The sequence below is a fragment of the Oncorhynchus masou genome, chromosome 21, assembly GCF_036934945.1.
Source record: "Oncorhynchus masou masou isolate Uvic2021 chromosome 21, UVic_Omas_1.1, whole genome shotgun sequence".
Classification (NCBI taxonomy): Eukaryota; Metazoa; Chordata; class Actinopteri; order Salmoniformes; family Salmonidae; genus Oncorhynchus; species Oncorhynchus masou.
The window spans coordinates 44,613,024-44,901,381 of NC_088232.1; the positions used below are offsets into that span (position 1 = coordinate 44,613,024).

General features: G+C 43.3%; 4 protein-coding genes, 1 long non-coding RNA gene and 1 pseudogene across 8 annotated transcripts in view; 4 read left to right on the forward strand and 2 right to left on the reverse strand.

The window, feature by feature from the left end:
• Positions 1-39,736: 39,736 nt before the first annotated feature.
• LOC135508398 (14-3-3 protein zeta-like) lies at positions 39,737-53,763 on the forward strand. The gene is made up of 6 exons (XM_064928553.1): positions 39,737-39,843; positions 40,542-40,975; positions 50,595-50,718; positions 51,305-51,468; positions 51,765-51,860; positions 52,063-53,763. Exons 2-6 carry the CDS (start codon positions 40,682-40,684, stop codon positions 52,135-52,137), a joined length of 753 nt encoding a protein of 250 aa, XP_064784625.1. The 5' UTR covers positions 39,737-39,843; positions 40,542-40,681; the 3' UTR covers positions 52,138-53,763.
• A 5,911-nt stretch (positions 53,764-59,674) lies between these two features.
• LOC135508399 (disintegrin and metalloproteinase domain-containing protein 17-like) lies at positions 59,675-96,172 on the forward strand. Its single transcript, XM_064928554.1, has 19 exons — positions 59,675-59,830; positions 63,662-63,794; positions 64,561-64,694; positions 64,819-64,907; positions 66,030-66,198; positions 69,745-69,875; positions 76,870-76,956; positions 77,372-77,497; positions 77,769-77,913; positions 78,050-78,141; positions 78,583-78,735; positions 78,850-79,049; positions 79,889-79,992; positions 80,340-80,474; positions 83,874-84,004; positions 84,249-84,327; positions 84,441-84,529; positions 84,810-84,851; positions 89,972-96,172. The coding sequence occupies exons 1-19, from the start codon at positions 59,722-59,724 to the stop codon at positions 90,374-90,376; spliced, it is 2,553 nt and encodes an 850-aa protein (XP_064784626.1). The 5' UTR covers positions 59,675-59,721; the 3' UTR covers positions 90,377-96,172.
• Positions 96,173-100,915: 4,743 nt separating this feature from the next.
• Positions 100,916-108,242, forward strand: LOC135508400 (uncharacterized). The gene is made up of 3 exons (XR_010450790.1): positions 100,916-101,022; positions 101,685-101,793; positions 105,999-108,242. It is a non-coding gene; the product is annotated as an uncharacterized LOC135508400 (long non-coding RNA).
• Positions 108,243-111,770: 3,528 nt separating this feature from the next.
• LOC135508401 (arf-GAP with SH3 domain, ANK repeat and PH domain-containing protein 2-like) lies at positions 111,771-218,180 on the reverse strand. Of its 4 annotated transcripts, none has more exons than XM_064928558.1 (28): positions 217,622-218,180; positions 191,188-191,260; positions 170,351-170,496; positions 166,777-166,851; positions 150,950-150,999; positions 144,698-144,827; positions 144,514-144,599; positions 144,349-144,424; positions 144,113-144,199; positions 141,633-141,736; positions 140,881-140,950; positions 136,575-136,662; positions 133,194-133,242; positions 132,887-133,053; positions 132,239-132,372; positions 131,156-131,250; positions 128,498-128,687; positions 127,926-128,011; positions 127,085-127,200; positions 124,148-124,215; positions 123,859-123,966; positions 123,474-123,699; positions 121,696-121,848; positions 120,913-121,030; positions 120,158-120,213; positions 116,166-116,245; positions 115,447-115,560; positions 111,771-112,624 (listed from the first exon to the last, which is right to left on the reverse strand). In XM_064928558.1, exons 1-28 carry the CDS (start codon positions 217,745-217,747, stop codon positions 112,550-112,552), a joined length of 2,946 nt encoding a protein of 981 aa, XP_064784630.1. In that variant the 5' UTR covers positions 217,748-218,180; the 3' UTR covers positions 111,771-112,549. The 4 variants fall into 4 exon arrangements, with proteins under 4 accessions (XP_064784630.1, XP_064784628.1, XP_064784629.1 ...); XM_064928556.1 differs by having other exon boundaries at positions 115,447-115,566; XM_064928557.1 differs by having other exon boundaries at positions 123,853-123,966.
• Positions 218,181-236,045: 17,865 nt separating this feature from the next.
• On the reverse strand, positions 236,046-239,522 carry LOC135508405 (tripartite motif-containing protein 16-like; annotated as a pseudogene).
• A 7,498-nt stretch (positions 239,523-247,020) lies between these two features.
• Positions 247,021-288,358, forward strand: part of LOC135508406 (lysophospholipid acyltransferase 2-like) — a 78,634-nt gene continuing 37,296 nt past the window's right edge. Inside the window, exon 1 of the mRNA XM_064928567.1 lies at positions 247,021-247,274. Within this exon, the coding sequence (XP_064784639.1) occupies positions 247,191-247,274 (84 nt within the window). The 5' untranslated portion in view covers positions 247,021-247,190. The remainder of the gene's footprint in view (positions 247,275-288,358) is intronic.

Here is a 288,358-nt window from a genome sequence, read left to right on the forward strand (position 1 = left end):
ACCCGAGCCATGCCCTGTTCCCTGCTTCCATCACTCAGACACCGTCAGTACAGGAGCACAACCCCTCAACAATCTGGACTCTGCCTCTACCCCAATGGACATGATTAGTCAGCCACCCCCCTCATCCCTGCTACTCCCCCTATGGCCACTCCCCCTAGTCCCCCACAACACCTCAACAATCTGGTCTCTGCCGCTACCCCAATGGACATGTATTTATTCATCACTGCAACAGTTGTTATGATGTATATAGTGCTATTTCTACTGTTCTTTTTATTTCCATTTTCCTCATTTTATTTCACTCTTCCTGGCGTTTTTGTCTAAGGGATGGTTTGGAGGATTAATCTAAGAATTCCAAGCTTGAGATCAATTTCATACAACCAAACACTCATACAAACACATTCACATGCGCACCTTCAGATATATGAGCCAGTTTCCTTCAGTTGGAAAATCATCCTGCAGCAACAGGAAATTTAAATTATCATGTGGATTATAATTAATGCATTTTTTTGTAGGGGGTTGATACATTTTTCACTAGCGCGAATCAAGTTTGAGTTTTCTAAGTGGAAATTAAACTCAAGAAGCTTTAAAAAAAATCTAATATACTGCACGTTAGAATTTCATGCTGCGTAGGAAAATCCTCATCACCAAAAGAGTGATCAAATTAAGATCCTACATCTGTAGGTACACATACAAAACACACATACACCCACACATGGATATTTCACATGCACATAGGCACGCAGTACATACACTGACAAAACGCACATGAAGACACACACACCCTCATGCGCACGCACATACACACACAGATGTTGCTCTTTAATTCCCCTCCATTTCTCTGAGGACTCCTCTGTTAGTCTCTGCCCACTTGTAACAGCAGCATACTGCTGGTCGTCAAGGAAACCACTGCACTCTGTTTTTGTTTGCTTTAAACTTGTTGTGGCCACTGCCAGTGACATAGGACGGAATTGTAATATGTTCATCCTATGAAAATGTGAAGGGATTGTTCATTTATCTATTCTCAGAAGAGCAAAAGCGCGTTGCCATGACAACAATAGTGTAAAATAGATATACAGTATGTGCCTCTGTTGTAACTGTAATACCATTGGTTGTATCAACACAGAATATGGCTCATAATATCACTTGGTGGAGTAGTCAGTTATGATTTTTCTGCTCTGGACATCTCTTGCTCTATATTTCTCCCTCTGTCATCAGAAAGTCTGGCTAGACTGTAAACTCTCTTTCTAGACTCATATCAAATATCTCCTAAGCTGGAAATATCCTATTTCTTTGCTGTCAACCACATTTATCCTTGAGCCATGTTTCAGCTGACTTTGGGGAGTGGAACAAGGCTGAGACTATAAAAGCAAGGCTGATGGTATGGAACACATTCTCTGACTAGGATGCAGAAAATACCAAAGGCCAAAACACTCCCTCTTCCTCCTATCCATCCCCAACCTCCTCTCTCTGTGTGTGTGTGTGTGTGTGTGTGTGTGTGTGTGTGTGTGTGTGTGTGTGTGTGTGTGTGTGTGTGTGTGTGTGTGTGTGTGTGTGTGTGTGTGTGTGTGTGTGTGTGTGTGTGTGTGTGTGTGTGTGTGTGTGTGTGTGTGTATCACAGATATCACAGCTGGCCGACAACGGGTGGGCGAATCCCCGGTGTTGGCCGGAGCACTGACCTGTCAGCATGAACTCTCTCATTCTCTCTCCCTCTCTCATTCTCTCTCCCTCTCCCTTCCTCCCCCTCTCTACGGAACACATGACCTCACATTTTGAGGTTGACTCAGGGATGCCAGTCAGCATGTCAGTGTGTTTTCCTCCTGCCTTCGTCTCCATGACAACAGTGAGTGACTGAGTGACCAACTGCACAGAGCCAGAGATGCAATGTTGTCCGGTCCTCTGGCAGTCTCTATGGGGGTGCCACAGGGTTAAATTCTCGGGCCGACTCTTTTCTCTGTATATATCAATGATGTTGCTCTTGCTGCGGGTGATTCCCTGATCTACCTCTACGCAGACGACAATATTCTGTATACTTCTGGCCCTTCCTTGGACACTGTGCTATCTAACCTCCAAACGAGCTTCAATGCCATACAACACTCCTTCCGTGGCCTCCAACTGCTCTTAAACGCTAGTAAAACCAAATGCATGCTTTTCAACCGTTCGCTGCCTGCACCCGCACGCCCGACTAGCATGACCACCCGGGATGGTTCCGACCTAGAATCTGTGGACACCTATAAGTACCTGGGTGTCTGGCTAGACTGTAAACTCTCCTTCTAGACTCATATCAAAATCTCCAATCTAAAATCAAATCTAGAGTCGGCTTTCTATTTCACAACAAAGCTTCCTTCACTCACGCCGCCAAACTTACCCTAGTAAAGCTGACTCCACCACTGCGATAGTCGGCTGGCTCTTGCTACATATTCGTCGCCAGACCCACTGGCTCCAGGTCATCTACAAGTCCATGCTAGGTAAAGCTCCGCCTTATCTCAGTTCACTGGTCACGATGGCAACATCCACCTGTAGCACGCGCTCCAGCAGGTGTATCTCACTGATCATCCCTAAAGCCAACACCTCATTTGGCCGCCTTTCCTTCCAGTTCTCTGCTGCCTGTGACTTTAACGAATTGCAAAAATCGCTGAAGTTGGAGTCCATCGGTAAATAGCCCACCAAATGTACCTACATCATCCCCATGTTGTTTTTATTTATTTACTTTTCTGCTCTTTTGCACACCAGTATCTCTACCTGCACATGACCATCTGATCATTTATCACTCCAGTGTTAATCTGCTAAATTGTAATTATTCGCCTACCTCCTCATGCCTTTTGCACACAATGTATATAGACTCTTTTTATTCTCCTTTTTTTTACTGTGTTATTGACTTGTTTATTGTTTACTCCATGTGTAACTCTGTGTTGTTGTCTGTTCACACTGCTATGCCTTATCTTGGCCAGGTCGCAGTTGTAAATCTCAACTAGCCTACCTGGTTAAATAAAGGTGAAATAAATGCAGTACTTACAGAAAATACACAGGTGGGATTGATACATAGAACTGAATAATTACAACATGTCATCTTGTTTTGGCTGCACTGTGACATCTAAGGGAAGACTGCAAAAATGCCATGACAAATGAAAGGTCATTGAATCATTTGTAATGGGAAAGCTACAATATAAAGTCTGCTGCTCATTGATGGGGAACTATGTGTTTTGTCATAAAATGATGACTAGATTCCTGTTCCATTTTGAATGGAAGCTGGTGTACAGTGTTTGCTAGGAACCCTTCTTCTCCATGTTCACATTGAAGGTTCCACTTTTGGCACAGTGTCAGGTGACAGAGAGAGGGGAGGGGAGGCTATGGTCATCATAGCAGAACACGCCCTAAGGATGGCATCCTGTTTTAAAATACTGACTGTATTTTACTGTGGAGGAAAATCATTCATCATAATCGAGTCAAAATAGTAAATAGCCCTTACTGTTTTCCATCTGCACCACTTAGCTACATTTACAGGTAACTGGCAAAATAACGGAAACATCAACAACGTGTCTTAATAGGGAATTGGGCCACCACGAGCCACCAGAACAGCTTCAATGCACCTTGGCTTAGATTCTACAAGTGTCTGTAACTCGAGAACTACGAGAAATTCCATCATTTGGTGTTTTGGTGATGGTGCCTCTCCAGAATTTCCACACAATAAGTGTTAAATTGGGTTGACATCTGATGACTGACACACACACACACACACACACACACACACACACACACACACACACACACACACACACACACACACACACACACACACACACACACACACACACACACACACACACACACACACACACACACACACACACACGTGCGCACACACAACCTAGGCTCCCTCTTTCAAAGTTACTGAGATCTCTTCTTCTAGCCATGATAGCCGAAATAATGGGCAACTGGGCATTTTATACCTGACCCTAAGCTTTATTAACTCAGGAATCACACCTGTGTGGAAGCATTTGCTTTCAATATATGTTATATCCCTCATTTACTTAAGTATTTCCTTTATTTTGGCAGTTAACTGTATTTTCCACAGTCATATTCCATGGTCCAATGTCAGATGAAGTCTAGTGCTGGACTAAAAGGTGGTATCAGCCTTTAGTCTAGGACTAGGCTTCTTCTATGTCAAGGAAATTCCTGCTTCCTGACGTCACAGTTTCACGTCATATTTTCCATGTTATTTCTGGTCACTGCAGTGTTCCTCCTCTTCTTCCTCATGTCGTATTGTCTCCAGGAAGATCCTATTTCCTTTGTGGGATGTCCTTTCCATGATGATGCAATGGTTTGATGTTAGCTTTATATTGGGTAGGTCAGATATTCAACAACTGAAATATACATTCACTGTATTAGGTTCATAAGGTCTGGATGCCAGGAAAATCTCTGCACTCTATCATCGTGAAATCTGCTTCACTGTATATATGCAGTTTCTAAACGAAAAGGATACATACAAAAATGTGCTTATAAAAGTATGTTATGGATAAAGCATGAGAAGCTTTTACGGTTTAGCCTCATCAAGTCTGTATGATTTAGGAACCGAGCAGTCTTCAGTTACATGACAAAAGCAGGCGTAGGCTGGTCAGCGTTGCATTGCTATGGTAACAAGAACACTGTTTCTTGCCGTCACAGGCAGAGAGGGTGACAGAGAGAGTGGGATATTGAGAGAACAGAGAAAGAGATATAGGGGAGAGGAGATAGACAGAAAGAGAGGGAGGTGAGGAAAAGACAGAAAGATGAGAGATGCAGAGACAGAAAGGAGAGAGAGAGAGAGAGAGAGAGAGAGAGAGAGAGAGAGAGAGTTGTGGGCCACCCCCACATACTGTATAGCTCTACAGAGGAAGTGTGTCAGAACCACAATGGGGTAGATGGCAACACTTAATTTGAAGTGGGCCTTGTTACTTTCAAATAGCTCCCCCTTACATAACAATCCCAGCTCTTCCTATGGGCTATCGCAGACAAATGTCAGTGGGTGGGTAGACTGAACAAAGAGATGTGTGGGTTAATAGAGAAGTGTTGGGTGGGTAGACTGAACACAGAGATGTGTGGGTTAATAGAGAAGTGTTGGATGGGTAGACTGAACACAGAGATGTGTGGGTTAATAGAGAAGTGGTGCGTGGGTAGACTGAACACAGAGATGTGTGGGTTAATAGAGACGTTTGAGTGGGTAGACTGAACACAGAGATGTGTGGGTTAATAAGAAGTGTTGTGTGGGTAGACTGAACACAGAGATGTGTGGGTTAATAGAGAAGTGTTGTGTGGGTAGACTGAACACAGAGATGTGTGGGTTAATAGAGAAGTGTTGTGTGGGTAGACTGAACACAGTGATGTGTGGGTTAATAAGAAGTGTTGAGTGGGTAGACTGAACACAGAGATGTGTGGGTTAATAAGAAGTGTTGAGTGGGTAGACTGAACACAGAGATGTGTGGGTTAATAAGACGTGTTGTGTGGGTAGACTGAACACAGAGATGTGTGGGTTAATAGAGAAGTGTTGTGTGGGTAGACTGAACACAGAGATGTGTGGGTTAATAGAGAAGTGTTGTGTGGGTAGACTGAACACAGTGATGTGTGGGTTAATAAGAAGTGTTGAGTGGGTAGACTGAACACAGAGATGTGTGGGTTAATAAGAAGTGTTGTGTGGGTAGACTGAACACAGAGATGTGTGGGTTAATAGAGAAGTGTTGTGTGGGTAGACTGAACACAGAGATGTGTGGGTTAATAGAGAAGTGTTGTGTGGGTAGACTGAACACATTGATGTGTGGGTTAATAAGAAGTGTTGAGTGGGTAGACTGAACACAGAGATGTGTGGGTTAATAAGAAGTGTTGAGTGGGTAGACTGAACACAGAGATGTGTGGGTTAATAAGAAGTGTTGTGTGTGTAGACTGAACACAGAGATGTGTGGGTTAATAGAGAAGTGTTGTGTGGGTAGACTGAACACAGAGATGTGTGGGTTAATAGAGAAGTGTTGTGTGGGTAGACTGAACACAGAGATGTGTGGGTTAATAGAGAAGTGTTGTGTGGGTAGACTGAACACAGAGATGTGTGGGTTAATAGAGAAGTGTTGGGTGGGTAGACTGAACACAGATATGTGTGGGTTAATAGAGAACTGTTGTGTGGGTAGACTGAACACAGAGATGTGTGGGTTAATAGAGAAGTGTTGTGTGGGTAGACTGAACACAGAGATGTGTGGGTTAATAGAGAAGTGTTGTGTGGGTAGACTGAACACAGAGATGTGTGGGTTAATAGAGACCTTTGAGTGGGTAGACTGAACACAGAGATGTGTGGGTTAATAGAGAAGTGTTGTGTGGGTAAACTGAACACAGTGATGTGTGGGTTAATAAGAAGTGTTGAGTGGGTAGACTGAACACAGAGATGTGTGGGTTAATAAGAAGTGTTGAGTGGGTAGACTGAACACAGAGATGTGTGGGTTAATAAGAAGTGTTGAGTGGGTAGACTGAATACAGAGATGTGTGGGTTAATAAGAAGTGTTGAGTGGGTAGACTGAACACAGAGATGTGTGGGTTAATAACAAGTGTTGAGTGGGTAGACTGAACACAGAGATGTGTGGGTTAATAAGAAGTGTTGTGTGGGTAGACTGAACACAGAGATGTGTGGGTTAATATAGAAGTGTTGTGTGGGTAGACTGAACACAGAGATGTGTGGGTTAATAGAGAAGTGTTGTGTGGGTAGACTGAACACAGTGATGTGTGGGTTAATAAGAAGTGTTGAGTGGGTAGACTGAACACAGAGATGTGTGGGTTAATAAGAAGTGTTGACTGGGTAGACTGAACACAGAGATGTGTGGGTTAATAGAGAAGTGTTGTGTGGGTAGACTGAACACAGAGATGTGTGGGTTAATAGAGAAGTGTTGGGTGGGTAGACTGAACACAGAGATGTGTGGGTTAATAAGAAGTGTTGAGTGGGTAGACTGAACACAGAGATGTGTGGGTTAATAGAGAAGTGTTGTGTGGGTAGACTGAACACAGAGATGTGTGGGTTAATAGAGAAGTGTTGGGTGGGTAGACTGAACACAGAGATGTGTGGGTTAATAGAGAAGTGGTGCGTGGGTAGACTGAACACAGAGATGTGTGGGTTAATAGCGACGTTTGAGTGGGTAGACTGAACACAGAGATGTGTGGGTTAATAAGAAGTGTTGTGTGGGTAGACTGAACACAGAGATGTGTGGGTTAATAGAGAAGTGCTGTGTGGGTAAACTGAACACAGTGATGTGTGGGTTAATAAGAAGTGTTGAGTGGGTAGACTGAACACAGAGATGTGTGGGTTAATAAGAAGTGTTGAGTGGGTAGACTGAACACAGAGATGTGTGGGTTAATAAGAAGTGTTGAGTGGGTAGACTGAATACAGAGATGTGTGGGTTAATAAGAAGTGTGGGTAGACTGAACACAGAGATGTGTGGGTAAGACTGACTGAACACAGAGATGTGTGGGTTAATAAGAAGTGTTGTGTGGGTAGACTGAACACAGAGATGTGGGTTAATAGAGAAGTGTTGTGTGGGTAGACTGAACACAGAGATGTGTGGGTTAATGAAGTGTTGGGTGGGTAGACTGAACACAGAGATGTGTGGGTTAATAGAGAAGTGGTGCGTGGGTAGACTGAACACAGAGATGTGTGGGTTAATACAGAGATGTGTGGGTTAATAAGAAGTGTTGTGGGTAGACTGAACACAGAGATGTGTGGGTTAATAGAGAAGTGTTGTGTGGGTAGACTGAACACAGAGATGTGTGGGTTAATAGAGAAGTGTTGGGTGGGTAGACTGAACACAGAGATGTGTGGGTTAATAGAGAAGTGGTGCGTGGGTAGACTGAACACAGAGATGTGTGGGTTAATAGCGACGTTTGAGTGGGTAGACTGAACACAGAGATGTGTGGGTTAATAAGAAGTGTTGTGTGGGTAGACTGAACACAGAGATGTGTGGGTTAATAGAGAAGTGCTGTGTGGGTAGACTGAACACAGTGATGTGTGGGTTAATAAGAATTGTTGAGTGGGTAGACTGAACACAGAGATGTGTGGGTTAATAAGAAGTGTTGAGTGGGTAGACTGAACACAGTGATGTGTGGGTTAATAAGAAGTGTTGAGTGGGTAGACTGAACACAGAGATGTGTGGGTTAATAAGAAGTGTTGAGTGGGTGTCAGTGTAGCAGATGGGGATCTGTGAAACTCCCTCCTCAGCTTGAAGTGTCACCGCTTGCGCCAGTGAAGAAGGCCTTTTTCAATAGAGCAACGGGTACTTGTCAACACGATAGTACCTACAAGCTCATCACTAAGCTCCGGGCCCTGGGTCTGAACCCCTCCCTGTGCAACTGGGTCATGGACTTCTTGACAGGACAACCCCAAGTGGTGAAGGTAGGCACAACACATCCGCCACGCTGACCCTCAACATGAGGGCCCCACAAGGGTGCATTAGGGAAAGGGAAAGGGTACAACTAACAACAGTCAGTTGTACAACTGAACGCCTTCAACTGAAACTGTACAACTGAGGGGGCTCAGTATTCCTGCTGAGCCCCCTCCTGTACTTCCTGTTCACCCATAACTGCATGGGCATGCATGTCCCCAACTCAATCATCAAATTTGACGACACAACAGTGGTAGTAGGCCTGATTACCAACAATGACGAGATGGCCTACAGGGAGGAGGTGAGAGTCCTAGCGGAGTGATTCCAGGAAAATAACCTCAAAGTCAACAAAACAAAGGAGCTGATCGTGGACTACAGGAGACAGCAGAGGGAGCATGCCCTCATCCACAAAGACAGGGCCGCACTGGAAAGGATCAAAAGCTTCAAGTTCCTCACTGAAGACCTGAAATGGTCCCTTCACACAGCTAGTGTGGTGAAAAATGTGTAACAGTGCCTCTTCAACCTCAGGAGGTGGAAGAAATTTGGCTTGGCCCCTAAGACCCTCATGAACTTCTACAGATGCATTGAGAGCATCCTGTCGGGCTGGTACGGCAATTACACCGTCCACAATCGCATGGCTCTCTAGAGGGTGGTGCGGTCAGCCCAACACTGCCTGCCCTCCATCCCCTGGTGTCACAGGAAGGTCAGGAAGATCATCAAGGACCTCAGCCACTCGAGCCACGGCCTGTTCAACCCACTACCATCTAGAAGGAGGAGACATTACAGGTGCATCAAAGCTGGGACCGAGAGACTGAAAAACATCTTTCTCCAGGCCATTAGACTGTTAAACATTCACCACCAGCCAACCTCCATCCAGTACTCTGCCCTGAACCTTAGCCACTGTTACTAGTCAGATTCCATCTGGCACTCTACCCTGGACCTTAGAGACTGTTGCCCTATATACATAGGCATGGAAGACTGGTCACTTTAATAATGTTTACATCCTGTTTACATATGTATATACTGTATTCTAGTCATCAAATCAAATCAAATGTATTTATATAGCCCTTCATACATCAGCTGATATCTCAAAGTGCTGTACAGAAACCCAGCCTAAATCCCCAAACAGCAAGCAATGCAGGTGTAGAAGCACGGTGGCTAGGAAAAATTCCCTAGAAAGGCCAAAACCTAGGAAGAAACCTAGAGAGGAACAAGGCTATGAGGGGTGGCCAGTCCTCTTCTGGCTGTGCCGGGTGGAGATTATAACAGAACATGGCCAAGATGTTCAAATGTTCATAAATGACCAGCATGGTCAAATAATAATAGTAGTTGTCGAGGGTGCAGCAAGTCAGCACCTCTGGAGTAAATGTTAGTTGGCTTTTCATAGCCGATCATTAAGATTATCTCTACCACTCCTACTGTCTCTAGAGAGTTAAAAACAGCAGGTCTGGGACAGGTAGCACGTCCGGTGAACATGTCAGGGTTCCATAGCCGCAGGCAGAACAGTTGAAACTGGAGCAGCAGCACGGCCAGGTGGACTGGGGACAGCAAGGAGTCATCATGCCAGGTAGTCCTGAGGCATGGTCCTAGGGCTCAGGTCCTCCTCCGAGAGAAAGAAAGAAAGAGAGAATTAGAGAGAGCATAATTAAATTCACACAGGACACCGGATAAGACAGGAGAAGTACTCCAGATATAACAAACTGACCCTAGCCCCCCGACACATAAAGTACTGCAGCATAAATACTGGAGGCTGAGACAGGAGGGGTCAGGAGACACTGTGGCCCCATCCAATGATCCCCCGTGACAGGGCCAAACAGGAAGGATATAATCCCACACACTTTGCCAAAGCACAGCCACCACACCACTAGAGGGATATCTTCAACCACCAACTTACCATCCTGAGACAAGGCCGAGTATAGCCCACAAAGATCTCTGCCACGGCACAACCCAAGGGGGGGCGCCAACCCAGACAGGAAGATCACAACAGTGACTCAACCCACTCAAGTGACGCACCCGTCCTAGGGACAGCATGAAAGAGCACCAGTAAGCCAGTGACTCAGCCCCTGTAATAGGGTTAGAGGCAGAGAATCCCAGTGGAGAGAGGGGAACCGGCCAGGCAGAGAGAGCAAGGGTGGTTCGTTGCTCCAGAGCCTTTCTGTTCACCTTCACACTCCTAGGCCAGACTACACTCAATCATATGACCCACTGAAAGACTAAAGGTTGAGACCGAGTCTGCGTCTGCGTCTCTCACATGGGTAGGCAGACCATTCCATAAAAATGGAGCTCCATAGGAGAAAGCCCTGCCTCCAGCTGTTTGTTTAGAAATTCTAGGGACAATGAGGAGGCCTGCATCTTGTGACCGTAGCGTACATGTAGGTATGTACGGCAGGACCAGTCATGGCTCATCCTATATAACTACTGCTGTACACATCTTTCTTTTCATATACTGTCCATACTGTCTATACCCACCATCATTATATACATGGATTATGTGCTCATTGTTTTGTATTGCTAGGTATTACTGCACTGTTGGAACTAGAAACACAAGCATTTCACTGCACCTGTGATATCATCTTCAGATTTGATTTGGATAGAAAGCTAAGCAGTTAGGCCTAGGTGTGTCTGCGAGACAGAGGTCCTGAGTTCGAACCTTGGTATGAGCTAAATCAGGTGTAAACGGAACTCGCTAAGCAAGCAGTGGGACACCCTTTACATCAAGTGGTGGTGCAGTTTGAGATAACTCCATGTACCTATAATCAGAGAGTCCCACAGTGTACAGTGTATAAAGAAGAGACCACAGTAGAATCTTTTGAACAGACATCCTCATTCTATTTCTATGTAAGAGTCTGCTATGGGGCTGCTATGTCCTAATAGGGGTCAAAGACTTTGACCACATGGCAGTCTCTTACATTGAAATAGAATAGGGGATGTCCGTTCAAAGCTTTCTCGCCTCATTTCCTTTCCTTCACAATCACTAACCTAAAAGGAATTGGTCAAGTTGAGACATAACATATACAGGCCTTTCAGCTATCAATGCTAATACAATTAGTCTCAGAACAACAGACCAGAAAGTGCTGCAGTAGCTACCATTTCTCAGACTAACTCAGGCTAGCAGGCAGGGCACTGCTGGATGCTAAGTCTATCTGTGTGCTGATCTGTACCCCCCAGGCATACAGCATAACCCAGAAAAGACAGTGATGACAGTCAGTTGGTGAGGCGGGCTGGGGGATGGGCCACGGGGCCCGGGGATGGAACCTCATGATTGCCTTGTTCCTCCCACAAGTGGCTTTTTTGTTGTCCTTAGCCATCCCATGCTTCTATATAGTATCCTTCTAAAAAAAAAACTCTTTCATTTTTCTCTCTCTCTCTCTCTCTCTCTCTCTCTCTCTCTCTCTCTCTCTCTCTCTCTCTCTCTCTTTCTCACCCTCCCTCTCTCCAATTCCCTTTCAGTAAATAAAACATCTTCAACGACATCACATTGCTACCCCGCTAACTAGCATCATTAGAAATCAACACACTGCCCTATTACAGTACGCGTTACCGTGCCTCTGCTTTGCTGTCTCCCAATCACCCCCCGACCCTCGCCTGCTAACCACAGTTAATGACTCATCCGTCCAATAATTAACCCCAGGACCCATTTCATTTGTTCCAGGCAAATTATAATGCAGTGCCATGGCATACGTGCACTAGCTTTGTAGGTAAGCTATCATGCAATGTGGTTAGCTCCACGGGCCGTGTATTCTAGTGAGATAAATGGCTAGCATGATTTATAAACCATGGACTAAATGTCACAGGGTGGAAATTAGTTGAGATTGTAATGTACGGGTTAGAACTATGGTATGCCTCTGTTGAGGAATCCATGACTAACAATGGTGACCCTGGCTGTCTCAGAGGGAGTTGGGATATGCAATAAACACATTTCCAATACTCACTGTGTGTAACAGGACAAATATAAGCATCCCCAAATTATTATTATTATTATTATACAATTGATTCCAGTTTGTATTTTCTGCCTGATAATCCCAGAGCCAAAGACACTGTCACAATCCACCTCGTGACTCACACACTCACATATGCGTACACATGTGCCTGCATGTGCGCAGACACACACACACACACACACACACACACACACACACACACACACACACACACACACACACACACACACACACACACACACACACACACACACACACACACACACACACACACACAGACGAGCTCTGGTTCCAATTAATACAGGTCATGACCTACAGTATATGGTGACATCATCCCCTTCAGACAGCATCGGGACTCAGAGGCTTCATGTCCATAGAGGGGACAGGGGCACGTGCCCCCTCAGATTTGACCTGTAAAAAAAATATTATAATAATAATAATAGTGAAAAAAGAATACTATTTTTGTTTAATTTTTGGTTGTTTCTCTGTAATACTCCTAGCCACCTAGCAAGTGTATGAAGTTGGCTCTAGCTAGCCCAGATTGGTTCCCAGTCTCCCTACCTCATTGCATGATACCGAGAAGCCATTTTATGGTTTCTCCTAGATACCCCAGCTACAAAGACAAAATTGCCTATATTGTAAAAATTCATGAAAACAAAAAATAGTTTTTTGGTTTTAAGGTTAGGGTTAGTCATACGGTTAACAGTGTGGTTAAGGTTAGAGTTCATGTTAGGGTTAAGTTTATAAAGACACATTTTAGAAATAGGCGGGGTTTATGACTTTGTGTCTCTGGTAACTAGTGATGACCCCCATTTCAAGCTATCAATCAAGTTAGAGTAGCTAGCTTGTCTAATAAATAAAGAAAATAAAGCAATAATGAAATGTACTACTGAATAAGACTCACATTCCTTTCAATCTTTTACCCAGATTTTAGCGGAGATGCAGAGAAGTATATTTAGTTTCTGAAAAATAAACAAACTCCAGTCAGGAGGATGCAGACAGCTCAAGATGTATGCTTAGAAAAGCAGGGACTAGCCTAATTCCAGCTCTGAATGTGCTGTCTTGCAACGTGACAATTACCATAGGAGTTTGCAAGACAGCACAAACAGATCTGGGACCAGGTTACAAGGGGACAGCCTGACCTGGCAAAAACCCTTTGCTGGTGGCATATTTTAGGCAAGATTACTGCAGTTGTAGAGACCCCTGGGTGCGGTCTTAGACAGGCCTACATGGGGCTCCCGAGTGGCACAGCAGTCTAAGGCACTGCATCTCAGTGCAAGAGGTGTCACTGCAGTCCCTGGTTTGAATCCAGGCTGCATCACATCTGGCTGTGATTGGGAGTTCCATAGGACGGTGCACAATTGACCCAGTGTCGTCTGAGTTTGGCCGGGGTAGGCTGTCATTGCAATTAAGAATTTGTTCTTAACTGACTTTCCTAGTTAAATAAACATTTAAAATACCACAGTGTATGTGCAGTTGCCATGAGGGCATCTAGACTTTTTCAGACTAGCACACTTTTCATCATAGAGGACATTACCCTACTGCCATTGACTGGAACGAACTACATCTCTGACACTGGAAATACTTATCTCCCTCACTAGCTTTAAGCACCAGCTGTCAGAGCAGCTCACAAATCACTGCACCTGTACATAGCCCATCTATAAATAGCCAATCTATAAATGTATTTATTTTGCTCCTTTGCACCCCAGTATTTCTACTTTGCACGCTCATCTACTGTCAAATCTACCATTCCAGTGTTTTAATTGCTATATTGTATTTACTTCGCCACCATGACCTATTTATTGCCTTTACCTCCCTTATCTCACCTCATTTGCTCACATTGTATATAGACTTATTTTTCTACAGTATTATTGACTGTATGTTTGTTTTACTCCATGTGTAACTCTGTGTTGTTGTATGTGTCAAACTGCTTTGCTTTATCTTGGCCAGGTTGCAATTGTAAATGAGAACTTGTTCTCAACTTGCCAACCTGGCTAAATAAAGGTGAAGTAAAAATGTAAAAAAAATAAAAACATGCCAGTGTGGGTCTGCAGGTGTTTGTATGACTTATGTATGTATGACCCCCCCCTCCAGTATAATCAGACTGATAATCATAAGGTCCACCCATACCTATTTAAATTCACTGCAGTGCTGCCACCATGGTGTCCACTGTGTGTCAGAAATCTCATAGCAGTAGACTGGTACATGAGTAAGTCCAGATGGAAAGTTACTAAAGCTATAGAGTAAACCACATGACACACAACGGGCCCCACCCTGTGGTTTGGTTTACCTGTGGTGAGTTCATAGGCATCCTCATCAGTCATAGTTGTGGTCGGTAATGCTCTCTCAATGGCTAGGCGTGGCCCCTTCATGATTAGAGCCAGACTGAAGGAAGCTACGTGGGCGGAATTTCCTCACAAGGTTCTAGAAATGATTGACGTAGAAAATACCAATGGAGTTCGTTCAAATCAAATCATATAGTACTGAGAAAAAAAAGCATGAATACTGTAGTTACAACAGTAATGATTAAATACACAGAAGTATAAAAGGGTATTAAAACATGTAACAACCAATTGCTGTGGTGACTCAGCTGAAGGGCGTGGCTCAGCAGCCAGCCAGTGGTGCGCCAGGCACCACCCTGCATAAGCCAAGACACGTCCAGGGTGACTCCATGTTAGGGTAGATAGAAAAGCTAACTAAATCAGTGTCTGTTGAGAACTTACTCCTACTTCATAGGAAGGGCTTTCTTTGTTCCCTCATAACTGTAAATCTAATGGATAGATGATATCCTACACTACACATTGGTTGGCTTGCCTCATGTCAACCACAGGAAAGACACTATACTTGGTAGGAATCTGTGCTTCTTTCAGACCAATCCTGAGTGCTCCTGTATGCCAGTGAATCTGACAGATTATACAGCTGTGACATATTTATGCATTGACTTCATTTCCTCTATGGGAAATGTCCTTATGTTGTTCCCTTTGGGAGAAATCTGTTTCCCTCACAAGCCAAATGGTTTGTCACCTGAAGCTTGCATTACCGAGTTGGTGCTTCTATTACTTGCCTGTTAAGTTACATTCCTGTCTTAAATGTTACGGCTTTACAGGTTGAAGCAGGAGTTGATCTGAAGCTCAGTGTGATTTCTTTGACAGCTGGCTGCCTCCACAGTATTTGGGTGTGTCGCTGCTGAATGACATTGGGATCCCAGAGAGAGAGAGAAAGAGAGAGAGAGAGAGAGGGAGGGAGAGAGATAGATCTTGCATAACTCTAACCTCTCCCAATACAAGTCGCCTGTTTGAAAGTGTGTACCGTTCGAGGGAAAAGAGGCAGTGAGAGGAAAGAAAGCATAGATAGACAGAGGGTGAGCAAGAGAGCCACTCCAACCTACACACAGCAGTAATGCATGCAGGAAAACCTAGCAGCCTGTCCCTGGGTGGGAGGAATGGATGCCTACTTGTTGTGTAACAGCGCTCTCCTCCTCCACACTCTGCAGAACACTGAGTTATTACATGGTTTATTCCATCCTTAGTTTTCCCAGCGTTACTCTCAGACCTTCTCTTCTAAGCAGCATCTTTCCAACAGGAAGATATTCCATTTTTATCGCTCTGCATTATCTAGCCCATTTGATAACTCTGCACAAACATTGCACTGATGTGATTTAGATGGCTTAGTTGGTTGGAGTTCCAGGGTTTGATTCTCACGTGTATTTTTTAAAACTTTATTTACATTTTTTTCCAACTGCTTACACACAAAATCTTTTCATGTCACACGATTTTTGAAACCTCTCACTTAAAGTGCATAACTGCACACCAAATATCCAAAACCATAAGCTATTTCTCAGCCTTTGACTCAGTTGTCAATTGTATAAAACACTTTTTTCAAAACACTACACACAATTCTCTACCTAAAACACAAAAATCTAACAGGAAGGGACTTGCTTTCCTTTTCCAAACACAACCAATCAAAATGCTACACTTATTCACCACACACACTCCTCACATGTGCAAACATGTGCAAACACTAATAGCTTAACTGATCACTAACCAATCACTGTTTTACTGTAGTATAGGTCTATAAATAGGTCATAGGTCAGATTACCTGTTTTGAACAATGGATGCCAACAATGGACAGAGAGCAAGAGGAGTAGGAGGGAGAGGAAGATGAAGAAGAGGACGAGGGCAAAGAAGAGAAGGAAGGAGAGCCATCTCTGATGAGATTAGGGCAACACTTGTTGATCATGTGATCAACCACGGTTTGACCATGAGAGAGGCTGGACTGAGAGTCCAGCCCAACTTGAGTCGATTTACAGTGGCGTCCATAATTCGAACCTTCAGAAATGAGAACAGGTATGCAACTATATAATGACTATTTTAGCATTACAGTAATGTACTGTAAAATACGTATGACTGCATAGTATTGCATAAACATTTGTAACTCTAAGCCATCCATTTACTGCACTGCATTGAATGAATGAGGTTGGTTATCATGCTGCACTGCATTGAATGAATGAGGTTGGTTATCATGCTGCACTGCATTGAATGAATGAGGTTGGTTATCATGCTGTACTACATTGAATGAATGAGGTTGGTCATCTTGCTGTACTACATTGAATGAATGAGGTTGGTTATCATGCTGTACTACATTGAATGAATGAGGTTGGTTATCTTGCTGTACTACATTGAATGAATGAGGTTGGTTATCATGCTGTACTACATTGAATGAATGAGGTTGGTTTTCATGCTGTACTACATTTTTTGTACATTGTTTACAGTTCCTATGCTGAACACATACTGTGTTTGAATTCTGTACAGAGTGGAAAGGCAAAGATATCATGGAGGACGAGGACGCTTGTTTACAGATGTACAAGAGACTGCAATTATAAATATGGTTTTGGCCAACAATGTAATTAGGATTCGAGAGATAAGAGAGCATATCTTGAAGAATGACACCGTATTTAACAACATCAACGCTGTAAGCCTGTCGACCATACAACGCATCCTCCAACGGCACCGAGTGACGATGAAACAACTTTACAAGGTGCCATTTGTCTGACAGAGTCAAGAATATGTGACATGACTTTGTAGAGGTATGTATGCAACACTACTTCCAGTACTTCAGACATACCATATTTACTCATCTGTATATAATTTTGTCTGTTACAGAGAGTATTGGAGCTGGATGCCCATGTAATTCACCATGAATTTATTTATGTGGATGAAGTTGGCTTCAACCTCACCACAACCAGGCGCCGCGGAATAAATGTAATAGGACAGAGGGCATTTACCAATGTCCCCGGACAGCGTGGGGGTAATATAACTATGTGCTGCCATCACTCAAAACGGGGTCCTCCATCACAATGCCACACTGGGTCCGTACAACACCGGCCATATGCTCACTTTTCTGGATGCAATTTACACAATGCTTGTCCCTGATCCAGATCAGGAGCCTGCTAGATTTGTGGTTTTATGGGACAATGTTAGTTTTCACCAGGCTGTTCTGGTCCAAAACTGGTTTGCCACCCATCCACAATTTGTAGTTTTGTACCTACCCCCATATTCACCTTTTCTAAATCCCATAGAGGAATTCTTCTCAGCCTGGTGCTGGAAACTGTATGATCGTCAACCCTATGCCTACATGGTGCTTCTCCAGGCAATGGAGGACACATTTGGGGACATAGAGGTTGCCTCTGTCCAATGTTGGATGCGCCACGCTAGGAGATACTTCCCTCGATGTTTGGCAAGAGAAAGCGTAACTTGTGATGTGGACGAAGTATTGTGGCCAGACCCAGTCCGGAGAAGAGATGAAGGGTAGCTAGGCACTGGTGACTGCCACCCCCCTACCAATTCCTGGACTGTCCCCCCGGGACCCCATACACACAATTGTGTTCTTTACTGTATTCTAAAGAATATACTTTTGGTTTACATATGTTTACATATGTTTATGTTTTTGTTGTATGCTAGTGTATACAACAGTAATGTTTGGCCGAATAAATATGTTCTGTTTCTACATTGCATTGGTGTTTACAGTGTACTTGTTACCCCTCTCAGTAGATTACTTTCACTGTAGAACATTGTATTGAAATGTAGATATAAGCCTATGAAAGACCAAAGAGCTTTAAATTTAGAACAACAGTGTTTACATGGTATATCCAAAAATGTACTATTATGAAAGCAGTGTTTGCCATTTGATGCAAATGCTTCATTCTGACATGTGTTTATGTCATTTTGAATGCAGTGTTACATTTTGAAGATGTGAGGCATTTTGCATTTTGTGTGTGCAGTTTTGGGAATTGTGTGTAGAGTTTTGAAAAAAAGGAGACCGTTTTGAAAACGTGTGTAAGCAGTTAGAAAAAACTGTAACTAGGCAAGTCAGTTAAGAACAAATTCTTATTTACAATGACGGTCTACCCCGGCCAAACCCGGATGATGCTGTGCCAATTGTGCGTCGCACTGTGGTACTCCCAATCACTGCCGGATGTGATACAGCCTGGATACGAACCAGAGACTTCAGTGACACATCTTGCCCTGAGATGCAGTGCCTTAGACCGCTGCACCACTTATCGGTCACATTTATCTGCTTTCGTTCTTGCAATGTCTGTATGCCAACAACAAATCCTATTATTCTCACAAAAACTGTCCCTGCAGCGTTGGTGGTCATATTCTCTAAACTCAGTCCCAACCTCTGACGCACTGCATGCCACTCTCAATCAACACAGGACAACAAACACGCAAGCCTCATTGATTTGCGGCATTGGTTTGGCCGGTTTGGCACCTGCACCTCCCCAGCTCCCCTATTGACCACTGTGTAGTCCAATCACTTGGCATTGAGTCAGCCTGACCACACAATGACCTTCGACTACAATAGCAGGCCTGTGACAGATTGGAGATGTGGTTCCATGTAGCCTGGAGGTTTATGTTGGTGCGTAGCCTGTACTGGTCATATGCTCTGGCTGGTCAAACACACCACCATTAGACTTGCGCTCATCAGCAATGGAGTGGAATGTATGAATACAGATATTCTGTTGATGCCCAGAAACATATTACTGCACAAGCACACAAGCATGCAGTACACAGTCACCATCATGGAAGCTGATACCTGACTCTGTGGTGTTATGGGTATTGTGTTGAGTGGAAGTTGTATAGTATGTAGTATATTTACATAGATGTATATGACATATGTATTACATGCATACTATACAACATCCATGTATGTGCTGTGTATGTTTGCGAGTTCCAGATGTATGGATACAAAACAACACAATAAAGGGATCAGGCACTACTCAGCTCCACAACACTGTCCCTCATCACACAAGCAGAAAATGTGACTGGTGTCTATGGAGACTGGAGAAAATAGCCCTGTATTTGCTACCATACAGGGAGACAGAACATAACTCTCACCTTCAATCACACATATCCATGAAGGTTTGATTGTGCACAAAACCTCCATGGACTGGGAAATCTGATAAGGGTTGTGTTCTTAAATTCAGTGTGCTCTGGGTGTTCGTAAATGTAGAGTGTTGTCAGAGTGTTGTCTGTTTGTAAATGCAGAGCACACCGGACGCTATGGCCGAGGAGTAGGGTTGATCCAAGCATTCTGATCTCACCCCAGCAGTCAAGCACCCAAGCTAACTAACTAAAGTTGGCTAGCTTGCTAGCTACTTCCAGACACAAATGAGAGAACATCTCACTCTGATAATTCTACTCGCCCAAGCAGAGCTGGTTAGGCTGTTAGGCTGTTTTCATGTGATCTAGAGCGTTAGTGACTAACTCTGCTGCTGGCAACAATTGAATGAAAGTTTTTTGCCGACGTTTACTGACACCGGTTATATTCAGCGGGGGTTGCGGTTATATTCAGCGGGGGTTGCGGTTATATTCAGCGGGGGTTGATGGTTATATTTAGCGGGGTTGATGGTTATATTCAGCGGGGTTGATGGTTATATTCAGCGGGGTTGCGGTTATATTCAGCGGGGTTGATGGTTATATTCAGCGGGGTTGATGGTTATATTCAGCGGGGTTGATGGTTATATTCAGCGGGGGTTGCGGTTATATTCAGCGGGTGTTGATGGTTATATTCAGCGGGTGTTGATGGATATATTCAGCGGGGGTTGATGGTTATATTCAGCGGGGGTTGATGGTTATATTCAGCGGGGGTTGCGGTTATATTCAGCGGGGGTTGATGGTTATATTCAGCGGGGGTTGATGGTTATATTCAGCGGGGGTTGATGGTTATATTCAGCGGGGGTTGATGGTTATATTCAGCGGGGGTTGCGGTTATATTCAGCGGGGGTTGATGGTTATATTCAGCGAGGGTTGATGGTTATATTCAGCGGGGGTTGATGGTTATATTCAGCGGGGTTGCGGTTATATTCAGCGGGGGTTATATTGCGGGGTTATATTCAGCGGGGTTGATGGTTATATTCAGCGGGGGTTGATGGTTATATTCAGCGGGGGTTGATGGTTATATTCAGCGGGGGTTGCGGTTATATTCAGCGGGGGTTGCAGATATATTCAGCGGGGGTTGATGGTTATATTCAGCGGGGTTGCGGTTATATTCAGCGGGGTTGCGGTTATATTCAGCGGGGTTGATGGTTATATTCAGCGGGGGTTGCGGTTATATTCAGCGGGGGTTGCAGATATATTCAGCGGGGGTTGATGGTTATATTCAGCGGGGGTTGCGGTTATATTCAGCGGGGGTTGCGGTTATATTCAGCGGGGGTTGATGGTTATATTCAGCGGGGGTTGCGGTTATATTCAGCGGGGGTTGCGGTTATATTCAGCGGGGGTTGATGGTTATATTCAGCGGGGGTTGCGGTTATATTCAGCGGGGGTTGATGGTTATATTCAGCAGGGGTTGCGGTTATATTCAGCGGGGGTTGCGGTTATATTCAGCGGGGGTTGCGGTTTGTAAATTCATCAGTTATTCTGCGCTCTGGCACACTCGAGAGTGCTCTGAAATCGGATTAGGTATACAGCAACAAGAATGTCAACAGTTTGAATGTTACCCTGTTGGAATGTTGAAAGATTTGGTTAGATGGGGAATTAAATGTGGTTGGTATATAAATGTTGGCTGGTCTCTGTGGTAATGTTATGTTAATTGCACCATGTTAATTGTACCAAATGTTATGTTAATTGTGCCATATATGCATAAGAAGCCATTACCGATCCACCACCTTGTGAGTAGAGTCAAACTTCAAGCAGAGGCACTCTGTACTTTTACGTTGTGAGGGAAATGTTCATTCTTCTCCCTCTCTCTCTCTCTCTCTCTCTCTCTCTCTGCTTACTCAAGGTCATTCATCAACCCTATCTCTATCCTCCCTCCCGCCTCTCTGTTACTCCGTCTTCTCTCTCTCTGCCATGTTTATGTGCAGCTCAGCAGGAGCAGATTGACAGTGAAGGGGGATGCAGTCGAATATTTACTTCTGCTGGAGTGTGTTACCCCAAACAGCTCAGGGGCCTTCAGAGCTGCTATTCCATTTTGCAATGATGTGGAATGAAACTTGGCAGCCAGAGCTGCAAGCCCTGGAGTGTGTGTGTGTGTGTGTGTGTGTGTGTGTGTGTGTGTGTGTGTGTGTGTGTGTGTGTGTGTGTGTGTGTGTGTGTGTGTGTGTGTGTGTGTGTGTGTGTGTGTGTGTGTGTGTGTGTGTGTGTGTGTGTGTGTGTGTGTGTGTGTGTGTGTGTGTGTGTGTTGGGTGCATGTGTGATATATCGATGGGGTCTGTGTTAGCAGGGATGCGTTAATTAAGCAATAAGGCCCAAGGGTGTGTGGTATATGGCCAATATACCAAGGCTAAGGGCTGTTCTTATGCACGGCACAACACAGAGTGCCTGGATAAGTCCTTAGCCATGATATATTGGCCATTTACTGAACCACAAGCCCAGAGGTGACTTATTGCTATTATAAACTGGTGGGACAACATAATTAGAACATTAAAAATAAATGTTTTGTCATACCCGTGGTATAAGATCTGATATACCACAGCTTTCAGCCAACCAGCTTTCAGGGCTTGAACGACCCGGTTTATAATGAAAACGATAACACATTATTCTATAGGGATAGTGATGGAAATAATGAGAATGGTTTGCAGCGCATAGCATGATTTGCCTCTGTGAGAGTATGTTATTGTGCACATATGTGAGTCAGTTTGAACATGTCTGAATGTGATAGGGTGCTTGGGCAAGAGAGGGGGATGGATGGGGGAAGGGAAGCTGAGTCAGCCAACCAGAGGGAGGGAGTGAGAGAGAGGTGCAGTAGCAGCCACCACTATGCCCTGTAACCCTGTAAGACTAGCGCACTAAAGGAGCACCAATGCAATGCAAAGCAGAGCAGGAGGTTACCAGCGAGGAACAGAGGACTGTTAGGGTATTATAAGAGCATTCGCTTTCATTTAACCTCTGTCGCTCTGGGGACTCCTCCATCTCCTCCCTTCTTATGCCTCGGAGGCCATTTATCCTCTGTTAAACGGACCCGTCACAATTAAACAAACCCAATCCACAGGCGCTATCAGCCATGAGGCGTAATTCATGAAGACTGGCAGGGTAAATAGACTCTGGGACAGGAAGGGAGGAATACTTAACTGAGGAGAGGTTCTTTCCTTAAAACCAACCCAGACCAATGAATCTTTCAACACTATCTTTTAGTGGGCTGAATATATGTATCATGCATTCAGTCAATGAAGACACTTGCTACACTTGCCACTTCCAACCAAAGGAAAATCTTCTCTGTCTTAACTGTTTGGCATATCAATATTCTCCCATTCAAATACATGGCTTAAATTAACGTCATCTAACACGTGACACCTGATAAAGACCTAAAGGCCAAAACGTCATAATGAATGCACCTGAGATTGCATATTGTTATGTATAGACACAGCCCACTGAATCTGTATGTGTTTCTCTCTTCCGCGTGACAGCAACAGAACCGATGAGTAAGGCAACCTGAACATATGGACCGTACACTCGTACAGCCTTTAAGAGTCAGCTCCCAAGGTTGACTGTGCTATAGTTGGCCCACGGCCCTGGATTCTGATCGGCTCCGTCTTGGCCTGTCAGCTGGGAGGAAATAGCTATTAAGGACACGTCAATCAATCGCCGAGGAATCTGGTAGAAAGAGCAGCTGGAAAGAACAGCTCACTTCCTGTTAATGTTCCTGTTAGGGGCATTTGGTTGACAAGCCGAATAAAACAATTGCAGGGAATAATTGCCACTAATTGCCGATAAGTGCTTGACAGCTGCCTACTTACCATAAACCCAAAATGCCCTTCTGAATGTATGTTTTGATATCTGGCTAAGCTAGCCAATTGCCATCACCGATGCTAACAAAGTTAGCTAGCACAGAAACCAAAATGTCCCCTTTGTTGCACCTCAAATGAAAGCATGATAGCAATAAACTCAGTCAGCTGGCCTGCTGGCTGGTCTCAGTGATTCATTGCATGACGTATATCTTAAAGCTATCTGAAGGTTGTCTTGTGCCTCTGGGTAGCGTTACACTGAGAACGACTATACATTTCCATTACACCAAGCTACGGTAGGATCAAACATATACATTTGTATTCATACAAGGTCTCAAAGCACTGTGCTGTGACTGAATGATCTCCCTCTCCATCTCTAACACACTCAGTACAATAACCTGCCTCTTTAATGCAAAGCAAGTGTTTGGTTTTTGAATCCCCTCCATGTTATTATTCATTCGTTCAAAGGAGTGTTCTCCACTGTGCTGGTATAAAAGCAAGCTGGGGAGAAAACACAAGCAACTGACCTTAGTGAAGGTCACATGATTCAATACATAACACACACACAAGCACGCACATGCTTACACACATACACACACACACACACAGTGGTATAAAGTACCTAAGTAAAAAATACTTTACAGTACTACTTAAGTAGTTTTTTTGGGATATCTGTACTTTACTTTTCCCTTTATATTTTTGACAACTTTTACTTTTACTTCACTACATTCCTAAAGAAAATTATGTACTTTTTACACCGTACATTTTCCCTGACACCCAAAAGCACTCATTACATTTGCTTAGCAGGACATAAAAAATTGCAAAATTCACGCACATATCAAGTGAACATCCCTGTTCATCCCAACTGCCTCTAATCTGGCAGACTCATTAAATGTCTGAGTGTTGGAGTGTGCCACGGTCTATCCGTAAAAAAATATATAGATATATTTTCATAATATAAGGAATTTTAAATTATTTCTTTTGTATACTTAAGTATATTTTTGCATTTACATGTATTTTACTAAGTAATTTTCTATTAAGGTATCTTTACTTTTACTCAAGTAGGAATGCTGGGTACTTTTTCCACTGCACACACAACAACATCACAGGCACTTGCACATTTGTATTTGTATTTATTAAGGATCCCCATTAGCTGCAGCTACTCTCCCTGGGGTCTTCCTGGGGTCCATACTGTAGCTACAGTGACAGTCATGCATCGAAACCCAGTTGTACACTCTCACAAACACACACCTCCATTGAAAGGCTTTACAGAGTAGTGGTGTGGTGTAAGAACACTCTCTATAGAATGGTACACTTGGTGAGCACTGTGTCTGCATTATTCCACAAGCTAGTCAGGGGGATATCAAAGAGTGCAGGGCAGAGTGCTGCTGCACCGTATCTTCTCAGCATACCAAACTGAACACAGCATCCCACTGTGCCCACTGTGCCTGACATACTCCACAGTCCAAACAATACAGCTCATATGCACGTACCTACTTCACATACTGCGTGCATAATGCACATCATAGAGCGAGTAATTAGCTAAACTCATTAGCCTATGTTTGTGTGAATCAAAGGACTAATGGAGGGTGGAGTGGTGGAAGCAGGTCAATAATACCAAGAGAGAAAAAAATCCCACTTAACTATTCAGTATCTCTCTCTCTCTCTCTCTATTCAGTCTCTCTCTCTCTCTCTCTCTCTCTATTCAGTCTCTCTCTCTCTCTCTCTCTCTCTATTCAGTCTCTCTCTCCCCCCCCACCCTCTCTCTACTCAGTATTTCTCTCGCTCTCTTTCTCTCTCTATCCAGTATGCCTCTCTCTCTCTCTTTCTCTCTCTATCCAGTATGCCTCTCTCTCTCTTTCTCTATCTATTCAGTATCTCTCTTTCTCTCTCTATTCAGTATATCTCTGTGTGTCTCCCCCCCCTCTCTCTCTCCCTCGCTCTATTCAGTTTTGCTATGTTCATAATGAGATCCCAGACCCAAGCAGCTGTGGAGGGTAATGTAATATGAGTAATAATGATGTCCTCTCCACCAGTCAGTCTCAGTAGGAAGAGACACACACCAAAACACACTCACACACACACAACCTGGTGCCAGTCATACAGAAGGCCCGGACTGAGGGCGTTTTAATTGGCTTTAATTGCAGTAGTGGGTTGGGTGGTGAACTGGAACACACAGGCCGAATTGCTATGCTTTCCCTCCTAAACATGCCTCCTCAATGTGTAGACCACCTCCTGCTTGCTCACTCCATCAACACTCCTCTGGCACAGGTGGACAGCCAGATGGACCTGTCGAGTGCACGAGTACATACCACAGGAGGATGTTTCATTTATTTGATGCCATTCCATCTATACCACTCCAGCCATTACCACAAGCCCGCCCTCCCCAATTAAGAAGCCACCAACCTCCTGTGGGAAATACACTGTGTCGGACAAAGACATCCATGAAAAGGGTTGAATAACTCTTACCCTGAACATTCACATGCCTTTAGTCAATATCATTTTCACAACAAATATAGTGGTCAAATCCATTACTCTATTCTTCTGCAATAAAGCCCAACATTGAATTTTTATGAATTCCAGCACACAGTTGCCATAATGTTGGATGAGATCCAAGATGAGAACTCAAAAGTAGAACTCCCACCATGGGATTACTCAGCCTATTTAAGGCCACTATTTATAAACTGGAAGCACTGGGGTGGACAAGAGGCACTCCACTGTCAAAAAGGAACAATTCTCAATTAACCCATGATCAATGTGACTTAACCAACATTAACCCATGATCAATGTAACTTAACCCACATTAACCCATGATCAATGTGACTTAATCCACATTAACCCGTGATCAATGTGACTTAAGCCACATTAACCCATGATCAATGTGACTTAAGCCACATTAACCCATGATCAATGTGACTTAACCCACATTAACCCATGATCAATGTGACTTAATCCACATTAACCCATGATCAATGTGACTTAATCCACATTAACCCATGATCAATGTGACTTAAGCCACATTAACCCATGCTCAATGTGACTTAATCCACATTAACCCAGGATCACCCATGTGACTTAACATTAACCCCAATGTGACTTAACCCACATTAACCCATGATCAATGTGACTTAAGCCACATTAACCCATGCTCAATGTGACTTAAGCCACATTAACCCATGCTCAATGTGACTTAAGCCACATTAACCCAGGATCAATGTGACTTAACCCACATTAACCCATGATCAATGTGACTTAACCCACATTAACCCAGGATCAATGTGACTTTCATAAGTGCATAATAAGAGGAAGATAAACAAATCTTATCTGCATCAATCAATGACTCAATCAACTTATCAACCTTCTTAGTCGCAGTTGGAAATACAATACAGCCATGCTTAATTATAAAACACTGTGTGCTGAAAATCTGATTGGAAGGCTGCGGTCAAGGCTGATTATCACCATGTCCTAGTGTTTTGTTTGTTTGATCAAACGTTTAAAGGCCCAATGCAGCAATTTTTCTATCAATATCAAATAATTTATTGGTAACAATGAAGTACCTTACTGTAATACATTTCTGTAACACTTTATTTGGGTAGTCCATCTGTAGATGCTTTACCCTTGTGTTTTCATGTGATCCGATGTGATCTTATGTGAACACGTGACGTCATGTGTTTTCCACATGTGAAATCAGATGTTTTTTTCTGTAAGGGGTCAGTAACATTTCAACTAACTATCTGCTAACCATAACCCCAGCCATAACGGTAACCTTAGCAAGCAGTTCCTTATCGACATATAGCTTGTTGATAGTATGACCATCTGTAGAGCATCTACAGATGGAGTATCTGGAATATGCAAATAAAGTGTGACCTAGATTTCCATTAAAATGGGCAAAAATAGCTTTTAAGCAAAAAACTATTTCTCAAACAAGAATTTTGCTAGGGCTGTCTGGGAGTGGTCTGAGTGGGAAGTGGAAACTGAAAACGAGTTGTTATTGGCAGAGTGGTTTGGGACTAGCCTCTTTCTATACTAAGTTGCTGCAAGATTTTGACCTTTCGCTCTTTGAGCCCTACAAGAAAATGAGTAATCCTCAACCTATATTCCTGGTGCCACGTCTTCCTCCTTCCACTCCACCTACACCTTCTTGTTGACAATACCATTCTTTCAAGAGTGAGGTCCTAGGCCTCTTTCCTACACCATCCCAGGCATTTTCTTCACAAGAGTTTTGTACTTTGATTTTTGTCTGGTTTCTGGTCATTCATCTGTACATGAATCAACTTGCTTACTCTGCTGTATTTGCATGTTACAGCAAACCTATTGCCCTTTCTCATATCCTTACTTATCCTGCCACACCTTTACCCAGTCGTTAACCTGAAGGGGAATAACAGCCACACTGTACATTAAGCATTGAATACTTTTGATATGAAACAGCAGTCCACAAAATAAGGCTTTGTTTATACAAAGTACAACTATGATTTCATGATTTATAGTCTGAGGTGGAATTGGGAATGGAATGTTTGGGAACAGAATTCACAACTTGAAAATCTCAGGCATGTACTTTATTTTTCAAAATTGTGACAGTGTAGAGTTCTCAGTGTAAATTTTCAGGATTGCAGGACACTAGCTTACACATAGCCAATGTGCACACTAGGCATACTGCCAACAGTATGTAGCTATCCATTTATTCAGGCAAGATACAACATTTACAACCAATAGTCAAGATTTTAGGCCTCCCACTACTCTATACTTCTCTATAGACCGATCTCGTATCAATCATCATTCACTGAAACAGTAGGCCTGCCCAGCACCTAACCCCACCCCCAGTGTTCGAAAACGACCCTTGTCTTTCTCACTGACACTGAAAACCTTAGGTATACTGAACAAAAATACAAACGCAACATGCAACAATTTCAAAGATTTTTCTCAGTTACAGTTCATATAAGGAAATCAACCAATTGAAATAAATAAATTAGGCCCTAAACTATGGATTTCACATGACTGGGCAGGGGTGCAGCCATGAGAGGGCATAGACCCACTCACTTGGCAACCGGGCCCACTCCTGCAGTCAGTATGCCAATTGCACGTTCCCTCAAAGCTTGAGACATCTGTGGCATTGTGTTGTGGGACAATACTGTACATTTTAAAGTGGCCTTTTATTGTCCCCAGCACAGGGAGCACCAGTGTAATGATCATGCTCTTTAATCAGCTTCTTGATGTAGCAAACCAGTCAGGTGGATGGATTATTTTGGCAAAGGAGAAATGCTCACGAACAGGGATGTAAACACATTTACAAAAAAAAATTGATCTGACTTGATTTGAAATTTGTGCCAGAAAATGTAGATAAATAAGCTTTTTGTGCGTATGGAGAAAAAAAAAAGTGGAACTTTTTATTTCAGCTCATGAAACATGGGACCAACACTTTACATGTAGCATTTATATTTTAGTTCAGTGTACATTGGGTTGAGCTGATGTTTATCTTATTATCTATCTTCAGTAAACCTGCACATGGATTTTCAGATTATTAATCAAAGCATGAACAGTGTGATACTTTGGCTTATGCGCTATGTAAACAACATACTAAAGGTCCGCGCCTCGTAAAATCTTGTCACTGTCTTTTGACAATGGTCCTAGCATACTATGCCTACTCCCACACATACAGTATGAATGCATACTGCAGCTACTGAATATAACCTATACTCAGTACTCAGAGTTTACTTTAGCCTGGGTTTCTCCTCGACTCTCACATCATCATGCTGCAGTAATTTCTGTTTCTGCTCAGTAATTTCTTCAAAATTGACAAAAGTTTTCAAGATAAATAAATAAACAAATACAATATAGAGGTGTTTGGGTGAATGTTATTGTTATTATAAAAAAAATATGTTTTTTTTGCCTTTTCACTTGACAGACAATCCCAAACCACATCAGGCTTTACACAGAGCCAAAAGGCTTCAGGAGAGAATCCAGCCAGCCTCCAGACAGTCTGAGTCAGTCTGCCCAGTCAATAGAAGCAGTAGGTAGAAGCAGTAGGCTGCAGTCAACCGTGAAGAGGAAAATAGTCAAAATAAAACACAATGGACGTAGTCTGAGAGCAACAGAATCTCAATTATTTCCCTTATTCATTATTCTCACAAACCTTTCTGCCTTTGTTGCATCTGAGGTAAAGGATTAGGAGTTTTGGGGGATTTTAAAGCCAATTCCAACAGGAGCCAAGTTTCAAGATTTAATGTCACGTGCACAAGCACAGTGAAATGCCTTTCTTGCAAGTGTAATGTTCTGTATTTATTTTCTTAGTCAACTTGTGTTCTGTTTCGTTGTATTCTTGAATGTAGCCCTGTTTCTTTGTGTTCTTGAACATAGCCCTGTCTTTCATTTTTGTTAATTGATTTCTCCTGCCGCGCTCTGCGTGTGAATCTACAGTTGAAGTCGGAAGTTTACAAACACCTTAGCCATGTACATTTAAACTCAGTTTTTCACAATTCCTGACATTTAATCGAAGTAAACATTCCCTGTCTTAGGTCAGTTAGGATCACCACTTTATTTTAAGAATGTGAAATGTCAGAATAATAGTAGAGAATGATTTATTTCAGCTTTTAATTCTTTCATCACATTCCCAGTGGGTCAGAAGTTTACATACACTCAATTAGTATTTGGTAGCATTGCTTTTAAATTGATTAACTTGGGTCAAACGTTTCACAAGCTTCCCACATTAAGCTGGGTGAATTTTGGCACATTCCTGCTGACAGAGCTGGTGTAACTGAATCAGGTTTGTAGGCCTCCTTGCTCGCACACACTTTTTCAGTTCTGCCAAAAACATTTTCTATAGGATTGAGGTCAGGGCTTTGTGATGGCCACTCCAATACCTTGACTTTGTTGTCCTTAAGCCATTTTGCCACAACTTTTGAAGTATGCTTGGGGTCAATGTCCATTTGGAAGACTCATTTGCGACCAAGCTTTAACTTCCTGACTGATGTCTTCAGATGCTGCTTCAACATATCCACATAATTTTCCTCCCTCATGATGCCATCTATTTTGTGAGCCGCACCAGTCCCTCATGCAGCAAAGCACCCCCACAACATGATGTTGCCACCCCCGTGCTTCACGGTTGGGATGGTGTTCTTCGGCTTGCAAGTCTCCCCCTTTTCCTTCAAACATAATGATGGTCATAATGGCCGAACAGTTCAATTTTTGTTTCATCAGACCAGAGGACATTTCTACAAAAAGTACGATCTTTGTCCCCATGTGCAGTTGCAAACCGTAGTCTGGCTTTTTTTTATGGTGGTTTTGGAGCAGTGGCTTCTTCCTTGCTGAGCGGCCTTTCAGGTTATATCGATATAGGACTTGTTTTACTGTGGATAGAGATACTTTTGTACCTGTTTCCTCCAGCATCTTCACAAGGTCCTTTGCTGTTGTTCTGGGATTGATTTGCGCTTTTAGCACCAAAGTATGTTCATCTCTAGGAGACAGAATGCATCTCCTCCCTGAGAGGTATGACTGCTGCATGGTCCCATGGTGTTTATACTTGCGTACTGTTGTTTGTACAGATGAACGTGGTACCTTCAGGCATTTGGAAATTTCTCCCAAGGATGAAACAGACTTGTGGAAGTCTACAATTTTTTTTCTGAGGTCTTGGCTCATGTGTTAAGGTTTTCCCATGATGTCAAGCAAAGAGGCACTGAGTTTGAAGGTAGGCCTTGAAATACATCCACAGGTACACATCCAATTGACTCAAATTATGTCAATTAGCCTATCAGAAGCTTCTAAAGCCATGACATCCTTTTCTGGAATTTTCCAACTGTTTAAAGGCACAGTCAACTTAGTGCATGTAAACTAACTATAGTTTGTTAACAAGACATTTGTGGAATGGTTGAAAAACAAGTTTTAATGACTCCAACCTAAGTGTATGTAAACTTACGACTTCAACTGTACACCTTTTTCTCCCTGTGTATTCATTACAGAATACCTCACTCAAAAAACTGAATGGATTCAGCGGAGCTACAGCAGCGCCTAACCCAGCAAGAGGAGCATATGGAGGAAATGTGCCATCTTCTCCGCCAGCCTATCCCTACTCCTCCGATGCCAGGTATCGTAACCCATAGTCCTTCATTCATATCCATGCCTGGAAAATATGGCGGTTCACCTGGGAAACGTCAGGGATTTCTAATGCAATGCAGCAAATACATTGAGCCACTGACAAGACCAGGGTGGATTTTGTTGTGTCTCTACTCACAGGCAAAGCCTTGGATTGGGCCCCTGCCATATGGACTGCCAACAGCACAGAACTCGGATCCAAGACCCATTTCCACACCCTCTTCAAAGAGGTATTTGATCACTCTCCTTCCGGTCGTCCTATAGGAGACCTCCTCATAGAACTTCAACAAGGACTCAATTCAGCTGCTGAGTATGCCCTCGAGTTTCTCAACATGGCTGGAGGGAGTGGATGGAGTGAGGCTGCTTTACTTACCGTTTACCGAAGAGGGATCAGCAGGGAACTTCAGGCGGAGCTGGCCTGTAGAGGGGACCTTCGGGATTTAAATAAATGCACTCGTATGTCCATCTCCATCGACCACCACATCGCCGACCGCCGAAGAACTCTGCCACCCAGGAACCTGAAACCTTCTCTTTCCATGATTCTGTCATCCTGTCCGAGTCTTCCAGAGCCCATGCTCCTCTCCAGTGTATCGAACGTCAAAGGCGGATCCAGAAAGGGCTCTGCTTATACTGTGGAGAGAAAGATCATTTACTCAGCCATTGCCCTGTTCGCCCCCACAGAGAGATGAGAAGGGCCCCTCTGCTGCCATGCAGGTAGGCGTGTCCTTATTTCTAAATATCTCCCAGAAGCAAATCTCCATCCCAATATTGATAACCGTGAAGGGGCTTACTAAGTATGTAGAGGGCTTGTTGGATTGTGGGACTTTTACCTGCTTCACCAGTTGTCTCAGCCTACTCTGCAGAGCCACCACCATTGAGGACTCTGCCTCTGCAGTGCCACCCATCATACCATCTGAATACGCCCAGTACAGCAATGTCTTCAGCAAAGTCAAGGCCTCCACTCTGCCACCACATCGCCCAGGGGACTGTGCTATTGACTTACTCCCAGGAGTGTCCCCACCGAAGGGCCGTGTTTACTCCTATCTATCCCGGAAAATGAGGCAATGTAGAACTACAGTAAGGGAAAAAAGTATTTGTACTGTAAGGTTCTGTATTCAGTTTCTTAGTCACCTTGTGTTCTGTTTCGTTGTGTTCTTGAACATAGACCTGTTTCTTTGTTCTCTTGAATGCGTGAATCTACACCCTTTTCTCCCTGAGTATTTGTTACAGCAAGCTTTAAACCCATCAATACAGTGATTAATATCAATGTAGTACAAAACAATTATGTAAGGTAGAACAAAAACGCATGAGAAATAAAAAGAAGAAATAAGAATAACACAAGAAAGCAAGAAGCTATATACAGGGTTAGTTCCAATACCATAAAGTGCCCAGGGCAGTTGAGTAAAAGTCCATGTTGAAGCCGAATTTGGGGTAAGTAATTGCTAATCTGATGTTCAAAAGTTATTGTCGGTTATAAGATATTCTGGCGGATACATTCCGTGAAAATATAGTAAAAATAAATGCCAAAAGAATCATCAAATAGTAAAATTGGGTCAGAGCTGGCAAAACGATGGCCATCCAGTTCGGCGCTCCTTAAACCAAAGATCGTGATTTTCCTAGCATCGTAGAGCTCTCTCTCTCACTCTGCCTTCCTCCATCTCTCTCTGTCACTTTGGACAGGCCATTGGAGACTGGTTGCCATGACTAAGAGCCTATTAGGCTGACTGCTTCTAGCGGCCTAAATAATGGAAGTTACCTTGGACATTTATGACTCAGCACTTTCAGGGTCCAATCAAGCCTAGCCATCTATTGGATTCATATCCGTCCCGTCTATCTGTGCAGGCCTGGTAGTGAATGAGAGTCAGTAGAACTGTTGCATGGCAGGTAGGTTTCAGTAGAGACAAACAAAACCCAGGGACTCTGAGTTACGTAAGCCTACGCCTGCCTGTTCAGTTACTGAGCAGCCTGGGATCTACTTTACATACTGGAGGTGAGACAGGGTGGCAGTCACACTAAGTGCTGAGGGTGGATAGGGGAAATTTATGCAAGAAGGGGAAATTGAAGATGGATATTGTCCGTTGACCATCACACCTTGTGCCTCACAAAAAGCTGTTTTTTGTGCTTAAGGCAATAAGCTTTTAGAAACCATTGCTGCTGTTTCTCTGATTCCTATTTATTCCCTCAATGGCCTTTGGGTAGCTTCCTCACGGAGTGGAATGTAAAGGTGTTTGATTACCATTTGTTCAAATGGGCCAGAAAGGCAGAAATGCCCAAATTCAAGTGTTATCCTTACACTGTCTATGAACTCATCCTCAAATCTGTTATATCTCTGCAACATCACATAGGTTGTGAATAAGTCTGCATTCAGTGGACAGATGAACCCCCTTGAAGCGAAGACAAAATCTACAGGGAAATTAGTCAAGATTCAAGGCATAAAAGAGATTAAAGTATACCATAACTATCCTTCCTTGTTTGTTTAGTCATAGCCATTGAGGTTCTAGAGTTACAGGGCCTGTGATGGGACGTTACAGACCTTTATATATATTTATTAGACTTATCCGTATGTGAGGTCACTGTAAAAATGTGAGGCCACTGTAAAACAAAAAACACCCTGATGCATAGCCTATAGACCATTCTCCCTCTAACAATCAAGCACATCCAAACCTGCATAATTCATAGGGACTGCTGCAGGATCCATCGCAACGAAAGTGTCAGGACTGAGTAGAGCATGATGAAAGAACTGACACACAGAACACTTTCAACATCTATCTAAGACTTGTCTCAGTCTAACACAATCACAGTAGTGTACTTTAAAGCCCCCATGCACTATTTTTAATTGTATTTTTAAATCACTGCTGCATGTCAAATAAATCACTGTGTGTGTTTATTTCATGAAAATAATTTCATTTATTTCCCTGAGCCTCATTTTGCCAATAAAATACTCAGTCTGATTGTGTGGGCGTGTTGACACAAATTTAAATATACTGCCATACACAGCAATGATTGACGGATAGGATCGTCTAGACTCTAAAGTCCACCCTGCTTAGTTGGAGAATACATGTGCAAATAAAAAATGACTGGTCATTGGTCAGAATAATCAAATCAGATGTCATGGTGGGTTAAAAACGCCACCCCACATGAACAGTCTAAAATTCCAGGCATTTTTTCCCACCAACTCTCACACTAAAAGGGCATTATCATAATTTTCACAATTTTAGAGTGTTATTCTGACCTCATAGTGTGGAAATAGCTTCATTAAATCAAATCAAATTGTATTAGTCACATGCGCCAAATACAACAGTGAAATGCTTACTTACAAGACCATAACCTACAATGCAACCAAAAATACAAATAAGAATAAGAAATGAAAGTAACAAGTAGTTAAAGAGCAGCAGTAAAATAACAATAGCGAGACTATATACAGGGGGTACCGGTACAGAGTCAATGTGGAGGCTATATACAGGGGGTACCGGTACAGAGTCAATGTGCGGGGGCACCGGTTAGTCAAGGTAATTGAGGTAATATCTACATGTAGGTAGAGTTATTAAAGTGACTATGCATAGATAATAACAGAGAGTAGCCGCTGTGTAAAAGAGGTAGCTATTTGATTAGATGTTCAGGAGTCTTATGGCTTGGGGGTAGAAGCTGTTTAAAAGCCTCTTGGACCGAGACTTGGTGCTCCGGTACCGCTTGCCGTGCTGTAGCAGAGCGAACAGTCTATGACTAGGGTGGCAGGAGTTTTTGGAGCTTTCCTCTGACAACGCCTGGTAAAGAGGTCCTGGGTGGCAGGAATCTTGGCCCCAGTAATGTACTGGGCCGTACTCACTACCCTCTGTAGTGCCTTGCGGTCGAGGGCCGAGCAGTTGCCATACCAGGCAGTGATGCAACCAGTCAGGTTGTTCTCGATTGTCCAGCTGTAGAACCTTTTGAGGATCTGAGGATCCATGCCAAATATTTTCAGTCTCCTGAAGGGGATTAGGTTTTGTCATGCCCTCTTCACGACTGTCTTGGTGTGCATGGTCCATGTTCGTTTGTTGGTGATGTGGACACCAAGGAACTTGAAGCTCTCAACCTGCTCCACTACAGCCCCGTTGATGAGAATGGGGGCATGCTCGGTCCTCCTTTTCCTGTAGTCCACAATCATCTCCTTTGTCTTGATCATGTTGAGGGAGAGGTTCTTATCCTGGCACCACACGGCCAGGTCTCTGGCCGCCTCCCTATAGGCTGTCTCGTCGTTGTTGGCGATCAGGCCTACCACTGCTGTGTCATCGGCAAACTTAATGATGGTATTGGAGTTATGCCTGGCCGTGCAGTCATGAGTGAACAGGGAGTACAGGAGGGGACTCAGCATGCACCCCTGAGGGGCCCCTGTGTTGAGGATCAGCGTGGTGGAAGTGTTGTTATCTACCCTTACCACCTGGGGGGTGACGCGTCAGGAAGTCCAGGATCTAGTTGCAGAGGGAGGTGTTTAGTCCCAGGGTCCTTAGCTTATTGATGAGCTTTGAGGGCACTATGGTGTTGAACACTGAGTTGTAGTCAATGAGTAGCATTCTCACATACAGTAAGTGTTCCTTTTGTCCAGGTATGAAAGGGCAGTTTGGAGTGCAAATGGATCTGTTAGGGTGATATGCAAATTTGAGTGGGTCTCGGGTTTCTGGGATAATGGTGCTGATGTGAGCCATGACCAGCCTTTCAAAGCACTTCATGGCTACAGACGTGAGTGCTATGGATTGGTTGTCATTAAGGCAGGTTACCTTAGTTTTCTTGGGCACAGGGACTATGGTGGTCTGCTTAAAACATGTTGGTATTACAAACTCGGACAGGGAGAGGTTGAAAATGTCAGTGAAGACAGTTGGTCAGCGCATCCTCGAAGTACACGTCCTGGTAATCCGTCTGGCCTTGCGGCCTTGTGAATGTTGACCATTTTAAAGGTCTTACTCACATTGGCTGCAGAGAGCGTGATCACACAGCTGGTGCTCTCATGCACGTTTCAGTGTTATTTGCCTCGAAGCGAGCATAGAAGTAGTTTAGCTGGTCTGGTAGGCTTGTGTCACTGGGCAGCTCTCGGCTGTGATTCCCTTTGTAGTTTGTAATGGTATGCCAAGCCCTGCCACATCCGACAAGCGTCGGAGCCGGTGTAGTGCGATTCGATCCGCTCCTTGAAAGCGGCAGCTCTAGCCTCTAGCTCAGTGCAGATGTTGCCTGTAATCGATGGCTTCTGTATGGGTAGTGTGGGGACGACGCCATCGATTCACTTATGGATGAAGCCAATGACTGATGTGGTGTACTCCTCAATGTCATAGGAAGAATGTGCTAGCAAAACAGTCCTGTAGCTTAGCATCTGCTTCATCTGACCACCTTTTTATTGACTGAGTCACTGGTGCATCATGGTTTAATTTTTGCTTGTAAGATAGAGAGAATATTAGCTCTGCCTTTGCTGACTGCACTGCCACTTTAAAGTCAACAAATTCACAGGTTTTATGATGAACGGACGTGGCTTTGATGCTCTGTTTTCCACTGTAGAGCTGTTCCCATGACGCTGTGTGAGAGCATTCAGGACCCTCCTGAGAGACTGTGAGCCTTTCAGTCCAGCTAATGCATCCTGCCAATTATCTGACAATAAAACCACAGGGCAGACAGACTCAACGGAGACATACACAATGGCTGCTGAAAGTGGTCGCAATGGAAAACTAATTCTGATTATATTTCTGAGTACACAGCGATGGAATTAGTTGTGAAGATAAGCTTTAGATAGAGAGAATATCAGTTGATCTCCGACCTCACGGAAAGAACATATGATCAATATAAATCACAGGATGAGGTCTGAATTTGAAAACGGATTCTCCCGATTACACCCCCTGTTCAGCTGGTCTCGGGTGAAATATTTATCAATAGCATATCCAGCTGTGAACATCTGCTATCAGAACGCATCTAGATGTAGGACTTGAGTAGACAGGTGGATCTCCCGTGTGACCTAGAGATGTGACCCCATGATATAAGAGGGAGTTAGGGCACTGAGTCCTGCTTGCCCATCGGCAGACCTCTTTTGCAATTGTGATGCTATTTTTACAAACCAAGCCACACAGTATTACGCAATCACAGCAAATTATGACGCGGAGGTCTTCTTTTCACCTAGGGGCTACAATGTGTCATGGCTAGGATACAACATGAACACAAGGGTTGCCGAGGACCCAGCCAGTTGATCATCCAAGGAATAACAATTATCACCATCAAGATTCAGGGACATTTCCCCATGGGTGAAATGAAATATTGAGTTAATTTGATTATTTTTTTATTTAACCTTTATTTAACTAGACAAGTCAGTTAAGAACAAAATCTTATTTACAATGACGGCCTGCTAAAAGGCAAATACTAATATAATTATAATAATAATACTTTAGATGTACTATTGTAAAGTGGCTGTTCCACTGATGTCAGAAGGTGAATTCACCAATTTGTAAGTCGCTCTGGATAAGAGCGTCTGCTAAATGACTTAAATGTAAATGTAAATGTAATACCCTACTCAACACATTGGATGCAGTCTATCACAGTGCAATCCGTTTTGTCACCAAAGCCCCATATACTACCCACCATTGCGACCTGTACGCTCTCGTTGGCTGGCCCTCGCTTCATACTCGTCGCCAAACCCACTGGCTCCATGTCATCTACAAGACCCTGCTAGGTAAAGTCCCCCCTTATCTCAGCTCGCTGGTCACCATAGCATCTCCCACCTGTAGCACACGCTCCAGCAGGTATATCTCTCTAGTCACCCCCAAAACCAATTCTTTCTATGGACGCCTCTCCTTCCAGTTCTCTGCTGCCAATGACTGGAACGAACTACAAAAATCTCTGAAACTGGAAACACTTATCTCCCTCACTAGCTTTAAGCACCAACTGTCAGAGCAGCTCACAGATTACTGCACCTGTACATAGCCCACCTATATTTTAGCCCAAACAACTACGTCTTTCCCTACTGTATTTAATTAATTAATTAATTTTGCTCTTTTGCACCCCATTATTTTTATTTCTACTTTGCACATTCTTCCATTGCAAATCTACCATTCCAGTGTTTTACTTGCTATATTATATTACTTTGCCACCATGGCCTTTTTTTTGCCTTTACCGCCCTTATCTCACCTCATTTGCTCACATCTTATATAGACTTGTTTATACTGTATTATTGACTGTATGTTTGTTTTACTCCATGTGTAACTCTGTGTCGTTGTATGTGTTGAACTGCTTTGCTTTATCCTGGCCAGGTCGCAATTGTAAATGAGAACTTGTTCTCAACTTGCCTACCTGGTTAAATTAAGGTGAAATAAATAAATAAATAAATAAAATGGCCTCCTGTGAGGACGGGGGATTACAAATAAAATAAAATATATATAAATATAGGACAAAACACACATCACAACAAGAAAGACAACACAACAATACATAAAGATAGAAGACAACAACATAGCAAGGCAGACAACAACATAGCAAGGCAGCAACACAACATGACAACAACATGGTGGCAACACAACATAGTAGCAGCACAAAACATGGTACAAACATTATTGTTAAAGGCAAATTAATATTTGATATACTCTGGCCTATGTAACAAAGATTTTAATAAAACTGCATGCTGTCTGTGTGCCCTATCACCAGCATAATGTGTTCTGTGTAGTGAAAATATTATTAAAGTGAGCACTAAGTGAGCACTAAGCAGGGGTCATCTGGTCAAGGTTGGATGGCTGATCACCCACAAAAGGAAAGCTTAGGAAAAGGAAAGGGGTATCAAGAAGAGAAAATAGGAATATCTCGGTCACTATAATGAGTGGGTGCCACGCCCGCCTCGGGCCTCCCTGATGCTGCTACAACTTGTGAAAGGGGGTAGGAATGGAGGATAACCATGGCAATGGTGACGTCTTCTCCCTTGCTCTAATTGGAGGAAACCCCGTGGCCCCAGCCGCAGCCTACACGCCAGTCGAACCCATTTCTAAACTCCCTCCCCCTTTCCCCGCGCTAAATAGCTACTGGCTAATATTACTAGAAATGATTGTTGACAGGAAGAAAAGTCTATTTGTGATTGGAGAATCATTCTCACATAGAGCTGCTCCATCTAGCAGGTCTGGTTGAATTTCACGGCTGCTGTTTTTTTTGCTCTGCTTCATACCAATCTCACAGCAGATCAATTCGGAGGAACACATCGGGACCTTAGAAGGTTAGAATATTCAGAAATCAGTTCAAAATATTTTTTGTTTTCTATTTGTAAATTATTGTTCTGTTGTAGTCAAGCTTATGGCATGGTAATGTTATTTTGTAGCAATCCATTCTCAATGAAAGGAGTGGCCCAACGCTAGTAGCTAACTATAGTAGCTTTTAGCTACACTAACGTTAAATATGTGTGCTAACGTTACCGTAGGTGGTTAGTTAACTAACGTTAATTATATGGCTAGTTGTTGGCTAATTTGCTCCGCTGGCTTGTTTGGCCGTAGCAAGACCGATGCATCGTTTTTGTGGTAAATACATGTCCACCTAACAGGGGTGTAAGTTAGCTTGTTAACTGATTATCTCTAGTGTAAGACTAACGTTAGTCAGCAACCGTGACCACTGGTTAGTTTATAGATAACTAGAACGCTAAGTACATCGAGTCTTTCTGCGTAAGCTAGTTACGTTTCCACTAGCTAGCGACCCATCGAATTTGACAGATACCACGTCAACGCACGCAGGACGCGCGCACACCATCCGTATGTTGCCAGCGCGTGTAACCTCTGCGAGCTGGATTACTACTGTATCTGGTTATTTTCTAAAGGCTGCAGTGTATAATATGTTGGTTCTAGGTACAGTACATTCTGGTCACATTCTGTATTCTATAATAAAATTACTTAGTGACATAAACCTTCTGTTTTACATTTGCAGGTTTTTGGTGGAATACTGCGCAGCATCCGCTACTCTATTGTTTAGCGCCATCTTCAAGTCCCTCTTGCATTCCTGGACTCCTATTGTTTTTAACCCGTCCGTGACAAATCTAGCTAAGGTTACACACTAAAGAATAAACAATGGATAAAGCGGAGCTTATTCAGAAGGCCAAGTTGGCGGAGCAAGCCGAGCGCTACGATGACATGGCCGCCTCGATGAAGGAGGTAACGGAACAGGGGGGCGAGCTGTCAAACGAGGAGAGGAACCTGCTATCTGTCGCATACAAGAACGTGGTCGGAGCACGGCGGTCGGCATGGAGGGTCATCTCCAGCATCGGACAGAAGACGGAGGGAAGCGACAAGAAGCTCGCAATGGTCAACGAATACCGGGAGAAGGTGGAGGGCGAGCTGAGAGATATCTGCAACGATGTACTGGTATGTAGTACTAGTAGAGCTTCATTTGAATGGAAATGTTGACTGTATCATTTACATTACATTTACATTTAAGTCATTTAGCAGACGCTCTTATCCAGAGCGACTTACAAATTGGTGAATTCACCTTCTGACATCAGTGGAACAGCCACTTTACATTAGTGCATCTAAATCATTTAAGGGGGGGGGGGGGGTGAGAAGGATTACTTTATCCAATCCTAGGTATTCCTTGAAGAGGTGGGGTTTCAGGTGTCTCCAGAAGGTGGTGATTGACTCCGTGGATTTTAATATATGGTAGTGTAAGACATGGTTTCCCAAACTTGGTGCTGCCCCCCAGGGTGCATGTTTGTTTTTTTCCCAAGCACTATACTCTGTGTTCTGGCTAAATTCCCAATTTGGCCCTCATACCATCATGGCCATCTAAACATCCCCAGCTTCCAATTGGCTCTTTCATCCCCCTTCCTCGCCCCTGTAACTGTTCCCCAGGTTGTTGCTGTAAGTGGAAATGTGTCTCAGTCAACTTATCTGGTAAAAAAAAAACAGTTTGGGGAAACCCTGACCTGGGATATTGAATACACCTGTTTCTCGCTCTCACTGCCTCACAACTTGCAGCTTGTCGTCACTGGTCAGACAATTGGTCAGATTTGTATTGTATCATTATATGGGGCAATTTATTTGGATGTAAAGTAATTACATGGACAACAAACGTATAGCTAATTTGAAATAGAATTTCAGTAATTCTAGTCCATATATTAGTCATGTCTCACTAGGTCTGGGAAGTGTTTTGTTGTTGGGTCTTTGGACTGCACACCTCATGCTCCTCCAGGGGCATATTTGAGTGCATCAGTGCAAAGCACGAGGCATCAGTAATTCACCCAGCCCTAGTGCTACAGGATTCTTGTCTCTCTGATGTCTGGATAAATGTGCCTTTAGAAAAGGGAGTCTTTTTAAATTAAGAGCAATGCCTTCTCTGAACAGTGAACAATACATTCTGTATGATGAGATGTCCATTTCTTCACAAAAGCATAGCTATTCAACTTTTCTTCTCACGTGTTTGACCAGTTTACCATGATTGGGTTTAATTCTCTCAATTCAGGTAGAATTGCACATGTAGGCATTTTTTCTGTGGATTTTTTTAAATTCATGAATGGAAGTGACCCCAACTCTGGTCTCATTATCAGCAGTGAGTGCTTCCAAGTTCCAACCATTAATTTATTTTGAAACATTTAGTACACCACACATTCCATTTCTATTACTGTAAAATAGAGACTAACATTAGATTGTTTCAATGCACTATGGGTCAAATGTCATGGCCCAGGTTTCCTCAATGAGTTCCTCCAGTCTAAAAAGGGTATCTCCCCTGGCCTCCTGATGAGAAGGAAGTATTGAATTTTCACCCCCTTACCCGGTTCCTTCCTGTTGGGATTCTGTCACAATGAACAATGGGATTTAACCACGTGACGGCGCATACTGACAAAGGTCACAATCCAGTGTGTCTGCAAAGCAAGGTGTGTCAGAATCTGAGGTAGGCTCTGGCAGAGCACCAGTGGTGGCTGTTCGAGAGCCATATCTACCCATTTGCTGCTCCAAATTGCTATGGCGCTCTGATTTATTAAACATGAAACATGCAGGAAAATATTTTTTTAAATTATTTTTTAGTAAAATTATTTGACTTTTATTGACTTGAACTTTCTAACAACTTTCTACGTCTGTTATTGTTTCCTTTGGGACAATTGTTTTCAGCTAAATCCAAGGCTTTACAAGTGAATAGCTCTGTCTGTTTTTTTTTTCTATTGGTCTTGATGGTGGATTAAGTGAGGATCTCTGCCAGATTAGCTGGGAGGTTGAGCATTTCCCTGAGCCTCTGACCTTAGACACAAGGTCTGGGATGGGGGGGAGGTGGGCAGCATTTGTAAGTACACTGGAGCACAATCCAGCAGTTATCTATACATATTAGCAGTTATGGCTACGACAATGAAAGGTCATACGTCTATACTTATTTTTGTTATTTTATTTTTTATATGAAGGCAGCAGAGTGATGAAGGATCCATTCTCTGTTAGAATGTCTAGCCGGGGAGATATTCAAAACTATGAAACCGCATTCCATTGCCGCTGCCATTCTAATTGGGTTGAAGTCGTTTACTTTGACTAATCTGAATGGACACCAACAGAGATTGGGTGGCATATATGCATAGTGGTTCTCTAATACATGGGAGCAAGCAAACAATGGATAATCCTACATATGTAGCTAGACATAACTGATAAGCAGATAACTGTAGGATATGGTTGGTGTACTTCAGGTTGAATTACTGCCCTCTCCTTTCCTGTATGAGTCATGTTGTAAACTGTACAGATGGTCACGCTTTCAGACCACACCTTACAGCGACCCTACTTCTTTGCACACACCACTGTCGTGTGTGTGTGTGTGTGTGTGAGAAACACACCCTTCTCGGCTAACTCAGCCACTTGCCAGTGTTGACTGAGGGTGTGGTGGAGTCAGCCTCGAAAGGGGTTTCACGCCTCTTGCCCCAACTCGTTTCCTCTGTTCAGCGGCTGGCTACTGATGCAAGTAACCACTATAGGATGGGATTCCTATGTCTACTTTCAGCTGACAGGCTTGGTCTGCACTGGGCTGAAGTGAGCCTGGTGGCAGAGACGACTGGATAATGTGATACTCACTTTCCACTAAGGTGACATCATGCCAGACTGGACAGGGACATGGTGGAACCACTCTGCTCTGCTGCCCACAGCCATGCAGACACTGTGCTGCCCTCTGCTGTGGCCTTACCCACTCTGTCTGCTTGCACTGTGTTGGTCAAGACCAGGGTTCGGGCTGGGTGATATATCAAATAAATTCAAATGACATTTCGTGCAATATTCCAAATGCCTAGATTGCAGAAATGTTATTCTATAAAAAAATTTTTGTCTACTTGTTCTTATGTTGTCATTTTGGTCTCATCTCCTTCGCTCCTTCTGTGCTGTGTTCACCTTCCATGATGACGAGATGCACATGTCTCCGCCCCTTGGGCTTTACCTCTTCCTCTCTGTTTACATACACAACAAGCCCCTGCCACTCACACAACAAAGGTGAGAGATCACTTCCTCTCTGACAAGCAGTTTCAAACTCGCTATTTGCATTTGAGGTTTGGGCCAACAGAATCAGACATTATTTTACTATCTATTATTATCTCTAATAGAGAAGTTACTTTTTTCTAACAATACCCTTTTTATGTCTCAACTGCTCACATTGAGAGCAGAGCAGACACTACTAAAACGAGAGTATCAATGAACATTGATTCTGGAAAATAAATGCTCAGTTTGTCATGTGGCGTTATACTAGCTGTCTAGTGAGATTTTATAAATGTACAATAAGCATAAAATAAAACTTATAGAATGAATTTGCAACTCACTCTGAGAAATAAGGTAGGCCACTTGATTTCAACATGTGGACAGGCTAGCATGCTGTTCAAACCGTTGGAGATGGACAGAAGGGTGTGTTCGTAATGTTTACACTTTTCCTTGTTAGCTGGCTAATAGATCCATGTTTGCTCAACTTGAACTATATAAAAATTCCTGTCCAGATTCGCTGGATACTCACGAGCATGTGGGCTTTTGCTTGAGAAATTGTTTGAGACCTGTGTTCATTTTGTATAATGCCTGCTTAAAGAAGTTTGTCATTAGTGAATGTGCATTATGCATGGTTCTGGTTACATTTGTAACAAGGGCATTTTCATAGATGAACTTGAAAGCCAAGACGGTGATTATTGCAGAAAAAGAACAAGTTATTTTGCAAAAATAATTACCTTAATAGTGGGTCTTATGGTTGTGGGAGACTTTTATATTTAGCTTTGGTATAATTTCACGAGCCCTGAATTCATTTGATTATTGCTGACTGTTTGAAATGCAGTGTATTTGACCTTTTAATTGTACAACAAAGCTTATTTAAAGAAAATTTAAAAAGATTTGAGGCCTGTAATTTTCATCATAGGAACACTTCAACTATGACAGACAAAATGAGAAAAAAAATCCAGGAAATCACAGTAGGATTTTTTTCAAATTAATTTATTTGCAAATTATGGTGGAAAATAAGTATTTGGTCAATAACAAAAGTTTCTCAATACTTTGTCATTGCCAACAAAGGGTATATAACAGAGGTCAAATGTTTTCTGTAAGTCTTCACAAGGTTTTCACACACTGTTGCTGGTATTTTGGCCCATTCCTCCATGCAGATCTCCTCTAGAGCAGTGATGTTTTGGGGCTGTTGCTGGGCAACACGGTCTTTCAACTCCCTCCAAAGATTTTCTATGGGGTTGAGATCTGGAGACTGGCTAGGCCACTCCAGGACCTTGAAATGCTTCTTATGAAGCCACTCCTTTGTTGCCCGGGCGGTGTGTTTGGGATCATTGTCATGCTGAAAGACCCAGCCATGTTTCATCTTCAATGCCCTTGCTGATGGAAGGAGGTTTTCACTCAAACTCTCACGATACATGGCCCCATTCTTTCCTTTACATGGATCAGTCATCCTGGTCCCTTTGCAGAAAAACAGCCCCAAAGCATGATGTTTCCACCCCCATGCTTCACAGTAGGTATGGTGTTCTTTGGATGCAACTCAGTATTCTTTGTCCTCCAAACACGACAAGTTTTTACCAAAAAGTTATATTTTGGTTTCATCTGACCATATGACATTCTCCCAATCTTCTTCTGGATCATCCAAATGCTCTCTAGCAAACGTCAGACGGGCCTGGACATGTACTGGCTTAAGCAGGGGACACGTCTGGCACTGCAGGATTTGAGTCCCTGGCGGCGTAGTGTGTTACTGATGGTAGGCTTTGTTACTTTGATCCCAGCTCTCTGCAGGTCATTCACTAGGTCCCCCTTTCTGAGATTTTTTCTCACAGTTCTTGTGATCACTTTAACCCCACGGGGTGAGATCTTGCGTGGATCCCCAGATCGAGGGAGATGATCAGTGGTCTTGTATGTCTTCTATTTCCTAATAATTGCTCCCACAGTTGATTTCTTCAAACCAAGTTGCTTGCAGATTGTCTTCCCAGCCTGGTGCAGGTCTACAATTTTGTTTCTGGTGTCCTTTGACAGCTCTTTGGTCTTGGCCATAGTGGAGTTTGGAGTGGGACTGTTTGAGGTTGTGGACAGGTGTCTTTTATACTGATAAGTTCAAACAGGTGCCATTTAATACAGGTAACGAGTGGAGGACAGAGGAGCCTCTTAAAGAAATTGTTACAGGTCTGTGAGAGCCAGAAATCTTGCTGCTTTGTAGGTGACCAAATACTTATTTGGTGATTTTCTGGATTTTTAATCATTTTGTCTGTCATAGTTGAAGTGTACCTATGATGAAAATTACAGGCCTCATCTTTTTAAGTGGGAGAACTTGCACAATTGGTGGCTGACTAAATACTTTTTTGCCCCACTGTATATATGTGAATTGCCCATAAGTTTGAAATAATAGTGATATGATTTTTAAACCATATCGTCCAACCCTAACCAGGCTTTCTGTGAGCCGCTGGCTTTTGGACAAAAATGAATAAATGAAAAGCCAATAAATAAAATGGTTATTGGGCGGTAGAATAAATAAATCCCATTGCAAAATAATACTTTTCAGCCTATACATCAATGGAAACACATTAGACCGGTCATGCTTATCGGTCTATAGGTTACTTTGCATAATTAGTGAAAATAAAATGATTGTGCATATTTTAGTCATGATGATTCTTATTTACCACACGCTCACAGTAGACAGATACAGACCGGTGGTGTGTTTGGACCATGATAGATCCTTAGGGATGTGGACACAGGAACTTGGTTTCGACCCGGTCCTCTACAGCCACATCGACGTAAATGGAGGCATGCTCGGCCCTCCGTTTCCAGCTCTTTTGTCTTGCTGATGTTGAGGAAGAGGTTGTTGTCCTGGCACCACAGTGCCAGGTCTCTGACGACCCCCCTATAGGCTGTCTCATCATTGGTGATCATACCTGCCACCGCTCATTGAGTGCAGTCTTAGTGCCAGCATTGGTTTGTTGTGGGAAATGGACCGCTACGAAAAATATAGGAACTCTCTTGGTAAATAGTATTGTTTTTAAAGTTATTTTGATGTACTGGTTGTATGAAGTTGGGATCTATTGTCCTAGAGTCTGTTTGGAATAGGCGGTTTCTTTCTTGCACAGAATGACAAGCTGACCAATAGAATAGGTACTTTTCTACAATGGGGAATAGATTGACATGGGCTAGTGATGTTGCTGTTCTTTACTCATGTTGGCTGAGGAAAAGAAAATGTGGACACTTATTGTAACATCTTCAAAGTGCAAATCGAAATTCGGTAAGGAGGACGCGTGCTGTTGTAACCTCGAGTTGCATGTTCTGTTAATCACATTTAGATGAAGGTACACATTCTCATTCTGAGCACTGTGGGTAGACACCCTAATTAGGTTACTCACCCAATCCGTAAGGGTCAGGTCAATTTAAAATGCTGCCGGTCAAATGTCCAGAGCCACATTTTCCTGATGAAAACCCTGGCCTAGTCATACTTTATAGTACTAGTTCATGCATGCTGAGTAGTTGCCCCTAATAACTACCTCAATCTGTTGGCAACTGTAGTTAGATTACTTGTTGGTTATTACTGCATTGTCGGAACTGGAAGCACAAGCATTTCGCTACACTCGCATTAACATCTGCTAACCATGTGTATGTGACAAATAAAATTTGATTTGATTTTTGATTTGACTACAGGCAATCGTGGTCAGAATCTGTTAACTTATTGCTGATTAAGCAATGTTGACTGAGAATGGTGCAGGCTGTTTTCAGCACTCCAGTTTCAGCCATAGGTAAGACTGAACTGGGCCCAATTACAAAACCATCCAGGCTGGTCGTCTCTTCGCCTATGGATATAACCTTGGCAAGACACATTTTTCAAAGTCAAACCATTTAGGTTGTCATGGCGACGGCCCACATTTCTCGTGAAGATAATTGAAAACCCAGCCAGATTCACACAGTAGTCTTGACAGAATCACACACAAATATGCCTATCCGGATGTTCAGGATACACTCATCTCCAACACGAGCACAGCTGCAAATTGCAATCCATTGGTTTGAGGAGTGCAATACTGCAATTAGTCAAACCCTGGAGAATTTCGCCACCAGCTCTTGGTAGGCCTATGCCTATATCATGGCCACATAGGGGAGATGGGTCACTGGGTTTTATGGAGCACAGTGCTCTTGCCTGTGTCCTATCCATTAAGGCACACCGCAGCAAAACGTTTTACAACGAAAACCGAGAACAAGCATTTCTTATTGGACATGTTCAGGTAATTCATCCCCGTTTCCTTCTGTTTGGTACCTGTAATAGACTACTCTGTGGTCTGAGTGAAACTGAAGCGCCATGTGAACTGAACGCATTGTGAAAATCCAAGCCGCTTCCCCTCCACTTGTTTGCAGCCAGGGAGACGTATGGGAAGGAATGCTTGACATTTTGAGTGTGCCATGTATCGTCTCGACTAATCTGTCTGTAAGTAGGTCGGTTGGGAGTGGTTGGAGTAAGTGGGGGCTGGGCCGTTTGGGAGTGGTTGGAGTAAGTGGGGGCTGGGCCGGTTGGGAGTGGTTGGGGCCGGGTGGAGGTAAGTGGGGGCTAGGTCGGTTGGGAGTGGTTGGAGTAAGTGGGGGCTGGGCCGTTTGGGAGTGGTTGGAGTAAGTGGGGGCTAGGTCGGTTGGGAGTGGTTGGAGTAAGTGGGGGCTGGGCCGTTTGGGAGTGGTTGGAGTAAGTCTGGGCTGGGTGGGAGTGGTTGGAGTTGGGAGTGGTTGGAGTAAGTGGGGGCTGGGCCGGTTGGGAGTGGTTGGAGTAAGTGGGGGCTGGGCCGGTTGGGAGTGGTTGGAGTAAGTGGGGGCTGGGCCGGTTGGGAGTGGTTGGGGCCGGGTGGAGGTAAGTGGGGGCTAGGTCGGTTGGGAGTGGTTGGAGTAGGTGGGGGCTAGGTCGGTTGGAGTAGGTGGGGGCTAGGTCGGTTGGAGTAGGTGGGGCTAGGTCGGTTGGAGTAGGTGGGGCTAGGTCGGTTGGGAGTGGTTGGAGTAGGGGGGGGGGCGAGCGAGCCGGGTGGGAGTGGTTGGGGATGGACCAGGTGGGAGTGGTTGGGCCAGGTGGGAGTGGTTGGAGTAAGTGGGGGGCTGGGCCGGGTGGACAACCTCATCTGCGGTGAACTTGTTTAATCTGGTATTTGAAACCAGTTACGGTGACCTTAAACCCTTGGTCTCACTGACACAGATTAGCAGTAAAGCTGTAATCAGGCAGCAATCCGGCCCTTCGAGATCCTGATGAGTTGGCCACTGGATGGTTAGGCTCCTTCACGCTAGCTAACTGGGGATTTAGCGTTCCAGAACTCAATGTCAGGAGCTGATAATTTTCCCTTACAGAAGGAAACATGCATTGGATTGAATCCCACATGGTGTGTGTGTGAGGCACCTACTATCTTACCTGTACCCTCTACAGTCTATTTAGTGCATTGCATAGGAACTGGTCTGCAGTAATAGTGGAGTTTCTGCTGCTGTGGGGTTTAAATATTGGTGCTTTGGAGACCCTGTGAGTGATATCGGAGATGTAGCTTACAAGTCATACTACTTGCATTCAGCTATTGGTTTTGCTTCCGAGAGTCGCTGTGCCACAAAGACAGAGCAGTGAGGGACGTTGGTACGAAACAAGCCTGGATGAATCTAGGGCAAAAGATGGTCTGGAACCCGCAGTAGGGATGGCCTATTTGTGGACAAGTTGGAATGACTTGTCGCAGTGCAACATGCTGGCTCCCTCCCTGCTTGTACTTGACCTATTGCTGCGTGTCCATATGCACAGCTAGGCTCTTGGTGGGGACAGAACAGGCTTGATTAATGATGCAGAGGTGTCCAGGCTGTCCACTCCACTCGGTGTGACCACGGCAGTCTTATAACGTGCCCTTGTGTGGGCACATTGCTGCATGGACATCACACAATGTCATTTTATATATATATCTATATATATATCTATATCTATATCTATATCTATATCTATATCTATATATCTCTATATATATATATATCTCTATATATCTATATATATATATATCTATATATCTCTGCTTGTTCATCAAGTGACAAATCCTGACCAGGCGAGTTGTTTCAACCAGATTTTTATACAACTGTTTATATTCAACTTTGAATCCTGTGGTCCTCAATTTGTAAGTCGCTCTGGATAAGAGCGTCTGCTAAATGACTTAAATGTAATGTAAATGTAATACACCTCGTTGGTCCAGTACAGTCACTAATGCTGCTGCTAATCCAGTTTTTGTTGGTTTCATCTCAGTTGTAATGGAAAGATTGAGGCTAGTTGCTGTCTGTGACTTCACTTATCTGCCCACCACTGGTGTGGGAGGGTTTTGGTTAGGAACTCTGGATATGATGGGAACTCAACTCGCATGGTCATGTTTGGGTGGATGTTGTCTCAGCCAATCATAAGCAAACTTCTTTAGCCAGTCAGTAGGTTTGAAGATCTTGAAATGGAGTTACACAAACACAACTTAAAGGAAACATTGACTGGCAAATGGAAGGTTTATGCAGTGTGAACAAATTATAAATCTGTGTTTCCTTCCCACAGGAACTGCTGAATAAATATTTAATTGAGAACTCCACAAATGCTGAAAGCAAAGTCTTCTATCTTAAGATGAAGGGCGACTACTATAGATACCTTGCCGAAGTCGCCTCTGGGGATGACAAAACAGGTGAGCTTGCAATGAAATTGAACTGAATGCGGCAAAGGTATTTGCCATGTTGCGATTTTCAAGCAATAGTCCTACATTTTAGGTGTAACCAAGTGATATTCAAGATTGATATCAGTACAAAAATATATATTTTTAAATATACAGAATAAAATAAAATAAATTGGGGGGGGTGACATCGAAGCAGGTTTTACTGACTTTATTGGCCTCAGACTCCCACTTGTACCCATTGTGTGACGCACACGAAAGAGAGCTCTATGCCCTATTTTTAGACTGTTATTAGCATGTGCAATTCAAATGGGTCCAGGAAAAAGGAAATAAATGTGCCGCTCAACTGCGAGTTGCTTATTGCTGAGAATGTACCACAGTCAGAATTGTCCAATACTGCATTTGCAGTCTTCAACCTAGCAGCCACTAGCTGTCAAAGTCCACTCTCCCCTATCTTAATCACAATAGAGTGAATTTAGCTAACACGGTTATCAGGCTTCTGTCATTGTTACACTTGATTGTAATCCAAATAAGTCAGATAGGGTGCCATACTGTTTCATTGCCTCCAATAAAGTCCATTCTGATCTGTGTGCTCCCCCAGCAACCATAGAGCACTCACAGGAGGCGTACCAGCAGGCGTTTGACATCAGCAAGAAGGAGATGGACCCCACGCATCCCATCCGCCTGGGCCTGGCCCTCAACTTCTCAGTCTTCTTCTACGAGATCCTCAACTCTCCAGAGAAAGCCTGCTCACTGGCCAAACAGGTCAGTCCTGCGCCTTCCCCCTGTTTGCTTTAGGTATTGGGACTTTGTTACAGATGTTATCTGCTTGTTCCATGTCAGAACAAATGAAAGGGAATGTTAAGTCGTGTGTTTGATTGAATTGTTAATCAGTATGTGAATGGGTGGATAATGTTTCTTCTGGGAAACGTTATTACAATGGGAGATCTCAAGTACATGGCTTTATATCTGTGCTGGACAAGCAGAGGGTTTACTTGATGGTAGCTTGGATTTTGTACAGCGATTCTTTTAAACTTGCCGTGTGCTTTTTGTGTCTCCAGGCATTTGATGACGCCATTGCAGAGCTGGACAAACTGAACGAGGAGTCATACAAAGACAGCACTCTCATCATGCAGCTGCTCAGAGACAACCTGACAGTTAGTACCTTCCCTCTCTGCTCTCCCTATGTTGCTCATTTTAGTCAAACAATGCTTAGACTGTTACAAGTTTAATTTTGTTAAATGAAGACTGTACAATAATGATAATGTATAGTTGGAGGAAGACTGTCAGCGTGGGTAATGAGTTGTTAGTAGAGGAAGTAAACTAAGGTGTGTTTAACGTCAATGTGTCTCTTTCCAGTTATGGACATCCGACAACGCGCCTGAGGAAGGCGAGGCTGGAGAAGCCGGCGAAGCCGGAGAGAATGAGAACTGAAACTCACACAGGGTCATCTCTCTCAAAAAAAAAACCTTTTTACACATCTCCATTCCTGTATTGCTCCACTTAAAGTCTTTTAGCAATGAAACCATTACTGAACAAAAGCTGCATGTGGAAATTCCAAAATAATTTGGCTTTTCACGTTGCAGCTTTTGTGCAAATAAAAGAAAGAAAAATATTGATTGAGGGGGGGGTGAAACCTCCATTCCTTGGTTTGTTTGTCCTGACCTTCCATACGTGCAGTTTCTCCTGTTAGAAAAGTATTAATAGCTTCTTTTTATCAATGTTTTAGTCCAAATTAGGGGAAAAAATAAGACATTCTAGGGCTTTTTGCTGAGCTACTGAATCTTAGTCCCATCAAAACACAAGGGGAGTTAAGGTGTTAGAACGGGTGTCTGTTAAGCAAATTCAATGAATTGTTCCCTCACCCTCCATAGGCTTGTTCTCTATTTCTCCACATGGATATCCTGTATGGTTACTGCTGCTGACGTCCTCCACACGGTTATCTTGTATGGTTACAGCTGCTGACATCCTCCATGCGGTTATCTTGTATGGTTACAGCTGCTGTGACGTCCTCCACGCAGTTATCTTGTATGGTTACAGCTTCTGACGTCCTCCACGCGGTTATCTTGTATGGTTACTGCTGCTGACATCCTCCACGCGGTTATCTTGTATGGTTACAGCTGCTGTGACGTCGTCCACGCGGTTATCTTGTATGGTTACTGCTGCTGACGTCCTCCACGCAGTTATCTTGTATGGTTACTGCTGCTGTGACGTCCTCCACGCGGTTATCTTGTATGGTTACTGCTGCTGTGACGTCCTCCACGCAGTTATCTTGTATGGTTACTGCTGCTGACGTCCTCCACGCGGTTATCTTGTATGGTTACAGCTGCTGTGACGTCCTCCACGCGTTTATCTTGTATGGTTACAGCTGCTGTGACGTCCTCCACGCGGTTATCTTGTATGGTTACTGCTGCTGTGACGTCCTCCACGCGGTTATCTTGTATGGTTACAGCTGCTGTGACGTCCTCCACGCGGTTATCCTGTATGGTTACTGCTGCTGACGTCCTCCACGCGGTTATCTTGTATGGTTACTGCTGCTGTGACGTCCTCTACGCGGTTATCCTGTATGGTTACAGCTGCTGACATCCAATGTGAACAAGTGTAATTGTTCCTTGCTGCAGGGAGGGCCAGTCAATGAGCTTGGCACCAAGTATCGCAGCCAGGTGATTTCCATTGGTTCCGAAAATGTTTTTCCTCGCTCCCCCCTGGTTACGACATTCACAATAAAGCATGTCTGGTTGAAGAGAAGAGGTGGGGGCTTTCTGAAGACCAAAACAAAAATAAATACTCCTACATGCATGTAATTGAATAGTACACTGGAATGGGAACCAATGCGCTATACACACCAAGTCCAAATGTCCAATTTAGTACTTTTCAATGCAGGTTTGTGCACGTGTTAATTAACAAGGGTGTTTGGTTAGTCCAGTGATTTGTCATTAGAGATTTGGACCATTATGTTTTTGCTAATCATCGATTGTAGTTCCCAAAAGCCTCGTGGAAATGTTAATGCCCTATGTTTCAGCTATGTAACATGAATAAAAATGAAATTTTATAAACCCATCTCGAGATAGGATCTTTCTTAAAGGGAATTTAGGCTTGTGCTGTTTCTTTTTTAATGTGTGCTGCTTTCAACCCTTTATCAATTTGTATAAACGATTTACTGACACGGCTAGATATATAACCCAGGACCAGCGTTCATGTAGGAAAACACTACAATATTGTGGGGTGGGGGGGGGGGGGGGGCAAATATCACGTGATTGATTAATTTTGAGAAGAGTTTCTACTTGTGGAAAGGAGAACATCTGCAGGCTATAGACCTACCGCATTTAAATTAATGAGTATGGTATGCAGTTATTTCCTGTCCTAAACGTCTACTAGTATTATTTTGTTCAATATGAAATATTTGTACAAAAATATTGTTTATTTTTCTCAGATGCAGTGTATGTTGCTTTTTTTTTTTTTTACGTTTTTTTTAAACTTCCGGGTGTAGAAAGCAGCCATTGCTAATTAAATGACTGAGTGTAACTTCAAATGTGTTAATCTACAATGTATTAGGCATTTCAACGTTTGAGCAATATATCTAAAGCCTGCGAATATAATTTAAGTCGCAATCGGAATAATTTTGGTTAAGAAGTCAAGCGCGAACATGGACCGCTAAGCAAACTTGCTTGACCTAGGTAAAATGAGTTTTATACTGGATGTTCGGCTTCTCTCGTCATTAGCTATTGAACCAAACAAGTAAGCCATGCCTATGAATATGATATATTCTGAATCAGGATGGTGGAGAAAATTCCACGGCTTTCAATCTTCAATAGCTCTTACACAAAGCATGCAATGACTATGAAAAGCATAGATTCTGAATCACGGGAGGATGGAGAAAAATCTTAGTTTATGTTCTAAAATGGTCTTTTTCAGATTTAAGACATCCTTCAGCACTTTTTGAACTTTACTGTTGGAAAGTGATATCCTATGTATAAATACAGTAAACTACACACACCAAAGGGTAAAGTTGTGTTTTTTAGACACAACTGCAAAGTTCAAGGAGTTTGTCTGATGGGAAGTCATGTCATCGGCCCACCCCTCCACTTGTGATGTCATGACTTACCGAGACCACCTATTGAGATATACCTTTTAAGTAAATCAGGTGTAAAAAGAGGTGAAAAGGAGACTGGAGTGCCACTTTAAAGTGTTAAAGAGCAGATTGGTGGGGTGGGAGGAAGAGAGATTAATGGACTGACCCATTCACTCTAGCTGTTACACCACATGCAGTGATTAGGTCCATCTGCAAATCAGCATTTAGAACCAGAGAGTGAGGAAAAGTGTGTGTGAGAGAGAAATAAAGTGAGCGAGTGGGAGGATGGCTCATGAACACAATAAGTAAAACTGCCTTTTATTACAATGCCTTGTGCTCCTGGTTGTAATCAAAGGGAATTACTGACCCCACCAAATGGAATGTATTTGTCCACAATATGTTTCAGGGGATTTTAACTTTAGATTAAACGTGAATGTTTTCAGTTCTCTTTAGAATAATGATATACTTAGTGAACCAGCCTCATAGAACAATCACATGGATGATTTTACAACGATCGCTGTCTCATAGGAACAGGTCTTATTTAGAGTCAAAAACAATGACTGCACAGTAAAATCAAGAGCCAGCTAATTCACTCCTTCACACACCTGGCTTTCTGCCCATGCATTGAAGAGCATGCTGCCCTGTGTTGTGGCTCTATAATATGCACAATGGTCTGGTACTGAAGAATTCTAGAGCTCACATACAGAGAGTGTATAAAACTTTAGGATCACCTTTCTAATATTGAGTTGCACCCCCTTTTGCCCTCAGAACAGCCTCAATTCGTTGGGTCATGGACTCTACAAGGTGTCAAGCATTCCACAGAGATGCTGGCCCATGTTGACTCCAATGCTTCCCACAGTTGTGTCAAGATGGTTGGATGTCCTTTGGCGACCATTCTTGACACACAGGAAACTGTTGAGTGTAAAAAACCCAGCAGTGTTTCATTTCTTGACAGACAAACCAGTGCGCCTGGCACCTACTACCATATCCCGTTCAAAGGCACTTAAATCTTTTGTTATTCACCCTCTGAATGGCAGACATACACAATCCATGTCTCAATTGTCTCAAGTCTTAAAAACACTAATTTACTTGTCTCCTCCCCTTCAACTACACTGATTGAAGTGAATTTAACAAGTGACATCAATAAGGGATCATATCTTTCACCTGAATTCACCTGGTCAGTCTATGTCAAGGAAACAGGTGTTCCTAATGTTTTATACAATCAATGTACATGATAAAGTGGGAGAATCCTTGTGCTGTGTGTGTGCTTGAATGCGTGTGTTCCCCAGTTGCACTACACTCCATTGGCTATGTGTAGAGGAAGGGTACAGATTCCAAACTTCAGAGATGGTTGCAATTCGTTCCAGTCATTGGCAGCAGAGAACTGGAAGGAAAGGAGGCCAAAGAAAGTGTTAGTTTTGGGGATGACCAGTGCAATATACCTGCTGGAGCGCGTGCTACGGGTGGGTGTTGCTGTGGTGACCAGTGAGCTGAGATAAGGTGAGGCTTTACCTAGCATAGACTTGGAGCCAGTGGATTTGGCAACGGATATGTAGTGAGGGCCAGCCAATGAGAGCATACAGGTCGCAGTGGTGGGTAGTATATGGGGCTTTGGTGACAAAACGGATGGCACTGTGATAGACCACATCCAGTTTGCTGAGTAGAGTGTTGGGGGCTAATTTGTAAATGACATCTCCGAAGTCAAGGATCGGTAGGATAGTCAGTTTTACGAGGGTATGTTTGGCAGCATGAGTGAAGGAGGCGTTGTTGCAAAATAGGAAGCCGATTCTAGATTTAATTTTGGATTGGAGATGCTTAATGTGAGTCTGGAAGGAGAGTTTACAGTCTAACCAGACACCTAGGTATTTGGAGTTGTCCAAATATTCTAGGTCAGCACCGTCCAGAGTAGTGATGCTAGTCGGGCAGAAGGGTGCGGGCAGCAATCAGTTGAAGACCATGCACTTTGTTTTATTAGCGTTTAAAAGCAATTGGAGGCCACAGAAGGAGTGTTGTGTGGCGTTGAAGCTCGTTTGGAGGTTTGTTAGCACAGTGTCCAAAGAAGGGCCAGATGTATACAGAATGGTGTCGTCTGCGTAGAGGAGGATCAGAGAATCATCAGTAGCAAGAGCAACATCATTTATTTATATTTATTTATATATATATATATATATATATATATATAATATACACACACACACACAGAGAAAAGAGGTGGCCCGAGAATTGAACCCAGTGGCACCCCCATAGAGACTGCCAGAGGTCCGGACAACAGGCCCTCCAATTTGACACACTGAACTCTATCAGAGAAGTAGTTGGTGAACCACGCGAGGCAGTCATGAGAAGCAAAGGCTATTGAGTCTGCCGATAAGAATGTGGTGATTGACAGAGTCGAAAGCCTTGGCCAGGTCGATGAAGACGGCTGCACAGTACTGGCTTTTATCGATGGCGGTTATGATATTTACATTTACATTTAAGTCATTTAGCAGACGCTCTTATCCAGAGCGACTTACAAATTGGTGAATTCACCTTCTGACATATTGTTTAGGGACTTGAGCGTGGCAGAGGTACACCCATGACTAGCTCTGAAACCAGATTGCATGGTGGAGAAGGTACGGTGGGATTCGAAATGGTCTTGATCTGTTTGCTTTATAACCTGGCCTTAGGTATTATCTTCACAAGGGACATACCTTTTAACTAATTATTCACCATTGATTTAAGTGACAACTCTTCATTTACACAATATGGCCTCTGACTTGAGCATGTGTAACGGATGTGAAACGGCTAGCTTTGTTAGCGGTGCGTGCTAAATAGCGTTTCAATCGGTGACATCACTTGCTCTGAGACCTTGAAGTAGTAGTTCCCCTTGCCCTGCAAGGGCCGTGGGTTTTGTGGAGCAATGGGTAACGACGCTTCGAGGGTGACTGTTGTTGATGTGTGCAGAAGGTCCCTGGTTCGCGCCCGGGTATGGGCGAGGGGACGGTTTAAAAATATACTGTTACATTGATGCTGTTGACCCGGATCACTGGTTGCTGCGGAAAAGGAGGAAGGTCAAAAGGGGGGTGAGTGTAACGGATGTGAAATGGCTAGCTTAGTTAGAGGTGCGCGCTAAATAGCGTTTCAATCAGTGACGTCACTTGCTCTGAGACCTTGAAGTAGTAGTTCCCCTTGCTCTGCAAGGGCCGCGGCTTTTGTGGAGCGTTGGGTAACGATGCTTCGTGGGTGACTGTTGTTGATGTGTGCAGAGGGTCCTCGGTTTGCGCCTGGGTATTGGCGAGGGGACGGTTTAAAGTTATACTGTTACACATGATTTGGGCGGCAGTGTAGCCTAGTGGTTAGAGCATTGGACTAGTAACCAAAAGGTTGCAAGTTCAAATCCCTGAGCTGACAAGGTACATAATCTGTCGTTCTGCCCCTGAACAGGCAGTTAACCCACTGTTCCTAGGCTGTCATTGAAAATAAGAATTTGTTCTTAACTGACTTGCCTAGTAAAATAAAGGTAAAAAAAAATGATTGTCACCTGATGCAATTAGCATAATATCCATGCTGACCACGACTCCATTTTGTTGCTCCCTGCCTATAGACAGAGACTAAAACAGGATACTCCCACGCTCAGGTCTGTTCAACGCTGGTCCAATTTGATTCCACACTTCAAGATTGTTTCGATCATGTGATAATTGGGATATGTTCCGCATTGCGTCAAACAACAACATTGATGAATAAGCTGATTCGGTGAGAGAGTTTATTAGCAAGTGCATCGGCGATGTCGTACCCACAGCAACTATTAAAACATTCCCAAACCAAAAACCGTGGATTGATGGCAGCAAACTGAAAGTTTCAGTTTCGCGCGAACCACTGCTTTTAACCAGGGCAAGGTGACCGGAAACATGACCGAATGCAAACAGTGTAGCTATTCCCTCCGCAAGACAATCAAACAAGCTTAGCGTCAGTATAGAGACAAAGTAGAGTCGCAATTCAACGGCTCAGACACAAGAGGAGACCACAGGAGACCACTTTTTTGTAGTTAATTGAAGTGTGTAGGCATCTAGCACTGTTGTTTGGTTAGCAGTGTTTATGTAGCACGAGATGGAGTTTGCAAAATAAATGGCTAGGCTACCGGATTGATGCAAATAATCATGTCACTGACAGATTGGCGTAGGCTACTTTGTAGCTACGGTAGTTAACATTTAATAGGAAAGCCTTTCCATCTACCAGAAAATGTTTGGGTCTATCATTGGCATTGCTATATTTTTATAATCTTATAACCCTCTTAATTGTTTGAAACCAGAACATTTTACTTCATGAGGCATGTCTTACCTTACTTGAAAGTAGCCTATAGACAAAATCCCACCATAGAAACATGGAGGAAATTATTTGTAGAAAGACTCATATGCTTTCTCCTATTATATTGATTTTTCTTTCAACTTTCTTTCATTGTCTAACAGCCAAAGGAATTATCATAGTCATTTTAGCAACCCATGATAGTAGTTGCATATTTAAATCCACCCTCTTTCAAAATTTCTAACGGATATTTCCATCTCTGTCCATGACACTCGGTGCACATTTTAGAACAGCATTTTCCCGCAAATTGCATTTTGGAACATTCACGCAAAAGCAAATGCAAAGAAATAATAATATCAACATTTAAGCTAAACGTTCTGATCTGTTCAATCAGCATTATTAATTGAGACGGAGAATACCTCAACTACACTTTGGTACTATCAGTGAGGATTAAGATGTGAGTACACGCAAATGCCCACGGGAATAGTTAGTGGGTATATGGCCTATATCTGCCAATATCCTCAACTACACCAGTGATGGCATGATTGGTACAACCAGTTATTGACGAGAGAACCAGAATATCCAGTATAAAACTAATTTTACCTCGGTGCTACACCTGCTCTGCCTAGCCTGGTTAACGGTTCCTGTGTTGACGCGCTTTTAACGTCATGATGAAGTATCTGGTACTTGTGACCTTTTTGGCTCCTTGTTGGGTCAATTGTGCGATTAAATCAAGGGCCACTGAGGAAGAAACACGGGAAAATGACACAGAGTTCGGTGAGTAACGTTAACCTAGCTAGTGGCTAGCAGACATGTTTTAGAGGAGCAAGCTGTCAGTCAAATGTATGCAAATTAGGCTGTTAGTTAGCTACATCTTCAATTGCTAAAGTTTGACGATAACTCGTTTGTTAGTTAACTAGACAGCTAATGTTGTTAGCAAGTCCCGAAGAAAATCTTACTCGCTATCTAGCAAGATGGAATGTCTGGTATTCAGCATCAACTGTGTGCTTTCAAATTAATCAAGACAGAGTGGCTATTCCTTTTCCAGTGGTGCCAGAGCAGTGATCTTCAATCCTTGTCTCATCACATCTTGTGATTCAACTGACATATTTTGTTAGTTAACTAGCTACAGATGCATGGCACTGGCAGGAACAAATGCCTGCGCAACCTGTGGGTCCTCATGGTGGATTGAATAATACATTTGTTCCCAATCTTATCTAGCAAGATCGCAATTCAATGTTTTACATAACCTGTAGTGATGTGCTGAAACAACAAACGTGCATGCATAGCTTTCCGGTGTTGGCCACCCCTGAAATAATTTGTTAAATTAAGATTGGTATTTATGTCTATTTAACTAGGAAAATCAGTTAAGAACAAATTCTTATTTACAATGACGGCCTATGAACAGTGGGTAGAATTACATATTTTTTACCTTGTCAGCTCTGGATTCGATCAAGCAACCTTTCAGTTACTGGCCCAAAGCTCTAACCACTAGGCTACCTGCCGCCCATATAGGCCCATAGCTTGTCACAGGCTGAGGATGTCAATTAAGTACCGAGTTAAAATTTAAACCATGCTCAATTTGTTTTAATTAGGAAGGTGTAATGCTCTGACTAACCCCACAAAGACAGTGTTGACAATCTATTTGTAGGCTGTGTGTCATTAAAGGCTCTCCACAGGGATTTCACAGTCTACACAAAATTCAGCCTCGCAAAAGTATGTAGAACTACGTTAGATCTGTTTCATAGACTGTGTAGAGCCCTTTAGACAGGAAGGAACAAGCTACATGACCGCTTTCAAGAGGAAGTGAGAAACTTCCATTTTGGCTGTTCCATTTTGTCTGAATCCTCTGAAAGATTTGTGGTAAAAATGTATTTTAGACTACTAACTGTTACTCAGTGCTGCATCAATCCAATATTATTTGCCACAGAGCGAGTAGAGTATAGGCTACTGCAGAGGTCACTAAAAATAAACCAGGGTTTTGTTCCAGCACTAACACATCTGATTCAGCTAACTGATTCAGTGTGTATGTGTCTGTGTGTGTGTGTTCAGTACCAGTCAAAAGTTTGGAAACAAACCCTGGAATGAGTAGGTTTCTTTATTTAGACTATTTTCTACATTGTAGAATAATAGTGAAGACATCAAAACTATGAAATGACACATGGAATCATGTAGTAACCAAATTAGTGTTAAACAAATAAAAATATATTTTATTTTTGAGATTGTTCAAAGTAGCCATCCATTGCCTCGATGACAGGATTGGAAACTTTTGGCATTCTCTTAACCAGCTTCATGAGGTAGCCACCTGGAATGCATTTCAATGAACAGGTGTGCCTTGTTAATTTGTGGAAGTTCTTTCCTTAATGCATTTGAGCCAATCAGTTGTGTTGTGACATGGTAGGGGTGGTATACAGAAGATAGCCCTATTTGGTAAAAGATCAAGTCCATATTATGGCAAGAACAGCTCAAATAAGCAAAGAGAAATGACAGTCCATCATTACTTTAAGACATGAAGGTCAGTCAATCTGGAAATGTTCAAGAACTTTGAAAGTTTCTTCAAGTGCAGTCGTAAAAACCATCAAGCACTACAATTAAATTGGCTCTCATGAGGACCACCACAGGAAAGGAAGACCCAGAGTTACCTCTGCTGCAGAGGACAAGTTCATTAGAGTTAACTGCCCAAATAGAATTGCAGAACAAATCAATTCTTCACTGAGTTCAAGTAACAGGCACATCTCAACATCAATTGTTCAGAGGAGACTGCGTGAATCAGGCCTTCATGGTCGTATTGCTGCAATATGTTAGTCGAGGTAATTGTGGTAATATGTACATGTAGTTAGTTATTAAAGTGATATGCATAGAAAATAACAGAGAGTAGTAGTAGCAGGGTAAAAGAGGAGGGGAGGGGACAATGTAAAGTGTCTGGGTATTAATTTGATTAGGTGTTCAGGAGTCTTATGGCTTGGGGGTAGAATCTGTTCAGAAGCCTCTTGAACCTAGACTTGGCACTCCGGTACCGCTTGCCGTGCTGTAGCAGAGAGAACATGACTAGGGTGGCTGGAGTCTTTGACAATTTTTAGGGCCTTCCTCTAACACCGCCTGGTAAAGAGGTCCTGGGTGGCAGGAAGCTTGGCCACAGTGATGTACTGGGCCGTACTCACTACCCTCTGTAGTGCCTTGCGGACGTAGGCCGAGCAGTTGCCATACCAGTCTGTGATGCAACCTGTTAGGTTGGAAAAGCAGCCAATAAGTGCTCAGCATATGTGGGAACACCTTCAAGACTATTGGAAAAGCATTCCAGGTGAAACTGTTTGAGAGAATGCCAAGTGTGTGCAAAGCTGTCATCAAAGTAAAGGGTGGCTACTTTGAAGAATGTCAAATATAAAATATATATTTTAACACTTTTTTTTTTGGTTACTACATGATTCCATATATGTTATTTCATAGTTTGTCATCATTATTATTGTACAATGTAGAAATAGTAAAAATTAACAAAAACCCTTGAAAGAGTAGGTGTGTCCAAACATCAAAACTATGAAATAACACACATGGAATCAATGAGTAACCAAAAAAGTGTTAAATAAATCAAAATATATTTGAGATTTTTCAAAGTAGCCACCATTTGCCTTGATGACAGCTTTGCACACTTGGCATTCTCTCAACCAGCTTCACCTGGAATACTTTTCCAACAGTCTTGACGGAGTTTCCAAATATTTCTGAGCAATTGTTGGCTGCTTTTCCTTCACTCTGCAGTCCAACTAATCCCAAACCATCTAAATTGGGTTGAGGTCGGGTGATTGTGGAGGTCAGGCCATCTGATGCAACACTCCATCACTCTCCTTCTTGGTCAAATAGTTCTTACACAGCCTGGAGGTGTGTTGGGTCATTGTCCTGTTGAAAAAGAAATGATAGTCACACAAAGGAACACCTTTTAATTGAAACACATTTCAGGTGACTACCTTATGAAGCTGGTTGAGAGACTGCAAAGACTGTGCAAATGTAACTGTATAGCAGCTTCCGTCCCTCTCCTCACCCCTACCTGGGCTCGAACCAGGGACCCTCTGCACACATCGACGACAACCACCCTCGAAGCATCGTTACCTATTGCACAGAGCAAAGGGAACAACTACTTCAAGGTCTCAGAGCGAGTGATGTCACAGATTGAAATGCTATTAGCCGTCACCCCGCTAACAAGCTAGCCATTTCACATCGATTACACAAAGGGTGGCAACTTTTGAATAATCTCAAATATAATATATTTTGATTTGTTTAACAAGTTTTTTTGATTAATATATGATTCCATATATGTTATTTCATAGTATTGATGTCTTCACGATCATTTTACAATGTAGAAAATAGTAAAAATAAGAAACCCTTGAATGAGTAGGTGTGTCCAAACTTTTTTCTGGTACTGATATAGAGAAAACATGCCATTTAGCAGATGCTTTTATGCAAAGCGACATACAGTCATACATGCATAAGTTTTATGTACAAGTGGTCCCGGAAATTGAACCTACTATCCTACCGTTGCAAGCACCATGCTCTACCAACTGAGCTACATAGGACTGGCCCTCTCACTCTCCTCATATGACTCTTCCCTTATTCCAGAGGCTCTGAGCTCATTGCTGTCTGACTTTGAGGTGATGCCCGTGTCCGGCCTCCAGCAGCATTCACTCAGGAAGAGGGACGTCCACACAGAGTCCCAGCTGGAGCGCATTGTCAGCTTCAGTGCCCTCAAGAGGTAGGTGGCACAAAGTCTCTAGGCTACACACGATTTTAAGGTATTCTTCTCAGTACTCACACACACACATGCACACAGAAATGGAAGCACACACACAAACAGCGTAGCCTAGTGGTTAGAGAGTTGGACTAGTAAACTAAATGGTTGCAAGTTCAAATCCCTGAGCTGACAAGGTACCAATCTGTCGTTCTGCCCCTGAACAGGCAGTTAACTCACTGTTCCTAGGCCGTCATTGAAAATAAGAATTTGTTCTTAACTGACTTGCCTAGTTAAATAGGTAAAAAAAATGTGATTTCTACCTCATAAGCTAAGAGTGTCTGCTAAATGACTGAAATGTAAGGGAAAAACAGCTAACACTCCATTATACTCAATGAGGCGCTTCCACCCACTCATGTAATATTCAAAAGCAAGCAAAACAAGTTGATGTTCAATAGTTTTGTATCATTCTGATGCCGCCCAGTGCTTAGGAAAGATCATATGACGTTAGGGGTTGGAGAAATAGACTATCACTGTCTCAATTATCTGTAACTTTTCTCAGAGGTTCTCGTCCTCCCTGCTAAGTCCTACTCCTATGTGTTTTTACATTGTTACTGGAATGGCTTTTTATCATTGCCATGGCCTAATGACTGGAGTGCATGGATTTTCAGTGCAATTGAAACAGACCATTGGCAAAGTTAAAATGTTATCTGTACCCTCAATAAACCAGAATATGTACATTCCTCATGTTTCTATCCATCAAACAATTTTTTTTATTTTTTTTCCACAGACATTTTAAGCTTTACTTGACAACTAACACAGACTTGTTCACTGGGGACTTCAACGCTGTGTTTGTAGATAAGCAAGGGAAGGAAGACCGCTATGATGTTCAGCTGCAGAACTACTTTATTGGACATCTTGTAGGTGAGTCTGGAGGGTATTTGTTTTGTTGCTTTTATATGGAATATTTTGTGTGTGTGCTTCCATTTCTGTGTGTGTGAGAGAGTGAGTCCTGAGAAGAATACCTTAAAATTGTGTGTGTGTGTAGGCGAGGAGCACTCCCGTGTTCAGGCACACATAGACGGGGACGAGTTCTCGGCCCACATCCTGACAGAGGAGACGGAGTACAACGTAGAGGTAAATCCCAAAACAGGAGCACTGCTTTAAACAGTATGGATCACTCTCGTGGAACTGAGAGGAACTGAAACGGAACCTGGAACGAGAGTGATCCATACTGTTCCGGAATGGAACCATTATTTTAAAAGCATGGGAACCGGTTAATAATGTTATTTTACATTCCAGGCATTTTTTGTTTTGTCCCACATAAAAAAAGCAACAACGTTCCTATGCAAAGCTCTTTCACTCAAACGTATTCCAGTGTCCACCTGCAAGCTGAAATTCTTTGCCAATGTCTGTGTGTTTAGGCTACCTGCCCTTCCCCCCTCCAAAACAGTCTACGGTACTGACATTGCAACCGTCATTCAGAAGATAGGGAGAGATATTTTTTAAATAGCTAGAGAAGAATGGATTAACGCGTTTTAACGCAAAAAGGTAAGACGTGTTTTTTAAATTCTGGTGCCGCTCTGCACATACAAGCTTTTTAGCTAGCTCGCTCACGCTTGTTAGCGAGCGAGCTCAAAGGACATTCAACGTTCCTCCAAAGAAGCCGCTCCTCCTAGGTATAATTCTGTGGACCTAATTCAGATAATGCATGTCATAAGATGCCCAGCCCTTCAATCCTACTCCTCAACCCTCTCTCCCCACCCGGAAAATGTCATACATTGACTACACGCATGTCCATCAGGCATGTAAACAACTAGCTTGCCTGCTCTAACCGCACTGATTGGTGAAGTGATATAATGAGCTAAATGTACAAAAAACGGCAGATTTCACAGGTTTAAAAAGGAACTATATAAACCTGTACTTTTTGAGATCCAACCGGTTCAGAACTTTATTTTGCTGGTAGGAACAGTGGAACGGGGAAAAAAGTGGTTTTGTTCAGAATGAAACAATTGGAAAATAATTCCGGTTCCAACCCCTTGGTTTAAATTAGGCCAGAAAAAGGGTCTTAAAACAGTTTTTTCTCTTTTTCCCAGCAACTATCAGCTAAATAAACAAGCGCTAGCCTTTGTTTAGGTAGAATACTTTATCTAACCAATCCTACTTCTCCTACTCCTTCATCCTCTCTCACTCTCTTTCTTTTTCTCTCTCTTATTCCTCTTTCCCTCCATCCCCTTCCCCTCTTCCCTCTCTCCTCAGCCTCTTTGGAGGTTCACCGAGGTGCCCCCCGATGGCCGTCTGTTGGTATATCGCTCTGAGGACATCCGGAACCTCAGTCGCCTGACCTCGCCCAAGGTGTGTGGATACATCCACGCTGGGGCCCAGGACCTGCTACCAGAGGCCGCCAGAGGTGGAGAGGCACGGGAGGGTATGGAGTCTGTGTGTTCGACAGTATAGGCCTATATACAGAGTAGGAGACACCCCATTAGGTTACCCTGGGGCGGCAGGGTAGCCTAGTGGTTAAAGCGTTGGACTAGTAACCGGAAGGTTGCAAGTTCAAACCCCCGAGCTGACAAGGTGCAAATCTGTCGTTCTGCCACTGAACAGGCAGTTAACTAACCCACAGTTCCTAGGCCGTCATTGAAAATAAGAATTTATTCTTAACTGACATGCCTAGTTAAATAAAGGTCAAATAAAAAATTATGCATGTTTCATACGCCGAGTGCTTGTGTGTGTGGTGTGCAAAAGTGTGTAGGAGTCAAACATTAGAAGCTACCTTATACAACCTTAGTGTGAGGAGGTAGGGAAAGGGAGGAAGATGATTCCTTGAGGAGAAGAGGTAGTAGGTAGGTGGGCGCCCAATCTATCTTGTCCCCACACAGCTTCACAATGAATAAAAACCCTTTAATGTCTAAAACCTATATTCCATAGGCTGGCAAAAGGGTGTTATATAAAGCTCTGATTCCTTTGTGCTGCCTGTAAAATGTAAAGTTCATTAGAATGACAATGACCTGGGGGAAATCTGAAGGCACTCAAGACAATGCCCTGTTCAAAAAAACTGTGTGGAAAATGAGGTGAATGATCTCCACAGAAGCATTAGAATTCATGAGAGCTGTTGTATGTAATACACGGAGGGGAAGCCATAGTGAGTACACCCACATGCTGTGGTTAGCTACGGAAGAATCTGAGGTCTTGTGGAGGGAAGGAGAGCACATGATTGACTTGTCTTTGTGGGGGGGCTGCTGACTGTGATGTGTAGCCTAAGACACACACTACGTATGATACACCAGGCCCACTCCAAATGGATGTAGTCGGAAGGGAATTAACATAGTTAGTTTGAATTGACACATGCTGTACAGTGTGGCTTCTGAGCTGAGCAGAAGCTATTATTCTACAGATGGAATAACCTGTGAATTTCAAATAAGGGTTAATAAAAACGTTTATTCTGAAAGTAGTGCTTTGCTATTTTGATTACAGATTCTTGTAATGATGAATCCTACAAGCCACACAGCCAGTCTTCCTCCTCATAGAATAATAAGTTGGAAATCTGACAGTTCTGAAAATTACTCGATAGTAAAGAATTCATCAGCTGGGCCTATATCTTACATTTTTAATTTTACTCTTCTGAACAAATAGTGTCAAGAAAAAGTATGTGAACCCTTTGGAATTACCTGGATTTCTGCATAAATTGGTCATACAATTTGATATGATCTTCATCTAAGTCACAACAAAAGACTAACAGTCTGTTTAAACTAGTAACACAAACTATTTGACGTTTTTCTTCTTTTTCTTGAACACACCGTATAAACATTCACAGTGTAGGTTGGAAAAAGTATGTAAATCCTTGGGTTTAATAACTGGCTGACCCTCCTTTGGCAGCAATAAACTCAACCAAATGTTTTCTGTAGTTGCGGATCAGACCTGTACAATGGTCAGGAGGAATTTTGGTCCATTCATCTTTACAAAACTGTTTCAGTTCAGCAATATTCTTAGGATGTCTGGTGTGAACCACTCTCGAGGTCATGCCACCGCATTTTAAATTGAGGTCAGGACTCAATTCTGTTGTTGATTTACTTCTGTTTTGGGTCATTGTGCATCACCCAACTTCTGTTGAGCATCAATTGGCAGACAGATAGCCAAACATTCTCCTGCAAAATGTCTTGATAAACTTGGGAATACATTTTTCCGTCGACAATAGCAAGCTGTCTAGGCCCTGAGGCAGCAAAGCAGCCCCAAACCATGATGCTCCCTCCACCATACATTACAGTTGGGATGAGGTTTTTATGTTGGTGTGCTGTGCCTTTTTTTTCTCCACGTGTTGTGTTCCTTCCTTCCTTCCAAACAACTCAACTTTAGTTTAATCTGTCTACAGAATATTTTGCCAGAAGCACTGTGGAACATCCAGGTGCTCTTTTGCGAACTTCAGATGTGCAGCAATGTTTTTCTTGACAGCAGTGGCTTCTTCCGTGGTGTCCTCCCATGAACACCATTCTTGTTTAGTGTTTTACGTATCGTAGACTGGTCAACAGCGATGTTAGCATGTTTCAGAGATTTCTGTAAGTCTTTAGCTGACTCTCGAGGATTCTTCTTAACCTTATTTAGCATACTGTGCTCTTGCAGTCATCTTTACAGGACGGCCACTCCTAAGGAGAGTAGCAACAGTGCTGAACTTTCTCCATTTATAGACAATTTGTCTTACCATGGACTGATGAACATTAAGGCTTTTAGAGATACTTTTGTAACTATTGGTCAATTTCTTCAACAGATGGTCAGGTCTATATAATTATCAAACGTATATATTGGTAGTAGAAAGGAAACACAGACTCTGTTTAAGTATTAAAATGATCTTTTAGTAATACAATTGTAGGCAGAAGTTGGTACTGTGGACAGTATATGATAGCTCTCCCCAGGTACTGCAAAGTGTCTAAGACATCCTGTAACTCATATAGCCTCTTCCAGTCCTCCTTGTGTTAGTTTCCCTGGCAACAACATTTTAATAAATCTAAGCAACTGACAGCATCAACCATCTGGTAAGCAATTAAAAGCTCAGAATTGGGTTTGACCGAAACTTGACCTTTCATCACAAGAATAGAGGCATAACAAGGTGAACGAGTCCAAGCATCTTCTGACAGGTGACTGTTTTCATCAGGCCTGCGGCAGCCTTGTGTTCTCGGGAAAACCAGTCATATTCTCAGAATCTCAGCCAGGTGGGGCCCAGACAGGAGGAGTATGAATGTAGGCGGTTTCCGCCTTCTGATAGTGTCTGAAGGGCACAACACTCAAAACAGGTGTTAATACACACACACACACACACACACAGGTCTCCTTGAAGAGGAGACCTTACAGTTTATCATAACACAATGTATCAACCCTTTAAAAGGTATTAGGCCTTGGTTTAACCCCTTCATAACCCTTTCCAGATTTATGCAAGTCAACAAAAATTATTCTGAGATCTCTTTTGTTCGAGGCATGGTTCATATCAGGCAATGGTTCTTGTGACGAGCAAACTCAATTTTTAATTTTTTTTTAATAGGGCAGGGTAGCTCAAACCAACATCTCCAATCTCGTCTCATTGATTGGACTCCAGGTTAGCTGTCTCCTGTCTCCAATTAGCTTTTGGAAAAGTCGTTAGCCTAGGGGTTCATATACTTTTTCCAACCTACACTGTGAATGTTTAAATGATGTATTCAATATAGTTTCTGTGTTATTAGTTTAAGAACACAGTGTTCTTAATCTATTGTTGTGACTTAGATGAAGGACAATTTATTCAGAAATCCAGGTAATTCCAAAGGGTTCACATAAATGTTTTGCCACTGTATAGTATACTGCATGAAATCAGTTCATAGGCAAACAGAATGTGAATACAAGGGCACCGAACAGTTGGAACTTAAGTGCTGGCCTCATTCACTCATTCTCCCAGCTGTGACTTCTCACACTGTTTCTCTCCTCCTCTCCTTCCTTCCTCCCATCATAGATTCCCTCCACAGAGAGAAGAGAGTGACCCACAACCACAAGAAGAACACCTGTCCTCTAGCCCTGGTGGCCGACTACCGCTTCTTCAAACACATGGGCCGCGGAGAGGAGAGCATTACACTCAACTACCTGGTGAGAGTCCCAAACTAATCTTAGATACCCAGATCTAAAATCTTGCATTATTGTGTCGGATGTTCAATTTTAAGTTCTCCGGGGCGACGTGTGAGAAAGGATACTAACAAGACTAGCAAAGTATTTACCCCTCTAAAGGGAAACTTGCAGCTAGTTTCTGGGCAAGTCCATGGGCCAAATGTCCTTTCCTCTTCCGAAATTCGAAAGATGCGAGTACTTGTTACATCGTGATTTGTCTCAATGATCAGTGCCAAAACAAATCTGCATTCCATAAAATTAGTCCCTTTTGGGTGTTGTAATTTGATGGGAAAAAAAGTTTTATTTCACCTAATTTTAACATTCTGTCATGATGAGAACAAAGTAATAAAAAACAGGTATTCCCATCTCAAGAGGTTAATTTAAAAAAATGACTATAGTAAGTGCCTATTATGTACCAAATAAAGATTTAATATTGCAGATTGTGGGTTCTATCAATTTAATTGTTTTGTATAATTTCTAATCCACGTTTTATTTATTTATACTTTCCCCCTACCACACCTACCCTGATTATAGTAAACTAAGGGACAACAATACTTCATGTACACATTATACAGTGGGGCAAAAAAGTATTTAGTCAGCCACCAATTGTGCAAGTTCTCCCACTTAAAAAGATGAGAGAGGCCTGTAATTTTCATTTTAGGTTAAAAAAATCCAGAAAATCACATTGTAGGATTTTTTATGAATTTATTTGCAAATTATGGTGGAAAATAAGTATTTGGTCACCTACAAACAAGCAAGATTTCTGGCTCTCACAGACCTGTAACTTCTTCTTTAAGAGGCTCCTCTGTCCTCCACTCGTTACCTGTATTAATGGCACCTGTTTGAACTTGTTATCAGTATAAAAGACACCTGTCCACAACCTCAAACAGTCCCACTCCAAACTCCACTATGGCCAAGACCAAAGAGCTGTCAAAGGACACCAGAAACAAAATTGTAGACCTGCACCAGACTAGGAAGACTGAATCTGCAATAGGTAAGCAGCTTGGTTTGAAGAAATCAACTGTGGGAGCAATTATCAGGAAATGGAAGACATACAAGACCACTGATATTCTCCCCCAATCTGGGGCTCCACGCAAGATCTCACTCCGTGTGGTCAAAGTGATCACAAGAAATGTGAGCAAAAATCCCAGAACCACACGGGGGGACCTAGTGAATGACCTGCAGAGAGCTGGGATCAAAGTAACAAAGCCTACCATCAGTAACACACTACGCCGCCAGGGACTCAAATCCTGCAGTGCCAGACGTGTCCTCCTGCTTAAGCCAGTACATGTCCAGGCCCGTCTGACGTTTGCTAGAGAGCATTTGGATGATCCAGAAGAAGATTGGGAGAACGTCATATGGTCAGATGAAACCAAAATATAACTTTTTGGTAAAAACTAAACTCGTCGTGTTTGGAGGACAAAGAATGCTGAGTTGCATCCAAAGAACACCATACCTACTGTGAAGCATGGGGGTGGAAACATCATGCTTTGGGGCTGTTTTTCTGCAAAGGGACCAGGACGACTGATCCGTGTAAAGGAAAGAATGAATGGGGCCATGTATCGTGAGATTTTGAGTGAAAACCTCCCATCAGCAAGGGCATTGAAGATGAAACGTGGCTGGGTCTTTCAGCATGACAATAACCCCAAACACATCGCCCGGGCAACGAAGGAGTGGCTTCGTAAGAAGCATTTCAAGGTCCTGGAGTGGCCTAGCCAGTCTCCAGATCTCAACCCCATAGAAAATCTTTGGAGGGAGTTGAAAGACCGTGTTGCCCAGCAACAGCCCCAAAAAAATCACTGCTCTAGAGGAGATCTGCATGGATGAATGGGCCAAAATACCAGCAACAGTGTGTGAAAACCTTGTGAAGACTTACAGAAAATGTTTGACCTCTGTCATTGCCAACAAAGGGTATATAACAAAGTATTGAGAAACTTTTGTTATTGACCAAATACTTATTTTCCACCATAATTTGCAAATAAATTCATAAAAAATCCTACAATGTGATCTTCTGGATTTTTTTTCCCTCATTTTGTCTGTCATAGTTGAAGTGTACCTATGATGAAAATTACAGGCCTCTCATCTTTTTAAATAGTATAACTTGCACAATTGGTGGCTGACTAAATACTTTTTGCCCCACTGTATGTAGTTAAATAATTATACATATATTCCAATTTTCCTCTTTTTTCAAGTGCTGGATTTTCACCCACAGCGGCCAATCCACCATTCGTTGTGATCTTAACGCCAACCCTCCGGTGTCCACAGATTAACCCATCTTTCACAGTATAACTCCAATCCTCCCATGTCCACAGATTAACCCATCTTTCACAGTATAACGCCAACCCTCCCATGTCCACAGATTAACCCATCTTTCACAGTATAACGCCATTTAGCAATGTCCTTGTGCGATACATCCCTCCATTTTACTGTGATGTCTTACGAGGCTCCTGAACCTCGCTATTAGTAACATTTCTACCGATTTTATTGCTTTCAAAATAAATACTTTACGCAAGACTAATGATATATTTGACTGATCATGGTTTTTCAGATCCCCTAACAATATAGTTTGCAGGTCCATCTGAACCATAATATATGACTTAACAACAATGTTGGGAACTCTTTCTTATTGGTCTATTAACTAAGTTATTGCCTGGTGACCAAAACAGGTTGAAATTTCAGGCGTTCTCTTCAAACTGCTCTTAAACTAACAGGGCATTATCATAATTTTCAAAAAAGTCACAGTATTATTCCAACCTCATAGTGTGGAAAGACAGCTGCACCATATAGGTTGCAAAATAGTTGGGAGGAGATTTTTGATGTACCGATTCAATGGCACATGATTTATGAGCTGATACACAAAACAACGGCTGATTCAAAATTTTGTTTTTAATTTAAATTATTATACATAATTCTTGCAACCAATATAATGTACTTATACATACATATATACATACATACATACATACATATATACACAGTTGAAGTCGGAAGTTTACATACACCTTAGCCAAATACATTTAAACTGAGTTTTTCCACTATTCCTGACATTTAATCTCAGTAAAAATTCCCTGTCTTAGGTCAGTTAGGATCACCACTTTATTTTAGTAATGTAAAATGTCAGAATAATAATAATAGAGAGAATGATTTATTTCAGCTTTTATTTCTTTCATCACATTCCCAGTGGTTCAGAAGTTTACATACACTCAATTAGTATTTGGTAGCACTATTGTATAATATACTATGTCCGTAAAATGTATGTATAAGCAGGAAATAGACGCCTAAGTATTGTTTCCCGCTAGTTTACTCCAATTAGGGAAGGGGTGGTAGTGTTAAGGGAAAATTCTAAAGAATAAAAAATTATATTGGGAAAAATATATACTTAACAAAAATACAAACAAAGATAATCCACATAATAGGTTTGGCATATCAAGAAGCTGATTTAAACAGCATGATCATTACAGGTGCAGCTTGTGCTGGGGACAATAAAATGCTACTCTCTAAAAATTGCAATTTTATCACACAATAAAATGCCACAGATGTCTCAAGTTTTGAGGGAGCGTGTTATTGGCATGCTGACTGGAGGAATGTCCACCAGAGCTGTTGCCAGATAAAATAGTTAATTTCTCTACCGTAAGCCGCCGTAAGTTGTTTTTGAGAATTTGCCAGCACATCCAACAGGCCCTTACAACCGCAGACCATGTGAATGGCGTTGTGTGGGTGAGTGGTTTTCTGGTGTCAGCATATTGAACAGAGCGGTGGGGCTATGATATGGGCAGGCATAAGCTACGGAAAACGAACACAATTGCATTTTTTTGATGGCAATTTGAATGCACAGAGATACCGTGACGAGATCCTGAGCCCTATTTATTTATTTTTAAGGTATCTGTGACCAAAAGATGCATATTTGTATTCCCAGTCGTGGAATCCATAGATTTGGGCTTACTTAATTTATTTCAATTCAATTTTTAAGCCTTGAGACAATTGAGACATGGATTGTGTATGTGTGCTATTCAGAGGGTGAATGGGCAAGACAAAAGATTTAAGTGTCTTTTGAATGAGGTGTGGTAGTAGGTGCCAGGCGCACCGGTTTGAGTGTGTCAAGAACTGCAACGCTGCTGGGGTTTTCACGCTCAACAGTTTCCCGTGTGTCAAAAATGGTCCAACTACTCAAAGGACATCCAGCCAACTTGACACAACTGTGGGAAGCATTAGAGTCAACATGGGCCAGCATCCCTGTTGAATGCTTTCGACACCTTGTACTGTCCATGTCCCTACGAATTGAGGATGTTTTGAGGGCAAAAGGGGGTGCTACTCAAGATTAGGATGGTGTTACTAATGTTTTGTACACTCGGGTGTATGGTAGGTAAATCTGAGGAGATCGGATAGGTTGAAGTCATGTGGTCAAATTTTCATCGAGCCTAAGGTGGAGCTATTAGCAATCTATCATTATGCCTCACAGGATGGCTCATTATAATGGCCGGAACCACGCAAATGGAACAGCATCAAATACCTGGAAACCATGTTTGATGTACTTCATACCATTCCACTAATTCCGCTCCTTACACGATACGAGCCTGTTCTCCCCAATTAAGGTGCCACCAACCTCCTGTGCCATACCTACTCAATGCTTTTAGACCAGGGGTTTCAAACTCATTCGATGGAAGGCCTAAACTGTGTTTGAATACCCATACTAACATACTGTATACTACGTACATAATGAGTATATACTATTTGTTCATTTTAGTATACTGTAAATGAACAATATCCTTTCAGTTGAGTGTACTAGCACTTTGTCTGCCTACTGGAAGTTGATGCTGTTGCTATGGAACATCATGCTAGCTTGTTAGCATAACAAATTACTAGCTAGACATCTTACGACTTCATCAACCATATCCATTCAGAATGCGCAACAACTATACGGCTAAGAATGTGAATAATCAAGTCAATAAACGTTGAGTAGTTAGATAGCATATAGTTAATACTGTATACTGGCAAGTTTGATTCATTAGTAGCCAACTAACTTTAAGTAGCTAGCTAACATACCGGTACATACAAGCAACTGCTGTAATGATATGCTATGCGGTTCGTAAGCCTAGCGTAGCTAACATAATGTGTAACGTAAGTTATTTTGAAAAGTCAAATAACAATATTTTCTTAATATTTGTCATTCTTGAAAGCAATGAATTTGTACCCGCTCTTGTCGGTCTTCGGCTGCATATTTTCTTAAAATCTGAAAATGTTGTGACGCTACACTCATTTTCTGAGCAATTGCATTATTGGCCTTAAAAGCACAGAAATAGTGTCCACTGCTTGTGTATCCTTCATATTTTAGTACGACATGCGGGAACATTTTTGGCATACTAACTATATCCATACTAAACTCTGCAGAAAAAGAAACGTCCTTTTTTCAGGACCCTGACTTCCAAAGATAATTCATTAAAATCCAAATAACTTCACAGATCTTCATTTAACACTGTTTCCCATGTTTGTTCAATGAACCATAAACAATTACTGAACATGCACCTGTGGAACGGTCGTTAAGACATGAACAGCTTACAGCCGGTAGGCAATTAAGGTCACAGTTATGTAAAGTTAGGACACTAAAGAGGCCTTTCTACTAAACACCAAAAGAAAGATGCCCAGGTTCCCTGCTCATCTGCGTGAACATACCTCAGGCATGCTACGAGGAGGCATGAGGACTGCAGATGTGGCCAGGGCAATAAATTGCAATGTCCATACTGTGAGATGCCAAAGACAGCGCTACACGGAGACGGGACGGACAGCTGATCATTCTCACAGTGGCAGACCACGTGTAACAACACATCGGTACATCTGAACATCACACCTGTGGGGCAGGTACAGCGTTGCTGGACCAGACAGGACTGGCAAAAAGTCCTCTTCACTGACAAATTGCGGTTTTGTCTCACCAGGGGTGATGGTCGGATTTGTGTTTATCGTCGAAGGAATGAGCGTTTCACCGAGGCCTGTACTCTGGAGCAGGCGGTGTTTCACAGCATCATCGGACTAAGCTTATTGTCATTGCAGGCAATCTCAACGCTCTGCGTTACAGGGAAGACCTCCTCCTCCCTCATGTGGTACCCTTCCTGCAGGCTCATCCTGACATGACCCTCCAGCATGACAATGCCACCAGCCATATTGCTCGATCAGTGCGTGATTTCCTGCAAGACAGAATGTCAGTGTTCTGCCATGGCCAGCAAAGAGCCTGGATCTCAATCCCATTGAGCACGTCTGGGACCTGTTGGATTGGAGGGTGAGGGCTTCCCACAGAAATGTTTGGGAACTTGCAGGTGCCTTGGTGGAAGAGTGGGGTAACATCTCACAGCAAGAACTGACAAATCTGGTCCAGTCCATGAGGAGGAGATGCACTGCAATACTTAATGCAGCTGGTGGCCACACCAGATACTGACTTTTGATCCCGCCTTTGTTCAGGGACACATTATTCCATTTCTGTTAGCCACATGTCTGTGGAATGTGTTCAGTTTATGTCTCAGTTGTTGAATCTTGTGTTCATACAAATATTTACACGTTAAGTTTGCTCAAAATAAACGCAGTTGACATTGAGAGGACGTTTCTGTTTTGCTGAGTTCATGACAAATAAGCATATTTGACTTAATTTACATCACAAATAGTATGCTTAGTGGGGTTAGTATGAGTATTCGAACACAGCTCTCGTGTCTGCTAGTTTTTGTTTTTTCCTTTCAATTAAGACTTAAACAAGCAGGTGAGAGGAGTTCTATACTAATTAGTGACCTTTAATTCATCAATCAAGTACAAGGGAGGAGTGAAAACCCGCGGACACCGCCGTGGAATGAGTTTGAGATGTGTTTTTAGACCTTCATGAAGTGCCTGAAAGTAGAGCCATGAGGTCCATTTGGAATTGTGTAGTGCTGCAACGAACCAGTGTTCAGGAACAGGCATCATCTGGGTTTGTGCTAATACTGTCTGTTTCCCCCAGATTGAGTTGATTGACAGAGTGGACGACATGTACAGGAACACAACCTGGGATGATGAGTTTTCAGGATACGGTGTTCAGATCCAACAGGTGGGACTATTTGCTAGCTGTGTGTGTGAGTTGGTAGTAGTTGTATTGTTGTAGTAGTTGAAAGCGAATATTTGGCATGTTGTCATTTGGCGTTGTCATTTCCATGCCAATCATTCCATATCACTAGTGACACCATAGCTCAGTGTGTTGTGTCAGTGCTGGGTTAAGAAATTAAGCTGAGCATAACTGTAGTACCCTATTTGGAAAAGCATTTTTGGAGCAGACCGTGCTCTTTGTGTGGGAGTGAATGGCAAACACTGCGTCTACTACGAAACCACCGCCTCACTGAATAAATGTGGTGGTCTATGATCCATATCTTCTCCAGACCATAATATCTTGTGCAGAGCATTATGGGGACTGTAGTACGTGCTGTAACCTTAATTGGGTTTAAGAAGTTGTAATGTCCTGGTTGTAGATCATCATCAACAAGGAGCCGACCAGAGCGCCGCTTGGCCAGGCTGGGCCGGACTGGACCCACTACAACATGAAGGGAAGCCCCATCCAAGGCAAGGAGGTGTGGGACGTCAAGAAACTGCTGGAAGTGAGACACTGCTACTGACTCTAATCTACTCCGATGCCATTACAGAGTGTAGCCTGTACAGTGTTCTGTTGTCTGTCGGTAGCGAACACATTAAGACAAATTCTTTGGGGGGATCACTGTATGAACTTTATGTTGTAGACTCTTCAATAACATTTACTTGAACGGGCCTAAACATGATTGACAACTAACACTCTCACCCTGGGGATACTTTTGACTTGTAATGACTAGTATTTTCTTCTCATTAATTTTTCAATACCTCTTTTCTCTGCAGCAATTTAGCACGGACATAGCGGACAATGCTAGCACTGTGTGCCTTGCCCACCTGTTCACCTATCAGGACTTTGATGAGGGGACACTGGGCTTGGCTTACGTGGCCCCTTCTAAAGCCCAGGCTATGGGGGGCCTCTGCCCTAAACGTAATGCTTAGCCTCTCACAGAGGTCCTCTCAATTCTGATCAAATAACTATGATTAGTGTTTTGATAATGGTGTGATAGATTCTCAAGAGATTGCTCCTATATTTCTAGTCTGATTTATTTTTTTGTTTTCTACAGCTTTCTTTCCATCTAGTTCCGTTAAGAACCCCAGTTTCCTCAACACTGGTTTAACCAGCACTAAGAATTATGGCAAAACCATTCTAACCAAGGTAGGTTCCTCATTGAGTATCTGAATCCAGCCATGCTATTTCTATGGCTTCTGCACCCTCTATCGAATAAACTAGAACCAGGACTGAACAACTCCCTGTATTGCATAATTCATTACATCTTTCTGGGTCATAGGTCATAGGTCAGATGATGGGCAGTACTCAGTCAAGATGATGGTTTGAGATGTTGTCTAATGACACATGGATAGAATAACCTGTGGGGCACATTGTGTTGGGTCATGGGTTGAGTAGGCAGCCGTATGCATCACTAATATTAATGACTTAGACCGTATAAGACCCTCTTCAAGTCACTGCTCCTCAGATATTCTAACTGCTATTATATCCCAAAGATAATAGATATGTAATTTCTTTATTAATTGTTGCAAGTCAATATATGGTTTCCAAGCATTAAGTTTTTTTTTTTTTTTTTCCTCCCATCACCAGGAAGCAGATTTGGTGACAACCCATGAGCTGGGCCACAACTTTGGAGCTGAGCACGACCCTGACAGCATGCACTACTGCGCCCCTAGCGATGACCACGGGGGCAAGTTTGTCATGTACCCCATCGCTGTGAGCGGGGACCACTACAATAACAAGGTAATGCTCTTGTGTGCTTCAAATCTTCTGTCAAATGACTCATATATGCTCACATGACATTTACCTTATATTCTTTCCCTCCTCCCTTCCTTTATATTTGTCTTCTCCCCACAGCGTTTCTCCAACTGCAGTAAGATCTCCATAGGGAAGACGCTGCGCCTCAAGGCTCCCATCTGCTTCAAGGAGAGGAACAGCAAGGTGTGTGGGAACTTGCGCGTTGAGGAAGGGGAGGAGTGCGACCCGGGCCTGCTGCACCTCAACGACGACCAGTGCTGCTCCGCCGACTGCAAGTTTAGGCCCGAGTCCCAGTGCAGGTAGAGACCCCCCACACACGGCCCAAAATGGTCACCTCTGAGTGCAGTAATTCATATGGCAGGATGACATTTACAAAGGCTTCAGTGAATTCCTGCCTGCCTTTACTTACTGGCTGACTTTATTGTCCCCTTGGGGAAATTTAGTTTGCAGTGTCATGTAGCAGTTACAACATGGTTACATACAGAATCATGTCAATTTCGTAATATACAGTAAAATAATAAAGTAAACTGACATTGCAGTTATTTTGTGTGTGTTTTAAAGGCCCAGTGCTGTCAAAAATGTGATTATTAAATTTTTTTCCCTCCTGTGTTTTATATACATTTTCACACTGGTTGGAATAATACTGTGAAAATGACCATGAAGCCGTTTTAGTGTAAAAGCTGTTTGAAAAGACAGCCTGAAATTTCAGCCTCTTTTGGCAGTTTTTGCCTGCCTGGTGACAACACCAGGCGGTAAATTAGTTAATAGACCAATAAGAGAGAGTTCCAAACCACTCTGCCAATTACAGGTTGTTTTCAGTTTCCCCTCCCTACTCAGATCACTCCCAGACAGTCCTAGCAAAATTCTTGCTTGAGAAATTGCACTTTGCTAAGAAGCTATTTACATTTTTTTTTTTTTTTTACCATTTAAATTGAAAATAATCACAGTAAGGTACTTTATTGTTTCCCAGAAAGGATTTGATATTGAGATAAAAATGGCTGCATTGGACCTTGAACATACTATCCAGTAACCTTCCTCTCTATCATCACCATGCCAATGCATTCACACTACTATGATGCTTAGTGACATTCCCCACATGGAAACTGAAGTTATGTTTTCTATGTTTGGGTAAATCCAGTGACAGGAACAGTCCATGCTGTAAGAACTGCAAGTTTCGGCAGGCAGGCAAGCCGTGCCAGGAGCCAATCAACGCCACCTGTAAGGGCATGTCCCTCTGCACAGGTAAGCCTCCCCTACTGTTCATACACAGGATAGCCATGACTAAACAGACCGATGTGATTTTATTTTTTATTGATCATTGATGCTTTGTAATACAGGGCTCCCTAGTAAAATATGTTGTTCTCAATGGGACTCACCCCTGTTTTAAAGAAAAATAAATATACTCTTATTCAACCGGACAACTAACCATTATCTGCTATGTAAGTGATATTTTGGTTCACCATCCTCTAGCTGGCTAGGTCTCCAGGTCTTGCTGTTGAGACATCAGTTTGGGTATTTGACTGACTCCCTGAGGGAGAATATCAATTTCTTTGATGTTCTCTCTCCCCGCCGCCTTCTCAAAACCTTAGGTAAGAGCAGTGAGTGCCCAAACCCAGACAATGCTCCGGACAATACCATCTGTGTGGATAGTGTGAGGTGCAGCAACGGGGAGTGCATGACCTTCTGTGAGGCTGTGCAGAACCTGCAGCCCTGTGCTTGTAATGGTACAACCCTCTCACATACACCACTGTACTGTACCATGGTGTACTCATAGAGCCTCTCTATAGTTGTATTTCTATCTCTATGGGTGGATCCAATATCTTTGCATTAAAGGTTTTGTTCTTTATTTGATTTGAGGCTTCAAGTTTAAATTAATGTTCGAAACGCAAAGCCTTAAATTTGATTTCTGCCAATATACTGTACAGTGCCTTCAGAAAGTATTCATACCCCTGGACTTATTCCACATTTTGTTGTGTTACAGACAGAATTCAAAATGGATTCAATTTATTTTTTCTCACCCACCCTCACACAATACCCCATAATGACAAAGTGAAAACATGTTTAAAGAATTGTCTGGACATAAGAGTTTCTGGACACCCCTGAGTTAATACTTTATAGAAGCACCTTTAGCGGTGGTTACAGCTTTGAGTCGTCTTGGGTATGTCTGTATCAGCTTTGAGTCGTCTGGGTATGTCTGTATCAGCTTTGAGTCGTCTGGGTATGTCTGTATCAGCTTTGAGTCGTCTTGGGTATGTCTGTATCAGCTTTGAGTCATCTTGGGTATGTCTGTATCAGCTTTGAGTCGTCTGGGTATGTGTGTATCAGCTTTGAGTCGTCTTGGGTATGTCTGTATCAGCTTTGAGTCGTCTTGGGTATGTCTGTATCAGCTTTGTATCAGCTTTGAGTCTTGGGTATGTCTGTATCAGCTTTGAGTCGTCTTGGGTATGTCTGTATCAGCTTTCGTCTGGGTATGTGTGTATCAGCTTTGAGTCGTCTTGGGTATGTCTGTATCAGCTTTGAGTCGTCTTGGGTATGTCTGTATCAGCTTTGAGTCGTCTTGGGTATGTCTGTATCAGCTTTGAGTCGTCTTGGGTATGTCTGTATCAGCTTTGAGTCGTCTTGGGTATGTCTGTATCAGCTTTGAGTCGTCTTGGGTATGTCTGTATCAGCTTTGAGTCGTCTTGGGTATATCTGTATCAGCTTTGAGTCGACTTGGGTATGTCTGTATCAGCTTTGAGTCGACTTGGGTATGTCTGTATCAGCTTTGCACATCTGGATTTGGGTCTTCTCTCCCATTTATTCTTGGCAGATTTTCTCAAGCACTGTTATGTTAGATGGAGAGTGGCAGTGAACAGCAATCTTCAAGTCTTTCCACATATTTTCAATGGGATACAAGTCTGGCCTTTGGTTGTGCCTCTTAAGAACTTTCACATTCTTGTTCTGAAGCCATTCCAGCTTTGCTTTGGCTGTATGCTTGGGGTCAATGGCCTGTTGGAATGTAAATCTTTGCCACAGTCGAAGGTTGTTCTATCCTTACCAGTCTCCCAGTCTCTGCCACCGAAAAGCATTCCCATAGCATGATGCTGCCAGCACCATGCTTCATGGTAGGGATGGTTTTAGACATGCGATGAGCAGCGCCTGGCTTTGCATTCAGGCCAGAGAATTACATTTTTCAATCAGACCATTTTGCCTTGTGCTCTGAGTCTTTCTTGTGACTTTTTGCAAACTCCAGGCGTGCTGTCGTGTGCTTATTTTTTTAGGACTGGCTTCCGTCTGGCCGCTCTTCCAGATCGGTGGCAGGCTGGACAGACTGTTGTCCTTCTGGCAGGTTCTCCCATCTCAGTCAATGAACTCTGTAGTACTGTCTACTTGGGTTCTTGGTCACCTCCATGACCAAGGTCCTTCTTACCCGGAGGCTCAGTTTGGTCAGATGGCCAGCTCTAATCAGTCTGGGTAGTTCCATATGTTTTACTTTCCCAATGATGGAGACCACTGTGCTCTTGGAAACTTTCAACATTCTAGAAGTAGTTTTATACCCTTCCCCAGATATATGCCTCATCACAATTCTCTCTCTGAGATTTAAGAACATGTAACGGCAGATTTCCTCCTCTTCGTCTGAAGAGGAGTAAGGATCGGACCAAGATGCGGCGTGGTAAGTGTTCATGACGATTTTAATAAGAAAAGCACTGAACACTATGAAATACAAAAACAATAAACTAATACGTGAAATAACCAAAACGAAACAGTACCGTGTGGCGACAAACACTGACACAGGAAACAAACACCCACAAACCAACAGTGAAACCCAGGCTACTTAAATATGGTTCTCAATCAGGGACAACGATCAACAGCTGCCTCTGATTGAGAACCATATCAGGCCAGACACAGAAATAGAAAAAACAGACTGCCCACACCAACTCACGCCCTGACCATACTAAATAAAGACAAAACAAAGGAAATAAAGGTCAGAACGTGGACCCCACTTCACCATAGTTCTAGTGCGCCTCTTCGCCCGCCTCTGTGGCCTCTTTAAAGCGGCGACCCTCGCCACCGACCTTGGACTGGGGACCCTAGAAATGGGTCCCGAATAGGCGGGAGACTCCGGCTGCGCCGGACAAGCGGGTGACTCCGGCAGTGCCGGAGTGAAGTGCCGGAGCTGACTGACGGCTCTGGCAGGTCCTGGCTGGCTGGTGGCTCAGGACAGACTGGCGGCTCTGGCGGCTCCGGACAGGCGGGTGGCTCCGGACAGGCGGGCGGCTCCGGACAGGCGGGCGGCTCTGGCGGCTCCGGACAGGCGGGAGGCTCTGGCGGTGCCGGACAGGCGGGAGGCTCTGGCGGTGCCGGACAGGTGTGAGACCCTGTAGGCAGAGAACGGAGAGACAGCCTGGTGCGGGGGGCTGCCACCGGAGGGCTGGTGCGTGGAGGTGGCACTGGATAGACCGGACCGTGCAGGCGCACTGGAGCTCTTGAGCACCGAGCCTGCCCAACTTTACCTGGTTGAATGCTCCCCGTAGCCCACCAGTGCGGCCGTAGATCAACCGCTGCCTCTGATTGAGAACCATATCAGGCCAAACACAGAAATAGAAAAAACATAGAAACACAAATAGACTGCCCACCCCAACCCACACCCTGACCATACTAAATAAAGACAAAACAAAGGAAATAAAGGTCAGAACGTGACAGAACAGTTCCTTGGACTTCATGGTATAGTTTCTGCTCTGACACCTTGTATAGATAGACAGGTGTTTCTTTCTAAATCATGTCCAAACAAATGAATTGGCCACAGACTCCTATCAAGTTGTAGTGACATTTCAAGAATGATCAAAGGAAATTGTATGCACCAGAACTCAGTTTGTAGTGTTGTGAATACTTATGTAAATGAGACATTTCTGTATTTAATTTTCAATACATGTGCTAACATTTCATTATGGGGTATTGTGTGTAGATGGGTAAGGAAAAAATAATCAATTTAATAAATGTTGAATTCAGGCGGTAACACAACAAACTGTGGAATAGGTCAAGGGATATTAAGGCACTGTAAAGGACATTTGGAGAAAGATACAGATAATAGTATAGCACCAGGTTGTCTTTAAACCTAAACTGACCTCCCTTTACTTTCCCAGAGCTGGTCAATTCGTGTAAGGTCTGCTGCCGGGACAAAAATGGCACCTGCACTCCCTTCGTCAAAAAGGACCAGAACTTCCTGTATCTGCGCAAGGGGAAACCCTGCACCGTGGGCTTCTGTGATGAGGGCGTGAGTGACTGACCTCTTCCATTAGCATTGACCTTTCACCTCTACTCACACTGAATGGACTCTGCCTGTATTCAGAGTTTCAACACATTTCATGTCAATAAATCCACTTTAAAATAATAATAAAATACATTTTTACACGAAGAGAATGTTTTGAATAGATGGTATTGGTCCTACAGGGAGTGTTACCACGTTCTATTTAAATTGGCTGACAATTATGATATATTGATTTGTCTGTTTGTTTCAGGGCAAATGCATGAAGCAAGTCCAGGATGTGATCGAGAGGTTGTGGGATTTCATCGACAAGCTGGACATCAACACTTTCGGTGAGTTGGGATGCAATGTTGGCGTTAGACTAGCTTGGATGTCCAGTTGGACTAGCTTGGAGTTTATTTGAAAGGCTGGTTGAAGTTTGTCTTTTTCTCTCTCCCTCTTGTAGGGAAGATCCTGGCAGACAACATCGTGGCCTCAGTGGTGTTGTTCTCTCTGATTTTCTGGATCCCTCTCAGTATCCTGGTGCACTGTGTGGTGAGACACCTTACTGAGCATGTCTGTCTTTGCATGTTGTCCACTGTTGCTCAATTGGTGGAGCATGGCGCTTGCAACGCCAGGATAGTGGGTTCGATTCCCAGGACCACCGATAAGTGAAATGTATGCATGGATGATACTAAGTCGCTTTGGATGAAAGGGTCTTCATATTGGCATGTTGTATAATAATATTTGAAGCCCACCACATGGTTGATTTAAGACAAATTAATGTATCAGCTCCTGATACACTAATGACATGCTTTCTGTTTCATTACTGTAGGATAAAAATCTGGAGAAGGAGTATGAGAACACCAAGCCCAGCGTAAGTCTGTCACGTCATGATAAAACAAGAACTTCCCCGGCGTAAGTCTGCCACGTCATGATAAAACATGAACTTCCCCAGCGTAAGTCTGCCACGTCATGATAAAACATGAACTTCCCCGGCGTAAGTCTGCCACGTCATGATAAAACATGAACTTCCCCAGCGTAAGTCTGCCACGTCATGATAAAACATGAACTTCCCCGGCGTAAGTCTGTCACGTCACGATAAAACATGAACTTCCCCAGCGTAAGTCTGTCACGTCATGATAAAACATGAACTTCCCCAGCGTAAGTCTGCCACGTCATGATAAAACATGAACTTCCCCAGCGTAAGTCTGTCACGTCATGATAAAACATGAACTTCCCCGGCGTAAGTCTGTCATGACTATGCCATGAACTTCCCCAACATGAGTCCTATGCCCTCCCATGTTCACCACTGTCCACATGTTCTAGGTTTGAACTTTGAAGTCGCACTCACTATAACACGCTATCCCTTTTAGAGATCTCAGACTACGACAGAGCATGTTGTCTTTTCTTGCCCAGGGACCCCTGTCCAGGCAAACCGGAGACCCAGGGACCACCATCATATGTTAGCAAGGTCTTTTGTTAGCAGGTCTTTTCAGGTGAATGGCAAGGAGAAGTAATTCATAGATTTGGTAGATTTATTATTTTGACCTCCCCACATTATAATTAGAAAAGTAATTGTCAACTAACAGCCTTTTTATGTAGATAGGTAACTGAAAACACATTTTCTCTAATAGCAGCCATTTAGCTGGTTAGTCAAAGGTCGGCCATGTGTTGGCAAGATGTTTTTAAGGACTACAGATTGCATGACGTAAATGTAATTTCCGATTTGAGCCGACATATGCAGCGTTTACCGTGAATGCAGTCTAACGAAGGAACATTGCCTTTCAATCATGCTGTAAAGCTGAACTGGCGCGATACGGATTAAATAGAGTCGTAAGTCAAGAAAGCTTATCATCAGCCAGTGGCATTTGCCATGCCTAGTACTCGTGGGTGCTTTTTCAAAGCCTATGTCAAACGCCAGTGAGTGTGTCATTTGCTCAATATTAGAAGTTGAGAAAGGAAGTTGACATCATTAGAAAGAATATTTTCTCCTCTTTTCTACGGTGCATTTGGAAAGTATTCAGACCCCTTGACTTTTTCCACAATTTGTTATGTTAAGGCCTTATTCTAAAATTGATTAAATCATTTTATTCCCTCATCGATTTACACACAATAATGTCAAAGCACAAACATTTTAAACATTTTTAAATAAAAAATGGAAATATTACATTTACATAAGTATTCAGACCCTTTACTCAGTACTTTATTGAAGCACCTTTGGCAGCGATTACAGCCTCGAACCTTCTTGGGTATTTTTATTTCTTTGATTTATTTCACCTTTATTTAACCAGGTAGGCCAGTTGAGAACAAGTTCTCATTTACAACTGCGACTTGGCCAAGATAAAGCAAAAAAGTGCGACACAAACAACAACACAGAGTTACACATGGAATAAACAAACGTACAGTCAATACCACAGTAGAAAAGTCTATATACAGTGTGCGCAAATGAAGTAAGATTAGGGAGGTAAGGCAATAAATAGGCCATAGTGGTGAACTAACACTACAAGCTTGGCACACGTGTATTTGGGAAGTTTCTCCCATTCTTCTCTGCAGATCCTCTCAAGCTCTGTCAGGTTGGAGGGGGAGTGTTGCTGCACAGCTATTTTCAGGTCTCCAGAGATGTTCGATCCGGTTCAAGTCTGGGCTCTGGCTGGGCCACTCAAGGATATTCAGAGACTTGTCCCGAAGCCACTCCTGCGTTGTCTTGGTTGTGTGCTTAGGCTTGTTGACCTGTTGGAAGGTGAAACTTCGCCCCAGTCTAAGAACCTGCTCCAGAAAGCTCAGGACTTCATTAAGGATCTCTCTGTACTTTGTTCCGTTCATCTTTGCCTCGATCCTGACTAGTTTCCTAGTCTTGGTTTCGTCAGACCAGAGAATTTTGTTTCTCATGGTCTGAGAATCTTTAAATGCCTTTAGGCAAACTCCTAGCGGGCTGTCATGTGCCTTTTACTGAGGAAAAAAATATTTTACGAGCCACTTTTAACAATGCTACTTAATATAATGTTTACATACCCTACATTACTCATCTCATATATGTATATACTGTACTCTATAACATCTGGGGAGGCAGGGTAGCCTAGTGGTTAGAGTGGTGTACTAGTAACCTGAAGGTTGCAAGTTCAAACCCCCGAGCTGACAAGGTACAAATCTGTTGTTCTGCCCCAGGCAGTTAACCCACTGTTCCTAGGCTGTCATTGAAAATAAGAATTTGTTCTTAACTGACTTGCCTAGTTAAATAAATCTACTGCATCTTTATGAAATACACTAGCCACTTTAACTATGCCACTTTGTTTACACACCCTACATTACTCATCTCATATGTATATTACTCATCTCATAATGTATATACTGTACTCGATACCATCTACTGCTATGCCGTTCTGTACCATCACTCATTCATATCTTTATGTACATATTCTTTATCCTTTGACACTTGTGTGTTTTAGAATTGTTAGATTACTCGTTGGTTATTACTGCATTGTCGGAACTAGAAGCACAAGCATTTCGCTACACTCGCATTAACATCTGCTAACCATGTGTATGTGACAAATACATTTGATTTGAGGAGTGGCTTCTGTCTGGCCACTCTACCATAAAGGCCTGATTGGTGTAGTGCTGCAGAGATGGTTGTCCTTCTGGAAGGTTCTCTCATCTCCACAGAGGAACTCTGGTGCTCTGTCAAAGGGACCATCAGGTTCTTGGTCACCTCCCTGACCAATTAAATTTTGTAAGTTATTTTCACTGCATCAAGGATAATGTACACAAGACGTTTTGGCTTTACAGCTTTTTTCAGTGAGTAGGTATCATTTCAGAATTAAAAACAGCATTTGTAAAGAACAACAGATGGGCAGCAGGTGCTTCGAATCAGGGTTGCCACTCATCTGCCAATCAGGTATGTGGCTTTTCTGGTCTACCTGTATAGAAATGAGTCACTAAGAAATAAACACTTCTAGGGTATGGGAGCGGGCACGAAGGGCAACTCACAAATCAATTCCCCCAGGTGTCCGCTCACCTAAATGCATCAGATTGATGAGAGAGCCCACCACACTTGGGAAATAGGCCCACCCACAAAAGGTCTTTATTACAGACAGAAATACTCCTCAGTTTTATCAGCTGTCCAGGTGGCTGGTCTCAGACGATTCTGCAGGTGAAGAAGCCAGATGTGGAGGTCCTGGGCTGGCCTGGATACACGTGGTTGTGAGGCCGGTTGGACGTGCTGCCAAATTCTCTAAAACGACTTTGGAGGCAGCTTATTGTAGAGAAATTAACATTAAATTATCTGGAAACAGCTCTTGTGGACATTCCTACAGTCAGCATGCCAAGTGCACTCTCCCTCAACTTGAGATATGTGGCATTGTGTTGTGACAAAACTGCACGGTTTAGAGTGGCTTTTTATTGTCCCCAACACGCTATTTAATCAGCTTCTTGATATGCCACCTGTCAGGTAGATGGATTATCTTCACAAAGGAGAAATGCTCACTAACAGGGATGTAAACAAATTTGATCACAAAATTGGAGAAAAATTTGCTTTCTAAGATCTTTTATTTCAGCTCATGAAACAAACACTTTACATTTTGAAATACAGGATAAATAATAGTAACTGGGATATTTGAGTTACAATGACCTGTTCTGTCATGTTCCATTTGCATGTTTTGATTTAATCATTCCCTTAGAAAGTGCTGTTCATTTTAGTTGTTAGGCTTTAGTAGGCTTTTTATTTACTAGGCAAGTTAGTTAAGAACAAATACTTATTTTCAATGATGGCATAGGAACAGTGGGTTAACTGCCTGTTCAGGGGCAGAATGACAGATTTGTACTTTGTCAGCTCGGGGAGTTGAACTTGCAACCTTTTGGTTACTAGTCCAATGCTCTAACCACTAGGCTACCCTGCCGCCCTGCTTTAAAACAACATCCACAATGACCATGTTTTCCATTCGTTTTCAAACTTGTTGAACTTTCTTCAAATTGATCAATCACAGTAAGTTGAGTTTTTAAAAGCAGTGTTTTGATGATGGTTGTTGTGATTTTCGATTGTATTACATTGATGTCAGAGTGGTTAGAGGGACAATCAAGTCCTGAGTACCAGGCCATTAGCGACCTGATGATCATTAGTGAGTTGGGTACTACCAATACATGTCCAGAGTGGATAAGAGGATATCACCATGACTCAACGGTCACGTCAAATTTTACTGCAGTCATGACTCATGACTGCCGGTGTGGCGGTAATACGGCCACTGCAACAGCCCTAGCCTAACCCTGACCCTATCCCAGATCCCCCTGTTGAGCCTGACTCTAGCCCGGATCCCCTAGATCTGAAAGGACCTCATAGTTGTAAGCAGTATGGGGTGAAGATTCCACCAAGCCTGTAAGAGAGCAAGTTGGCATGAGAACCATATGCTATTACCCATTGAATCTTTTCACATTTACACGAAGTGCCTAGGGGCAAGAGTTTAGGAATGAATTTGAAACTGGGCTGTAGTTGGCCTAGAAGCGGCATGAATGAGTTCCAGATGGTAGTACGTCTGATGGCCTCACAGGGCTCACTTGAAAAATAAATCTCATATTACTTCCCTGGTGAAATAAAGGATAAATAATAGTAAACTGAGAATTCCGTTACAATGAGCTGTTCTGCCCCCCCAAAGCCTTGGCCCCTCGCGGAACTGCAGCGGATGGTGAAGGTACCTGTATTTGGTACAGCTCCACCTTTTAGAGGAGTGGGTTTGGGGGGGGAGGGCGGGGCCAGGGTGCATGGTGCCGGCGTGTCACAAGGATGCGCGATGTATGTGAGGAGAAGAGCCGTGTTGTCTTTATAATAGGCAGAGTGTAGACCTTGTTTGGAGCCAGAGTGTCTGAGTTGTTTGTTTTTGGGCTATTCAGTTGTAATGGTGTGACCAGACCATTAAAGATCAACTGAATTGAGTTCAAAAGGATACAGTCAGGCAGTGGATTAGTCAAACACAAACCTGACCCGGCTGTCCTCCTGTCCCCCCTCAGAAAGCAGAGATGCTGAGCAGCCTCGAGACGGCCTCTGTTGTCGTCATCAAGCCATCTACGCCTCCAACCTCCTCCTCCGGCACTCGGATTCTTCTCCACTCCCTCCCTTCTCTACCCCCAACGGGCCCACCTGCCTCAGGCAGCATCAGTGCCCCAGGCTTGGCTTCTGGCCCTGGCCCGGGAAGTGGGGTGGTCGTGGTGGGGGAGGGCCCGCGGATGGCCACCATACAGGAGGATCCCAGCTGCGATTCTCACCTCGACCCGGATGAAGACGACTTCCCTCCACCCGGAGGCTCCAACGCCACCAAGTCATCTTACGAGGACCTGACGGCAGAGCGGAGCACGCCGTGGTCGGGCAGCCACGACAAGCCCCGCCTCGAGGCAAACCTATATGGTGAACAGTAAAGAGTCCCAGTGCTGAGGGAACATGTTTGTACAGTGGGGCAAAAAAGTATTCAGTCAGCCATCAATTGTGCAAGTTCTCCCACTTAAAAAGATGAGGCCTGTAATTTTCATCATAGGTACACTTTAACTATGACAGACAAAATGAGAGAAAAAATCCAGAATATTACATTGTAGGATTTTTTATGAATTTATTTGCAAATGATGGTGGAAAATAAGTATTTGGTCACCTACAAACAAGCAAGATTTCTGGCTCTCACAGACCTGTAACTTCTTCTTTAAGAGGCTCCTCTGTCCTCCACTCGTTACCTGTATTAATGGCACCTGTTTGACCTTGTTATCAGTATAAAAGACACACTCCAAACTCCACTATGGCCAAGACCAAAGAGCTGTCAAAGGACACCAGAAACAAAATTGTAGACCTGCACCAGGCTGGGAAGACTGAATCTGCAATTGGTAAGCAGCTTGGTTTGAAGAAATCAACTGTGGGAGCAATTATTAGGAAATGGAAGACATACAAGACCACTGATAATCTTCCTCGATCTGGGGCTCCACGCAAGATCTCACCCCGTGGGGTTAAAATGATCAAAAGAACGATGAGCAAAAATCCCAGAACCACACAGGGGGACCTAGTGAATGACCTGCAGAGAGCTGAGACCAAAATAACAAAGCCTACTATCAGTAACACACTACGCCGCCAGGGACTCAAATCCTGCAGTGCCAGACGTGTCCCCCTGCTTAAGCCAGTACATGTCCAGGCCCCTGAAGTTTGCTAGAGAGCATTTGGATGATCCAGAAGAAGATTGGGAGAACGTCATATGGTCAGATGAAACCAAAATATAACTTTTTGGTAAAAACTCAACTCGTCTTGTTTGGAGGACAAAGAATGCTGAGTTGCATCCAAAGAACACCATACCTACTGTGAAGCATGGGGGTGGGAACATCATGCTTTGGGGCTGTTTTTCTGCAAAGGGACCAGGACGACTGATCCGTGTAAAGGAAAGAATGAATGGGGCCATGTATCGTGAGATTTTGAGTGAAAACTTCCTTCCATCAGCATGGGCGTTGAAGATGAAACATGGCTGGGTCTTTCAGCATGACAATGACCCCAAACACACCGCCCGGGCTACGAAGGAGTGGCTTCGTAAGAAGCATTTCAAGGTCCTGGAGTGGCCTAGCCAGTCTCCAGATCTCAACCCCATAGAAAATCTTTGGAGGGAGTTGAAAGTCCATGTTGCCCAGCAATAGCCCCAAAACATCACTGCTCTAGGGGAGATCTGCATGGAGGAATGGGCCAAAATACCAGCAACAGTGTGTGAAGACGTTTGACCTCTGTCATTGCCAACAAAGGGTATATAACAAAGTATTGTGAAACTTTTGTTATGGACCAAATACTTATTTTCCACCATAATTTGCAAATAAATTTATTCAAAATCCTACAATGTGATTTTCTGGATTTTTTCCCCTCATTTTGTCTGTCATAGTTGAAGTGTACCTATGATGAAAACTACAGGCCTAATCTTTTTAAGTGGGAGAACTTGCACAATTGGTGGCTGACTAAATACCTTTTTGCCCCACTGTATATATACACACAGCCATGGGCATGTACATGCAAACACACGTGTGTACACACACAATTTTACGCGAGGGAACATAGTCTAGAGTAGATAGATGCATGCATGCATACGGACACACCACATATAGAAGAAGCATGCATACATGACTAAACTATAGTACCCACACACTGTTATAGTACACACAAACATCCACTCCTAGAAGGGACTGGAATACTGGTTACACAGCACTGGTTGGAGTTCATAGAACAACACCGTTTCTTGTAGAGCTCTTAAATAAAGCACTGTGGGGTTAGCTACATCCTAGATTTTATAAGGTCAATTTGGAAGACTCCCATACAACCAAAACAGTAGGTGTTTGTGAGTAGTAGTGCTCTGATGCAAGTGACTGCAGTTTAGAATAGCCTAGATACTGAATGATTTGTGTGTGTGTTGTGGGGAAGAAATAATTTGTGCCTTGTTAGTTTCAAGAGTCAAAGCCAAGTGGCACCACTCACTCCGATACAGGCCAGACTGACCGATACACAGGCCAGACTGACCGATACACAGGCCAGACTGACCGATACAGGCCAGACAGTCTTTGGAGTTGTTATTTTGAATGACTTGACTAACAGCTGTCAGAATGGGTTGATTGATAGACAGCTGGGCCAGTTGATTTACCACTGCCGCGACTCTACGGCTATTGGTTACGCATGTGGTTGGGTTAGAGTGCCAGTGTTAAAAGGAATCATGCTAAGGTCAAATAACTGAAAAATTTGTTTGTTTAAATGTTTAAAGGCCCAGTGCAGTCAACATGTGATTATTCCTGTGTTTTATATGTATTAGGTTAGATTAATACTTTTAAAATGATGATATCCTTTTTAGTGTGAGAGCTGTTTAAAAAGATCGCCTGAAGTGTCAGCCTGTTTTGGTGGGATTTAGTTTTGGCCTGCCTGGCAGTTAATTAGTTAATAGTCCAATAAGGAAGAGTTCCAAGCCTCTCCTCCAACAGCTAGTTTTCAGTTTTCCCCTCCCTACTCAGACCACACCCAGACAGTCCTAGCAAAATTCTTAAGTATTAAAAGTAAATAGTTTCAAATTCCTTATATTAAGCAAAGCACAGGGCACCGGTTTTTAGGATTGTTATTTTTATTATGTACATTTTTTACACGGATAGCCAGGTGCACACATCACTTACAAATGAAGCATGTGTTTAGTGAGTCCGTCAGACCAGAGGTAGTAGGGATGATCAGAGATGTTCTCTTGATAAGCGTTCAAAATGTAACAAGTACTTTTGGGTGTCAGGGAAAGTGTATGGAGTAAAAAGTAAATTTCTTTAGGAATGTAGTAAAGTAAAAGTTGTTCAAGTGTTTTTTACTTTACACCATTGCCCAAAGTATTTTATTTGAAGCTGGTGTACAGAACCGAAAGTAGGACCCAAAAATGAAACAATTATGACAGATTTGTAACACACATATCTATGTGAATTTGGATGGGTTTCCCAAAAAACGAATATATTGCAGCTTTAATTGTTAGCCAGAAATGATTAAAAATGACTGCATTGGACCTTGTTAATGTTATCTTTCCATTGTCACATCAGTAAGACAATGTTTTTCATTATTTGCCTTTATTTCTGATATTCTGTGTTTTTTACCTTGTTAATTGGTTGTGAATATGTTTCTAGTCCTCCTTATCACCATGGTTTGTCTTCCAAGTTTGAACTTCATCTGTTTGAAATTTTGGCAATTATTTTGGGTGATGCCTAACATACCTACTACTATCGACAAAGTAATTCAGCTGTGAAATGGATGCCAAAGGGTATTGTTAAAAAGTTTCTAATGTTGCAGAGGAAGGCATTATTTTCTAGTAATTGCAACCAAACAGGCACTGAGTGTCAGGCTGTGTTTACACGGGCAGTCTATTTCTGATCTTTTGCCAATATTTTGCCCATAATTGAGCAAAAGATCAGAATTGGGTTGCCTGTGTAAATGAAGCTAGTAGTTAGGCTGGGCTGGATACTTCATCGGACCTTGGCCTACCGAATATCAATTTATCAGTTGTACTGTATGCCTCCACTGAAGTATTGGTTCTGTTTCATTTGTAGTGAAATAATGATGGACCGTTTTGATATTTGTGTATGGCCTTATGCTGGTACAATGGGCTATTAACCTTTTCAACTTCAATCTGAAGTTTGCAATTCATGCAAGTCATTTATTTGACAATTTACTCAACACATTGGATGATGAGGGACTGTTAGAGCAGTGCAGACATTCTATGCAGTCAGATGTTTGTAGACCAACTTCTGTTTTTTTTAATCTGAAAAAAAGACTCGTGCCTTATTTCATAAATGGAGTGTTTCTGTTTTATATCTCGCCTCATTTCTCTAGTTATACAGTGGCTTCAGAGTATTCACACCCCATTCACCTTTTCCACATTTTGTTGTGACAAAGTGGGATTCAAAAGGTTTAATTGCCATTGTCCAAAGAAAAAATGAATGAAAAATCAAATACTAATATCTAGAATAAGTATTCAACCCCCTGATTCAATACATGTTAGAATCAACGTTGGTAGCGATTAAAGCTGTGAGTCTTTAACACCTGGATTCTGCAACATTTACCCATTTTTAAAAAATGTATTATTATTTTAAAAAATTCTTCAAGCTCTGTCAAATTGGTGGTTGTTCATTGCTAGACAACCATTTTTAGGTCTTGCCATAGATTTTCGGTCACTCAGGAGCATTCAGTCTTCTTGGTGAGCAACTCCAGTGTAGACTTCACCTTGTGTTTTAGGTTATTGTCTTGCTGAAAGGTAAATTCATTTCCCAGTGTCTGTGGAAAGCAGACTAAACCAGGTTTTTCTCTAGGATTTTGCCTGTGCGTATCTCCATTCAATTTTGCGTATCTCCAAGTCCTTAACGATTACAAGCATACCCATAACATGATGTAGCCATCACTATGCTTGAAAATATGGAGCGTGGTAAAAGAAACCGTTACACAGAAAGAAAGCATGTGAACAGTACAATACACATCGTTGTCCAGTCACCTTGAAATAAAACATTTAAAAAGGAAGCTACATGATTAACTTCTTGTCCTGAATAAAAAGTGTTAATTGCTTTATCACATGTATTTGCATTATTATTTTAGTGCCTTGTTGCAATAATGTTTTGGAATATTTGAATTCTGTACAGGCTTCTTGTCACTCTGTCAGTTAGGTTAGTAATGTGGAGTAACTAACCTACAACGTTGTTGTCATCTTCAGTTTTCTCTTATCACAGCCATTAAACTCTTAACTGGCCTCATGGTGAAATCCCTGAGTTAGGTAGGACACCTGTATCTTTGTAGTGACTGGATGTATTGATACTCCATCCAAAGTGTAATTAATAACTTCTTCATGCTCAAAAGTATATTCAATGTCTGCTTTTTTATTTTTACCCATCTACCAATCGGTGCCCTTTTTTTGGAAAACCTCCCTGACCTTTGTGGTTGAATCCGTCAGCGATGACGTAGTCATTGAAAAATCATGTTGCACATGCCACTTATGTGACTTATGCACATTTTTACTCCTGAACTTATTTAGGCCATAACAGGTTGAGTACTTATTGACTCAAGACATTTCAGCTTTTCATTTCATTAATTTGTCAAATATATATTTTTAACTTGTGTGTAGGCCGTTCAATGTAATCCATTTTAAATTCAGGCTGTAACATAACAAAAGCTGGAAAAGTCCAGGGGTGTGAATACTTTCTGATGGCCCTGTATGTCCTGTCAGCAAAGGGAATAGGTCTATCACCCAGCTGGAACTCATGTTTACTAATGTTGCCTGTTAGCTGGCATGGGAAGTGTTGTCCTAAGCACCACTTGGTGTTGGAGTATTCGTGTGCCAATGATAAATGAATACATATCGGCTTGTGGAACGTTACTCTAAAATATTGTTTTATATTGTCTGTTCACCGTTTCCTGTATATTAGGCAATAAGTACTTCTATATGTTCATTCTGATGAAAGGGGGAATATGTGTCTTGCTTGTGGGTCAAGGGCATTCTGCAGCTTTGCTATGACTTTGGACTAGTATGGTCTGGATACATCTTTAGCATGTACCTAAGTCCATAGTATTAGCTCTGTAGGAGATGTGAGGAGGAAACTCCTTGAATCACGTATTCTTCCTGTGTCCTATGTTCATTTTTAGGGTGTATTAAATTATCTGGATGAATAAATAAATGCCTCTATGCTAATAAATGTGTACACCAACTTAATGTGCCCTCATGCTTACGGTGAAACAAGAATAACATTATTTAAAACATATTTATTGTGCATTTCAACACAGGTCTCAGGAAATCTAAACATGTTTTTTTAATGTGTTATACATTTCCATTTTGTAATGGCATGAAGACCGATTTCACTCCTTTCAGTCCTGTACCCCCTGGCCTATCCCATTACCAGCCCCTACTACCCTTATAGAACCGACCCTTTCCCATCGGTGGACCGGATGGTTCATCTCTCTGCCCTTCCACTCTCACTTGGTACCCAGCAGGGTCTACGTCTCCCCAGTAAGGCAGGATGAAGGGCAGCTCATACACCGTGCCCTCCAGGAGCTTCTACAGGTGCTGAGCCACAAACTGGTTGCCCTTCTCAAAAGTGCGGTTTGGTGGGGTGGAGGGGGGGGGGGGGGGGGAGGCACTACAGCATTCATCCTCAAAATGCAACATCTGTTTGAGGCCACAGTATGTGTTGGACCCCAGTAAGTCTAGCTGTCGCCATTGGCGTCGGCTAATGGGGATCCAAACTGCGTCTGGAAGCAACGTCAGCACAATAACTGTTCTACGGAAGTTTAATGAAATGGTTTTCCATGGCCGAGCAGCCGCACACAAGCCTAAGATCACCATGCGCAATGCCAAGTGTCCGCTGTAGTGGTGTAAAACTTGTCGCCATTGGACCCTGGAAAAGCGTTCTTTGGAGTGATGAATCATGCTTCACCATCTGGCAATCTGATGTATGAATATGGGTTTGGTGGTTGCTAGGAGACTGCTACCTACCCCAATGCATAGTGCCAACTGTAAAGTTTCGTGGAGGAGGAATAATGGTTTGGGGCTGTTTTTCATAGTTCGGGCAAGGCCCCTTAGTTCCAGTGAAGGGAAATCTTAACGCTACAGCATACAATGACATTTTAGACAATTCTGTGCTTCCAACTTTGTGGTAACAGTTTGGGGAAGGCCCCTTTCTTGTTTCAGCATGACAATGCCCCCATGCACAAAGCAAGGTCCATACAGAAATGGTTTGGCGAGATTGGCGAGGAAGAACTTGACTAGCCTGCACAGAGCCCTGACATCAACCCGAATCAAACACCTTTGTGGTGAATTGGAACGCCGACTGCAAGCGAGGCCTAATCGCCCAACATCAGTGCCCGACCTCTCTAATGTTTTTATGGATGAATGGAAGCAAGTCCCCACAGCAATGTTACAATTTCTAGAGGAAAGACTTCCCAGAAGAATGGAGGCTATTATACCAGCAAAGGGGGGGGGACCAACTCCAATGAGATATTCGACAAGCAGGTGTCCACATACTTTTGGTCATGTAGTGGACCTGGTGGATGTGTGTTCTTTAACCTTTCGGGATGCACAAGCTATTCGCTACACCCGCAATAAAATCAGATAAATATGTGTACGTGATCAATCATTTGTTATTGCCCCGTGCTAGTCGGAACTAGGCATAGTCTCAGGAAGTTGGCACGTTGAGGGTGTTGCAGCACCCCCTCAAAAATCAGAATAAAATATATAAACTCAGCTAAAAAGAAACGTCCCTTTTTCAGGACCCTGTCTTTCAAAGATAATTCGTAAAAATCCAAATAACGTCACAGATCTTCATTGTGAAGGGTTTAAACACTATTTCCCATGCTTGTTCAATGAACCATGAACAATTAATGAACATGCACCTGTGGAACGGTCATTAAGACACGAACAGCTTACAGACGGTAGGCAATTAAGGTCACAGTTATGAAAAGTTAGGACACTAAAGAGGCCTTTCTACTGACTGAAAAACACCAAAAGAAAGATGCCCACAATCCCTGCTCATCTGCGTGAACGTGCCTTAGGCATGCTGCAAGGAGGCATGAGGACTGCACTTGTGGCCAGGGCAATAAATTGCAATATCGGTACTGTGAGATGCCCAAGACAGCGCTACAGGGAGACAGGACGGACAGCTGATCGTTCTCGCAGTGGCAGACCACGTGTAACAACACCTGCACAGGATCAGTACATCCGAAGATCACGCCTGCAGGGCAGGTACAGGATGGCAACAATAACTGCCCGAGTTACACCAGGAACGCACAATCCCTCCATCAGTGCTCAGACTGTCTGCAATAGGCTGAGAGAGGCTGGACTGAGGGCTTGTAGGCCTGTTGTAAGGCAGGTCCTCACCAGACATCACCGGCAACAACGTTGCCTATGGGCACTTGGTACCCGCCCTGCAGGCTCAACCTGACATGACCTTCCAGCATGACAATGCCACCAGCCATACTGCTCGTTCTGTGTGTGATTTCCTGCTAGACAGGAATGTCAGTGTTCTGCCATGGCCAGCGAAAGAGCCCGGATCTCAATCCTATTGAGCACGTCTGGGACCTGTTGGATCGGAGGGTGAGGGCAAGGTCCATTCCTCACAGAAATGTCTGGTAACTTGCAGGTTAGATCGTATGCTATCCATTTGTTGTTTGTATGCTGTTCTTTGTATGACATTTTAATATTTGATTATTAACCAATGATATTAGGCCACTCCTGGCCATGATTACAGACACCTGTGTCTTTTGACACTATATAAACAAGTCATCCTGCAGTGTTTGTGATTATACCCTGATGAAGACAGCTTGGCTGTCGAAACGTTGGTAATTACATTTTTGCATCTGAGCTCCTAGAGTGTGCGGCTCTCTTTTATTTTCATGGTAACTTGCAGGTGCCTTGGTGGAAGAGTGGGGTAACATCTCACGGCAAGAACTGGCAAATCTGGTGCAGTCCATGAGGAGGAGATGCACTGCAGAACTTAATGTAGCTGATGGCCACACAAGATACTGACTGTTACTTTTGATTTGGACCCTCCCTTTGTTCAGGGACACATTATTCCATTTCTGTTAGTCACATATCTGTGGAACTTGTTGAGTTTATGTCTCAGTTGTTAATCTTGTTGTGTTAATACAAATATTTACACATGTTAAGTTTGCTGAAAATAAACACAGTTGACAGTGAGAAGATGTTTATTTTTTTGCTGTTTTTGCTGAATATATATTGTTGACCAATTCCAACACTCTCTCATTGACTTCCATACAAAAACTCCTCGCTTGATGAGCGAAAGAAACAAAACAATGACACCTGCTGGAGAAGATTTTTGGCCCAGTGAACAACTGTGATGTGTGAGATTGTTGAGAAAAACAGTTTTTCATCCATGTTTCTATGTCATCTATTAGTGGATTGCTAACCCGTTATGACATGTATGATGATGCGATCACTACTGTTGTGTTGGAGGTCCACTCACATTTGCAACAGAAAAGGTCATCCCTCCATGTTCCAGTCCATTTTTTTCTGTTTGGTGCCAAATCTACAAGGCCCAGATTGCAAAATAATGCCTGTTTACCTCCACCATTACCATGCCAGCCTCATGCACCAGGGGCATGTTTTTGAAGAAAAAAACAAAACAATGCTTTTCGAGAATTAACACTCACACTTTAAACCCCACACACACACATAAGCTCTGACTTTGCTGATCGCTACTTTATTGCGACAAAATGTACTTACTATGACTGTGATATGTGGTGTCCCACCTAGCTATCTTAAGATTAATGCACTAACTGTTCTGGATAAGACCATCTGCTAAATGACTAAATTGTAAATGTGTCTTTTCTGTAGTATCCAACTCCTCTACATCTCCTGTGAGGTGTTTCTGCTGACCCAGTAGTATCCAACTCCTCTACATCTCCTGTGAGGTGTTTCTGCTGACCCAGTAGTATCCAACTCCTCTACATCTCCTGTGAGGTGTCTCAGCTGACCCAGTAATATCCAACTCCTCTACATCTCCTGTGAGGTGTCTCAGCTGACCCAGTAGTATCCAACTCCTCTACATCTCCTGTGAGGTGTCTCAGCTGACCCAGTAGTATCCAACTCCTCTACATCTCCTGTGAGGTGTTTCTGCTGACCCAGTAGTATCCAACTCCTCTACATCTCCTGTGAGGTGTCTCAGCTGACGCAGTAGTATCCAACTCCTCTACATCTCCTGTGAGGTGTTTCTGCTGACCCAGTAACACATAGTAGGGTCATAGGGTCACAAAACATGCAACAGGTTGTAAAGCATTATACATGCAAGTGTTAGCCTATAGTGTTACCCACTTTACAAAACATACATGTTCAGATGGAAAAATGTGAAATGCTTAAAAGGGCCACGAAAACCTACCATGATTTGCCTCCCTTTGAATAAGCACCTGCAGTCCTGCACCTCTATGATAAGAGCATTACTGGAAAAGAAAGCCATCCCATTATTGCATAGTGCTTATGTGGCACAATTGCAGGTACACTACTTATACACCTAGTTTTAATTTAATTGCAAAACATACTACATCTAGACATCCTTTGAATGGCAAGTGGTAATAACCCCCATAATACCCACCTCCTGCCCTGCACCTCTATGATAAGAGCATCACAGAGAAAGAAAACCATCCCTTAATTTGTTTCGACATAATTAAATTATATGCTTATCGTTCAAAACGATTTGTATATTTTGATTGATAGTTACTGGACATACATTCGCTTATTAGACGTTTTAGTTTTAGCGCTCGATTCAATCACTATAAAAAGCAGCGTCACACTATAGACTCGTGTTGGTGGCACCTGAAACAGAAGTATCCATTCATGTTGATGCTTTGTGTCAAATATTGATACAACTGTAACTAAGTTACTTCCCCTTTAAAGTGATGTTGGGTGGAGCTGCAAAGGAAGTGAAATGTCTATGCGAGTCTTGCCTACACAGAAAGAACCCCAGCCCTGCTACTTTGATGAACAACAACCCAAAATAGCCATAACTGACCAGCCAGTCCAGCGGCGTAGAACAAGTTCCAAACTGAGGTATGCAGTGTGTATTTGTGCTTAGTGCTCCAGTTTGCCACGTTCTGTAAAAATACACGACAATTTCAACCTTTTTGAGCAGATACGTCGATACGGTTATGGATGGGGTAAATTGTTTATCCTAGCAACGGGTTTCCGTTACACATGGCATTCATTGACAAAGTTTGGCAATTTACTATGGTCTTTCATTGAGGCCCAGCCGACTCCAGACATCATTTCAGGCTCAGGCGCGCAGCCTAGTGGACCAAGAGGAAGTGCGCGTGTGCCATAGCCTCTTCTAAATAAGTTGGACAAAGTTCTGGAGTTGTAATGGGAGTGATAGTATACAGTAATTGAATAGTTTGTGTTCACTTTGTGGCAGCTGTTGGTCTCCTAATAACTTAGTAATACATGTATCACTGTCTTCACAATTTATATTCTAAGTGGATGGGTTTGTCTCATTCTCTGTAGACCACAAGCCAATTCACTTTACTTGCCCTGGGGTTTCCAAGTGGCCTAGAGACCCTGGTTCAATTCCAGGCTGTATCACAACTGGCCATGATTGGGAGTCCCATAGATTTTTTACCTTGACAGCTCGGGCATTTGATCAAGCAACTTTTTTGTTACTGGCTCAACACTCTAATCACTAGGCTACCTGCTGCTAATGTCCTTGTCTTCACCAGACGGTGCTGGGGGGCTGGAGGAGTGCTGGTGTCATGGTGAACAATGTTCCGGAAGGTCAAAAAGCATCGCAGCAGCTCCCAAAGCAGTAAGATCAGTACCAAGAGCAAGGTGGATAATTATACAATACATTACACTGTCCTGGGCTACATTCCAAACTCCCAAAATGTGTATTTTCCCCTTCCATCAGCCCTAGATGATGCCCTTTAGTTGATCTGAAGACTGGATAGATGTTGAGTTCCCAAGTGGCGCAGTGGTCTAAGGCACTGCATCTCAGTGCTAGAGGTGTCACTACAGACCGTGGTTTGATTCCAGGCTGTATCACAACCGGCCGTGATTGGGAGTCCCATAGGTCGGTGCACAATTGCTTTATGAGTTTGCTGCTATGGATTTAGATTAATAAACTAACTTAGTATTTTTTTTTAATATATATTTTTTATTTAACCTTTATTTAACTACACAAGTCAGTTTAAGAACAAATTCTTATTTACAATGATGGCCAACCAAAAGTACCCTGTGGGGACGAGGGATGAAAAAAATAACATCACGATAAGAGAGAAAACACTACATAGAGAGAGAGCTAAGACGACAACATAGCATGGCAGCAACACATAACAACATGACAACAACATGGTAGCAACACAATATGGCAGCAGCACAACATGGTAGCAGCACAAAACATGGTACAAACATTATTGGGCACAGACAACAGCACAAAGGGCAAGAAGGTAGAGACAACAATACATTACGCAAAGCAGCCACAACTGTCAGTAAAGTGCCCATGAGTGAGTCTTTGAATGAAGAGATGGACATAAAACGGTCCAGTTTGAGTGTTGCAGCGAACTGAAAAGAGGAGCGACCCAGGGATGTGTGTGACTGGCAGAACGGGTGTTGTATGTGGAGGATGAGGGCTGCAGTAGATATCTCAGATAGGGGGGAGTGAGGCCTAAGACGGTTCTATAAATAAACATCAACCAGTGGGTCTTGCGAAGGGTATACAGAGATTACCAGTTTACAGAGGAGTATAGAGTGCAGTGATGTGTCATATAAGGGGCATTGGTGGCAAATCTGATGGCCGAATGGTAAAGCCATTCGAGAGCACCCTTACCTGCCGATCTATAAATTATGTCTCCGTAATCTAGCATGGGTAGGATGGTCATCTGAATCAGGGTAAGTTTGGCAGCTGGGGTGAAAGAGGAGTGGTTACGATAGAGGAAACCAAGTCTAGATTTAACTTTAGCAGCAGCTTTGATATGTGCTGAGAGAAGGACAGTGCACCATCTCGTCATACTCTCAAGTACTTCTATGAGGTGACTACCTCAATCTCTCAACCCTCAGAGGTAGTAATAACACCTGTCGGGGGAGGGGCATTCTTCTTACCAAACCTGTTACTCAGGCACAGAAGCCAGGATATGCATATAATTGGTAACATTGGATAGAAAACACTTTGAACTTTGTGGAAATGTTAAAATAATGTATGAGACTATAACACAATTGATATGGTAGGAGAAAATCCAAAGAAAAACCAACCTGAATTATTTTTTGGGGAGAGCTCATGCTCTTCCAATGGAACTTATAAGGTCATATCCAAATCCAGCTCCCAGATTGCAATTCCTATGGCGTCCACTAGATGTCAACAGTCTTTGTTCAAGGTTTCAGACTTGTTTCTTCCCAAGCAAATTTTGAGTTTTAGTACTGGGAGTCACCGTATGAAATATTATAGTTTAATTACATTTTAGGGTACTTGAGGTTTAAATAGAAACGTATTTTGACTTGTTTAAACAAAGTTTAGCGGTAGCTTTTTGGATTCCTTTCTCTGCATGTTGAACGAGTGGATTGGTGAAAGTTGGTGGTTCCTTTTAACATGAGACTTCAATATTCCAAGGTAAGAGGTTTTAGGTTGTAGTTAATATAGTATTTACAGGACTATTTATCTCTATACCATTTGTATTTCATATACCTTTGACTATTGGATGTTCTTATAGGCACTTTAGTATTGCCAGTGTAACAGTACCTCTCTTCGCCCCTACTTGGGCTCGAACCAGGAACACATCGCACCCCGCTAACTAGCTAGATATTTCACATCGGTTACACCAGCCACTAGGCTAATAGGCTTGAAGTCATAAACAGCGCTGTGCTTGCGAAGAGCTGCTGGAAAAATGCACAAAAGTGCTGTTTGAATGAAAGCTTGCTTACGAGCCTGCTGCTGCCTACCATCGCTCAGTCAGACTGCTCTATCAAATATCAAATTATAGACTTAATTATAACATAATAACACACAGAAATACGAGCCTTTGGTCATTAATATGGTCGAATCCGGAAACTATCATTTCGAAAACAAAATGTTTATTCTTTCAGTGAAATACGGAACCGTTCGGTATTTTATCTAACGGGTGGCATCCATAAGTCTAAACAATCCTGTTACATTGTACAACCTTCAATGTTATGTCATAATTACGTAAAATTCTGTCAAATTAGTTCGCAATGAGCCAGGCTCCAAACTGTTGCATATACCCTGACTCCGTGCAATGAACGCAAGAGAAGTGACACAATTTCACCTGGTCAATATTGCCTGCTAACCTGGATTTATTTTAGCTAAATATGTAGGTTTAAAAATATATACTTCTGTGTATTGATTTTAAGAAAGACATTGGTGTTTATGGTTAGGTACAATCATGCAACGATTGTGCTTTATTTGCAAATGTGCTTTTGTTAAATCATCCCCCAGCGTTGCATCGATTATATGCAACGCAGGACACGCTAGTTAAACTAGTAATATCATCAACCATGTGTAGTTAACTAGTGATTATGATTGATTGATTGTTTTTTTACAAGATAAGTTTAATGCTAGCTAGCAACTTACCTTGGCTTCTACTGCATCCGCGTAACAGGCAGGCTCCTCGTGGAGTGCAATGAGAGGCAGGTGGTTAGAGCATTGGACTAGTTAACCGTAAGGTTGCAAGATTGAATCCCAGAGCTGACAAGGTAAATATCTGTTGTTCTGCCTCTGAACAAGGCAGTTAACCCACCGTTCCTAGGCCGTCATTGAAAATAAGAATGTGTTCTTAACTGACTTGCGTAGTTAAATAAAGGTGAAAAAATAAAAAATAATTAAAAATCGGCAAAATCGGCATCCAAAAATATCGATTTCCGATTGTTATGAAAACTTAATCTGCCCCAATTAATCGGCCATTCCGATTAATCGGTCGACCTCTAATATAAAGAAGGATTTTATCTAACAAAATGACCATGCATGTTATAGCTGGGACCCTTTGGATTGCAAATCAGAGGAATATTTTCCAAAAGTAAGTGAATATTTAATCACTATTTATGATTTTATGAAGCCTGTGCTGGTTGAAAAATATTTTTGACTTGGGGAACCGTCCTCAAACAATCGCATGGCATGCTTTCGCATGCTAAAGCCTATTGTAAATCAGACAATGCAGTTCGATGAACAAGACTAAGCTTTTAACCGATATAAGACACTTGTATGTACCTAAATGTTTAATATCCATAATTTTTAGGATTATTCTTTTGAATTGCACGCCTTCCAATTTCGCCTAGCCCTAAGAAGATTTATTGAGGGTAGAGAAAGCTTGTTGGACAAGCTTTGTTGTAGAGCATTTAACACAAAATCTGTACTACGACCAGTGGTGTAGTTGAGTAAATGTGTGAAAACACAGTTTACGTACCTTTTTAATTTTGCACAAGCGTTTACCTACCTTTGGCAGAAAAATGCATTGAAAGAATATGGAGCTTAACTTTACTGTGAACTTTATTTACCGTGAACGGCAATCAGCGTTTATCCACCTGTATTTTTTTTACCACTATATCACTGTCTCATATCAATACATCTCATGGCAATATTCTGGGGTCCACACAAACTCTGGTCCTCTCTAGGTTATCATACAACTGCCTGTTTGTGGCAAACTGAAGGCAATGCTGTGCAAGATAATTGTTTATCATGTATTCCTGTGTGTCTCTTCTTATCCATTCATATAGCAGGAGACTGAGGACTTGGGGCTCAATGACCCAGACAGACAAGTTGTTTTCATAATGGCCCGACTGTCAGCATCAGTCACAGTGGATAAACTCATCTGCCAAATGACTGAAAGTTATTTTATTAAGTTTCCCATTAAGCCAATGACTGAAAGTTATTTTATTAAATTTCCCATTAAGCCAATGACTGAAATGTCATTCACTAAAATGTCGAATTGACTGAAATGTTAATGATAGAAATTTGAGCGACTGAAATGCTAAATGACAGTTTTTCATAAGAAGTCGATTTCCCTTCTCCTTGCCCTGTCTCTGTGCAGGAACAAGGCCAGGCCATCTGCAGGTGTTGTCTGCCTCGTCCGACTGTGTGCTGACATCAGAAGTCCTAAAGAGCAGTTGCCCTCAGGGACGTGGTGGAGACGGGTAGCACCATGAACCAGTCGGGAGCCTGGAAACCATAGTTTACAGCAGGTTCACATCAGGGGCGTAGCACAGTCCGCAAGATCCGAGCAAGGCTCCCGCCCAACCCCAGTCATGGGGCAGAGAGAAAAATGTGCAGTTGTATAGCTAATCTCATGCCATTTAACACATTTTGCCATGAGGCTGAGAGAAAATGTTGCTGTTTTAGATCTCAGGGATTCTTGAAAGACGGGACAAGCTCAACTTTCTTAAACAGCATTTTAAATATATATTTTGATAGACCAAAGTATCAGCTATCACACCATGTAAAGGAACAACCAATTTTTTATTTTTTATAAATAGCATGTTTGCATAAAATGTCTACTCTTGTCAGACACCATACATGGCATTCCACTTACAATTATTATCCAACAAGTGTTTAAAGGCCTTGGTTGTTTAATTCTAACATTTGATTATTCAAATATGTAATACAAATCTCCAAACTTCTTTTAGTTTTGTTTTATAGCACTATATAATGCTCCAGGGCTCATTTAGTTAGCATTTTGGCATGTTTTTCTACATTTAGGACATTAACATTTATGAGGCCAACATTATCCATTAGGTCTAGCACAGCAATTACTTCAATTGTTTAAGCATATGGTGCAGAACAGTGATTAAAATATTTGTGTCAGAATATTGACAACAAAAAATGTATCATAAGGGCGTTAACAAGCCACTGACAGACTTGACAACTGATACTCAAAACAGACATATTTTTGCCTCTAAAAATAAAAGTTAAATACAAAACATTTTTAAAATCTGGAAAATTATTTGAAAATCCCCAAAAGAAACAACATTCCTGTCATATCTTTCAGCACTGACTTTAGACAAAAATCAGATCAAGTTGATGGTTTACGGAGTTCACAAAATGTTTATTTTTGTACTTCATTCAAGTTGTATACACAGTAGCAATTTAGTTTCTCCTCAGTTACTTTATAACTCTAAAACCTAATTAAATGTGACATTTGAACCAAAATGAATATCCTATCGTAATCTATCAGGCATATGGAGCTGACAGTTCACGGTTGTGACCATGGTGATTTCAATATTGTTTGTTTAAATCTATCAAAAGTCAACTTTACAGACCATTAATGGTCTTGTTGCACTACATGTAATGAGGACATGAATAAGGGGTCCTTATGGTAATGATGACCCTGCTTAGGAGTTGACCAAATTTCCGGACACATCTTTTAGAGAAATATTCTTTAAAGCCACATAGGGCTAGTGCAAGAAACTACATAAGATCATTTTTCATAAAATTATTGCCAGTTTTTTTTTTTTTGAGTTTGAAATTGGGATCATTTGCTCCAGACCAGGGCATTTTCAGGCATAAAGCCTACATGGAAATTAATAATATTGAAAGTATTTAGAAAATTCCATAAACAAATATCTTCCTTATAAAACTCCCCTAAATGTGAATGTTAAGCTCAAATAACAAAAAGTTTCCCTGCTGGACAAGGATTGTCCTGACTTTCAAGAATCCCTAAGCTAATTTCCTGCTATTTTGCCATGAGGCTGAGGGAAAATATTGCAGTTTTAAAGCTAATTTCTTGTAATTCTTAATGTTTTTGTAATGGCATGTGAGATGCTATCTGGGGGCCCAACGCCCCATTTGCGGGGGTTGTGTAATACGCCAATGGGTCACATGACTTACCCAGCATGCTCTGCAACACCTCACATACACCATCCACCTGTCAGTTGACCATCATGAGTATCTTAATCTTATTTCATGTAAATACATTTCACAGTACAGGGACCTCAGTGCATGTCCCCGTCATGGCTGGACTTGGAAAGGATGTGGCTGTTTGATATCTAGGTCTCTGATGACATTAATACAGTATCCAGAGACTCCATTGACCTCCTTTATAACCATGGTACACCAGTCACTATATCCACCATGGATGGAAGAACATACAAGACCATCATAAATATGCTGTAGACCCTCTTTCTTCCCTACCTCCCTCTCTTACCCCCCCCTATACACACAAAAGGGGTGGTAGCAGGACATGCGTTTCTGCCTCTCGTTCCTCTCTCCATACCTCTCCTACACTCCCTTACTCCAGATGGATATGTTAATACTGAATAATTCATGAAAATGTGTTTTATTAGATTCCCTTTTTGTCCTTTAAAACAGGTCAGTTTGTGGTATTTCAGTATTCCCGTCATTCTCAGACTGACTTATGGGATGCATGCTTCCTTCCCAATTCTGGGTCCTCAAAGTTTATGAAGCATCCAGCCGGGCTCTGTGTTTGTTTGTCTGTGTAGGAATGACCATGAGGTACCAAATGACCCTGTTATGCCGCGTTCGCCTGTGGTATACACATACCAGCCACAACCTTACAGAGCTAGTTTACTCTTTATAGATTTAGGCCGGGATTCAATCTGATCGCGGGTTATAAACATTGCGGCTTTAAAGACTATTTCCGATTAAGCCAACGTATGCAGCGTTAACAGTCAAGGCAATGTTCGGCGCACGCGGGAACGTTTTCTTTAAAAACAGCCATGCCTCTAATCCGTGACGTAATGAAAGCGTGAGGCCAGGATTCAGAGTTCACTGTATGTAAACCTTTAGTGCAGTCGTATGGCTCCAGAACATATATGATAATAGCAGAAAGTTGAGAACCATGGACATAGCACACATGATTGTGCTATATTGGGCTTGACCATTCTCCACCAGAGGGAGCGCTTCATCCAGTTTACTGCCCAGAAAGTTACCAACCTAGTAGTCAAGCACTCTGGTTTTTGTCAAACCACCTACTACACATTTACACCCTGAGAACATGCTTTGAGAAGCGACAACACTATCATAAATACAAAATAAGTATTTGACTTGAATACAGGGGAAAAACAGGAATTATTATTATTCCAGTTTGTTTTCCATTTATTTTGCAGAATAGGTTAGAGTCAATGTACTGATCCACAGTCAATGAGCGTGAATGGAATAGATTCTCTACTAGTCTACATACACACTGAACACCAGCTAAAACACAATATGGCAACCGCACTTTCCACAATGCATAAAGAGCAGGGCTGAGGTAACATCAATTCAAATTTAACTTAAATAACAAAAAAGTTTAGAAAAAAATGGCTTCTATTGTCAATGACTTCTCAATAAAATGAGGAATAAAAGCTATTTTAAACATTTTATATTTTCTTATTTTAAATTAAAATCCCTTCCTGAATTGACTGCCTTCAATTGAAATTGACCCCAGCCCTGATTGAGACAGTTACTGCCAAGGTTATTAACTCTTCTTTTATATTTAAATATCAACAAACAAAATCTATGTACATTAACAGATTAACCATTCTATTTCCAGTGAGTTAATATAGGGAGGCTTGTCATGTACATTTTCACATGCGACACCTCCTGTTGTCGCCTATCGAAGTTTATTCACAATCGAGGGAACTGTATGTCCCATTTAAGATTAAATGTCAAAACATGTACAGAGAGTTGCTCTGCAACCAAAACCAAACAACATAAAATGTAGGAATATTAAATGAAACATGTCTGTTCAGTACAGGAACTAGTATGTATATAAAACATGGATAGTCTGCAACTACTGTGGTCCCAGCTAGTAATCAAGTTGTGTAATATGGTACGATCTAGTCCTGAGCACTATGAATCAGATTTAATACTACAGTAGGAATATGATAGAGAGAGAAAGTGTGTAAAAAAGTAGCTGCATTGTCCTTAACTATAATCCAGCAGTGTCATCCCCCTTACAATGGCACCTCATCACAGGACAAGTTGTGTTTAGTGCAATGACGACTGTGTGTGTCGACCACATCTACCTCTGTGTGAGAGCCATTTGGTAGCCTGCTGTCCATGACAGACAAAAGGCACAGGACATCAGGAGCCACCACCCCATGAGCTTCATAAACCCCTCTGCTGTCTGTCAGAGATCAAACAGAAACTGGACCACTGGCTTTCACACACACTTCTGCCCCCCTTTACCTCACCTCTCCTGCTGCCTGTCCTGCTGAGAGGACTGACACATTTCCTGCTCTACTGCAGCAAACAACAAAAAGTAGAGTGTGATGGCCTGAGGGCTCAACCCAAAGATTAGCCACAGAGCGATGGAGGTCCACATCTTAAGTGTGATCTATGGAGCTAAGATAGTTATCCATTTTATAACTAAGCAATAAGGCCCGAGGGGGTGTGGTATATGACCGATATAACATGGCTAAGGGCTGTTCTTAAGCATGATGCAACACGGAGTGCCTGGATACAGCCCTCAGCTGTATTATATTGGCCATATACCACAAACCCAGTGGTACCTTATTGCTATTATAAACTGATTACCAATGTAATTAGAGCAGTAAAAATACATGTTTTGTCATACCGTGGTATACAGTCTGATATACCACGGCCATCAGCCAATCAGCATTCAGGGCTCGAACCATCCTGTTTCTAATGGCATCACACTGTAGACCATCGACATGAAGACAATGTGCTGTAAGTAACTGATATGGTTTCAAGCTGATATGCACGTGCACACACACACACACCCCCACACACACGGTAGTGAGCCTGGGTTCTCCTAGGTGTGATCAATGGAGGTTTACATATACTCCCAGAAAACCATCATTACCACGTTACAGGCTGTCCCACGTCACCCCCCGTTGTTACCATGTTACAGGCTGTCCCACGTCACCCCCCGTTGTTACCATGTTACAGGCTGTTCCACGTCACCCCCCGTTGTTACCACGTTACAGGCTGTTCCACGTCACCCCCCGTTGTTACCACGTTACAGGCTGTTCCACGTCACCCCGTTGTTACCATGTTACAGGCTGTTCCACGTCACCCCCGTTGTTACCACGTTACAGGCTGTTCCACGTCACCCCCCGTTGTTACCACGTTACAGGCTGTTCCACGTCACCCCCGTTGTTACCATGTTACAGGCTGTTCCACGTCACCCCCCCCCCGTTACAGGCTGTTCCACGTCACCCCGTTGTTACCACGTTACAGGCTGTCCCACGTCACCCCCCGTTGTTACCACGTTACAGGCTGTTCCACATCACCCCGTTGTTACCCAGGCTGTTCCACGTCACCCCCGTTGTTACCACGTTACAGGCTGTTCCACGTCACCCCCCGTTGTTACCATGTTACAGGCTGTTCCACGTCACCCCCCGTTGTTACCACGTTACAGGCATGTACCCAGGCTGTCCCACGTCCCCGTTGTTACCACGTTACAGGCTGTTACCCAGGCTGTTCCGTCACCCCCCCCCTGTTCCACCTCACCCCCGTTGTTACCATGTTACAGGCTGTCCCACGGCTGTTCGTTACAGGCTGTTCCACGTCCCCGTTGTTACCACGTTACAGGCTGTCCCTGTCACCCCGTTGTTACCACGTTACAGGCTGGCCCACATCAACCCCCGTTGTTACCATGTTACAGGCTGTTCCACGTCACCCCCCGTTGTTACCACGTTACAGGCTGTTCCACCTCACCCCCCGTTGTTACCATGTTACAGGCTGTCCCACGTCACCCCCCGTTGTTACCACGTTACAGGCTGTTCCACGTCACCCCCCGTTGTTACCACGTTACAGGCTGTCCCACGTCACCCCCCGTTGTTACCACGTTACAGGGTTCCACCTCACCCCCGTTATTCCAGGCTGTTCCACGACACCCCCGTTGTTACCACGTTACAGGCTGTCCCACGTCACCCCCCGTTGTTACCACGTTACAGGCTGGCCCACATCAACCCCCCGTTGTTACCACGTTACAGGCTGTCTTGAGATGGGGACAGTGGATCATCCCTACGTGAGGGCTCCTAGCATATTCCTGGGTTAGCACCATTTTGAATGAAGATTTTCCTCCCACATTGGAAGTCCTAAAAAGTTTACATGTCTTTGACTACTAAGCAATTATGCGTTTAAATAATTGTTCACCCTTTAACCATGCAAGAAGGTGGAATGTAAGCATAACGACTATATTCACATTAACGATAAGTGAAAGAAATCCTAAAGATCCACATTAGTGTGTAGTCCCTTCTCTCAGTTGTTTTTAAATAACTTTCTGTACAATTCACACAGAGGAAAACCAAGTGAAACTTATGAACAGAACCTTCATTTTGTCAATAATCCCCTTAATGTTGTGAACACTCATTACAATCATTGTTTTTTAAATGTCAGATGGTGCCAGAAGTCTAAACACAGTTTCCTCATGAGCATTTGCGGGCTTGAGCAGTGATATGACGTCACGTAACATTCCCGGAGTGAAGGGTGTGCATGTTGTCACGGCAACCCCCAGACTGTCCAGCCAAAGCATTGGGCAGCAACACTTGATTCTTCTGTAGTGTTAGCGCAGGCACAAGCTTGATGATGAACATGATGATTTCGTCCCACAAACCAGCAGACGTGGGGAGGTATAGGTTTCCATCCCAGATCAGTGCCTGTGTTGACCTTTGACCTTCAGTCCATGATGAAGTGTATGAATGTGACGGGGAAAGCCCCCCTCCTCATTGGTTCTCCTTCAATGTGGCCAAGCTGGGAGAGAACAGGAGAGATGAACAACATCACACACTGATAACAGGGGGAAAAACACACACACACACTTTTGTTAGTAAACACTCACTAGTTTGCATATAGATTGAGAGATGCAGCATAACAACAGTGTTTTTAACTGCAGCATTTTCCAGCCAAGAGCCCAGTGTACTTTCAACACAGACATTCACCTCTGTGGACTTCTACTACCACCTTCTATACCAAACAAAAATACAAACAACATGTAAAGTGTTGGTCCCTGCTGAAATAAAATATTACAGAAATGTTCCATATGCACAAAAAGCTTATTTCTCTCAAATTGTTTGCACAGATTTGTTCAAAACCCTGTTAGTCAGCATTTCTCCTTTGCCAAGGTGATCCATCCACCCGACAGGTGTGGCATATCAAGAAGCTGATTAAACAGCATGATCATTACACAGGTGCACCTTGGTCTGGGGACAACAACAGGCCACTCTTAAATGTGCAGTTTTGTCACAAAACACAAATGTCTCAAGTTTTGAGGGACCGTGAAATTGGCATGCTGACTGCAAAGAGTCTGTCCCATATAAAGAGTCCCATATACAAGTGACTAAATATAGTAATGTTGCAGAGGTGGCTTTGGGAAAAACAAGTTGCAGCTGGCCTGTATTCAGACAACAGTTACAGCTGGCCTGTATTCAGACAACAGTTACAGCTGGCCTGTATTCAGACAACAGTTACAGCTGGCCTGTATTCAGACAACAGTTGCAGCTGGCCTGTATTCAGACAACAGTTGCAGCTGGCCTGTATTCAGACAACAGTTGCAGCTGGCCTGTATTCAGACAACAGTTGCAGCTGGCCTGTATTCAGACAACAGTTGCAGCTGGCCTGTATTCAGACAACAGTTGCAGCTGGCCTGTATTCAGACAACAGTTGCAGCTGGCCTGTATTCAGACAACAGTTGCAGCTGGCCTGTATTCAGACAACAGTTACAGCTGGCCTGTATTCAGACAACAGTTACAGCTGGCCTGTATTCAGACAACAGTTGCAGCTGGCCTGTATTCAGACAACAGTTACAGCTGGCCTGTATTCAGACAACAGTTGCAGCTGGCCTGTATTCAGACAACAGTTGCAGCTGGCCTGTATTCAGACAACAGTTGCAGCTGGCCTGTATTCAGACAACAGTTGCAGCTGGCCTGTATTCAGACAACAGTTGCAGCTGGCCTGTATTCAGACAACAGTTGCAGCTGGCCTGTATTCAGACAACAGTTGCAGCTGGCCTGTATTCAGACAACAGTTGCAGCTGGCCTGTATTCAGACAACAGTTGCAGCTGGCCTGTATTCAGACAACAGTTGCAGCTGGCCTGTATTCAGACAACAGTTGCAGCTGGCCTGTATTCAGACAACAGTTGCAGCTGGCCTGTATTCAGACAACAGTTGCAGCTGGCCTGTATTCAGACAACAGTTGCAGCTGGCCTGTATTCAGACAACAGTTGCAGCTGGCCTGTATTCAGACAACAGTTGCAGCTGGCCTGTATTCAGACAACAGTTGCAGCTGGCCTGTATTCAGACAACAGTTGCAGCTGGCCTGTATTCAGACAACAGTTGCAGCTGGCCTGTATTCAGACAACAGTTACAGCTGGCCTGTATTCAGACAACAGTTGCAGCTGGCCTGTATTCAGACAACAGTTACAGCTGGCCTGTATTCAGACAACAGTTGCAGCTGGCCTGTATTCAGACAACAGTTGCAGCTGGCCTGTATTCAGACAACAGTTGCAGCTGGCCTGTATTCAGACAACAGTTGCAGCTGGCCTGTATTCAGACAACAGTTGCAGCTGGCCTGTATTCAGACAACAGTTGCAGCTGGCCTGTATTCAGACAACAGTTGCAGCTGGCCTGTATTCAGACAACAGTTGCAGCTGGCCTGGCCTGTATTCAGACAACAGTTACAGCTGGCCTGTATTCAGACAACAGTTGCAGCTGGCCTGTATTCAGACAACAGTTACAGCTGGCCTGTATTCAGACAACAGTTGCAGCTGGCCTGTATTCAGACAACAGTTGCAGCTGGCCTGTATTCAGACAACAGTTACAGCTGGCCTGTATTCAGACAACAGTTGCAGCTGGTCTGTATTCAGACAACAGTTGCAGCTGGCCTGTATTCAGGAAGGTAGATGAGAGAGAGAGATATGACATTTGAAATGTCTTTATTCCTTCGGAACTTCTGTGAGTGTAATGTTTACTGTTCATTTGTATTGTTTATTTCACTTTTGTTTATTATTTACTTCACTTACTTTGGCCATGCCAATAAAGCCCTTACTTTGGCCATGCCAATAAAGCCCTTACTTTGGCCATGCCAATAAAGCCCTTACTTTGGCCATGCCAATAAAGCCCTTACTTTGGCCATGCCAATAAAGCCCTTACTTTGGCCATGCCAATAAAGCCCTTACTTTGGCCATGCCAATAAAGCTCTTACTTTGGCCATGCCATTAAAGCCCTTGAATTGAGAGAGACAGAGATTTGGCCAGAATGAGGTCATGGCTTTCTACTGCTGATGCCACCATGGTTTCTGACACATGCTCAATGGACGCTCTTGGAATTTGGAAAGGACCCGATTTGGACCATAACTGGGCCGGACGACTCTTACTGTGTGTGAATGATGACAGAAACACACACCCACTCTCACCCTCTCCAGTTTCTAAATCCCGACACACAAATTCATATGCAGTAGCCATGCCGACCCAGTTACTACACACACAAACACTTTCAGAAAGTGAGCGTGTCCAGGAGCCTGATCTAGAGGTGATTCACTCACTCACTCAGAGAGAGAGAGAGAGAGAGATACTCACCCACCACTCCTGGTCCTCCTCCCCATCCACCACAATCACCTCCCCCTCAGAGAAGGTCAGCTCGTCTGGGTTGTCTGCCAGACAGTTATAGATGGCCTTTACTCGCTTGGGCCTCTGCTTCTGAAAAACACAGGTTCAATATGAAGAGACAGACAGGCATAGAAATATCATTACGAGAACGAACATTCCCATTCAAGTCAACCTTCTGTGACAGGTGGGCTGGTGGCCACATTGAATGGAACCATGATGTCAAATTGCTGTGGTCTGAGAGGCTTTTCCCATTCTAGTCATTCTAATTAAATGCAGACAAGCAAGTATACAGCGTGTTCTGCAGACAGATGCTGTCTTTCAACAGGAGGATCTCCTGTATCTGTCACTTCTTTGGTATGTTTGACACCCTTTTCCACAGTGACTGCTGGAGGGTTGAATAGCGAACCACTGACACAGGACATAGTAAGCATCTGACTGGGTAAGGAGGGTAGCCATTGACCGCAGAGGTATCTGGAACAAGTACACACTTCAAAGTTTCCCTCCCTCTTAGTAGTGGTGTGCATACGAAGGAAACACCGTTAAAGACGATAATATTCAAATGCACAGAGCGACAGGGACAATCAGACCAACTGAAACATAAGATCAGATACAGAAGTGAAAATCACTGTCCAATCAACAACAGGACAAACAACCATAAGGTCAACGGTAGGTAGGAGGAAGGAACTCACCGGATAGGTCTTCCTAGGCATGGGGGCCGGAGGCAGTGATTGACCTATCGAGTTCTGGGGGCATCCCGGCACTTCCTTAGCTGAAGGAGGAAGAGGAAATTACATTGTTGTGAAAAACTGTTCCACACAACCATACAGGCTGGAACTAACCCACAGTTGTGTTGTGACAAGGTAGGGGTGGTATACAGAAGATAGCCCTATTTGGTAAAAGACCAATCCATAGTGTTAGGTTGTAAATATCAGAGTAAGAAATTGACAGACACTATGAAAGCTCCAACCAAGTTTATTCACCCAAACGATCGAACAGCTGAACAGACAGACATATTTCCACCAGTGGTAGTATACTGTATATACCCCAATTTGGGTGACGTCATTCTATACTCTAAACATTACATCTCTATTGCTAGGCAGGAAATTAAGTGATGCGGGCATTAAACTGTTCCTTCTCCCTTAACGTGACCTGACCTCGACCCCTTTCATCACTAATCCACATCTCTCCATCCTTATCAGTGCCTGCCACATGTGACTATCTTCCCTCCACGAAGTACATTCCAAGCTTAATTTCATCCACCATAACCATTCCTCCTACAGACAGCCATTCACTTCTGGTGTAGACCCTAGACTATAGCACCCCTCGTGTCTCTAGTAGAACTGATGATTAACAAAATTCACAGTTTAGAAATCCCAACTCATCAATAATATTGCAAGAACAGCTCAAATAAGCATAATTACTTTAAAGACATGAAGGTCAGTCAATGCGGAAAATGTCAAGAACTTTGAAAGTGTCCTCAAGTGCAGTCGCAAAAATCATCAAGAGCTATGATGAAACCGGCTCATTAGGACCGACACAAGAAAGGAAGACCCAGAGTTACCTCTGCTGCAGAGGATAAGTTCATTAGAGTTGCCAGCCTCAGAAATTGCAGCACAAATAAATGCTTGAGAGTTCAAATAACAGATACAACATAAACTGTTCAGAGGAGAATCAGGCATTCGTGGTCAAATTGCTGCAAAGAAACCACTACTAAAGGACACCATTTGACCAAGTGCTGAGCATAAGTAGGAATTCCTTCAAGACTGTTGGAAATGCATTCCAGGTGAAGCTGGTTAAAACCTCTAAATAAGGCTAGGGGGAACTATTTTCATTTTTGGAAAAATAACGTTCACAATGTAAACGGGCTATTTCTCAGGACCAGGTGCTAGAATATGCATATAATTTACAGTTTAGGATAGAAAAAACTCTAAAGTTTCCAAAACTGTAAAAATATTGTCTGTGAGTATAACAGAACTGATATTGCAGGCGAAAGCCTGAGAAAAATCCAATCAGGAAGTGACTCTTATTTTGAAACCTCTGCGTTCCTATGCATCCCTATTGATCATTGAAAGGGATATCAACCAGATTCCTTTTTCTATGGCTTCCCTAATATGTCTACAGTTACTAGACATAGTTTCAGGCTTTTATTTTGAAAAATTAGCGTGAACGACAACATTGCGTCAGTGGTCAGGTGGTGGCTCTCAGAGTGATTTGTGCGTAATAGACAAAGGCGGCCATTGTTCCTCTCGCTCCTAGTGAAAAGCCAATTGTCCCGGTTGATATATTATCGAATAGATATTTGAAAAACACATTGAGGACGGATTATAAAAAACGTTTGCCATGTTTCTGTCGATATTATGGATCTAATTTTTTATTTTTTGGCCGTTGTCGTGACCGCAATTTCCGGTGGATTTCTCAACAAAACGTGAAGAACAAAAGGAGGTACAGTGCCTTGCGAAAGTATTCGGCCCCCTTGAACTTTGCGACCTTTTGCCACATTTCAGGCTTCAAACAAAGATATAAAACTGTATTTTTTTGTGAAGAATCAACAACAAGTGGGACACAATCATGAAGTGGAACGACATTTATTGGATATTTCAAACCTTTTTAACAAATCCAAAACTGAAAAATTGGGCGTGCAAAATTATTCAGCCCCTTTACTTTCAGTGCAGCAAACTCTCTCCAGAAGTTCAGTGAGGATCTCTGAATGATCCAATGTTGACCTAAATGACAAATGATGATAAATACAATCCACCTGTGTGTAATCAAGTCTCCTTATAAATGCACCTGCACTGTGATAGTCTCAGAGGTCCGTTAAAAGCGCAGAGAGCATCATGAAGAACAAGGAACACACCAGGCAGGTCCGAGATACTGTTGTGAAGAAGTTTAAAGCCGGATTTGGATACAAAAAGATTTCCCAAGCTTTAAACATCCCAAGGAGCACCGTGCAAGCGATAATATTGAAATGGAAGGAGTATCAGACCACTGCAAATCTACCAAGACCTGGCCGTCCCTCTAAACTTTCAGCTCATACAAGGAGAAGACTGATCAGAGATGCAGCCAAGAGGCCCATGATCACTCTGGATGAACTGCAGAGATCTACAGCTGAGGTGGGAGACTCTGTCCATAGGACAACAATCAGTCGTATATTGCACAAATCTGGCCTTTATGGAAGAGTGGCAAGAAGAAAGCCATTTCCTAAAGATATCCATAAAAAGTGTTGTTTAAAGTTTGCCACAAGCCACCTGGGAGACACACCAAACATGTGGAAGAAGGTGCTCTGGTCAGATGAAACCAAAATGGAACTTTTTGGCAACAATGCAAAATGTTATGTTTGGCGTAAAAGCAACACAGCTCATCACCCTGAACACACTATCCCCACTGTCAAACATGGTGGTGGCAGCACCATGGTTTGGGCCTGCTTTTCTTCAGCAGGGACAGGGAAGATGGTTAAAATTGATGGGAAGATGGATGGAGCCAAATACAGGACCATTCTGGAAGAAAACCTGATGGAGTCTGCAAAAGACCTGAGACTGGGACGGAGATTTGTCTTCCAACAAGACAATGATCCAAAACATAAAGCAAAATCTACAATGGAATGGTTCAAAAATAAACAGATCCAGGTGTTAGAATGGCCAAGTCAAAGTCCAGACCTGAACCTCGAGAATCTGTGGAAAGCTCGAAAACTGCTGTTTTGCATCCTACCTCACTGAGGAGGAATGGAAAAAAATGTCAGTCTCTCGATGTGCAAAACTGATAGACATACCCCAAGCGACTTACAGCTGCAATCGCAGCAAAAGGTGGCGCTACAAAGTATTAACATAAGGGGGCTGAATAATTTTGCACGCCCAATTTTTCAGTTTTTGATTTGTTAAAAAAGTTTGAAATATCCAATAAATGTCATTCCACTTCATGATTGTGTCCCACTTGTTGTTGATTCTTCACAAAAAAATACAGTTTTATATCTTTATGTTTGAAGCCTGAAATGTGGCAAAAGGTCGCAAAGTTCAAGGGGGCCGAATACTTTCGCAAGGCACTGTATTTCGGCAATAAAAATAATCTTTATTGAACAAAATGAACATTTGCTGTCTAACTGGGAGTCTCGTGAGTGAAAACATCCGAAGCTCATCAAAGGTAAACGATTTAATTTAAATGATTGCTTTTCTGATTTTCATGACCAAGCTTCCTGCTGCTAGCTGGACATAATGCTATGCTAGGCTATTGATAAACTTACACAAATGCTTGTCTTGCTTTGGCTGTAAAGCATACTTTCAAAATCTGAGATGACAGGGTGATTAACAAAAGGCTAAGCTGTGTTTCACTATATTTCACTTGTGATTTCATGAATATGAATATTTTCTAGTAAGATTCTTTGTCCGTTGCATTATGCTAATTAGTGTAGTTGATGACAATTCTCCCAGATCCGGGAGGGGTAGTCTGAATATGAAGAATGTGCAAAGGCAAAGGGTGGCTAATTTGAAGAATCTCAAATATAAAATATATTTAGATTTGTTTAACACTTTTTTGGTTACTACATGATTCCATATGTGTTATTTCATAGTTTTGATGTCTTCACTATTATTCTACAATGTATAAAATACTAAAAATAAAGAAAAACCCTTGAATGAGTAGGTGTGTCCACACTTTTGACTGGTAAATTATTTATTTTTAAAACACCCACCTGGTCTTTCGATGGACCCCGTTCGAGTCGGTCCTTTGCTGAAGCTTTTGGCGTTGCTGAAAACCACAAACAGTAGTCAGCTGCTGCTTATCATGTGCTTAAATTAACACATTTACCCCACAGTGCATTTCCACATGACAGCGCATTTCCCCATGACAGCGCATTTCCCCATGACAGCGCATTTCCCCATGACAGCGCATTTCCCCATGACAGCGCATTTCCCCATGATAGCGCATTTCCCCATGACAGCGCATTTCTACATGACAGCGCATTTCCCCATGACAGTGCATTTCCCCATGACAGTGCATTTCCCATGACAGTGCATTTCCACATGACAGCGCATTTCCCCATGACAGTCACAACTCAGACCTTTTTTATTTTTTACCTTTATTTAACTTTCTTTAAGTCAGTTAAGAACAAATTCTTATTTTCAATGATGGCCTAGGAACAGTGGGTTAACTGCTTGTTCAGGGGCAGAATGAGAGATTTGTACCTTGTCAGCTCAGGGATATGAACTTGCAACCTTTCGGTTGCTAGTCCAATGCTCTAACCACTAGGCTACCCTGCCGCCCCTATGGGAGACTGAGTAGAACCATGTCGATGAGGAGCTCTGTCTTTTAGGAGCTCAGCTTGGAAGTTAATGTAGTGGTAAACCAGAAACCCTATTGGTGTTTTTCTCCAAAAGTAAAGTTTCTTTGTGGTCATCGAAGCAAAACATGCTGCCTCAGGCAGTGTGTGTGTGTGTATATGCTCACCCAGATGGAGACTTGGGTGGTAGGGCTCTGCTGTGGCCATGTCCGGTCCCTGGTTTAGACTGCTGGTTCATAGCCTCCATCACACTCACTGTCTTGGCCACGGGGGGAGGAGCAAGACCTAGGGAGACAGAGAGAGAAGTTACCCATCTCTTTCTCTTATTGAAACAGGGCGTATTTCTGTCCTCAGTGTCCGCTGCTACTTTTGCTTTAACAACATTAGTCTTTGGCTGCATATTAAACCAATTGGATTACAACTGAATTGATACAAGTTAAATTTACAGCAATATCCAAACCATGTTTAAGATTTACAAGCAGATTTCAGGACTGAGACTGGACCATTCAGGAACACATGGAAAGACATTCTGGTGTGTCTTTGGCATAAAACTATCCCAGGGCTTTCAGAAGCCTAGGGCGGATTTCTCCTCTTACTTTTTACCCGGGCTTAGCTCCTTTCATATCTATTTTGATCCTGATAAACTCCCCAGTCCCTGCTGCTGACAAGCATACCGATTAACATGATGCTGCCACCACAAAACTTGAATTTTTGTGGTATTTGGACATGAAACGCAAAAATGATAATAAAATTACAATTGGATTTGTGCCACAAATGCAAACAAGTTCTCATTTGAAACAGCGGCCAGGTAAACAAACCTAAAGCATGGATTTCTGTCATTCCTTGTCTATAGACTGCTTACAGGGTAAGAAAACCTATAAACAATTTAGAAATTCCCTTTCCCTATGATGTGTTCAGTCAATGAGACCTAGGAGGTGAGGGGTGCCTACCAGTGGTTGAGGTGACCCGCATGGGGGGTACCGGGAGGTGCATGTTGGGGGGGTCTGAGGAGGACCTCTGTCGGCCCCCCAGGTCTATCGAGCCAGGCTTCCACCCAGAGGACCTTGATGACTGGACCATTCCACACAGACCTGGCATCTGGACTGGAGGAGGGAGGAGAGAAGAGGGGGAAAGCTGGTTCCTGAAGACGTGCATTGCTTGCTCTTCAGGGTTTTAGGCTGGGAATACACTCAGTGGCCAGTTTATTAGGCAAACCACCCTATTCCCGAAAATGGTTTGCTCCTACAGACAGTGAGTCATGTGACCATGACTTGCTATATAAAAGCAGGCAGACAGGCAGAGGCATTCAGTTACTGTTCAGTTGAATATTAGAGTGTTCAAAATGAGTGACCTCAGCAACTTTGAGTGTGGTATGATGGTCGGTGCTAGGCGCGTCGGTTCCAGTATCTCAGAAACGTCCAGCCTCCTGGGCTTTTCAAGTAAAACAGTGTTTAGGGTTTCCAGAGAATGGTGCGACAAACAAAAACAGTCGGGCCACAAACAAGCAGATTTCAGCGGCGTACTACAGTGGTGTTCAGAGCGCATAACTAGTTGTTTCTTGTCGCGGATGGGCTATTGCAGCAGATTACCACACCGGGTTCCACTCCCATCACCTAAGGTGTCTCCAGTAGATAATTTAGGAGTGGAAAAACATCACCTAACCCGACGGATCCCGTTCCCTGTTGCATCATGCTGATGCCAGAGTCAGGATTTGGTGTAAGCAGCATGAGTCCATGTACCCATCCTGCCTGGTGTCAACAGTACAGGCTGGTGGCAGTGGTGTAATGGTGTGGGGAATGTTTTACTGGCATACGTTAGGGTCCTTTAACACAAATTGAGCAACGTATTCATGTCCCGAAGAATTCAGGCTGTTCTGGAGGCAAAGGGTGCTCTGACCCAGTACTAGAATGGTGTACCTATCTAGTGTGGTTACGGGCCTAAGTAAGTAAGTAAAAACGACATGTGCTTTGAATGTAAAGTCAGTAAGATGAATTGAAACAAATTGTTTAGCAAGGTGGAATGTTTTCTACCGTTTTCAATGAGCATGAACCAGATTGAGTTCAAATTGCATTCCAGTGATAGGATGGGCTATTTTCAGTATGACTCTCATCATGGGCTATGGAGTGCACTTTGAGAACTTTCACGAAAAGTAGCTCACTAGCTCACCCAGCAGCAGCCAATGTGATGGTCCCTGCTCCCTACCCAGAACCCTCTCTGCCCTTCAAATAGGTCAGAGCGCTACACGAATCACACAAGTCCCCATGGAACAATGCATTAATTAGAGAAGGCATCTACAGTAGATGACAGATATGTGGCCAAATGAGGTTTCCCTGTATTTGAACTGAACTCATTGGGCATGTATTATAAATATCATTCTCCAAAAATGGCAAGGATGAGAGGTGAATGTGGGTTGAAAAGGGCTTGACGGGTCATTTGATATGGATCACGTTTATGAACTTCAAATCAGGAACACTTTTGAAAATGTTTAATATAAATCCGTGCTCAAATAGCATGTAGACGGATTCACTGAACAAACTAAACTGGTTCATAGAATTCTGAAATGTTTGCCAAAGAAATACAGCTCTATATGGAAAAACATCTACTGTATGCTAATCTTGGTTGACCAAGAACTAAAATCTAGCGTCATTTTTTTTACATAGTCTATCCACAAATGAATAACTGTATGCCACATCCACCTTGCTAACATTAAAAAGGAAAAATAAAGTACCTATGTTTCGTGGAGGCAGAGGGGGTGCAGAGGTGGTGGCGGGCCCCCCTGGCGCAGGAGGGCTGGCATTGAGGATGGCACCATAGGTCTCGTTGGTGACTAGGTTGGGCATGTACCCACCACGCTGCTTGTCCCGTGCCAGGGAAGCCGGGCTGGGCTGGAGGTGGGAGTTGGAGCCAGGGGTGTAGCAGCTGGCAGGGCGCTCCTCTCTCCGATGGGGGCTGGGCTGAATGGCAAATGAGAGGTCAGAGGTCAAACATTATAGAAAGGTCATCATGGTGTGTGTGTTATGTATGTGTATATACTGTATTACTATTAAGTGTGTGTGTGGTGAGTTCATGGTGTGTAACTGTGTGTATAATCTGAAGAGGGTCCTCACCCTCACCTTGTCATCCAGGTCCTCATCACTCTCATCCATGTCTTCATGGTGCAGACGCCATTCGTACTCTACGTGCACATGGGCGTTGAACTTCCCCGCCAGCGCCATGTTCAGCTACACACACACACACGCACGCGCGCACACACACGCACGCATGCACGCACACACACGCACAGAGATTAATGGCTCATACAAAGCTAAAAGATAGGAGTCAGCGACTATCTTGCTAAAGAAATCACATAAACGCACTCACAGCACTCACACAGCACTCACACAGCACTCACACAGCACTCACCAGCTCCTCACACTGCAGGTGCTTCAGTCGCTTAGCGATGTCCAGCGGCGTCTCCCCAGACTCACTAGCTAGAGGAAGACATCATTTTGGTCTATTAATTGATCATCCATTGATTTATATAGTACACAGTGTCTTCAAAAGGTACTCACACATCCTGACTTTTTGAGATTTTGTGTCACTGGCCTACACCCAATACGCCAAAGTGGAATTATGTTTTTTCGTTGTTGTTTTTTTACAAATTAATAAAAAATGAAAAGCTAAAAATGTCTTGAGTCAAACTTTGTTATGGCCAAAATAAGTTCAGGAGTAAAAATATGCTTAACAAGTCACATAATAAGTTACATGGACTATGTACAATAATAGCGTTTATCATGATTTTTGAATTATTACCTCATCTCGGTACCCCACACATACATTTTGGAAGGTCCCTTTAACTTCTTGGATATAGGGGGCGCTATTTTAATTTTTGGATGAAAAACGTTCCCGTTTGAAACAAGATATTTTGTCACGAAAAGATAATCGACTATGCATATAATTGACAGCTTTGGAAAGAAAACACTCTGACGTTTCCAAAACTGCAAAGATATTGTCTGTGAGTGCCACAGAACTGATGTTACAGAAAAAACCCAGATAAAAATACAATCAGGAAGTGCCGCATTTTTTGAAACCGCCTCATGGCAATGACTCCTTATATGGCTGTGGAGGAGCTAGGAGTCAGCTTACCTTTTCCACGTTTTCCCCAAGGTGTCTGCAGCATTGTGACGTATTTGTAGGCATATCATTGGAAGATTGACCATAAGAGACTACATTTACCAGGTGGTCGCTTGGTGTCCTCCGTTGCAATTATTGCGTAATCTCCAGCTGCAGTATTTTTCCGTTTGCCTCGGATGAGAAACCAGCTGCCAGGAATGATTTTTCATCAAATAGAATTGTGAAAAACACCTTGAGGATTGATTCTAAACAACGTTTGCCATGTTTCTGTCGATATTATGGAGAGAATTTGGAAAAAAGTTTGACGTTGTGTTGACTGCATTTTCTTTTTTTTTCTTAGCCAAACGTGATGAACAAAATGGAGCTATTTCTCTTACACAAATAATCTTTTTGGAAAAAATTAACATTTGCTATCTAACTGAGAGTCTCGTCATTGAAAACATCCGAAGTTCTTCAAAGGTAAATGATTTTATTTGAATGCTTTTCTTGTTTTTGTGAAAATGTTGCCTGCTGAATGCTAGGCTTAATGCTATGCTAGGCTATCAATACTCTTACACAAATGCTTGTGTAGCTTTGGTTAAAACATATTTTTAAAATCTGAGATAACAGTGTTGTTAATAAAAGGCTTTCATTTTCATGAATAGGAAACGTTGCGTTATGGTAATGAGCTTGAGGCTATGATTACGCTCCCGGATACGGGATTGCTCGACGCTAGAGGTTAAAACAGTTACTGAGTTGAATGACTGTGATAGGAGAAAATTGCGGATGGATCAACAACATTGTAGTTGCTCCACAATACTAACCTAAATGACAGAGTGAAGAGAGGGAAGCCACTACAGAATAAAAATATTCCAAAACATGCCTGTTTGCAATAAGGCACTAAAGTAAAACTGCACAAAATGTGGCAAAGAAATAAACATTATGTCTTGAATACGAAGCGTTATGATTGGGGAAAATACAGCACAACACATCACTGAGTACCACTTCATATTTTCAAGCGTGGTAGTGGCTGCATCATGTTATGGTGTCTGTAAAGATGCGTCAGGCTGCAAATGACCATCTCGCCAAAAATGTACAAGTAAATAGTTGAGCCATTAATCGCTGTGTGTGTGTCATTTTAAGGACAACAACAACAAAACACGTACATTTGAACACTCCAGGGGACTCTTTGCTTGTCTCCTTCACAATCTTTAATTAATTGTTTAATTACTTTCAGAGAACTGTCAAATATCGAAGATGTCCTTTTATCCGGTTGAATGCATTGTGGGTGTGAAATTCCTAAAAAATGTACACTTCATTCATACTACATGAGAAGTCGAAATTAGTATGATATCCAGGCATTTAAAGCATACTCAATTTTCTAAATGTCACATACTATTTTATTTTGCATACTCAAACTACCTACTATTTAGGATGCTGGTATGGGTATTCAGACACAGCCCTTGTATCCTCTTCACACTGCCCTGGAAATCAACACCTCATAGCCGAGCACTGACAAGCAACCCGCGACACAGTTAGCACCACTAGGCCACGACAGCATGAATTATCAAGTTATCTACACCCAATTCACCAACCTGTCAACGCAATGCTAGCATACATTTAGGTTGCCAGGAGGTGCCTACTGCAGCTAAGCAGAGCCAAGCCACGTTTTTGTCAACAGCCATGTGTGTCACAACACAATCTCCCCTCCCGGTCTCCCTAAACTAGAGAGCAAGATAGGCTGTTATACTTGGTGGACTGAAACAACACGATTCCTTGGCACATAAACACATTCCGGTCAACAGACCATGGCCACCCTGTTCCTTAGTTAACTGTGTTGCTGGAGACCGATAATTAGCAGGATTCCCACACTCAACAGTCTCTGCCTCTCGGTTTCTTTTCTATCTGTGTTATCATGGGTCAGTTTGTTTGGAGTCAGAGAGATTGGTCTGTTGTGAGAAAGTGGTGTGTCCGGGTCTTTTGGCAAATCAGGGCCCCCTGGGAACGATTCCCAAAAAACGTGACTAAGAAATACATCCGTGTGGAGGAAACTTGGTGTTTGTATGCATGTGTCTTCATCATTTGTTTTCTTCAGAGTTATAATTTCTGTAGCTATGAATTTCATCATAAATCAGTTTATTGGTAGACACTCGACAACAATAAACAATGTCTTCACTAACATTTTGTGCCAAAGCTGTTTCCAAACCAGTCTTTCCCCAAAAGAGGAGTGATGTGATGGTCTCTTACCTATGTCAATGGAGGCCTTGCCGCGCAGGAGCAGTTTGAGGCACTCCATGTTGTCAGTCAGGCAGCAGTAGTGTAAGGCCGTACTGCCTTTGGCTGTCTGTTTGTCCAGGTTCACACTATGGGGAGAGGAGACGGAGGAGGCAACCAGTGAGAGGTGGAGGAGGAACCAGTAGAAAGGGCTTAATTCATTGTTTTAGTTGTGTGTCAACTGTCTATGGTGACACCATTTACCAGACTGTAGCAGCCACTTCTCTTAAACCTTTGGATGACGTCTACCATAGCGCCCTTCGCTTTATCATAGGTGACAGTTTAAATACTGACCACTGCATCCTGTATCAAAAGGTTGGCTGGTCCTCATTAAAAGTACCGTAGATCACTTCACTATTCCATTTTTGTTTACAAAGCTCTACTATACAAGCTTTCGACTTACCTAACTTTGTTGTTAAAGTATAAAAACCTGAGTTACTAAACCTATTTCACAGGGTTGGTTAACTCAAGACTCCTTGGTTCTCCACCGAAATAGATAAATCCGGCTCCACAATTTTGGAATCATTACATTTGGATTCCCTGGTGCCACTAGGGCAGTTTAACACCCTGATGATAAAGGAGTTGTTTTAAATTCATGAATTGTTTATGGTGGCTGTGATGTTTGTTATTTTTTCTAATGTTATGTACTTATATTGTATCTTGTTATTCTATCAATTGTATATTTTCTAAATGAATAAAAGTGAATAAAATAAGCTAACATTAGCAGTTACTGGTCATGACATGGTTATGTATGGCCAAATGACAAGTCATGTTTCTACAAATAGCTTATTTACATTTTCCTTTATTCCCTTACCTGTTTTGAGTGAGGAAGTCGACGATATGGAGCGAGGTCCTGTCCACTAATCTGACCGCTAGGTGAAGGGCCGTTTCACCTTGTTCCTGTAACCACACACACAAGATCCAAAATGGCCATGTTGAGACCTCAGGGACACAACAGGCACCAGAGCCAAAATGGAGGAGCTGACATCACAGTCTGCTTTTGATAGTCTGCTTTGCTATTGGCAGTAGTAGCAGTAGTAGCCCTGAATATGAGCCAGACTTTTGTAGTGAGTGATGATTAATGTATTATACAAAGCATTTACACTGCCAGGAGAAGTTGTTTTTCACAGCCCACAGAAGAGTATTAACTAAAATACAGCCATTTTAAATTCTACTACAGCTGGACAACTGTTAACAAACAAAACCACCCCTCACTATCCAAGCAAAAATGTGTTGGTTACAGTTGGGATTGAGTCACACTGCTGAGCCGAGACGTACTGTGATGGCCTGGAAAGGACAATGTCCGAAAAGAAAAGATCCGCGCCAGCATGCTAGTGTGACAGGTATTGGTGTGTTAGGTGTGTTAGGAAGGGCATGTCGACTCACGTGTCCGTTGGCCAGGGGGATGGGCTCCATCAGGTCCACTCCCTCAGCATACACCTGGATCAGAGAGAAGATGTCCCGGGACTTGACTGCGTCACAGAGCGTGTGCAGCTTGGACACCCCGTCTGGACACTTCCTTCTGGCAAAACGCTTCTCTGTGTACTTGGCTGTGATGAAGTCCTTACGGGCTTGCCTGTACCAGAGAGAGAAAGACCATTCAAATGGGCACACCAAGTATGAGTTAGAACTCAATACAGCTAAAGAGGGATACATTACATTTCTTATGTGTGTGCTCAATTTGACTTGTGTTGTACAACAGAATGCATTTTTTCCTAAGGCTTATTGAATGAAAATGTTTTCAGTTAGGGATCCAGTCCTGATTGCTCCATTCATAATAAATGGTTATGACTGTCTTAGTGGTGACATGTTTCCAATAGGTCACAGGCCCATCTGCTCCTACAGTCACTTTCACTGGGAGGGTAATTGTAACGGCATCCTGAGAAGTGGGCTGGGGGCTCAAACACCTCTCACCAGCCAGCCGGGAGGGAGGGAGGGAGGGAGGGAGGGAGGGGGAGGGAGGGAGGGAGGGAGGGGGAGGGGGGGGAGGGAGGGGGAGAGGGAGGGGGGAGGGAGGGAGGGAGGGGGGAGGGAGGGAGGGAGGGAGGGAGGGAGGGAGAGGGAGGGAGGGAGGGAGGGAGGGAGGGAGGGAGGGAGGGAGGGAGGGAGGGGAGAGGGAGGGAGGGAGGGAGGGGAGGGAGGGAGGGGGGGGAGGGAGGGAGGGAGGGAGGGAGGGAGGGAGGGAGGGAGGGAGGGAGGGAGGGGGGGGAGGGAGGGGGGAGGGAGGGGGAGGGAGGGAGGGGGGAGAGGGAGGGAGGGAGGGGAGGGAGGGAGGGGAGGGAGGGAGGGAGGGGAGGGAGGGAGGGGGGAGAGGGAGGGAGGGGGGAGGGAGGGAGGGGAGGGAGGGAGGGAGGGGGGAGGGAGGGAGGGAGGGAGAGGGAGGGAGGGAGGGAGGGAGGGGAGAGGGAGGGAGGGAGGGGAGGGAGGGAGGGAGGGAGGGGGAGGGAGGGAGGGAGGGGGAGGGAGGGAGAGGAGGGAGGGAGGGAGGGGAGGGAGGGGGGAGGGAGGGGAGGGAGGGAGGGAGGGAGGAGGGAGGGAGGGGAGGGGGAGGGAGGGGGGGAGGGAGGGGGGGGGAGGGAGGGGGAGGGAGGGGGGGGGAGAGGGAGGGAGGGGGAGAGGGAGGGAGGGAGGGAGGGAGGGAGGGAGGAGGGAGGGAGGGAGGGAGGGAGGGGAGGGAGGGAGGGAGGGAGGGAGGGAGGGGGGAGGGAGGGGGAGAGGGAGGGAGGGAGGGAGGGAGGGAGGGGAGGGAGGGAGGGAGGGAGGGGAGAGGGAGGGAGGGAGGGAGGGAGGGAGAGGGAGGGGGGAGGGAGGGAGGGGAGAGGGAGGGAGGGAGGGAGGGAGGGAGGGAGGAGGAGGGAGGAGGGAGGGAGGGAGGGGGAGAGGGAGGGAGGGGAGGGAGAGAGGGAGGGAGGGAGGGAGGGAGGGAGGGAGGGAGGGGGAGGGGGAGAGGGAGGGAGGGAGGGAGGGAGGGGGAGAGGGAGGGAGGGAGGGGGGAGGGGGAGGAGGGAGGGAGGGAGGGAGGGAGGGAGGGAGGGAGGGAGGGGGGGGAGGGGGAGGGAGGGGGAGAGGGAGGGAGGGAGGGGGGAGAGGGAGGGAGGGGGGAGGGAGGGGGAGGGGAGGGAGGGGAGGGAGAGGGAGGGAGGGAGGGAGGGAGGGAGGGGAGGGAGGGAGGGAGGGGGAGAGGGAGGGAGGGAGGGAGGGAGGGAGGGGGAGGGGAGGGAGGGAGGGAGGGAGGGAGGGAGGGGAGGAGGGAGGGAGGGGAGAGGGAGGGAGGGAGGGAGGGGGGAGAGGGAGGGGGGGGGGGAGGGAGGGAGGGAGGGAGGGAGGGAGGGGGAGAGGGAGGGAGGGAGGGAGGGAGGGAGGGAGGGAGGGGGAGGGAGGGAGGGAGGGAGGGAGGGGGAGGGGGAGGGAGGGAGGGGAGGGAGGGAGGGAGGGGGAGGGAGGGGGGAGGGAGGGAGGGAGGGAGGGGGAGAGGGGGGAGGGGGAGGGAGGGAGGGGGAGGGAGGGAGGGAGGGAGGGGGAGAGGAGGGAGGGAGGGAGGGGGAGGGAGGGAGGGAGGGAGGGAGGGAGGGAGGGAGAGGGAGGGGGGAGGGAGGGAGGGAGGGAGGGAGGGAGGGAGGGAGGGGAGAGGGAGGGAGGGAGGGAGGGAGGGGAGAGGGAGGGAGGGGGGGGGGAGGGAGGGAGGGAGGGAGGGAGGGGGAGAGGGAGGGAGGGAGGGAGGGAGGGGAGGGAGAGGGGGAGGGAGGGAGGGAGGGAGGGAGGGGGGGGAGAGAGAGAGAGAGAGAGAGAGGGAGGGAGGGAGGGAGGGAGGGAGGGAGGGAGGGAGGGAGAGAGGTGATGGGAAGGGGAGACAGAGAGAGCGACAGAGAGGGAGGTGGTGAGAAGGCAAAACAGAGAAAGAGAGAGATGGAGGAAGACAGGGGGATAAAAACTGAAAAAGCCTGATGAGAGAAGGAGAGGATAGAGTGTATACACGCGAGGAAAGAGACAGAGAACATCTATGAGAACTAGAGGGATGGAGTAAAACAGAGAGAGAGAACTTACATGTCACTGGCAGGGTTGGGTTTGACCACATCTTCCGCAGAAAGACACGCCTCCATGATGTCATTAAAGCCTGCATTCCCCACGTTCTTGGCCAGCTGCGGGGTAAAACACACACAGTTTAGCGCTTACTAAAGAACAGAGGTCATAAAAGTACAAATTAACCTCCTAAATGAGGGTTCTACAGTTTTTACTGTACATATTTATTTCAAGCTCCATTTCTTCTGCTCTGCAACTTCAACAAATGCTTAAATCAATGGTGTGTGTGTGTGTGTGTGTGTGTGTGTGTGTGTGTGTGTGTGTGTGTGTGTGTGTGTGTGTGTGTGTGTGTGTGTGTGTGTGTGTGTGAGAGAGAGAGAGAGAGAGAGAGAGAGAGAGAGAGAGAGAGAGGAAAAACAGCATGCGTTTCCACCCATCTCCTTTTGCCAAATAATGTGAAACACTGGCGTCTTACCAAGGGAAATCATCTTAAATTAGCGACAAAAACATTTCAGCCCCAAATGATTCATGGGCAATAAATTGCACCAAATTGATATTAGAAAGCCAAATAAAATGTGAAACATGCAAGGTGGAAGCAGCTTCAAGCCTCTGTTATCCTGTAATGTCTATCTATCCCAATGGAGCGCAGTAGAGGAAGGAGAATTCGGTAGAATCAGGCCAGTGGTGTTGATATCCTTGGTGCTCTCCAACCAGCAGTAAACCAGCTGCACTGTGAAATAACTTTTACATCAGCTAATGTGTGATGGGCGAGCTATTGTTTTCCAATAGGAGGTTTTGCTAAGTAAGCTAAGTGGATGTGTTTTGGTACCACTTTATGAGACACCTGTGTGTAAATGATTTGAACTTTCCAATACGACAACACCTAACTTCTCACTGTCACAGCACTTCAATGCCATAATGTGAAAGTGGACAAATAGCTGATTTGTGGAGAGAGTTCTGGATGGAAAATGGCTGCAGTGCATCAGCCAGATGGATGCACCTAGACATGAGTGGTGGAATAGCATGAGTTACCATCAGACAAGGCAGAGAAAAGCACTACAACACCTAGTGGAAATGATGATGCTATCATGATAGCATTCTTCTCACCAAGAGTTCAGAGGTGCTGAGGACGTCCAGCGTGAGGGACTGGATCCTGGAGTAGTGGACTCCCAACTCCCTGTGGATCCCAGAACACTCTATACACGTCAGGATGCCCAGGTTAGTGGAGAGCCACGTGGGGTCTGGGGGAAAAGAAAGAAAGAAAAAGAGAGAGAGAGAGAGAGAGGGAGAGGGAGAGGGGGAGGGGGAGAGAGAGAGAGAGAGAAAAAACATGTAAGTAGGTCACAGTGTCCTTGGTAGGGACTACCTGCATGTGCTTTGAGGGGAGAGCTATTTCTGATTCAGGTTAGCGACTGGCTGCAGTTGAACCTAAATAACTGGCTCATGCGCATTCCTCGTTCCCTACAATGTCAGTGAAAAGTGACTGCATAGAGTTGTTCAATAAACTTGACCTGAATACTTTGGTAACAGTGTCTGTGAATAACCTGTATAATTAATTATTTAATTAAAGTGACTTCTAGCACATTAAATAACACTTGCTATAACTATTTGTGGCTCCTTATTACAGCCTTTAGAAATGTACAACAGTTATAATTAATTAAACACAGGTGGTGTTGTGCACTAAAATGACTTGAGTGGTGTCTGTATATCCAATGTGCGAGCATGTATTAACGTGTGTTTCTCACTGTCACTCACTGGGCGCTCTGCAGTCACAGCAGACATCGTTGCCGGTCATCCTCTTGACCTCTCCCAGGATGGCCTTGGTCAGCTCCTGGACGATGTTGTTCTCCCCAACGTGCTGGTCTCCCTTAAAAGCATTATTCAACGCTTCCTCCTTACTGTTCTGCAGCACAGAGATCCATCTGAAAACGCACAGCACACAGGTGGAGGGGGGAGTGTGTGTAAAGACGGGATGAGGACAGGGAAACCTGTGTGTGGAAAGATGGATCAGGGATAACAGGACACACACACACTTCACAAAAAGGAAGGAACACAGACTTACATCTGACATTCTGAGTCGTCCTCGGTCTGAAAGTGATACGTTCTGTCATCTGAGAGAGAGAGAGAGAGAGAGAGAAGTGGCTGGGTCAGAGACATAGTGGAATAAGAAATTAATCAAATATAAGAAAATGTAAGAACGGAGAGCAATTCCCTTCAGAGCCCATCCCAGTACCCGGCTGACTGTGTGTACCAAGCCTAAATAAGAAACAGGAAACTCTTTCACAGCTGTCCACTACATACAGTACAGCAAAATACCTAGAACTAACACAGCAACCAATAGGACAATATAGAAGGACACAGAGGTTGGGATTTGAAGTCATGTGGAATCTACTCAAGACAGAGGTAAGTTTACCAAACATCCCATCGTACTGCACTGCACACAGAAAGCATGAACCTTGTGAAAGTCATATTGTGTACTCTTCAATTCTTCTCCAACCTGACTGCTCTCTCCCCACACCCCACCCCTACAGAAGGCCAACACCGCACACAGAAAGGAGAGCAGCATCTCTCTGTTTCCACCACACCAGAGTGAGCCCTTTCATAGTCCTAGTGGTGTGTTTCCCATTGTGTTGTGCTTCCCGTTGACAGCAGGGTGACAGTCTGACGACAGCACTCATCTCGGCCCAGTGTTCAAATCAAATCAAATCAAATTTTATTTGTCACATACACATGGTTAGCAGATGTTAATGCGAGTGTAGCGAAATGCTTGTGCTTCCAGTTCCGACAATGCAGTAATAACCAACAAGTAATCTAACTAACAATTCAAAAACTAATTTCTTATACACAGTGTAAGGGGATAAAGAATATGTACATAAAGATATGAATGAGTGATGGTGCAGAGCAGCATAGGCAAGATACAGTTGATGGTATCGAGTACAGTATATACATATGAGATGAGTATGTAAACAAAGTGGCATAGTGAAAGTGGCTAGTGATACATGTATTACATAAGGATGCAGTAGATGATAGAGTACAGTATATACGTATACATATGAGATGAATAATGTAGGGTATGTAAACATTATATTAGGTAGCATTGTTTAAAGTGGCTAGTCATATATTTTACATCCTTTCCCATCAATTCCCATTATTGAAGTGGCTGGAGTTGAGTCAGTGTGTTGGCAGCAGCCACTCAATGTTAGTGGTTGCTGTTTAACAGTCTGATGGCCTTGGGATAGAAGCTGTTTTTCAGTCTCTCGGTCCCAGCTTTGATGCACCTGTACTGACCTCGCCTTCTGGATGATAGCGGGGTGAACAGGCAGTGGCTCGGGTGGGTGTTGTCCTTGATGATCTTTGTGGCCTTCCTGTAACATCGGGTGGTGTAGGTGTCCTGGAGGGCAGGTAGTTTGCCCCCGGTGATACGTTGTGCAGGCCTCACTACCCTCTGGAGAGCCTTACGGTTGTGGGCGGAGCAGTTGCCGTACCAGGCGGTGATACAGCCCGCCAAGATGCTCTCGATTGTGCATCTGTAGAAGTTTGAGAGTGCTTTTGGTGACAAGCCTAATTTCTACAGCCTCCTGAGGTTGAAGAGGCGCTGCTGCGCCTTCTTCACAATGCTGTCTGTGTGAGTGGACCAATTCAGCTTGTCTGTGATGTGTATGCCGAGGAACTTAAAACTTACTACCCTCTCCACTACTGTTCCATCGATGTGGATAGGGGGGTGTTCCCTCTGCTGTTTCCTGAAGTCCACAATCATCTCCTTAGTTTTGTTGACGTTGAGTGTGAGGTTATTGTCCTGACACCACACTCCGAGGGCCCTCACCTCCTCCCTGTAGGCCGTCTCGTCGTTGTTGGTAATCAAGCCTACCACTGTTGTGTCGTCCGCAAACTTGATGATTGAGTTGGAGGCGTGCGTTGCCGCGCAGTCGTGGGTGAACAGGGAGTACAGGAGAGGGCTCAGAACGCACCCTTGTGGGGCCCCAGTGTTGAGGATCAGCGGGGTGGAGATGTTGTTGCCTACCCTCACCACCTGGGGGCGGCCCGTCAGGAAGTCCAGGACCCAGTTGCACAGGGCGGGGTCGAGACCCAGGGTCTCGAGCTTGATGACGAGCTTGGAGGGTACTATGGTGTTAAATGCTGAGCTGTAGTCGATGAACAGCATTCTCACATAGGTATTCCTCTTGTCCAGATGGGTTAGGGCAGTGTGACAGGATGAAGTCACCACTCAGCTAAACTCAAAGCAAATCCCCAAAAAGCAAATCCCCAAAACCTGACTGAAGAAAGAAGAGGGTGGATGGAGGATGAAGAGGGTGAATGGGGGAAGAATAAATACTAATTTTAGCTCCATCTCCCTTGGTTACACGAGATTACGTGAAAATACGGAACAAAGGAACGTGGATGAAATTCTTAAAAGGCTGCAGATTCGAAGAGGGTGATGTTGAGGCACAAACTATTGATTCTTCCCTGAATAGAACTCATACAGCGATTCAACTATTCACAACTCCTTTCCTGCCCACATTCCACAGAATAGCTGCGATTTCCTTTCATATAGAGCCCTATTGACAACCACTTTGCCTTTTTCTGTGAGTTTCCTCCCTGCACTTGTTTTTCTGCAGTAGATTTCTCTCTACTCAATAACGAGCACTGTCATTCTTCCCAAAAAAGCATCCGGTCTTGTTCTGCCATGTCTATAAGCCAGCATTTCCTTTATCAGATTTACAAATTGAATATATATATATTTTTATTTTATTTGAACCTTTAACTAGGCCAGTCAGTTAAGAACAAATTCTTATTTACAATGACGGCCTACACTGGCCAAACCTGGACGACGCTAGGCCAATTGTGCGCCGCCCTATGGGACTCCAAATCACGGCCGATGAGGCACCGCAGTGCGCAGGCCAGGCCCTCTGAGAATGCAAGTTGAGGTACAGCAGTTTGCAGGCCCTCTGAGAACACAAGGTTCGGTACCGCAATGTGCAGGGCAGGCCCTGTGAGAACACAAGGTGTGGTACCACAGTGTGCAGGGCAGGCCCTGTGAGAACACAAGGTGTGGTACCGCAGTGTGCAGGGCAGGCCCTGTGAGAACACAAGGTGTGGTACCACAGTGTGCAGGGCAGGCCCTGTGAGAACACAAGGTGCGGTACCACAGTGTGCAGGGCAGGCCCTGTGAGAACACAAGGTTCGGTACCGCAATGTGCAGGGTAGGCACTGTGAGAACACAAGGTGCGGTAGGCACTGTGAGAACACAAGTGTGGTACCAGGGTAGGCCCTGTGAGAACACAAGGTGTGGTACCGCAGTGTGCAGGGAAGGCCCTGTGAGAACACAAGGTGTGGTACCACAGTGTGCAGGGCAGGCCCTGTGAAAACCCAGCAGGGTCCATTTGTAGTGGTATTCCTATAACACACAGAGGGAACAGGGGGGTAAAAGGCAGAGTAAACCTACGTGAGATGAGGTCAAAGCTCTTCTTCTCCTCTGGGTTGTGTTTCACCTGGCAGGTGAGTAGGTTGAGTTTTGCCGGCGGTCGGTTTGTCTGAAGGGGAAGGAGGGGGGAGGAGGAGAGAGAGGGTAGGAGGACAGGAAAGAAGAACATCAGAATCAGCAAACAGAAAGCATGAAGTTAACTACACCCTGCCACACCAAAAATACCTGTTAGGACTAGCAATGATACAAAGCTTCACCCAGTGTCAATTTACCCAATTAATCCATTTAGCCTACATGGACTCACATTATAAATCATATACTATGAAAGTAAACATATTATGACCCCTAAAAATTCATCGCAATCACATACAGGTCTACCTGTGAATCAGCACAGCACAGCACTGCAACATCCCCATTCCCCCTCAGTTATTACAACATAAAATAACACTACCTCCCCCTCAGTTATTACAACATAAAATAACACTACCTCCCCCTCAGTTATTACAACATAAAATAACACTACCTCCCCCTCAGTTATTACAACATAACATAACACTACCTCCCCCTCAGTCATTACAACATAAACACAGTTATTACCTCCCCCTCAGTCATTACAACATAACACTACCTCCCCCTCAGTCATTACAACATACAAATACTACCTCCCCCTCAGTCATTACAACATAACACTACCTCCCCCTCAGTCATTACAACATAACACTACCTCCCCCTCAGTTATTACAACATAAAATAACACTACCTCCCCCTCAGTTATTACAACATAAAATAACACTACCTCCCCCTCAGTTATTACAACATAACATAACACTACCTCCCCCTCAGTCATTACAACATAACACTACCTCCCCCTCAGTCATTACAACATAACACTACCTCCCCCTCAGTCATTACAACATAACACTACCTCCCCCCCCCTCAGTCATTACAACATAACACTACCTCCCCCTCAGTCATTACAACATAACACTACCTCCCCCTCAGTCATTACAACATAACATAACACTACCTCCCCCTCAGTCATTACAACATAATACTACCTCCCCCTCAGTTATTACAACATAAAATAACACTACCTCCCCCTCAGTTATTACAACATAACATAACACTACCTCCCCCTCAGTTATTACAACATAACACTACCTCCCCCTCAGTTATTACAACATAAAATAACACTACCTCCCCCTCAGTTATTACAACATAACACTACCTCCCCCTCAGTTATTACAACATAACACTACCTCCCCCTCAGTTATTACAACATAACACTACCTCCCCCTCAGTCATTACAACATAACACTACCTCCCCCTCAGTCATTACAACATAACACTACCTCCCCTCAGTCATTACAACATAACACTACCTCCCCCTCAGTCATTACAACATAACACTACCTCTCCCCCTCAGTTATTACAACATAACACTACCTCCCCCTCAGTCATTACAACATAACACTACCTCCCCCTCAGTCATTACAACATAACACTACCTCCCCCTCAGTCATTACAACATAACATAACACTACCTCCCCCTCAGTTATTACAACATAACATAACACTACCTCCCCCTCAGTCATTACAACATAACACTACCTCCCCCTCAGTCATTACAACATAAAATAACACTACCTCCCCCTCAGTCATTACAACATAACACTACCTCCCCCTCAGTCATTACAACATAACATTACCTCCCCCTCAGTTATTACAACATAACATAACACTACACTACCCCCCTCAGTTATTACAACATAACACTACCTCCCCCTCAGTTATTACAACATAACATAACACTACCTCCCCCTCAGTCATTACAACATAACACTACCTCCCCCTCAGTCATTACAACATAACACTACCTCCCCCTCAGTCATTACAACATAACACTACCTACAACCCCCTCAGTCAATACAACATAACATTACCTCCCCCTCAATTATTACAACATAACATAACACTACCTCCCCCTCAGTTATTACAACATAACACTACCTCCCCCTCAGTTATTACAACATAACATAACACTACCTCCCCCTCAGTTATTACAACATAACATAACATAACACTACCTCCCCCTCAGTCATTACAACATAACACTACCTCCCCCTCAGTCATTACAACATAACACTACCTCCCCCCTCAGTCATTACAACATAACACTACCTCCCCCTCAGTCATTACAACATAACACTACCTCCCCCTCAGTCATTACAACATAACACTACCTCCCCCTCAGTCATTACAACATAACACTACCTCCCCCTCAGTCATTACAACATAACACTACCTCCCCCTCAGTCATTACAACATAACACTACCTCCCCCTCAGTCATTACAACATAACACTACCTCCCCCTCAGTTATTACAACATAAAATAACACTACCTCCCCCTCAGTTATTACAACATAACACTACCTCCCCCTCAGTCATTACAACATAACACTACCTCCCCCTCAGTCATTACAACATAACATTGAGGCTCTCTTATGATGTTTTCATAAGGAATATTTCCCCCTGTGTTAAGGTCTGTTAGCATGGGCCTCTCTGCTGACTGTGGTGCTCTGCAGTGGTGGATGAAACCAGGCCACGGTTTGTGCTCAGGGTGCTTCAAATCCAACCCTGATTCCTTCCCCTCCCTCAACCTGCCGTGTTTGTGTATGTGTGCCTTTTGAAAGAGGGAGAGAGAGATAGAGAGAGACAGAGAGCGAGAGAGCGAGAGGAGAGAGGAAGATGACTTAAGACAGCGATGAAGTGAGAGAGACAGCGAGAGAGAGAGAGTAAATCTAGGGTAATGGAGTGAAGTAGAGCCTGCTTTAGCGAAAGCAGAGTAGAGGAAATCAATAGACCGGTGAGTCCCTGGTGCTTGTAAAGTCACTCAGTGGGCTAGCCTGACACAAGGCCTGTGTCCCAAATGGCACCAGAGCCCTGGTCAATAGTAGGGCACTATCTAGGGAATAGGGTGCGATTTGGGATGCAGGCAGGATATATACACTAAATATACAAAAGTATGTGGACACCTCTTCAAATTAGTGGATTTGGCTATTTCTGCCACACCCGTTGATGACAGGTATGTACAATCGAGCACACAGCCATGAATCTCCACAGACAAACATTGGCAGTAGAATGGCCTTACTGAAAAGCTCAGCGACTTTCAACGTGGCACTGTCATAGGATGCCACCTTTCCAACAAGTTAGTGTGTCAAATTTCTGCCCTGCTAGAGCTGTCCCGGTAACTGTAAGTGCTGTTATTGTGAAGGGGAAACATCTAGGAGCATCAACGGCTCAGCTGCGAAGTGGTAGGCCACAAAAGCTCACAGAACGGGACCGCCGAGTGCTGAAGCGCGGATTGTCTGTCCTCAGATGTCACTACGGAGTTCTAAACTGCCTCTGGAAGCAATGTCAGCACAAAAACTGTTCGTCGGGAGCTTCATGAAATTGGTTTCCATGGCCGAGCAACCGCACACAAGCCTAAGATCACCATGCGCAAAGTGTTGGCTGGAGTGGTGTAAAGCTTGCCGCCTGTGGATGTTTTCTGGAGTGATGAATCACGCTTCACCATCTGGCAGTCCAACAGAGGAATCTGGGATTGGCGGATGCCAGGAGAACGCTACCTGCCCCAATGCATAGTGCCAACGGTAAAGTTTGGTGGAGGAGGAATAATGGTCTGGGGCTGTTTTTTGTGGTTCGGGCTAGGCCCCTTAGTTCCAGTGAAGGGAAATCTTAACGCTACAGCATACAATCCCATTCTACAAGCTCCTTCCTGTTTCAGCTTGACCTAAACCCCATTGGACACCTTTGGGATGAATTGGAACGACTGCGAGCAAGGCCCTATCGCCTAACCTGACTAATGCACTTGTGGCTGAATGGAAACAAGTCCCTGCAGCAATGTTCCAACATCTAGTGGAAAGTGAAGAGTGGAGGCTGTTATAGCAGCAAAGGGGGGACCAACTCCATATTAATGCCCATGATTTTGGAATGAGATGTTGTCCACATACTTTTGGTCATGTAGTGGATAACATTCTTTGAGGTGTTCGAGTGATTCTAATACTAAAGCTACCACCATTTTAGCTAAATGAACCCAAAGTGCTCCATTTTGGGCATGTCTGATGCCTGAGATGTTTGACAACCAGTGAACAGTCTGGTTCGACAGAATGAGTGAGATGGAGTGCTTCATCTCCATTAAGAGAACAGGCTAGTGCCGTTAGCTTACTTTAAATGAATGCTAACTGGCTAGGACTAGGTTGTCTTGCCCTCTGTGTGTGCGTATGTGTCAGTGTGCGTGTCCGTGCTCGTCGGCACATTACTCACCGTCCCATGTGATATGGTAAGGTATCCGTTCTTTACTGAACACTTTCTCTTCTGCCACACTTTCCTTAACCTAGGGAGGTGGGGAGGGGGTGGGGGGCACACGACATATTGTGACACACCGACATAACACCCCAGTGCCAGTGTGACACACTAAACTTGACATGAATCCACATTGTAACTGAACAGACATGGCTAATGAATTATTAACGTCAACCACACCAGTGCTCATTAATATGTACATGCATAAGTAATGGGGTACAGTCTGGGCTGTGTATTCATGTCTCCGGGGAGAAGCTCAACCATAAAAATAACATGGAATATGGATTTCCTTACATGCTGTATCAGCAATAAGATAGGTCCATAAAGATGGCGGCCCCCATAAACTCCACAAATAAACCACAAATTCCTTGTTTTGTTAAGTTTGCCGTATTGTACATTGCTCTCTGTTACTATTTTTGTGTATGGTCATGAGCAGAGTATACATGATCAAAATTTTTGCTTCAAGACGCCGGGCAATTTGAAAAACTGATTTATTGGCACACTAAACCATATTGCACGGCACAGTTTAAAAACTCAGTGGATAGTATTAAAACAATGACGTCATATCTGAATTCTACCATCTTTATACACGTTCGCCACAAATTACCTGAGAGAACTTTGTGTGTGTTTGTTTGTTCGGTCTGACCTTACATTTGGTTCTTTTAAATGTTTTAAGATGCTACACGTTTAACAGAAGAAAATGAGAAACTGACCCGTCACTCTTCTTGTAGAGGTTCCCACAGCGCTCGGTACCATGCTCCTTGTTGCCCTGAGGCTGGTGCAAACTGTAGGTGGCGCCCTGTCTCACCTGGGACTCCTTCAATAATACCAATACCGATACCGACACACACACACACACACACACACACACACACACACACACACACACACACACACACACACACACACACACACACACACACACACACACACACACACACACACACACACACACACACACACACACACACACACACACATATAAGGATCTATGTACAGTGGGCACAAGACACCTCAGCCAGTGAGTTTGGGTGGGGTGCATCTCAATTGTCTACAGTGGCTTCCTCTCCTGGTACCTTTTCTTTGTCAGCTCTAATCTGAAAATTACAGGATAGGAGAATATGACGGCTCGTGATGCTGGCTGCGGCATGTGCTTTCACCCATCCACTGCTTTTAGTGCAGGTGAAGAGAGGAGACAAGGAAGGGGAGCATCTTTAGACTATTGAGATACTGCTACACTATGTACATAAGACAAGCAGAGCCCTGGGGTCATGCACTAGTGACATCACCTCGTCACAGAGCTGAGAGGGGGAGGGGCCAAGGCAAAGACCTTTGGAAGATATTCTAAAATAACGTTTTCAGGGTTCTGAATGTAGTGTTACAGTCGTCAACAATTTAAAAGGAAAACAACTATTTCATAAGTACAGAGAGAACCTTTGCTTTTCACCCCCCCCCCCACCACCAACTCTCTCTATTTAAAATGCTTGACAAAACACCACAACCAGATAGACAAGCACAGAAAGAAGGTACAGAAGATAAACTTACTCTCCTAGACTTGGTTCACAAAGAGGCGGAAGCAGTGAAGTAAAGAACAGAACAGACTGATAAAACAGACAGTAGCCTAATTCTCCACATAATAGCTAGAGCCAGGAAGTACACAAGTACATGTGGTAACTAAAAGTCACTTTGGATAAAAGCATCCGGTAAAAGACAGTATTAAGCACATCGTAAGAGTGCACCTTATACCATTAATGGGTTTCTTTCAAATGAGCTTGCTAAAGTTGACAGGGAGTGAAGGGGGCTTTGGTTATGTACATCATTGTTTTGAACACCTAAATGCATCCCTAGCTGAGATACAGACAGCTATATTAGTGGATGTCTAACTTGGGCTTGTGACAGTGAAAAGACTCGGCCAGAAGAGGGCTTGGGCTTGTGACAGTGAAAAGACTCGGCCAGAGGAGGGCTTGGGCTTGTGACAGTGAAAAGACTCGGCCAGAAGAGGGCTTTGCCTTGTGACAGTGAAAAGACTCGGCCAGAAGAGGGCTTGGGACAGTGAAAAGACTCGGCCAGAAGAGGGCTTGGGACAGTGAAAAGACTCGGCCAGAAGAGGGCTTGGGACAGTGAAAAGACTTGACCAGAAGAGGGCTTGGGACAGTGAAAAGACTCGGCCAGAAGAGGACTTTGGCTTGTGACAGTGAAAAGACTCGGCCAGAAGAGGGCTTTGCCTTGTGACAGTGAAAAGACTCGGCCAGAAGAGGGCCTGGGACAGTGAAAAGACTCGGCCAGAAGAGGGCTTGGGACAGTGAAAAGACTCGGCCAGAAGAGGGCTTGGGACAGTGAAAAGACTCGGCCAGAAGAGGGCTTGGGACAGTGAAAAGACTCGGCCAGAAGAGGGCTTTGGCTTGTGACAGTGAAAAGACTTGGCCAGAAGAGGGCTTGGGATTGGGACAGTGAAAAGACTCGGCCAGGAGAGGGCTTGGGCTTGGGACAGTGAAAAGACTCGGCCAGGAGAGGGCTTGGGCTTGGGACAGTGAAAAGACTAGGCCAGTAGAGTGTTGCTGTGTGTGTATGTCTACTGTATGTGTGTCATTGGTGGGTGTAATCATTAAAGGTTGATAGAGGGGGTTCCTTTGTATCTGTGACAGCGGCATGGGCAGCGGCTTTCTCCGTTTTGAAGTAGTCCAATTCTTCTTCTACTACTTCTGAGTCAGTAAACAAACAGATATGGTGCATACTGCCACCAGGAGTCTGTTGTCTGAACAGGTATAAAGCCAAGGTTGTATTTATAGCCACCTGTAGCTATGGAAGGTTTTCTCAGGAGCAATGTTCCCTCAAAATGGCCACAGTTTATCTACCCGGCGAGCAGGGCAGCTGAATCAGATGCACCTACCGCCAACAGCCCGGGGCGAATAAAAAATCAATAGAAACACAATGCTTTATCATCACTATGTTGGGCGTATTTCTGCGCGGTAGCCTCGGGCTACTGTGCGCTCGCAGCTTTGAGGGAACATAATTGGAGTATAATCGATTGGCTGATCTCTTTTGATGACCTGGATGGAATTATGTGATCCTTCCTTAACCCATACGAAGTCACACACAGTTGACTACTTCAAAATGGTGAAAGTCCTCAGTGGCGTTGCCCATGCTAAACCAGGCTATAGGCCCTAGAGCTGTCTAAGTCTATGGGTGTTACCTCCTTCTGCTCCACCTGCAGTGCTGACTTGAGGACGTCCCGTAGCTGAGTGAGTTGCTTCCTCTCCTCGTCCTGGGCCTGCTTTATCTGGAGAGGTCACAGCAAGGTCATAGACAGCTCATACAAATTTCACAGGTGTCATACAAAGTCACACAGAATACTTTTGAGGAATTCAACAGGAAAGGCAAGTTCTTACATACCCATAAAGATGTCAACAGTAGTCTTGAGGAACTCACCGTGTGTAAGTCTGTGGCTAGCTTCTCTATGGAGGGTTTGAGGTTGTCTACTGCTTTCAGCCCATCCTGAAAGAAACTAAAGAGAGAGACAAATCTACATCAGACGTTTTCACCACGAGGTGAGCATTTGGTCAAATGCAAACTTTCAATGACTTCAGGACTTACTTGCACTGTGCATGGAAATATTTGATGAGATTCTGGAGTAGGTCCACCCCTTTCTTGATCTTGATCTCATTCACTTTAAGAAGATACTGCGAGACAGAATTTCACAATGTCAGCAAACCCTCCACTACATCTCTGGACTCAATCTGGCAACCCAGGCCTGAGCTCCACCACTTTCCTTGCCTACCTCACACATCTGCAGCTGGAAGAACCTCCTCTCCTTCTCCATCTCCTCTGCTATCTCTGCCCCGCTGATCTCAGTGCGGATCATGCCGTGCTGCCGCGCATGCTCCTTCTTCTCCTTCTCGATCTTAGTGCTAAGACAGGACGTTACATCATTCAGGGTCAAAGTGTGGCATTCCCAACCACGGAAACTAACACAAGCGGGCAGTACACCAAACAGGAAATATACAGAGGGAAGGGGGAGCTCGGGAGGACCATTCCATGCAACAGAGCATTCTTTTCTATTTACTAACTAGCTTAGCCTATTACCCAATAAAAAGATGCAGCATGTAGCTCCTCCCATAAAGAAGCTTAGTGAGACTCAAGTGACGCCGGTTTTCCTTCAGGTTTGAGAGCAGATGGCCTCTCACTCATGCATTTTGTTATGGGTGTTAGGCCCTCATCACCGTGGTCCATCACTAAACCAACGTTAATGACTCATCTGTTTTTGGCACCAGTCAACAGGTTGGATCATTTGGAAGCATCAAGACACAGACACAACAAGGCCATTCCAAACTAATCAGAACCAAGAAACAAAATGAAAAACAGATCATATCAAAACAGACAGACAGAGAGGGGGGCATCAAGCTGATGGCAAAGTGGTGCGTAACCACAATGTTAATACAGCCGCAATGTACAAATTACCACGACTAACCTGTACCCACACATTTGACTTCATACCGGTACCCCCTGTATATAGCTTCATAATTGCTATTTTATTGTGTTACTTAAGTTTATTTAGTAAATATTTTAACACTATTTTATTAAAACTGCATTGTTGGTTAAAGGCTTGTAAGTAAGCATTTCACGTTAAAGGTCTACACCTGTTCTATTTGGCACATGTGACAAATACAATTTGATTTGATTAGGGCTGTGATGATACAGGTATCATAACATTTTTCCCATGGCAAAAAAAAATGAATATTAAGCAGATCAAACTCTTTGGTACTTTAAAAACCTGCTGTGTAAAAAAGTCTGTCTATTTCAGTCTGATTAGCCTTCAGGCCCGTCAATCACCCGCTGATGCTAACCAATCAGGGTGCTTGGATGCACTCCAGGACCCCGCTTCCTCACCCTATACAGAACCAATCAGTCGATATAGTCGACAACAATCATCAGAAATCAAACGACATGAATCAGATAGCGGGGCGCCGCCTGACACACTAGTTTCATATCGTAATGTCCAAGTAAGCGGTAATGATCATTTTTATTGTGCTGTAACTGAAAGATCTTCTGATGTCCTTTCTCTTCATCAAAGGTACGTAATGGATTTTTTAAAGTGTTTTTACCCCGGGATAGCCCGCTAAAATTTCTTGAGTGCAATTCGATCTACAGTACATCTACACCACAATATGAAACGTTGATTTGAACCTTCTGACCAACTAGTGGGTCAGGTGGCTCCCCATTTTCTGATTCATGTCGCTTGATTTCTGATGATATCAGTCGATATAATCGACAACTTGGTTCTGGATAGGGTGGCTTCCTACAGATCGAGTAGAGTGTCCTTACATGCCATTGGGAGAAGAAGTGCTGTGTCCATTGACAAACCAGAAGTATATAAACATCTTCAAATGAATGCAGCTGTGTCCGGTGTGTGTGTGTGGTAGTGAACAAGTTGCAGTAATGGGTCTCAAATCACATTCTAACCAGACAGCACTATAGAGGCAAGAACCAAACCAATCAGCATTAGGTATATAGCGGGTGAGGGCATATCCATCCAACCGCTCAGACGAGCTCCAGCTAGATGTTTTTTCACATTCCTAGTTCTCGCTGGGTTTAAACGTTGTACGTAAAATATTGTGTGCTATAGCTTTAAAAATAAATAAATGTGCCTCTGGATGACAACATAATTATGTTTGTTTCCACCATTACGTCCGTTTTCCTAAAGAATATTGCGATATTGGTATAGTCCCTAAATGTTATTTTTTACATTTTATTTCATCTTTATTTAACCAGGTAAACTAGTTGAGAACAAGTTCTTATTTACAACTGCAACTTGGCCAAGATAAAGCAAAGCAGTGCGACACAAACAGCAACACAGAGTTACACATGGAATAAACAAGCGTACAGTCAATAACACAATAGTAAAAAAGAAAGCCCTATATACAGTGTGTGCAAATGGCTTGAGGAGGAAGGCAATAGATAGGCCATAGTAGCGAAGTAATTACAATTTAGCAGATTAACACTGGAGTGATAAATTAGCAGATGATGATGTGCGAGTAGAGATACTGATGTGCAAAAGAGCAGAAAAGTAAATAAAAACAATATGGGGATGAGGTAGGTAGATTGGGTGGGCTATTTACAGATGGACTATGTACAGCTGCAGCGATCGGTTAGCAGCTCAGATAGCTGATGTTTAAAGTTAGTGAGGGAAATATAAGTCTCCAGCTTCAGCGATTTTTGCAATTCGTTCCAGACACTGGCAGCAGAGAACTGGAAGGAAAGGCGGCCAAAGGGTGTGTTGGCTTTGGGGATGACCAGTGAGATATACCTGCTGGAGCGCGTGCTACGGGTGAGTGTTGTTATCGTGACCAGTGAGGTGAGATAAGGTGGAGCTTTACCTAGCATAGACTTATAGATGACCTGGAGCCAGAGGGTCTGTCGACGAATATGTAGCGAGGGCCAGCCGACTAGAGCATACAGGCCGTAGTGGTGGTTGGTATAAGGGCTTTGATAACAAAACAGATGGTACTGTGATAGACTGCATCCAGTTTGCTGAGTAGAGTATTGGAAACTATTTTGTAGATGACATCGCCAAAGTCGAGGATCGGTAGGATAGTCAGTTTTACTAGGGTAAGTATGGCGGCGTGAGTGAAGGAGGCTTAAGGAGGCGAAATAGAAAGCCGATTCTAGATTTGATTTTGGATTGGAGATGTTTGATATGAGTCTGGAAGGAGAGTTTACAGTCTAGCCAGACACCTAGGTATTTGTAGTTGTCCACATATTCTAGGTCAGAACAGTCCAGGGTAGTGATGCTAGTTGGGGGGACGGGTGCGGGCAGTGAACGGTTGAAAAGCATGCATTTGGTTTTGCTAGCGTTTAAGAGCAGTTGGAGGCCACGGAAGGAGTGTTGTATGGCATTGAAGCTCGTTTGGAGGTTAGTTAACAGAGTGCCCAAAGAAGGGCCAGATGTATACAGAATGGTGTCGTCTGTGTAGAAGTGGATCAGGGAATCACCCGCGGCAAGAGCGATATCATTGATATATACAGAGAAAAGAGTCAGCCCGAGAATTGAACCCTGTGGTACCCCCATGGAGACTGCCAGAGGTCCGGACAACAGGCCCTCCGATTTGACACACTGAACTCTGTCTGCGAATTAGTTAGTGAACCAGGCGAGGCAGTCATTTGAGAAAACAAGGCTATTGAGTCTGCCGATAAGAATACGGTGATTGACAGAGTTGAAAGCCTTGGCCAGGTCGATGAAGATGGCTGCACTGTAACGGCGTTCTTCGTGTGTCGAAAGAAAGTCGGACCGAAATGCAGCGTGTTGGTTACTCATGTTCTTTAATGGAACAAATGACGATACACGAAATAACTTATAAATACAAAAAACAACAAAACGGAACGTGAAACCTATTACAGCCTATCTGGTGAACACTACACAGAGACAGGAACAATCACCCACGAAATACAAAGTGAAACCCAGGCTACCTAAATACGGTTCCCAATCAGAGACAACGAGAATCACCTGACTCTGATTGAGAACCGCCTCAGGCAGCCAAACCTATGCAACACACACCCCTAATCAGCCACAATCCCAATAACTAAAAAACCCCACTAAGAAATACAACAAACATAAACCCATGTCACACCTTGGCCTGACCAACTAATGAACTAAAACACAAAATACTAAGACCAAGGCGTGACATGCACAGTACTGTTTTTTATCGATGGCGGTTATATTGTTTGGTACCCTGAGTGTTAATCTAACATCTACTGCTGTTCCAAAATACCTTAATCACGCAGTTACTCCTTCAGCATTGTGACTCGTGATGCCACACCAATTTGATTAATAAAGGCACTTAAAGAAGTCACAGTTCCTGCTGCTGCTCCACAAACATTTATCTGCCTCAGACAAAGTCATCTGGGTTGTATTCAGTCATTTTGTGTGGCTTCCTTTTTTGGTCTAAAACTGTCATACGGAAACACTTCAAGATGAGACTTCTTTCATTAATAAAACCTCTACAAAGCTGACACATTAATAGAGAAACAGCTAAAAACAGCCACATGTAGCGCAGTCGCCACAAGAGCCATGAAACACAGAGATAGTAGATCAACTGGAACTCAAACTGTAGGGACAACAGCAGGGTGCTCGCAAACCAGTTTCACCATATACACGCGTACCCGTATGTATACAGGTTGAAAATGACAGATTTGGGCACTGATAAACGACTAAATTGGAAACCAGTGGCTGTACAGTAACATGCTCTATATGAAGTTACAACTCTGGCTCTACGCATCCCACATGCGCTGCATGGGTTTTGACTGACAGACATCCTGAACACCTCACGCGAGAAGAGAACTTTGAAAGATTATATGTTAAGGATTCTAATAAACACAGCTTTAATGTCATATAAGCAAGCCAAACACCAGTGAATCAAAATGTGAACTTCATATTTTCTTATCATAAAACTCATGTCATATACAATGTCAATGTTTATGATCACTGTGTTTGAGGTACAGTTTCAAGATGACATGGCATCATACCCTGGGTGGTTCTGAACAGAATGAGTCTGTGTTTGTCTATTTGGAAGAAAATTTGCAGCAGAACACACACCTGAATGCACTCAGGGCTCCTTTCTATGCACACCAAAATTATTATCTGTTTCCCTGAATTGCATTGTGAAAGCCTAACACTAATATCGTATTTTATAATTTAGCTAGTCATGTTGGAAATAGAACAGGCTTTCAAATGATGCTTTCTCTAATTCATAAAAGGCTCAGCTAGGAGAGCTAAAAAAACACCTTATAGTTGACTCTTCTTTGAATCATAAAAGTGTATTGAAATTACTTAGGAACTGTGCACACTGGAGAGTTGTGTGGCAACTTGGAGACATCAGGAAGTCCCTCGCACTCAAACCCTTGTAATTGTTTGTCTTATGTTGCACCTACCCCACATTTTCCAGGAGTAGTCTTATCATGTTACTGAACATATCCAGAGTATTTTCTGATTTTGTTATCAACAATGTAATTAGCGGTTGTGTCCTCACCTTTGGACTAATAATTTTCCCATAATCTTGAAACTGTTCCCTTTCAATTGCTACCATGGTTATGCATATGTTCTTTATTTGTCTTCTGTACGAGACAGTTAAATTTACCCCATCCTTATAGCACAATTCCCATGAGGGTAAAGGGTTAAGGCAGTTGGGGCCAGAGTAGAGTTCGAGGCAAAGAGTCTCATCACTTGTGTCTGTGAAATATGAAAGGCGTTATAAATCACAGACGAAGAGATTAGAGAGATTATGGAGATGTGAGAACCAATCGGATTGTGATCGGCAAACCTCAAAGAACATCAGAGCAGATGGGACAACGATGTTCTCGATCAAGCATAGTACTGCCCTCCATTGATAGAAGACTAGCAGAGAGGGGAGGGGGCATCAATGGAGGAATATAAAACGGGGTCAAAGACATGGCATCCGGTTGAACTTTGAACTTGGTACAAAGTCAGTACTGTCTCGTCATCAGACTGGTGTTGGAGAAGAACATGTATTACCCTTTCAGTATAGAATGTCCTTTGCAGCTTGGAAAATATATCAGAGTGCTATAAAATGTCATATACCGCTGGCATGCAAAATCACAATGACGTCAGTGTGGATAGAGGGGTGTACAGAAGGGATGATTTGTTATTGAGGGTGTATTCATTAATTGACGACCACAAGGTGAGGTTGGTTGGGAAATGGTGATTATTACAAGCACAGACAAGGAACAACACAAATATCACATTGCATCTCATTCAACATATTGCCTATGCATTTGATGATTAAATTGGACTACACCGATGACAATTACTGTATACGGTCAAATGCAAACTATTATGATAGCTCCAATATCTAAAAGGTTATCAAAATGCTTGAACAGATTGCTACAGTATGGTCATAGTACAAACTAATGGACCAAAAGACTATGGAATGACCATCCGATTGTCTTTCTACTCTACGCTAATAATGTGAATGGGCCAGAACCTAATTTGCTGCTAGTAAAATATTAAAATCCTTACACTTTCGTTTCGTAGTCTTTCCAGGCCTTATCAAAAGGCTTTTTCAGGTCCTGTGAAGAAAAAAGCAGAAAAAAACAGGTGTCAACATTTACACTTAAATTCAGAAACAGAATGTAGACTAATGATGATCAGATGAAGCTGATGCTAAACTATAGGACTGTTTTGCTAGCACAGACTGGAATATGTTCCGGGATTCTTCCGATGGCATTGAGGAGTACACCACATCAGTCACTGGCTGCATCAATAAGTGCATCGAGGACATCGTCCCCACACTGACTGTATGTACATACCCCAACCAGAAGCCATGGATTACAGGCAACATCCACACTGAGCTAAAGGGTAGAGCTGCCGCTTTCAAGGAGCGGGACTCTAACCCGGAAGATTATAAGAAATCCGACTATGCCCCCCGAAGAAACATCAAACAGGCAAAGTGTCAATACAGGAATAGGGTTGCAAAGAGTCGGATACTTTCCAGTAAATTTCCGGAAACTTTCCCTGGGAAGTTAAGCCCTGGAATTTTGGGAATTTTGCTTAAATTCATCAATAAAGTTAGCTTATAAACAGTGTGTTACGTCCGTCATCGGAATGAGACCAAAGCGCAGCGTGGAAAGTGTACATCTTACTTTATTTTAGATGAACACCCAAAACCAACAAAAGATCACCAAACGTACAGTTCTGCAGGGCTATACAGCAACTGTGCAAAAAAAACAGGATCCCACAAACTCAGGTGGAAAACAGGTTGCCTAAGTATGATTCCCAATCAGAGACAACGATAGACTGCCTCTGATTGGGAACCATACCCAGCCAACAAAGAAATAGAAAACTAGAATGCCCACCCAAATCACACCCTGACCTAACCAAATAGAGAAATAAACAGGCTCTCTAAGGTTAGGGTGTGACACAGTGAACCTTTTTTTGTGGGACACACATAAGGCAATTCTAGGTCTTGTGGCATATTTTGGTTAAACTATCCACAATTCAATGGAATTGCAACCCTCTGCATGCACAGTGCACTCTTCCATCGCATGTGCAGCTGATTCTCAATATCTTACACACTAATGAGATGCTATTGAGCCCACACTGCTACACTGTCTGAGCCAAGGACTACATGCTTTCTGGTAAGTTTTGATTACAATACTGGGTGGGGTGAATATATTTTATATGACATACATGATTTTTGGTTAACTAGTAAATAATAGCCTACAGCAAAGTGTGTTTAAATAATTTCTAACTTGTTAACAATTTCTGCGAGTTAGTTTTTGCTACCATGTGTGTTTTAGCTTGCTGAAGCCTGCTTACATGAGTGTTAATGCATACATTTCCATACATGTTTAATTTTAAAACATTTATCTTGCAAAAGGAGGAATTGTATTTGGGGGTTTTTTACTCATTTTTTTCTAATCCTTACAGGAAAATGCCACGGGCACTATCTGATGTGTGGAGACATTTCACTGCAGCTAATGTAGAAGGAAATCATATGTGAAGAACGTAACAAAGACGCAGAATCATCTGGTCAAGTGTATAAAGTTCCCTCAGCGTTCACAACAAGCAACCTCTGACAAAAGTCCCTTTATTTCTATTTGAGGTAAAAATGATGAATCAGATAACTTATCAATAGCAACAGCTCATGGTCCTCCTGGAATCAGAAGTTTTTTTTGACTCAATGGAGGTACGAGTCAGAGAAAAGCTGATGAATGTCTTGCTCGAGCGGTGTATGCAACTGGTATACCTCTGATGCTCACAGGCAATGTGTATTGGAAGAGATTTCTGAATGTTCTTCGCCCAGCATACACCCATCCAACCAGACATGATTTATCTACTAATTTGCTAGAAGCAGAGTTCAACAGAGTTCAAGTGAAGGTCAAGCAAATCATAGAGAAAACAGACTGTATTGCAATCATCTCTGATGGGTGGTCGAATGTTCGTGGGCAAGGAAAAATGTACTACATAAGTTCCACCCCTCAACCAATATTCTACAAGAGCACAGACACAAGGGACAACAGACATACCAGTCTCTACATCGCAGAAGGTAGTCATCAATGACCTTAGACCACAGAAGGTATTTGCACTGGTGAGAGACAATTGTGCAAACAAGAAGGCTGCTTGGTCTAAAGTGGAGGAGTCCTACCCTCATATCACACCCATTGGCTGTGCTGTTCATGCATTGAATCTGCTCCTCAACGACATCATGGCACTGAAAACAATGGATACACTCTACAAGAGAGCCAAGGAAATGGTTAGTTATGTGTAGGGTCATCAAGTTATAGCAGCAATCTACCTCACCATGTCACGCCCTGACCCTAGAGAGCCTTTTATTGTCTCTATTTGGTTTGGTCAGGGTGTGATTTGGGGTGGGCATTCTGCTTTTTTTCTATGATTTTGTGTTTCTATGTTTTGGCCGGGTATGGTTCTCAATCAGGGACAGCTGTCTATCATTGTCTCTGATTGGTAACCATACTTAGGTAGCCCTTTTCCCTCCTTTCTGTGTGGGAAGTTGTCTTTGTTTGTTGGCACTATAAAAGTCATATAAAAAAGTAATATGTACGGCCACCACGCTACACCTTGGTCCTCTTCATTCAACGGGCGTGACACACCAAGCAAAGTGAGAAGAATAAGAGCACCACATTGAAGCTGCCCAGCAGCACTCGTTGGGGTGGTGTTGTCACGTTTGACAGTCTTCTAGAGGGGAAGAAGTCTCTCCAAGAAATGGCCACATCACAGTCTGCCGATATAGACAGCCTCATCAAGAGGATCCTCCTAGATGATGTATTTTGAGAGAGCGAGTGGTAAGCAGCCTGAAACTCCTAAACCTACAGCAGTAGCCATTGCATGGATTGAGGGAGACAATGCCATCCTGTCTGATGTTTAGACTCTGCTTGCAGATGTAAGAGAAGAAATTCGTACTGCCCTGCCCACGTCACTGTTGCTCCAAGCAGAGGAAACTGCAGTTCTGAAATACATCAAAAAGCGTGAAGACTTCTGCCTGAAGCAAATACACACCGCAGTGCACATGTTGGACCCCAAGAATCTTGGCAAGAGCATCCTGCCTGGTGCAGAGATCAAGGCCTATGGTGTCATAACTACTGTGTCTCGCCACCTTGGCCTGGATGAGGGCAGGGTTCTTGGCAGTCTGGCGATGTACACTTTCAAGCAAGGGCTTTGGGATGGAGATGCAATATGGCATCCGCGCCAACATATCTCATCAGCCACCTGGTGGAAGGGACTTTGTGGTTCTGAGGCTCTTTCCCGTTGCCTCCATCATCCTCCAAATCTCACCAACATCAGCCGCCTCAGAATGCAACTGGTCCTTGTTTGGGAACACACACCAAAGCACACAACAGGCTGACCAATACAAGGATGTCACGTCCTGACCCCAGAAAGCCTTTATTTTCTATGGTGGAGTAGGTCAGGGTGTGACTAGTTCTAGTTTATTATTTCTATGTGTAATCTAGTTTTTGTATTTCTATGTTGGCCTGGTATGGTTCCCAATCAGAGGCAGCTGTCTATCGTTGTCTCTGATTGGGGATCATATTTAGGTAGCCTTTTCCCACCTGTTGTTTGTGGGATCTTGTTTTTGTATTGTTGCTTTTGAGCCCTACAAGGCTGTATGTTTGTTTGTTTGTTTCTCTTTATTGTTTTTGTTGCTGGTTCACATTCTAATAAATTATGATGAACCCAAATCACGCTGCGCCTTGGTTTACCCTTTTCGACGAGCGTTACAGTAGATCCCACCACAAACAGACCAAGCAGCGTGGCCAGGAGGAGAAGACATTCTGGACTTGGGAGGAGATAATGGCAGGAGACGAAATCCCTCCATGGAAGCAGATGCAGGAAGATCAACGGCGACTCCGAAGTTCACGACCACGACGGAAGCCCGAGAGGCAGCCCCCCCAAAAAATATTTTGGGGGGCACACGGGTTGGTCGGCGAAGCTGAGGGGCGATGACGAGGGGCGAATCTGAGAGCGAAGAGGAATATTGGGATAGACTGAGCGAGAAGTATTGTGAGTTAGTTGAGGGGAGTGATGAGGTAGAGTGGATGTTTTGGTGTCTGGAGCAAGACGGTCGCCGTGAGGGGCGTGGGACCAGTCAGTAAGAGTTTCACTGTAAGGTCAACAACACCTGTTGTATTTGGCGCACATGACAAATACAATTTGATTTGATCGATGAGTCAGATCTATATACCAGTATTTGTACACACAACTCCATCCACAATTGTAACATATCTGAAATATCATATTTACATAAGTATTCAGACCCTTTATTCAGTATTTTGTTGAAGCACCTTTGGCAGCGATTACAGCCTCAAGTCTTCTTGGGTATGACGATACAAGCTTGGCACGCCTGTATTTAGGGAGTTTCTCCCATTCTTCTGTGCAGATCCTCTCAAGCTCTGTCAGGTTGGATGGGGAGCGTCGCTGCAGCTATTTCCAGGTCTCTCCAGAGATGTTCGATTGGGTTCAAGTCCAGACTCTGACTGGGCCACTCGAGGCCATTGAGAGACTTGTCCTGAAGCCACTCCTGTGATGTCTGTGTTATTCATATTAAAGTTATTGGAAGTCCTGTCCACATTTACTTTTGTCACATTATAAGCACAGCAATGGGGGGAAAATACCATTATCAAAAGAGACCTCAAATGTGATTATGCATGTAATGCTTTTATTATAAGAGTGCATTTGTTATGGTGAAAATTATCTTTCCCAAGCTTGAAACTCACACGCTGTTTATGTATACCAGTTAGGCTCTACACCCCTTGTAAAGCAGATGAATGTGCTTCATTTTAAGAAGTTATTTGGACACTTTAGTTGTGATACAAACCTTATAAGAAAACATCTAGGTCTATGGGCTAGGTTACATTGTCACGCCCTGACCTTAGTTCCTTTTTATGTCTCTATTTTGGTTTGGTCTGGGCGTGAGTTGGGGTGGGCATTCTATGTTGTTTTTCTATGTTTTCTATGTGTTTGGCCTGGTATGATTCCCAACAGAGGCGGCTGTCTATCGTTGTCTCTGATTGAGAACCATATTTAGGTAGCCTGTTACCACCTGGTGTTTGTGGGTCGTTGTTTCCTGTTTTGTGTTGTGTCACCTTTCAGGACTGTTTCGATGTTCGTTGTTTCACTTTGTTAGTTTGTATTTCGTGTTCAGTTATATTAAATTAACATGGACACTTACCACGCTGCGTTTTGGTCCGATCTTTCCTGTTCCTCAGATGAAGAAGATCGTTACATACATGAGGTGTACGACTATGATTAAACTGGGTATCATTCACAAGTGATAATATATCATTCACAAGTGATTAGCTAATATTGTCACCCATCAGACTTTTCTCGATTTAATCTTGTCGTTACATATACTAAATAACATGTGTGAAATGCGTTTTGATTTAGAATGGACCATTATCATGCACCAGTCTCAAAATAGGGGCGGTGGAAAAAATACATGTAATCTCTGCACTTAAATTGTGAATGGAGGATGCTTTTCCTGTGGTTCATTTTCATGCCAGTCTGGCAGGCTATACTCCTGTTGTAAAGACAAGCAATGTTCTGAATATTTGCTTAATATTAGGAAAGTTGACAAATAAATATAGTAGGCCAAGCCTAAAGAAAGTTGATGAGACCCTACTTTTTTTTAAGAGTCCATCACTCTTTCCACAATTTCATAGCCTATAGAAATGTTGCGCAACATGAGCTCATGAAGTGTTTGATTCAATTTGATTTTAATTGATGTCAGAGGGATTAGAGGGACAATAGAGTGCTGAGTACCAGGCAGTTAGCAAGTTTGGTAGGCTACTAATGACCATCAGCAGCATCAGAGCTTGGAGAAGCCTAAATACCGTTACTAAACAGTCAGGTGGAATTTGACGGCCTTCATGACTTGTGACCGCCGGTGTGCCAGTAATACGGTCACCACAACAGTCCTACTCATGATTAAATGTTTTAACATTTCTCTTAACAAAAATCCTTGGAGGTTTCTTTGGTACCTTGGTGTTCATGGCTATGGTGACAATATTATGGTCTGTCCAGGCAACTGGCATTGATCTGGCTTTTAAGCACTGCAATGGTATATTACAGAAGATCATGTCAATGCACGCGTCTGAATGGTGACCTAACTTAGTAGTATCATTAACCAATTGTTTCAAACCACAGCCCTCAGCATATATCATTAATTTAGTTATATTTGAACTATTATGATCCTTCCAATTTATATTAAAATCACCCAAGATAATTGCATCTCTGTTACTATCTGTGGCCTGCTCAAACCCAGTGCATAAGTAATCCAGATAGGACAGAGCTAGGAGGTCGAAACACACATCCTACCAATATGGGTGCCTGGTGAAGCAGATGTACTTGAGCACATAGTGCCTCTATTTGACCTACATTAAGGTCATCCCTCCTCTTAAAGGGTACGTATATGATTCTGAATGTACAGTGCTACACTCCCACCATTCCTATTCCTGTCCCGTCCCGTCCAAGTAGACTATATCCTTTAATGTTAATTTGCCCATCATTAACAGATGCATCCAAATGGGTTTCGGTCAAAGCAGAAATATGAATATTATTTATGTTGACCAAGTTAAAAACCTCATGTATTTTGTTAGGAAGGCTATACGCAGCCCTTTCCTTGTCAAGTGAAGATTGATAGAGCATGTTTTTGTTACACTGTCGTTGAAGTTGTCATGACACACTACAACACACAAACTCCGATTTGAACATGGGATTAAAATAACCAGGGAGTTACTCTAGAGTCCCGACTGTTTTTTTGTTTTCTTCTAAAATGACATACCCAAATGTAACTGTCTGTAGCTCAGGACCTGAAGCAATGATATGCATATTCTTGATACCATTTGAAAGGAAACACTTTGAAGTTTGTGGAAATGTGAAATTAATGTAGGAGAATATAACACATTAGATCTGGTAAAAGATCATTGAAAAAAAAAGCGGTTTCAATTTTTTGGTTTTGTTCCATCATCTTTGAAATGCAAGAGAAAGGCCATAATATTGCAGTTTAGGCGCATTTTAGATTTAGCAGTGTGTGTGCAAAGTTTCAGATTGATGCAGTGAAGCATTGCAATACTGCACCATATTTTGTATCAAGTCTGCCCAAATGTGCCGAATTGGTCAAGTGATACATTTTCAAGTACATAACTATAGAGAATGGTAATACAATATGGTATGATATGATATGGTAATACAACATTTAAATTTACACACTCCCAGGAATGTCATACATGATGGTGGATCACTAGCTTATACACAAACTTTCACACATCTAGATGGCCAAGCGGGGAGGGTGTGGAGACAGCTGCGGTTCAAGCTGTAGAACCCAGTTCCTACATTTGAATATAAAACTTTTTTTTTATCAAACAAATCTATGCTACAAGAGTCCCAATACAGTTTCCTGTTCATGTAAAGTTTATCCATCACCAAGGACTCGTTGATTCAGGCAACACTTTTCTTTCATGATGGGATACTGTTTATTTCTCCTTTCATTGTGCTCCATGGGGAAGTGATCATTCATTCCAAAATCAGTGTTTCTGAGTTCTCTGCCCCTGCTCTTCGCCATTTCCTTTTGCTTAAAATGTTCAAAACATGCAATAACAACCCGTTGCCTATTCCCAGAGGCCTTACCCATTCTATGGACTCTGGAGAAAGGGACATTACGCACAACATCTGTGGGCACGATATTAAGTCTCAGACAGTGTCCTTACAGCCTCTGCTGTTGTCATTCTTCGGTATCCCTGAAAAGATCATTGTCCCGCATTGATCGACACTGTACATCAAGCAAGGTTCTTTAAGTTGTTTGTTCTCCCTTTGCACCACCTCCACCTTGCCATGAATAGAGTCTACAGCACCTTTCAGCGCCGTGTTCGCTTTTCTTAGATCATCAATCTGACATTGGCTGAATTTTAGACTGGCATATAATGCATTGTTGTCCTCTCGTAGTATATTCAAGACATCAAGTTTGGCAAGCCTTTCATTGATGGATTTCAACAAGTCAACATCCATATCCGGCGAAGAAGTCAGATGTGGAGGTCCTAGGCTGGCGTGGTTACATGTGGTCTGCGGTTGTGAGGCAGGTTGGATGTACTGCCACATTCTCTAAAACAACGTTGGAGGCAACTTATGGTAGAGAAATTAACATACAATTATTTGGTAACAGCTGTGGTGGACATTCCTGCAGTCAGCATGCCAATTGCACACTCTCTCAAAACTTGAGACATCTGTGGCATAGTGTTGTAACAAAACTGCACTTTTTAGAGTGGCCTTTTATTGTCCCCCAGCACAAGGTGCACCTGTGTGATGATCATTCTGTTTAACCAGCTTCTTGATATGCCACACGTGTCAGGTGGATGGACTATCTTGGAAAATAGTGAAATGCTCACTAACATGGATGTAAACCAATTTGTGCACAACATTTGAGAAAAATAAGCTTTTTGTGCATATGGAACATTTCTGGGATCTTTTATTTCAGCTCATGAAACATGGGACCAACACTTTACATGTTACGTTTATATTATTTTTTTCAGTATATTTCAGACTGACATGTCTTCATTCCATTTTCTTTTTTTAATTTTGGGATTGTGTGTGTATTGTTATTGTATCGTTAGACATTGCTGCACTGTGGGAGCTAGAATCATAAGCATTTTGCTGCACCTGTGATAACACCTGCAAAACGGTGTACGCGACCAATAAACTTAACACTGTTTCAGTGGTTGCACCACTGAACAGCTAAACAGATTTCCCATCGTAATACGGTAGCGTTCAACAGCTGTTCGATCAAATGCTAGATTCTGCAACCCTTTCCCAGCCTGCACCAATGAATAAACAGTGATTAGGGACGAACAAAAACAGACATTAACGGGTGAAATTGCCTGTGTAATTTTCTCTCAATACACTGCAGCGGTGGCCGTAATTGCTGCTTCTGAGGCCGATGAAAATACTGTTAAACATGATGAGATGGATTAACTGATTGTACTGCTAATTTGTTTCTTTATTGTGGATTTTCTGACTGCATCCTGATCACTAACTTCAGAGAGCACTGGTTGCTACAGTATCATGATTTTCTAAATGGTATTGCTCCTTTCTGCTGAAACCTTAAAATGTAACATTGTTTTTCAAATCAAATCATTATTTCAGTGGACGCCATAAAGGCATTTTTATAATGGCATTAACTGGAATGAAAAAAGGTGGTGGTATAAAATGTGACGCATCCTGGAACAAAAGCTCATCTTTTTAAAGCTTTGTTACAATAAATGTACTACCGCATTATTACAATCAATCTGGAGCTAATTTGCTGTCATATTAAACATATTGCCTGAATCTCATTTTTACAGTTCTAGGATGCATCCCAAATGGTACCCCCTGGTTTAATTTATTCTAGACTTCTACACTACTGTCCTTGTCTTAGTGAACATGGTCAATAGCCACCGGTGGCCTCTAATGCTTCAAATGTAAAGTGTACTTTCCAGTGCTTCAGAATGGAATGTCTCCACTGTTGAGGAGGTGCAGTAGTGGTAGACCTACATGCCTTTCCAGTGAATTGGAATGTGACCTGTAAGGGCCTTTTCAAGACCTCAAACCTAAACATAAAAATGACAGATTTCAACTTCAACCTGTTCTTGCTGCGGTCAAGAGCACCTGTTAAAAACCCAGGATTTATGATACTACCACTCCCTCATCTGTTCTTGGTGAGGAATAAAGGTGAGATCATTTCTTTGGCAGAGGTGCTAGGAGCTAAAAGGCTCAGTGATCATTCCGTGTGGGCGGGTGGGTTTCACAATTCACTGGCCCACTATGGGGGGGGATCATCTGGGCTCACATCAGTCGGGACTCAGGATCTACCCACTACTTGCTTGCGTGTGTGTATGTGTTCATAGATACAAAGGATCCGAACGTTTAGCATTGGAAGGGATGACGTCATCACAGTGTCCAGTCCAGTCCGTAAATCCCCATGGCTCTGGTGTTTGGTGGCCTCAGCACTTTCCACCAGTCTGTTTATGTTCAGTGTTTGGAGTTGGAAGGTGGGTTAGGTGGAGCTGTGTGCCCCAGTCAGCAACAATAACCTTTCCTTTTCTCTAACCTTGAACACACACCCACACATATGCATGCAGGCACATAGGCCTATACACACGCACGCAGGCAGATAGGCATGCACGCATACACACATGAATGCATAAACGCAAACACACACACTGAGTTCACAGTGCCGCAGGTCAGGAGTGTATGAGTCATTCACCGTCCATACGGAAGTAACATCAAAATTCCAAAGTGAAAGGAAACTGAAAACGCAGGGGTCCTAACCTCATGACTCCACAGAGCAGCATGTCAAATCCTCAACATCCTTTCCCTGTTGAGGTGGGAACAGCAGGAAGAAGAGATGAGTGGAGCGTAAAACAGCCTCAAATTAGTTTTGAACTAAATGGTTATGGTGTGAAAGCCCTGTAATCTCAGCTCAATTACTGTCAGTCTCCCATGGGAACGGCTAAGTACCATCCCAGACCGCAGTCACTGAAAATATACGAGCCAATGTCAAGCTAACGTTGTCGACTCTACAAAGTGCTTTAACCGTCTCTACAAAGTGCTTTAACTCAACCCCCAGCCATACTTACACAATGCATTTACTGAACAGTATTCATGTCTGTGACATACTCACAATGAACATAAGACTATTGAATCTGACGTGGTCTCCTCTTGATGATATCCAGGTGATTTGGGAAATATAGCAATACGATCATGGGAGCAGGAAGGACAGGAGAGTCTGTTGTATGTTTGAGTCAGACTAGATGAAACCCTAATTAGGCTAGAGCGGTGTGTCTGGGATGGAGGGTCTCTCTCTCTCTCACTCCCTACCCAACACTACTCAGGCTGGTCTAGACGCCTTCCTCCTGCTCTCCACAGGTACTTCCCCTGGGAGAGGAAAAGAGGAATAATGATGAGAAAGTGAGGGGGGATAGCGAACGGTACGCATTGCAAGCTGGGATGGAAAGTCTTCAATTCGTCACTTTCTGTCTCTCACTCACACAAACATACTTTCTCTCGCTCTCCCCTCCCTCCCTCAGTGGTAATGGATAGACAGGCTAAATTAGTCAGAGCAGAGCACCATGACTAGCACCTTATTAGCCCCATGTCAAGAGTGTAAGGAGAGTCCCCAGTCACCATGTCAAGAGTGTAAGGAGAGTCCCCAGTCACCATGTCAAGAGTGTAAGGAGAGTCCCCAGTCACCATGTCAAGAGTGTAAGGAGTCCCCAGTCACCATGTCAAGAGTGTAAGGAGAGTCCCCAGTCACCATGTCAAGAGTGTAAGGAGAGTCACCAGTCACCATGTCAAGAGTGTAAGGAGAGTCACCAGTGGGGTAGTGAGCAGATCTGCACCTATCTCCCTCTCTGTCAGTGTTCACAGTTCAGAGGCCTATGGCTTCACTCTCGGCAGACAAGAGAGGCTCTGTACACAAGTCTGATGTAGCCTGTCGATGCCAAAGTTACAAGGAGAGAGAGAAAGACAGAGGGAGAGGGCAAGAGACAGAAAGAAGAGTGTCCTCCAAGAAAGCAAGAGTCCTTGAAGAATGTATGAGTGATGAGAAGCCATGGGGTAACTAGGGAGTACTGTAGCTAGCTAGTGACTAGCTAGTAGTCTTTCTTAGGAGAGAGAGAGCGAGAGAGAATGAAAGAGAGACAGAGAGAGAGACAGACAAAAAGAGAGAAAGATAGAGGGAACAGCCTCATTAGTGCTAGTACACATCAGACAGTGGCACTTGTGACCCACGTGGTTGTGGTGCAGAGGTCAGAGCAGAAAGTAATGAGTGCTGATGGAATTAGATGCCTGGCAGACTGGAGGGGTGTCTGGACTGGGCTGGGCCTGGTAGACTGGAGGGGTGTCTGGGCTGGGCTGGGCCTGGTAGACTGGAGGGGTGTCTGGGCTGGGCTGGGCCTGGTAGACTGGATGGGTGTCTGGGCTGGTCCTGGTAGACTGGAGGGGTGTCTGGGCTGGGCTGGGCCTGGTAGACTGGAGGGGTGTCTGGGCTGGGCTGGTCCTGGTAGACTGGAGGGGTGTCTGGACTGGGCTGGGCCTGGTAGACTGGAGGGGTGTCTGGGCTGGGCTGGTCCAGGTAGACTGGAGGGGTGTCTGGGCTGGGCTGGGCCTGGTAGACTGGAGGGGTGTCTGGGCTGGGCTGGTCCTGGTAGACTGGAGGGGTGTCTGGGCTGGGCTGGGCCTGGTAGACTGGATGGGTGTCTGGGCTGGGCCTTGTAGACTGGATGGGTGTCTGGGCTGGGCCTGGTAGACTGGAGGGGTGTCTGGGCTGGGCCTGGTAGACTGGAGGTGTGTCTGGGCAGGGCCTTGTAGACTGGAGGGGAGTCTGGCCTGGGCTGGGCCTGGTAGACTTGAGGGGTGTCTGGGCTGGGCCTGGTAGACTGGAGGGGTGTCTGGGCTGGGCCTGGTAAACTGGAGGGGTGTCTGGGCTGGGCTGTCTGGGGCCGGCCTCCCACGGATATAGATAGGATTCTGAATGCATTCCTGCAGTATGCTGTCTGCCCAATCACACGCTGGCTGGCTGACTAGTTTGTCCTGGAGCAGGTAGAAGACTTGACATGTGTGATGGAGTGTAGTTAATGTGTTGGCTAGTGCAAGAGTAGTATGCTGTTTATAGTTTCCACCCCCAACACACACACATAGGAAATCATGGGGACTGGGGTAACACTGTACCAGCAGGAAAACACTCATCTCATACAGCTTCTCTGTTCTCTACGAGGTACAAAACATTGCTAGTACCTAGTAATTACCATCACACACACAGAAGTGTGAGTTACCACAGTACGGCAGGGTAATAGAAGAACCTTTACCTTCATACAAATCCCTATAGAGGTCGAATAACAAACATCACACAGTCCAAAAGAAAGACACAGACTATAGTGTGAGTGTCCAACATAGAGACACGGAGGACAGTGTGAGTGTCCAACATAGAGACACGGAGGATAGTGTGAGTGTCCAACATAGAGACATGGAGGATAGTGTGAGTGTCCAACATAGAGACATGGAGGATAGTGAGTGTCCAACATAGAGACATGGAGGATAGTGTGAGTGTCCAACAGAAAGACATGGAGGATAGTGTGAGTGTCCAACATAGAGACATGGAGGATAGTGTGAGTGTCCAACAGAAAGACATGGAGGATAGTGTGAGTGTCCAACATAGAGACATGGAGGATAGTGTGAGTGTCCAACAGAAAGACATGGAGGATAGTGTCAGTGTCCAACAGAAAGACATGGATGGATAGTGTGAGTGTCCAACATAGAGACATGGAGGATAGTGTGAGTGTCCAACATAGAGACATGGAGGATAGTGTGAGTGTCCAACATAGAGACATGGAGGATAGTGTGAGTGTCCAACAGAAAGACATGGAGGATAGTGTGAGTGTCCAACAGAAGAGACATGGAGGATAGTGTGAGTGTCCAACATAGAGACATGGAGGATAGTGTGAGTGTCCAGACATGGAGGATAGAGTCCAACATGGATGGAGGATAGTGTGAGTGTCCAACAGAAAGACATGGATGGATAGTGTGAGTGTCCAACATAGAGACATGGAGGATAGTGTGAGTGTCCAACATAGAGACATGGAGGATAGTGTGAGTGTCCATAGAGACATGGAGGATAGTGTGAGTGTCCAACATAGAGACATGGAGGATAACATAGAGACATGGAGGATAGTGTGAGTGTCAACATAGTCCAACATAGAGACATGGAGGATAGTGTGAGTGTCCAACATAGAGACATGGAGGATAGTGTGAGTGTCCAACATAGAGACATGGAGGATAGTGTGAGTGTCCAACATAGAGACATGGAGGATAGTGAGTGTCCAACATAGAGACATGGAGGATAGTGTGAGTGTCCAACATGGAGGAGAGACATGGAGGATAGTGTGAGTGTCCAACATAGAGACATGGAGGATAGAGTGTCCAACATAGAGACATGGAGGATAGTGTGAGTGTCCAACAGAGTGTCCAACATAGAGAGACATGGAGGATAGTGTGAGTGTCCAACATAAAGACATGGAGGATAGTGTGAGTGTCCAACATAGAGACATGGAGGATGGAGATAGTGTGAGTGTCCAACATAGAGACATGGAGGATAGTGTGAGTGTCCAACATAGAGACATGGAGGATAGTGTGAGTGTCCAACATAGAGACATGGAGGATAGTGTGAGTGTCCAACAGAAAGACATGGAGGATAGTGTGAGTGTCCAACATAGAGACATGGAGGATAGTGTGAGTGTCCAACATAGAGACATGGAGGATAGTGTGAGTGTCCAACATAGAGACATGGAGGATAGACATGTGAGTGTCCAACATGGAGGATAGTGTGAGTGTCCAACATAGAGACATGGAGGATAGTGTGAGTGTCCAACATAGAGACATGGAGGATAGTGTGAGTGTCCAACATAGAGACATGGAGGATAGTGTGAGTGTCAACATAGAGACATGGAGGATAGTGTGACATAGAGACATGGAGGATAGTGGATCCAACAGAAAGACATGGAGGATAGTGTGAGTGTCCAACATAGAGACATGGAGGATAGTGTCAGTGTCCAACATAGAGACATGGAGGATAGTGTGAGTGTCCAACATAGAGACATGGAGGATAGTGTGAGTGTCCAACATAGAGACATGGAGGATAGCGTCAGTGTTCAACAGAAAGACATGGAGGATAGTGTGAGTGTCCAAGATAGAGACATGGAGGATAGCGTCAGTGTTCAACAGAAAGACATGGAGGATAGTGTGTGTCCAACATAGAGACATGGAGGATAGTGTGAGTGTCCAAGATAGAGACATGGAGGATAGCGTCAGTGTTCAACAGAAAGACATGGAGGATAGTGTGAGTGTCCAACATAGAGACATGGAGGATAGTGTGAGTGTCCAACATAGAGACATGGAGGATAGTGTGAGTGTCCAACATAGAGACATGGAGGATAGTGTGAGTGTCCAACATAGAGACATGGAGGATAGTGTGAGTGTCCAACATAGAGACATGGAGGATAGTGTGAGTGTCCAACATAGAGACATGGAGGATAGTGTGAGTGTCCAACATAGACATGGAGGATAGTGTGAGTGTCCAACATGAGACAGGATAGTGTGAGTGTCCAACATAGAGACATGGAGGATAGTGTGAGTGTCCAACATAGAGACATGGAGGATAGTGTGAGTGTCCAACATAGAGACATGGAGGATAGTGTGAGTGTCATAGAGACAGACAGTGTGGAGACATGGAGGATAGTGTGAGTGTCCAACATAGAGACATGGAGGATAGTGTGAGTGTCCAACATAGAGACATGGAGGATAGTGTGAGTGTCCAACAGAAAGACATGGAGGATAGTGTGAGTGTCCAACAGAAAGACATGGAGGATAGTGTGAGTGTCCAACATAGAGACATGGAGGATAGTGTGAGTGTCCAACATAGAGACATGGAGGATAGTGTGAGTGTCCAACATAAAGACATGGAGGATAGTGTGAGTGTCAACAACATGGAGGATAGTGTGAGTGTCCAACAGAAAGACATGGAGGATAGTGTGAGTGTCCAACATAGAGACATGGAGGATAGTGTGAGTGTCCAACATAGAGACATGGAGGATAGTGTGAGTGTCCAACATAGAGACATGGAGGATAGTGTGAGTGTTCAACATAGAGACATGGAGGATAGTGTGAGTGTCCAACAGAAAGACATGGAGGATAGTGTGAGTGTCCAACAGAAAGACATGGAGGATAGTGTGAGTGTCCAACATAGAGACATGGAGGATAGTGTGAGTGTCCAACAGAAAGACATGGAGGATAGTGTTCCTCACCCCTTTGACTCCTTTCAGGTCTCCTTTCAGCAGGCTGTCCAGAGGGAAGGTGATGATGTTGTTCATGTTCTGGAACTGAATGGACACAGTGGAGAGAAGCTTAGGTCAGAGAGGGTTTAACACAAGCATGGGTGAAGAGAGACAACCAGAGATGTTGCATGCTGTTTAAATGTCCTCACCTTAGCTGGTTGTGTGTTCTGTTTGTGTATGTGTGTGTCGGTCTGTTCTCAATGTCCTTTTGTAAAGACATTACTTCTGTATACGGTGCAACTGTGTGTTGAATTTCCTCTAAAGTGACATCTACTGTGGAATTAAAGGGATATGCAGTGTTTTGGCAAGGGTGTGGTGGGGGGGTGCACTGGTACTAGCATTAGCTCAATTACATGCCAGCTGTTCCCATAGGCTTCCAGTCATTGAGACAACAACTATCCATTTAAAAGCGCATCTCAGCAGAAATGTGTAGATCTATCTATCTATATATATATCTATATACACTAACACACACATACATAGAGTATCAGTCAATGGTTTGGATACACCTACTCATTTAAGGGTTTTTCTTTATTTTTGCTATTTTCTACATTGTAGAATAATTGTGAGGACATCAAAACTATGAAATAACACATGGAATCATGTAGTAAACCAAAAAGTTTTAAACAAATCAAAATATATTTTATATTTGAGATTCTTCCAAGTAGCCACCCTTTACACTCAGTCACCTAAATCAAATGTATTTATATAGCCCTTCTTACATCAGCTGATATCTCAAAGTGCTGTACAGAAACCCAGCCTAAAACCCCAAACAGCAAGCAATGCAGGTGTAGAAGCACAGTGGCTAGGAAATAGATTTGTTAAAAGTTTGTTAAAAGTAAATTTGTGGAATTTCTTTCCTTCTTAATGCATTTCAGCCAATCAGTTGGGTTCTGACAAGGTAAGGGTGGTATACAGAAGATAGCCTTATTTGGTAAAAGACTAAGTCCATATTATGGCAAGAACAGCTCAAATAAGCAAAGAGAAATAGTCCATCATTACTTTAAGACACTAAGGTCAGTCAATGCGGAAAATTTCAATAACTTTGAATGTTTCTTCAAGTGCAATCACAAAAACCATCAAGCACTATGATGAAACTGGCTCTCATGAAGACTGCCATAGGAAAGGAAGACCCAGAGACCTCTGCTGCAGAGGATACGATCATTAGAGTTAACTGCATCTCAGAAATTGCAACAAATAAATGTTTTACAGAGTTCAAATAACAGACACATTTCTCAATCAACTCCCTTCACAGAAGGACGCAAACTGGCTCTAACCAGAATAGAAAGAGGAGTGGGAGGACCCGGTGCACAACTGAGCAAGAGGACAAGTACATTAGTGTCTAGTTTGAGAAACAGACGCCTCACAAGTCCTCAACTGGCAGCTTCATTAAATAGCCAGTTTGCGTTGTTCTGTGAATGGAGTAGTACACAGAGTTGTACGAGATCTTCAGTTTTTTGCATGGGATAGCCTTCATTTCTCAGAACAAGTATAGACTGACGAATTTCAGAAGAAAGTTATTTGTTGCTGGCCATTTTGAGCCTGTAATTGAACCCACAAATGCTGATGCTCCAGATACTCAACTAGTCTAAGGAAGGTCAGTTTAATTTAATCAGGACAACAGTTTTCAGATGTGCTAACAATTGAAAAAGGGTTTTCTAATGATCAATTTGCCTTTTAAAATGATAAACTTGGATTACCTAACACAACGTGCCATTGGAACACAGGATTGATGGCTGCTGATAATGGGCCTCTGTACGCCTATGTAGAGATTCCCTAAAAAATCTGCCATTTCCAGCTACAATAGTCATTTACAACATTAACAATGTCTACACTGTATCTCTGATCAATTTTATGTTATATTAACAGACAAAAAAGTGTTTTTCTTTCAAAACAATTACATTTCTATGTGACCCCAAACTTTTGAACGGTAGTGTATATATACAGTGCCTTGCGAAAGTATTCGGCCCCCTTGAACTTTGCGACCTTTTGACACATTTCAGGCTTCAAACATAAAGATATAAAACTGTATTTTTGTGAAGAATCAACAACAAGTGGGACACAATCATGAAGTGGAACGACATTTATTGGATATTTCAAACTTTTTTAACAAATCAAAAACTGAAAAATTGGGCGTGCAAAATTATTCAGCCCCCTTAAGTTAATACTTTGTAGCGCCACCTTTTGCTGCGATTACAGCTGTAAGTTGCTTGGGGTATGTCTCTATCAGTTTTGCACATTGAGAGACTGAAATTTTTTCCCATTCCTCCTTGCAAAACAGCTCGAGCTCAGTGAGGTTGGATGGAGAGCATTTGTGAACAGCAGTTTTCAGTTCTTTCCACAGATTCTCGATTGGATTCAGGTCTGGACTTTGACTTGGCCATTCTAACACATTTACATTTAAGTCATTTAGCAGACACTCTTATCCAGAGCGACTTAACACCTGGATATGTTTAGAGAGTTTGCTGCACTGAAAGTAAAGGGGCTGAATAATTTTGCACAGACAATTTTTCAGTTTTGGATTTGTTAAAAAAGTTTGAAATATCCAATAAATGTCGTTCCACTTCATGATTGTGTCCCACTTGTTGTTGATTCTTCACAAAAAAATACAGTTTTATATCTTTATGTTTGAAGCCTGAAATGTGGCAAAAGGTCGCAAAGTTCAAGGGGGCCGAATACTTTCGCAAGGCACTGTATATATATATATATAAATAAAACAAATGACATATTTTTAGCAGCGGTGGGAACAATTTAGCAGCAGGAGGCCACCGCAATTAAATTATTATAGGGGAAACACTGCGTATGTGTGTCTGTGAAATTCCTATATGATGGCATTAAAGACTATCATCCTGCTCTAACTGTTTATCCCCTGGGGTAAGAATGTAATCTGGAATGGGATAGATCACTTTTCCATCGCAGCTTCCAAAGTGCTACTTGGAGACCAAATATCTGCTGGATCCAATTTACTCAGATCCTGCTTCGACTCCAAAATAAATTCAAACAACCCTAAAGCTTTATTAGAAACACCTGACAGCCATTCTAGAGGATTTTGCCTCACAACAGGAACAACGTCAAATTACACAGAGCTAATTCACTGTTGATTTAATCTGTGTTGTCTCAAGAACTGACCACATGGCTTGCCAGGTATGGAAATAGATTGCCATGTTGGAGTCAGGATGGAATGGCTAATCTCCTGGCTTTGATTCCCGGCTACCTCCACAATCAAATGTATTTATAAAGCCTTTCTTACATAGCTGATGTCACAAAGTGATGTAAAGAAATCCAGCCTAAAGCCCCAAACAGCAAGCAATGCAGGTGTAGAAGCATGGTGACTAGGAAAAACTCCCTAGAAAGGCCAGAACCTAGGAAAAAACTTACAATTACTTAATCCCAAATTCCTCAAGATAGTAGTCTTTTCATCAGTCAGAACAAATACATAGTTTGAAGATAAGCATTTCCCTGTAAGGTTGTATTTGGCGCATGTGAGAAATAAAATTTGATTTTAAGGTGCATAACAGAATAACATTTCAGTCTTCATTCTCACCAGGTTTTTGAAGAGGGCAGTGAGCTCCTTGGTGAAGACAGAGAACTTCAGGAAGGCAGAGCCCAGGTCGGGGTCGTCCCTGTAGACACAGTTCTCCCCAAACTTCTCGAGGGCCTGGGTATACTGCTCCTCATTCTCCACATGGGCTGACACACAGGAGAGAAAAAAACAAAGGATGACTACGGAGGACAAGGTGATAGAGGGGACTAAGGAAAAAGGAAAGAAGAAATAAATGGAAAGGTAAAGTGTACAGAGGTGTACAAAGGTAAAATGTAAGGACTCCCTCTCCCTCTCCTGTAGTTAATTCAGCCATAAACTTTAAAAGGCACTGGGGAGACATCTCAGAGTGAGTGTGAGTAGTCGAACAAACAAGTGTATAACTCTCTAGCACACTATGCAGAGTGGCAGCACCATTCCAGTGTGCCATTTAACAATCACTCTGCCAGCATGTTATTCAGGTATGTACTTACACAGTGTTCTCAGCAGAAGATGACACACACACACACTAACTTTCTTATCTTTACTTGGCAAAAATCAATCCCACTCCAATTCGCATACCGCCCCAACAGATCACGCAATCTTTATTGCACTCGAAACTGACCTTTCCCACATGGACAAAAGGAACACCTACGTGAGAATGCTATTCATTGACCACAGCTCAGCGTTCAACACCATAGTGCCCTCAAAGTTCATCACTAAGCTGAGGATCCTGGGACTGAACACCTCCCTCTGCAACTGGATCCTGGACATCAAGACAGGCCGCTCTGAGATGGGAAGGGTAGGCAACACATCAGCCACGCTGACTCTCAACATGGGGGTCCTTCAGGGGTGTGTGCTTAGTCCTCTCCTGTACTCCCTTTTCACTCACGACTGCATGGCCGTGCACCATCATTAAGTTTGCTGATGATAAGACACCGATGATGAGACCTGGCAGTGTGGTGCCAGAAAAACAACATCAACAACTTCTCTCCACGTCAGCAAGATAAAGGCGCTGATCGTGGACTACAGGAAATGGAGAGCCGAGCACGCCCCATTTACATAGACGGGCTGTAGTGAAATGGGTCGAGAGCTTCAAGTTCCTCTGTGTCCACATCACTAAGGATATATCAAGGTCCAAAAACACCAACTCAGTTGTGAAGAGGGCACCACAATGCCTCTTCCTTCTCAAGAGGCTGAAAAGATTCCACCTCAGGAGATGGTATATTTGGCATGGGCCCTCAGATCGTCAAAAGTTGTACAGCTGCACTATTGAGAGCATCTTGAATGGCTGCATCACTGCTTGGTATGGCAACTGCTTGGCATCCGACCGCAAGGCATTATAGGGTAGTGCATACTGCCCAGTACATCACTGGGGCAAATCTAGCTGCCATCCAGGACCTCTATACCAGGCGGTGTTAGAGGAAGGCCCTAAAACGTGTCAAAAATTGCAGCCAAGGCCTCCTGGGTGGCGCAGTGGTTAAGGGCGCTTTGACTATTGGATGTTCTTATAGGCACTATAGTATTGCCAGTGTAACAGTATAGCTTCCGTCCCTCTCCTCGCCCCTACCTGGGCTCGAACCAGGAACACATCGTCAACAGCAACCCTCGAAGCAGCGTTACCCATGCAGAGCAAGTGGAAGAACTACTCCAAGTCTCAGAGCGAGTGACATTTGAAACACTATTAGCGCGCACCCCGCTAACTAGCTAGCTATTTCACATCGGTTACACAAGCCTAATCTCGGGAGTTGATAGGCTTGAAGTCATAAACAGAGCAATGCTTTCGAAGAGCTGCTGGCAAAACGCATTAAAGTGCTGTTTGAATGAATGCTTACGAGTCTGCTGCTGCCTACCATCGCTCAGTCAGACTGCTCTATCAAATCATAGACTTAATTATAACATAATAACACACAGAAATACGAGCCTTTGGTCATTAATATGGTCGTATCCGGACACTATCCTTTCGAAAATAAAACATTTATTATTTCAGTGAAATACGGAACAGTTAGGGATTCCACCTGTTAGATAAAATACCGAAGTCTAAATAATCCTGTTACATTGTACAGCTTTCAATGTTATGTCATAATTACGTAAAATTCTGTCAAATTAGTTCGCAGTGAGCCAGGCTGCCCAAACTGTTGCATATACCCTGACTCTGCGTGCAATGAACGCAAGAGAAGTGACACAATTTCCCCTGGTTAATATTGCCTGCTAAACTGGATTTATTTTAGCTAAATATGCAGGTTAAAAAATATATACTTCTGTGTATTGATTTTAAGAAAGGCATTGGTGTTTATGGTTAGGTACAGTCGTGCAACGATTGTGCTTTTTTCGCAAATGCGCCATTGTTAAATCCTCCCCCTGTGTTGCATTGATTATATGCAACGCAGGACACACTAGATAAACTAGTAATATCATCAACCATGTGTAGTTAACTAGTGATTATGATTGGTTGTTTTTTATAAGATAAGTTTAATGCTAGCTAGCAACTTACCTTGGCTTCTACTGCATTTGAGATACAGGTAGGCTCCTCGTGGAGTGCAATGAGAGGCAGGTGGTTAGAGCGTTGGACTAATTAACCATAAGGTTGCAAGATTGAATCCCGGAGCTGACAAGGTAAAAATCTGTCGTTCTGCCCCTGAAGAAGGCAGTTAACCCACCGTCATAGGCCGTCATTGAAAATAAGAATGTGTTCTTAACTGACTTTCCTAGTTAAATAAAAGATAAAAAAAATAATAATAATAAAATCGTCCAAATCGGTGTCCAAAAATACAGATTTCCAATTGTTATGAAAACTTGAAATCAGCCCTAATTAAATCGGCCATTCTGATTAATCGGGCGACCTCTAGTGTGTGGCATTCCATCCACTTCGATTCCCCCCCATCTCCTTTCTCCAATGTTTCCCCTGCTCTCTGAAATTGTCTTTGGGATTGAAGAACACAATGGGACAGGAAGAGAGAGTTAGAGAAGTGTTGTCACACTGGAATGCCTCCAGAGCTGTGGCCATGTGGCAGGGGGAGGGGATGACCAGGGAACTGTGGTTACACTGTGCAGACAGAGTAACACAAACTCTCTCGTACAAAGAGGTTAAAGAGGAATTACTCATGAACGTTACCATTCATTAGACTGTGGGAGTGTTACAGGCTACATTTCCTGATTGCTATGATAAAGAGCTGCTGAAAGACAAAACTGGCAGTTAAAAGTAGGTTGATTCTAAAACTAAGGCTAAAGCTAATACATACAGGTGTGGTATTTTATTCAAAGGCCCAGCGCAGTCAAAAATGTGATTTCCTGTGTTTTATATCTATTTCCACACTATGAGGTTGAAATAATACTGTGAAATTGTGATAATAATGATAATTGCCTTTTAGTGCTCCCGAGTAGCGCACTAAAACAGACACTGGTTCGATTCCAGGATGTATCACAACCGGCCGTGATTGGGAGTCCCATAGGGCGGCGCACAATTGGCCCAGCGTCGTCCCGGCTAGGGTTTGGATGGGGTAGGCCGTCATTGTAAATAAGAATTTGTTCTTAACTGACTTGCTTAGTTAAATAAAGGTAAAACATAAAAATAATGTGTAAGAGCTGTTTGGTGGGATGGAGACCACTCAGACAGCTTGAGAAATCTCTCTTTACTAAGAAGATATTTTGGTTTATTTTTTACCATTTTATTTGAAAACATCAAAGTAAGGTACATTGTTAACCAGAAATAAAACATTTTATAAAGAAGAGTCAAACCTAAGAGAGAAAGGCCACCCATGTGTGTGAGTGTCTATCCTATAGGAACAGGAAATTCACCTAAATCAAACCCAGCAACACCGTCACTTCAAGCTACGAAAGGGGAGTCCATAAAGCAGGCCTGACAGATGTCAGCTAGCCTCAGAGCCACACTTCATTTAGTGCTGCTAATTGAGGTGAAGGGGATTTGAGGCACTGGTTGGGTGCAGGGAGCATTGCCATGACAACCCTGGAGACTTTCCCTAGAGAACAGGGAGTGTGTGTGTGTGTGTTAGAGATTGTGAGTGTGTGTTTTACTGTGAACAGACTCTGGTGGCCCATTAGCACACCATTCCCCTTCCATCTCTCAGCCCACTCTGTGTCAATGGTCAGGGGACCACCTTGTCATGTTAGATCAGGGAGATACCGCCCACCAACCAGTCACCACCTGTGGCAGAGGCCACTCATACAGGGTGACAAATGGATGGACACACACACACACACACACACACACACACAGAGAGAGAGACAGTAGAGGAGGAATGTGAGGATGGATTCTACCTCCGGAGAATGACTCAGCGGAACTCATTACTGCACCGCGTCTGTCCAGACACACTGCCACCCACAATTTAACATGTTCACAGGGGAAGATATTAAAATAGAAGAACTACAAGCAAATCTTATAGTGGCACAATAAGATCAAGGTGGATGAAATAATGCAGATCATAAAAACCTTACTGCTAAAAATGAATGCCAAACACTGAGTTTTGATTCCTAAGCTCAGGCACGGATTTAACCGGAGTCGTCCGAGCTCAGGCACGGATTTAACAGGTGAGTTGGAAGTCCTTTATCTCTTAAGAAGACTTCTTTCTCAACCTCTTTCCACCTAAGACTACATTTATTTTAGCGAAACCACAGTGCTCTAGTCAAGTTACCTAAAGGGAACCTACAGTTGAATTATTGTTGGGTTGCTGTTTAGGCTGTCCTTGCGCAACTCTCCCAAAAACAAATGTTCAAACACACGCACACCGTTAAGACATCAAACACAGCTCCTTTGTTGTGGGTCACCCTGGCCTGTGTGTCACCAGCAGGCCCTAGCAAGGCTTTTGTTGTGAAGTGGCACATGAGCTCAGGGCATCTCTCTGCGCCTTGACTATCCAATCCTGACACAGAACACACACGGTCCCAGTGACGATCCCAACCCTGACACAGAACACACACGGCCCCAGTGACGATCCCAACCCTGACACAGAACACACACGGTCCCAGTGACGATCCCAACCCTGACACAGAACACACACGGTCCCAGTGACGATCCCAACCCTGACACAGAACACACACGGTCCCAGTGACGATCCCAACCCTGACACAGAACACACACGGCCCCAGTGACGATCCCAACCCTGACACAGAACACACACGGTCCTAGTGACGATCCCAACCCTGACACAGAACACACACGGCTCCAGTGACGATCCCAACCCTGACACAGAACACACACGGTCCCAGTGACAATCCCAACCCTGACACAGAACACACACGGTCCCAGTGAAGACCCCAACCCTGACACAGAACACACACGGTCCCAGTGACGATCCCAACCCTGACACAGAACACACACGGTCCCAGTGACGATCCCAACCCTGACACAGAACACACACGGCTCCAGTGACGATCCCAACCCTGACACAGAACACACACGGTCCCAGTGAAGACCCCAAGGCTAGTCTCCTTTTTACTGTAAAGCAACCCCGGCAGTTAGACACCTCAGGGAACAGAGAGTGAGTGAGATACTGTGAGCAGTGTGTGTCTGTGTGTGAGAGTGAGTCACTGTGAACAATACATGCCACCCTCCAGTGCATTCCCTTTCTGTCTCGTCTCTTTCCCTTTCTGTCTCAGTCAGTGATAGCATGACATGGAGGGTTGTGTTCTGTTGTTGTGGATGGATGGAATGACTTGGTTTCCTGTCTGAGTCTGGCCCTCAGGAAATGGTGGCCAATGTGTAATGGGAATCTTGAAAAGGAGTGAGGAGAGATGGAGTGACACATTCACCCATAGAGAGCTCTTTGACAATCAACACACACATACGGTAACTGCAACAACAGCAGCAGACACACCAAGACACCTGCTGTGGATTATCTAACAGCAGAGGGTGGTGGGGGTGTCTGTCCCCACACACACAGTTAATCACAAGCTTACTTTGCTGGAGGTTTCACATGCCATTCTCCATGGGGGCTGAATAAATACTGCTGGACTTAACATCCTTTTAACGATATGGCCGCCGCAGACAAGGCTGTTAAGGTTTACCCAGAGGACAAACCATTGGAGAGAGATGGATTGTCATTAAGGGAGACCTCAGTGAGACAGTAGTAAAATGCATGGTGTGTGTGTGTGGATGGAAAAAAGTGAGACTGCAAGGGGAATGACAAATGACTTCATTCTGTCTATGAGAGTGTGTGCTTCCAGTATGTACAATTTAGGGTATATTCATCAAACTTTACAATGTGCGTGCATGCATGTCCTCAGTAGCTGTGTACTCATTATCATGGGTGTGATGGCTTCCTATGGGCTCATCATGACAAAGTTTAGCCAGAAAAACTGATCTGATCTACCCAGAGGCACAGTGGTGCATACAGCAAGCACCATCAGCCTGACCAATATAAACTGAATATAAACCACCCAGATCAAACTGGGGATTAATAAAGCATGTACAGCGGGGCAAAAAAGTATTTAGTCAGCTACCAACTGTGCAAGTTCTCCCACTTAAAAAGATGAGAGGCCTGTAATTTTCATCATAGGTACACTTCAACTATGACAGACAAAATGAGAAAATAAATCCAGAAAATTACATTGTAGGATTTTTAATGAATTTATTTGCAAATTATGGTGGAAAATAAGTATTTGGTCAATAACAAAAGTTTCTCAATACTTTGTTATATACCCTTTGTTGGTGACAATAGGTGACACCAAGGAGCCCTGTGGTGTGGCGAGGGTAAGCTTTGCTCCAGTTCTGTCAGTCAGAGCGGGCTCTCCGCTGGGCCCCTGTCCTCCAGGAGGATGGCGCTACATTCCTGGTGAAGGAGGTAAGTTCTGATTTGGCTTTTATCATCTTCTCTGCTCTATTGTCAGTACAACTGACTAACTTACTGACTGTTTACGACATGCAAAAGAGGTTGACAAGATCAACTGTAACAGGTCAGAATATATGGGATGCTGCTTTCTGAAGAAACATTGCTTGTCTATTCGACAACATAGCTGGCTTCTCATTTTCTCAAAAGCTTGCCTTTTTACTTCAAATTGAGAAAGGAGGGAGGGAGAGATAAAATAACTTGTCAGTGTTGCTGGAGGAACTTGTCAGGTTGAAGGTTAATACAATGTCCAAACTGCAGGAGTTTGTAGTAGGAGTCTGAGAGGCATGATGTTTGTGTATGGAATAACACTACAATCCTGTGCATGTGGAGGTAGAATCTGTCAAAGCTATGGAGGGTGAGCAGCAACACAGATTAAAAAGATACAGAGCAGAGAGAGAGAGAGAGAGACAAACTGTCAGGGATGAATATTTCACCACAGGAGAGCGAGGTCCAGGCAACTGATTGAGATCTTAGGTAGGATAGGGAGCCTGGGAGAGACGTGTAGGTTGTGCTGAATAATGCAGCGATTTGACCACATCAAGGGAAGTCTGGGCTGGCCTCTGGCAGCAGCAGGATTCCACTGTTCAGTTCAGTGCCTCCAGCCCACATTATAATACCAAGCAGAACAGACACAATGTCGCTTAGACCTCCTGACTGGACCATACAAACACACAATCTCACTGACAACAATGTTGAGTTGTTGACATTTCTTACATTTTTCTTAAAAGGTCAAGGTTGTTCTATCCAGAGCCTGACACAAGTGTTAAATATGATGCTAGCTAGCATTGGAATCAACTTTACCACTAATTCTAACAAGCCGGCAACAAGCTTTCACTGTTTATATTGGCACAGACAAAGTCTCTGCTATAAAGAAGGGCCAGAAAATCCAAGATCCCACAGCTGAACTAAGGAAAAAGCGTCTTAATTCACAACATTCATTCTCAGGAAGACTGGAAGGTCACCAAGTGTTCTCCTCTTATGTAATCACCCTGTGTTCTGACTGGGGGTAAATTCAGAAAGGGCCTGTGTAGATTAATGAATACGAGAGGAAGGTACAACTCAAAGATGTCAATGGTCCTTTTGTCCTCGATTTAGTTCTGGGTGTCTAGATTTGCTTTGTCCACTGATGGTTTTGTCAATTTGAGGTAATTATCAGCATTAGGTGCTGCTCATAAGGCAGTGTGAGTTGTGTTCAAAATAGATCAAGTAAATATGGCTTTGTCTACAGATCAGAAAAGGTGAATCAAGATGAGAAGATTGAGTGACAAACCACAACGTGAAAGAACAGTGGTAGTGGAATGTCAAGGACGGATTGAAATCTAACGTGAGTGACGACTTCAGAACATTTTACTTTGCAAAACGCCCCTCTTCATATCAATGACCAGAGCAGTACAAATACTTTGATTTTTCTACAGCATTCTTGACACGTGTCTCTAATTAATTAACAAGACTACTTGAAAGACTGCACAGCCAGTAAGTCCAGACTTACTGAATATAACACACCTCTTGAGCCCTAATATTACCTACAGGTATCCAATATAGCTGTAACACGTCTGACAGCAGAGCAGCGCTGACACGTGTGTAATACATCTTGGTACTGATGTCTTGACAGTATTCATTTTCCTGAGGACTGAGGTGACCTAGTAGTAGAGGTGCATCTGGGAGGGTCACAGTCTAAAGCCTTCAGGAGAGATTTCTCGCTCACCTCACCGGGCCTCAGATTTACTGCCGACCGGGCCCGTCTGGCCTCCGCCGCCTTTCAAATCCAAACCTTCCTGTTATGCACTTACAGGACTGAACGTCTATGCAGATTTACTAGGTTTCTCAAAGGGGGAATGGAAGCCAATCAGTGGCGGTTGGTGCCGTTGACATGAGGGAGGACTAGTTATTTTTTTCATGAGCATGGCCTTATTTTAATTACAGCATATTGGATAACAGTGGATATGTTTAGGCTACTACATTATACTCACATTTTCCATATACTGATCATAAGGTTGCTACAACCTAGCCTATGAATTCAAGTTTACAAAGTAGGTGCACACAAGTTGAGAAAAATTTGAGGTGACATACAGTGACACATGGACAAACAGTGACACATTCAATACCACCTTGCACACTTGCCTGCATCTAGCTGATCTAGGGTGCACTCATTAGTCCAACAGTTGCAAACTAATTTGTTCTATTGGACAAATTCAGGTATGTTTATCCCTGTTTCGTTCCATTTGCTTACTTTTAAGAAACGTTTTTAACAGAATCGAGAGAATGAATAATCCCCCTGATAACGTGGAAACTTAGTTCACTTTCATAGCAGTCACATTGTATTCCTTCTCGCATCTATGCGCTCTCCTCACCTTCTCCCTTCGCTTGTGGACTTCGAAGCACAACACATTAGCTGTATGTGACTAGGTGAAAAAATATTTCCAAGACAAACCACATCATAACCACTATACAGAGCCTACATAGTTATTAGGCCATATTAGCTAAAGTAAAGTCATAGTCAACATAGCTAATAGAACTAAAGTGTTAGTGGACCCGCTACAATCATGCAATAGCATTACAGTGTAGATTCAGTAAGCAGTTTAGCACCTACACCGGGCACTGGTGGAAATACATTTGTAAAACCAAAAGCTTACCTTGACATGGAAGAGTCCAGTGTTGTGTTGGATAGTCATAGCCAGCTAGCTAACATGGCACCCCTCTGTTTGAGCAGGGTGTTTGAGTAGGCTAAACCAGCTAGCTGCATTTGCTAGCTAAGTAAGTGAAACTTGAAAAAAAGACAAAATCTCTCTATTTCCCTCTTGCTTCTCCTTCATTTTGGAAGAAATGAATTTGTTCAAAACTGTTTGACAATCGTCTTTGTGAGTCAACTACTCACCACATTTTATGCACTGCACTGCAGTGCTAGCTAGCCATTACTTATGTTTTAATTTCTACATTCATTCACTGATCCTTTGATTGGGTGGGCATGTCAGTTCATGCTGCAAGAGCTCTGATAGGTTGGAGGACGTCCTCCGGAAGTTGTCATAATTACTGTGTAAGTCTATGGAAGGGGGTGAGAACAACGAGACTCCTAGTTTTTGTATTGAAGTCAATTTACTCAGAGGAGGAGGGAAACTATCTGTCCTCCGGCTACACCATGGTGCTACCCCCGGTGATGTTGAGGCTACTGTAGACTTTCATTGCAAAACAGTGTGTTTTTATCCATTATTTGGTGACGTGAATATATTTATCAGAACATTAATGTTTTTATTAAATTCACTGAGGAGGATGTTCCTCCCCGTCCTCCTCTGAGGAGCTTCCAATGTAGCAGCTGAGGGGAGTAGTAGGCTCAGACTACAATTAAAGCGCTAGCCGTGTTTACATGTTCCTGATACAGTACTGAGCAAAGCCAGCAAATTTACATGCAATTTGTATCTCTAACTTTGTCAGCAAATATTAAATGTCAGAAGCAAGGAGGAATCTAATCTATCATGCATTTACTGAACTCCAATAAAGATAATTACCCAGAGGAATATGAATGGAACCCCTGGGGTTTCTGTTGTCCAAGAAACAATTAAGATTGTAACTATTAAGAGGTCCAAAAGGCCTCTTACCAAAAGTGATTCAAAGCTAAATGTGGTTTTAAAGAATTTAAGCCATTTGTTTTCGAGAAGATTCAGTCAACACCATGAATTCTATCCATTATGAAAATCCTTTAACGGATGGTGATACCACAGCAAATTATGCAGATGTTGCCTAGTAACCAACCAGCAAAATTTAGATCCAGTCTTCAGTACAAAATACAGGTATTCGTTTGATAGGCTCAAAAAACCTCCCAGAGCCACTCACACTCTCACAAGCACAGCACAGCCGTTTCTTGACGGTCTGGGGTAGACAGCTGTACCCCTTGAACAGAGGTAGCAGTGACACCCCGCCCCAGAAAAGAGCCTTGCTCAGCACAGAGAGAGAAACCATCTATACACTCTTAGCAAGACCCTGTCATACAGCCCAAACACAAAGCGCTGGAAACACCCCACTGTCACAGCCAGCCAGAGTAAATGCTGATGAGCTCCATGCCCGCATCTCATCACAAGGTGTGGGTACTGGCATCAACGACAGGTGTCACACAGACAGTGGGTTGCTCATGTATTGCAGTGCCAGAATGCTATTGTAGTCATGCTGCAGCAATTCTGTGCAAGGTCAGTAAAGTAACGACCAAAAATGACATGAAAGTGCAGGACAAGAGGTACTCCAGGAGAGGTTTGGGAAACACTGGGTTAGATAATAACTACAAATATTTGTGCAGTCAGGCAAGGCAAAACAGGAATGGCATGCACTGATGTGCAAAGGAAGTGGACCTGTAGAGCTGAGGAAGAATGTAGGGCTGAGGAAGACCCCACCACACATATCCAGGCCCATCAACGTCGTCACAGGACGCTTCCACAACCTCCAGACTTTTAGGAACCATGCAGAGTTCACAAGCAATATCAACCTCGGTAATGGCCCCACTATTTCGGATCCAGACAATAGGTCTTCTTCAGCTAAGCTACAGAGCAGATGTAGACAGCAGCAGCAGCAAGGCAGGCCCAAGCCAACATGATTCAGCCCACACGAACACACTGAACACAGCACAACACTAACCTGTAGGAAGAGCACAATGTTTTATGAGGCCTACATCAAATGATCCCCCATACAAGCAGCTACATTCATGGAAGAAACCAAGATCCAAAGTGCTACACAGCTACGGTGTCACGATGTTCGTAATAATGATGATCGGACCAAGGCGCAGCGTGAATAGAGTTCCACATGTTTAATAAAGAAAGTGAAACTTAATACAAAACAAAATAAAGAATAGACGAACCGTGATGACAATGTAGTGCGAACAGGCAACTAAATATAAACAATATCCCATAACCCACAGGTGGAAAAATGCCAGCTGCCTCTAATTGGGAATCATACACAAACACCAACATAGAAAAATAAACCTAGAACCCCACATAGAAATAATAAACTAGACTAAACACCCCTAGTCACGCCCTGACCTACTCTACTGTAGAAAATACATGCTTTCTATGGTCAGGACGTGACATACGGCATGATGCTAGGAAGCTGCATCTAACAGCCAGCACAGCGAAATGAGTCCACAAACGAAACACCATACATCCCAAAAATGTGTAAATGAGCATTTGTACCCAACCTTCACTGGCAACCATCATCATGAAGTGCTTTGAGAGTCTAGTCAAGGATCAGATCACCTCCACCTTACCTGACACCCTAGACCCACTCCAATTTGCTTACCGCCCCAATAGGTCCACAGACTACGCAATCACAACCACACTGCCCTAACCCATCTGGACAAGAGGAATACCTATGTAAGAATGCTGTTCATTGATTACAGCACCAGCATTTAACACCATAGTACCCTCCAAACATGTCATTAAGCTCAAGACCCTGGGTCTCAACCCCGCCCTGTGCAACTGGGTCCTGGACTTCCTGACGAGCCATCTCCAGGTGGTGATGGTAGGAAACAACATCTCCACCCCACTGATCCTCAACACTTGGACCCCACAAGGGTGTGTTCTCAGCCCTCTCCTGTACTCCCTGTTCACCCACGACTGCGTGGCCATGCACGCCTCCAACTCCTCATCAAGTTTGCAGACGACACTACAGTGGTAGGCTTGATTACCAACAACGAGGAGACGGCCTACAGAGAGGAGGTGAGGGCCCTCGGAGTGTGGTCTCAGGAAAATGACCTCACACTCAACGTCAACAAAACAAAGGAGATGATCGTGGACTTCAGGAAACAGCAGAGGGAGCACCCCCCTATCCACATAAGGGACAGAAGTGGAGAAGGTGGAAAGTTAAGTTCATCGGGGTCCACATCACGGGCAAACTGAATTGGTCCACTCACACAGACAGCATGGTGAAGAAGGCACAACAACACCTCTTCAACCTATGGAGACTGAAGAAATGTGGCTTGTCACCAAAAACACTCAAACTTTTACAGATGCACAATCGAGAGCATCCTGTCAGGCTGTATCACCTTTGACTGGTACGGCAACTGCGCCGCCCACAACCGTAAGGCTCTCCAGAGGGTAGTGAGGTCTGCACAACGCATCACCAGGGGCAAACTACCTGCCCTCCAGGACACCTACAGCACCAGATGTCACAGGAAGGCCAAAACGATCATCAAGGACAACAACCACCCGAGCCACTGCCTGTTCACCCCGCTATCATCCAGAAGGCGAGGTCAGTACAAGTGTATCAAAGTGGGAAGCAATAAAGCATGGCAAAGAAAATGAAGTCAATGTCATCACACTCCTGGAGAGCAGAGAACATGTTGTGCAGAACAGAGGCCTGATGGTGCACCCTGACCATCCTTGGTTGGGAGCCAGCCCAGATGGGATCCTTGATGCAACACAGCTCCTTGAGATCAAGTGCCCCTTCAAGAGTTCCACGTCTATGACAGAATTTCCGAGTCAGCCAAATGGTGACATGAAAAGCTTGGATGATGGACAGTACCTAATTCACCCCAACGGAACAGATGGATACTACCTTCAGATGGCTAAAAATGTATTCAAGAAAATAGATTATTATTACAAGTATTGAACATTGTATTGTAAACTCATACTAATCAGAAGTTTGTGGCAATGTATTTTCTTATTCCTTCTTTCAGACACAAGTGACTATGATGTGCCTGGGCCTACAGGGCTGCAAGCTGGTCGTCTGGACACCAAGCGAGCACATAGAAGTGGACATTCCATTTGATAAAGACTACACAGATGCACATGTGCAACAGCTGCAGAAGTTCTACTTTTTTACACAAGCTACCTCGGTTGGCTGATGATATGGCTGAAAAAAGATACTTCTCTGCCCAAAGTACCTGGAGCTCTTTAAGTAAATGGGAGTGAGCAGTAGATTGAATATGCTGGGCAAACACATTTCAATTAGTTTGAGCATGTACCTACACAAACACAGTGTAATGATCTCTCACCAGTTTATTTTTCATAGGACAGAACAAGTTAAAATAGGCATGTTGGTACAGGCAGTTGTGTGAGCTGACAAAACAATGATTTAAAACAAATACAGCTAACAGTTGGAATATAAAAGAATGTCACAAATGCTGACAATGTTTTTGCAGTTCATTAATAGGAATAAAGTGATGTACATTTTTGGAATACGTAAATGATCAGTGCATGTTGTTAGACATGTTGATGATGTTAGAAATTGTGTCTATTTGATAGAAATAAGCTCTCCTCTCAGATTTACAAGAGCTGCACAGATGTTAAGTATGTTGTCAATTTTCGGGACCAAACTAATAGGCATAGTTTGTGAGAGAATCTTGTACACCTTATTGCTTGTTCCACATGGATACGGACATTAGCAATGCATTGTGTGCGAGTGACCTGCTCATTTGTCAACTGGCATTGCTTGCGTGTAAATGCTGATAAGACCAAGCGTACATTCCGTTCCTCTAGCAAGTCCACGGCCCCCCATCACCTCATCTCCAGCACGCAAATGGTCGAGAAACCCTGAGTTCTGTGTTATGAACCTATCGCTACATTTCCCACCATAAGCCTCTGAAATGAACATAACCATTCCTGATGGAGCATTTGCTACTAGATATTTTACAGTATTACTGGCATAGCAGTGACTGTAAGATTCAGTTCTTGAGTACAGATATTTAGCCTTCTGCAAAACACTTTGTGCAATCAATAACAAGAAAAATTATTCTGAAAAACTTGTGGCATCGTAGCCTTTATCATCTCATGAGGCAGCCATGGAATGAGATCCTTGGTGTGCTCAGCAATGACATCTATCCAGAATTTCAATGTTTTACAGACCTGACCGGGTGACCTTTTGAAGCGTCTTGCTAAATCAGCTATTTTTTAATTATTATTATTTTTTTTAAATTTTACCTTCATTTTACTAGGCAAGTCAGTTAAGAACAAATTCTTATTTTCAATGACGGCCTAGGAACAGTGGATTAACTGCCTGTTCAGGGGCAGAACGACAGATTTGTACCTTGTCAGCTCGGGGGTTTGAACTTGCAACCTTTCAGTTACTAGTCCAACGCTCTAAACACTAGGCTACCCTGCCGCTATAACAAAGTTTTGTCTAAGTTTCATTAGTGTCAACAGAATTTGGTCTACAACTGTCATTGTTGATGATGTGGGGGGGCAAAACCTTGAAAGCAAGACACAAGAGTGTTGAATTCTAGTAGTGGAATCCCAGTGTACAGCAGACAGTCTGCATCATCTTTCAATGTAACATCTGCAACAGACAGTGACCTCTCAGGGGCTGGTGCAGTCGTAATGCCACGTGTGATGAGAGGTCCTTTGGAGTAGGTGTGGTCCTCCATTACTGGGTCTGTCTACTGTGTTTGGACATCATGGAAGGTCTTTGAAAAAGGACCTGGCTCCTCAGAAACCTCCACCACACCAGGCTCATCTGCAGGTGATGAGTAGTTGAATATGAATATAGATGATTTGTTGAATATAGATGATTAGTTCATGAGATTAATTGATAAGGATCTGGAAAAGCAAATCCACTAATCAGGGATACGTTTAAAAACATTTTAAACTCCCTGTGCCTTACAGCGTTTATCAGATTATTCTCTACTGCAAATAAGCACTCTAAACCCAGTGGGATACATAGACTAGGTTTAATATTTTCAAAATAAATATTCTGTATCTGTAACAGGGAATGAAATTAACACCTGCCAAATTCAGGTTAATGTTTGCTGTGGCAGGTAAACACTTCAGGTCATGTACCACCATGACAGATCGGTTATTCTTCTATTAGTATTATTATAAATTAAGAATAATCATGGATTAAGGTTCCACAATATGTACCATATTTCTAATGTCAGGTAGCCTCCCACTGACTCGGTGTTCACAATTATTAAGCGTTTAACATAGATTTCATAAAGTGGTGGATTTAAAAAAAAAAGGTGGCTGGTAGAAATGAAAGAGATTAATTTCAGACCCTGACTAGAAGCTATCGTAGTCAGATTCTAGCAACAAAAACTGAAGACAAACACGCGATATCAAAACTAGTCGACATACCTGTTCTTGTGACATGTCTGTCAACCCTCCCGCTGAGGCGGTGTCTCTTCTCTGGTGGCCTCTCATAACCCAGAAAGAGCGTTGGGTGTGGGTTACCCTGCGTTGACATCTTATCAACAAAGTGGAATGAGCAAACAAAACTTTTGGAAGCTTTTTTAAGTTTACGTTTTTGAGCCAATTTCTTTACGCTTCGTCGTCATTTGGGAGGCAATGGAAACTGTACCATCTCTGACAAGAACATTCAGATGTATTTTTTGTTTTTTTGTCAAAGCCCTCCAATTTAAGCCAATCACTAAGTTGTGTCTGGTTGTATGTACAACCACGAACAGTGCCTGTTGTCACCGGCTCCGTAACATTTCAACATCTAGCAAGTGAATATCTGATTATTGCTTATCCCAGTTGGCCAGCTTCTAAAACCAAAAACACCGCCGGGCCAAACTCAGTAACCCATAATCATTTCCCCAGTAACCTCCCCAGGACACTTGTGGATAAAACAAAATATAAAAAAGTACAAAATGATTACACCGCTACATATCTACAATACAAAATGATTACACCGCTACATATCTACAATACAAAATGATTACACCGCTACATATCTACAATACAAAATGATTACACCGCTACATATCTACAATACAAAATGATTACACCGCTACATATCTACAATACAAAATGATTACACCGCTACATATCTACAATACAAAATGATTACACCGCTACATATCTACAATACAAAATGATTACACCACTACATATCTACAATACAAAATGATTACACCGCTACATATCTACAATACAAAATGATTACACCACTACATATCTACAATACAAAATGATTACACCACTACATATCTACAATACAAAATGATTACACCGCTACATATCTACAATACAAAATGATTACACCGCTACATATCTACAATACAAAATGATTACACCGCTACATATCTACAATACAAAATGCATAACCCCACCATATAACAATATGACAATGATCGTGTGTAGAGTGTGTGTGTGTGTGTGTGTGTGTGTGTGTGTGTGTGTGTGTGTGTGTGTGTGTGTGTGTGTGTGTGTGTGTGTGTGTGTGTGTGTGTCTCTTCCCAGTCCCCGCTGTTCTATAACTTGTATTTCTATCTGTTTTCTGAATCTGATTCTACAGGCCCCTACTCCACTACCACATATCTACAACACAATCCATGTGTACCTGTGTGTATAGTGCGTATGTTATCACGTGTGTATATGCATCAAATTACATTTTATTAGTCACATGTGCCGAATACAACAGGTGTAGACCTTAGTGAAATGCTGAATACAACAGGTGTAGACCTTAGTGAAATGCTGAATACAACAGGTGTAGACCTTAGTGAAATGCTGAATACAACAGGTTACACAGGTGTAGACCTTAGTGAAATGCTGAATACAACAGGTGTAGACCTTAGTGAAATGCTGAATACAACAGGTGTAGACCTTAGTGAAATGCTGAATACAACAGGTGTAGACCTTAGTGAAATGCAGAATACAACAGGTGTAGACCTTAGTGAAATGCAGAATACAACAGGTGTAGACCTTAGTGAAATGAATACAACAGGTGTAGACCTTAGTGAAATGCAGAATACAACAGGTGTAGACCTTAGTGAAATGCAGAATACAACAGGTGTAGACCTTAGTGAAATGCAGAATACAACAGGTGTAGACCTTAGTGAAATGCAGAATACAACAGGTGTAGACCTTAGTGAAATGCAGAATACAACAGGTGTAGACCTTAGTGAAATGCTGAATACAACAGGTGTAGACCTTAGTGAAATGCTGAATACAACAGGTGTAGACCTTAGTGAAATGCTGAATACAACAGGTGTAGACCTTAGTGAAATGCTGAATACAACAGGTGTAGACCTTAGTGAAATGCTGACAACAGGTGTAGACCTTAGTGAAATGCTGAATACAACAGGTGTAGACCTTAGTGAAATGCTGAATACAACAGGTGTAGACCTTAGTGAAATGCTGAATACAACAGGTGTAGACCTTAGTGAAATGCTGAATACAACAGGTGTAGACCTTAGTGAAATGCTGAATACAACAGGTGTAGACCTTAGTGAAATGCTGAATACAACAGGTGTAGACCTTAGTGAAATGCTGAATACAACAGGTGTAGACCTTAGTGAAATGCTGAATACAACAGGTGTAGACCTTAGTGAAATGCTGAATACAACAGGTGTAGACCTTAGTGAAATGCTGAATACAACAACCAGCTGTACAACAGGTAGACCTTAGTGAAATGCTGAATACAACAGGTGTAGACCTTAGTGAAATGCTGAATACAACAGGTGTAGACCTTAGTGAAATGCTGAATACAACAGGTGTAGACCTTAGTGAAATGCTGAATACAACAGGTGTAGACCTTAGTGAAATGCAGAATACAACAGGTGTAGACCTTAGTGAAATGCTGAATACAACAGGTGTAGACCTTAGTGAAATGCTTACTTACAAGCCCCTAACCAACAACGCAGTTTAAAAAAATATAAATAAGAAATAAAAGTAACAAGCATGTGTCTGTGCCTATGTCTGTGTTGCTTCACAGTCCCCGCTGTTCCATAAGGTGTATTTCTATCTATTTTCTAAATCTGATTCTACTGCTTGCATCAATTACCTGATGTGGATTATACTTCCATGTAGTCATGGCTCTATGTAGTACTGTGCACTTGGGGACTGAGAAGAGACCTCTGGAGGCATGTCTTGTGGGGTATGCATGGGTGTCCGAGCTGTGTGCTAGTAGTTTAAATAGACAGCTCGGTGCATTACAAAAAGTAGTGATGAACTCAATCTCTCCACCACTTAAGAGAGCCATAAGAGATTTACATGCATATTATTAATGTTAGCTCTCTGTCTCTCTCTTGCTCTGTGCTGCCCTGTTCTGAGCCAATTGTAATTTTCCTAAGTCCCTCTTTGTGGCACCTGACCACACTACTGAACAGTAGTCCAAGTGCAACAAAACCAGGGCCTGTAGGACCTGCCTTGTTGATAGTGTTGTTAAAAAGGCAGAGCAGTCCTTTATTATGGACAGACTTCTCCCCATCTTAGCTACTGTTGTATCAATATGTTTTGACCATGACAGTTCACAACCCAGGGTTACTCCAAGCAGTTTGACCACCTCAACTTTCTCAATTTCCACAGTGTTCACTCATATACAATATATTAGGCCCAGCCTTTGGAACGTTGGTTTTCCTAGATATGGCTACATTCGGGAAGTATTCAGACCCGTTGAACTTTGACCTTTTCCACATTTTGTTAGGTTACAGCCTTATTCTAAAATTTGAATAAATATTTTTTTTCCCCCTCATCAATGGACAGGTTTTGACATTTTTGCAAATGTATTATAAAAATAAATACAAATATTCAGACCCTTTCCTACGAGACTCAAAATTGAGCTAAGGTGCATCCTGTTTCCATTGATCATCCTTGAGATGTTTCTACAACTTGATTGCAGTCCACGTGTGCTAAATTCAATTGATTGCCTTTCCAAATCCTGTCCACACACCTGTCTATATAAGGTCCCACAGTTGACAGTGCATGTCAGAGCAAAAACCAAGCCATGAGGTCGAAGGAATTGTCCGAAGAGCTCCGAGACAGGATTGTGTCCAGGCACAGATCTGGGGAAGGGTACCAAAAAATGTCTGCAGCATTGAAGGTCCCAAAGAACACAGTGGCCTCCATCATTCTTAAATGGAAAAAGTTTGTAACCACCAAGACTCTTCCTAGAGCTGGCCGCCCAGCCAAACTGAGCAATCGGGTGAGAAGGGCCTTGGTCAGGGAGGTGACCAAGAACCCGATGGTTACTGACACAGCTCCAGAGTTCCTCTGTGGAGATGGGAGAACCTTCCAAAAGGACAACCATCTCTGCAACACTCCATCAATCAGGCCTTTATGGTAGAGTGGCTAGACGGAAGCCACTCCTCAGTAAAAACCACATGACAGCCCGCTTGGAGTTTGCCAAAAGGCACCTAAAGTCTCTCAGACCACAAGAAACAAGATTCTCTGGTCTGATGAAACCAAGATTGAACTCTTTGGCCTGAATGCCAAGTGTTACGTCTGGAAGAAACCTGGCACCAACCCTATGGTGAAGCATGGTGGTGGCAGCGTCATGCTGTGGGGATGTTTTTCAGTGGCAGGGACTGGGAGACTAGTCAGGATTGGGGCAAAGATGAACGAAGCAAAGTATAGAGAGCCTTGATGAAAGACTGAGGCGAAGGTTTGCCTTCCAACATGACAACGACCCTAAGCACACAACAAAGACAACGCATGAGTGGCTTCGGAACAAGTCTCTGAATGTCCTTGAGTGGCCCAGCCAAAGCCCGGACTTGAATCCGAAAGAACATCTCTGGAGAGACCTGAAAATGGCAGTGCAGCAACGCTCCCCATCCAACCTGACAGAGCTTGAAACGATCTGCAGAGAAGAATTGGAGAAACTCCCCAAATACAGGTGTGCCAAGCTTATAGTGTCATACCCAAGAAGACTCAAGGCTGTAATCTCTGCCAAAGATGCTTCAACAAAGTACTGAGTAAAGGGTCTGAATACTTAAGTAAATGTGACAGTTTTTTGTTGTTGGTACATTTGCAAACATTTCTAAAAAAACATTTTTGCATTGTCATTATGGGGGTATTGTATAGATTGATTAGGGGGGAAAATCCTATTAAATACATTTTAGAATAAGGCTGTAATGTAACAAAATGTGTAAAAAGTTAAGGAGTCTGAATACTTTCCGAATGCACTAGCTTTTTGGCTTTCTAAAATGATCGTCACAGGTGGCTCTGAACCCTGACCCTTCATTAGGTGAACCTTTTGGTCACTCAGACCCTGACAGCTTTAACCAAAGGTAGCATTAACCGCTAACCCTTGTCAACCTCCAGCCCATAGAGAGAGGTATGGTGTTTTAACTGTAAATGAGCATAAACCTCTCTCACTCACCCAGACCTGAGGTGTAGATGGCCTTGACGGACTTCTTCATCTTGTACAGCACACTGCGGTCCACATCCAGCGCCTGGAGGGAGGAAAGGAGAGAGAGAGAGAAAGAGGGAAGAGTGAAAAGGGGAGGAAGGAAGTCCAGTTCTTGTCAGTTCAAAATCACAATCAAATCCATATGGCACACAAACTGTAGCATTGATTTTGCCTTGCTTGAATTACTTCCAAGGGAAATATTGGATGGCAGTAATGTTGTGAGCTCTGAGGTACTTTTGCATCCTGATTAAGTGATTAAAGGATGGAGGGTTTCTCTTATCTCTGGCATTGATAGCGGTCCTCTTGCCAAAGGCCATGTGGACACATGGAAAGGGGATACCTACTCAGTTGCACAACTGAATGGATTCAATCAAAATGTGTCTTCCCCATTTAACCGAACCCCTCTGAATCTAAGCGCCTGGGGAGCAGATGTTGTAGGAGGTTAACTGCCTTGCTCAAGGGCAGATTTTTCCACCTTACCGGCTCAGGGATCCGAACCAACAACCTTTCGGTTACTGGCCCAACGCTCTTAACAGCTATGCTACCTGCCGCCCCACAGGTGTGTGTGTGTTTGGGAGTGCATATCAGTTTGACTTTTGGTAGCAGGTGTATGTGACTTGCATCTGTTTGTGTGTGAGACGAGGCAAGGCACAGCCTCCTGTCTGTCTGCAGGTGATTTATTATTCAAGACGATACTATAAATAGATCCAACTGATCTCCAGTCTGGTGGAAGAGGGGAGAGGGAAGGAAGTAAGGAGAGAGAGGAGTGCAGGAGGAATCCATACAGACCACAGGAGGCCTGTTCAGATCGAGGACCAGTTCAGCTATGGAGGTAGGTCAGGCTGATGCTGTCTCCCACAAATGAGAAGCCTATTCTATAATTTCTATTTATTTTATTTCACCTTTATTTAACCAGGTAGGCTAGTTGCGAACAAGTTCTCACTTACAACTGTGACCTGGCAAAGATAAAGCAAAGCAGTACGACACAAACAACAACACATACAGTGCCTTGCGAAAGTATTCGGCCCCCTTGAACTTTGCAACCTTTTTCCACATTTCAGGCTTCAAACATAAAGATACAAAACTGTATTTTTTTGTGAAGAATCAACAACAAGTGGGACACAATTATGAAGTGGAACGACATTTATTTGATATTTCAAACTTCTTTAACAAATCAAAAACTGAAACATTGGGCGTGCAAAATTATTCATATATCTTTAGGTTTGAAGCCTGAAATGTGGCAAAAGGTCTCAAAGTTCAAGGGGGCCGAATACTTTCGCAATGCACTGTAGTTACACATGGAATAAACAAACATACAGTCAATAACACAATTTTTTTTAAGTATATATACAGTGTGTGCAAATGAGGTAAGATAAGGGAAGTAAGGCAATAAATAGGCCATAGTGGCGAAATAATTACAATTTAGCAATTAAACACTGGAGTGATAGATGTGCAGAAGATGAATGTGCAAGTAGAGATACTAGATACTATGAGATGTACTGTATGCACACACACACACACACACACACACACACACACACACACAAGTGCAGAGCGATGAACCAAAATGTTGGTAATTTTTCTTTTTTTAAACTACCAATTGATTAACTTAGGTTCAACTACTTGAATTCCACTTCGGTTTTTTTCTTCTTCTGTGAGCTCAATGCACAGAGTCTCGAGAGATCAAACAATTCAGGCATGATCTGATATGTATTAGGGAGTTGTAGTTTCCAACAGGCCAATGTTCTACACAATTTACTGACGAAAACGTGGTAATTAACTACAATGACCATAATCCATTGTACGGCTACTGTACTTGCCCAGTCTGTTTCTTTCACGCCTGCTATTATTTCATTAATGATATAAAGTAATCAAATAAATCAAATTTGATATATTTTATTACAGTAAAGTACTGTGAATAAGTGATGGTGAATATGACAAGCAGTCATGGACAGTCACTTCCATCATGGGACTTTCATTAATTGTTTTATTTTGTGTTGTTATAGCACTCAACCCACATAATGCATAGTGCATTTCATGTTTAAAAAAAATGTCATTCGAAACCAAAATCATTATGATTATTTTGTATAAATCGAACTGAAACCAAAAAGCACTAATCGCTCAGCACTACAAAGCATGCACAGAAATCAACTCACAAAGCTAACACACAAGCTAATTGCCTCACACACACGAATGCACTTACATTACACATACACACGATGTCTGACTCCAGCTGAGACAATGTACCACTGTACTAAGAAACCGACCGATGATTAGAGGGTCCCCGGGGATTGGTTTTGTGCTTCATTAAGTAGGTCCACCCGGCGCCACTCTGCCCTTGTTCCCAATCTCACGGCATTCAACAGATCATCATCTTTGCCTCAGTCTGAATCTACTAAGACTGCAAAATAACCCAGGCAAAGAAGCTACGTTCAGTTTCCACAGATAAACATCAACAGTATTCCCCGCACTACACTGCTAGCCATGAGAGAGAATAACTAGGCCTGAATCAGTGTTATGTTAAAAAAGGCTCTGTGACGTTTTACATCCAGAATGTCATTCAGTATCTCCCAGTACTCAGGCCCGGGAAGTGCTCTGTGCTCCGTTTTTGCTGGTTTTGTATTTTATGGAGTGGGCAAAAGCTGACGATGTGTTTATTCACATTTTTCAGCGGGGGCTTCTTACCGACACAAGAAAGGCCACCTACAGTACCAGTCAAAGTTTGGACACACCTACTCATTCAAGTTTTTATTTTTTACGATGTTCTACATTGTAGAATAATAGTGAATACCTCAAAACTATGTAATTACACATATTGAATCATGTAGTCACCAAAAAAAGTGTTACACAAATCAAAATATATTTTATATTTGAGATTCTTCGAAGTAGCCACCGTTAGCATTGATGACAGCTTTGCACACTCTTGGCATTCTCTCAACCAGCTTCACCTGGAATGCTTTTCCAGCCGTCTTGAAGGAGTCCCCACATATGGTGCGCACTTGTTGGCTGCCTTTCCTTCACTCCGCGGTCCAACTCATCCCAAACCATCTCAATTGGGTTGAGGTTGGGTGATTGTGGAGGCCAGGTCATCTGATGCAGCACTCAATCACTCCCCTTCTTGGTCAATTAGCCCTTACACAGGCTGGAGGTGTTCTTTGGGTCATTGTCCTGTTGAAAAACAAATGATAGTCCCACTAAGCGCAAACCAGATGGGATGGCGTATTGCTGCAGAATGCTGTGGTAGCCATGCTGGTTAAGTGTGCCTTGAATTCTAAATAAATCCCTGACGGTGTGGGGTGCTTTGCTGTTGACACTATCACACCTCCATGCTTCATGGTGGGAACCACATTTGCAGAGATCATCCATTCACCTACTCTGTCTCACAAAGATACGGCGGTTGGAACCAAAAATCTCACATTTGGACTCATCAGACCAAAAGGACAGATTTCCACTGGTCTAATGTCCATTGCTCGTGTTTCTTGGCCCAAGCAAGAGAGCTGCGTCTTACCTAAACTTGACCTCTGAGATCTGGCCAATGGAGGCAGTGCAGCGGCAATACCCCGAGTTATGATACCACTGGGCCTACTGCGTGAGACCTTACTGACTATCAATCCACATCCCACTTCTGGATGTTTCCCTACAATAACCCTCTCGGTCAGGAGACAATCCACATCCCACTTCTGGATGTTTCCCTACAATAACCCTCTCTGACAGGAGAAAAAAAACCTCTCCCATAAGTACTCATCAAACAGTCATTTTGATCGTGGCTTTTAATCCTGTTTTCTCCAGAAGAGAGAAAAGCAATTAACACAAAATCTAAAAACTTCATAATAGCTGAACACAATTACTCATCATGAGACGCTAACAAGATCTCCACCTGAGTATTCCCATTTAATCCTAGCTCCCTATCCACCAGCTGAGTCACACAACACAGGCCGCCTAAGATTCTCCCATGACAGCCTACAAGCATTTACCACACAACATTCACTGCAAATGCTGCAGCCTGCTGACTGTGTCAGTCAGGGGCTAGCCATCCTTTGCAGCAATTGCAGTTGTCAAACAAACATCCAAAGACCATGGATATAGATGGAGTTATCCTAACCACCCTTCTTAAGATGCAGCTTTGTTTGAACAATTTGGTCCCAAGAGTCTCCCATTGACCATTCTACTGTAAAAAATGAATCATTAGCCAGTCCCAGTCTAGTGTAAAATATGACTTGCATAAAACACAATATTATTAGCTCCAGAGACCATCTGGATTCATAGACCAAAACAAAGTCCAGAACCCACACATAATGAAACTCTGGTTTTAAACCACACTGGAGGTATTGTTCAAAGCAAGCTATGAAACAGAATACAGGTCACAATATAGGTGAATCCCCTTTAAAAGTGGAACCTGAGATGCAGAGTTGTGAAATGTTTTTCTCCATCCAATATCACCTTTAGCTCAAACACTCTCCTTCTATCCTTGGTCTGGATATCTGCTTATGTAAGTAGATATTTCAATTAGTCTTGTGAGGGTGCAGGGCTTTCCAAACTCGGTCCTCGGGACCCCAAGTGGTGCACGTTTTGGTTTTTGACCTAGCACTACACAGCTGATTCAAATAATCAACTAATCATCAAGATGAAAGCTTGATGATTAGTTGATTATTTGAATCAGCTGTGTAGTGTTAGGGCAAAAACTCAAATATGCACCCCTTGGGGTCTCGTGGACCGAGTTTGGGAAACATTGGTATAGTGATAATGCCCTAAACCAGGGTTCTCCAACCCAGTTCCTGGACAGCTACCGTCCTGCAGGTTCAGTCCAACCCCAGTCTAGGTGTTCTAGATTAGGGTTGGAGCAAAAAAAATACAGAACGGTTACTCTCCAGGACCAGGGTTGAAGAGCCCTGTCCTAAACGCATTTCTGCTGACATCATCCCTCCCTAAGTATGCAGCAACTGTGGGACGTGTAATATCCAGAATGGATCTCCAAAGATTTTTAGTTTCCTCTCTACTTGAGGATGATTCCACTAAGCAGTGACAGAGTTCTTTAACCCAGGACACAGATATAAATCTATCTGTAGCTTTATGTTGCCCAGATCCAGGGTTTTATTACCTATGTCAATTAGGCAGTCTGAACACACAGAGCTTCCGCAGCAGTCAGTCAGTGGAGTCTTAGCTTTGCCCTATAGCTGCAATATCAAAGTGTTGTTTGATTGAAGCCATAGACATGGTTGGCAGAGGTAGGCAATCAACACAGCAAGGGAGGCCCCATAGGAGAGATAAATTATACAAGCCCCTACAACAACTTGCGAGGTCTGGCAGCCAAGGTAGAAATGTGCCGACTAAATCACAGTGGTGTGATGGGTTCAGATTCAGCAGACTACTAAGAGTAGCTGTCCTCTCTGGCAAGAAGGTTGCCAGCTTTCTGGATAGGCACAAACCAAATGGACGGATGATTTAGAACGTTGGAGAACATACCACTTCTGGCTTTCTCCACGTGTTTTCACTGAAGGCAGCCAAGTCAACAATATGTTTGAGATAAAGGCTCTCTCGCACCTACAGGGATGTACTGTGAAACACTAAGAAGATCATACCTACCTAGTTCATCCACAAAGCTAGGAGGCAAGTGTGATATTGATACACCGTTTGTGTTTTAAACTGCACATCAGAACGCTGTTTGAAGCTCACTGAAAGCTTTTACGAAAAGCATGATCAAGGCAGGAGCTGGAGGATTAGCCAGTTTGCTAGAATCTTGATAATTGCTCAACACATCTGACACATTTTGTAACACATCAATTTTGTAGAATCATTTGAAGCTGGAGCGTCAAAGATGGTCTGTTGACAACCACATAAAATCAATGCTAAATCGGTCATGAACAACATGTAGCATACTTGCTAAATTACTCCATCTTCAAATCAATCTCACTGACAAATTATTTATTTAGCTAGGCAAGTCAGTTAAGAACAAATTCTTATTTACAATGACGGCTTACCCCGGCCAAAGCTCCAGTATGAGCATTTATATCGACAGCAATGCTTTGATCAACCCGAGGTCCATTGAAAATGCCTTCACATTTACAAAACTCACATGGCCCATCAAGCAGCATCACACCTCAGCAGACACTTTCAATCTGGAGAGAGTGCTCCGTCAGGAAATTGGGCATGTGCACAGGGACAGACGGAGACATAATCCAAGTGCAGCTGAACACAATACAGCCCTCAATCACTCTCACACATTCACTCTTTCCTCACTGAGGCAGTCTTTCCTCACTGAGGCAGTCTTTCCTCACTGAGGCATTCATAATTCCAACCAATGACAAATCGGAGTTCACCAAGAAAGGGTCCACTCTTTTGTATGTTCTGCCGTTTGAAGCAGCAGTTTTTAAAAGTAGAGGTTTTTAACCCAATGAGCAGAGAACAAGAAGGGATTTTCACCACTGGCCACTGTACTGTAGCATGATAGGACACTGCTTTGCCTTCGAATCTGTTCCAAGATAACACATTCACGCAAACTCAGAATGTTTCACAGAGGATAAACAAAGTATTTCTTGGGGATTTGAATTCCCTTGCTGGTTCTGACAATGCCCTTGCTTCAGTTGAGAAGATCGAATGAAATAATGAGTCTTAATGCATGACATCAGGCTCCATCTGGCTCTCTCCAACCTGAGCACGCAGGGTCATGACCGAACGATTGAGTCACATTATACTTCCCAGGACACAGAGAGGGCTAAGGTTTCAAAGCTCCTTGTCAATTTAGATAGATTCCCTCTAAATTTAAAATGCATTATCATCAGGAAACAGCCGGCCCGGAGTCAGATGACAAATAGGGTGGGCTACAACATCTAGATGTTGCCATGTAACTTCACAGAGAGAAGTATTTTGAGTTGAGCAGAAATGTATCTATTATACAAAAAATAGATGGCAATAACAGATTTCTGAATTAGTTCACCAGTTATTAGCATAACTAGCAATATTAGCTATCGTAAAAATGTTTTGCCAATGGACAAAATTGGGTTCTTACTAGTGGATTTATTACCTTGCAATTACACTAACACTTCTTGAACACCTATAAAATCCTTGTACGATCTAATTGGCTATAAAATGATACGAAAACGACGAGCAAAGACCTTATTTTAAGGCTTTACAATTCAATCCATGACCATGTTGGAATCCTCTTTCCTCCAAACCACACTAACAACCTCTCTGGCTCCACTACCATCCCACTTCCCCCTGGCTGTCAGTGTCATGACTGAAGAAAAATGCCAATTCCTGCCAGACAGGCATTAACCCCAGAATGGCTGACCAACACAGACCCCACATCTGCTGTCTGGGCCTGGCATAAGATATGAGCTGAGTTGGCGAGGCCTAATACCTAAAGCACTTGCACTAGATTATCCACGGTCTCCCAAAACCATCTACATTATCCACGGTCTCCCAAAACCCTCTACATTATCCATGGTCTCCCAAAACCCTCCACATTATCCACGGTCTCCCAAAACCCTCTACATTATCCACGGTCTCCCAAAACCGTCTACATTATCCACAGTCTCCCAAACAAAAACATGTAGAGAAATTAGCTGGGGAGGGTCATTCCTATTTCATGAGCTTTTTATAGAGCATCCATTTTACAGTCTCTTTGTGGGTTTGGAGTAGATTTTAACCTCCCTTTCTCCTTCTACTGTATGTGAAACGAATGAGGGTGGAAGTCTTGGAATAACAACAGTGTAATGTTTTAAGTAGTTTTCCTGAAATAGATTTGTATTTTTAGGTTACGCTATCATCACATTGGCTAGAGACTAGTTTTGTTTTGTAACAAAAAAATAGCCTCCCTGTGAAAACACACAGAAAGGTATTTTATGTCCACTGTTTCCAATGCCATCGTAAGGCCAGGGGAGAAGGAATTGGGCAAGATGAGTCAAAAGAGCAGATGTTTCAGTGAATAAGGGACACGAGAAAAAGATATGTTGACAATCTGGGAACTTGTGCTTTCCCTCCCTGAGACGAAGGGCAATCAAAATGCCAGGATTAGATTAGTTCCTTGGAATAAAAGGCATTCCTTGATGATTGCATAATGTATAGTGACAGGGGCGAACCTACCTCATTGTTCTTTTCACAGTACTATTTGATGATGGCATGTCTAGTGGCTTGGACCCCAGCACACTTCAACCAGACCCCCACTACCACAGACTCCCACTCAGAGAAAACAAAGCAGTCGTGTCTGAACTGCTGAGGAAAATGGGAGGGACACCCACAAAACACGCCTGGTTCCCGTCTGGTATCACACACAAAAAATCCCCTAATGCTGGAGTCATACAAGGAAACAGTCAGTGACGTGAGTTGAAACTTCACCAAGAAAGGGGGCAGTCTGGGGTAATTATCTAATTCATTGGGGGTACTGGGAGGGGGACTTTGATTCTAATCCAATTTCTATAGATGTTATAGTTAGAGCAACCAAACACCCTGAAAAGAAAGAAAGGACTGCTGTGGCATCAGTGTTTCTTCCTTAGGGTTTATTCTACACCACCCTGGTTTGTAAATGGCGTACAGTTATTACTGGATTGTGGGCCTCATTCACTAGGCCTATATTTCTGAGAAATGTAGCAAGATTGGGGGTGGGTGATTAAACAAGGCAGAGCGGAGTCTGGGTAATGAAGTCTATATGTGCAGCTACAGCCGTGGGGAGACCCTCCCGACACAGAGCATGTGATATAGCTGTAGATGCGCTGGGAAAGTGGCAACTCATTTAAAAACATCCCCCTTCTATAGCTTCCTGGCTGAAGTGCACGGTTGCGAGTGCATCCTGACAGCAGGTAGGAGACGAGAGGAGCTGCCTTGTGGTAAAGCTATTCAGAGCTGTCATTTAACTGAACTGAAATAATAAATTAACATCGAACGACTCAGAGCAGTAAACGTGCCTGAAAAGAAGAGCACAGAGAATTAATAAAACAGCACAGCCTACTTCAATGTCCATTTCTGTGCGCTTCACTGCCTCAGGCCTATGCACTCACGATTTGGGTGAGAAATAAAAAGGGAAAAACCCTTTCAAGCACAACTTTAAGCAATTTGGAGCAACTGAGTAAATATCTGAACAGGTCCATTGCGCCATTAAGGGGACCATGAACAAGCTGTAGTTCCAGTGTTTGACACAGAACAGTAATGTATGCAGTTAGCCTGAGGGAGTGGGAAAGTCAGCCGGCGCAAAGAGTCAGCGTCTTCACTGGGCATATTATGGTCAGTGGGAGTGTCCTGAGAGCCATGCAGATGAAGGTTAGCAGAGTGAGGAGAACACACAGCTCTCTCTCTACCGATGTCACAAGACCCCGCAGCTTCTGACCAATGAGTGAGTCAAGTGCACACACACACACACACAATAAACACTCTCTGAAGTCCACTCTCAATTGCACTGTGAAACAGGAGTTTGATGTGTAAGCAGGACTAATGTAAAGTACTTTTTGTTTCTTACTTTAGTTTATTAAAATGTATGTATTATTTTAGCAAATACTTTCGTACTTAAAATTCTGCATTGTTGGTTAAGGGCTTGTAATTAAGCATTTCACGGTAAGTATTAGTATTGTTGTATTAGGCGCAAGTCACAAATACAATTTGATACCTGCAACAATAAACACAACATGTCCATTAAAAAACACCCGACAAGGTAGACAAAATGGTAAACTGAGAATCAGTGTACCAGCTTACATTGACAACCAGCTTCTTCCTCAAGGCCATCAGACTGTTAAACAGCCATCACTAACAGAGAGGCTGCTTCCTACAGACTCAAATCATTGGCCACTTTAATAAATGGATGACTAGACACTTTAAATAATGCCACTTTAACAATGTTCACATATCTTACACATCTCAAATGTATATACTGTTTTTTTATACCATCTATTGTACCGCTCGGTCATCACTCAACCATATATTTATAAACTCAGCAAAAAAATAACAGTCAGTATCTGGTGTGGCCACCAGCTGCATTAAGTACTGCAGTGCATCTCCTCCTCATGGACTGCACCAGATTCGCCAGTTCTTGCTGTGAGATGTTACCCCACTCTTCCACCAAGGCATCTGCAAGTTCCCAGACATTTCTGTGAGGAATGGCCCTAGCCCTCACCCTCCGATCCAACAGGTCCCAGATGTGCTCAATGGGATTGAGATCTGGGCTCTTCGCTGGCCATGGCAGAACACTGACATTCCTGTCTTGCAGAAAATCACGCACAGAACGAGCAGTATGGCTGGTAGCATGTCATGCTGGAGGGTCATGTCAGGATGAGGCTGCAGGAAGGGTACCACATGAGGGAGGAGGATGTCTTCCCTGTAACGCACAGCATTGAGACTGCCTGCAATGACAACAAGCTCAGTCCAATGATGCTGTGACACACCGCCACAGACCATGACGGACCCTCCAAATCGATCCCGCTCCAGAGTACAGGCCTCAGTGTAACACTCATTCCTTCGACGATAAACGCGAATCCGACTATCACCCCTGGTGAGACAAAACCGCGATTTGTCAGTGAAGAGTGGCAGCGTAGCCTAGTGGATAGAGCATTGGACTAGTAACCGAAAGGTTGCAAATTAAAATCCCCGGGCTGACAAGATACAAATCTGTCGTTCTATCCCTGAACAAGGCAACAAGGCGCCCTCTGGTCCTAGGCGGTCATTGAAAATAAGAATTTGTTCTTAACTGACTTGCCTAGGTAAAAAAATAGCACTTTTTGCCAGTCCTGTCTGGTCCAGCGACGGTGGGTTTGTGCCCATAAGTGACGTCTGGTGAGGACCTAGTTTACAACAGGCCTACAAGCCCTTAGTCCAGCTTCTCTCAGTCTATTGCGGACAGTCTGAGCACTGATGGAGGGATTGTGCATTCCTGGTTGCCATCCTGTACTTATCCAGCAGGTGTGATGTTCAAATGTACTGATCCTGTGCAGGTGTTGTTACTTATGGTCTGCCACTGCGAGAACGATCAGCTGGCCGTCTTGTCTCCCTGTAGCGCCGTCTTAGGCGTCTCACAGTACGGACATTGCAATTTATTGCCCTGGCCACATCTGCCTAAGGCACGCAGATGAGCAGGGACCCTGGGCATCTTTCTTTTGGTGTTTTTCAGAGTCAGTAGAAAGTTAGTGTCCACAACTGTGACCTTAATTGCCTACCTGTCTGTAAGCTGTTAGTGTCTTAACGACCATTCCATAAGTGCATGTTTATTAATTGCTTATGGTTCTTTGAACAAGCATGGGATACAGTGTTTTAACCCTTTACAATGAAGATCTAAGTTATTATACCGGGTCCTGCGTTTATGTACATATTCTTATTCCATCCCTTTAGATGTGGGTGTATTAGGTAGTTGCGGAATTGTTAGATTAATGTTAGCTATTACTGCACTGTCGGAACTAGAAGCACAAGCATTTCTCTACACACACATTAACATCTGCTAACCATGTGTATGTGACCAATCAAATTTGATATGGTAAAGACTTTCACTTAAAAAAAGAAAACTGTCCAAACACAACTCATAGGCGTTTGATGCTTTACTACTCACTGGTGAAAACTACAAAAGGGAAATCCTTAGACCTGGACAGTCACCACCTGCCAGCAATAATCCTCACACTTTGGTGAGGACATAAAACAGAGTTACTAAAACCTGCAAAGAAAAACACTGGTTCGAAATAGAAAGCCAGGCAGTGCCGAATCCCTGGTTTAGGGCTGGGCAATATATCAATTGAATTTGATTATTTAGAATGTATGTTTTTGCACGATATTCCAAATGCCTTTATTGCAATAATCAAGTTATGAGTGTTTATGTCTGCTTGTTCGCATGTTGTCATTTTGGTCTCGTCTCCTTCTGTGCTGTGCACACCTTCCCATTTACACCAGAGATCTGACGAGATGCACATGTCTCCGCCATAACAACAGGAGTCTACCCAAAAGACAGGAAAACAGGCAACAAGATAAGGGTCCAAATTAAGCCCACAGAAATGCATTGGGCTCTGTATCAGCAACCATCACTCCTGTGTTCCAATGGCACGTTGTGTTAGCTAATCCAAGTTTATCATTTTCAAAGGCTAATTGATCATTAGAAAACCATTTTGCAATTATGTTAGCACAGCTGAAAACTGTTGTGCTGATTAAAGAAGCAATACAACTGGCCTTCTTTAGACTAGTGGAGTATCTGCAGCATCAGCATTTGTGGGTTCGATTACAGGCTCAAAATGGCCAGAAACAAAGAACTTTCTTCTGAAACTCGTCAGTCTTTTCCATGAGAGACATTGCCAAGAAACTGAAGATCTCATACAACGCGGTGTGTTACTCCCTTCACAGAACAGTGCAAACTGGCCCTAACCAGAATAGAAAGAGGAGTGGGAGGCCCCGGTGCACAACTGAGCAAGAGGACAAGTACATTAGAGTGAATTGCCCATATGTTTGAAAAAATTGAGATATGATTTTTAGGCCATATTGCCCAGCCCTACTCTGGTGTAGCTATAGGCTACATCAATGGATGGCTCCATTTGTGTCTGGAGAAACCACTTGCCAATTGAATGACCCTCTGCCCTGAAATTGACCACTTCAAATACATTTTCCCTTCCTTTGTTGTCAATCGGGTGTCATATGGACACTTTGTCACATGAGGACCAACATTCCTCTCCGCAGATTGTCAACGATGGTTGAATAAACCAAACTTTCAAATTTGTCTTTGGGTTGGGGTTTGGGTGCAAGATGATTCTCAGATTTCATTTCAGCAACCACTGCCTGTGAACACTGGACAAGATGTGGCATGCCTGGAAAGCAGAGGGAATTGGGATTTTGAACACTTAGTGGCTATTTGAGACCGTGTGAGAAGAGCTGTTCCTCTCAACATTACCAATTTACAGGGAACAATTGAAAAGATACAGTGCCTTCAGAAAGTTTTAAAAAACAGCATAGTTTCCACATAGACCCACTCTCTCCAAGATACTGTTGAGAGACCGTGTGAAGGTTTAGGGCAGAGCTGACCACAAGGAGGAACAGCTACAAAACAACCACAGCCAGATCTGAACACCTACAGGCTAAAGGCTATAGGTAGTCATCAATAAAACATGGCAATACGGTGCAAAGTGTTCGATTGGCTGCTCCTTGCCCCAAGCTCTGCTAAAATCATTGAAAACTACATATTGTTCAAAGGATTGTTAAATAAAATAAACTATTTGGTTGTAATATCGTCACCTCTTGAAGAGCATGCGTTCAGAAACTATTCATACCCCTTGACTTATTCCACATTTAGTTGTGTTACAGACAGAATTCAAAATGGATTAAATTGTATTTTTTCTCTCACCCAATTAAACACAAAGTGAAAACATGTTTTTAGAAATGTTTGCAAATGTATTATAAATGGAATACAGAAATGTAAATTACATAAGTATTCACACCTCTGAGTCAATACATGTTAGAATCACCTTTGGCAGTAATTACAGCTGTGAGTCTTTCTGGGTACGTCTCTAAGAGCTTGACAAACCTGGATTGTGTAACATTTTCCCATTATTCTTTTCAAAATTCTTCAAGCTGTCAAATTGGTTGTCAATCATTGCTAGACAGACATTTTCAGGTCTTGCCATATATTTTCAAGTAGGTTTAAGTCAAAACTTTAACTCGGCCACTAAGGAAGATTGGTAAGCAACTCCAGCATAGTTGGCCTTGTGTTTTAGGTTATTGTCCTGATGAAAGCTGAATGTCTCCCAGTGTCTGGTGGAAAGCAGACTGAACCAGGTTTTCCTCTAGGATTTTGCCTGTGCTTAGCTCCTTTCTGTTTTTTTCTATCCAGAAAACCTCCCCAGTCATTAACGATTACAAGCATACTCATAACATGAAGCAACCACCACTATGCTTTAAAATACGGAGAGTGGTACTCACTAATGTCTTGTATTGGATTTGCCCAAAACATAACACTTTGTAATAAGAACAAAAAGTGAATTTCTTTGCTACATTGTTTGTAGTATTACTTTAGTGCCTTGTTGCAAAAAAACTACAAATTCTGAGTTAGAAAGGACTGGGCGTATTGATACAACATTCAAAGTGTAATTAATAACTTCACCATGTTCAAATGGGATATTAAAATGTTTGCTTTTGTTTTATTTACCCACCTACCAATGGGTGCCCTTCTTTGCGAGGCATTGCCACAGCATCGCCAGCAGCATACCACCCTGCATACCACTGCTGGCTTGCTTCTGAAGCTAAGCAGTGTTGGTCCTTGTCAGTTCCTGGATGGGAGACCAGATGCTGCTGGAAGTGGTGTTGGAGGGCCAGAAGGAGGCACTATTTCCTCTGGTCTAAAAAAAAATAGCCCAATGCCCCAGGGCAGTGATTGGACACTGGACACAGCTGTGTAGGGTGCCGTCTTTTGGATGGAACGATAAACGAGTGTCCTGACTCTCTGAGGTCATTAAAGATCCCATGGCACTTATCGTAAGAGTAGGGACGTGAACCCCGGTGTCCTGCCTAAATTCCCAATCTGGCCCTCAAACCATCACAGTCACCTAATAATCTCCAGTTTACAATTGGCTCATTCATCCCCCTCCTCTCCCCTGTAACTATTCCCCAGGTTGTTGCTGCAAATGAGAACGTGTTTTCAGTCAACGTACCTGGTAAAATAACGAATAAAAAAAATACATTGGAAAACCTCTCTGGTCTTTGTTGATGAATCTGTGCTTGAAATTCACTGCTTGACTGAGGGACCTTACAGATAATTGTATGTGTGAGGTAGTCAATTAAAAATCATGTTAAACACTATTATTGCACACAGAGTGAGTCCATGTATCTTATTATGTGACTTAAGCACATTTTACTCCTGAACTTATTTAGGCTTACCATAACAAAGGAGTTGAATAAATATTGACAAGACATTTCAGCTTTTCATTTTCAAAAAATGTAATTACACTTTGACATGATGAGGTACTGTGTGTAGGCCAGTGACCAAACATCTCAATTTAATCCATTTTAAAGTCAGGCTGTTAAAACAAAATGTGGAAAAAGTCAAGGGGTGTGAATACTTACTGAAGGTGCTGTATACTACTGATGTGAAGTGCTTGAAGATTCAGGTGACTGAGCAGTGAGGACAAGTGGAACTTCAATGATTGGTCGTTAATAGAGTGATTAAGAGGTGAAAAGGTCAGATAAAGACAAACGGGGAGCTTGGCCAATCCCCATGGGTGCAGTACACTTTTACTGAATCACACTCAAGACTGTTGGTTGTAGGTGTGACACAGTGACCCGCATTCACTCTCAGTGGGAATGTTCTGGTAGGCTGTACGATGAACAACTGTTGAACTGGAAATTCAGGATCTGATTATGCCCAGAGTATACCAACTGAGAATACAAATGTCAAGCTTTGAATGGAAAAAAAAGAGAGCTTTTGAACTACCTAGGGTGGAAAATCAGGAAAGAGACCCGACAACACCATTTTAAAGGAGTCTGTTTGACTTAATAAGGAAGTATTTAACAAAGTTTATAAATTAGCAGGGGACTGATGAAAGCTCAGCGTGAGGGAGGGATGGGTAAATTAAGACCAAATGTATCTAGCTCCCCATAAAATCCAGTCAGCGTAAACACTGTTTCTGGTCTGCTCGTATTTACCAATGTGTAGGCCTCATGGCGGAAACTTAGCAATGCCAAAAGCAAAGTGCCATAGTTGCATACAAGGAGCATTGAGGATGCTTGAGGGACTTGGAGTGAGACCTGGAAAGGATCAACTGGTGACTTTGGAAAACATATGGTCCAGTGTGCTGTGGAAGGGATATAATAAGTGCATGAGTGTATCTGCTGTGAAAAGGAATGAAAGATCCTTGTATAAAATTCCTTTGAAGTCTGAGGACTTTATTACTTTTAAGGATTCTGAATCAACTTAATTCCAGGTTCCAGGCGTAGTAGGTGGAGGCACTACTTTGACAGAAACACGTTAGGCGGAGGCACTACTTTGACAGAAACACGTTAGGCGGAGGCACTACTTTGACAGAAACACGTTTGACAGAAACACGTTAGGCAGAGGACTTTGACAGAAACACGTTAGGCAGAGGCACTACTTTGACAGAAACACGTTAGGCGGAGGCACTACTTTGACAGAAACACGTTAGGCGGAGGCACTACTTTGACAGAAACACGTTAGGTGGAGGCACGACTTTGACAGAAACACGTTAGGCAGAGGCACTACTTTGACAGAAACACACTTTGACAGAAACACGTTAGGCAGAGGCACTACTTTGACAGAAACACGAGGCACTACTTTGACAGAAACACGTTAGGCAGAGGCACTACTTTGACAGAAACAGGCACTACTTTGACAGAAACACGTTAGGCAGAGGCACTACTTTGACAGAAACACTACTTTGACAGAAACACGCTAGGCAGAGGCACTACTTTGACAGAAACACGTTAGGCAGAGGCACTACTTTGACAGAAACACGTTAGGCAGAGGCACTACTTTGACAGAAACACGTTTGACAGAAACACGTTAGGCAGAGGCACTACAGAAACACTACTTTGACAGAAACACGTTAGGCAGAGGCACTACTTTGACAGAAACACGTTAGGCAGAGGCACTACTTTGACAGAAACACGTTAGGCAGAGGCACTACTTTGACAGAAACACGTTAGGCAGAGGCACTACTTTGACAGAAACACTACTTTGACAGAAACACGCTAGGCAGAGGCACTACTTTGACAGAAACACTACTTTGACAGAAACACGCTAGGCAGAGGCACTACTTTGACAGAACTTTGACAGAAACACGTTAGGGAGGCACTACTTTTGACAGAAACACGACAGAAACACTACTTTAGGCAGAGGCACTACTTTGACAGAAACACGTTAGGCAGAGGCACTACTTTGACAGAAACACGTTAGGCAGAGGCACTACTTTGACAGAAACACGTTAGGCAGAGGCATAATACATTCAGCTGTATTAAAGTTTGTGCCCCTCTGGGAACAGCTTAAATCTCTCTTTTTTTCTTCAGCTTTGCAATATGTGGAAAGAATGGGTACATTGTGCATGTCCCAACTCTCCAGGGAGGCAGACCTGCTTGACAAGTGGATATAGTATGAGGAAGGACATTAAGGATATCTAAAAAAAAGTTCCTGAGTTTGTTTTCTAAAACAGAGTCTATTAACCCGTCTTTTGTTGACTAATGTAGAAAATCTGTTGAAAGAGGCATAATTGCGAACAGCATATCCAGTCATGTAAAGAACAACCTAAATCTAGCCATTAATGACGTCCTAAGACCTTGTTGATGGCTTACTCATATCCAGCTTCTCAAAGAGAGAACACATCTGAAAGCCCTTTCTCCATGAACCCACTGCAGTTTTCAAATGGTTTCTTTTTTGTTGGTACTTTTACCCCTTGTTTCTTCCCAATTTCATGATATCCAGTCTTGTCCCATGGCTGCAACTCCCGTACGGACTCGGGAGAGGCGAAGTTCGAGAGCCATGCGTCCTCAGAAACACGACCCTGCCAAGCTGCACTGTTGTGTGACACACTGCTCGCTTAGCCCGGAAGCCAGCCGCACCCATGTGTCGTCGGAAACACCGTACAACTGGCAACCGAGGTCAGCTTGCAGGCACCCGGCCTGGAGTCGCCGCTAGAGTCGCCACCGCTAGAGCGCGATGGGACAAGAACATGACGGCCGGCCAAACCCTCCCATAATCCGGATGAAGCTGGGCCAATTGTGTGCCGCCTCATGGGTCTCCCAGTCACGGCCGGCTGTGACACAGCCTGGGATCGAACCTGGGGCTGTAGTGACACATCAAGCAATGCAGTGCAGTGGCTTAGACCGCTGCGCCACTCGGGAGGCCCTCCCACTGTAATTAAGTGAACACGACAACCCAGCAACACAATTAAAATAATTTCTGAGGAAACTGCTCTGCCCCTGTAGAGGCCATGGCAACAAATCAATGAAGTAGTTAATTAATGAAGAGGCACAGCATGTCAGGAACACTTAAAAAGGAGCTGACGGTGGGTCTCCACACTCCCATGTACCCCATGCACAACAAAGGCCGGTGCACTCCTGACCCCTCTCTCCGATCACACACCGTTCTATTAAAACGATTTCCTCGCACCCCCTTATTCCAATGAATCATCCTGTGTTGTGGCAGTGGTGGGGGGGATATTGTATCCCAACAGCCCGGGGTCACCAAGGGGAGCCCAGGCCCCAAATCGATAGGGAAAGTACCGTGACCCCGTCCCCCTCCCACCTTCTCCTCTGTAGGAAGGCCCCAAAGAGTGAGAGCCTGAGACTGGGAGATAACAGGGAGCCTGCTGTCCCTGGCTCCAGTTATGCAAGATACCTTACGCTTCAAACACACACATTGGAGGAAACATGCTGGGTACTCTTAGGGTAACAAAAGAGGACTTTTCATCATTTCCGATAGAAAGGTTGTGTGATACCATTCTACCATTCCAGTGTTTTACTTGCTATATTGTATTTACTTTGCCACCATGGCCTTTTTTGCCTTTACCTCCCTTATCTCACCTCATTTGCTCACATTGTATATATGCTTATTTTTCTACTGTATTATTGACTGTATGTTTGTTTTGCTCCATGTGTAACTCTGTGTTGTTGTATGTGTCGAACTGCTTTGCTTTATCTTGGCCAGGTCGCAATTGTAAATGAGAACTTGTTCTCAACTTGCCTACCTGGTTAAATAAAGGTGAAATAAAAATAAATATATACCAAATCAAATCTAATTTTATTGGTCTCACATGTTTTTTCTTCTTGTTTGCTAACTAGACTGTCAGAAGTGAGGATGTAGACAAAAACCATTGGCTAAAAAAATTTAAAAGACCAAGATAAAGAATGGAAAGAGAAAAAACAACAACAAAAAAATACAACCAGCTTCCAGATGGAACAACCGTAGGTCATTAACCAGTTCAGACAGATTCTGGCAGGGGATCATATTTACTATGGGGCATGTTTGGTCCAAAGCTCTGAGAAAAAATGGTCTAAATGTGGTGGTCCTTCCAGCGAAATCATTTCAATGACACTAAGTATTAATAAGCTCCTTAAGAGGATGCAGGCCAAGGTGGCTGGCAGTCTGGGCAGCTCATTCATCGATTGTCTCTGCATACTTTATCCTTGGTGTCTGAGGCCTTGTTAAAACTTTCCTCCATGCCACCTGTTCTGCGCTACAGGTGCAGTCAATTTACACACAACTCTGACACATGTTTTGTGTGGACCCCAGGAAGAGTAGCTGCAGCTTTTGCAACAGCTAATGGGGATCCTAATAAAATACCAAATCACAACAAATAATAAAGGGTTGTTGGACACACCATCAGGCTGCTCATCTAGAGGGAACAGGGTTGCAGGCTCCATGAGAAAACCTATTACTATTTGTCTGTAGATGCAGTCAGGAGTATATTACTGTTCAGCCTTCAGATTACACAACGCAGAGTGAAGCAGCCTGGGGTGGCTGGAAGATTGTTGATATAATCTATCTTTTTATAACGGATATAAGTTGCATCCATTTCTCAGTACGCAAAGAGGAACCTGTTGATTATTCTGTGTAGCTTGGCAAATAAATAAATTGTCTCTCTGAATGACAACAATGATGTTTGTTTCTAACATTAGGACTGTTTTCCTAAAGAAATGAATGCGCTTTGTGTTTTGTCACCTTCACCACATCCGCTATCCACTGCTTTTCACAATCTTGGGGAATTCAATTAGAAACCACCAAGTATGGAGTGGAGACCACTTCCTCATTGTTCACCAGATACATAGAACAGACTCAGCACATGAGATTAGGGCTGGTGCAAACAGTTGCCCCGAATGCCACGGTCATTCCCCTGATTCTTCCCAATAAGAACCATACAGAACCATGCAGTTGGACAACATGCCCCACCAGAACCATGCAGTTGGACAACATGCATCACCAGAACCATGCAGTTGGACAACATGCATCACCAGAACCATGCAGTTGGACAACATGCCCCACCAGAACCATGTAGTTGGACAACATGCCCCACCAGAACCATGCAGTTGGACAACATGCCCCACCAGAACCATGCAGTTGAGACAACATGCCCCACCAGAACCATGCAGTTGAGACCACATGCATCCCCAGAACCATGTAGTTGGACACCATGCCCCACCAGGACCATGTAGTTGGACACCATGCCCCACCAGAACCATGTAGTTGGACAACATGCTCCACCAGAACCATGCAGTTGGACAACATGCCCCACCAGAACCATGTAGTTGGACAACATGCCTCCCAGAACCATGTAGTTGGACAACATTCCCCACCAGAACCATGCAGTTGAGACCACATGCATCCCCAGAACCATGTAGTTGGACAACATGCCCCACCAGAACCATGTAGTTGGACAACATGCCCCACCAGAACCATGCAGTTGAGACCACATGCATCCCCAGAACCATGCAGTTGGACAACATGCCCCACCAGAACCATGCAGTTGAGACCACATGCATCACCAGAACCATGTAGTTGGACAACATGCCTCACCAGAACCATGTAGTTGGACAACATGCCCCACCAGAACCATGCAGTTGAGACCACATGCATCCCCAGAACCATGCAGTTGGACAACATGCCTCACCAGAACCATGTAGTTGGACAACATGCCCCACCAGAACCATGTAGTTGGACAACATGCCCCACCAGAACCATGTAGTTGGACAACATGCATCACCAGAACCATGTAGTTGGACAACATGCCTCCCAGAACCATGTAGTTGGACAACATGCCTCCCCAGAACCATGCAGTTGCGACCAAATGTCTCACCAGAACCATGTAGTTGGACAACATGCATCACCAGAACCATGTAGTTGGACAACATGCCTCACCAGAACCATGTAGTTGGACAACATGCCTCACCAGAACCATGTAGTTGGACATCATTCCTAACCAGAACCATGCAGTTAAGACAACATGCCGGGATAAAATATCCAGAGGGTGCAGGAATGTATGTACAGGACGATACAAAAATCCATGCAAAATGCTGGCTGTAAATGTCCATGATTCAACTGAGAAAAATTAGCAGTATGTATGGAGGAGAGAGACAGAGTCAATGAGCCTGGCTGGTCCAACATTGGACTCCCTATTGTGATCGTGTGTGGGACACTGCCATGCTCAGAATCCAGGAATGTTTCTCTGTGAAAGGAAGGCCCATGTTTGCACAATGGGTGCAGTCCGGGAACATGAAACATCATCCAATTTACAGGCCAACACAAAGGATAGGCCCAGTTAATGCAACACGTGTGGGTTTCACACTCTGATGTGCTATCCTGTAACATGCATTTACCTTTGAGTAGGAAACTGAAGTTGTTTTGCAACCCATAAATCAGAAACGGCTGAAGTTCCATAAAACCAAAAGAACAGTCATATCAAAGCACTATGGATTACTCAACCGTTGTTCAACGCTGATAGTCAGTCAGACCAGCAATTTAGTACTTTGCTTCGTTCCCATTGTGACTGTGGCCAAAGCAAAGTAACTTCTGCACAGTCAAAGAGACCTCCTTGCTCAAAATGAGAATGTATGTGATCAGACTAATATAAACAAAGTCTCTTGTAAAATTATAACAAAGGCAGGTAGCACAAAGGCATGGAGAAGATGCCTCATTTTACAGCAACCCAGAGGGGCGTTAATGACACAAGGCACAAACATCCTCTTAGTGGACCAACTGTTTTTATAGTTGTGGTTTTTAGGCCACGGTAATCCGAGTAACTCTTTTAGTAGCTCCACCTCTGCTGGACACATTAAGCCCATTTATTTGGAGATGAGAGACAAAGCTTTTACAATCCACAAGTCTAATTAAAGTTCTGTCCACTGTAATTGGTTTATGTAGAAATAAATCACACAACAGACTAGGTCTCATTAAGCCCTGTAAGTGGCAGTGTCTCCTAGATAGTGTGTCTCCCTGTGCTACACTGTGGGGATAGCAGGCTCATCTGAACAGACCTGGTCAATGCCATCAGTCCAGTCTGAGGATGAAGGGTGAGCACAACACTCGTTCCAGAGCACTCATAAGAGACAAGCTGTCATCACATAGGACTGGAATCGGCCCACGTGGAGCAGACGTCATGCCATCTGGTCCACAGATATTCACACTAATCACACCTCTCCCACAATTAATCTCTCAGTCCAATAAGTACAGCCTTAGCACGAAAGTGCCTAGTTTAATGTGAAACCAAAACTTGGGATGCCAAAATGTGTAGGCCTAAAACACCAAGCTGACAATTATCAAAGACAATGATCAATACTGAAATAGCAATGGTTTTTCTATATATTGCGAAACATTGCTGCACTGTCGACATTTTTCAGTCCTGAAATACAAACTTGAGTAGGCTACATTCAGACAGTCCTCAGCTGTCACTTCAAGGGCAAAATGGAGACGCTAGCAATTTTATAGCAAGACAATTCTCTAGTCACAGAATCAGCACAATGCTGGGAATCCAAAACAGCGCCATCAGATCTCCTTCATGCACGCTAGACTGTGATGTCACCTAATGCCCATGTGAAAGCCTTTAGTGTATACAGAAAATAAAGCAGATCTTTATTGTTAAGCCATTAACATGGAAGGAGGAATAGGAATTGTCTGTTTGCCTCATTAAATATTAATATGGCGTTGCTTCTCTGATTGACAGTGCCCAGTGGCAGTGTCCATTGATAGGCATGATTAACCTACCACACGACCTTTCACCTCCTAGATTAATCAAATATGGTTTGCATTTCTTCATAGCTCATAAATTACAATACTAGAGCAGTAAGAAGGAACATGGGTCTAGAAATGACACTGACACATTCAAAAACACTGCTGCAATCCAAGGCACCTTGTGAGTATATTACTGAGTCCAGGCAACTGGCTGGACACGATATGTAGAGGTGTTCACAGTTTACTACAGTGTCTAATTGGGCAAACAGACATGAGGCCTTACAACAAGCTCTGTCAAATTGGTTGTTGATCATTGCTAAACAACCATTTTCAGGTCTTGCCATAGATTTAAGTAGATTTATGTCAAAACTGTAACACGGCCACTCAGGAACATTCACTGTCTTCTTGGTAAGCAACTCGTGTTGATTTGGCCTTGAATTTCAGGTTATTGTCCTGCCAAAAAAGGTGAATTAATCTCGCAGTGTCTGGTGGAAAGCAGACTGAACCAGGTTTTCCTCTAGAATTTTACCTGTGCTTACATAATTGTTTTTATCCCGAAAAACTCCCAGTCCTTAACGATCACAAGCTTAGCCATAACATGATGCATCTAACACTATGCTTAAAAATATGTTTTGTAATATTTGTATTCTGTACATGGTTCCTTCTTTTCACTCTGTCAATTAGGTTAGTATTGTAAAGTAACTACAATGTTATTCCATTCTCAGTTTTCTCCTATCACAGCCATTAAACTCTATAACTGTTTTAAAGTCACCATTGGCCTCATGGTGAAATCCCTGAGTGGTTTCCTTCCTCTCTGGCTAGTCATTTAGGAAGGACGCCTGTATCTTTCTAATGACTGTGCGTATTGATACACCATCTAAAGTGTAATTAATAACTTCACCATGCTCAAAGGGATATTCAATGTCTGCTTTTTATTTTTACCCATCTACCAATAGGTGCCCTTCTTTGCAAGGCATTGGAAAACCTCCCTGGTCTTTGTGGTTGAATCTGTGTTTGAAATTCACTGCTTGACCGTGGAACCTTACAGATAATTGTATGTGTGGGGTACAGAGATGAGGTACTCATTCAAAAATCAAAAATCACTATTATTGCACACAGAGAGTCCATGCAACTTATGTTACTTGTTACTTGAACTTATTTAGGCTTTTCAGCTTTCATTTAAAAAAAACATAATACCACTTTGACATTACGAGGTATTGGGTGTAGGCCAATGACAACAAATCTGAAATGAATCCATTTTAAATTCAGGCTGTAACAACAATGTAGAAAAAGTCAAGCGGTGTGAATACTTTCTTTAGTCAGAGCTAGAAATGTCAGATTATTTCATGCAAAACAATTGTGCACATGTAGCTCTGTCATCAAAATTATACAGCAAGTAACAGATCAAGTGATCATTTATTTCTAGATACGTAAGGGTAGCCTCAAGATCTCTCTCAATATTGGTGACCATTAATTTAATATTTGAGTGATATAAAATAAAAGTGAACTATACCTGACCAGTATGAGTGGTTTAGGTGAATTTCCCATCCTTTGTGGGCTCTGCCTGTCAAGCAGCAGAAGGGAGCATTTGCAGAGGTACTATTAGCTGATAATGTTTACTTTGAAAGCTACCAGTAGAACCTGCGTACAGTTGTCTAAACATAGTGAGAAGTAAACATAAGGTACTTTCTTCTCCAACCAACGTAGGCCTACCTAGTGAAGTATTTTTAGTGAAGTATTTTCTAGTGAAGTATTTAATCACGATTGCTGCTGACAGACATGATAGGCTGCACTGATTGACGGATCACGTCAAATTGGCTAGCTAGCTGATAACAGATCATGTCAATATGGCAAGTTAACAAGCTAACTTTCAAGGGATAAACTAGATGGCGATACTTGCTTGCCATCTATAGTGGTGATGACAGTAGTCCGACTGACATCTTTACCAGGACATGTCGATGTCAAGCTCTTTCCAAAAGCCAATGATACATTGTTTGATTAGCTAGCTAGCTAGCTTCAAACCAACAAAATTGTGCTTTTTAGTCTTAATTTAAGGTTAGGCATAAGGTTACTAGTGTGTTTTAAAATCAGATTCATAAAAATTTAAAAAAAGTTGTAGACATAGGCAGGGCTGAGCCATAATTATGAATTTGTCGCTGTGGTAACAAGTGATGACCAGCTTTTCCTGGTCAAGTCATCAATAATTTTAAAAACTCTTAGCCCCACTAGGCCACTTAAATTCAATCCAACCATTTTGATCCAGATTTTTATTTATTTATCGAAACTGACACCAGGGATCAGCATTCCACCTTTAGGTGTCTGTAGAAAGATTAAGCACCAACAGGTGCCTGCCCCATCACACCTCTAGAAACACAAGCCTTCTCTCTAATTCAGATGTGTAGATAAATCAGTCTGAGTTTCCGTGGAATCAAAGCCTCAATCCAGTGCCAGGATATCATTCTGACAACATGCACTCAAAGTTTGAGGCGTGTAATAGTGAGTCATATCTAAGAGAGGGAAAACGTACTATCATAAGGAGATACTGTCTGTATGTATGCATGCATGAGGAGGATAAACAGACTACCTTAGCATAGGGTGGTTAGAGTGTTGGATTAGTAACCGCAAGGTTGCAAGTTCAAATCCCCGAGCTGACAAGGTACAAATCTGTAGTTCTGTTCCTCGGCCATCATTGAAACTAAGAATTGGTTCTTAACTGACTTGCCTAGTTAAATAAAGGTAAAAAATAAAATGTAGCTACTGTCCCTCCTGCAGCATTTCATGAACATGGATGAACATCAGCAGCAATAAAGCAGATTTGGGAACATGAACAGGGGGTGGGTCTCCTTTGACTGCCAGTTAGTATTATCCCAACACATGACTGCTATGAAATGTGGCATTTATGGATGACATCTTTAACTGTTAATACACAACAGGCACAAATTAAATAAAAAGATAACCATGTGGGAAATGCTCAGTCAGTGCTCTCATTAGGGTTAGGTGGTGGGGGTGGGTTTTCATAGAACAAAGCGGAAGTGATCTTTCTGTTAACGACCTGCAAGCTTGATGAAAACCTCTCAAACGCACAGCTACTGGGGCAAAGCTAACCCATCTATAAACCACAGGAGAAGTCCTATTCTCGGGCGTGGCCTATTGATGCAAAATAAATACCGAATTTATTGAACAGGTGCCACATTAATTGCAAAGCTATTCTATTCCTCAATAGACATTACATTTTTTTAAATAAAGAAAATGTAGAGCCATTGTTTGCATGATATAACTTTCCATTGAACTGTCCATGTTTTCCTGGTAAACTCTCGATATTGTCATCTGGGCCAAGATGTTCGTTTTTGAAATCGTTGCTTGTAAACTAATGGTCAAAGGAGCTGTCCCAAGTAAACAAAGCAGCTAATACCGATTATGCGGTTCTATTATCCAATAAAAACTAAGTGGCTATTGTTATATTCTGTACATAACAGCAACATCAGAACGGTGTAAAATACATGACGATTAGTAACCTAATTGGAAAAAGCAAGTTTCCACTTTCCTCTGTGTGAGAGCAATGCAGAACAAATGGCTCTAGTGCTTGATGAAAACGCCCAACCATTCGGGAAAAAAGCCTACTGTGATAATATAGCATTTTGGCCAGTTAGTTTAGAGTACCTTTATAACCGACATAGGTACTACAACTAGGTCTAAGTAATGCATTATAACCTTCGACGTGTCCGGTGATGCTACCGAATGTGGACCTTGAAGTAGCCTATAGGCTTTGGAATTCACCACACCACTCACCTCCTCCAAAGCAGTCACGGTATTCCTACAGTGGGACATTCTAGTGGTGAAGTTTGATGCTGTTGGCGCTTTATAATCTTCATTTGTCTCCGCCATGAACTCGGACACTGTAATTTGGTCCGGCATACTTTATCCTTTTAGAAAATATATTGTATTCCTTCCTGTTAAACACCCGGGATTTAATTCGAAGTTTACGTTTACAATAATATAAAAGTCTGATAAAATGCTCTCATGTAAACCATTGCTAGATGTGTGTTATTCCCTTGTTCGCGCTCGAGCAGTCACACTGCAACAATGTTGCGCGCCTGATTGTAACAGTCGCTGCGGTAGCCTTTTCGATTCCAGATGGCTCGCGGTCACTGCTCTTCCCCGTCAATTTGGCGGGTCCCACTCGACTTGCAGGGAAATCCAAAAAGATTAAGCTTCTATGATTGTCTCTTCTGTAGGTGCCCTCTCTCTTCCGAACCTCAGATAAAAGCCTGTTAACTTCTTTCCAAGCGTGGGAAACAACGAGGCGTTCTAATGCAAGCTCAGAAATTGACAAAGGTGAAGGAGGGATTCAATGGATGTGCACGATCCAATGGAGATCCCCAGCTGGTCAATTTGACCCAATCAGAGTCGATGGAAGGCGTGGTCTCTGTCATCATTACAGCGGCATCCAGAGGTTTTTTAAGGTAGATCAAAACTCATTAAATAGCCGATATAAATAATTCTGAATCTGTTTATTATTATGTTTCCATCTATTTTAAGATTAAACTGTGTCAGACTAAGATCTATTTTCTTAATTCCTACGCACATTAAACTACAGTTCAATTATTGTTTTGACCTACTTCAGTCAATTCCATTTTTGTCATTTATCAGATGCTCTTATCCAGAGCAACTTACAGGAGAAATTAAGTACCTATTGACAGGTTTTTCACCTAGTGGGCTCAGAGATTCAAACCAGTGACCTTTTGGTGAATGGCCCAACACTTAACCACTAGGGCCAGTGGTTCCCAACCAGGTGTACTAACTAAGCTAGCCGTTTCACATCCGTTACACTCACCCCCCTTTTGACCTTCCTCCTTTTCCGCAGCAACCAGTGATCCGGGTCACGGCACCAATGTAACAGTATAACTTTAGACTGTCCCCTCGCCCATACCCGGGCACGAACCAGGGACCCTCTGCACACATCAACGACAGTCACCCACAAAGCATTGTTACCCATCGCTCCACAAAAGCCACTAACTTCCTGTAGCACTTGCTTTCTTCCTGTAGGGCTCCAGAGAGCAGGTAGACTGTAATGTAAAAGCCTTAATCCTGATTGACTCCTTCTGTCATTTCAGTAGGCCTAATTCACCAAGAGGAGAAGGAGATGGATTGAGAGAGATGTAGAGAGAAGGAAAGACCAATAGAGAGACAGACAGACAGACAGATAGGCAGGAAGGCAGACCGAGACAAAGACCTGAACACTTGGTTCTTATGACACGAGGATCACTTCCAGTTCACTTCCTCATCATGTTTCCTGCCTCCTCTCTCTGTCCACCTTTGGTCATGGAGGGAAGGCAGGCTCCCATTTTAAGAAGCATTCATACAACTAATGTTAACACTGACAAGGAGTTTCTACTATGGCGATGCTAGCGTTGCACCCTGCTGCGTCGGAACAAAAGACTAATTAAAATTATAATTTAGTGGAGGATTACTATCTCTATCTCTGTGCACTCTACTAGAAAAGTATACACCAATTATATCTAGTCATATTAGTACTGCCATGATACAGTGAGCAGAGTATCCTCATGGGAGGAAACACTCACTTGTTTTTTAGAAAGTGCAGCCAGAAATAGATATTAAACTTTCATATTGCTTCCACAACATTGTTGAGAAGTTTAAAAAAAAATGATAATAAAAAAAGTCTCTCCCACGCTGTAGTTTTCAGAGGGAGCTTGAAGGAGCGATTCACTCAGCTCCCAGTAGGCTTGTGTTTTTTCTGGGCTTTGTGATGAAGAATCTGCTGATGTTCCCTGGTTCATTCAACCTCGGCAGGGCCACCACCGTTTATAAATAGAGACCCAGCGGCAGGCTGGGACCCTGGGCAGCTTTTAAATCACAACACTGGGCTGTGTTCAGTACCCCCAACACATTATTTTAGCTGGGCAACGCCTCTCAACATGCTGCTAAATGAACTAGTTGATAGTGTGGAGGCTCGGGCTGACCCTCACTCCCAATGAACATCTGCCAGCCAGAGTTACAGCACTGAGGCCAAAGGTAGCCACATCCCACCTTGATTATGTTTTCACATTGTTGCACATGGTCACACTCTGGGATGTGGTTGAAAGGATCATCATTCACTCCTCTCTGTATGGGCTCGGGGTTCTCCTGACCACATGACCTGCCTGGGAAACTCTGGGCCTTGGATGATTATCTATCCCTGTGCCCATCGAAAGTTTGAAAATGAAACTCAAGGACAGACTTTTCTTTTATCCAACATAACATTCCACTAGGCACAGACGTCAATTCCATGTCTATTCCTAGTTGGTTCAATGTAGTTTCATTGAAATGAGATAGAAACAACGTTGATTCGCCCAGTGGGATGTACATATAGCCTTGGATTAAAACCAGTATCCATATTGAAATGCCTCAATGTTTTGTTGTTGGTTTCTACAGCTGAGTTGTTGCCAATTTGATGATCTAGTCACATTGGTGGAGTTTAAACAGTTGGTGTAAATATCATAGAAGAGTGTAATTGTCTTTAGGACAGCTGTTTTTTAGTTATGACATTTGTGTTTCTTTACATTATATGTTATTGTTGTACTGTATGTGTGTCTATAGTTTTGTGTAATGTTGTGTTAGTGTATGTTGTTGTTTTGTCTGAAACGTTGTTCCCCCTGCTGCTATAGGACCAGGTCTCCCTTGAAAAAAATATTTTATCCCAATGAGAAAAACCTGTATAAATAAAAGTTAAATTTAAAAAAAATGTAAAAACGAAGCGCTTCGAAATCAGAAACGGTCAGTCTGCCTAATAAACTGAAAATAAGATTGTTTATTCGTCAGTGGACATCCTCTGCCGGACAGAGAATAATCAACATATCAGACGCAGTGAATATCAACTCGGAAAGCCAACTGTGTTTGTTACTGCAGATATCAGTGCATGACATAAAGGTATTGGCACTGCGGGAGGAGAACTTCTTTGAAATTAGAATTTCAAATGCACCTAACACAAGTCCAACAATCCCTTGATTCTGCATTTCATTTGATGTAGAATATGCCAAACGGCTTTCTTCTTTCACAATAATCATACTACAGTGTAGAGATACATAATTCACGTTCACACGATATGGAGTATTACTTACACAGGATCCAGGATCCAAAGGCAGTTGCAGACACAGAGGACAGTAGCCCAAAGCAGACATAATTCTGTATAAAAGGTCTCTTGAATGTTCATGATTACCATTATGTCCTACATTGCAAAGGCCGACCCATGGGGAGGGGTTCTGGTACATTCCGTCTTCTGATTCTGATCAGAAAAACCCCACACATCCAATTAAGTTTCATTGACTTGGCACTTCCTTGTTATGGGAAACGAACATCATGCCAAAGCAATGATCTAGATGGTTGTAATGTCACTTTTTCCTAATTCCACTGCCAGGGCTTTATTCCCTCGTAGGGCTGTGTAAGTAGCAGGTGAAAGAACCACGCAAATCATTTTCCACTTTCACACAGGATTTGAGCAAGCTGATGTTCGATCTGAAGAATATAACATTCCACTACGTGCTCTGATTTGGTATTGTCTCTTGTGGATTAACACGAAGAGGGCGCAATTGCCATAAATAAGAATGCCTAGCTACTCTGGCACAGTTAATTTTGTTGGCCTTTCCGAAAGATGTTGTTTTGTGGGCACACTAAACCAATGCTTGTTGGACAAACGGACTGAATGCAGGCATGAATTGAATGGTCTCTCAGGCTCTTTTTGGTCTACAGTAGGACAATGGAACTATACTGAGGGAAATGGAAGATGGGGGAGGGGAGTGGTTCTCTGTAACAAGCCAATTCCTCTCTCACAATTGGAACAAATCCTCTTCTATGAGCTTTTTATAACTCACAGATGGTGGTGCATGAAATGTGATGTCATCGGCTCATCACTGTCAAATACTTTGCACCTTTCACTCTTGCCTGCTAGTTTCATCAACAGACCAGCTGGCATCTTCTTACTCATACTTATAACATAATTATTCATCCCCAATACCTCTTCTTATCATTGTCAATATTGTCATTACACTAACTGTGACAATAAGTAAATAAACAGAGATTGATATTTTGAAAGGTGAGTTGCAGTAGGACTTTTGTTGTCCAACCTTGAAAAGATCAAGGACATCAAGCTATTGATTTACCGCTTAAAAACACCTAATTAAAAGCATCTCTAAAGACCTGAACATTAGGAAGTGTGCAATAGACTACCAATGACATCTTCCTGGAGTAATGTCTAAATGGTAGTCATTATGATTTCCCGAAGGATTAGTTCCCACAAGCACAGACACAGGCTTGGGTAGGCGACTTTCTAAATGTCATCCGTTACAGTTACTAGTTACCTGTCCAAAATTGTAATCAGTAATGCAACTTTTGGTTTACCTAAACTCAATAATGTAATCTGATGATTTTCAGTTACTTTTGGATTACTTTCCCCTTAAGCGCCATGAGAAGACAAAAGAAACATGCATTTGGTGTGTCATCATAGTGGTCTCTGACTTGTGGTCACACTTTCAGGTGGAACAATTTTGAACTTTATGCTTTTTTCAATGCTAAACTGAATGTCATTATGAAAAAGAAAGTTATCATTTATTTTTTCGCAAACATCCTTTCTGAATTTAAAAGTAATCAAGTTTTTCTAAAGTATCTGTAATCTGATTATATAATTTTTGCTGGTAATGTAACTGCTCATGGGCACATTTTTTTGTAATATGATTACATTTAAGCTTACATGTACATGTGATTACATGTAATCAGATACTCCCCAACCCTGCCCATTCATATAGGGTGTCTCAGTCCTTTCATTTTCTCTGACAGGGAACATGCCAACCCTCCTCATCATCTCCTGGTCTCCACACCCCACCCCCACACCTCATCACGTCCTAACCCCCACCCAGGGAATCCTCTCACTCAATCGCAAACCCTGGAATGCAATCAACTAAGTAGCACCTGTTCCTTAGCTACAAATTTGGAACAGTGATATATATTTGGTATACTGGTAGTGTTTCGGCAATAGATTTGGTAATTGTAACGCATCTGAAATGCTGACAGTATTATCAATAATACACAGAGTTATAAAGCTGAAAAGGATTCATATAACCTTGCGTATGTCTCTGAACCATTATTTGCTGTTGCTTTATGGTTGTAAAACACAAACAAAGAGTAATTTTATTTGTCATTTATGGAAATCTCATATAGAGTTATTTGATGATTGACACCTTCTTGTCTTGCTTGGGAACACATTTTTTATTCTGAGGTTGCATTTTATAAGCTGCAACTCAACATTCTTAACAGATGAGACCCGTCGCTTTATGAGATTAATAAATGGAGGCGGAGGGAGGTGGAAGGTACCTCCGTTCTCTCTCCGTATTAGTCCCTTTGTTGTCATTTGGATGGGGGCACTTTTACTCACTGAGTAATATATCAGAGATGACAGGCAGTGGTGACAGGCACGTTGTGCCAGAGCACTCTAGTCTGCTCATGTAGCAGAGGATGCAATATAGCACATTCCTCTGTCCCACTTTCAATATCAAACCCATTTCCAGCATATGCTGTATTTCAGTAGAAGTACGTGGGTCCCAGAGGGCAGACCTTTTCATATTCTCTTAGCTGGCTGAAATGGATAAGACTTTGGAGAGGGCTAGCCGGCTACAAGCATGGCTACCGACTCCTATCACCTTAATTGAGTATAACCCTGGGTAACCGTTTGTGAGCGAATTGCTTTTTAAGCCTGGACTGAATCAGTGTCTCTCAAGAACTATAAACCCATGTCAGAACACTGACAGTTCTGTAAACCCACCCTAAGTGGTGAACTTCCCAGAAAGCCTTACTACTGGCACTACAAAAGTAGAAGAAGACAGAGATGCATTTGAATTGTTGTATAAAAGAGAGAGATCTGCTGAGATGGACGGATGTGAAAGATAAAAGTGTATCTCTGGGGCATGTTGTTCATTCATTTGAATCTTGAGGACAGTGGTGGTCCTGCTGCTGGGTATTGCTTAAATTAACCGTTAGCCACAATCCTCCCATCATTAGCATTGCCTGCGGATGCTAACCCAGCATATGAACTTAAAGTCTATCCTCAGTGGAGATTTCATAGATGTAGCCGGGTGAGTTCAATCAGGCTGCGGGGTTGGAGTGTTGGTAAAAGCAAGCCCTCATGCTCAGTAATGTTGATGAAAAAATATGTCTGCCTTTATGGCTGTGTCAATCACATAAAAGCAAGTCTTCAATGATTGATATTGTGTGACAGGGCTGAAACCTCGATCCCTCTTGGAGAGGGAGAATATTAGATATAGTAACTCTTTTAACATTGGACAAAATTTCAGTGTTTTGCAGAATACCATAGATACTGTATTAGCTGAAATATTAGGCCAATGTATTAAAGAAAAAAGGTAAAAAGAGTAGTATTGTAGCGTCCACTAGAATCTATTATAGCAACAAAACACAACAGCCTGCATTACCAGACCTATTCTTTATCAGGCTAAAGCTATAATGAAAGGATTAACACACAAGATAAAGATAAATATTCAGGATGATAAGATAAGGTTCCAGTATAATAAGCCACAGGAGTATTGTAATATTAAGTCACTTTTTATTATTGTTTTATTGAATTTGAAATCAAACAGTCTACATGCATTGAAGCCGCTCAGCATTTACATTCAGTCATCTAGCAGACACTCCCATCCAAAGAGAACCACAGGAGGAACCTGGGGTCAAGCTCCCCGCCCAAGGGCACATCCACAGGTCTCCCACCAAGTCAAACCAGCGACCTCTTCGCCACCAGTCAAGCTTTGTAGTCACCTTGAATAAAAAGTATTACTCTGTTGTTTTATCCTAATCAGTTCACGTAACTGCAGACCGGTATTTACAGTCCCAGGCCACCCAGCTATACACATCATTTGTGATGTTGTAGTAAATAGTCAGAAAACTCAGAAAAACAGTCCATAAAAGTCAGCAGGAGATGCTACTTTGAGTAATTAAGGACAATCACTGGTGATTTTAGGGAAGGTAAAGGTGCCTCCTTAAATGTGGGTCTGCTCACTCACATTCACTCCCCTCCCACCCAGCCTGCATCTATAGTGTGGCCACTGCAGTGCTTGCTAGTGGTTAAGTAGTTGCTGGGGTGGTCATTATCTCCACTCCGGGAATCAGGATAATAAGGGAACGTGTTTTCTGGGGTGGTTGGCATCACAGGAGTTTGGCGGTACCTTAATTGGGTAGAACGGGCTTGTGGTAATGACTGGAGAGGAATCAGTAGAATGCTATCAAATACATCAAACACATGGTTTCCATGGTTTCCAGGTGTTTGATGCCATTCCATTTGCTCCGTTCCAGCCATTATTATGAGCTGTTTTCCCCTCAGCAGAGGGTCACATTATCTTCTTCCTATTCCTCCAGGGCATGAATTCACATTCCCACATGGCAGCAACAGCAGCCGCAATGCAATGAATCTGAAATTATGCTGCTTCTCTGCTGTGGCAGGGAGAGAAATGGGCTTCCTGGAAGAGCTAGAGTACAGGCATTTGTTTTGTTATTGAATTAACAAGGCTATTTCTAAGGTGCAAGAGGGAAGAAGGGAGAGAGAGAGGGGGGGGGTGAAGAGAAGGAGGGAGAAGGGGAAGGGAGAGAAAGGGGTGAGAGAGGGAAAGACAGAGAGATAGAGAAATAGAAAGAGAGAGGGGACATGAGGTCAGGCACAAGGAAAGTGAATACTGACGGTCCCTTCCTTCTGCCTAAGAAGCAAAAAGCTAAAAGGGTTTTGTTTTCCTTCACAAAAATAGGAGGTGTATGCATGCACTTAACCATTTTCTTCAAATGTGGTGTCCGTGTGGGAAATCGATGGGGGTGTATTTCAGGTCTGTCTGGAGCCTGGGCCAGTGTGAGGCTGATATCATCTTTCCAGAAACAGGTCTCTCACTTTTGCCGCTTGTTATAGACCCCCTTCAGCCCCCAGCTGTGCCCTGGACACCATATATGAATTGATTGCCCCCCCCCATCTATCTTTAGAGTTCATACTGTTAGGTGACCTAAACTGGGACCTGCTTAACACCCCAGCCGTCCTACAATCTAAGCTAGATGCCCTTAATCTCATACAAATTATCAAGTAACCTACCAGGTACAAGCCTAAATTCATAACCATGGTCACCCTCTTAGATATCATCCTGACCCACTTGACCTCCAAATACACTTCTACTGTCTTCAACCAGGATCTCAGCGATCACTGCGTCATTGCCTGCGTCCGTAATGGGTCCGCGGTCAAACGACCATCCCTCATCACTGTCAAACGCTCCCTAAAGCACTTCAGTGAGTAGGCCTTTCTAATAGACCTGGCCCGGGTATCCTGGAAGGATATTAACCTCATCCCGTCAGTAGAGGATGCCTGGTTGCTCTTTAAAAGTGCTTCCATCATCATCTTAAATAAGCATGCCCCATGCCCCATCTTTGACTCTGGGGCTGATGAGAGTTTTTTGGGTGCTACCCTGGCGTCCGAGCTGAACATCCCCTCTCCATTCCCATGGACCTAGAGTGCTGGACAGCCACAACACTACTCCCATCTACCTATGGGTGTCTGGGAACCACAGCGAAGCTATCCAGTTCCTGCTCACCCGTGGTATTGGGATTCTCCTGGCTCCAACGACACAATCCCCTCATTAACTGGTCTACTGGTGCCATCATGGGCTGGAGCCCGTTCTGCCACCCCCATTGCCTGAAGGCAGCACAACCTGCCCTGGGACGCCTTCCTGGGGGCTCGGAAGGTGCCCCAGACCTCTCTGTCATTCCCGCAGAGTACCAGGACCTCCGGGAGGTGTTAAGCAAGGCCAGGGCCACGTCGTCTCCACCCCACCGACCATATGACTGCGGGATTGACCTTCTCCCTAGCACCACACCGCCCCGGGGATGTCTGTACTCTCTGTCGGGACCGGAGACCAAGGCTATGGATACCTACATTGGGGACTCCCGAGCTCATGGATTTATCCATCCCTCTCCCGCCCGCACAGGCTTCCTCTTCGTGGAGAAAAAGGACAAGACCCTGCGCCCATGCATTGACCACCGGAGACTCAACGATACGGTTAAGACTTATTACCCGCTACCACTCATATCCTCAGCCTTTAAGCCACTCCAGGGGGCCACTGTGTTTTCCAAGCTGGATCTACGGAACACCTACCACCTGGTGCGGATACGAGAGGGGGACGAGTGGAAGAACGCCTTCAACACGGCAGGTGCCACTGCGAGTGTCTGGTCATGCCCTTTGGCCTAACCAACGCCCCTGCTGTGTTCCAGGCTCTGGTGAATGATGTTCTCCGCGACATGTTGAACCGAATTCGTCTTCGTCTACATTGATGACATCTTGATCTTCTCCCACTCCCCTCAAGAACCCGTGCTCCACGTCCGGCAGGTCCTTCAACACCTTCAACACCTTCTGGAGAATTAGCTGTTTGTGAAGGCAGAGAAGAGCGAGTTACATCGCTCCACCATCCATAACAGGATGTTAGTTCCCGACACTGTCTGCTCCGCAGTCCTGGAGTGGGCGCACTCCTCCAGGCTGGCCTGCCACCCGGGTGCCCATCGGACCTTGGCCTTTGTGCGACAGCGCTTTTGGTGGCCTATTGTGGTCCTGGACGTGTCCACATTCGTCACCGTTTGTGCACAGAACAAGACTCTTTGGCAAGCTCTGGCTGGTCTCCTCCAGCCTCTGCTTGTCCCCCACCATCCCTAGTCTCACATCTCCCTGGACTTTGTCACGGTCGGCCCTCCTCAAGACCACCTCCAGGTATTGATGCCAAGCGGATCGCCATTAGACCCCGGCTCCTCGGTATCATCTCGGGCAGAAGGTATGGCTCTCCACTTGGCATCTGTCCCTCCGGGTGGAGTCATCAAACTGTCCCCCTGGTTCATCGGCCCTTTCTCCATCTCCAAGATCATTAGCCCCTCTGCTGTTCGTCTTCTGTTGCCCGTGCCCTTCGTATACACCCCACCTTTCATGTGTCCCGTATTAAGCCCATGTCTCACAGTCCTTTGTCTTCCATTTCCATTTCCTCCTCCCCCTGTCGTCGATAGCCATCTGTCGTACACGGTGAGATGCCTCCTGAGGGTTCGACCACGGGGAAGGGGTTTCCATTACCTGGTTGACTGGGAGGGTTATGGACCGGAGGAGAGGTGCTGGGTCCCCACTAGAGACATCCAGGACCCAGTCCTCATCGCCGACTTCCACTGCCGGCACCACAGTCAACCAGGTATGCTTCCAGGTAGGCTGGGTTTCTGTACAGTACTTTGAGATATCAGCTGATGTACGAAGGGCTATATAAATAAATTTGATTTGATGCCAGGTGGCGCCCCTAGAGGCTAGAGGGAGGGGGGGGGGGTCCTGTCATGCCCTGATCTGTTTCACCTGTCTTTGCTTGTCTCCACCCCCCTCCAGGTGTCGCCCATCTTCCCCATTATCCCCTGTGTACTAATACCTGTGTTCTCTGTTTGTCTGTTGCCAGTTCGTCTTGTTTGTCATGTCAGCTCCTGTTTTTTCCCAGCCTTTTTTTCTCGCCCTCCTGGTTTTTGACTGTTGCTTGTCCTGATCCTGAATCTGCCCGCCTGACCCCTCTGCCTGCCCCTGACCCTGAGCTTGCCTGCCGTCCTGTACCTGGCCTCTGTTGCTGTAATAAACATTGTTATTGTGACACTTAAATGGCTCCAGCAGGTCGCACAAAATAGCCTAACCAAGGATTGTATTAAAGTGCTCCTCCTGAAGAAGACATCCCCCGGAGATGTAGGGACGATTAGAAGGATCAGACAGTGTTCACTTGGTAGATATACAGTGCATTCGGAAAGTATTCCCTTCACTGTTTCACATTTTGTTACATTACAACCTTATTCTAAAATGGATTATTTAAAATAATTGACTCATCAATCTACACACAATACCCAATAATGACAATGCGAAAACAGGTTTTATAGACATTTTTGCAAATGTATTAAATATAAAAAAATTGAAATACCATATTTACCTAAGTATTCACACTCTTTGCTATGAGACTCCAAATTGACCTCAGGTGCATCCTGTTTCCATTGATTATCCTTGAGATGTTTCTACAACTTGATTGGAGTCCACCTGTGGTATAATTCAATTGATTGGACATGATTTAGAAAGACACACACCTGTCTATTTAAGGGCCCACAGTTGACAGTGGATGTCAGAGCAAAAACCAAGCCACGAGGTCGAAGGAATTGTCCATAGAGCTCTGAGACAGGATTGTGTCTCGGCACAGATATGGAGAAGGGTACCAACACATTTCTGCAGAATTGAAAGTATCCAAAAACACAGTGGCCTACATCATTCTTAAATATAAGACGTTTGGACCACCAAGACTCTTCCTATAGCTGGCCACCCTGCAAAACTGAGCAATCGGTGGAGAAGGGTCTTGTTCAGGGAGGTGAACAAGAACCCGATTGTCACTCTGACAGAGCTTCATAGTTCCTCTGTGGAGATGGGAGAACCTTCCATAAGGACAAATATCCGCAGCACTCCACAAATCAGGCCTTTATGGTAGAGTGTCCAGACAGAAGCCACTCCTCAGTAAAAGGCACATGACAACCAGCTTGGAGTTTGCCAAAAACACACCTAAACGATGGTCAGACCGTGATAAACAAGATTCTCTGGTCTGATGAAACCAAGATTGAACTCTTTGGCCTGAATGTCAAGCATCACGTCTGGAGGAAACCAGGCACCGCTTATCACCTGGCCAAAACCATCCTTATGGTGAAGCATGGTGGTGGCAGCATCATGCTGTGGGGATGTTTTTCAGCGGCAGGGGCTGTGAGACTAGTCAGGACCAATGAAAACCTGCTCCAGAGCACTCATGAGCTCAGACCATGGTGAATATTCACCTTCCAACAGGACAATGACCCTAAGCACACAGCCAAGACAACGCAGGAGTGGCTTTGGGACAAGTCTCTGAATGTCCTTGAGTGACCCAGCCAGAGCCCGGACTTGAACCCGATCGAACATCTCTGGAGAGACCTGAAAATAGCTGATGCTCACCATCCAAACTGACAGAGCTTGAGAGAATATGCAGAGAAGCATAGGAAACTCCCCAAGCTTGTAGAGTCATACCGAAGAAGACTCAAGTCTGTCATTGCCGCCAAAGGTGCTTCAACAAAATACTGAGTAAAGGGTCTGAATACTTATGTAAATATAGTTCCATTTTTATTTTTTATACAGTTGCTAAAATTTCAAAAAAATTGTTTTTGCTTTATCATTATGGGGTATTGTGTGTAGATTGATGAGGTGAAAAATGATTTCATCCATGTTAGGCTGTAACGTAACAAAATGTGGAAAAAGTCAAGTGGTCTTGTCACGGGCGTCCTCCTGGAAATGACTGGACCAAAGCACAGCGTAGTGAGCGTACATTTCTCTTTATTTGAATGAAACAAAACAAAAACAAAACAAGAAACAAAGAAACGACCGTGAAGCTTACAAGGGCAATAGTGCCACTAACAAAGATAACTTCCCACAATAACAAAAGGGGAAAAGGCTGCCTAAGTATGATTCCCAATCAGAGACAACGATAGACAGCTGTCCCTGATTGAGAACCATACCCGGCCAAAACATAGAAACACAAACAGAGAAAACAGAACATAGAATGCCCACCCAAATCACACCCTGACCAAACCAAAATAGAGACATAAAAAGGCTCTCTAAGGTCAGGGCGTGACAGATCTGAATACTTTCAGAATGCACTGTACATAGACATCGTTAGTGGGAAATGGGAGGATGGGGGATGATGATGGAGGATGAGGGATGGAGGGTGGGGGATGAGGGAAGGGGAATGGAGGATGGGGGATGAGGGAAGGAGAATGGAGGATGGAGGATGAGGGATGGGGATGGGGGATGAGGTATGGAGGATGGGGATGAGGGATGGAGGATGAGGGATGGAGAATGAGGGATGTAGAAAGAGCAGACAGACAGACAGACAGACAGACAGACAGACAGACAGACAGACAGACAGACAGACAGACAGACAGACAGACAGACATAAACAAACACAAAGCAACGCCCCTCCCACACATACACACACACAGTCATTGTCAGGGCTGTTGATCCCAGGTAGTGCGTCAGTGTCTCTCTCTATTGTATGGATGGGCATCTGAGTGGGGCCCTCCTAAATGCCATTCATCACTCTGACATGTACTTCTCTGGCCTTTAAAGCTCTCATTGGACTCTTCTCTCTCACCACACACTCAAACTATAGACCCCTCGTGGAGTCTGTAACACTTTGCTGCTTTGATGGAAGTTTATGTTCTGGAGCTTGGGGGAAGTTGCCATGGTGATGCCAACTCTGTGTGTCTCTTTGTGTTGGAGGATATAACTGGCAGCCAGTGGTCTCAAGATAGAACTAGACAAAATTACATAAAAAATGGGCAATAATAATGAACTCAATAAAATGTGTTCTCTCTCTCTCTATCTTTCTCATTGAAAACATATCTTAGTAAATGTTTAATAGTGATTATGTAAGGCCTGTAGTACATAAACAGTATTCAGAAGGGGATGTGGGCATCTGGGAGAAGAAACAAGATGGAGTCCAGCAGGACTCTCTGTATCAATAAATAATCAAGACACTAAAATTACACTAAAATGAGTAGGAAATCATTTACACCCAGATCTGCCCAGAGGATTCAAATGAGAATGTGAAGATTGAGTGTTGAAAAATGATCTCTGTGTACAAAGGAACAATTTATATTCAGAACACAAGGACTCTGACTTGAATCAGGAATATTGTTGACAGGGCTGTGGTAAAAAGGAGTAGATATTCAGCCATATCTCTGTTTGCTAGACAGTAGTCTTATCTCCTCCTGTTGACACCTCAAAACTATTACAATACAGCATGTTTCATATGTGAAAATACAACATCCATATGCCCACACTGATCCTACTTGGTTCAGACATGAGGTTAGATATAGGCTAGGATTAGGAATAACAGACCTGACTGCATTCTGACTGTATACTGTATATACTTCTCTCAGACCTACAGTGAAACTCCTAGATAGACCCTGATCAACAACCTCTCCCTCAACGTGGGCAAGACAACGGAGTTTATCGTGGACTACAGGAAACGGAGGGCCGAACTCCCCCATTCACATCAATTGGCCTGTAGTGGAGCGGATTGAGAGCTTCAATTCCTTGATATCCACATCGCTAAGGACCTATCATGGCGATCTGAGGGCATGACAACCCCTATCCCCCCTCAGCAGGCTGAAAAGATTTGGCTTAGGCCCTCAGATCCTCAAAAAGATCTACAGCTGCCCCATTGAGAGTGTCTTGACTGGCTGCATCAGCTCTTGGTATGGTAACTGCTCGGCATCTGACCGCAAGGCGCTATAGAGGCGTTTGCCTATGTGAGGCTGTACATGTGCAAAGCAGGTGCTCATTCAGTGGTAGCCCCTAGCAAGTCCTATATTTACTTAGAATAACAACTTCCTCGATGTCAAGTATGACTGAAAAATGAGTTTGTACCGTCCTGGGTGGAATACATGAGGAACACATCCACATGGTGTGATTACAGTAATGTGGCCATAGGGATTCCAATCATGCTGTGCCAGTCTGGCTCACCTGTATAGCGATGAGAATATACAGTATGGAATGATGTTCAAAGCTGTTTGACCTGAGTATTTGACTACAGAATTACTCAGTCATCTGCTTAAAGGAAGAAGTATGCCTCTTGACTTCTTGCCTCTTGACTTCTTGCCTCTTGAAGTCATTTGACGTATTCTTGGTCATCTTGAAGTCATCTTTGACGTATTCTTGGTCATCTTGAAGTCATCTTTGACGTATTCTTGGTCATCTTGAAGTCACCTTTGACGTATTCTTGGTCATCTTGAAGTCATCTTTGACGTATTCTTGGTTATCTTGAAGTCATCTTTGACGTATTCTTGGTCATCTTGAAGTCATCTTTGACGTATTCTTGGTCATCTTGAAGACAGCTGTTGTGGTTTGTATCCAAAGTGTTTGTAGGCTACTCACAGTTCCCTCCATGACCATGACAAAACCACACATCACTGACCCCCCGTGTTGCTCAGCTCATTGGTCTACAGGTTAGAATTACAGACAGTGAGGATGACTGTGTGCGTGAATCTGTCTGGCTAGTTAGCCTGAGGCTACAACAGGTGTTCGTTCTGTAGCACTGTGGTGTGGACAAAATAATATGATGTGTGATCTATCTTTGCTGCTGACAAAAGACATGTGTGGAGATGTGTGAGGTTGACAGCCCTGGGGTGCTAGTACAACTACTAGTGTTCAGGTTTTGGTCATAGCCTCTTATAAAATACATAAGCACTAAGTTGTTCGCAAACTGCAGCCCCCCCAAACGATTCGTTCTTGAGTTCGAGTTTGTTGAACAGAGTTTTGGTTCTACAAAGCTGTTGTGTCCATCATAACATTCATAACAATCAATTAATTGCAGTCATTCTTGCACCATGCGATCAATTATCAGTTCTTCTCTATGCTCATGATCTATTTCCCTGAGTGCATATGATAGACAGTTGGTGGTCGGGGCACATCTGAGCCGGAGGAGAGTCTATAATCCTGCTGTTGGAATCATTGCGGCCAGCACTAGCAGGTCAAACGAATTACTAAAATGAACGAGTCACTCAGATTTGTATTTATTTTTTAAACAGACTCTCGAGTCAGTAAAAAGAGTTGTTAAAATATAACGAATTGTTTGCTGACTGCACATCACTATAGTCCCCCAGTTGGATTAGTCAATCCCAGGTGGCATGGAGTCCAGACTGTTCCTGGCCCTGTGGCCCCAGCCAGAGGAAGGTCGCTCAGAGGCGCATTCCATCATGCTGAGAGACCTAGCCTTGGGCATGGTGGTGGCCCTAGGACAGAAGCTCTCTGGCGCCGGCCTCAAGGCCCCTCCCCTTTTGGCTCCCTTCTCCCGGGCTGCGGCCATCACTGCCATCCAGTCACTTCTGGGGAGAAGGAACTGCTGGAGATGCAAAGTGCATAATTCATCTGTTCTACAGTGGTGGACGAGGTGCAGATTTCGAAGCCCACGCCGCCAAGCCCCTCCCTGTGGAAAATCTTCTGAGCAAGCTTTTGGTAGGTTTCACAGCCCATCGGCTCCACCTGACCCACATTGCCCCCTCCGCTCGTAGAGCGGGTCACGTGTGTTCTCTGTCTGCAGACGGTTGTAGAGGAAACCAATGCAAAGGGAAGGGATCACTGCTGCTACCTCTCTTTCCTACCAAGGTGCATGAATTGAGGAGCAAACTGAAGCCGAAGTGCATTGGGTTCTACTTTTAGCAGTAGAGGTAACCAATGACAACCTCGGGGGGAAGAGAAGGACAGAGAGGACGTGAAAGCAGGTGAGTTACACTGACAGGGAACAAGCCTTTGGTCTTAAAAGCTTGGTGTAGTAGAGCCCATTGACTGGTCAGTGTTTGGTCTTAAAAGCTGGGTGTAGTAGAGCCCATTGACTGGTCAGTGTTTGGTCTTGATTGCTGGTAGAGCCCATTGACTGGTCAGTGTTTGGTCTTAAAAGCTGGGTGTAGTAGAGCCCATTGACTGGTCAGTGTTTGGTCTTAAAAGCTGGGTGTAGTAGAGCCCATTGACTGGTCAGTGTTTGGTCTTAAAAGCTGGGTGTAGTAGAGCCCATTGACTGGTCAGTGTTTGGTCTTAAAAGCTGGGTGTAGTAGAGCCCATTGACTGGTCAGTGTTTGGTCTTAAAAGCTGGGTGTAGTAGAGCCCATTGACTGGTCAGTGTTTGGTCTTAAAAGCTGGGTGTAGTAGAGCCCATTGACTGGTCAGTGTTTGGTCTTAAAAGCTGGGTGTAGTAGAGCCCATTGACTGGTCAGTGTTTGGTCTTAAAAGCTGGGTGTAGTAGAGCCCATTGACTGGTCAGTGTTTGGTCTTAAAAGCTGGGTGTAGTAGAGCCCATTGACTGGTCAGTGTTTGGTCTTAAAAGCTGGGTGTAGTAGAGCCCATTGACTGGTCAGGGTTTGGTCTTAAAAGCTGGGTGTAGTAGAGCCCATTGACTGGTCAGTGTTTGGTCTTAAAAGCTGGGTGTAGTAGAGCCCATTGACTGGTCAGTGTTTGGTCTTAAAAGCTGGGTGTAGTAGAGCCCATTGACTGGTCAGTGTTTGGTCTTAAATTGACTGGTCAGTGTTTGGTCTTAAAAGCTGGGTGTAGTAGAGCCCATTGACTGGTCAGTGTTTGGTCTTAAAAGCTGGGTGTAGTAGAGCCCATTGACTGGTCAGTGTTTGGTCTTAAGAGCCCATTGACTGGTCAGTGTTTGGTGTAGTAGAGCCCATTGACTGGTCAGTGTTTGGTCTTAAAAGCTGGGTGTAGTAGAGCCCATTGACTGGTCAGTGTTTGGTCTTAAAAGCTGGGTGTTAAGAGCCCATTGACTGGTCAGTGTTTGGTCTTAAAAGCTGGGTAGTAGAGCCCATTGACTGGTCAGTGTTTGGTCTTAAAAGCTGGGTGTAGTAGAGCCCATTGACTGGTCAGTGTTTGGTCTTAAAAGCTGGGTGTAGTAGAGCCCATTGACTGGTCAGTGTTTGGTCTTAAAAGCTTGGTGTAGTAGAGCCCATTGACTGGTCAGTGTTTGGTCTTAAAAGCTGGGTGTAGTAGAGCCCATTGACTGGTCAGGGGTTGGTCTTAAAAGCTGTGTGTAGTAGAGCCCATTGACTGCTCAGTGTTTGGTCTTAAAAGCTGGGTGTAGTAGAGCCCATTGACTGGTCAGTGTTTGGTCTTAAAAGCTGGGTGTAGTAGAGCCCATCGACTGGTCAGTGTTTGGTCTTAAAAGCTTGGTGTAGTAGAGCCCATTGACTGGTCAGTGTTTGTAACCAAAGGTTTTCACCTTCTTGGTATTTACAGAGGTTGTTGCCATCCGACCCAAGAAAGGATCAGTCCGTTGGGTTCTCCAAAGGATTTTCAAGTCAGCGTGCTGCTGTGTCTGCACGGATGGATAGGAGTGAACAAGAAGCAGCTTTAAGTGCTGTACTTCAAGCATTGTACTAGAACTCAACTCTTGACAACTTCACTAATTGGCTACTTTATTAAATTCTTTACTTTTTGCATACATTTGCCTTTATCTTTGACATTTTTTTGTTATGTTTCTCTCCTCTGTTGTTTGTTATCTGCGTGGTCTTGAACCACTCCAAACAAGAGGCTGCACTGAGAATAGTAACACAGAAAACACAACAATTCATCGGCACAGTTTTATTGGACGAGAACAAAAACAACGGTCTCACTTTACAACGTGTCCCTATTACCAGTGTATTAACATGGTACAGTAGTTACATAGGCAAGTACAGTGTAGCTACACATTTAGGCAAATAATAATAATTACCAAATGTACAGTGAACATGAACCAAAGCTCCACTTCATGAAATGAGCCAATTAACTCCTCCTTTATTGCGTAGCAACCAAGACAAACGACCTCATCCCAATCAAGTACAAATGTCTCTTCCCCTGAAATAGTTCAGCAGTGTTGTGCCACCAGACACTGAATAAACTGAACTCAATGATGATTGGACTGTTTCACCTGTCAAGAACTCCTTCCATTGCATGAATGTCTCATTATGCGTTCATTTACACTTGGTTTTGTTCACCCCTCTGTACATGCAAATTAAGCAACTATGCCGTCTGTACTCTATGATATCTGCAATCTTACGTCAAACTTCGGCCACAGTCAATCAATCTTTGTCCTACTGCACATGTATCAACAAGGCCAGCAGACTAATAGCTTTGTAACTGAATAGGTGTCAATATCTTCAGATGATCCAGCAAACGAACCCAAGATAGAATGGCTGAGTGAATGGGGCCTGGACTCTGTGGAGGAGGGTCATTTTGTCGTAGACACTATAGAAGGACAGTGTTCCAGCATTGTGGTCTAGGTCTAGCAGTCAAACCTCCAAGACTGATCACTACCCCCAAACAAACACTCATTACCATCTCCTTTCCTGCTGATTCCTTTATATGAGACAGCTATACGAACCCAATTCCTGCTCCACTCTACCTCCCAGTATCAGGCTTCAGACAGAGCCTCTCTACACAGCACCTGCTTAAAGAAGGTACAACTGTCTGAATTATCAGGATATAACTGAACCTTAGAACTAATGGTCACCTTTCTATTTTGCTCAGACAGACACGGGTACTGTTGTGCTGTATTGGGATCCAACGTCAGCTGGCAGGAGTCTGAGAAGATGAAAAATAAAGTGGTTCAAATCACTTGATTAAAAGTCTGTGTGTGTGTGTGTGTGTGTGTGTGTGGGGCGGCAGTAACCGGAAGGTTGCAAGTTCAAACCCCCGAGCTGACAAGGTACAAATCTGTCGTTCTGCCCCTGAACAGGCAGTTAACCCACTGTTCCTAGGCCGTCATTGAAAATAAGAATTTGTTCTTAACTGACTTGCCTGGTTAAATAAAGGTAAAATAAAATAAAAAGTCAGTGTTTACTCACATTCTAAGAACTCCTCTCTAGTCTTGGGCTCAGCAGGGTGGTCAATCTGATCTTGAATCACTGTGGAGACAGACAGGCTAGTAAATACTGTATCACAGGTCCACGTTATTCATGTCCACTATCACACAATATACAGGTAACTAGAGGGGAGATGGGCTATTAGAAGATATGGGATTGGTTGATGAAATGACCAGCCATTTCATTAGATAAACTTTACCGATATCTATACATTCATTTGGTCCTATCACAAATACATGTCATGCAGTTATTTTATGTCTAGTAGTATGTAATGCAGTTTGAGGTATTATTCTATGCAAAATCTTGAAATGCATTTTACCAACCGTCATCAGATATCTTGTCCATTTCCTCCTTGCATATGTCTTGTTGTCGATCTTTCAGTTCAGAGACTGATGTCTTCAAATGCTTAAAGGAGATAAGGCCTGAGATCCAGGAGAGACACAGAGAAACTGGAAACTCTACAGAGAGAAGGAAAAGGATTGAGAAAGTTAGATGTTAATGTAATACAAGTTCATTTAATTGGTAAAATAATCTAAATAGACATTTGGAAATTATTTTGTGAGGTATATCTAAATTAGTGATGTCACCTGGAGGAAATGGATGTGATCCTCTGTGTGTGAGAGCTACTTCAGCTCAGCATCTCTCCTCAGCTCAGCATCTCTCCTCAGCTCAGCATCTCTCCTCAGCTCAGCATCTCTCCTCAGCTCAGCGACCTCATGCTCCAGGAGTCCTTAAGCCCGACTCACTTCAGCCTTCTCCTGGGCTCTGATCAACTCCTTTACCTCAGAGCGTCTTCTCTCAATGGAGTGGATCAGCTCAGTAAAGCTCCTCTCATTGTCCTCCACTGCTGCCAGTGCAGAGCGCTGTTTGGACACACACAAAGAGAGTAGAAGGGTCCATGTCAACCAGCCCATTCACTTAGCTCTCACCATGACCCCAGACAGACTGGAAATGTATGTATATATGCATGTACTGTATGTATGTATATATAATGTAAATATAGATGACCCCAACACTCACCTTCAGAGAGTTCACAACCTGTCTCAGCTTCTGTATCTCCTTCTCTCTATCCTGGATTTTATTCTGGGATTCTTGATGTTCTCCCCGAACTGTTTCTGCAGAAAAAGATATAATTAATTTAGCCATTTATTACATCCTACTCTGTACTTCTACAAAAACTAGAAAATTCAATTTTCCAACTATTTGTATTCAAGCATGTCATGTTTGAAACATGTTATGCCCGTCATGGACTTAATGAGATGCAATGTATTCCTCAAAGACACATTTAGTCCAAGCAACAGTGATTGAATGTTTATCTACTGTATGTACTTTGACATTTCAGTTGTGTCACAGTAGTAGACAAAACATTTCCTTATAGTTATGAGGCAAGGGTAACAAGATTAATTATTATTAGACTGTTTAAATGCAAATATGTGATATCTAACAGCAGAGTTCCATTCTTACCTGTTTCTAAGTCCTCTCTGCTGCAGCCGACACTGTATCATGGCCTTTATGTTCATCCATCACACAAAAACAACAGCTCCACTGCTGATCGGTACCGCAGTAAACCTCCAGTATTTTGTCATGACGAGAACAGATATTCTCCTGTAGTTGTGTGGAGGCTTTGAGCAGCTTGCGTTTCTTTAAGGGAGCTACTTCACAGTGAGGCTGGAGGTGAGTCTCACAGTAAGAGGCCAGACACACTCTCCCAATGCCGAAATCACACTCCACATCTCCAGGTCCAACATAATAGTGAACAGGAGGAGAAGCTTGGAGTTATTATGTCGTCTTCAGTTTCTCCACCAATTCAGCCAGAAGGGTGTTTTTTTCCCACAGAACGGGCCCGGAGATGAAGCTTTTCTTACACTGGGGGCAGCTGTAGACCACCTTCGAATCATCCTGGTCGACGCAGCCGTTAATACAGCCCATACAGTAGCTGTGTCCACAAGCAATAGTCGCTGGATTCTTCAGTATATCCAGACAGATAGAACAACTGATCGAATCCATAGCCTCTGTCATTTTCAAACACACACCAACAAACAGCAAGAGTACCAGATAGCTTTATGTTTCGTTTTCCTTCAAATGTTTCTTCAAAGGAGTAGGAGTGGCTTGTGTTCTGTCAACGGTGGCTTCCTGATTCTGTTTTTGTGAACTCAGATTTAGCTACCAGTTCTGGCCAGCAGAGGGCACAAGTCGCCCGTCACTGTCAGAGTGAACATTCTCGTCAAACTGGGCCTTTTGAAGATATGTGAAGATTTTTTGTGAATTTGTTTAGCTCCCAAGATGCAGTGGAAATCGTGACATCTGTTACTGTGTGAATTAAATTGTCATGTTTGGATTGTTTCATGAGTTCATGAAGAGCTACGCATTTTAAACGTTTTAATTGTACTGTAAGTGCTATGGATTTAGTTACATCGGAACTTTTATTTTGTTCGTCAGACTGAAGATTGTTCAAAGAGGAGCAACACAAGAGGAGCGCTTCTATCATTTAAATGTAGTTGATTAGAATCGGGATGTTTTTTCCTGTCTTTTATTAACTAGCAAAGTGTAAAGAAATGTTAATTCGGGTTGGGCGTGAGTTTCTGCTTGAATTTGGTTAAAAGGACGATACATTTTTTGTTCATTGTTTGCAATATCTCACACTGTTTTTTCTCTTATATATTATTCTGAATTGAAGACATGTTGTCTTACTGAGTAGTATGTAATGTATAATGTAATACTATTAGTTGAATTGAGAAATCGCATTATGGTAGCTCTTCCAAATGTATTTAACTAGGCAAGTAAGTTACGAATACATTCTTATTTAAAATGACGGTCTAGTGGGTTAACTGCCTTGTCAGGGACAGAACGACAGATCTTTACCTTGTCAGCTCGGGGATTCGATTTAGCAACCTTTCGGTTACTGGCACAACGTTCTAACCACTAGGCTACCTGCCCCAATTTTCTGGCGTCTGAATAATTGCATAACGGTGAAATGTTAATTAAAGTCATAGGCTACTAAGCGGTGACGCAAGGCTCGCTACCTTGACAAGATCCTAGAGACGCAGATATTGGAGTCAGATTGATAAATGTCGTTTATTATTATATTCAACATAATTTCTACACTTCTACATAATGGTTGGATAATTTCCATCCATCTACAGTAATATATGCATAATTGTTAAGGAACTACACTGTTGCATGTTTAATGAAAATCACTGTATACTACCTGACTATCTCACAACAAAACAGATTTCAGTTGAAATGTGTTAAGATATTTAGGAAAAAGTCCGCCTGCAACTTCAGTCATGCATGTCAGAAACCCACAGTCAAGGGACAATATACTGTATATATATATATATATATATACATACAGTACCAGTCAAAGGTTTGGACACACCTTTATTTGTACTATTTTCTACATTGTAGAATAATAGTGAAGACATCAAAACTATGAAATCACACCTATGGAATCATGTGTTAAACAAATCAAAAAATATTGAAAATGTGAGATTCTTTAAAGTTGCCACCCTTTGCCTTGATGACAGCTTTGCACACTCTTGGCAATGTCCCAATCAGCTTCATTAGGTAGTCTCCTGGAATGCATTTCAATTAACAGGTGTGCCTTGTTAAAAGTTAATTTGTGGATTTTTTTCTCCTTCTGAATGTGTTTGAGCCAATCATTTGTGTTGTGACAAGATAGGGGTGGTATACAGAAGATAGCCCTATTTGGTATAAGACCAAGTCCATATTATGGCAAGAACAGCTCAAATAAACAATGAGAAACGACAGTCCATCGTTCTTTAAGACATGAAGTTCAGTCGATACGGAAAATGTCAAGAACTTTGAAAGTTTCTTCAAGTGCAGTCGCAAAAACCATAAAGCGCTATGATGAAACTGGCTCTCATGAGGACCACCACAGGAAAGGAAGACCCAGAGTTACCTCTGCTGCAGAGGATAAGTTCAGAGTTAGCAGTCTCAGATTACAGCCCAAATAAATGCTTCACAGAGTTCAAGTAACAGACACATCTCAGAGGAGACTGCATGAATCAGGCCTTCATGGTAGAATTGCTACAAAGAAACCACTACAAAAGGACACCAATAATAAGAAGAGACTTGCTTTGGCCAAGAAACACAATGTGCGCTTAGTGGGACTAACATTTATTTTTCAACAGGATAATGACCCAAAACATACCTCCAGGCTGTGTAAGGGCTATTTGGCCAAGGAGAGTGATGGAATGCTGCATCAGATGACCTGGCCTCCACAATCACCCGATCTCAACCCAATTGAGATGGTTTGGGATGAGTTAGACTGCAGAGTCAAGGAAAAGCAGCCAACAAGTGCTCAGCATATGTGGGAACTCATTCAAGACTATTGGAAAAGCATTCCAAGTGAAGCTGCTGGAGAGAATGCAAAGAGTGTGCAAAGCTGTCATCAAGGCAAAGGGTGGCTACTTTGAAGAATCTCAAATATAAAATATATTTGGACTTGTTTAACACTTTTTTGGTTACTACATGATTGCATGCATGTTATTTCATAGTTTTGATGTCTTCACTATTATTCTACAATGTAGGAAATAGTAAAAATAAAGAAAAATCCTTTAATGAGTAGGTGTGTCCAAACTTTTGACTGGTACTGAAAGTATTCACAGCAATTACAGCTGTGAGTATTTTGGGGTATGTCTCTAAGAGCTTTGCACAACTGGAAAGTACAATATATGCACATTAGTATTTTTTAATTCTTCAAGCTCTGTCAACTTGGTTGTTGATCATTGCTAGACAGCCATGCCATAGATTTTCAAGCCAATTTAAGTCAAAACTGGAACTAGGCCACTCAGGAACATTCAATGTCCTCCTGGTAAGCAACTCCAGTTTATATTTGGCCCTGTGTTTTAGGTTATTGTCCTGCTGAAAGGTAAATTTGACTCCCAGTGTCTGTTGGAAAGCAGACTGAAACAGGTTTTTTCTCTAGGACTTTGCTAAATCCATAAAAAGTGTTGTTTAAAGTTTGCCACAAGCCACCTGGGAGACACACCAAACATGTGGAAGAAGGTGCTCTGGTCAAATGAAACCAAAATTGAACTTTTTGGCAACAATGCAAAACGTTATGTTTGGCGTAAAATCACACCATACCCACTGTCAAACATGGTGGTGGCAGCATCATGGTTTGGGCCTGCTTTTCTTCAGCAGGGATGGAGCCAAATACAGGACCATTCTGGAAGAAAACCTGATGGAGTCTGCAAAAGACCTGAGACCGGGACGGTGATTTGTCTTCCAACAAGACAATGATCCAAAACATAAAGCAAAATCTACAATGGAATGGTTAAAAAATAAACATATCCAGGTGTTAGAATGGCCAAGTCAAAGTCCAGACCTGAATCCAATTGAGAATCTGTGGAAAGAACTGAAAACTGCTGTTCACAAATGCTCTCCATCCAACCTCACTGAGCTCGAGCTGTTTTGCAAGGAGGAATGGGAAAAAATTTTAGTCTCTCGATGTGCAAAACTGATAGAGACAGACCCCAAGCAACTTACAGCTGTAATCGCAGCAAAAGGTGGCGCTACAAAGTATTAACTTAAGGGGGCTGAATAATTTTGCACGCCCAATTTTTCAGTTTTTGATTTGTTAAAAAAGTTTGAAATATCCAATAAATGTCGTTCCACTTCATGATTGTGTCCCACTTGTTGTTGATTCTTCACAAAAAAATACAGTTTTATATCTTTATGTTTGAAGCCTGAAATGTGGCAAAAGGTCGCAAAGTTCAAGGGGGCCGAATACTTTCGCAAGGCACTGTATTTTGACGTTTTTCTTTAGTGCCTTGTTGCAAACAGGGTGCATGTTTTGGAATATTTTTTATTCTGTACAAGCTTCCTTCTTTTCACTGTGTTTTAGGCCACTAGATGCAAATCACACACTTAGTCAGTAGCTGACACTCAAATACACTGCACTGAACATAGGCAGAGACCTAGCCAATGAATATGAATGTTCAATTTAGTTTCATTATATCCTTACCTCACAGAAATACAAATGTTTTTTATTTTTTCACCTTTATTTAACCAGGTAGGCTAGTTGAGAACAAGTTCTCATTGGCAACTGCGACCTGACCAAGATAAAGCATAGCAGTGTGAACAGACAACACAGATTTACACATGGAGTAAACAATTAACAAGTCAATAACGCAGTAGAAAAAAAAGAGAGTCTATATACATTGTGTACAAAAGGCATGAGAGGTAGGCGACTAATTACAATTTTGCAGATTAACACTGGAGTGATAAATGATCAGATGCTCATGTACAGGTAGAGATACTGGTGTGCAAAAGAGCAGAAAGGTAAATAAATATAAACAGTATGGGGATGAGGTAGGTAAAATTGGGTGGGCTATTTACCAATGGACTATGTATAGCTGCAGCGATCGGTTAGCTGCTCAGATAGCAGATGTTTGAAGTTGGTGAGGGAGATAAAAGTCTCCAACTTCAGCGATTTTTGCAATTCGTTCCAGTCACAGGCAGCAGAGAACTGGAACGAAAGGATGCCAAATGAGGTGTTGGCTTTAGGGATGATCAGTGAGATACACCTACTGGAGCGCGTGCTACGGGTGGGTGTTGCCATCATGACCTGTGAACTGAGATAAGGCGGAGCTTTACCTAGCATGGACTTGTAGATGACCTGGAGCAAGTGGGTCTGGCGACAAATATGTAGCGAGGGCCAGCCGACTAGAGCATACAGGTTGCAGTGGTGGGTGGTATAAGGTGCTTTAGTAACAAAATGGATGGCACTGTGATAAACTGCATCCAGTTTGCTGAGTAGAGTATTGGAAGCTATTTTGTAGATGACATCGCCGAAGTCGAGGATCGGTAGGATAGTCAGTTTTACTAGGGTAAGTTTGGCGGCGTGAGTGAAGGAAGCTTTGTTGCGGAATAGAAAGCCGACTCTAGATTTGATTTTAGATTGGAGATGTTTGATATGAGTCTGGAAGGAGAGTTTACAGTCTAGCCAGACACCTAGGTACTTATAGATGTCCACATATTCTAGGTCGGAACCATCCAGGGTGGTGATGCTAGTCGGGCGTGCGGGTGCAGGCAGCGAATGGTTGAAAAGCATGCATTTGGTTTTACTAGCGTTTAAGAGCAGTTGGAGGCCACGGAAGAAGTGTTGTATGGCATTGAAGCTCGTTTGGAGGTTAGATAGCACAGTGTCCAAGGACGGGTCGGAAGTATACAGAATGGTGTCGTCTGCGTAGAGGTGGATCAGGGAATCGCCTGCAGCAAGAGCAACATCATTGATATATACAGAGAAAAGAGTCGGCCCGAGAATTGAACCCTGTGGCACCCCGATAGAGACTGCCAGAGGACCGGACAGCATGCCCTCCGATTTGACACACTGAACTCTGTCTGCAAAGTAAAGTGAACCAGGCAAGGCAGTCATCAGAAAAACCGAGGCTACTGAGTCTGCCAATAAGAATATGGAGATTGACAGTCGAAAGCCTTGGCAAGGTCGATGAAGACGGCTGCACAGTACTGTCTTTTATCGATGGCGGTTATGATATCGTTTAGTACCTTGAGCGTGGCTGAGGTGCACCCGTGACCGGCTCGGAAACCAGATTGCACAGCGGAGAAGGTAGGATGGGATTCGAGATGGTCAGTGACCTGTTTCTTGCAAGCATGCCAGAGCCAAAACAGATTGCGAAGAGATAAATGAAAGCATTTTCTTAATCAGTTTTGGCAGGTAATAGTTTCATATGGTAATCCAAATATGTTCAACCAAACCCAATGGGACTACAAATGCTTCAACTGCTGATACACTGTAACAATAATTCCCACATACTGTAACACTGTATACATTGTAAAATATAATGCACACTGTAACATTGTAATAAAAATACTTTGAAGTACTACTTAAGTAGTTTTGGGGGTATCTGTACTTTACTTTACTATTTATATTTTTTTACAATTTTTACTTTTACTTCATTACATTCCTTTACTCCATACATTTTCCCTGACACCCGAAAGAACTCATTACATTTTGACTGCTTAGCAGGACAGAAAATGGTCCAATTTGCAGATTTATCAAGAGAACATCCCTGGTCATCCCTACTGTCTCTCATCTGGCGGAATCACAAAATACAAATGCTTTGTATTTAAATTATGTCTGAATATTGGAGTGTGAGCCTGGCTATCCGTAAATAAAATACAAATAAAATAGTGTTGTCTGGTTTGCTTAATATATAGAATTTAAAATTCTTTGTACTTTTACTTTTGATACTTAAGTATATTTTAGCAACTACATTTACTTTTGATACTTAAGTATATTTAAAATACTTTTAAACTTTTAATCAAGTAGTATTTTACTGGAGTAATTTTCTATTAAGTTTTCTTTATTTTTACTCAAGTATGAGAATTGAGTACTTTTTCCACCACTGCCGGTGGCCCGGGTGGGTGGAGTTTGCACATTTGAGACATTTCCGAGTGTCCATTTCCTGGTTTCTAAAATTCAAAAAGTTTGCCCAATTTCAGTTTATGTAAAAATAAGTCATTGTGTAGAGAATCCTTGTACCATCTTAACTGCTGTGAAATATATTTTCCATAGCTAAAAATTGTGTATTTGCACAAAATCAAAGTGAAAGATGCAAAAACAAAACTTAATAACGGGAAGCATAGAAGTAGCTTATAGAAAACAGATCTACCGCTTTTTAGACTTGCTTTCAGTGAGAATGACAGATCTATAACACACATTTGTTTATGAATTTGATCGGGTTGCCGAAAATGTGAAATATTGTAGCTTTAAGTAAAATCTCCACCCACCCTGGGCACCATGCCATGCAAAACGTTGCTGAACGTTCATCCCTATCTCAGAACATGGGCTTGTGTCGCATTCATATCAACTGGGAACTTGTAAATCTCTGACTTCCGAGCGTTCAAGATAACTGGGAACTCTGGAAAAAACTAACTCAGAGTGGGAAAAGTATTTTTGAACGTTCATCCAACTCGAAATTCCAGGTCCTAAACTGTTTTTTTTCTAGAGCCCCGACTTTCCGAACTGAAGATCACTAATGTCATGATTTGACCTTTTTTCGAGTTCCCAGTTGTTTCGAACGCGGCATGGAACCTCGGTCAAAAACGAGGTCTATTCATGACGTCAGTGATCTTTAGGTTGGAAAGTCAGAACTCTAGAAAGATGCCAGAGTTTTTCTAGAATTCCGAGTTGGTTGACCGTTCAAAACAATTTTTCCTGTCAGAGTTAGTATTTTTCGAGTTCCCAGTTGTTTTGAACACATTGTAGTGGGAATTTTGAGATTTGTACATGGTACCAGTTGTCTTGAATATGGTGCTTTCAAGACAACCGTGAACTCCGAAAAGAACGAGGTCAAATCATGACAGTGGTCTTCAGGTCAGTGACCTTCAGGTTGGATGACTGTTCAAAACGATTTTTTCCCCCCAAGTTCCCAGTTGTCTTGAACGCACTAAAGTCGGAGATGTCCGAGTTCCGAGTTGTTATGAATGCGACATTTTTCTTCTCCAAGTGGAATGCCTCGTATGTACATGGGAGGAGTCCACGTGAGACACAGTCGACTTCAAATTTGATTCGTTTGGGAAAATGTACATAATATTTTCTGTGTCGTCCACATACATCTGATTGGTCAAATGAAATCACTTTCTCCACACGATAGGCTGAGAAATGTCATGGAGGGGGGGGGCTCGGAATATATCCCTCCGCCCACACTGTCTTTGTTATCGTTGGTGCTGTTTGATATGTGCTGTAGATTTTGGTGGCGCTGTAACACGGATGACAACCATCTAGCCTGGTAGTCCGTCGCAGCGGCAACAGCAGTTTTTCAACGGAGGAGAGTGTATCTGCGACGGCGAAGGGGAGCAAGGATTCACGGCCTCAATAATGGCTACTGAAACCACATCGTCCTGCACTGGCTCCAATTTACTGCAGCCGATAAGCGAGATAATCAATCTTCCTCTAGACCAGGTAAAAATATATTTTTTGAATAGATTATCTCCTTGGTTTTGGTGTACTACTGTAGGTTAACTGGTTTTATTAGTGATTCAGAGATTGCAGCGTGCAGGCTACAATAACCTCATTGAATGCCGTCTTAATAGGAAAGTCAGAGACGTCATTCGCTAGATTGTTGCATTATTGTAAAAAATGTTTTAGGCCTACTAGATATTAATATATTTACATTTTCGAAATGGTTGGATAATTTGGTAACTTCAGCTTCTTGTGTATTGTTGAATTGTTTGGATTGTCAACTGTAGGATGTATTAGGCCTAGCACTTGCTTATTGAAAGTTCCATTCATTCAACACTATTTCCACCTAGGCTGCGCCACTGTTGCAAAACTTATAGGCCTATACTACCACCAATCGGTTTTTTTCCACACAGACAAAGCGGTCTACATTGACATCTTCTCAAGCGAGTAATTCATCAACCCTTTAAATCAATTAAATTGATACCAGTGTCTCTCCTAGCTAATCGTGTATTATTTAATGCGATTAGACTTGCCTACCACAATCAGTGTCCTGCTGTGTGACGTAGCCCACCAGTTGTGTAACAAGGTGTGGTCCATTGATAACTATTGCATATCGTGAGGGGTCGTTTTGACGTTAGCCTGCTAATGCTTACATTCTAATCACATTTCCGTTTATCACACACACACACAGCGGACTTTGTTAATACTCTGCTGTGTCACTGTGAGCCATCTCTTCAATCATATCAAACTGTATCTTCCAGAGATCCCCAGGGGTTGTGTACAGCAGCATATGAAAAAACAGTTGGTCCCTCCAAATATGTGATGGGGACAGTAACCCAATACTGTTTCAAATCAATATGAACACTCAACCTCGTGTCTCTTTGCTATCACTGAATTGTCCTTTTACGGAGTAGGGCTGGGCGGAATATCGTATTTTACTATATACCAGTATTGATGCATGGATTGGGATTTTACTTCACCTTCTATAGTGGTATTTAATGTTTGGTTTCTTAAATCGGATACGCAACTACTGCGCGTGTAATGTCCGTTTTTATAGTTAACTCGTTTTCTACTTGACTCGTATTTCTCAACTGCTGCATGCCTCTACTCACACCAAACCCTGCCCCTCAAGGAGCGAGCAGTGGCTCCACCACGGAGTCACGAACACTTTATTGCCGTTCACTCTGCAGTCTCCACGGTCAGACAGATGCAGTACTGTGTTGGTGACAACGACGCTGCTTTCCACAAGCGTTCAATAATTACTATTAGTTTGTGTATCTTGCTGTCTGCTAGTTTGTATTTTCTTAGCAAGTTGTTTGCTAAAATCCATCTTGTTAGCCGCTAATGCTAATCGCTAGCTAGCTTTCTAAATGTTAAAAGTCGGAGCAAACGTAGATTGCTAAAACAGCCTGGTGCTGGTGTAGGCCTAGATAGCCTACCATTGCACAAGCATTCCTATCTTAAATAAGAGAAGTATAGGTGAATCATGAATGTTACTACTTCGATGAGGTTTAACGGTGATTGGTATCCAATGAGTAGTCCGTCATTGTAAAAAATAATTTGTTCTTAACTGACTTGCCTAGTTTAAAGGTTACATGTAAAATAAATAAATGTATTCCCGCCACCTACTAGACTGGAGTATAACTCCCTTATACTTAAAATAAATAAATAAACAAAACCCTTACATCTAATCCTACACTCACTAAAAAGCCACCACCATACTCCACTATTTAAATCTATCTAATCCTACCTCAGGCCAACAGCCTGAAAGGACGGGACACCACCACTCAACACACCCTGTAACTCTTCTGACATCAAGTCTCCTACACCCAATTACCTCTGCAGCTCGCCTCAACTTAAATTTTCTGCAATTTCGGTTCCATCCCTGCAGTACATTTGTTGACCATTATTATAAATGCTGACAACTTCTGCACTACTCTAACCCTGGAAACCTCAACCTGTTTCTCTCACACCGGACATTTCTGAACCCTAGTCCCATCGGCACCCCAACAATTTACACATACCATTACTTTTCCCAATGCTACACATTCCTTTGTCTCGTGCCCTTCTGCACACTTCTCACCCTTAGGAACCTCCCTCATACACATGGCTGCCTAATGCCCATATGCTTGACACCTGTAACAACGTAATGTATTTGGCACAAAAGCTCATACAGGATAACTTATACACAGTGCATTCGGAAAGTATTCATACCCCTTGACTTTTTCCACACATGCTGCCACAGCCATGCTTCACGGTAGGGATGGTGTTAGACGGGTGATGAGCTGTGCCTGGCTTTCTCCCGACAGAGCGCTTTGCATTCAGGACGAAGAGTGAAATGTTTCTCATCAGAACACAGAATCATTTGCCTTATGCTCTGATTCTTTCACGTGTGTTTTTGCAAACTCCAGGTGTGCTATCATGTGTGTGTTTTTGCAAACTCCAGGTGTGCTATCATGTGTGTGTTTTTGCAAACTCCAGGTGTGCTATCATGTGTGCTATGTGTGTGTTTTTTTGTGCTATCGTGTGTGTTTTTGCAAACTCCAGGTGTGCTATCATGTGGTGTGCTATCGTGTGTGTTTTTGCAAATCAGGTGTGCTATCGTGTGTGTTTTTGCAAACTCCGTGTGTGTTTTTGGTGTGCGTGTGTGTTTTTGCAAATCATGTGTGTGTTTTTGCAAACTCCAGGTGTGCTATCATGTGTGTGTTTTTGCAAACTCCAGGTGTGCTATCATGTGTGTGTTTTTGCAAACTCCAGGTGTGCTATCATGTGTGTGTTTTTTTCCTTCTTCCCAGGAGGGGCCACTTTCCCATAAAGCCCAGATTGGTGAAGTGCTGTAGACTGTACTTCTGGCATAGTGTGCCTTGGGTTCTTGGTCACCTCCCTGACCAAGGTCCTGATTGCCCGGTTGCTCAGTTTGGTTGGATGGCCAGCTCTAGGCAGTCTGGGTAGTTACATATTTCCCAATGATGGAGACCACTGCTCTCAGAAACTTTAAACATTCTTGAAATTGTTTTAAATTCATTACAATTCTCTCTTGGAGATCTATGGACAGTTCCTTGGACTTAAGGGTATTTTTTATTTAACTAGGCAAGTCAGTTCAGAACAAATTGTTATTTACATTGACGGCCTACCCCGGCCAAACCCTCCCCTAACCCGGATGACACTGGGCCAATTGTGCGCTGCCCTATGGGACTCCTGATCACGGCAGGTTGTGATACAGCCCAGGATCAAACCAGGGTCTGTAGTGATCAAATTTATTTATATAGCCCTTCTTAGATCAGCTGATATCTCAAAGTGCTGTACAGAAAAACAGCCTAAAACTCCAAACAGCAAGCAATGCAGGTGTAGAAGCACGGTGGCTAGGAAAAACTCCCTAGAAAGGCCAAAACCTAGGAAGGAACCAGGAGAGGAACAAGGCTATGAGGGGTGGCCAGTCCTCTTCTGGCTGTGCCGGGTGGAGATTATAACAGAACATGGCCAAGATGTTCAAATGTTCATAAATGACCAGCATGGTCAAATAATAATCACAGTGGTTGTCAAGGGTGCAACAGGTCAGCACCTCTACTGCTCCTGCTGTCTCTAGAGAGTTGAAAACAGCAGTTCTGGGACAGGTAGCCTGTCCTGTGATGCCTGAGATGCAGTGCCTTAGACCACTGCGCCACTCTGGAGCCCTGATTGTAGTATAGTTTCTGACATGGACTATCAACTGTGGGACCTTTTTTATATAGACTGGTGGTTTTTCTAAATGTCCAAACAATTGAATTGGCAACAGGTGTACTCCAATCAAGTGGTAGTGTCATCTCAAGGAAATTGAATGTACCTGAGCTCAATTTGGAGTGTCATGGCGAGGGGTATGAGTACTTAAGTAAATTAGATATTTGTCACATTTATTGAAAATTTAAATACAACATTTCTGAAAACATGTTTCAACTTTCTCATTATGTATGTATCTATCTATCTAGGCTCATCCATTTTGAATTCAGGTTGTAACACAACAATGTGGAATAAGTCAAGGGGTATGAATACTTTCTGGAGGCACTATCAGTCCTATGGGTTCTACTTCACTTGCATGATTTTCATGATTTTCTGCCATTCATTGATGTCATGTTTCAGAACGCCCTATACAGCGAACACAGGAAGTACAGGAAATTAGAATTGGGTTAGATGCGCTTTACTCTTTTGTGTGTGTGCATGAAAATATGAAGGAGCAGGTCGTTTGAAGTTGACGAGTGCCTTTTGCTTTGCCAACTGAACTTTAGCAATTACTCATATTAGGAAACTTATTTTCATTTCAAATGTAAATTTCTCTAGTATAGTCTACTTATCGTGGTGAATAAGTATTCATTTTCTGGATGGTAAAATGTTTTCAGTGTATAGAAAAGATAATGGTGCTATATATTTTTAAATAAGCTCATCTTTGATAATTGACAATCACCTAAATAAATACTTGACAGTCGGGGAGAATCTAAAATTGTCATTGCGTGGGGGCCCCCATTGATTTTATGTTTGAGTCACTTCGATAGAACAAGGCATAAGCAATGGAAAAATGTGTAGCATTGTAGGAAATTGACTTTAAAAAGGCAAAAGGTTTCTGCGGCCAAGAGGGCCTCTAAAACTGCGCCATTGGCCACGCCCGCCACCCCCTAACTTTGCTACCAATGTCGTAGTTTTGTAATGTGGGCAGTGTAATCTGAGCAGGCCCTAGCCAGTTCCCCTCCCTGGTTTCTTGGTGTAGGCCTGCTATGAAATTGGCTCTCCACATGAAGTGCTTTGGCCCCTTCTATACTTCTGTACCATACCCCTTTCACCCACACTGAGGCAAGCTTGTGTGGGTGGGACTTGTTATAGCATGCCTGCAGGTTGACATACTCTTGATAATGTGATCACCTGTCTGGCTTTAAAAGGAAGTCTTTGGTCTAGCTTGTCATGCTGAGAAGTTCTTTATTAGGATAGGTTGTTCAACATAATTAGCCTAGTTCTATGGTTAGTCAAATGAATAGCCTAGGGGTTTCTCGTAGGCTCATTGGCATTAGTATGAATCACTGCTCAAGTGTTCATTCTGTGTAACATATCATTGACCATTGCCTGGGGGCCAGGAGTGGCCCGTGAGTGTCACAGGAATTCCAGATATGCAACCAGGTGTTGTTGCTCTATAATGACATTGTTCTGGCAACACTGTCATTTGACCACATTTTTATTTTTTTATTTTTTAACCTTTATTTTACTAGGCAAGTCAGTTAAGAACAAATTCTTATTTTCAATGATGGCCTAGGAACAGTGGGTTAACTGCACGTTCAGGGCAGAACGACAGATTTTGTACCTTGTCAGCTCGGGGATTTGAACTTGCAACCTTTCGGTTACTAGTCCAATGCTCTAACCACTAGGCTACACTGCCGCCCCGTGCTACAATGCCTAATCATGTGCTGTGAAATAACGTTTATAATCCAAACCCTGCATTCCTTAATAGGGTCATTATTGTTGTGGTTTCATCTTTTTCCATATTAGTCCATCTGCTGTAATAACTGGTGCAAATAGCATTAGTGTGGAATTGTTTAAGAAAGCTGTGTCTGATTGGTTGTGAATGCACACTTTAGAATGGCGTATGTTAAAGTAAACGGCTTGGCTTAGTCGGGGTCCTCTCGCTCCTTCATCTTTGTCAAACATCAGCATGACTACGTTCCAATTAGAGAGGGAGAGAAGGAAACACTCCCAGAGTAATATTTAGCTTTTCGTGTGAAAATCATTGGTGTCGTGACTTTTCTAAGCAGCGGCTGAACTGAATGTGTCAATGTCATACAGCAAAGTACATAGATCACTATATTTGTTAACTCAACAGCATTTCTTATAATACATTATGGTAATAGTAAATTATGAAATTCAGTTTTTCCTCTTTATTAACCCTTCCATGTACCTCCTTGAGAAAGTAGTGGACTCTGAGGCCCTTAACCACACTACAATGCCAGACTTAAAGGCTTTTGTCAACTCTCATATGACGCTGACCAGCCTGTTACAATGAAGTCGTAAGCCTCAGAAGAACGCCAATGCTCTAAGGCAGTGGTTTACTCTGAGCGCTTCATATCATCTCACTGCTCAGCCTGAACTTGTTGCAGTGCTGGGACTTTTCCTCTGGATAAAAGTATACTTTGTACCAATGATGTTTCACATTGTATGTTTAAAGCATTCACTAATGAAGAACTACTCTGCTCTGTGGTTCTATTGGAATACAGTTTAATGCACGTAATGTGATTGTTGTGGATAGTCAGGGTAATATAATAGTTTAAAACATTTCCATGCTTTGCAAGAAGTGTGTTTTCTGTAATAATCCTGTTTACATGGACACATCTGAAATCAGGCTACTGATGGGCCTTTTGCTAAATGCAGAAAATTACCAATCAAAATAAACATTCTACCACGGTGACCATGTTATTTCTGTGAAGACTTTTTGGTTCGGACATATAAAGTTTGTGAGAACTATAAGATGCATACTTATAGTTTTTAAGAACTCACTTCACTCGTGCATAAGAGGGAGGCTTGTGCTACCTGGTGCTGGCACATACGCAGCTCATATACACCGCTGTAATGCCTATTAAGCTGTTTTCATGTCCTAATCATTGGAAAGATTGCTCAGAAAACTAGGTATTTTAATTGGTGTATGCTTGCTTCAATTATGACTTCCATTTTAAGATCAGCAAGGGGTTGACATGACTAATGCCTTACTTGGCCTTCTGCCATAATCAGTTTATTAAATTGTTAGTGTGCATGTAAAAGTTGTCAGTGTGGTTTTATTTCTCCATGTCTGTAAGACAAGCCTTCTCTTGTTGCTGCTGCGCTTTCCGTGGGCCTGCTGTGTTGTCACCTCCCTCTGTGGTTTATAATGGAGGAAGGCTGGTTGCTGATCCCTAGTGATGGCTCAGTAATGGAGGAAGGCTGGTTGCTAGCCCCTTAGTGATGGCTCAGTAATGGAGGAAGGCTGGTTGCTAGCCCCCTAGTGATGGCTCAGTAATGGAGGAATGCTGGTAGCGAGTCCCTAGCCCCTTAGTGATGGCTCAGTAATGGAGGTAGACTGGTTGCTAGCCCCGTAGTGATAGCTCAGTAATGGAGGATTGCTTGTTGTGGTTGCTAGTCCCTAGCCCGGTAGTAATGGCTCAGGGACTAAAAGCCTGATCCCTGATTTCTTAGGGGAGGCTCATTCCCTTCCCTGCTCTGTCTAATTGGTGCACCTCAGGGGAGTATATTTATTCCAATAGATTTATTTTTGCTGCTTACTTATGTGTAGTGCTACAGATGTACTGAAGAACGACGATGAGCCAGTGTGACTTCTCCAGGGATATGGTTAGTGTTGGTCATAATATAAGAGCGCCTAAGGAGCTTGAGGAGCAAACTTATAGCCCAAAACTTAACATGGTGTAACTATTGCCCTAGGACCTGCATTCATTTGGCTACAGTTCTCATATTGGATTAGTACTGACCAGAACACTATCAATTGTTCAATTGAGTTTTTATTGAATTCTCAGTAAGTCAACGCACAATTTCATAAAACTACAAGGAGGACCAGGACCTCCCCCTAGTATTACTCGTCATTACTCCAAAGGCCAATCACTCTCAGAGCAATCAATTGGGAATTAAGTTAAATAACCTGTATTGATCAGATTTGGCCTTACTATGTAAGGTGAAATAAAAATAAATATACACTACCGTTCAGAAGTTTGGGGTCACTTAGAAATGTCCTTGTTTTTGAAAGAAAAGCTTTCCCCCACCTTTTAAAATGACATCAAATTGATCAGAAATACAGTGTAGACATTGTTAATGTTGTAAATGACTATTGTAGCTGGAAACGGCTTTTATATAAAAAAAAGGAATATCTACGTAGGCTTACAGAGGCCCATTATCAGCAACCATCACTCCTGTGTTCCAATGGTATGTTAGCTAATCCAAGTTTATTTTAAAAAGGCTAATTGATCATTTAGAAACCCCTTTTGCAATTATGTTAGCACAGCTGAAAACTGTTGTCCTGATTTTAAAGAAGCAATACAACTGGCCTTCTTTAGACTAGTTGAGTATCTGGAGCATCAGTATTTGTGGGTTCGATTAGAAGCTCAAAATGGCCAGAAACAAAGCACTTCTGAAACTCGTCAGTCTATTCTTGTTCTGAGAAATGAAGGCTATTCCATGCGAGAAATTGACAAGAAACTGAAGATCTCATACAACGCTGTATACCACTTCCTTCAAAGCGCAAACGGGCTCTAACCAGAATAGGAAGCGTGGGAGGCCCCGGTGCACAACTGAGCAATTGGAATATTTTTAATTTAATCTTGGAATATCCTTAATTTCTCAAGAAAGCCATTGTCAGATTCTCGAAGAGATAGTTGATATGGAAAAAATGAAATTCCATCATCTTCTGTGCTATTTATTGTTGAGAGACACCTGCCAAAAGTTTGGCATTTTAAGGAACTGCAAACTACGCTAAATCCATATAAATATGATTGGTGTTGTCACCAAAACACACTTCCATTGGGGTAAATAGGCGACAGCTATTGTTTAAGATTTAGTCATTGTTAAGCTTAAGACAGACACAGTGAGGGTGTCTTTCATCTCTTCCTGGCTTTGGATTTCCCTCTATGTATCAATTTAAAAGTAAATCTTTGTTTTGCTGCATCATGGCCTCAACCTTAAGTAGTAGCCTACAACTTGCATCAAAATTCTTTAGATTTTTTGCTTGCGCTATAGAATTAATCCGAGGTGCTTCTACCTCAGTTTTTATTGATTCCATTCAATATGATCACTGCCGTTGTAAAGGGGAACATTCTCGTTGCTTAATGTGATGGAGAAAATAAAATGGCAGAACTAAATGTTATGGCCCAGGAGAAGACATGGGGACTCTGAAGTGAAGGCAGATCTTTGGATAAAGCACTAATCATAGCAAATATCTGTTACTTAACAGGCTTTTAAAAACTAGGCAGGTCAGTTAAGAACAAATTATTATTTACTCTGACGGCCTACACCGGCCCAACCCGGACGACGTCGGGCCAATTGTGCGTCACCCTATGGGACCCCCAATCACGTCCGGTTGAGATTCAGCCTGGATTCGAACCAGGGTGTCTGGTGATGCCTCTAGCACTGAAATCAATTTATTTATATAGCCCTTTTTTACATCAGCTGATATTTAAAAGTGCTGTACAGAAACCCAGCCTAAATCTCCAAACGGCAAGTAATGTAGGTGTAGAAGCACGGTGGCTAGGAAAAACTCCCTAAAAAGGCCAAAACAGGGAGAGGAACTAGGCTATGAGGGGTTGCCAGTCCTCTTCTGGCTGTGCTGGGTGGAGATTATAACAGAACATGGCCGAGTTGTTTCAATGTTCATAAATGACCAGCATTGTCAAATAATAATAATCACAGTAGTTGTCGAGGGTGCAACAAGTCAGCACCTCAGGAGTAAATGTCAGTTGGCTTTTCATAGCTGATCATTAAGAGTACCTCTACCACTCCTGCTGTCTCTAGAGTTGAAAACAGCAGGACTGGGACAGGTAGCACGTCCGGTGAACAGGTCAGGGTTCCATAGCCGCAGGCAGAACAGTTGAAACTGGAGCAGCAGCACAGCCAGGTGGACTGGAGACAGCAAGGAGTCATCATGCCAGGTGGTCCTAGGGCTCAGGTCCTCCAAGAGAATTAGAGAGCGCATACTTAAATTCACACAGGGCACCGGATAAGATAGGAGAAGCACTCCAGATATGACTGACCCTAGCCCCCCGACACAAACTACTGCAGCATAAATACTGGAGGCTGAAACAGGAGGGGTCAGGAGATGCTGTGTCTTAGACCGCTGCGCCTCTCGGGAGCCCCCAAGTGCTTATGTAACATTAGCGTGGCCTGTAATACTAATAAGACTATATTATACTTAGTTTTTATGTTCTAGTCTACCATTTTCAAGCAATTATCAAAAGGGTTATTTAAACACTATTGTTAAGCAGTTCAAATTATAGATATTCATTTGAATACACTGTTGGCTACAAAAGAACTAGCCTGCATCTCGAAAAGTGGTGTTGTATGGGCGTCCGATATGAATGGTTTAATGTTTGTTCTCCACAGCCCCTGGCTCTGTGCTGAAAGGTTCTGTCCCATTTCTATGCACTTCAGCCACCCCTTTCCTGTGGCAAGGGGTATCCTAGCAACGAGCTATGTTATTTTCTGTGTTACTGGGGCAACCAAGGTTGTACAGTTTTAGAATGTTTATTCCTCTATATTTTCTGCGTGAAACCCGTGAGTTGGGTTATGTACGTTAACTGTAGTGTGGTGTTGAAGCCATCCGACACCTGACCAATCGACCTGCATGCTACGAAATACAAATGCTCTGCTTACTGATCCATAGCTAATATAGCTAATTGGGCTACACTAATACTTAAAGGGAATCCAGTGAAACACTCATACATTGATTGAAGTGACCTTTATGGTTTACAGTAAATATCCTCCTATGTATGACTTGCCTCCCAAGCATACTTTTGCAACTTTCAGCCCAGCTATAAAAGGCCATATCTTCTCATGACCAACACTAGTTATCAGACTCCACTGTAAACCACTGTGACTCACGAATGTTGCCACTGTGGAAACTGAAAGCAAATGTTGCCAGGAGCTTAAATATATTGAGTTACCGTATCCTATTTTAGTCCAGTTAAAATAACATGGGCCTAAATTCACCTGTTGGTGTTGAGTACAGGTCTTGCTCTGTCTCTACCTTATACTATCTCACTCTGCATGTGGCTATTGAGGGATATATATGTTGTTGAGATGTTTTGAGTGTTAAAAACAATATGGGTTAACCGTAGCAATGAAGTCCTCTTGCTTACACAGCATTCTGGGAACCTTTCCCCTCAAACATGCCATTAACTGCCAACGCCCACTGAAGTTTGATTTTGTAAATAAAATCAAAAGCGATGTTCTGCTCCTTCCCTGACTTCCTAAATGCTTGTGTTTTACACTGCTCATTTGTCAGAATTTTGAAATCACAAACAAAAGTATTTTGCCTTTTTACTTATTTAAATAGTTTGTTCACACACACACACACACACACCTATAACTAATTTAACCTGCCAAGGCAATGTGCTGTATGACTTTGGTACCCAGCCAGATACTAATGCGTCTCTCTCCTCTCTGAATGAATGACAAATTAATGGAATGGGTGATACTTGTGCACCTTACTTCACAATTTAATTTGTGAATTAAATGAATTATAAGAGGTTGAAGAGATTGATTTAATTTAGAAAGACAACAATAGTGTAATGATGAGTTTGTCATGGCTATTTATCAGCAGCAAATCATTTCACTGTGTGCTTTGAGGGTTGATATCGTTCTCTTTAACATTTGACTTTGTAAAAAGAAGCTGTTCCAGGACTTTTACTTTAACTCTTTTACTAAATCAAATGTATTGTCAGGGAAAGGAAAACATGCCATGTGTTGCAGTTGGCCTTTAGAATAATGCAAAACATATGTGACTCTATTCAACTTTATGATCGGGAAACAAACGATGCCAGTCAGTCTGAACAGCCTGGCTATCGAAACTAATTTCTCACATAAGATTACACGGACAATAGTCTAACTCTTATCTATAGACCTAATGGTCACTCAGCCTATCAGGTGTCAAAATTGTACATGAAGAGATGGGCGCATCTTGTAATTTAACAGATGCAGGGAAAGGATCATCACTTGATCAAATCCTCCTTCAGAGTCGCATGCAGGTAAAACATCTTGATTTCTATATCGTATCAGAACGAGCATGTTCTGGTGTTTCTCAGACACTTCCCTTGGTCAAATAACTCTCATAATTCAAGAGGTGCAGCTCTATTTCCAAATGTCCCTTTTTCCAAGAATATCTGTGCTGTCCATGCATTCATCACATGACCAGTCCCCTGGGTGGTCATCCCCTGCTCCGGCAAAGAAAACAACCTACTAACAAACTCCTAATTAAAATATACTATTTTTGCAATTCATCCTTTACAATTGTTCATGCACTGGTGCTTTTGTTTATGAATACAGCATATCTTTTTGTTTCTACTTTGTCAAAAGAAGCTGTAACTGGACTTAATTAATTAACTCTATTACTAATCAAATGTACAAATGAAGTTGGTCAAATGGATTACACTAATGTTATTATTTTAAGGGAAACTAAAATAGGCAATAGCCTGCTTTTTCTAGGACTTTGTAGAATTATACAAAACATATCCTTGATTCTAAACTCTTTTTTTTTAATTGAGAGGTATCTTAATGCAATGAATCCTTTTATAATTTCTGCACTATCAAGCTGTTGGTGCTTATGTTTGCTGCACTTTTGGGTGTTGATATGCATCTGATGTGTATGCTAAAGGTCGCCCGGCAACACTCCATAGCAGGTACTTAATAAACTGAAAGGACAGGCGGTTTGGTGTTAAACAGCCATTCAGTGGGATTGAGCTCTCCTCCACAGATTAACAAGACAACACTTAAACAATCACTGCCACTTCTCCCGAGGTTTCATTTTACACACTGATGGGTTTAATTTGTCAGCTGACTGGGGATAGACTCCCTCTCTGTGGAAGAACCTTCAGCAAAGCTCAATAGTTGCCCATCACATGGCAGTCTAGGCCTACACCTTGTAGATGATGTCAGTGGTTTCTCTGCTGTGCTTGCTATGATGAAGGTGGCCAACTTTGGTGCAAAACACTTTTCAGAAGTGTATATGTGGACTGTATGTTTTACATTTTGTAATGTTTTGCCTACTTGGCCAGGTCTCCTTTGCCAAAGACAATGTCTGTGGGCTTTTCCTGGTTAAATAAAATCACTGCATTAAGATATACTATGATTATCTCTTTGAAAAGTATGACTGTCTAATGTGTGTTTTTAGTTTGGCTTATGTACTTCCATTTCTGTAATTGTGTTGCGTTGGATACACGTCATCTGAAGGCTAGTGTGATGTGAATGCTAATTGAGTGGGTTTACTGCTAGTGATGTTGCAGATTTTCCCAACCTCACATTCTCCGAGGGAGCAGCTGACATAGAGGTGCTGCTGTGTCCACACTAGTCTTCACAGGTCCTAAAGGTTGGGCCTGTTCTGAAAAGGATCTGGGGCTTTCCCAACCGGACCTGATATTCATTACGTTTTTTAATATAGGGACCCATTCCCAACGGACCCGAAGACATCTAGACCCATTCTGTATAGATCGGATCCGGACCCGGTTCAAACCGAGTGAGGGAAGCAGCAGAAAAGTAATTTTCTAAAGCTACTTTATTAACCAAAGCGGGAGAGGGATTCAGGTTCTTCCAGACAAGTTGGTTAAAATGACACGCCTGATACCCGTGACAATACTAGAGCAGACATTATTTAGAATTATGGATCCCGGCTCGGTCTCGGTATTCGGGTACAGGGGGATCCATGAAGACCTCTAGTCCACACACACTCCCAATGGACAGATGGCGAACGCGTTCACTCTGACCAGTAACATCAAGGCCTCTTTGGAAGTGTCCAGGGTGTCCAGCTGTTCATTTAGGATGCTTAAAATGCCTGTCGTGGCGCTTGTTGGTTGTGACCACAAAGCAAAATTAAACCCCTGCAGAGACAATGCAAATCGATTTTTTTTATTTATCTATTTATTTTACAGGTCATTTATCCTAGTAGAGGTAGGGAAAAACAAGTGGGCTGGCTTCTCAGAAAAGTTCTCTTCTAGTCTTCCTTTCTTTCAACACAACAAAGTCACCCTATGGAAATTCCCCCACCAAAGCCCCTTCACAGATGGGATTTTCAAATCCCCACACTACTTTGGACACGGGATATTTGCATACCCTAATACAAGCAAATAGTTTCAAAGGTACAAACATAATATCTAACATGACGATAGCCAAAAGCAGGCTAGCGGTCTGACTTGGTTGCTTGCAAGGTCACAGAATGAGTAAAAGAAAGCTGTTAGGTCGAAGAACCAAGGAGCATGACTTAAAGAAGACAGGAAGGACTTTGGTTTCTGTATTTTAAAAGAAAATGAGGAAGTAAGGCGGTAGGTACATTTATTTTATTTTTTTTAGGTTGTAAACGCTGCAGTAGACAATCAGTGGTGATGGATTTCAAAACCATTTTCTATGTCTACTGCTGTGCTAGTGTTGCGTAACACACCTCTTTGAACTTTCTGAACTGATTTAATGGTTACTAAAGGATTGTGACCAAGACTGCGTGTCTGAATGAACAGTGAAATTTGGGTTATGTATTTCAAACATTAACAGCCAAGTGCAGGCTGTTTTTTCATGCTGTGTAATGTGGTCATTTTTTTTTTCTTCCCCTCAGCTTTGTGTGAATGGGAAAGGAGAGCTGGGCAGCCTATTCCAGTCTCCCAGCGTTAGCACGTGAAAGCATGAAGCTTTCCGAGTCACTGCCTCCAGACTAGGCCCCCTGAGTTACAATGTCCGAAAGACAAACTCCTTTGCCTCTTGGCAGTGCTCCCATATGCTGCAATCAGCTGGTTTGCTAAAGCCAGGTTGGTGTCACTGAAGGGGCCCCATCAAGGTTTTTTACTGTAGGCAGTGACTTAGGCTCAAAACCAGACATTGGCTGTCGCCCAGACACCACTGAGGTGAGTCACTATCCAGGGTCTCTCCAAAAGCCAGAGGGTTGGTTTCTAGACTATTCCTGGACAAACTTGTCCTCACCCAGGATAAATGGAGCTCTGAGGGAAAATTATATTTTAACAAGTGTGTAAACAGTCCTGGAAAGACCCAAGCAGTCCCCACTAGAAGCATACCACTCAAAATGTGATGTCGGGTTATATGTAGCCTACTGTACCTAGACTACTGTACTTTTCCAGGGAATACTGCACTTTAGTTAAAACCACACTTCAACTGCTCCCTGACCTCCTGGCTATGAGAGGTTCCATGACATATAAATTGAACCTTTGTGTACGTTGTAACGACAATGTAAACACGATGACATCATTGTCCTGGCACAGCATTTGTAAGTAGTATTATGTAACGATATGTACTCACTCGCACTGTAGTTAGGTTTCATCTCAGAACTGCTTGGGTTGGGACTGCTGCAGCACACTCCAAACAACAGACAAACTATTGGCTATTTGGACTGCTGCCAGAGCCATTCATGATCCTATTGGGCTGAGTCACAGGCCTCCTGACAGAATAGCACACCTCAGTCTCACTGCTGCGTTAGCTGACAGCCAGTGAGTGAGGACTGCATCGATGCAAATAAGGCATATTGCCTACATAAGTAAGCCAGTTGAGCTGAGATATGCGCATAACTTTGGAGGCGTCAAACAATGTCGAGGAAGGAAACTGGTATGGGGGGCTCACAGGAGAAAAACAAAGGGACGTTCACTGAGGACATAGAAACACTGTGTACAGCTGTGGCTTTTGATGCTTATCAATGTACAGTGAGCCTACACAAACACACACACACACACACACACACACATTGTCCATTTGTGGTGGGATATAATGTGAAACAGCCCACACAGACGTTCTCTCTCCTGCCTTTCTCTGTCCATCTGCCTCTGTCCCTTCCTTTCTCTTTCTGTTAGATGCTATGCTTACTCTCTGTTGACATGGTTACATAGCTACTGCATGGAACTGCTTGTGACATCAAGTCAAACAAATTTCAGTCCCAAATTCAATCATCATAACATTTCCCAGCAGCCTTAATGAACCACTTTCACATCCCAGACCTCCACACAGGAAGCTCTCTGTAATGCACATATGACATGTCAGAAATCTAAGTCCATATAATGTTTGGACTGGGTTAAATAATGTGTTAGCCTGTATTTGGGTAGCTTGCCACACAAACGATGTGTTTAGTGGGAACAGATTGTTTTGAATGTGTTCGCTTTGTATAGAACGCTGCCTTTAGGTAAGAGGAAGGATACGTTGAGAGGAGTTAGCTTCAGTTTATGCTAAGAAGTTTAATAGGATATTGCATGTGAATTTTTATTAAGCTTCAGGCCATTTCAATATTCCAGGTACACACACACACTGGCTATGAATTGGCACATCTTTGTGTACTTGCTTGTGCAGGGTGGATTGCAGGACGTACACTAAGGTAGTATCTCTGTGGCTGTGTGCTGGCTGCCCTGTGGGGATTGCCTGATGATCCTCCAGCTGTTAATAGCCTGGTCCGGCTGCAGCGCCTGCTCTGTGCTGATCTACTGAACACAGGATGAATGCACTGCAGGGTGTGTGTGTGTGTGTGTGTGTGTGTGCGCCTCATGGTCCTTTCTTTGTACAGGAGAGGTCACTTTAAAAGAAAGGATTGAGCTCTGAGCTTTTCTCCCCAAAAAATATAAATTCTCCATTCAGCTTTACACTGCCTCCAGCTATCATGCTACACAGCATGTTTCTAAACTCCAGTTTAACTGCAAACTGAATGAATCCAAATGAAGGCTGTTCACCTGACATTTGCCTTCCATTTTTACAGTCATTTTCAATGTCTCTGGCCACAGTGCCTCTGCAACCTTTTAGCATTTAAGCTGAAAAATAAATAATTTCTGTTCGATTAGAGTAAATTGTTCCCAGGGTTGAGTGTGCATATTCACTGTCTTTATCTTTGGGTCAGTGCCGCTCGTTTTGTTTTTTGCTTGTATGCTATCTGATATAGCACATGGCCTACTTTAATCCACTACGCACTGCATTGAACAGTCTTTTGCGAACTGTGATTGAGTTCTAGAACTCAATCTAAATTAGGGCTGTCCAATCTAGTGTTGCACTGTATCCCGGTACCGCGCTAGTATCAACATCTTAGAATACCATCGTACTGTTTCATATGATACTACCGACTTACATGGAACCCAAACCGGCCACGTGCGCCATCGTGCATACATTTTATTTTGTCCACCTACACCAAACGTGATCACTACATGCAGGTTAAAATATCAAAACAAACTCTGAACCAATTGCATTAATTTGGGGACAGATCATAAAGCATGGCAACGTAGACGCTCGTTGGCACAATATTTGAATAACATAGATTTCTACAGTTATTTTGCAACGCTTGCGCACGCGACGAGAGCGGTGTGGTCAGCCTATTATTCTGCCCTACCGATCTAAAGAACCTGCTGGCGCCTGTTAATGTTTTATCAAGTCTTGTTTATAGATTCAGTTGAATTGAAGCAACAGCCACTAGTCTGTTGTATGAGCAGGTCTAATAATATCCACTTCACTTTCATGCGCACATCACGTGGCAGCTGAAATCAACCAGCCCTCACTCACCTGCTTCTCTCAGCATCCCCAACCAGCCCTCACTCACCTGCTTCTCTCAGCATCCCCAACCAGCCCTCACTCACCTGCTTCTCTCAGCATCCCCAACCAGCCCTCACTCACCTGCTTCTCTCAGCATCCCCAACCAGCCCTCACTCACCTGCTTCTCTCAGCATCCCCAACCAGCCCTCACTCACCTGCTTCTCTCAGCATCCCCTACCAGCCCTCACTCACCTGCTTCCCTCAGCATCCCCTACCAGCCCTCACTCACCTGCTTCCCTCAGCATCCCCTCACCTGCTTCCCTCAGCATCCCCTACCAGCTGCTTCCCTCAGCATCCCCTACCAGCCCTCACTCACCTGCTTCCCTCAGCATCCCCTACCAGCCCTCACTCACCTGCTTCCCTCAGCATCCCCTACCAGCCCTCACTCACCTGCTTCCCTCAGCATCCCCTACCAGCCCTCACTCTGCTGCTTCCCTCAGCATCCCCTACCAGCCCTCACTCACCTGCATCACTCAGCATCCCCTACCAGCCCTCACTCACCTGCATCACTCAGCATCCCCTACCAGCCCTCACTCAGCTGCTTCACTCAGCATCCCCCACCAGCCCTCACTCACTTGCATCCCCCACCAGCCCTCACTCACCTGCTTTTCTCCGTCTGCTCTTCATGTACGTCTATTCCTCAGTTTTATAAATCTTTTAGCTGTTATGGTGAGCAGGGATCCAGACCCTCATGAGTCTTCTGTTAGCTTTGTACATTTTGTTAAATTGGAGCAGCGAGCAATGTTGATACGTTGTATCATTTCATGGCCTGCTATAACTGAGAGCACAGACCAGTCTGAGTAGACTGCAAGTTCATTGTCATGCAGCCTCTGAGTGTCAGAGGGAAAATGGAGCACTGCTTCGTGACTGGCATGCTTGCAGCTTTACAGCAAAGAAAACGACTTGTCTCTAGCCTCAACGGTTAAAAAAAAAATGACCCATTTTCCCCGGAAGTTTTCTTACTATCGGGATTCACATGCATTTTATTAACAGTGCCGTCAAAGTATTTGCCCCGGTCTGATTTTTCTCTACTTTTGATACTGAACGTTATCAGCTCTCCAACCTAAACCTAATATTAGATAAACGGAACCTGAGTTCACAAATAACAAATATACCTATTTTATTTAACAAAGTTACGCAACACCCAATTCCCTTGTGTCAAAAAGTAATGGCCCCCTTACACTCAAAAGGTTGTGCCACCTTTTAGCTGCAATGACTGCAACCAAATGCTTCCTGTAGTTGTTGATCACTCTCACATCACTGCAGAGGAATTTTGGTCAACTCTTCCATGCAGAACTGCTTTAACGCAACATTTTGGGGTTTTCAAGCATGAATTGCTTGTTTCAAGTCCTGCCACAACATCTCAATTGGGATTAATTATGTACTTTGACTAGGCCTTCCAAAACTTAATTTTAATGCAGACTTGATTCTGTGTTCTGGATCCTTGTCTTGTTGAATGACTCAGCTGCACTTCAACTTCTAGACTGATGACCTGATTATTCTCTTGTAGAATTGTCTGATACAGAGCAGAATTCATGGTTCCTTTTAAGGTAAGTCATCCAGGTCCTGAGGCAGCTAAGAATCCCCAAACCATCATACTACCGCCACCATGCTAGACCGTTGGTATGAGATTCTTACTGAGGAAGGTAGTGTTTGGCTCCCTCTTGGCATAATGGGACCCATGTTATCCAAGAAGTTGACCCAAGTTTGCTCAAAAGCACCTGGACGATCATCAAGACTCTTGGAAGAATTTCCTATGGACCAATGATTCAAAAGTGTAACTTTCTGGACAACATTGGTTCCATTACACCGGACAAACACTGCATTCAAAGGTAAGAACCTCAAACGCATGGTGGCGATAGTTGTGTCATGCAGCAAGACTGATCAACAACTACAGGAAGTATTTGGTTGCAGCTGAAGGTGGCACAACCAGTTATTGAGTTACAGTTCATAGAAGGAAATCAGTCCATTGAAATAAATTCATTAGGCCCTAATCTATGGATTTCACTTCACTGGGAATACAGATATGCATCTATTGGTCACAGATGCCTTTAAAAAAAAGGTAGGGGTGTGGAACAGAGAACCAGTCAGTAATATGGTGTGACCACCATTTCCCTCATGCACATGACACATCTCCTTCACATAGAGTTGTTCAGGCTGTTGATTGTGGCCTGTGGAATGTTGTCCCACTCCTCTAAAGTGCTTGTGTGAAGTTGCTGGATATTGGCGAGAACTGGAACACGCTGTCGCTCCAGAGCATTCCAAACATGCTCAATGGGTGATGTGTCTGAGTGCAGGCCTTGGAAGAACTGGGTCATGTATACAGATTCTTGTGAAATGGGGCTGTGCATTATCATGCTGAAACATGAGGTAATTGCGGCGGATGAATGACAGGACAATGGGCTTCAGGATCTTGTCAAGGTGTCTCTGTACATTCAAATTTCCATTGCGTTAAAATACAATTGTTAATTGTCCGTAGCTTATGGCTGCCCATACCATAACCCCACCGCCACCATGGGGAACTCTGGAAACAACATTGACATCAGCAAACCACTTGACCACACAATGCCTTGCACATGGTTTGTGGTTGTAAGACTGGTTGGACGTACTGCCAAATTCTCCAAAACAAGCATTGGAGTCAGCTTATGGTAGAGAAATTAACATTCAATTATCTGGCACAGCTCTGGTGGACATTCCTACAGTAAGCATGCCAATTGCACACTCCCTCAACTTGAGACATCTGTGGCATTGTCGAGTGACAATTGTACATTTTATTGTCCCCAGCACAAGGTACACCTATGTAATGATCTTGCTGTTTAATCAGCTTCTTCATATGCTACAACTCTCAGATGGATTGATTTATCTTGGCAAATGTGAAATGCTCACTAACAGGGATCTAAACAAATTGGGGCACAACATTTGACAAAAATACGTTTTTAATGCATATGGGAATGTATGGGTACTTTTATTTCAGCTCATGAAACATGTAACGTGTTGGTCCTATGTTGCCTTTATATTTTTGTTCAGTATATATTCCTCCAGCCAAATCACAGGTTGGCCTTTGCAAATATGAGCAACTCAGCCATTCTATGCACTATTGAGTAGAAGTGTGAATTTCAGTGCTAGGTTTTTGGAGAGCTTTTAGAAAATGTGAGCGAGTGTCTGGGGGACAGGGCGAACAGGATGCTAGGCCATAGATTTTTTTCCCACCGCTGTATCGCGATACTTGGCCTGGAATCCTATAGTTTGTAACATTTTGTTATCGTTAACACTAAGCCAATCTAATCATCACATTAGGAATAGTAGGCTATCTTACATAACTCTGCAAATGTGAGGATGCAAAATAAAGCATGACATGAAGGTGCATATTTATTTTTTTTATGGTGAAAATTGGCTTCCCCGAACTTGTCAATCCACTCTCCCCCATAGTTGAACAATTTTACCTATTCTATTGGTCAGATTGTTGTTCTGTGCGAGAAAGAAAGCCTATTTCAAACAGAATTTGGGACAGTTGTGGAACGATAGATCTCTAATTCATACAACCAGTAGGCCTAGGCTACATCCCTATTTTAAAAAATATTTTTTATGAAAGCAATCAGGGTCATGCAATAGATCAGAACATTTAGCATAACATGTTAAACTATTTATTCACTTTTTTAAGCGCAGCAGTAGGAGGTAGGCTTTGCACGAATGTTCATTCCATAGTGAAATTAGCAGGAAACACCATTGTGAGCAGTTTCATGTGACCAAGATTAATATATACATTAGAAATGGAGAAAGAGGGGAGATCTAAAGATGCAACTAACATGGGTCGCTAATAAACTCAGCAAAAAAAGAAACATCCTCTCACTGTCAACTGCGTTTATTTTCAGCAAACTTAACGTGTATATATTTCTATGAACATAAAATTCAACAACTGAGACACAAACTTAACAAGTTCCACAGACATGTGACTAACAGACATGGAATAATGTGTCATTGAACAAAGGGAGGGGTCAAAATCAAAAGTAAGTCTGTATCTGGTGTTGCCACCAGCTGCATTAAGTACTGCAGTGCATCTCCTCCTCATGGACTGCACCAGATTTGCCAGTTCTTGCTGTGTGACATTACCCCACTATTCCACCAAGGCATCTGCAAGTTCCCAGACATTTCTGGTGGGAATGGCCCTAGCCCTCACCCTCCGATCCAACAGGTCCCAGACGTGCTCAATGGGATTGAGATATGGGCTCTTCGCTGGCCATGGCAGAACACTGACATTCCTGTCTTGCAGAAAATCACGCACAGAACGAGCAGTATGGCTGGTGGCATGTCATGCTGTAGGTTCATGTCAGGATGTACCTGCAGGAAGGGTACCACATGAGGGAGGAGGATGTCTTCTATGTAACGAACAGCGTTGAGATTCCCTGCAATGACAACCAGCTCAGTCCGACGATGCTGTGACACCACCAGACCATGACGGACTCTCCACCTCCAGATCGATCCCGCTCCAGACTACAGGCCTCGGTGTAATGCCTATTCCTTCTACGATAAATGCGACTCCAACAATCACCCCTGGTGAGACAAAACTGTGACTCGTCAGTGAAGAGCACTTTTTTGCCAGTCCTGTCTGGTCCAGCGACGGTGAGTTTGTTCCCAAAGGTGACGTCGTTGCCGGTGATGTCTGGTGAGGACCTGCCTTACAACAGGCCTACAAGCCCTCAGTCCAGCCTCTCTCAGCCTATTGCGGACAGTCTGAGCACTGATGAAGGGATTGTGCGTTCCTGGTGTAACTCGGGCAGTTGTTGTTGCCATCCTGTACCTGTCCCGCAGGTGTGATGTTCGGATGTACCGATCCTGTACAGGTGTTTTTTACACGTGGTCTGCCACTGCGAGGATGATCAGCTGTCCGTCCTGTCTCCCTGTAGTGCTGTCTTAGGCGTCTCACAGTACGGACATTGCAATTTATTGCCCTGGCCACATCTGCAGTCCTCATGCCTCCTTGCAGTATGGCTAAGGTACTTTCACTCAGATGAGCAGGGACCCTGGGCATCTTTCTTTTGGTGTTTTTCAGAGTCAGTAGAAAGGACTTTTTAGTGTCCTAACTTTTCATAACTGTGACCTTAATTGCCTACCGTCTGTAAGCTGTTAGTGTCTTATTTGGATTTTCACATTCTTTGAAAGACAGGGTCCTGAAAAATAGTTTTTTTTTTGTTGCCGAGTTTGCGTAGGATTGTGCCTTTAGCTGCTGGACAATGAAAGAAAATTGAATTGAAAACCAATTGAAAATGAGAGAGAAAGGTTACTTGTTTCAATGGTATATGGAAGTCTTTAAGAAAATAAATGCTTGCAAGTTTGGTTGGGTTTTGGATAGGCTACTTTGAAGCAAGGTAAGACTTGCCTCCAAAATAATAATGTAGTTAATTGTTTGGAAACTGAAAGTTTAAGTATACGTTTTCAAAATGCATACTGCCTCCAGCTCATTGCAAAGTGGTGTGTGATGTACTGAAGCCTACCAAGTTGTCTATTCACTTGAATGGCAAGTGCGCTTCAATTACCAATTGGGAATAATTTTTTTAATCGTGGCAATGATTGGGGTCATTTAAAGCACGTTTCACGCCAGTAGCAACAAACAGCTGTTTGAGTTTTATCAGCAGCTCTCTTGCTACATCCACTAATATTTTAATCAATCAATAGGCTAAAATGCATTATTTCACAATGTGAGCTTTCTTCTCCAGGACAATTTGCAGGTGCCAATTTTATCAGCTTTTCATTGATTTTAATTGTCCAGAATTCTGCTATTACCGGCTAACGGAAACCCTGACTGTACCCTCACAGAAAATAGACTTTTGTTTAATTGAATAGACTGGGGCTGTACCTTTCGCATTGCTGATGAAATCCTGATGGTCAGGGGTTGTCTTGGGGAGGCAGACTGATGAAATCCTGATGGTCAGGGGTTGTCTTGGGGAGGCAGACTGATGAAATCCTGATGGTCAGGGGTTGTCTTGGGGAGGCAGACTGATGAAATCCTGATGGTCAGGGGTTGTCTTGGGGAGGCAGACTGATGAAATCCTGATGGAGGGGTTGTCTGGGGAGGCAGACTGATGAAATCCTGATGGTCAGAGCAATGATGAAATCCTGATGGTCAGGGGTTGTCTTGGGGAGGCAGACTGATGAAATCCTGATGGTCAGGGGTTGTCTTGGGGAGGCAGACTGATGAAATCCTGATGGTCAGGGGTTGTCTTGGGGAGGCAGACTGAAATCCTTATAGATGCTACAGACTTTGCTTCTCTCTGCTCTTACCCAGACTCAAAGCAGAGCAATGGCATAGGCCAAGCCCCTGTCTCGCTGCAGGTGTGTGTGGCATCCTATTTGTTGTTTAACCTGAGCAGACATGCACCCCCCCCACCCCCCGCCTCCTCTTTTCTGTGTCAGTCTTTTTTTTGTCCTTTGCTTTTGGGAGGGGAGGGGGAGATGAACGTTGAAAGCATGTTGTCTTGCAGGGGGTGTGTTGGCCATGAATGAGGCTGTTATTAGGTTGAGAGTTGGAATGGGAAATAGAATGTGGAAGGAGGGGCCTATCCTTGTCTTCTGTTACTGAAATAAGAATTTAGGGCTTTCAGCTTCATGACAGCACCACTACCTCATCTTGTAGGCCTACTGAACAGTACTACTGTGGCTCCTGCCCAGGCACAAAGACTGCAGTAAAAGAGATACAGTGCCTTGCGAAAGTATTCGGCCCCCTTGAACTTTGCGACCTTTTGCCACATTTCAGGCATCAAACATAAAGATATAAAACTGTATTTTTGTTGTGAAGAATCAACAACAAGTGGGACACAATCATGAAGTGGAACGACATTTATTGGATATTTCAAACTTTTTTAACAAATTAAAAACTGAAATTGGTCGTGCAAAATTATTCAGCCCCCTTAAGTTAATACTTTGTAGCGCCACCTTTTGCTGCGATTACAGCTGTAAGTTGCTTGGGGTATGTCTCTATCAGTTTTGCACAGCGAGAGACTGAATTTTTTTTCCCATTCCTCCTTGCAAAACAGCTCGAGCTCAGTGAGGTTGGATGGAGAGCATTTGTGAACAGCAGTTTTCAGTTCTTTCCACAGATTCTCGATTGGATTCAGGTCTGGACTTTGACTTGGCCATTCTAACACCTGGATATGTTTATTTTTGAACCATTCCATTGTAGATTTTGCTTTATGTTTTGGATCATTGTCTTGTTGGAAGACAAATCTCCGTCCCAGTCTCAGGTCTTTTGCAGACTCCATCAGGTGTTCTTCCAGAATGGTCCTGTATTTGGCTCCATCCATCTTCCCGTCAATTTTAACCATCTTCCCTGTCCCTGCTGAAGAAAAGCAGGCCCAAACCATGATGCTGCCACCACCATGTTTGACAGTGGGGATGGTGTGTTCATTGTGATGAGCTGTGTTGCTTTTACGCCAAACATAACATTTTGCATTGTTGCCAAAAAGTTCAATTTTGGTTTCATCTGACCAGAGCACCTTCTTCCACATGTTTGGTGTGTCTCCCAGGTGGCTTGTGGCACACTTTAAACTACACTTTTTATGGATATCTTTAAGAAATGGCTTTCTTCTTGCCACTTCCATAAAGGCCAGATTTGTGCAATATACGACGGATTGTTGTCCTCTGGACAGAGTCTCCCACATCAGCTGTAGATCTCTGCAGTTCATCCAGAGTGATCATGGGCCTCTTGGCTGCATCTCTGATCAGTATTCTCCTTGTATGAGCTGAAAGTTTAGAGGGACGGCCAGGTCTTGGTAGATTTGCAGTGGTCTGATACTCCTTCCATTTCAATATTATCGCTTGCACAGTGCTCCTTGGGATGTTTAAAGCTTGGGAAATCTTTTTGTATCCAAATCCGGCTTTAAACTTCTTCATAACAGTATCTCGGACCTGCCTGGTGTGTTCCTTGTTCTTCATGATGCTCTCTGCGCTTTTAACGGACCTCTGAGACTATCACAGTGCAGGTGCATTTATACAGAGACTTGATTACACACAGGTGGATTGTATTTATCATCATTAGTCATTTAGGTCAACATTGGATCATTCAGAGATCCTCACTGAACTTCTGGAGAGTACTTTCAGTGCAGCAAACAAAGGGGCTGAATAATTTTGCACGGCCAATTTTTCAGTTTTTGATTTGTTAAAAAAGTTTGAAATATCCAATGGATGTCGTTCCACTTCATGGTTGTGTCCCACTTGTTGTTGATTCTTCACAAAAAATACAGTTTTATATCTTTATGTTTGAAGCCTGAAATGTGGCAAAAGGTCGCAAAGTTCAAGGGGGGCGAATACTTTCGCAAGGCACTGTATTTATGCATTGTATTTTGGTTGATTTTTCTCCCTCAATAACCACGTTTCCATATGCAGTGTATATATTTATAAAAAAATAAATAATAATCACAACAGCTGTGATAACAGGAGGTGTTCGTTCGACATGGTGTTATACTTTTGTTGGTAAAATAAAAAAAGCAGTAATGAGATATTGTGTGGTCTTCCCACTACGACTCAGGAAACCATGTTGTTTATTAGGCTACAGATGAAATGGGTTATGATGAACTACACAGGGTGGAGAAAGTGCACGGTAATGAGCTAGGTATGCCTTATCAATAAATATTGAGTGTCTACAAATATTCTCACTCTTATCCATAATAAGACTGGCCTACCCCAGGCAGACTGGCCTACCCCAGGCAGACTGGCCTACCCCAGGCAGACTGGCCTACCCCAGGCAGACTGGCCTACCCCAGGCAGACTGGCCTACCCCAGGCAGACTGGCCTACCCCAGGCACATTTGCTGTTTATAATAACAGTAAGGCACCTCTGGGCTTTGTGGTGTATGACCAATATTCCACGGCTAAGGGCTGTATATTCAGGTACTCCGCATTGCGTTGTGTGTGTGTGTAGAACAGCCCTTAGACGTGGTATATTGGCCATATACCCCCCCCCCCCCTGTGCCTTATTGCTTAATTAAATGTTTACACTGTCACGGTTTGCTTCAGTGATGAGGTAGCCTACGTCCTTGGCCTTAGTGTTACATTTAAACAAGTCTCCTGTTAATGTCAGTGACTTGAATATAGTCATAATATGCATCCTATACTACATGGCGACAAGAGAACATCTTTATTTAAAACATTTTTTTGCTGATTCACAAGGAGATATGAGTATTCAAACCTCTTCTCCCTCCATCTCACAACATTCACTCTCCCATATATCAGCTGTTGTCCTTCTAGATTTGGATCTATGGATCCGCCAACTTTGCTTTTCTCGCAGCCATTCGCATATGTCCTGTATTGGAGCAGATGTAAATAAGATGAGAGTTGGGGAAAATGTCATAACGGTATTCCATGGAAAAATGGCAAAATGCTAATGAGTGACAAGGCTATATTTATCATCCCCTGACTCTTGCTGAAGGGCGTTAGGCCAGAATGAATGTAGTGCTGCTTCAAAGAGATTATTTCTGAGCTGTGGGCTTCTAATCTTGGATTGTGTGCGAAGGAAGCACTATTTAAGGTTTAATTTAACATAGTAGTGTGTTTCAAAAGATATACTGCTAGTTGGGTGACAGGTAGCCTGGCGGTTAGAGCGTTGGGCCAGTAACCGAAAGGTTTCTGGGGTTTCTGGACCTATCCAATGGGGTGGTGTAATACTGACCCATTTTAAAACAACACATTTCACTGGACCTATCCAAATGGGTGGTGTAATACTGACCCATTTTAAAACACATTTCACTGGACCTATCCAAATGGGTGGTGTAATACTGACCCATTTTAAAACAACACATTTCACCGTAATACTGACCCATTTTAAAACAACACATTTCACTGGACCTAAAGGTGACAACTGTCTGTGCCCTTGAGCATGACAGGGGTGGCGTAATACTGACCCATTTTAAAACAACACATTTCACTGGACCTATCCAATGGGGTGGTGTAATACTGACCCATTTTAAAACAACACATTTCACTGGACCTATCCAATGGGGTGGTGTAATACTGACCCATTTTAAAACAACACATTTCACTGGACCTATCCAATGGGGTGGTGTAATACTGACCCATTTTAAAACAACACATTTCACTGGACCTATCCAATGTGTGTGACGACAAATTCTTATACTTTTTTTTTTGGTGATGTAGTAATTAGGTGAGGAGAAAGCAGGCATTCAGTCAGACTAGTCAGTCATGTGTTGCTGTTTGTCAGATGTTGAAGAGATACGGACAGTACGCGGTACATTACATAGCCAGTCCTGGGAATGGTACAGTATATAAACACAAGTGTTGCACGGTATACCGAAACCTAAACTTTTGAAACAATTATACTTTTTTTTAAGGCGTTCAGTACTATAGTTTTTTATGTTCAGTGCTGTGAAATGTGTCTCACGTGATTGAAAGGATCACGTCTGTCTTACTGCAGCCTGTTTTTATAACGCAAAGAGAAAGGTTAGTGCCTGTTCCAGTTACTCATTTGTTGCTAGAGTTGTCTGGGCTGCATTGTCAGCTCCCCTCTCAGGCTTCAATTAAACACACTTGAATAATGCCACAATGCATGTTGAAACTGTTCGCAAAACAATGTCCTTACAGGCTAGAACACTTTTACAATAGGAGATGAAGCCGGTAGTTTCCATAGCTGTGGGATGTTTTGAGTAGGGGGTGCCGAGTATAAAGTCACCTTTTTTGCAATAAAGTATTTGCAGACTAACAATTTAAAATACAATTCCTAATGTGATGAGTATCCTAAGCAAAGGACAAGATGTTAAATACATTTGTCAAAGTTTTATATAATTACTCCTGTCTATACAGAAATACATTTAATAATTCAAAGTACTTAACCAGAGAGCATGACTCATCAAGAAACAAGGATCATTCGTTTCTTTTAAAACAATAGCTGTGGATTGGTTCAAATCACAAGTGTGGAGGCCTGTGCCTAGTTGGGAAGCCCTTCAATCTGGGCAGCGTGTGTGGCAATAAGCTTAGCAGATTATTGAGACGCGGCTGTCAGTGAAAAGATAATGTCTTGATTTATTATTTGAAATGTTGAGACTAGAAGAAGGGATGTGTTTGTGGTGAAGATAATGTCTCTCTCCAGAATGCGCTGAGCTGTGTCCCGCCAATTATTGCGCATTCATTGTTTTTGTGTTAATTGTTTGCCCTTTTTGTTTATATTGATCAATTCCCCATTACCTACACGGAGTATAACAAACATTTAGGAACGCCTTCCTAATATTGAGTGTCAACCCCCCTCATCCACAGGGATGCTGACCCATGTTGACTCCAATGCTTCCCCCGGTTGTCAAGTTGGCGGGATGTCCTTTGGGTGGTGGAAAATTGTTGATACACATGGGAAACTGTTGAGCGTGAAACCCAGTAGCGTTGCAGTTCTTGACACAAACCGGTGCACCTACTAACATACTCATGCCTTGCCATACCATTCACACTCAGATTGTATATGTGTGCCATGTCACAATTGTCTCAAGTCTTAAAAATCATTCTTTGTCCTCTTCATGTTGACTGAGAGCACACGCATGTGCCTGGTTTCTCTGTCCTCTTCATGTTGACTGAGAGCATGTGCCTGGTTTCTCTGTCCTCTTCATGTTGACGGAGAGCATGTGCCTGGTTTCTCTGTCCTCTTAATGTTGACTGAGAGCACTCATGAACTGGCTTACTGTGCGCAAATGTAGTGAAGTGTCAATTTGGGGGATGTCTGATTGTCTTGAACCGGTTCCAACCCCTGGTTAAGGAACCGAAAACGCAAACAACATTTTTTTCAAGGAACAGAACCGAGAACGTATTTTAAAAGCATGGGAACTGGTTATTAACGTTATTTTACACTCCAGGCAACAAAAAAAAAATTAAATCCCACAATACACCCAACTAAGTGCCTATGCAAAGCCCTCCCTGTCACTCAGAAAGCGATTCCTGTGTCCGCCTGCCAACTGAATCTTTACTTGTCTGTGTGGGCTACCTGCCCCTCCCTCTGAAGCAGGCATAGTCTACTGTAGCTGACTTACAGGCTCATTCAGAAATTATATAGCCCTTCGTACATCAGCTGATATCTAGAGTGCTGTACAGAAACACAGCCTGAAACCACCAAACAGCAAGCAATGCAGGTGTAGAAGCACAATGATTTACTTTTTCAATGCTAGCTAAGGATACTATTATCATATTTCACATCTGATTTATTAACAACAAAAAGGTAGTGTTTTTATTTCTATTCTGGTGCCTCTCTGCACCCACACATTTGTTAGCTTGCTAGTGTCTGCTTGCCCGTTCCATAGCAAGCTGCTCTATCCATTGGTGAAGTCATTTCATGTCAAGCTAAATGTAAAAAAACTGATTTCACAGGTTAAAGTAAACAAAGGAATGATTTAAAGTTACTTTTTCCTGGTCGGAACAGTTAAATAAAACCAATATAATTCTGTTCAAAACAAAAGGATTGAACATTTGTTTTGGTTCCAGGGGAGCACTCATCCCTCTTGGCACCATCGTATCTCTTTTCTTAGAGTGTCTGCTTCTTTCCCTATTGGTTGATTAAATGCAAGTTTCCATGAGAGCTCCATGGGAGCCAAAATGAGCTCCTCCTTGCACAATTAAACTCCACATAGGCCTACACTGAGCGGGGGGCAAGGACAAGCTTGGATTGTTTGCTATTCCTAAACAAGAAGGGCAGCTGCTGCCAAGTCATAAGATCGTGCCCTAGAAGGCGTCGGTGGAGGCATGGGCCACCAAATGACTTATGAATGCAGAATGTGGGTGAGGCTGTGTGGTGGCCATTGTATGCTATTATATTTTATGGCATTTCAACAGCGCCAGGTCTTTCCTGGACCTTTACTGTTTATTTATTTTTATTTTTTATTTTTTTAACCTTTATTTAACCAGGCAAGTCAGTTAAGAACAAATTCTTATTTTCAATGACGGCCTGGGAACAGTGGGTTAACTGCCTGTTCAGGGGCAGAACGACAGATTTGTACCTTGTCAGTTCGGGGGTTTGAACTCGCAACCTTCCGGTTACTAGTCCAACGCTCTAACCACTAGGCTACCCTGCCGCCCCGGAAAAAATTATAGGGCTAATTACAACGGTGGTCTTCATAACAAAGACAAAACAGATTTGTAGATTGTGTTTTGATACCTTACTCTGGAATCAGAAATATACTATTTACTTTGACCCTGCTTGGCTGAGAGTGACTGTATTCCAGAGTTGCAGGCTTCTGTGTTTGACCCACCCTGCATAGTACACATTGTTTCCTCATAGAGATGAATTCCGTCTCGCTGACTGTAATGCGATTGGGGAGATGTGTTCTTCTCACTACTGTTCAAGGTTCAGTGAACCAAGAGGTTTCGTAATGGCAGAGGATGCGAAGTTAAATGCTTCAGCCCCCCCCCCCCATATCCTTTGTACACCATGTTTTATCATTCATCACAATTTAACTATTTAATCTGTTGCCAAAGCTTTTCTTTAAAGGAATTCCCCTGACATGGAGCAGTGTTGTGACTATGCTTCCACTTGACACTAAAGTGAAAGCACTGACAAAGATATGCATAGAAACAGAGATATGTCTGTCAGGAAGTGACTTGACAGTGAACTCCAAGTGATCAAAGACATTGCTTGGCTCCTTGCTTGCTGTGTCCAAGAAATGGAGCTTCTGAGAACCTGTCATAAGAACCTTCTCGTGAGACCAATGACTATCCTCGCCATCTTTCTTCTCTGCTGTCCACACCAGCTAGATCTATCCCATCTTGTCATTTGTCACTCATCTCCATGCCTTCCTAGTTGTGGGGAAAGGCCTCATGTGTAGGATGTTAGCAGGTGGCTAGTTGTGGGGAAAGGCCTCATGCGTAGGATGTTAGCAGGTGGCTAGTTGTGGGGAAAGGCCTCATGTGTAGGATGTTAGCAGGTGGCTAGTTGTGGGAAAAGGCCTCATGCGTCCCACCCCCACATAAGCTTCTCTTTAAGTGCATCTTGACCTTATAGTGCATTTAATTTTCAGACACCGCTAAGCGTAACGTGCCCTTTGAAAACACAATCATCGATATTTTGTCAAATTCATCTAGTCTGTTTTGCAGAAGGTTGAAGCAGCCAGACCTTTGTACTGTTACGTAGTAGTTGCAGATGCCTTTTCAGGCAGAGTAACCAGGGCAAATCTAAATGTCTGCAGAAGGACAGACGGGTTGTATTTGCTTAGCAGACTGTCTGTTCCGTGTCCCAAAATAAACTTAATATTCAAAGAAGTCTGAAGCATTTCATAAGATTAGCTAAGCCTTTCTTCAAAGAGCTCTTCTCCATTCATGAGATGGAAATGATTCTCTCTGCATGAAATTTCAAATCAAGTTATTTCAGTGGTGTTGTAATTATACCTGTTGATTACAGGGTAATTCTCAATCATGGCTGCCCAGAAAGTAAGAATGGCAAGTGATTAATGAAATGTGACATATCTGAACACAAGTAATTGAGGCAGTTATCACCTGTTCCTGAGAACTAAAATAGCTGTGTAAAAGATTCTCTCACACACACTGCTTCTATAGGCATCTTTAACTGCCTCTATCTGAACAAGGCTGGCAGTACAGCAGATGATTTATTTGGTGTAATTGGATTTATTACAGCCTGCATGCTAAATCAGGCCATCAGAAGGCCACTTGAGAAGTTTGTGTTGACAGCAACACCCCCGTGCCCTCCCTCCCCAGCTCAGCAGTCACTCAGAGGTTGTTTGGTAATTGTTCCTCTACGTGGTTAGCATTGGGTACAATGACCAGCATCCGTATAGGAATACAGAGGGAATGTATCACCTTCGCTCTGATCATTAACTTTACAACCAGTGATGGAACACTCAATGCAATGTGTTTTTACTGAAATTTGACCTCATATTTTTGTATAAACATACGCTACAACATTGGATGCCAGTATATTGTATTATAGATGAATCTGTTCTTACATTCTTACACCACCATCTTGTATAGACATTACAGAGCCAGGAAGTCCATGGGTGCATTTCTGGTGTCTAGAATGGCTTTCTCTGCATCTCCTTTCTTGATGGAATGACCTTTACGTGACGCAAATCCCCAATGTCCCATCTTGCTTTCACCTATCCCAGGTTTTCAGTGCAGAGGAGTGAAGGGCCCTTTACAAACACACACTGGTGCATCTTAATAATTCAGTGTCTTGTCCTTTACTGTTGCCGTCTTTATAGATTCTATCCTCTGAATAACAGACTATTTTTAGAATGTGTTTTTACATGGCCAGTTATGGTATTCAAGAGTATGTACTTTCATATCAGTTATTGAGACGGACATTGCTTCTGTTGATGCTTGGCGCTGTCATCCTTACATTACGAGTAGACAATCATTGTCCTCTCTTTCTAACTGTTCTGATGTTTCTGCGCTATGATTAGTTCCCTGACAGAAGTGCAGCAGAAGCTTTCTTCAGCCACCACAGTGGCCCACATTTACTTGGTTTCAATTCCCTAAAAGAGAGGATGCAGGTTTGAAGACAAACGATCAATGTTAACAATGCTCCCTTTGCGCAGACACCCTCTCACCTACACAATGAGGATTTTCTTTTAATCTGTGCTGAACAAAAATATAAACGCAACAAGTGAAGTGAGCTTAAATAAATTATCCCAGAATTTTTGTCATGTGCACAAAAGGCTTGGTCTCAATTTTTGGGGCGTAGAAATGTGTTTACATCCCTGTTAGTGAGCACTTCTCCGTTGCCAAGAAAATCCATCCACCTGACAGGTGTGGCATATCAATCCGCTTATTAAACAGCATGATCATTACACAGTTGCACTTTGTGCTGCGGACAACAAAAGGCCACTCTAAGATGTGCACACATTTGAAAGGGGGTGTGCAATTGCCAAGCTGACGACAGGAATGTCCACCAGAGCGGTTTTATATTTTTCAGTTAAGTTTCAATTGATTTCCTTTTTATTTGACCTGTAAGTCAGTAAAATGTTTACATTTGTAGAGTAGAATGTGTGTGGCTTTTTGTTTCCTCAGTCTAGTCTGAATGGGGAAAACTCCAGGCATATTTTTGGAGGACTATGCTCTGCATGTCGATGTTGGCACCCTCCATACTTGGTGGCATAATTAGGCTTACAGTACATGACCAAAAGAATGTGGACACCTGCTCGTCAAACATCTCATTCCAAAAACATGGTCATTATTAATATGACGTTGGTTCCTCCCTTTGCTGCGTTTCTACTTTTCCAGAGTGTAATGGACTGTTCCAGAATCCACTCCAGGCGATATTTGTCATTTCTCATGGTGATCGTGAGCTTGTGTGCGGCTGCTAGGCCATGACCTCTACACGCTTCAGCACTCTTGTGTGCGGCTGCTGGGCCATGACCACTAGGCCATGCACTCACTCAGTCCTGTTCTGTGAGCTTGTGTGGGGCTGCTAGGCCATGACCACTACACGCTTCAGCACTCATCAGTCCTGTCCTGTGAGCTTGTGTGCGGCTGCTAGGCCATGACCACTACACGCTTCAGCACTCATCAGTCCTGTTCTGTGAGCTTGTGTGTGGCTGCTAGGCCATGACCACTACACGCTTCTGCACTCATCAGTCCTGTTCTGTGAGCTTGTGTGGGGCTGCTAGGCCATGACCGCTACACGCTTCAGCACACATCAGTCCTGTTCTGTGAGCTTGTGTGCGGCTGCTAGGCCATGACCACTACACGCTTCAGCACTCATCAGTCCTGTTCTGTGAGCTTGTGTGGGGCTGCTAGGCCATGACCACTACACGCTTCAGCACTCATCAGTCCTGTTCTGTGAGCTTGTGTGCGGCTGCTAGGCCATGACCACTACACGCTTCAGCACTCATCAGTCCTGTTCTGTGATCTTGTGTGCGGCTGCTAGGCCATGACCACTACACGCTTCTGCACTCATCAGTCCTGTTCTGTGAGCTTGTGTGGCGACCACCTTCACGGCTGAGCCATTGTTGCTCCTAGATGTTTCCACTTTACAATAACAGCACTTTCAGTTGACCGGGGCAGGACAGAAATTTGACGAACTAAGAAAGGTGGCATCCTATGGCTGTGCCACATTGAAAGTCACTGAGCTCTTCAGTAAGGCCAATCTACTACCAATGTTTGTTAATAGAAGTTGCATGGCTGTGTGCCTGTTTTTTTTTAAATGTTTATTTTAATACACCTGTCAGCAACGGGTGTGGTTGAAATAGCCAAATCCACTAATTTGAAGGGGTGTCCACATTTTTGTGTGTATATTGTGTATGTGTAGCCCATGTGTTTTTGTATAGCACTATAATTGTCAGTTTGTATGTGCGCTTGCAAGTCTTGGCATGATAGCAAATGGTTGGGAGGCTGTGCATTTTTGCGTACATTCTAAAGGAGCTGACGCCATTCCTCACACTCACTCACACCTGGGTTCAGTCTGATCCACCCAGGCTGGGGATGGTCTCCGTTCACCCTCCTCTCACTTTAGGTGTCTGTTAGAAAAGGCTCCATCTGAGGAGCAGGGCCCTAGCGAACCCTTCTCAGTGGAAACCGATGGAGGCTACGGCATGCAGATGTTGGCTTACAGTAGGAAACTGTAGTTAGCACTGACTGGCGTTAAGCCGAGGAACTGCTGTGGCATTCTGTTTGTCCCTGAGTAGGGCAACGCTGTAAAACGCCCCTGGGGAGCTGAGTGAGGAGAGTGTCTGGATGGAGTGGAAGGCTCAGATAAGCAGCCTTCCTGCAACTCATTATGGAAACCACAGAGAGACTGAACTGACTGCCTCCACTCCTATCAACCCCTTAGAGCTACGTCATTTAAAAAATATAAAACATTATCGCTACCCAGCAAACTTGATTTCTGTCAAGTTTTGTTTCACTTCATGAGTCTGCATGCTTGGTGCTTCCATCAACACTTAGGCTTTTTTCCGACCTGCTTGTTTCTGCCTCCCTGTATTGTACTCGCTCATCTCAAGCTTCCTCTATTTTCTTTCTTCGCGTCCCTCACAGAATTTCTCTATCAATTCCCTTTTTGTAATTTACCCCCTTTTCTCTTAAATTTAATTGAGCAGTTCAGCTGGAGTTGTCATGTAGGAGGGGTGGTAGAAGGGAGCCTGGTGGCCGTGGAGGGCTGGCAGTGGGAGAAGGGAGCCTGGTGGCTGCGGAGGGCTGGCAGTGGGAGAAGGGAGCCTGGTGGCTGCGGAGGGCTGGCAGTGGGAGAAGGGAGCCTGGTGGCCGTGGAGGGCTGGCAGTGGGAGAAGGGAGCCTGGTGGCTGCGGAGGGCTGGCAGTGGGAGAAGGGAGCCTGGTGGCTGCGGAGGGCTGGCAGTGGGAGAAGGGAGCCTGGTGGCTGCGGAGGGCTGGCAGTGGAAGAAGGGAGCCTGGTGGCTGTGGAGGGCTGGCAGTGGGAGGAGAGCAGAGAGCTGTCATCGCTCTGGAGACCTGGCTCTCCTCCTTTCTCTCTCCATTAGCTCTGAACCAAGCATCATGTCAGGACACTATGTCCGGCAGCTAAGAGCCTGTCCTCATTTGTATGCAGTCATTGCTCAGCAGCTTTGCAATAGTATGATTGTATTGATTTTATTATGATTAGAGGGTAGTGTAATCTAATATAGGTCACTTAAGTCAACTACTGCCTTTGGGGAGCAGTCTGCACCTTTGACCCTTAGTGAGAGGAATCGATGCAGAGGAGTGGTCATGTGTTTATGCTAGCTTGCAATATGGTGTTGTGGTACACAGTGATGTAGTGATAAACCCTGATCACCGGCCCCCTCCAGTACACCACTGGTTGTGCAGCGCAATGTTTACTGGTAATGACTTGAAAATGTGGCTGTTCCTTGGCTTGATAGTGTTTGATCACTGTTCCTATGACAACACACACGTGTCAGTAGTGAAGTGCAGTCTGTTCCATTCAGCAGGTACCACTTGTAAAAGGACGTCATTCCATCCACCGATCAATAACTACTTTCTGCTTATTAACGATGAAACAGCGCTTTGGATTTGTTGTTACTTATGAGTAGGCATTGAGTGGGGATTGAGGACAGCCTTGCATCGAGTATTGGTTTCATTTTGTGAAACCGTTAATTAGCTGACACGTCTTCTATGTAGGTCATGCATAACGGTTGTTTTCACATACAGTGCCGTTAAAGTATTTGCCCCCTTTCAAATGTTGATGTAAGTTATGCAACACCCAATGCCCTGTGTGTCATTGCCCCCTTACATTCTAACTGGTCGTGCCACTTTTAGCTGCAAACACTCCAACCAGAAGCTTCCTGTAGTTGTTGATCAGTCTCTCACGTCGCTGTGGAGGAATGTTGTCCCACTCTTCCATGCAGAACTACTATAACTCAGCAACATTTGTGGGTTTTCAAGCATGAACTGCTAATTTCAAGTCCTGCCACATCTCAATTCGGATTAGGTCGGGACTTTGAGTAGGCCATTCCAAAACTAACATTTTGTTTCATTTTAGCCATACCACGTTTGACTGTTGGTATGAGGTTCGTACTGTGGAATGCAGTGTTTTTAACCAGGTATAATGGGACACGATATACTTCTGACTCATCTGTCCATAGAACATTCTTCCAAGAGTCTTGAGGATCATCATGTGCTTTTTGGAAAATGAGTCAACTTTTTGTTACTATAGCAACAGTCAGCACACATGCAACTTCTCTTTTTTTGTTTTTTGGAACTGTTATGAGCTGTAACTGTCAAAAAATTGGCAGCAATAAAACCATAGGCAGGGCAACATTATCTACACGATAAAAGCTTTTGCCAAACTTGTGGAAAATACCTGACAAAATGTAAGCCAGTTTGACACATTATTATGACAAGTTATCATACTTTTGTATATACTATGTAGTGTATGTGGACACCACTTCAAATGAGTGGATTTAGCTATTTTAGCCACCCATTGCTGACAGGTGTATAAAATCAAGCACACGGCCATGCAAACTCCATATACAACGTGGCACCGTCGTAGGATGCCACCTTTCCAACAGTTCCCCAAAGTTTGATAAAAAAATCAAGTCTAATCGCAATTGAAATATTTGTTTAAAAATAAAGCCTACATATTTTTGGGCCATATTGCCCAGCCCTACCTCCACCCTATCCTTACATCCCTCCCCTCCACCCTATCCATGCGTCCCTTATTTTGCCTTATAAGCTTACATTCACCATCTCAAATTAATTAATTATTGTCTCGTTGGCCCCTGGGAGCATTCATTCCCTAAACAATGATACTGATGACAATAGAAGTGGGAAGAACACGAAGCCAGAGCCACCATTTTTTCCCCTCTTCCTCCTGTTTGGGCGTGAAGAGAAACAAAAGGACCTCTGTGTTCTGTAAATACCTCCTGATATGATACACAGGCTTTCTGCTAAGAGTGATTAGCGCCAATAGCCGCCAACTGTCGCTACATCTGCAAGCCAGACAGAAGCTTTGGCCGAAGGTTTGGCCAGTATCCACATTTTCATACCGTTTCTGTACCATACCGGGGTATACGGTATTATCGGAAGTGCACACAAGGGGTACTATTTAAAAAAAAATACATACATATGCATGCATACACACACATACACACATACATACATACATACATACAGTACAAAACATTAGGAACACCTTCCCTTCCAGGATGCTGGCCCATGTTGACTCCAATGCTTCCCACAATTGTGTCAAGTTGGCTGGATATCCTTGGTGGTGGTCCATCCTTGAAATAAACGGGAAACTTGTGAAACCCAGCAGTATTGCTGTTCTACCATACACTGTTCAAAGGCACTTAAATATTTTGTCTTGCCTGTTCACCCTCTGAATGGCACACATACACAATCCATGTCATGGCTTTTAAACTTTCTTTAACCGGTCTCCACCCCTTCATATGCCAGATGGGTCCCCAATGAGGGCCCTGATTTAAGGAACACACACTGTCTGTGATGTTTGAGAGGGCGTGTATTAACGGCCTGAGAGACTAAAGTGGTTGTGAGCGACGTGTTTTAGTGAACTGCGCTGTGTTCTCTCAGATCAGGGACCTCACTTTCTTTGCCGAGAGGTCAGCCGTTGTCATCACTGCCTGAGCATGCATAGAAGTACCTGGCCTGCTGCAGAAGAAATCCCGCTCTAAATAGGTTCTGTGTGCGTGGAATAGTTGTTGGATAAATACGATTCATGACGACTAACAAAAATGCAGACTCCAATTTAATGCCACTAATTCATGCAAATTACCCTATAGAACGGTTCTGTTGTATTTATAGTCTTTTTATTTTTGGGGGGCTGATGGAAACCCTGAGAGAGACACACACACACACACACACACACACACACACACACACACACCTTGTCTTCACAGCTTCAGACAGATTTTACCGTACTCATCAATCCTAAAGGAATCAGGACTTATCTATGCAGAGTTACTTTAATAACTCTACCTACATGTACATATTACCTCAATTACCTTGACACTGGTGCCCCCGCACATTGACCTGGTACCCCCTGTATATAGCCCCACTATTGTTATTTACTGCTGTCTTTAATTTTTTGTTATTCTTAACTCTTACATTTTTTCTCACAGTTTTGTTAGATTTATTATATTTTTTTAACCTATTATCTTAACCAACAATGCAGTTAAAGACTTGTAAGTAAGCATTTCACTCTAAGGTCTTCACCTGTTGTATTCTGCGCATCTGACAAATAAAATTTGATTTGACTTCCAATGTTATTCTTACCCAACTCCTCCAGCCACAGTCAATCTGGGTAGTGCCGAGGAAAAAGCTTCTTTGCCCTAGTGCTCAGACACACTGGCCGGCCACGGAGTCTAGGGGTGACTGGCTGGCCCGGCCGGCCACAGAGTCTAGGGACTGGGCTACAGTAGTACTAGTAAAAGAGAACTAGGAGATGCTCTCACTTCCAGTCGATTTTTCTCTCTGTCTTGCTTCAGAATCCTCCCTGAGCTCTGTGCACACTGAAGCGCAGTACTTAGAGGGGGGAACAAACAATCAAATGTAGTGGCTCAGGCTCCTGGGAGCAGGTGGTGATGGGGGGAAAGTGAGGATCTGAGGTCAATCTGAAAAGCGAGGCGCGTGTTAATCTGCTCCCGTAATGAATGAGATTCACTATGGGACCACTGGAGGATGAGAGGATCCAATGGATGAGGCAAAGATAAACGCATGCATTCACAAACACGCGCACATACAGTCCCCACCCACCACATTAGCTTAAATAGCTTAGTCAGAGTCCTGGTGGATTTTTCTCTGAGTGATTGATTGTACTCCACTATAGCATCCCTTTGGTATACTCTACTGTATGTGGGAGGGAGAACGGTACAGTGAAATACCATTAGGAATAGAAAGGGTGTGGTACTCTCAATACAACTAGTATTTGTCATTGTAGATTGGATGTGTGACGAGGGCTGTTATGGTTACCATGTTACCGCCACACCGGCGGTCATGATGGCAGTCAAATTCCACGTGCACATTTAGTCACTAATTAGGCTTCTCCAAGTTCTGATGCTGGTCATAAGTAGCCTACTGTACATGCAAACTGCCTGGTACTCAGCCCTCTGTCACTCTAATCACTCTGACATCAATGCAAATGTATTCACAAATCTAATCAAACAACATTTCTATAGGGTATGCAATTGTGTGAGAAAACAGTGATGGCCTCTTAAAGAGGACCCCATCGGTTTTCTATAGGCTAGGCCTACTATATTTATTTATCAACTTTGCTAATATTAAGCGCATTGCTTATCCGTATACAACAGGAGTATAGCCTACCTGGCTGGCATGAAAAATCCTCCTATTTATAAGTTCGTTGATGACATGTATTTGTCCCGATGCCCCTGTATCGAGACAGGTGTATGATAATTGTCCATTGTAAATAAATTAAAATTCACACATTATTTAGTAAATGCGAAGACGGGATTAAATCAAAAATAGTCCGATGGGTGACGATTAGCATATCACTTCAGTGATAAGGCGAGAGGCAAGGCGAGAAATGCGTGATTTTTTTTCAAAACGTAGTCGACACCTCATGTAGCCTAGCCCATAGGCCTTTATGTTTTGATAAGGTATGTATCACAATTAAAGTGGCCAAATAACGTCTTTAAAATTAAGCACATTAATCTGCTTTACAACGGGTGTAGAGCCTAACTGGCATAAATAAACAGCACGTAAGTTTAAAGTTTGGGAAATAATTTTTACATTAAAAATGCACCTTGTTATAATAAAAGCATTTTACATGTATAATGGCATTTGCGGTCACTTGAATCGTATTTTCCCATTAATGTGCTTATAATGTGAAGAAATAGCCTAATATTTTAGCAACATTTTAAACTAAACGTTCTGATTTGTTGCATCAGCAGCATTGAGTAAAAAAGGTTATTTGATGCTAGTGGTGGTATTAATTTGGGATCTATCTCATCCCACAACTGTCCCAGACTGTGTGGTATATTTATTTCTCACACACAATAGAATAGGTCAACTTTTGTATTATGGTGGATAGTAGATTGACATGCTAATGCTTTTGCTGTTTGTTAGGCCTACTCTTCCAATATCTACAATATGCGCCTCGGAATTGGATAAGGATGCGCACAGTTGTGTCCCAGATGTCTGTCTTCACTTGTAGCCTGTGTGAGAGACCCGGTCACGTGATGGAGAGCCATTTGAGTGAGAAGGGATGAATATAATTATTATAATTCCCAAGGTCACAACGGCCACTGGCTGCAATAGACATGTTTTTTTTAGGGGGTATTTCGGCCACACAAAAGGGATGCCGCCTGGAAATTCGAGGCATTATCAAGTGCTTTAAAAAATTGTTATTGAGAGACTGATTAAATGTGTACTGCCTGTACAAAAAACCAAACCCATGCCTTTCATGCGATTCTTT

Excerpts from the sequence above, each read along its gene's own strand:
- LOC135508398 (XM_064928553.1), top strand. The coding sequence starts at position 40,682 with ATGGATAAAGCGGAGCTTATTCAGAAGGCCAAGTTGGCGGAGCAAGCC. Across the intron at positions 51,469-51,764 it reads CCTGCTCACTGGCCAAACAG|GCATTTGATGACGCCATTGC; the intron begins GTCAGTCCTGCG and ends TTGTGTCTCCAG. Across the intron at positions 51,861-52,062 it reads TGCTCAGAGACAACCTGACA|TTATGGACATCCGACAACGC; the intron begins GTTAGTACCTTC and ends GTCTCTTTCCAG.
- LOC135508401 (XM_064928555.1), bottom strand. The coding sequence starts at position 217,747 with ATGCCGGACCAAATTACAGTGTCCGAGTTCATGGCGGAGACAAATGAA. Across the intron at positions 191,261-217,621 it reads CCGTGACTGCTTTGGAGGAG|GCGCTGGATGTGGACCGCAG; the intron begins GTGAGTGGTGTG and ends TCCTCCCTCCAG. Across the intron at positions 133,054-133,193 it reads GACGACTCAGAATGTCAGAT|ATGGATCTCTGTGCTGCAGA; the intron begins GTAAGTCTGTGT and ends GTGCGTTTTCAG.
- LOC135508399 (XM_064928554.1), top strand. The coding sequence starts at position 59,722 with ATGATGAAGTATCTGGTACTTGTGACCTTTTTGGCTCCTTGTTGGGTC. Across the intron at positions 77,498-77,768 it reads ACGTCAAGAAACTGCTGGAA|CAATTTAGCACGGACATAGC; the intron begins GTGAGACACTGC and ends TTTTCTCTGCAG. Across the intron at positions 84,005-84,248 it reads TGGGCTTCTGTGATGAGGGC|GGCAAATGCATGAAGCAAGT; the intron begins GTGAGTGACTGA and ends TGTTTGTTTCAG.